Consider the following 286014-nt stretch of genomic DNA (forward strand, 5'->3'; position numbering starts at 1 on the left):
GAAATCTTTAATAATTTTTTAATAAACGAAACAAAACTGGAGAGTGTTGTGGTACAGCGGCACTTGACCATCAAACCTGAGCTAACGGTAAAAGAATAACTTGGGTGGGGGAGCTTTACCCCTGCAAACTCATCCACCCAGGTATTTTTTAATGCAAGCCAAAGTTGGCATCCTCTTCAAGGACAAAAGTCCTGGGGAAAAAAACCCACAGTTTTTCACACAGACGTAGCATTCAGCTAAAGCACCACCAGATTTGATTTGATTTCTTTTTGGCAGAGCAGCCAGGTTTGCTTTGGCTGGGAAGAAGAACATGAAGGGGGAGCACAATGTACAGTCCCATCTTCATTAACCCCTTAGGTTGCCAGTCCATGAAACTTGGTTTATTATTATTATTATTATTATTATTATTATTATTATTATTAGTTATTCAGATATACTACTAGTTTTGGCTACAGTATATTGTCAAACGAATAATCATCCTTATCTGAACACAAAAACTAAAGCCTATAATAAATTCTTAACACAAAACAAACCACAGGTGTGTAGTACCTTGGAAAATTATACTTAGGGCAGGCACATCATCCAAATTCAGTAATCATAATTGAAATCAAAAACAGAATCGTAAAACCCCACCATGCCAACATGTGACTTGTATTTGAGTAAATAGCACATGTATGACTTGGCTTCTTGAAAATGAAATCTGCAGACCATGTCAAGAAAGGAAAGCCAAATGGCTCAATATCTGCTTTGGTTCACCTTTCCTTAAATCCAGGGTGTCCAACATGTTGCCCTCCAGATGTTGAGAACTCTCGCTCCCATCATCCTTGACCATTGGCCAGCCCGGATGGGAGCTGGAGTCCAACAACGTCTGCAAGGCACCAGATTGGCTGTCCCTGCCTTAAAATGTCAGCCAAATTGCAAAGTCAGGTAAAGAACCTGGCTAAAGGTCTCAGTTTCTCAATGCGTAACAAATGTTTGAGATACTGCAGAAGGGCAATTCATTGGATTAAAAATTAAAAATAGGACAATAAAAGGGAAAATTAAAAATAAGGGATAAATCTACCTTTTGGAATTATTTGCGACAGGAGGTATTGTTACTAAAAGCAAATAGGGCAAGAATAAAATTATTCATTTATTCATATAATTAATACCCTGTCTCTCACCAAAAAGCAGCAAACATCTCTATGATAAAAATCCATTTAAAAAAATATGTAAAACATTTTAAAACTGTTTAAAACATTTTAAAACAAGTATAATAAATGACTCAGAATGTCAAAAAAATCCAAAAATTAAAGCCAGAGCACTATTGGGGGGGGGAGAGAATGGAGGCACTTCATTCCCATGTTTGACAATATATTATCAAGCTGGTATGTTAAAACATTCAGTGACATGGTTCACTAGTCTAGACAAATTGACTAGATTGAAGGAACAGCATCTATCCACACACCTTAAATATATCCTTTGGTATTAGACCACAGGAGTTCCGAGGGCATGGGGTATTTATAAATGTAAATTAAGCCCTGGTGTGTCACCTTGCGCAGCAATTTATTATCACAAAGAATGGGAAGAAAAGCAGTTATTGGGGGACAAAAGTCCGAGATCAGAAATTTATTGGGGAATGGTCTAATAAGGAGTTACCAGTAGATGGTTATTGAAACAATCCCCTTCTTTCAGTACCTACAAATTCAACATTTAGACAGCCCTATTGTTCCTTTCAGTGGCTTGGTCGAGCAACAACGTTAAAAGGTAGCCCAGGGAATAAAACTGAATGCTATAACCGTAAGGAAATGCCATCAACATACAGTCTTACCAACCCATTGTTAAGATTTTGTTGGTGTTAATGGTGATGTTGTTTAAAGTCATAGCATCCAATCTTATTTAAGTGCCCCGGCAAATATTATTGTAAATGAATGACTCGGTTTGTGTGTGTGTCAGGTTGGAAGTAAAGATTGTCCTCAGGGCCAGCCCCAGACGTAGATCCCAACCCAGAAGCTGCTCTTTCAGGGGAGAGTACAGCCCCATCCAAAGCCAGCAACTGACGAATTGCCCAGATTCAGACCCCCCCCCCCCATGCCCCCAATGCCTTGCCAGGATTCAGGGTCACTCCACCCCCATGTGCCAGCACGACTCTTTTTCAGGGTGAGGGGATTATAACTAAGCAGAATCATATAGTGAGATTCTTACATGCATAATTTGTGCGGAAAAGAGTACACGAGCTATTCCATTCGTTTCTTGTAAAATGGCTCTACAAATGGCAGCACTCTTGTCAAGTTCGGGAAAATGAACAATTTCTCCATTATTTTTCTCTGCTCCAAAAGGTTCCCTGTGACTATGCAACATGATGCAGCATCATGGAGATGTGCTGGGCGCCCCAGAGTCCTTGCAGCTAAAAATAGCAGAAGCCAGCCTGCCTTAGTTTCTATAGAGACAACCCGTTGTCACGCTCAGAGTTGGGTTAGCCCATCAGTCAGAGTATCTCATGCGGCCACCACAATGAAGGGCCGTTGCCCAGACCGTTTGCAGAGTGGGAGCCGGCTGCGGTTGGAGGCTTGCTGAGCCCTTTGTTAATGAAGGGCTTTGGACTAATTTCCTAATAAAATGAACACTGTTGCCATTGTTCATCACAACAGGAGAGCCTGTGCACTGTTAATTGTGTGCGTGTGGAAGGGGGAAGGGACACTGCCAGAGAAATCTGGGAAGAAGAAAAAGGTTGAAATTACCATACTGTTTTGCTGTGTGCTTCCAGTGGCAGATGGGCAGATGGGCCTTGGTGCAGGTGCTTCTGCTGCTGAGGAATAGCAGAGGCCGGCAGAAAGACAAATGGAGCTCATGCTGTGGGGGGAGGAGGAGGAGACGCTAAACCAGGGGTCAGCAACCCTTTTCAGCCATGGACCGGTACACTGTCCCTCAGACCATGTGGGGGGCCAGACTATATTTTGGAGGGGGGGAATGAATGAATTCCTATGCCCCACAAATAACCCAGAGGTGCATTTTAAATAAAAGGACACATTCTACTCATGTAAAAACATGCTGATTCCCGGACCGCCCGTGGGCCGGATTGAGAAGGCGATTGGGCTGGATCCAGCCCACGGGCCATGGTTGCCTACCCCTGGGCTAAACAGAGGGAAGGCTGAACAAGGAATTTGGAGGAAAATAAGCAAATGTGCAGCAGCCGCCACTGAGCACTTGGTAGCCACTGCAGTGAATCACTAATAGATTGATTTCTTAAAATTTATATACCGCTTGGTGTTAGAAAAAAACCTCAATACAGCTTACAAAAAAAGATAAAACAATAAAAAAATCCACTAAAAGTTTCCAACTGTAAAACATACAGGAATTTAAAACCACAATAGAATATATTAATATTAAAACTCATACAAACTTTCTAGACTTGTCTAACATGACATATTAAAGTAATATTCATTGCTGGACCATAAAGAAACCTGATCGCCGAAGAATTGAAGCTTTTGAATTATGGTGCTGGAGGAGATTCTTGAGAGTCCCATGGACTGCAAGAAGATCAAACCTATCCATTCTGAAGGAAATCAGGCCTGAGTGCTCACTGGAAGGACTGATCCTGAAGTGGAGGCTCCAATACTTTGGCCACCTCATGAGAAGAGAAGACTCCCTGGAAAAGACCCTGATGTTGGGAAAGATGGAGGGCACAAGAAGAAGGGGACGACAGAGGACAAGATGGTTGGACAGTGTTCTCGAAGTGACTAGCATGAGTTTGACTAAACTGCGGGAGGCAGTGGAAGACAGAAGTGCCTGGCATGCTCTGGTCCATGGGGTCACGAAGAGTCGGACACGACTAAACAACTAAACAACAGCAATAATTGCTATGGATGCATACACAGAGCACCAAACACTGGCCCAATCTAAACATGTCCTACCATTGTTTTTGAAAGTTTATGAGCTTTGGATGTTGGCAGGATTTTCAGAAGGAAGCACCAACTCAGTGAGTTGACCAAGGTGAATATCTTTCCATTTGGCCTGATGGTTTGAATGTTGTCTCCATTAACTCGTAGTAACTGTTCGCACAGATGTGGAGGTGTATGTCCTGTCCACAGAATTTTTAAAAGTGGCCTTTTAAGCACTGCCCACTTTCCATATGACTAAAGACCCTCCCTCCCACTTTTATTGCCTTTGCAGGGGCATGTGGCATGGAATGGCATACAGGGGTGAGATATGGCTTTCTGCTTCATACAGTGTGCCCCGTGAGTGGCATCGGTGTTTGTGAGAAGTCCCAGTACAGTGATGCTTCACAAACGAAAGACGGTTTGTTGTGGTCCCTCTTCAGGACCAAGCAAAATGTGTGGAAATAAAGAAGGGTAAGATCTATGGCCCCCACAGCTGCACAGGGGCCTGCTGTGGTCTTCCCTGATGCACACAGGGTCCGCTTCCCCTGCTCAAATCAGTTTGCAAATAATACAGAGAGAGAGAGAGAGGTTTGCTGGAGAAATGTCTTTAGAGAGCAGGCATACACCAGAGAGGATGTATGAACAGTGATGAATACTAAAGTAGAACGTGTGTACATCTGAATTGTGATCTACCACAATTGCATTTAATATCTCGCTTCCATTAGGGTGCTACTTGACTTTCAGTCACATGGTGAAGGAAAACACTATCCACCCCACCTCCCCAAACACACATTCGGCACTGTCCTGATTCAGGCTTCTTTGTCTTGCCACTGAGGTCATAGGGTCCTTCATTAGGCAAACAGTCTAATATTTTCAAACCAGAATTTGGTTCTTCTCTTAGTCTTTCTCCAGAATAAAAAGCAGCAGCAATGTTGGTGCTGGCATGAAACCAAGTTGACAGAGCCCAACCCGCTTGCTTTCTGTGTCCCTTGGTATAATTTTCAGGAGGAACTTTTAAAAATTCCTGTTTTCCCAGACATTTGATGACAGAAAAATACTGTTTCACACAATTTTCTAGAGGGTGTGTTCCTAAGTGTTGGGTAAACTGGGACAAATGAGGGATGCTGCTGGCCTACCACCCATCTGGCTGCCCTGCAGTCTTCTTGCCTGAGCTGACAGAGCTGGTCTCAGAGGCGGTGTTGAGGACACCCAAACTGCTGGTCCTGGGGGTCATGCTGAGGCGGTCGGCTCTGGGGTGATTCAGGCCCCGGGGCCGTCACAACATATCAAACGCATGGATGTGGCAGGCCACACTATGGACCTTGTTTTCTCAACTGGGCAGGAAGAGGGTGGTCTGAAAGTGGGGGGGTACCGACATCAGTCCTTTGTCATGGTCAGATCACTTCCCGTTGAGGTTGAGGTTCTTAGCACATTTCCCTTAGAATGGTCGGCCCTCAGAGGTTAATGGAGTAATTGCCAGCCAGTTGCCAATCTCTTTCTCAAGTGGGTGATCCTGGACCAGGTCCAGGTTGAGTGACTGGCAGGGTGTGCGGGGGGGGGGAGGCAGGAGGCCAGGAGGGTGACTAGCAATTTATGGGGTTTGACACTGTCCACCAGGGGAGCAGGGAGAGTCAGGGCAGTCCAAGATGGAGGAATGCATGCCAGGTGGCGGAAGAAGAGGCTGTGCTTGTTGTTCATTAAATTTGTATGTCACCCTTCAGATCTCAGGGCAGTTAGCAACCTAGAATTACAATTCAGCTCACAGATCGGTCTGTGGACTCCCCACTCCGTGCCCTCCTGTCTCCTAGAACCACCAGCAGGGCCTTCAGCTGAGGTTTGATGTTGGAAGGAGAAATAGAAATGAGGCTTAAATAGCCCACATTTTGTGCTCTGCATTGGCTTCTTGGCGGCTGTTGTGGCAGTTAGTGAGCAGCAGATTCTGCCTTGGCAGGAGGGTTGGGAGACAAACCGTGGCAGTAATGGCAGAAAGTGGCCTCAACAAACTCCACAAGTCCTAGACCTAGACATATGGCTCCATGTTGGCAAATAATAAAAGCCCTGTACTAATACATTTTGTAGCTTTCAAAACACAGAAGCCTGATTTGTCTTTACAGCGGGGCATGGCCTCATGCTATGTACGTCTGTGAGATAAATATTTGCTCACACCAAGTTGGTGTGCTGTTATTCTGTAACGCAGGCTCCTGCTGCCCCTGGGATCAATGCCCCTGATTATGATGGCGCCTTGTCCTTTGCAGCACCCTCCCTCCTGCTCAAAGGAACTCAAAGACAGGGGAGTTTGGGGCTTCCCTCTCTCAAAAAGTGCAAGTCCTAGTTTTACTGTGCAAGCACCTTTTCTGCTCTAAGGAAGGAGCTGGGCTAGCAACTGGCTGCTCAGAATGTGCTTGTTCTGCTCAAACACTGGTCTTGATCAGCTCCAGCAATTTCCACGAGATCTAGACAATAGTTACCTACGGGACAAGTTCCCATAAAAATCTTCAGTGGCAATTTTGCCTCATTTTGTTCCCCAGGGTGATGGGATTGCAGCCTGAGCAGGGACCACCTGGCTCTCTGCGGCCTGGTAAAATGTCCGCTTCCTTCCACCCAAAATCTCAAGCAGCTAATAGCTTCTTTTTCTTCACTGGCATAATATATGGTTTCCAAAAATCTTAGAAACTTAGCTGGATAATAAGCACTGTTTACTCACCAAGGACAGAATAAAATAAGGAAAGGCAAAAGAAGGACAAATTTGAAGGAAACATAACGAAGGCAATAGTGCAGGCTTGCTCTTCCTTTCAACTGCATTCTACCCTGCCAGTGGAAATGGTAGTCTAGGGTGCCCACTTGCATTCAAATTTCCTCTCCACCTGCGGTTTAAAAGCAGGAAGCTTGGCAAGGCAACATTCCTAGAGATGCTGTTCAGACAGTGCAAAGAAGACTGCAGGACGCTTGTCTTGATTGAGACAGTGACATTTTCCAGTACAACAAACGGGACATCACATGGAGATGAGGCACAGACTGTGCAGCTATTCCCAGCAGGCGCAGACACATCTATGCAGATGTAATGCATTGCATCTGATTCCTGTATTTTCAATAAATCAAATTGTTTTAATTACTATTGCTTCATAGCCTGGCCTGCTTTCTTAGTTTAAATACATCTCTGTTTTCTGTAGCCTGGTTCTGAAGCTACCGCTGCCTGAAAGCCTGCCATGACGGATCATTCAGAAGCAGCAGCCTGGCAAGCCAAGATGCAGCAGCGCTCACAGTCATTCTTGCCTGTCCTTGGAAGGACATTGGCAAGGAGAAGGACAGGCAGGGAGCAGCAGAGAGAAGGAATATGCCTCATACAGAACAACGTCTAGCCTAAAGTGCCCTTTTGGAGTCTCTCCTTCATTGCTGCACTGCAAGAAAATGCAGCGTGTGTGCACTGAGATTTATTTCAAATGAAGTTGAAAAGTAGTCATTTCTGTTACATAAAGACATAGTCCAGAGATTAATCTAACACTACAAAAGCTTTCACTTCCTTCTGTGAAAGGTAGAGGGAAGAATCCTGCTTCTCAGGGGCGCCAGATGTGTTGTTTTTAAAGAGGGGGCCAGCAAAGCCAATGTAAGCCATCTGGAGGCTTCTCAGGATGGCGAGGTGCAGGCGTAGCAGCCAAGAGGCTTTTATACCTATTTCTGTTCAGTCCTGGACCAAATGAGAAGAAGAAAATTGGAGTGGAGTCATGCTTGCTCCCCAGTGCACAGCCCCAGCCACCCTTCGCTTAAAGGTGGTGGTGGGGTCGGGAGTCGGCCTCCTTGGCAATTGAAAGGGATCTTTGGGTTGGTCATTTGAGAAAGGAAGGGAGAGTCGTTCCTCTAATCCAAATTAATCCCACCCCAGAACCCGTGCTCCCCCCCCCTCAAGGGCACGCAGTACCGGCACCTCTTTTGTTGCTGTTAAAAAGTGTGACACTTACTGTAACAACTTCATGGCGAGCACCGACACCTATTTTTCTAGAAAAAAAGCACTGCCAAGAACTATCATCATTATAAAATAATAAAGGATACACACACACACGAAAAAAACCCTTTCCTTGCAAAAAGGCAGCATCAAAAAGCTTACAGTGTGGATTTAAAACACAGTTTAAAAAACCTGGTTGAACAAAAAGGTTTTCACACTGAAAAGACCACCACATATTAAGGAAGGCAGGATGGAGGAAATTGGGATTAGAGAATGTGCACCGTTAGTATACATCTGCAATTTGCAGTTTCCCCTCAAACTCTTCCAGTCTTGGGTGAGGGTGAAATCCCATCCCACACATGTTCTGAGTCTTATCCGACTCAGAACTGACCACTCTTGCACTCTTGGAAAGTTGGAAGAGTGTGAATTTGGACAGGAGAGGGTTGATGGCAGGGGTGCCAACTTGAGTTAACGATTGTGGGGGCCTAGATAAGCCCCGCCCTGCATAATCGATCACATGACACAGGGCACACAAACTATTTGAACCCCTCACAGCCCCTAAGAGTTGGCTCCTATGGTTGATGGTGGCAGAAAGACTGATGAAATCAATTTAATAGCTGGTGGCCAAGTTGCTAGGTACATCTTTTGTTCAGCTGATCGCTCTCAATAACTGGATCTTTTTCACATATTATGAATGTCTAGCAAACACCTGGAAGGGGCAGGTGCCCCACTCCCAGCTAAAGGTGATATAATCAGGGACGACAGAGTTGTGTTTTTGTGAAACATGGAGAAAGGGGGATATGCCTTTATGGAGAACTGACATAGGACCATGGATCTGCCTGTTGTTTAACCTGTGCCTCAATCTCTGCCAAACCAGTATATTTGTAGAAAATCTCAAATATTATAAAATACTATTAATTGCCAGTGATTAATAGCCAAATGAAACAAAACTCAGATAACTGCTGCTGTAACCCTGGCACTGGGCTGTATGGGGTGTTAGAGGAGGGGTAGTACCTCTGGTAAGGGATACATTGTGCTCCTTCAGGGGTAGTTTCACCACCTTTGGTCCCCACCCTGCACTCAGCTCTCACCTGCGGCTCCTAGAAGCTGTCCATATGTGACAGGAAACAGCTTAGTAGAGCCAGTGTGGTGTAGTGGTTAAGAGCCGTGGACTTGTAATCTGGCGAACCGGGTTCGCGTCTCCGCTCCTCCACATGCAGCTGCTGGGTGACCTTGGGCTAGTCACACTTCTCTGAAGTCTCTCAGCCTCACTCACCTCACAGAGTGTTTGTTGTGGGGGAGGAAGGGAAAGGAGAATGAGACTCCTTCGGGTAGTGATAAAGCAGGATATCAAATCCAAACTCGTCTTGTTCTTCTTATTAGACTGGCTGGCTAAACTAGGTGAGGGGAGCCCATAGGTCTCACACCCTTGATAAGATTGGGACACCCCCAGCATGTGAAGAAGACAGGCTCCAGTGGATTGAGCGGACAAGACCAAGAGTGGGTCCAATGGTCAAGAAGGCAGTTTCTGCACATGCTATAGAACGAAGTGAGAGCAGATGGGGCTCATCCACTTGGGAAGGTAGCCCATCTAGGAAAAGGAAGGAAAACTCTGATCCTAACCCTCTGCTGCCATGTGGGATATCTTCAGGAGAAGAAAAGGCTAATGATAAACCCTACAAAAATCTGGAGTGGAGTCCCAAAGTCTGTTGGGTGGCGCCTTGTATCCCACAACTCCTGCAGCCAAGCTGGTGCCAAACATGTTATTCTGCTTTCCTTTGGACCACGTCAGGGAGGCTGGGGGTGTGGTGTGTGTGCGTGTGTGTTCTTGTCATCTGGGAAGCCCAGGACCTCTAGACACACGGCCCAAGCTTGTGCCCCAGGAGGTCACTTCAGTGCTACTGACACAGCAGCTTGACTTCATCCACGGAGGCACACTCCTTTCTTTCTTGAGACAGACAGAAGCCAACAACCACATCAACAATACCCCAGCACTTCTATTTGCTTGGAAAAGTGGGGTGAAGTATTGCATTACTCTGCATGTGTTTATCCACTATTTATATTTGTGATCATGTCATGAATCTGACACTTGTTGACGGAAGGCACATGACAAACCTGAAGCAGACATTTCTCGAGAGAGAGAGTAGGAAGTACAGTAAGTCACCCAGAAGATTCTCTCTTCAAACTAACACATCTTGCCTAACAGATATTTTTGCTGCTCATGGATCCACTTATGAAAAACTGGCAGACGTCAGGTCTGGTGTATAGTCACATCATGGGCACAGGGCTTTGCAGTCTCTTTACATTGCTTCCATGGGACAACGGAGTCATTTCATATTTCCATCCATCTCTGGTTTAGAAGGGAGACCACAGACAGATGACATAGGACATGACAGATTTGCTGGGATCTGTGGTCCCTCTGCTCCCTATCTCATTACCAGTCATAAGACTCTCAAGGATTCTGCCACTTGGGGTGTGCATTGCCAAAGAACCAGCTGGCACTTGCAGCACAATGTGGTTACTGAAGGGCAGTTGTGCATTGGCACACAACCAACCTTAAACACAGCATTTTATTTCAGATCAAGGAGCCCAGAAATATACCTTCAACTTCTGAAAAGTGTTCAAGTTAAAAATAAATAAATCACAGTATGTGGTTACAGTGTCATCCCTTGAAGGAGGACATAACCCCTAAAAGCCTTTATGGCGATTCCTACTGGTACCACCTTGCTTAAGGTAAAAATTATGCTTTAAAGGTGAACACGGAGTGCACTAATGCATGCTGCCAAAACTGCAGGTGTCCCTTCCCATCCCTAGTTACCTTCACATTTGGGAAAACAAGGAAATGAGTGTAGCAAGTCCATTCACTTTTGCTGGGTGCATGCAGCCAGTGCTGACTAAACCAGCTAGCTACAATAATATAGGCAGGAAATCAGTCCATTATACTGGCACCAGGGCCAGCCCAATACATTTTGGCACCTGAGGGAAACTACAAAATCCTGTCAGCATCTAACTCCTCTGCTCAGAGACCCTCACTGACTGCTGATTTGCTGCCAGGCCAGTCCAAGGGGTTACAATTAGAGCAGGAAGCCCTTGACAACTTGGGACCAGTTTCCCTGGGAGATTGCCTTACCGCCCATGTGCCCACCCGGAAGCGCCACAGGTGCCGTATAAGACCCCCTCTGCATCTGCGGAGGGTTCCTTAGCGTGACAGACAGCCAACCTGTGCTTTGGAACTTCATGTCTACTGGCACCAGGCAGGCACCTTCACTACACTATTTTATTTTGTGGATACATACTTTTAATTTTTATTATTACTTTTAAGGTCAGTTCCACCTTTTGTCCAAAAAGCTCAAGGAGACGTTGGTGGATCTCCTTCTCCCCTTTTCACAAGAACTCTGTAAGGATAGACTGGCCAAGGTCACACAGGGAGTTTCATGGTTGAGTTGCGAGAGCTACCCTGGTTTCCCAGGTTCTACTCTTATGTAGTAGCCATATATCATTTTCCACATTCTAGAAAAAAAGACGGAGAAGTAAATAAGATGGGGGGGGGGGAAATAATATTTCCCCAAAGGGCTGCAAATTTAGGTGGGCCCTTGTTAACTGTCCTGCGTGGCAACTTCTGTGCATGACTCAGAAGTCAGCCCCACTGAATTCCATGAGCCAAGCCAAGGGTTAATTTAGTGCGTCATCTGAACCCAGGCTTCTCCAGACTTATACTCTCCAGACTAACAATGAGCTGCAACCAAAAACAAACCTGAGGTCAATTTCACCCCCACAAATCAAAGTTTCTTCTTACTCCTCTTTAACAAAAACAACAACAACAACAATATCAATAATAACAATAACAACAATAACAATAAATATACCCTGCTGTCGATCTGGGTGGAAAAACTTAAGAAAACTTAAGATGTCTATAAATATTCATATGGCATTCACTGTGATTCATCAGAAAACATTTTATTGCTTCACTGAAGTGGAATGAGGCAGCTCAATTCTTAATATGCAGGCGGACGAGGCTCTTAAATTAAATCCTTAAACAGCAACAAAAGTTAAGGTACAGAGTGAATGGGCAAATGAAATACTCTGCAAGACGAGACAGATAATCTAAGGGGTAAAAAGGACAGTTCGACCAACAGTACTGGGGTCAGACACCTCAAACACATTTGCCAGGATCCAAAGGGATATTTCAAAGTCTATAAAGACAGTCCCAGACTATTTTTAAAATAACGTTTCTTCTCACTGAACATTGGGAAGCCAGGCTACTACTTCACAGCCCTCTTTGCTCTGCTTCACAAATTGGCTTGTTGTCAAGAAACATTTGCCGAAAGTGTCCCCCTGCCATGTAACTAGTTGTGCAGTGCTTCGGATCCTGGCCATTAGCTGAAAGTAAATTATATTGATTTAATGTGTTTAGAATAAGAGAGCCTCTTGGGCATATTTAAAACCACATTAAGTACATGAAGCAAATAAACAACATTGTTTATCAGTCAACAAAAATACTAACATTGACAATGAGTTAATAGGTATATTTATTTGGAATTATATATCATCATAGCTCTAAAAGGAGGACAGATTACACAAACATTTACAGTTGCATATTGAAAAGCAGGACCCATCAAGGAGAGATGGATATTCCTCCCATCATGATCCCAATCTTACCTGCCTTTGGAGACAAGAAATTATCAATTATCTACTATCTCCAGAGAATGGAGTCTTACAGAAGCAAAGCATAGTGAATGGCATTATTTTAAGTGCCTGAAAAAGCTGAAAGTACTAAGAAGTATGTGGAATAAAAGAGAAATCCAAAGCTGTCATTTTGTGGACTCATTCCTGTAAGCAGGATTCTCCTTCAAAAGCCGGACATGATACCCAGCAGAAAAGTACCACTTTCACTTTTAAAACTGAAATCAATTCAGTAGCTTCAGTAAGCTTCAATTAAACAAGTTTTAAGACTGAAAGAATGAGCTAACTTTGCAAATAACAATTTAAAAGTACTTTGTTTAGTACCCAGAGAATAAAGCTTTTCTAATACGGGAGGCCTCAGCCCTGAGGCCAGGTCTAATGTAAACTGAATATACCAGTAAAAATGCCATAGTACACACCTAAGAGAAGGTCATCAAAGATAGGAGCTTAGAGGCAGAACATGATATCTAAATTGAAGTTAATGTTGTGAATTACAAAAGCACTATTCAGACATGTGAAAGTGCATTGGGGAGGAGTGGGATCAGAGAGAAAGCCCTCCCCTCTACGTATATTTTTTCACACCTCGTTTGCCTACCTACAAACTGTAATGACAGGATTCAGCATTTGTAGGCCTTCAAGTATTAATTGAGATAAGGCAGCAATCTGTCCAGACCCAAGACCAACTTCTGACTCCTAACATGGGACCCATTTTAACTTTTTGTTTATACTTAATAATGCTAATAATGCACATTGTTAATCCTAAAATTGTAATTCACAGTGCAATAAAGTGTCACATTGCTATTAAATCAAAACTAGTGTCTGTCTCTCCTTTTGCTTTCTCTCACTCACTTTTTTTCATTGCCTGTTGGTGCCTTTTTCTCCCTGTCCTGTTACCTCATTCATCTTTCACAATTCTCTCTCTCATGAATTCCTCTACTCACAGCTTCTTCTACCTTCTCCCTTATTCCACCTTCCTGTCTTCTCCCCATCTACTTCCTTCCACCTGCTGCCGTTGACTTTCCTATAGGCATTCCATCGCACTTCCATAAAGCAAATAGAAACAGTTTAGTGTCCCTCTCCACTGTGCACTAAAATCTGCTCCCACCACAGCTGGTGCAAAATGCAATGGCCAGAGTGCGCACCAGAACAAGACACTTTGAGCGTGGCTGGGTGATCTTGTGGCCCTGGCAGAACCGTCAAGATTGCATCCCCCAGCCACGGACAAATTGGCTCTTCTTTCTGCCTCTCCTCCAGCCCACCCCCCGGCACCCATTCAATTCACGCTCTATTTAAAACCATTTCTTATGTGGCAATAATCAATATTTATATTTATGGACATATTTTGAGCTGATCCACCCCCCCCCATCACCTGCACCTCTGGCGGGAGCCCACCTCACCACCCCCTAGCTACGGCCCTGTATAACTCTAACCCTGGCACTGGCTGCCCATTAGTTTCTGGGCTCAATTGAAAGTGTTGGTGTTGACCTCTAAAGCCTTACTCAGCTCAGGAACTCAATACCTTAAGGGTTGCTTAACTGACCAGGACTCTGCACTTGTCATTGGGGTCCCTTCTCTATGCCCCCCACTCCCAGAGAGGTTCGGAGGGTGACAACAAGAGAACAGGCCTTTTCTGAACTGTGTGTCTTGGTGAAGCTGTGAAAAGCAAAGCAGACGCAGCACAACATGAGGCACCAGGAACTTGCTAACTATAAAGCAAGATGCCTACTATATGGTCCTGCAGAGAACTTTTCCCTTGGTCCAGTGCTGTTGCAGGTTGCATGAAATGGGGTGAGGATGTGATGTCCCCCACTTGCTTCGACTCCCACATTCATGTACCAAAGTTACGTGAAGAGAACTTTTAAAATAAGGTTGTCTACAACTGCTTGCCCCCCCCCCATTGGATCAGGGGTGGGGAACCCAGCTTCTTCTGCCTAATTTAATGCTGACAGGGGAAGCCTGGAGAGAAAGTTTAGGAAGGCAGGATGAAAACAAAATGGGGGTGGGGGAAGTCAAGACAGACAGAATGATGGAAAGCAGGGGAGCCCTCTCAAGTCCATCACATCGGACCTCTGGCAAGAGCAATCTGTTCCACTCTCCAGGCAGAGAAAAGAGATGGCCTGGCATTTATAGGAACATTTCATGGAGGGGGGGGGATAGCTTTAGGTTGTGGGTAAATAGCTAAATAAATAAATAAATGTAACTTATTGATTCGTGTCAAAAGGATGTTAAAGGATATGTTGACAGTTCAAAGGGGAGTCAGGAGAAAACTTGCTTCACCAGCAGATCAGTAAGCCATTAGGAAATAAATTTTGGTGCTCTGAAAGTATACAAAAGTTAACCGTGGAAAAGAATGTATTTGCTTGCTGCAAATAGTGAGATGATGCAACATGAGTTATGGGAGAGATTTGTCCAAATGTAACACTTTTAGGTCATTTTCAGTAGGAAAGATTTAAGAATGTGTTTTATCTCCCTGTCCCCCCTCCCCCATCCACTCTGGAATGGCTTAAAACAGTGATTCCCTTGGGTCCCTGTATTATGCATTTGTTGTTGAAAACTGGTGCCCCGTGCATATTGGACTCCTTGGCCAGATGAGGGGGGGTGGTGGCGTGGCCTCTTGGAGGAGCATGGCGCGCCCCTGCCCTGTCTGTGGCCTCTGCCTCCCGTTTGAGAAGAAGACCTTTGCAGATGTCCACACACTTCCACGTCGCGCTCCTGGGATCATGTGGGACTTAGAGACGAGCGAAAGCGGATCTGGCGAGCCCCTGTGGATCACTGCAGGATAATCCTTGATTACAGAGAGCAGGGCAGGGGGCTCTTCTGACCGCATTCCTCCTTTCAGGAGGGAAAAGCAGAACGCAAGAGGGGAGAGAGCGCGCGCCGGGAGGGGGAGGGAGACAGACAGCACAAGGGCGCGCACCACCACCACCCCCCGCGCCACGCATGCGCGCCTCATCCGCGCCTGCTGGGCGGTCCTTTCCCCATGGCTCCTCCCCTCCCTCCTCCCGCGCGACACAGGGCCGCCCGTCGCAGCGTCGTCCCGCGGGGCTGGCGCCGGGCGCGGCCACGAAAGAAGCGAGCGAGCGAGCGAGGAGCGAGAGCGCGCCCGCCCTCGGCTGACTGACTGGCTGACTGACTGGGCCGGCGCAGCGACGAGGGAGGCGGCCGGGCGGCCGGGCGGGCGGTCAGAGGCGGGAAGCTGCGCGGATCCGGCGACGGGGAAGCGTCTTGGTGGTCGCCTCCGCCGGGCGCCCTGCGAGGTAGGCCACCTCTCCTCTCCCCGCCCCGCGCCCTTCCGGGGCCTCGTCCCAGGCCGAGGGGGAGCCGCGCGGCGGAGGAGGCAGGTGCAGCGCCGGAGGGACCGGGCTCGGAGAGGAGCCTCAGCCTCAGCCTCCTCCTCCTCCTCCTCCTCCTCCTGCTGCTGCTGTCCAAGGTCCGCCGCGCGTCTCCAGGGCGCCCCGGCCTCCGGCGCCCGCAGGCGTGGAGGCGGCCAGGCGAAGGGAGGCTGGGGCGGCAAAGCCCCTCGTCCGCCCCGCTCGCCGGGCCTGCGCGGCGCTCGCTCTTCCTCCACGCGCCGAGGAAGCGGCTGCGTCCACGCGTGACGGCGACGCTTTCGGGCGGAGGAGAAAGAGAAGAAGAAGCAGCAGGGGAGGAAGGAGGTGTCGCTTTTAATCCCCAACCCCTCAAGCTACCCAGTGGTCCCTGCAAGCAGAAAGCCAGCACCTCAGGGAGAAGGCGGGCGCTGCTGGGCACGGCGCGAGGGGGGGGGCGGGGAGAGTCCGACGGGCCTCGTTGGCCTTTCCCACTCGGGACCGGGATCGGGGCCGCCTCGCCCAGGGCGCTGAGCGTCTCGAAAAGCGCTTCGACTCCGGAGCGTCTCCTTGGGACCCTTTGCTTCTGCGCACCTGCTCTCTCTCTTTCCTACCTGTTTATATGGGGGTCCTTTTCTCCTCGCTAGTGAACATGTAAGAGCCTGAATCGCAGCTGATTCTAGAAATCTATTACAGTACAGTACGTATTGGTGATTCAAGTTGGCCACTTGGTGACTATTGCTTTAGTCAGCAGCATGTTTGCAATATGGATTATAGAAGAGTAACAGTTGGTCAGATTAAAAGTCTTGGTTCAGCTGCGAAAAAAGATCAAAATGAGCTTAAAGTATTCAGTGTTAAAATTACTTTAACTTTGTTTAAAATAGGATTAAAATAGAAACATGGGTTTAGTTCACTTTCCTGAGGATAGATTCAAATAAACTCTGCAGTGCACTTACTACTGATGCCAATAAATATTTTGCTTTGAGGAAAGAGGGTTACAAATAGGGAGAATTCCCCTGCCTTTCCTAGAAAACGTGAGCGCCTGTAAATACAGTGAGACAGTTACAGATAGAGGATTCCGGCTTTGGCATTAGCAGAAACAAGGACTCTTGTGGTATACACAAAAAGCAACAAGAGAGGGACAACTACAGCTACAGCTCAGAAATTGGGAAATATGAATATGTGTATTTTGTAGCAATTCTCATAGGGCATTTCTTTTCTTGTATTCTTGAGGAATATCAGGACAACAGGAATGTATTTACCGTATGTGCTTCTGTTTATTATGAAAGAAGTAAATCCAAGAATTAAAGATTTTGGGGATATTGGTAGAGTGCAAAATTAATGTAAATGTCTTGTTTATTTATTTATAATATTTATATTCCACCCTTCCTTGTGCTATTCAGGTTGACTAAAAACAAATAATAAAATTTAATAAAAGCCAACAGCAAGCTGGGGACAATGACTATTTCTTTAGTTAGCAGCATGTATGGGAGGCTTATATATCAGCATTAGAGTTTTTCTGAGTCTATAATTGTTTTGAAATATTTCAGGGTAACAGAATACTTTCAGTTCTTTGAAGCTCAGAACGACACAAAGTGTCAAAATTTTAAATGCGAGATGAATGCTACTTGGGTGTGAGAAACTATTTTTGAATGCTCAGTGAGTCAAAATGTAACTGAAGATGGGATGTTGAAAATATTACTCTGGCAATCCATTTGTATTTAGAACCTCTTACTTTCCAATAACTTCCTTGATTTTCAGATCTAAGTTAAGCAACCTTTCTTTCTTTAATGATCTCTGTGTCACTTACTCTGTGTTGCTTTACATTCTCCATGTTTCTTCATCCACACAGTAGCCCTAGTCTAAAGTAGATCGCTTTAATTCCCATTTTACAGTTGTGAATCTAAGGGTGCAAAGTAATTACTTGGCTACGGTCAAGTAATTAATTGTTGTTTATGTTGTTTTATTTTTATTGTTTTTTTCAAATAACAGACACAATCATTTTACTTTTATATCACATACTCAATAATTTTCCTAATTTTCCAAATTTGTTTATGTTGTTTTAATTATACGTACATCACTTTAATATTTCAATTCATAGAAAAATGACTCATAAATAATCCATGGTTCAGTGCTGCATTTACTGAGTCAAGCCGGTTCTAAGGAGAAGTTGGTTATAGGAGCCAGTGTCGTGATCTGTTGCAGGCAAAGCCTGGCAAGAGATGAGGTGGGCAGAGGGAGTTTGAATCCTGGGACGCAGGAGACCCTTTGGGTGGGTGGTTCCTATGTTTGGGAAATTGGCAAGTTGCCTGTTCTGGATGGGAGCTGCACTCCTTCTGAAGGAGCAATCTCTTCAGAGCAATCTATGTAGTTTGGGTGTACTCTGGGATACATCTTTGTCACCAGAGGCCCAAGTGTCCTCTGTAGCTACGAGTGCCTTTTAGCAGTTTCATCTGGTTCACCAACTATGGCCATTCCTGGGCAGGGATAACCTGACCAGTATTCCATGCATGAGTAACTTTGGGGATGGACTACTACAATGCAGTCTATGTGGGGCTACCCTTGGGTCTGGTTAGGAAGGAACAGCTTATGCAGAATGCTGTGGCAAGAATACTGATGGGGGCTTCTGGTTGAGAACATATGACACCATTATTAAAACAGCTACACTGGCTGCATGTCTGTTGCTGAGCCAGGTTCACTATTATTTTATTGATTTTCAAAGCCCTAAGCAACTTCGATCCACAATACATCAAGGTTCACCTGAACCCTTCTATTCTAGCTCGAACACCGAGATTATCTGCAGAAGTATATTTGTGCTTTTCTCAAGTTTGTGAGTTAGTGAAAAACTAACCCTTTAGTGTAATAGGTCCACTCCTGTGGAACACCCTGCCAATAGAGATTCAGCGGGAACCTTTCTGCATTGCAGGTGGTTGGACTAGAGGACCCTTGGGGTTCCTTCCAACTCTACAGTTCTATGATTCTGTACCAACTTCTAAGCGCCTGCTAAAACCCTTCCTATTCCACCAGGCTTATGCAGGCAATTAAGAGTACACCTCCCGCAGTGGTCTGTTGATGTTTTTTCAGGGGTGAAGTCAAACAGTTGGAGAGCTGTGGCTATACAGTCTGATATGGGAGAGACATGTTTTGTTGCAGCTGGGACAGATGAAGGTGTCCAGTTGTGTTGATGCAGGTGTGCCATGGTGTTTCTTCTCTCTGCGCTCCTGCCAGTGGTCATTCCTCCTCTGGTCTGTGGTGTGGATACACAACCTGACTGATTGTCTCAGGTGCTTGTAGTCATCTGCAAATGTTTCCCACATGGCAGGGTTAATGCTGCCAGCCTTTATGTCATATTTTTTGACATCTTTGTAACACAGAGTTAGTCTGCCATTGGGCCTGGAGCTTGAAGCCAGGTCTCTGTAGAGCACGTCCTTGGGGAGCCTGCCATTTTCCATTCCGTGGACCAAACCAGCATAGATGTTGCTGAGACAGAAAGCAGCTAGCATCACGGAAAGTACATAGTAAACAGTTTGAACCCTCATCACCAAAAGTTACTTTACATTACAAAACCTAATGGATGTTCGCAGCTTGTGTTCATAACCATGGTTTGCAGGGTTAGCGTTGTAGGTCCAATTCAGTTTACGTAATCCTCTGCATGTTTGTTTAGAAATTACATTCTTTGGTGCTTTCTTGCAGAAAAATAGGCATAGGAGTGTAGCCTCATTTTCTCAGGTGCTTTTTTTGGGATGTTGGGGCCCTTCTATTGATGATGTACATGCTTGCTTTGATGTTCCAACAGAAAGTGAAGCCAAAGAGTCATTCCAAAGGAACCTAATGTTCCTTATCAAAGCAGAAAAGAAGTATAACACTGTCCTCATTAGAAACTGATTCATCAGTAGCCATTGGTTGATCTGCTATTTACAATACAGAGAAACTGGCATTCCCATCTAACAAAGTAGTCATAACTTTTAGAAATTAAATTGAAAAAATAAGGACATGCTCTATGGGGATCTGGCTTCAGGCAGCGGACCCATTGGCAGACCAACTCTGTGTTTAAAAGATGTCTGCAAACGCATTGTGCGCCTTCAGATGTAAAGTTGAACTGTATGTTGGGGAGCTATGGCTGTACAGACTGATACGAGAGAGACATGTTTGGTTGCAGCTGGGTCAGATGAAGGCACCTGGTTGTGCTGCTGCAGATGCACCATGGCATTTCTTCTTTCTGTGCTCCTGCCAGCAGTCATTCCTCCTCTGTCCTCTGGTGTGGATACACAACCTGACTGGTTGTCTCCAGGTGCTTGTGGTCATCTGCAAGGGCATCCCACATGGCAGGGTTAATGTTGCCACCCTTCATGTCATGTTTGCAGACATCTTTGTAACATAGAGCTGGTCTGCCACCGGGCCTGGTGCCTGAAGCCAGCTCCCCATAGAGCATGACCTTGGGGATCCTGCCATCTTTCATTCTGGGACATGACCAAGTCAGTGTAGACGTTGCTGACACAGGAGTGCAAACATGCTGGGAATGTGGGCCTGGGATAGCATATCTTTGTTTGGCACTCTGTCCTGCCATGTGATGCCCAAAATCTTCCTGACACAGCACATGTGGAAGGCATTGAGGTGTCATTACTAGTGAGTGTAGTTTGCCCAAGTCTTACTACCATAAAGCAGTGTGTTCAACATGCAAGCCTGGTAGCTCTTTATTTTTGCATTGGTCGTTAATGTCACCCTCTCCCAGACCCTTTTGGAGAAGCAAGCCATTGCTGTAGCTGCCTTGCCAGTATGCTTGTCCAGCTCAGGGTCGATGGAGAGGTTGCTGGTTATGGTGGAGCTCAGGTAGACACCTCATCTACCACCTCAAGCATGTCGTCACTAGTGCTGATGCATGGCATGCTGCCGACATCCTGACCCAGGACGTTGGCAACGCTGAACTCCATGCAGGCTTGTGCAGAATATTTTCTGAGACACCGTAGAGCTTCCTTGGAATGCACTTTTTTTTAACGCCAGTTCATCTGCAAACAACATCTCTTGGATAAGACACTTTTGTCTTGGTGTGGAGATATGCCAGTTTGGACAGACCCCTGTCACTCCTTGAATGGATGTACACACCGTCTTCAGTTGAGTTGAAGGCATGTGAGAGCACCAGGGAGAAGAATATGCTAAAGAGAGTTTGGGCAAGATCACAGCCCTGCTTCACACCATCCTTTATCGGGAAGGCATCTGAGCATGAGTCATCATACTGGACGGTGCCGCGCATCTCGTGGAAGGACACAATAATCTTGTGGAGCTTAGGTGGGCATTCTTTCTTATTGAGCAGTGTGAAGAGTCCTTTTCGGCTGATGAGGTCGGAGCCAGGCGACGTCAACCCTATGGAGCCTACGGAGTCAGGTGACGTTAACCCTACGACAACAACTACCGGTACAACATCAGAGTCAATCAGTCAGGATGGGTACTCAAAGCAGTGACCAGAGGAGGAATGACTGCTGGAAGGAGTACACCTGCATAGTACAATGAGAGGATTGGTCCCTCTATTCAAACACTTGTTATACAAAAAAATCACTTATCCAAACATGAGGAATTAGTACCCAATACTCACTGTACACACTGCACATTCAGATATCTAAACAGCTGGACCTGTGTATAGTACTGTAAACAAATAAGCAGCCTTAAAGAAGCATTGCTCTTTTGTGTTACTGGTCAGCAACAGCCATTTGGCCAGAAACCATGGCAGGGAGAGTGGGGAGATCAGACAAATAAGAAAGCATTCTTTCCCCCCTTGTTTCCTTTTGCAAGGTTTCAGAGGATTTTCCTTGTTTTTTCATCAGTTTGGGATAAAAGTTATGTGGAAATCATCAGACTCCTTGTGTGAACGCTTGCCTAACAAACCATTTCCTGAAAACGCATTGTGTTCGGATAGGAAGACCTGCTTGTACTTCATTCTATGGAAATGGTTGTCAGGGATAGGAACTATTACTTGAACTAATTACTTGAAAATTATTTTGGATATATTATCTAAATTTCATCTTCTGGATTGGGGGGGTATTTTATGTGTGTATTATGTTCTTAATGCTGCATACTAATAAAATACATGTATTTTGTGTGTTATACTTTTAAATGTATTCCAGGAATGCCATATTTTGCAGTATAGTTCATGGGGTTGAAAATAAATTTGCAAAAATTTAGGATTTATTTTCCATTCTAACAATTCACTCCTAACCATGTCTGTTCAGAACTTAAGTCCTACTAAATTCATTGGAGCATATTCTCAGCTAAGTGGGTTAGGACTTTAGACTAAGATAGGCATGGGAGACTGTGTTGTAGTCCTGTTTTGATGCACAGTGTCACTCTCTCCCCTCCCATTTCATTTGATATAAATTGAGCAAAAAATTGAGCCTTAGCTGTCACAAATTCATGGTGGTAAGAGGCTACTAGTGAGTATTTATTTATTTGTAATATTTCTTACTTGTCCTTCACCATAAGGTCCCAGGGCAGGTTACAGTAGAATATAGAATTATAAAAAAATTATAAAAACAGATAAAACCATTACGATTATGAAACAAATAATGCTGTTCAAAATGGAACAGAAAAGTAATTGAATGCACAATTGATTTTCACATGACCTCTTACTAGTACAAAAGACAGTATTGCTGTAAGGCAATATTACGTTGGGCAAATGCTGATGGCAACACCATTTTGCAGGGCAGGTGGATCTAAGTTACTGAATCCTGCCTTTTAAATCAAAGTTGATACTTGGCAAATAAATGATCAACCAAAGATCATTTATAGTAAGGTTTTTCATTTGCACTACTTTCAAGAGCAACAGAAAACTGGTTATTGAATAATTAAAATGTGCTGCGGTCATATCTGACTAGATATAGTATTTCTATCTGTTGCTACTGTATTTTCAGTCATTAGATTACAGGCATGGAGCTTGGTTTTGTGCATAATCTAAAGCAGGGCTGGTGAAACCTCGGGCCCATTGGCCTCTGCTCAGCCCTTCAGCAGCCCTCTTTTTGCCACTATTCAGCTGTGCCCACAGCCCTGTTCTGTGATTTGATGGCGGTTTGGTTGGCATCCCATGTAAATACCATGAAATCTATTCAAATCTGTACCTTGGATGCCTTTTTTTTGGATCTGTGATTATTCCTTTGGAGTCCATAGACACAACTGTAAGATCACTTGGTGAAATAAATGAATGCTAGGCAGTTCAAACACAAACAGCAGAATGGCAGTTTATGTAAAAGCCAGTGCTGTTGCCTGGGTTCTGGTCTGTCTTCTTTTCTTACAGCAGAAGGCAATGCAAGTTATTTTAGCTATGCTGATTCTGCACAGAATCATCCTGAATTTCTTATTTATTTATAGGTGGATAATTTGTATGTCTCCTTCCTTTTTTCTTTTCTAATTGCAGCACTAGGCTTCATACTGTATGCCTTCTGTTGTGATTTTCTGAGTCTTTAGATAATTATGTTGAAGAAAGCAGGGTATAGAAAGCATTAGGTTGGAAAGATTTCTCACTATTACCTGACAATCCTATAATTGTGGCAATCTGACAGTCAATGTATGCCAATATAACTTAATCAGGATTCTGTGCACTATCAGCACAAAAAACAGAGCAGAACAACCCTGCTCCCCACACCTGGTGTGCCCATGGAAACATTGTCAACTCCCACCAATCACAGATTGGCATGCCAGGGATATCCCCATGTCAGCCAGGTGTGAAAGGAACCAATATAATGCCTGCTGGTGCGGAAACAGCACCATTATATTGCTACTCTGCACCACAATCTGCTCCACAGAGTGTGCCCTGCATAGTAGCAACCACTTGTTGTTTTTATTTTGATTATATATTTTGTGTTTTGTGTTCTGGTTTTGTTCTGGGAGCTGCTCTGAGACCTCCAGAGTGTATATAAATTCAATTAACAACCACCACCACTCTATGGGTTATTATTGGAGGCAACAGGGATCCTGGCACACATGGAGTTTGAAATTTAAGGTGCATCACCTCTTCCGTTGCAGTACAGGAGTTGGGAGTGAGGTCTACGAGAGCATAGGATTTGTTGTAAATCTGCTCTTCCCCCTGGCATACCTACACTACCACTTTGTGGTAGGGATATACTTGATTATTATGACATAACATCAGGGCTGGGACTGGCAGATGTATCTCATAGTATGGCAGTGTAGGGCGACTTCAGTAAACCCTAAAGCTACCCAGCTGTTGTATCTAGGGCATATGAATGTGCTCTTAAAGATGTAAAATTCTGGAATAGTCGCCTTCAGGGAATTATGCATTTGTATGGATCATCAATGGTTTCTAGGCAAGGTTGGATGCACTTACAAAATATGTATGAGTTTAAAATTATGGTCTATTTGTGGGAAAAGCAGTCTAGCCTTGACATCTAAAGTTTTACTTGTGCCATCATTTGGTCTTGTGTTTGTAAAAACCTGAATACTTTCTCTTCAAACAACTTGAATGGTTTTTGCTTTGTATTCATAATACAAGAACCAGCTGATACAGTCCTTAGGCATGTACCTGGCAGGTTATTTTCATTGTTTGCTAAGTGTTTTTGGAATGAATAGTCTACATGCTTTTGTCATGCAAACAAACTGTACCACCATTCTGTCTCCTGCACTATGGTTTGTGCTCCTGACTAAGTGTTATGGTCAGTGTTGTGTCGTGGGTTCTGGTAGCAATAAGGCCAGTAACACTTCTTAGTGAACAGCTCTTTATTATAAGGATTGGACAAGACTGGGGAATAGGGGGTAGGGGAAACTCTATTTATAGACACATTGGGACAGAGGGAAAAGATACATTTTAGCGGGAACCAATAATATTCAAACTTTCCGGCGGGACCCAATCAAGCTGTGGATTGTGATTGTACTCTTCAAATTGACCAATAACATTACTTTACCCAGCTGACAGAATATCTTATTTAATACACAACAGTCAGAAAGAAGTGGCTCCAGATTTGACAATAAAGAATTTTGTGTCACATTTGGAAGATTGATCTGACGAACAGGGCTCTGCCACAAGACTTCTTTAGTCTTTAAGGTGCCACGGGATTCTATTTTTGTTGTTAGAACAAACGCTGGAGTTTCTGGTTTTGAGACGTTTGTGTTTGTAGCCCAATGTCTGTACCAGTGTGGGATACTGAGTTGCATCAAGTATAGGTGAGACTTAGCAATTCTGCTTGTCAGGCCTGTTTCTCTGCTCTGACAAACAAGAAACCACGCAGCTACATTCACACTATACATTTAAAGTGCTATGATACAACTTAACACGGCTTCCACCACAGATTTTGGGAACTTTGGGAACAAGTTTGTTGCAAAGTTGTTAAAGGTAAAGGTAAAGGACCCCTGACAGTTAAGTCCAGTCACGAATGACTCTGAGCTTGCGGCGTTCATCTTGCTTTACTGGCCGAGGGAGCTGACGTTTGTCTGCAGACAGTTTTTCCAGGTTATGTGGCCAGCATGACTAAGCCACTTCTGGCGAAACCAGAGCAGTGCATGGAAATGCTGTTTACCTTCCCGCCACAGTGGTACTTATTTATCTGCTTGCGCTGGTGTGCTTTGAACTGCTAGGTTGGCAGGAACTGGGACCGAACAATGGGAGCTCACCCCATTGCGGGGATTCAAACCGCCAACCTTCTGATTGGCAAGCCCAAGGTTCAGTGTCCCATGCTAACTTATTAGGAGGCCCCTATTTCCCTCACAGAGTTACACTTTCCAGAGTTCCCTGTGAAGAAGGCTTGATCCTTAAGCCACTCTGGGAATTATAGCTCTGGGAGGGGAATAGGGGCTTCCTAACAACTCTCATCACCCTTAACAAAACACAGCTTCCAGAATTCTTTGGAGGAGAAGTGTGTCATGGTGTGAATGTGGCCTGAATTCTTTTAAATGTTTGAGATAACCAAGTCTCTTACTTCCTCACCTTCCTTTCCTATTTATTTATTCCTATTTATTTTTATCATTTAAGGAAATACAATATCCGTTTATTCATAAGCTGTTAAAATATAATACATTGCTTATTATCTGTTGCCTGCAGAAGGTCATCTGCAGGCTGGAGATTCTAGAGGGATGTAAGCTACTTCCTGTTTGGTGATTGTAGCTTCTGCCTTTTCTTCCTTTCTCAGAGGAAAAAATTAAGCATGAAATGAAGTTTGAAAGTTCAGACCTAGTAAGATGTAAACATACTTACAGTGGGTGGGGGGGAGAACGTTTGAAAACTGCAGCAATACAGCAAGAAGTGATTGCTTCATTTACATAAGAGAAAAATGCAAAATTTTATTGGTGTGTATCATTCAAAATACACCATACCTTAGCTAACATTTATTCAGTTCTATAATGAACACAGAGGAGAGATGGAGTGACCCATTGCCCTGCTGGCAGCCTGTTGACTCTGCACAAAGTTCTGTGTTGCCTATGGATGCCAGGTGAGTATTTAAATCGGGTGGAGAAACTTTTCAGGTGCAGACCAGATCCTTATTTCCCCATCCCTGCCATGCCAAGTTTTACAGGTAGGCAGGGTTGCTGACTTGATAGATGCTGCAATTTGTAAATTTTGGTTTGTCCAAACAAGTTAAATCAGAAGCCAATACCGGCATAGTGTTTAGCTGAGTGAAAGTCATGGCGTGGAAGATGACAAATGCATATTGAGGACATATGCATTTATATTCCCTCCCCTCAGTATTACATTAAGACAAGTTTTGCCAATATGGGAGGACAGAAATAAAAAAAAGACATTTTAAGAAGGATATTGACATGCTGAAATGTGACCAAGATGGTAAAGGGTCGGAAACCAAGCATTATGAGGAAAGCTTGAAGGAGCTGGGCATGTTTAGCCTGGAAAAGAGGAGATTGAGAGGAGATATGATAGCAATCTTCCAACATCTCAAGGGCTGTCACATACATGGAAGATGGAGTAAGCTTGTTTTCTCCTCTGGAGGGTAGGACCCGAACCAATGGCTTCAAGTTATAAGAAAGGAGATTCCGACTAAACATTAGGAAGAACTTTCTAACAATAAGAGCTGTTTGACCGTGGAACAAATTTATTAGATATATAAACCACAGAGAAGTGGCAATGCACCAACATGGTATTTGAGTCCAGTGAGACATTATTTCTGCTGCATTACCTGGATCCTGTGGGGAAAAAATAGAAATTAGATGGGGCAATGGCTGTTGTTTTATAATTTTATCGGTCAAAATTTTGGGGGCATGGCCCAAATAGAAAGCATATTTCATGCAAAGGGTGAAGCCTGTAAAAATGAGTGAAGATGATCAGTTTATGTTTTAATCCATTTTAAGTGGTTAGGCTGTCTTCATTTACTTGGGAGTAAGCCTTTTTGAAATGAGTGGCACTTACTTTTCATTACATAGGTTTAGAACTGCACTGTTAAAATATATTTCAAACTCTCATTTGTGAATTTTCTTTCAATAAACTATCCAGTAATGCAGCCTTTCTCAACCTTGGGTCCCCAGATGTTTTTGGCCTACAATTCCCATCATCCCTGACCACTGGTCCTGCTACCTAGGGATGATGGGAGTTGTAGGCCAAAAACATCTGGGGACCCAAGGTTGAGAAAGGCTCCAGTAATGATTCAGTAATCTCAGTGGAAAAATAAAGCAACAAGATGAAACAAATATTATTTGTAACATAGCCTTTGAAAAATAGCTGTCTTCAACTCAGAATGGGTTTTTGCTCCTGAACATTATCTTTATGTATTGGGGCTGAGGAATCCTGAACTTTTCGCAGGTGTACTACCTATATGTTAGCAGCAAGCCTTCCAGATCCTATGTCAGCTTAGCTTGAGATAGGAGGGGGGAAATACTTTAAAACTCATGCACTTAACAAAATGGTGAACAATCAGACACCCATGCCTCATTTAATTATTAATAGTAACACAATAGTAGGATTTCTAATCCTTACTTCACCATAAAGTCTAAAGGTGGGATTACAGTAATATGAAAATATAATACAGTGGTACCTCAGGTTACAGATGCTTCAGGTTACAAACTCCGCTAACCCAGAAATAACGCTTCAGGTTAAGAACTTTGCTTCAGGATAAGAACAGAAATCGTGCTCTGGCAGCGCAGTGGCAGTGGGAGGTTCCATTAGCTAAAGTGGTGCTTCAGGTTAAGAACAGTTTCATGTTAAGAACGGACCTCCGGAATGAATTAAGTAAGTAACCAGAGGTACCACTGTATTAAAATGAGTTAAAACAATTTACAACCATAAGAATAGGGTCGGTCCATATATATATTCATTCAAAGGCCAGGGCAAAGAGGTGCATCTTCATCTCTGCCACAGTCTGACAATCAGGGACTGTCAGCAATGGTACCCATTTGCCATACAGACACAGAGGCATACAGTGATAATCAGGGTATTCATACAGAACAGCCTTCTGCATCACAATATACACACCCACTCAAGCAACCACCATCGCTCTCTCCATAGGGTAGGAGGGTGAGAAGCAGCAGTTTGGAGTTTGGCTTCTTCTGCCTGGGTGGGACATGATTTGCACTTGCATTTTGCATGATTGGCACAGGACTAGGTGGACGTAGTGTTATGATCCACCAGGGGAGAGTCTTAGGTTGCTCAAGTATCCCTTTTTTGCACACTTTGGCCTGCTTTTAGGGCCAGGAGCTCAGCTCAGTAAAGAGACATCGAATTTTAATAATAAGGAAATTTGATTTTGGTGGATTTCCAGAGTGCACATTCTGCATCAACTTGTTAGGAAGAGCTTTATCAGGTCAAAATGTGTGTGCAGTTGTTTTGGCAGGGGATGTGGCAAGAAAGGAAGCACGATTTGATCCTTTGCTTCAAGCCATAAAATGCTTTTCGCTGGCCCTGTATAGTAGGAACATCAGGGATCAGATAAAATTGCTTTGGGGATCAGATAAAGCTGATGAGCCACCAGTTGACTGCTTCTGTTTTTGACATATAAAAATGTTATTAAAATTGGTTTCCTATCATTTGCTGTCTTTTAGTTTGCGCGCGGCAGCTCAGGATAACAATATAATCTCTGAATCTTAAATGTGGGGGGAATCCCTTTGTGTGTGCAGCTGGAGGAGCACTTGAATTGCAGAGCGAAGGGTGGGGGAGAAGGATATCTAGATGCTGCCTTTTTGACTGCTCATTGTGTTTCCTCTTTTTATCTTAACTGCTGCAGCCTGTTTAAGTCAAAAGGGAGGCAGAAAAAGAGGCACATGGAAACTGCCACACTGCTGTTATGCCAGTCTTAGAACAGATCTGTTTTTGTTTTGCTAGCTGTGCTGAGAAGAAGCATGGAAAGCGTGCTTTGCTACTTTCTAATCTAGAACCATGGATTCAGGTCCACTGTGTGTGTTGGTGGCAGAAAGGTGTTTCCTCATTTTACCAGCCTTAAGGATGAGCAAAGTAATGTTATCTTTGCTATAGAGAGCAAAGATGGAATGGTGGGAGGAAGGAGAAGGGCAACCAGAGATGGAGGATTGGCCAGGGCCTCCCTCAGACTCTTTCACAGTTTTGTGTGAAAGCATTCAAGGTTTTGTGTCCTTTCAGCACTGTATTTGTATTTTTTAATTCCTCCTTAATATAAAATTGTGATGATTGACACATGGCTAATCACAAAAATACACTGCTCCAAGTATGCATTCTTTTGCACGCACAGAGCCGTCTCTTTTCTTGAAGTTTTTGAGCTCTGTACACCACTGGAACTATTATAGGGGTTGGGGAGGAAGCGGACCTGCTGGTCTTTCTGCTGACGAGCCAGACCCCTAGGAGCGTATTTGATCCTGCCAGCTTCCTTGTCATAGTTCTATTAAAAATGGAATTGGCCCAGCAAAATTCAGGACCATGGAAGTGGGGTGGGAATAAAGCCAGATAGCATGGGTTTTGAGTTAAGTTAATGTGGCATTTCACTTCTTTGTAATATGCTGCTGTTTAATAGTACTATGTAATGTGTTAGGTTGGCTGTGCTGTTTTAAATTATGCTCTGAGTGATTTATGTTTTTGTATAATTGATGGATTTGGGTTAAACAAGATTTGGATTTGGCTATTCCTTTTGTTTCTAGTAGTTAATTAAGATGACTATTAGAATTTTACGCACAAGTGTAAAGGGAGTCTTGTTGACCTGTAAGGCATTTACATTCCCTTTTTCTACCAATGTAGTACAGTACTCTATTCTTTGACAGGTCTGAATCACAAGGGTGATTTTTACTGCAACAGCAGCACCATCTTCTGGCTACAAATGATATATATTTGAACCCCCCTTTTGTTTCCCTTTACAGTCCAGTGGTACCTGGTTTGTTGAATGCCTTGTGACTCGAACGTTTTGGCTCCCGAGCACCACAAACCCGGAAGTGAGTGTTGCCGTTTGCAAATGTTATTTGAAACCCGAACGTCTGATGGGGGCTTCTGATTGAGTGCAGGAAGCTCCTGCAGCCAATCAGAAGCTGCTCCTTGGTTTTCGAACATTTTCAGAAGTTGAATGGACTTTGGGAACAGATTCCGTTCCAGATCCAAGGTATGACTGTACTTTTTATGATGCTTTAAAAAACCCCAAACCTTTATTTTAAGCAGTAGAACCAGGGACTTTGTAGAGGAGAGCAGAATGAACAAAGTAAGGAGTCAGGTGGCATCTTTAAAACTAACAAATTTATTATGGCATAAACTTTTGTGGACTGTCTATTTCATTAGGTGCATGAATTGGCATGTTAGGTACACACCTCACTGTAGAGACAAATGTAAGTTCCTTTGCCAGCTGCAGACAACTTTATGCATCTTACAGTGGATTCTAGTCCACAAAAGCTTCTGCTATAACAAAGGATCCTCCTTTTTGTTGCGACAATCTTAACATGGCTGCTCCTCTGGAAACCAGACTGTTTGTTGGGCAAGAGAATGTGTCTGTCTCTCTTCTCGGAAATAGGGGTGATAAAGTTAATGGAGAAGCAGGCAGTCCCACAGGGTTCCCAACCTGCACGAACAAGCTTGCTCTTGGTTTTGTTTTTTTGGGGGGGTGGGGTGGGGTGGTAATTTGTATTGGATAGTATTCTTCTGAGAGACAAAGACAAAAGACAGAGAGATGCGTAATTGGTTGCATATGTTTTGCTTTCTTTATCCTTCCATTTCCCTTTACAGGTAATACCGTATTGGCCCGAATAAAAGCCTCACTTTTCCTCCAAATTCTGAGAGCGAAAAGTTTTTATCTCTGAGTAGAAATATAGTTTTCCCTTACTTTAAACACGCCGCTTCTTTCTGTCTCCTCTCCCCTTCGTTCTCCGTTTCGCTTTCCCCCCACTCTCTCGGCGTCTCGTCAGTGAAAGGCTCTCTCCCATTAAAAGGTCCAGATAACACGCAGGGTTTCTACTAAGCAGTTCTTCCCTGCGATACACAAAACAATCCTTCGACCTAGCTTCCCGCCCGGAGTCTACAGCTTCAAGTTCGTTTCAAATTCAGTCAACTCACTCACGGGTCGGTAGCATTATTCTTTCCTTCTTCTTTGTCGAAGGGTCTTGGATGCTTACTAGGGTGAGTTCTGGGGCGTCTTGACGGTGTGTAACTCGTCTCCTTTTGCGTCTGGCTCCTCTCTGTACCTTCCACCATAAAAAGTGCCAGCACAGAGTTCTGCCGTTTAACGTCACTTCTTTTTAATTTTCAGCGAAAGACCCGTACTTTCCCTTTCTCGGGGGGGGGGGGGTTAAAGATGCCAACCCCCCCCTGCCGTTACCACCATCGATAGGTTAGCGCCGCTTAAGCCGAGCACCTTTTTCGACTCGCTCTCTAGTGCACCCCGACCGGAAGCCAAGTGTGACTTATATTCGTGACCTTCTCTTTCCCCCAACGGCTCTGGGGAGGCTTGGAGGCAATGGGCAGGCTGCGTGCCGTTGCCCCATGCTCCCAGGCTGCTTTCTGGGGGGGGGGGGAGTTGCAAAGCTTTGCCCAGGAGCGCGGGGCAATGGTGCGCAGCCTGCTTGCCGCTCCCAAGCCTCCCCGGAGCCGTTGGGGGGAGGGGAAGGCCGCCAGCAAAGCAGTGCGGCTCCCCCCCCCAGCAGCCCGGGTATTGTCTCCCCCCCTTCAATCTTAAAGGTGCGGCTTATTTGGGGGTGCGGCTTATATTCAGGCCAATACGGAATGTCATTCAAGCTGAGCTCATCCCACTTTCCCCTTTGTGCTTGTTTAAGCTGTAAAGGAGTAACTAGCCTTACTGTTTAAAAGTTTTATTGGGAATTAGTGAGGAAAACTAGCTCAGAACATGCAGCACACATCTCACATTTTCAGAGGCCAGCCTCTTCCCACCATCTAGTAAGGCCCAGACTGAAGAGAAGCAAGTAGGGTGCCCCCAACATGGGTCAAAGCCTTATGCTGGTGCAGTTTTTTAAAAAGTATTTTTTATTAAAAAATTTCTCGATTTACAAAGGTAGTGCAATGTCTCTCTCATATTTTTTCCATGTAACATTTTTACAAGTCATTTTCATTTGTTGAGACATTAGGAAGAAAAAGGAGAAAGAGGTGGGTGGGATGGGGAGATGGGTGGGGTGGGGTGGCGATGTTTCTATTTCACTTAATATATGTAGGGTTTGGTGGCAACGTTGTTTGTGTAGGTTCTCTGTTGTTCGCTTGTATTTCTTTGGCGGTGAGAGAGGTCGGGGTTGGCGTAGGGTGTGATTGTTCATTTGTGGTTGGCTGTGGTGCTCTTTGGTTTCCCGTGTGAGTGGGGTGGGTGGGTGTTTTTGATTAGGTTAGCCATATTGATTTGTATGCTGTTGGTAGATTTTTGTCATTGTCTTGTTGGGCTGTGTGTGTGATGAAGGGGAACCATACTGTCCCCGTGTCAGTTTCAGCTTACTGGTTAGTTTTTCTAGTAGGGCTGTTTCCCACATTAAAAAGGTAAAGGGACCCCTGACCATCAGGTCCAGTCGTGTCCGACTCTGGGGTTGCGGCGCTGGTCCATGCTTACTCCTGACAGGTCTTTCCAGTGTCTGGTTATGATGTTTCTGGCTGCTGAGAGTAGGTGGGTTATGAGCTCTTTGTGGTGTACGTGGGCATTGCTGTCTTGGAAGATGTTTAGTAAGACCAATTCTGGGGTGATTTCTAGCACTTGCTTGGTTATCTTACATATTTCTCGTATGGTTTTTGTCCAGAATATTTGGATTTTGGGGCACTCCCACCACATATGGAGGTATTTGCCTGTGGAGGTGCACCCTCTCCAGCATTTTGGTGAGGTTCCTGGGCGTATTAGTGCTAATTTTCTTGGCGTTAGATACCACCTGTAGGTTAGTTTCAGGGTGAGTTCTTTTCTTTTCATTGATATGGATTTAAAGGGGGGGGTTAGACCACATTCTGGTCCATTGGGTGGGGTCTGGTGCAGTTTTGTTGACTGTTCATGGTCTCTGGCAGCCCAAGGATACTGTGCACTTACAGATCATGCAGAACACCCCAGATATAAGGGGGGAAGTCTGTGCATATGTATAATTTCAACTTAATAATGTTTGCAATGCAGGGGGTCAGGCTAAATGACCATTCAGGTCCCTTCCAACGCTATGATTCTATGACTGCAGTGAATGTTTTCTGTTTTTAAAATAGGAGACTAATCCATATTGTTCTTGGTTTGTTGTTGTTTTCTGCTGCAATAGCCATGGATGCATACATGTGAGGCTAATCCAGTTATGTTTACCTGACACTGTTGACACCCCACCTTAAGAACTGCTGACTTGGAAATAAAAACCCCATACTTTCTCTCCTTCTACCCACCCAGTTTCTTTGTTCAACATTTGACTTGATAAAGAGTCCTGGAAAACAGGAATTTGCTCACAATTTTGTGGTATTTTGATGGGCCCTAATAAAAATATATTGAAGGTACTATGATAATCTTGGTAAGAAAGCTAGTGTACCAGGAAGCAGTGTGCTAGCTCAGCCTTTTCTCTGCTATGGTAGCTTTCTGTATGCAGGAAATTTGTGTATGGAAGCATATTCAATGATGTAAGCATGAAGTGGTACAACTCAGGTTTGTCGCGTCCGTGAGATCTGAGCTGTGGGTTCCACAAGAGGAGGGAAGATAATGCATCTATGTCTTCATTAAAGAGGATGCATGGCCTCCTTTTTAGCCCAATGCAGGGTAAGCTACAAAGTGTGGTGTTGGGACACAGTTTTTGTAATAAAAGCACTGCTCTTCCATTATCCAGCAACAACAGACTAAAGATCATACAGCTCCTCTCCCCTCGCCATGCCTGTCATGCTACCAAATACCTGCTTTTAAACAGTAAATACTTAAGTAATGCATTATCATGAAAATAATCTAGGGTTGCCATATTTCAGAAAGTGAAAATCCAGACAGAAAAGTTGTTGAGATTTTTTGTTGATTTTTTTGGCCAAAGTTGTTGGCAAAAACGACACTGCTGACATGGGCTGCCATATGTCCGGATTTTCCTGGATCTTTCGCCGATTTCCAACCAGACACTGTTTGCGGTTGCAGTACTGTATTCCGGTTATGTCCAGATGTATGGCAACCCTGTATTGTCACACAAACTTGACTGTGCCTCTTTCATTCATTCAACTTGTGTTGCATTCTCCTTTAGATTCTAAAAGTATTGTATTTCTTCCTAGGTTGAAGACCTGTGTGGGCATTTATACTCAGAGAAGGTAAGCAACCATTAGGGCAGGTAAGAACTTCTTTAAATGATGATAAGATTCTACAGTAGTTTCTCCTTTCCCAGCAGTCAGTTTGCACTCCTGGTAGATAGGTTTGGAAACCAGATTTGGCATCATTACTGACGGTTTCTAGGGTTAGTCTTGTGTTGTTTTATTATGTTATGTGTCCCTGTCTTTAGGCAGAATAACTTCTCATGTATAAATGGATTCTGGTCTCACCAAGCAACCATTTTGAGGAAGCACACCTACAAACAGGGATTGGGAATAAATTGGATTCAGTTTACATTTAAAGGCAAATTTACCAAATTCACACTTTCTGAAACAAAAAAGAAACCAAAACTCAGCCCAGCTTTGAAAATGGCACTTCTCTGAATTTTTCAGTGCAGCTCTCCAGCCAAGTAATGTGTACAAAATGTATATATTAGGGTAACTTGTGCATATATTAGTGAAAAATAATATACCATAACACATTGTATTAGGGAAAATTGCTTTGCCAAAACGTGTATTTTAAGAGAAATTCACAAGGAGAGGACTCTCAATGGCTCCTAGCCAGGATGGCTCTTCTCTGCCTCCACACTTGGAAGCAGCAATGCTTCTGAATACCAGTTGCTGGAATTGAGGAAGGGGAGAGGGCTCTTGTGCTCATGTTCTGCTCGCTGGTTTCCCACAGGTATCTCATTGGCCACTGTGAGAACAGGATGCTGCACTAGATGGGCCATTGGCTATTCTTATCTTCTTAAATCTACACTGAAATGCTGATTAATTTCCATCACACACACGCACACACACACACACACAAAAAGAAATTGCAGACAGTTGTGGAAATGTGGAGAACTGAAATTAAGATTGGAAAAACTAGAAAATAAGAGAAACAGAAACTGACACGTTCATCCATCCCTATTTCCAGAATCCTATGCTAGTCTCATGTAGTCATCAGGGTAGCCTGTCAACCAGAAGACCCTGACTTTCCTGGAAGTGTTGCATGCTGGATTTTCATGGAGAGAAAATGCCAAAAATGAGATTTATAAAATAGCAGAATGTGAGTTGCCGGTCATGCCATTGTTCATTAACCATTGTGTAATGTTGTAGCAAATATTATTATTATTTTACTATGCCAAATAGCTTTTGACTCTCCAAGGGGTATCTATACTAAAACATAAATGAGAAATCCTCCTTCTACTCTAAAGACACATTATGCTTTTTTATGTTGATAAAAATACGTTTTTTAGTCATTTCTATTTAAATAGGCATAGGATGGCATTCAGCTAAGTTTTACTCAGAATAGATGCATTGAAATGAATGAACATGACTAATTTAGGCCCATTAATTTCATTCTGTCTACTCTTAAGTAAAATATAGTTGAATACCACCCATAAATTTTTAAAGAGTACTGTGCATATTTTGTTTACTTAAATGGTTGACATATCTTTATAGAGCTCAGTGCTGTCGTTTATCATCTAGCACGGTGTTTTTAAAATCCATTTAAGGTTGCCTTGGCATACTGCAGCTCATGGTTGGCTATAAATAAGAATCATGAATCTGTTACGTTGGGATGTAAAATGTGGTGACCTCATAGGTGGAAAAGGCAACAGAAATCATAATCAGTAAGCAATTCAATCATTTTAACAATAATATAACTTTTAATGCAATTAGACACTGGAACTGCAATCACCTCAACTAATTATCTCAACTAATTAGCATAGGTAGTATAAGAAAATATATTTTGCTGGAGCAACTTTTATAAGTGTAAGGGGCAAGCTACAGAAGAGCTTTTGATTGTAAATATAAATAATGTTTTAGTTACGTTGCCCCCTAGACAGTCAGGGTTACTATTCTTAAGCAGAAACGATTCTGAGCACAGTTTGAAAGAGAGGCTGCAGAATTAGGTCAGTAGTAGTCAGTCAGGCTGAAAAAGTTTTATCTGCTGCCTTGGCAACAAGATTAAATCACTTTCTTTGCAACATGTATTCATACATATAAAGTAGACTTTATGCTGGGACATCATATAAGTGACTCTATCTATAGGATACTAAATGTAGTAAAAAATTTTGTCAGCAATCAAAAACCTCTGCAGCACTCATTTCTTTGGACATCCTTAGATAACTTTGAATGGACCTACATTCAAATCTGTGAGGCTTGACTCGCCTTAAAGCCTTTTGCAGCAGAGTTTAATAGTTTGCACAGCAATAGGGCAGGGAATAAGGTTGTTAAGCCTACAGGTATATGGAATCCTATCTGGGCACCTGGGATTCGCTACCCTGCCTCTCCCTTTTTCACTAATAATCAGACCAGTCTTTTACTTAAGCATAAAAAGGTTTACTTTTTTCAATGCAGTGTGAAATATAGACAGTACATCTTAAAGCAAAATACAGAAATTTGCATGAGGGTGCTTTATGTGTCTGCAGATCAGACACCCCTGTCCTTCCAGACTGGGAGTCTACTATTTGAAAAAGGCAAATTGACCTTTTTATTTCTCCCCCTGGAGAGAAGAAGGATCTCAACCAATCAGAGCCTTGCAGTCTGCTCTAGAATATAAAGGCCTTATAGTTCTTAACCCCTTGGTTAATGGCAGTCTATGCACAGTTATATTTGTCAGCATTTGTCGCTGACTTAATGGTTATAATGTTCCGCCAGAAGTCTCTTGAGTTCAAATCCCCACCCAGTCAGTCTCTACCTCAGAGCTTTTATTAGGATAAAAATAGGGAAATCTCATGTAAAAACCCCTACCCCCTTGTTTTTAAGAAAGTGTGGGATACATAATAAATTCTTCAAGCTGGTTAAAAACAGGTCAGAGCTAAATTGGAAAATTAGCTAATTTGGTCTAATTCTGAGACATCTTAATCATGCAAGCTGAAACATTCAAAATATATGGATAACTAAGATTCCACATTTTGTCTTCCAGAAGGAAACTCTCTACACCAGTCTAGCGGCTGAAGAACTTTTTCACAATGGACATAGATGATGAAGAGAATATGAGTAAGATGTTCATGTAATACAGTGCTAAACCCATTACTGTTTCTGCAGATTATCTCTGCAGCTTACCCTTTTCAAGTCAGTCGCCTTTTGTTTCTAATCCCGCCTGACATTCAGAGGAGTTCCCTACTTTTATTCTGTGGAAAGAGTTATGCTATAATAATTTGCACAGTCCTGGAAAAAGAATACTGAATTACCACTGAAATTAATGAGTTTTAAATGCCTCATGTGCTTAGGAGCTGTTGTCTTCAATGGGTGTGCAGGCCCAATGGTATGCATGTTTACTCAGAACTAAGCCCCACTAAGTTAAGCCCAAGGTGGTATACACAGTTTCCTGAGAGTAAGCCTAACTGTATTTGATGTGGTTGACTTCAGATGTGCATTTTGTTGTTGTTCAGTCGTTCAGTCGTGTCCGACTCTTCGTGACCCCATGGACCAGAGTACGCCAGGCACGCCTATCCTTCACTGCCTCTCGCAGTTTGGCCAAACTCATGTTAGTAGCTTCAAGAACACTGTCCAACCATCTCATCCTCTGTCGTCCCCTTCTCCTTGTGCCCTCCATCTTTCCCAACATCAGGGTCTTTTCTAGGGATTCTTCTCTTCTCATGAGGTGGCCAAAGTACTGGAGCCTCAACTTCAGGATCTGTCCTTCTAGTGAGTACTCAGGGCTGATTTCTTTGAGAATGGATAGGTTTGATCTTCTTGCAGTCCACGGGACTCTCAAGAGTCTCCTCCAGCACCATAATTCAAAAGCATCAATTCTACGGCGATCAGCCTTCTTTATGGTCCAGCTCTCACTTCCGTACATTACTACTGGGAAAACCATAGCTTTAACTATACGGACTTTTGTCGGCAAGGTGATGTCTTTGCTTTTTAAGATGCTGTCTAGGTTTGTCATTGCTTTTCTCCCAAGAAGCAGGCGTCTTCTGATTTCGTGACTGCTGTCACCATCTGCAGTGATCATGGAACCCAAGAAAGTGAAATCTCTCACTGCCTCCATTTCTTCCCCTTCTATTTGCCAGGAGGTGATGGGACCAGTGGCCATGATCTTAGTTTTTTTGATGTTGAGCTTCAGACCATATTTTGCGCTCTCTTCTTTCACCCTCATTAAAAGGTTCTTCAATTCTTCCTCACTTTCTGCCATCAAGGTAGTATCATCAGCATATCTGAGGTTGTTGATATTTTTTCCGGCAATCTTAATTCCGGTTGGGGATTCATCCAGTCCAGCCTTTCGCATGATGTATTCTGCATATAAGTTAAATAAGCAGGGAGACAATATACAGCCTTGTCGTACTCCTTTCCCAATTTTGAACCAATCAGTTGTTCCATATCCAGTTCTAACTGTAGCTTCTTGTCCCACATAGAGATTTCTCAGGAGGCAAATGAGGTGATCCGGCACTCCCATTTCTTTAAAAACTTGCCATAGTTTGCTGTGGTCGACACAGTCAAATGCTTTTGCATAATCAATGAAGCAGAAGTAGATGTTTTTCTGGAACTCTCTGGCTTTCTCCATAATCCAGCGCATGTTTGCAATTTGGTCTCTGGTTCCTCTGCCCCTTCGAAATCCAGCTTGCACTTCTGGGAGTTCTCGGTCCACATACTGCTTAAGCCTGCCTTGTAGAATTTTAAGCATAACCTTGCTAGCGTGTGAAATGAGTGCAATTGTGCGGTAGTTGGAGCATTCTTTGGCACTGCCCTTCTTTGGGATTGGGATGTAGACTGATCTTCTCCAATCCTCTGGCCACTGCTGAGTTTTCCAAACTTGCTGGCATATTGAGTGCAGCACCTTAACAGCATCCTCTTTTAAAATTTTAAATAGTTCAGCTGGAATATCATCACTTCCACTGGCCTTGTTGTTAGCAAGGCTTTCTAAGGCCCATTTGACTTCACTCTCCAGGATGTCTGGCTCAAGGTCAGCAACCACATTTCCTGGGGTGTATGAGACCTCCATATCTTTCTGGTATAATTCCTCTGTGTATTCTTGCCACCTCTTCTTGATGTCTTCTGCTTCTGTTAGGTCCTTTCCACTTTTGTCCTTAATTGTGGTAATCTTTGTACGAAATGTTCCTTTCATATCTCCAATTTTCTTGAATAAATCTCTGGTTTTTCCCATTCTGTTATTTTCCTCTATTTCTTTGCATTGCTCGTTTAGAAAGGCCCTCTTGTCTCTCCTTGCTATTCTTTGGAAATCTGCATTCAATTTCCTGTATCTTTCACGATCTCCTTCGCATTTTGCTTGTCTTCTCTCCCCCGCTATTTGTAAGGCCTCATTGGTCAGCCACTTTGCTTTCTTGCATTTCTTTTTCATTGGGATGGTTTTCGTTGCTGTCTCCTGTATAATGTTACGAGCCTCCATCCACAGTTCTTCAGGTACTCTATCCACCAAATCTAAATCCTTGAACCTGTTCTTCACTTCAACTGTGTATTCATAAGGAATTTGATTTAGATTGAATCTTACTGGCCCAGTGGTTTTTCCTACTTTCTTCAGTTTAAGCTGGAATTTTGCTATAAGAAGCTGATGATCTGAGCCACAGTCAGCTCCAGGTCTTGTTTTTGCTGAGTGTATAGAGCTTCTCCATCTTTGGCTGCAGAGAATATAATCAATCTGTGCATAGTCTTGCTTAAATTTCTGTGGTCACTGAGTCACACATTTTAATTTTATTGTTGACCTTCCTAACTTTCGTCCTCCGTTCCTTTAAGTCAGTTTTCACTTTAAAATGCAGTTTCTAGAATATCTAAGAATATTGGCTATAGGACTGATGTCATAGCAGATCTTCACTACCGTTAGAATACATGCTCCTGAGTAATGTGCTTTGATACCTGGTTCCTGCTTACCTACCATGGCAGAGAAGGTAGCAATTTTTCATGGATGCATATGTGAATTACCTGCCAAAAGTATTAGGGTTAATGATCCCTTCTTATCTGCCTTTACTACTAAGTGCTAAAGTATTTGTGCTCAGTGCCTGGGCATGTAATTAAAATGTGCACCAGTGAAGCAATGCCTTTGTGAAACCAGCCAGACTTCAGTAACACCATATTTTCAGTATCATTTGGGATCACGAAGTGGGGTATCCCTTTGGTTTTTTGGCTGGTTTTAGCCATTTTAAAGAACGTAGCACTTTTCAACAGCTGTGATTAATGTCATGATTGTGTCTCTTTATTCTGGGAACATTTTAGCTGGCATTTTGCTTCTTGTGGAAGTATGGCATAGATGCAGCCATAGGTCAGGCACCTCCCTTGCTTCTGATGTATCAGCTTTCCAGATTGGAGAAGGCTGATACAGATGAGCATATGTGAAAAAGAAGGAAAGCATGTTTAACTCATAGCTTGGTTTGCCCAGTTTTTGATAGACCAATATTCACATGTAGTGTATTATACTCCTTTTGATTTGTTGGCCATACGGGTTTCTGAACACACTCAAGTAGTGTGCCCCCATGTTGCTTTGATATTTGAGGTGTGTTACAGGGCTAAAGTGGATGGGAGACTGGGAGGGGAGTTCCCTACTTCTGAGTAGACTCCATATGTCAGTAGAACTCCCGCAAACCTTGGCTTAGGTGACAAGCAGGTAGTGGCAATTAACATGAATATGTGCCTGTTGCCAGGGAGCTGCCCTACATGGTGACACTGGAGCAGGGTGTCAGCATTTTATCATATATGCACTTCATTCGTCTGATGAAGTGGACTGCCCTCCACAAAAGGTCATGCCGTAATAAATTGGTTGATCCTTAAGGTGCCACAACTCATTGTTTTTTTCTGCAAGAGACTAACAGGACAACCTCTCCGGAAATTGTATACCTCTTTCTGCCACCAACAAATGTTGCATAATTGTTTATACCATAGCAATCCTGTCTCCAGCAAGCTATTTTTGACTTTCTGAAAAAGCCTATTGTCTATCTCTAGCCTGAGTCTTTCTCTTGGGGAGATAATTCCTCTTTTTGCATTTTATTTGTCTGTACAATACAAGAGAGAGCAAAAATATGCTTTATGAAGATCCAAAGAACTGCACAATTAATTCTACAAACCCAGGGAGTTTGTGGCCTGTCCACTGTACATGTGGTACACTGAAGTGAAGAGAACAATCCTGCGATTCTATGACTAAATGCTAGCTGTTCAAAATAAAAAAGTAAAAAATCTTGCTAGGCATTGCCGCTCAATAGTTCTTCGCATCTTGGTCATGACTGAAGACTGTGGATGTTGTGTGTGTTATGCATATTACTCTTGAGTTGATGAAATGAGAAGTACCAAAAGTATTTCCCACACTTTGTGTTCTAAAAATGACTATCTTCATTTATATGGCATTTTCATAGACTGGTCCTGATTTAATTAATTCAGTACCACATTTTGCACATCCCTTGTCTTCTATTTAAGGATCTAAAGGCCCTAACAATAACTCATAAAGAGAGAGGAAGTGTGTAGGATGGAATGTACCCCCCCAAACCCACATGAACTGTTTGAAAACATCATACAGTTATGCTGTCATTTTAGTGATTTTACACTAGAGCTCTGATTTTGCCCTGGTTGCAAATCAAATGGCCAAAAATTCACAGAAGCTCCTTTTTGGAAAGAAAGTGTGCGGCTAAGCATTTTTGAAAGCCTCAGCACTGAATAAGAAAGAAAAGAAGGAGCAGTGGACTTTAAAAAAACTGAAACCTATAATGTTTGAATTTACAGCTTTCAAATGGAAGTTTATGCTTAATTGGAAAATGATTTTCAAGAACAAATATTTCAACAGGCTGGGTATTTATGTTCCTTAGCTTCTTTCAAAGACCAGCCCTTTTTTGCGAATGTTCTGTCTTTATCATATCAGGACTGGTTAATGAAAAGCCTGCATCTTGAACAATCTATTTTATAAATTTCTCTAAGGAACTGAATTGCTTGTTAATCTGGTTCCGAACATGTATGCTAGAGGGGGGAGGTTACCGGTACTTGCAAATGTGTGTCTCTAGGATCATCACCTTACACATCAGTCTTAAATACACCCATCCAAGGTGGAATAAATCTGCATGCCTGATCTGCTGCTATTGTTATGTTGCAAATAATATCAAGCGTGTGCTTAATAGCATTTTGTACAGAATGTAACTGCTCTGAAAAGGTTATGTCTGTACACATATAATATTTTCTCATTGAGGTAAAATTTAAGATATAACAGAACATGTTTCAAAGGAAATAGTTCTTAAAAATATGAAAAACTATTGATTGCTTTCATTTTATTTGCCACTATTTTACATTTATTTCTTCTCTTTTTAATCTGTATGTTTCTATCCACTCTCTTTTAATTTTCTGTTATTTTGAGCACCGAAAGGAGTAACTTATCGAGCTTTTGCTGAAGGATGTTATAAATGAAAATTTAATAACTGTTCCATCAACTTTGTCAACTGGGTGAAGTGGTGTCTGTGTGCTTTTAATTGTAGGGTTTAACACAAATTTAAATATACTTTCCAGAGCAGCAAATTTTGAATCTCAATCATGCCTCCTCAATGGTGTGAATATATTATAGGCATATGAGATTGGGTGGGGTTCTTTGGCAAAGTAGAATTTATTTTATGTTTAATTGTATTGCTCATGTTTGGCATATTTAAAGAAGCTTGCCATTTGTAACAAAGTATGTAGAAAATTGAATTTCTGTATTACTACCAAGACATCAGTGTTTAAAAGTATTATGTCTATCTAATGTAATGTTCAGATACTTAAAATATTAAGTATTTTAATATAGTCAAATAAGTTTGTTGCTGTTCAGTCGTGTCTGACTCTTCGTGACCCCATGGACCAGAGCACGCCAGGCACGCCTACCTTTCACTGCCTCCCGCAGTTTGGCCAAACACATGCTAGTCGCTTCGAGAACACTGTCCAACCATCTCATCCTCTGTCATCCCCTTCTCCTTGTGCCCTCCATCTTTCCCAACATCAGGGTCTTTTCCAGGGAGTCTTCTCTTCTCAGTAAATAAGTTTACTGCCCCCAATAACCTTTTTTTTTTACATTCTGAATATACAGCTCTTGAAAAGTTTTGTGTTTAATACAGGCAACTCCTGACTGACACGCAATCGCTCATACATGCATGGAGCCCAACCTGGAAGTGTCCCTAGAACGTCACTAAAATGTTACTAAAGCCAGTGTGGTGTAGTGGTTAAGAGTGGTAGACTCATAATCTGGTGAACCGGGTTCACGTCTCTGCTCCTCCACATGCAGCTGCTGGAGGAAGGGAAAGGAGAATGTTAGCCGCTTTGAGACTCTTTCTTCTTCTTCTTCTTCTTCTTCTTCTTCTTCTTCTTCTTCTTCTTCTTCACGGGTGGAATGAGGACGGGGCAGGGGCAGAACGCTTTATGCGGGCGGGGATCTGGAACGTAGCCCCGCACAAAATGAAGATTGTCTGTATTTATGATAGGGTGCCTAGTTGGTTAGTAGCACAGTTGGAATTCTAGTCTTTTAGAATTTGAAGTTTACATATTCCATCTACCAGCTTCAAAGTAGTATCTTGTTTATATAGTAGCTTTATACGTGACTGTGGCTGAGCAGCAGTTTGTAATAGTAGGGGATTCCAATAGGAAATGGCATATAATTGCTGATGAACAAGGTATGAAAATTTGTTTTCTGGGGGGTAGAGTGGATTCCAATAATTGATTATTGCAGTGGGCTTGGGTCCAACTTCGATGGTGAAGGGAGGCCCCCCTCCACTGCCGAAGCAATCATGGGGTGGGAGAATTGAGCTCAAAGAAAAGTATCCTCTCCTACCAGCGACATGAAAGACGTGTCTTTGTGCATCCTTCTACAGCACCTTGGTGTCCATGGGGTTGGGGCGGAGGTGGGGGTTTTTAAAGACGCTATTTTACTGTTCCATCCCCCCCCCCCCAGGTTTGTACCTTCAGATGGATGCTGAAAGTTACAAACAGATAGATCTATCTTACTACTACCCTAATTGGAATACCTTCGAACATTACATGACAGTGAGATTATAACAGAGAATTCCACTGCATGTGTTGGGATTTGTGTTTAGAAATGTAAATGTCATAAAGTAAATACTATTTATTTGGAATATGTTTACCTGCTACATGATAGAGGGTTTATAAGAAAGATGCCCCCTGTATATTCAGCAATAGAATTTAAGGGCGTTTCAATAACCTGCCTCAAACATCCACCCAACACATGAGGTTGGCCCTGTTCCAGCATGCTGCTGTCTTCTGGTATGCCCTCTGGCAGCTGCATATTCAGAATCAATGTGAAGGGACTTCCACGCATGCAGGTGTCAAATGCCCATGAGCACTCAGTGTCAGGGACTTGGCTTTCTGGCATGTTCTTGCTCCCTCAATGTCTTTAGAGAACATGTTCACCCAGTTTGCCTTCCACATATTCACTGCATTCAGATGTAATGTTTCACCATGGAGCACTCTGCGCATGGGCTGGGAGGAGGACTTTGGGAGCCTTTACTTTCAGTTTCCCTTACTCAGCTAACCATCAACAGGGCTATGGTGCGCATAATGCTAAACCATGCTTTAGCCCTAGGTGCACGAATTGGAATGCATCTGAGCTTCCTTCTCCTCTTGCATGGCTGGCAGAAGGACTGTAGTGTTTATTTTCAAAATATCCTGGTTTAGGCTGTAGTTTAAAACAAGTTCTGATTAGTCCAGGCATAGGCGAACTCGGCCCTCCAGATGTTTTTGGCCTACAACTGCCATGATCCCTAGCTAACAGGACCAGTGGTCAGGGATGATGGAAATTGTAATCCCAAAACATCTGGAGGGCCGAGTTTGCTTATGCCTGGATTAGTTAAACAAGCCTGGTTCTTAACCTGTGATTTGAAGTTTCTTGTTTAGAAACTTCATTTTTTAGTGCAGGGGTCCCCCAAACTAAGGCCCGGGGGCCAGATGCGGCCCAATCGCCTTCTAAATGCGGCCTGCGGACAGTCCGGGAATCAGCGTGTTTTTACATGAGTAGAATGTGTCCTTTTATTTAAAATGCATCTCTGGGTTATTTGTGGGGCATAGGAATTTGTTTATTTTTTTTTTCAAAATATAGTCTGGCCCCCCACAAGGTCTGAGGGACAGTGGACCGGCCCCCTGCTGAAAAAGTTTGCTGACCCCTGCTTTAGTGTCACCTGTGAACCAGCCCTTTGATTAAACAGTGATCCTGCATTCAGCTTATTTCTGGAGTTGACTGCTTTGGAGCCCCCGTGTAACATGACTACCACATAAGGCACAAAGCAGGTTTTACTGTATAAGTCAATAACTTGAATGTTTGCAGGCAAGAAATAGTATACTCTCATTTTCTCAATAAGATGCATTGAGTTAGTCATTATTTCCAAAGGAAGAGGCATCTTCTTCAATATACAAAGGAGCAATATACAATATACAAAGGAGCAAAGGATTACCTGCGTAGGTAATCTTATGTGATTGCCCTGTGGATTCCGATGTTTGAGGTTAACTGGATATTAAATGAACGTAAATTGGGGTTACAACATGTTGCCAGTTACTGGCTCATTTCTTTTTGTTTTAGAATTAGGGAGGGCAATTTAACATATAAATACTAATAGGTGTTTTGGTGCAGAATTAAAACTTTTTGTCAGCATATTCCAGTATCAGATGTCTGAATACATACTCAATGTATGTTTCTGAGCTGCCTATTACATCTAATATATCTAATAAAGATATTAATATTTGAGCACACATCACTTAACCAGTTGCAAAGATAGATAAAGGAATCTGTAAATTTTACATTTACAAGGTCCTGCAACGAAGGCATTGTAAGTTACTCTTTCTGGGCACCACAGGTTCAGGCAGCATTGATGTTAAAGAGAATCACAACATGGACAACATTTCATCTAAAGATGGGAGTGTGCAAGGCACCGGAGAGGGGAACCAGCTCTCCAATGGTGGTGGCGCTAGCAGCAGGAAACGACCCTTGGAAGAGGGAAGCAATGGCCACGCCAAGTTCCGCACAAAGAAAAGGAAGAAAACACCAGGGCCGGTCTTGCCCAAAAACGCTCTCATGCAGCTGAATGAAATCAAGCCTGGCTTGCAATACAAACTTCTCTCCCAAACAGGACCTGTTCATGCCCCTATTTTTGTGATGGCAGTAGAGGTTAATGGGCAGCTGTTTGAAGGCTCCGGCCCTACAAAAAAGAAAGCGAAGCTCCATGCAGCTGAGAAGGCCCTGAGGTCTTTTGTTCAGTTTCCGAATGCTTCTGAAGCACATCTTGCCATGGGAAGAACTCTTTCCGTAAATACGGACTTCACCTCTGATCAGGCAGATTTCCCAGATACCCTCTTCAATGGCTTTGAAAACCCTGCCCAGTCTGATCTTTCCTTTTATCTGGAGTCCAACGGAGAAGGTTCCTTTAGCTCCAGTGCAGACTATAATTTGTCATCTTCTGCGGCCTGTAGCCTTGTACAGTCGTCTCTCCCTGCTCCATCACCATACCCCTCAACAAGTGGGAAGAATCCAGTCATGATATTGAATGAACTCCGACCAGGCTTAAAGTATGAATTTCTCTCAGAAAGTGGAGAAAGTCATGCTAAGAATTTTGTAATGGCTGTGTCAGTGGATGGCCAAACGTTTGAAGGATCTGGAAGAAACAAAAAACTTGCAAAAGCACGCGCCGCTCAGTCAGCTCTTGCATCCTTGTTTAACATGCAGTTGGATCAAACACCATCTCACCAACCTATTCCTAGTGAAGGACTTCAGTTACACCTGCCTCAGGTGAGAAAACATTTCCCTTTATGTGTTATAATGGGCTAATGAGTTAATTAAAAAATACTGAAGTTACAACCTTTTGTTTTAACAGTGCATAAATAGTTTTTGTTGTATTTGGGTTCCTTCAGTGTGTTATTTCTGGCAGGGGCACAAAATATCCAATTTGACTGCTGATTCTCTTATGTTTGATGCTGTGAATGGGCAGAATATTTTATACCTACTTCCTGAGAAATTAAGTTAACCTAATGTATGATTTGACTGAATGAGCAGGTGAAACAGAATGTAGTATACATGAACTGCACATCATTGCAATTTCGCGAACTGTAGCATTTCCCTGGCATTATAAGGTGACGTATTTCCAGTGCAGCAGGGCTGTTTTGCTGATGAGCCACCATTGCCTTGTATAATAGCAATGTGCTGCTCTGCAAAAAGGAGTTTCTGCTACACAGAACTGGATATACAGGGGCAAGGATTGGTGTGACTTACCTAGGCAACAACATTTTTAAGGGCTAACTACACTGGTATACCGCTGTAACTCTGACATCAGTAGTAGCCCCCCTTTGGCCCATCCATATACTGGGAACTCTGCCACCAGAGACAAGTCTGTTCAATAGATAGTGTTTGCCTCTACTGCAATGCATACCCCGAGGGCACCCCTTTAAAGTTCTCGTTCGAGGTGAAAGACTGTCATTTTCTTTTCAGGAATATGGTAAGAATTACACATAGGCACATTGCTCCCCCAACTGCTCAGGGTGGAGTTGAAAAAAGCCACACCCACCCACCCACTGGACCCTGTTAATGGTTCAACCCTTGAGCAGTGTCCAGCCACATTTTCCCCTGAGTGCAAGGACTTCTGCCTGTGCAGTGGAGCCTCCCACTCCTCTCCTCCTGCGCCCTCCCTACATCTTCTCTGAAGAACTGAGGGAAACCCCAGAACAGATTTAAGGAGTGTATGTGGGGAGAGGAGAGGGAGAGGAAGTTTCATTGCATGGCCAAAGGTCCTTGCGCTAACGTAAGTTTTTAGTTGGATACCACCCCTTATTTTATTCCATGGTCTCTGCAGGAGACAAATATGTCCCTATTCCTGACACTCCAATGTTTGGGGGGCAGGTTTTGATCCCATTCTAACAATGTCCAGATACTGTAGTATACTTTGCTCTATTTTTTATAGAATGCAGTGCTACATGCAATTTTATGAGAGAAATTAGTGCTCATACTTTCTGTGGTGCCACTCATCTTCCCATTGTATGGCTACCTTGCCTTTGTAGAGGGGAGACTAGGGATCCTGGAAGCAATGAAACTATGAGCATTGCCTCCACCATCTTGCTGGATCAAGAAACTTGTGGTAGGTAGCATTTTTAATTCCTCCAGTTCAGTGCAGTGTTGCTCATAGATCTGTCTTAGCTGAACACAATACACCTGTGCTGTCAAAGCAGGCCTCCAAAGGAAGCATGTTAAAACATCGCTGCCTGAGCACCATTAACCACACATCGCAACTGAAGGTCAGAAATAGACAACGTGAAGAGTGAGAAAATAAGCAACCAGGTTGACCAACCAGAACAACTAAGTACTGGAATTTGGCGGAGGTAGAAAGAACAATGGAAAACTTACAGGGGTTAGGGAACAAGATCCCGCAGGAGGGGTCAGTGGGAAGTGACCTTCTGATGCCCCCTTCTAGATCACATGGAGTCAGCTGCCATGGGAAAGAGCTGTCTGCAGGCACCACCTCCTCCGATTGTCGTCTCATTCTTCCTTCTGCATACATTAGCCACAGGTTTGGGAATATGGAGAGGCAATAGCTGTTAAGTATTTTTATGCAGACTTTGTGAAGCCTTTAAAGCTCGTGATTCAGTTTGAAAAGAATGAAAGTGAACATAGGTCATATTGATTTCCTGGTAAATACTGTATTTTTTTCTGTGTATTTTTGGGGGGCCCAAATTAAGAAATTTTAAAATTAAGAAAGTTGGGAATTTTGGGGGGGGAAATTGCAAAAAGAATTGTTGAGCATCTTTTGTAAGTTTCTTGAGCGCTCACCATGTACTCTTCCTAAACCAAGAAGAGCGGGCAAACGACCTCCTTGCCTCCATTCCCTGCTGCCACCGCAGCTCCACCAGCCCTTGCTTACTTACTGCATTAACCCATGTATAAGACGACCCCCAATTTATCACTAAAGATTTTCAGGAAAATGGTCATCTTATACATGGAAATGCACGGTAGTCTGTTAAGTGACCTTAATTCCATTTGTCGCACTATTTTTTGTGCCCATGCTATAGCCTTTGTATGGCTGCTGTGAATATAAATTAAGAGTGCTGTGTAAATGATAAATTGAGTGGTAGTAGAATCCAAACAGTCACAGAGAATTTACATGAAACTTTCCCACTCACTTTATGCTTATGTTTTGACCCCCCCCCCAAAATGTACTCAGCCTTTAAAACAAATTTATCTAATATACCCTAACAAACCTTTGATATCAGGGGTGGGGAACCCTGCAGGCCTCCTCCATCAGGCCTTAGGAAGACTCCTCCCAGGTCCTGCCCCCTCTCCAGACACGCCCCCATTTTCCTCAGGCCACACCCCTCATCACCCTTCCTGCACATGCTGCTTTGGCTGTGTTTGCCTGGTTGGAACTCTTGAGGACTTGCTTGCCTGAGTAGAGGATAGAGAGAGGGACATGTGAGTATGTGGAAAGTAGCCTGCTGGACAGAGGTGAAACTTTTACTCATCTCTCTGCCCACATTTGCTTCTTGTCCGGCCTACCACTGGCATTTGGCCCCTGGAAAGTGGCTCAGAAGGGAATGCGGCCCTCGAGCTAGAAAAGGTTCCCCACCCCTGTTTCACATTGTAAACTTCTATAACTAATACTAATTGTTTTTATCCTTTCAAGAATGTTAATTTAGAATATTCCAGATCAATCATAGATTGTTGGGAAGTCTGACAGTGGCCCAATTCTTAAAGTGAGTGCATTTTGTATCAGTTTTAATGAGGCTTAAAATCTCCTGCAAATTAAATTTGAATCCTATTATAGCAGGTATATTTATGCAGCTCTCGCATAATGCAAGGGATCCTTAAGGTTCAGGCAATGTAAGATTACATTATGAGACAGGAGAACTTAGATCTAAACCCTTCCCCAACCGATTCCTCAAGCAACGAGGACTCTTCTCAGTTGCATGTCACCCATAAATTAGTATAATTCTACATACAAGCCACAGTTTACTGGCACTATCTCCCCCAAAGCATACGTTTAATTTGTACTCAGTTTATAATTCACTTTCATCTCAAAATCTTTATTGCTGGTCCTAATGTATAGCCAAAGAGTTACCATTTTATCACTCTTTTTCTATATATTTATATTTAATATGTTCAGTTTATGCTTTATTGTAGTCTGCTTGGCTTTTCAGTTTTCTGTTATATTTTTAAAAACTTATATGATCCACCAAAGTATTTGCAATCCCTCCAAATTTGGCATTCTCTGCAGAACTGGTTGCGGTACTGTTCACTCCATTCAAGTCACTAATGAATATAATGAATGATAATGGACTCAAGACCATCCTCAATGGAACACCACTTGGTACAACTTTCTGGTTTGAATTCCATTAGTTCTTACCCTTTGAATATGCTTTACAAGCCAATTATGGATGCATCTTAGATAACTCAAATTTTCTACAGAAGATCTCACAATGAAGGCTAGAGCCTTGTTAAAAATTGAGTGTTGTGCATGCAGCCTCATTCCCTAAATTTAAAACGATCTGTTCCATGATCAGCACTAAGGGCTTCCATAGAAACACAGCATAGTTTGTAGAAATGCCTGAAAGGCATGGATATAAACTCTTCAACACTTTGAATCAGCAGTAGTTTGAAACAACAGCACCAATCAATTCTAGTAAATATTACAAAGATTCCCTGTGATCCTTGGATGAATGGCAGTATAGAACTTTAATAACTAACTAATTAAATAAAAATACCATACAGTTTTAAAGGCAGATCTGTTTTGATGAATTATCCAATATATTTGTGTGATTTTTGCAGGTTTTAGCTGATGCCGTTGCACGCTTGGTGGTAGATAAATTCAGCGATTTGACAGATAATTTTACATCGCCCCATGCACGTAGAAAAGTGCTATCTGGAGTAGTCATGACAACAGGTAAAAACAAACCCAAAACATGCCTCCCCCACTGAATTGGCCTTTTGTCCTCTGTTGGTTTACAAAATAAAATGGTAAAGGTGAATGGATATTTACCTTTTATATATAGTTTGGTTGCTTTAAAATATTGAGATCTCTTCATTCATAAAATAGGATTATGAAATTTAATCCAAACTGCTTGTCTCTAAACGCTACAGATTGTATCGAGAGGTGTTGCTCAGCCAGTGCTGAAGCTTCTAGATGGTGGGGAAACAGATTTAGAGGTGGGAGGAGGAAGCACTGAAAATGGCTTCTCTTCCCATTTCACTGTCAGAGGAGTGACTTTTTAGGTTCTCTCTCACTCTCTCGGCAAATATTAGGAGTGTGTACTTGTACAAAAAACATAGCTTTCATTTTTAATAAAAAGGCAAACCCCACTTCATTTCCCTCTTGTGAGGCAAACTCTGCAGCCTCTTCCTAATGTTGAGCTGGAGTCTCCTTTCTTGCAATTTGAATTCATTGGTTTGGATCCTACACTCTGAAGCAGCAGAAAACAAACTTGCTCCATCTTCCATGAGTCTGGCAGTATCATTTGTACCCACATGGATCAGAAGGAAGGGGAAATGGTCAGTGGACTTGATGAGACTTGGCAGCCTCTCTGTCATGGTTCTCACAGGGACCATGCAGCAAGACCTGGACACTACAGCCCTCTCCCGACTTTTAGTCAGAGGCACATCAGGTAGTGCAGGTGCTGTTTGGAAGCCATAAAAATGGATGGCCATCACAATATCTTGTTCCTTTTGTCTGTCCTGGATCTTCCACACTTCCTCTTGCCCTCCTGCTTTCCCCTGGGGAAAACCACAGTTTAGCACTCCGTCGGAGCAAAGGGCAATTGGATTTTCTGCAAATTGCCATTAGTTCTTATTTAAAACTAATGAATGGGTTTTGCCTGGGAAAGGAGTGGGGCAAGGGCGGGAAACACTCTGAAAGTGCGGATCAAGCAGAAAACTGCTCAGCCCTGTGCTTTCTTGGCACAGGACAAGCAGAAGTGTGGGTGAACCCTCAGCTGCGTTGAATGAACCCATATCCTTGTATTATGCAAGAGGGAGACAAATCTCCCTCCATTTTAGTAACCAATAACTGTAGGCCGGAGGCTGGAATTTCCAGTCGAGGGTCTGATCCTTTCTTTTATACAGGATGCCAGGTGTATATGGCTGGACAATGAGTGTTCAGAGAATGTCTCTGGAAAGCATTGATTCTAGATTGGTTCAAGAAACCCAATCTCACCGTGGTTTCTAATGTTCTACAAACAGTACCCAGCATACATTAGACAAGCACTCAAAATTTAGCTTTTAAAAAATTGATTCCTAGCATACTAAAGTTGAGAAGGGAGGACGTGGGTCATAATATACAATTGGAAATGTGGGAAAAACTTTGGAAAGAGCATATGAAATTTACAGCCTGCATAACTTTAAAAGAAAACATCATGAAAATGATGTACCGATGGTACTTAACGCCAGTAAGATTAGCAAAAATGTATAGGAAGTATGATAAAAAATGTTGGAAATGTGAAACGAAAGATGGAGAATTTTACCACATGTGGTGGACATGTGAAAAGGTTAAAAAGTTTTGGGAAGCAGTCTATAATGAATTAAAGAAAATACTTAAATATACATTCATTAAAAAACCGGAAGCCTTCCTAATTGGCTTAGTAGGGGAGGAGATTAAAAAGGAAGACCAAAAATTCTTTTTATATGCCACCACAGCGGCACGAATGTTACTGGCGCAAAATTGGAAAGTAAAAGAAGTACCTACAATAGATGATTGGAAAAGGAAATTATTAGAATATGCAGAATTGGCGAAATTAACTGGAAAAATAAGAGAGCAAAGAGATCAGAGGTTTCAAATGGAGTGGAGTAAATTTATAAATTATATGAAAGAATATAAAATCTGAAGGCATTTACAGGTATGAAAGAAATCTTGCAGCAGAGGAAAATATGATAAGAGATATAACTACAACAAGAAAACAAAACATGTATAAAAGAAGGTAAAGCGAGTGAAAGATGAAAAATTAGAAAACCAGAGTAAAGAAGGAAGGAAGTCCAAAAAACTCGGCGGAGTTTATGTAACATTGTGAACATTTGTATGATGACTTGTGAGTGTTTATTTTCCTTTTGATGAAAATAAAAAGAATTTGCAAAAAAAAAAAAAAAAGTTGAGAAGGGAGGAAATGTTTTTTTATGTTAGAATAGAATCTTCTGTCCCAGTAAAGTAAAACATTTGCTTTAATGGTTAGCTAAAATCTCTAGTGGATTGAAATAAAACCCCAATTTTAAGCTCAAACTTAATGTGGCAGTAGCAGTTTAAATCTGTTTAAATCTTGTACAAAGCAGGTAAATGAGTGGGGAGGAGGGTTTGGTGTTTGGATGAAGAGGCACATAGAAAATGGGAGCAATATTGCCGTTGTGGGTGGGTAGAGTCTCTCAACCTAGTCCTCTTGGAGTTTGGGGGGGGGGGCACAGACAAACCAAGACGAGGAACCTGCAAGACTAGATGATTGTTCCAGAAGAGCTTTATTAATGTGTTACCCCCAAATTCAGGATTCCCCCCAAACTGATGCCAACATTTTGTGTTAGTTTTGTGCCGTTTTGTGCTACAAACCCAGCATTTTGTGCCACCCCCAAACTGAGTAATTGACACTCAAACCACAAAATGTGGGGTTCTATAGTTTTTAATACTTTACTGAATTTTTATGTAGTTCCAGAATTTTAAAGGCAACCCAAGTTGCATGAACAGATATTAGTGTGCCTTCATTTCCACCCCAAGTATGCCTTCAGAATATATACAACTAGGTTGTAGATGAAGGTCATCTGGTGCAGTATTTATGCCTAAGTAGGATCTCCCAAAGCCACACCTTCAAGAAGACATTCAAGAAGACTACCATATTTCACCAAACAAGTCTTCTAAAGATATCTTTTAAAACTTATCTTCCCAGGTACTGATGTGAAAGATGCTCAGGTTATAAGTGTTTCTACAGGAACAAAGTGCATTAATGGAGAATATATGAGTGATCGTGGTCTTGCATTGAATGATTGCCATGCTGAAATTATAGCACGTAGATGCTTGCTTAAATTTCTCTATACACAACTTGAACTGCTCTTATGGTAAGTTTAAATAACAGTTCCCTTGCATCCCAGTTTTCAGCACAGAAGAAAGTTCCATTGATCACATTGTGCTTAGGATTACAGTCTTGGGATGTGATCCTATGAGGTTCTGTGATGATGCTGCAGCTTCAGAGAGTGATGCCAGGGTCCTAATATCAGCAGAGATGGATAGCTGGTTGCCTTATTCTGGAACATGGATATGATACTAGCATTAGTATAAATATTTCTTTACATCTTTGGCATAAGCTGTCCTGCATTGCTGCAATCCTGCCCTTTTATTTTTCAAAGAATTCATAATGTGTAAGATTTCATACTTATCGTATGCTGAACTGACAGTTGGAAGCATATGGTTTGTTTTACGTTGAAATGTACCATATTTTTCACTCCATAAGACGCACCTTTTCCCTCCTAAAAAGGAAAGGAAAATGCTGGTGCGTCTTACGGAGCAAAGGCTTGTTTTTGCAAATGGAGGCTGTGGGGTGGATCCAGAAGTTCCTCCTCCATGCTGCCCGCCGATCCCAAAAGCAGATTTTTGGGATCAGCGGCGGGGCGCGGGGTGGTGGAGAAAGCAGCGGGGGTGCTGCTGCTTTCTCCACCACCCCACGCCGATCCCAAAAACCTGCTCTTTGTTCCTCCCTGCTGCCCCCCCCCCGCTCCCCAAAACAGGCTTTTGCGAGCAGGAAGCGGCGGGGAAGAAGGAGCAGCATCTCCTCCACTGCCCGCCTCTGACCCCCGACCCCTGCTGAACGCGGCTGGGGGCAGAGACGCTGTGCGCGGTGCTAGCGGCTCATCCCCGCTTGCTTTAAAGGGAGCGGGGGACAAGGGGAGAACGCTGTCGTCCCCAGCTCCCTTTAAAGCAAGCGGGGATAAGCTGCTCTGAAGGGGTGCGCGGCGCTACCGGGCTTCCCCTATCTCCGCCCCACTTTCGCCGGCGTCTGCCTCCTCCACTCACCCTCCAGCACCCCCCTACCAGCCTTTTAGAAAGTAGGTGTGCCCCCTTTAAAAAATAGGTGTGTCTTATGGTCCGGTGCGTATTACGGGAAGAATAGTTGTAAATCCCTTTGAGTGGTTTATAAATTACATGAAACAAACAAACAAATAAAAATAAAACGTATGTGGGTGAAATCTATACGTTTATATTGATTTTTTAAATACCTGTTTCCTCTTGAGATCCTTGAGGTCCCCTCTGTGAGATCCTGGAAACTGCTTTTTAATTTGGGGGCCTTAAAGTATGTAGAGACAACACGGATGATCCCCTATATTTGGAGGGAAGCAAAAACAACAGTCGTACTCAAACAAGGGAGGGATGGCACCCCAGTTTAGATGTGTCAACAAACCTCCCTCCTGAATGCGGAAGGTAACATGTTTACATCCTTAATAGCTTCAAAGCTCAAAATAATAAGTAGCTTTTGTATCAGTTATGATCAAAATTTATTTCAGATAAACAGATTGCAGATAATATATTCTTATCTCTAAATATACTTCATTAGTGTAAACAAAAGAATATTTTGTCCACAGAATTGTCACTTGACACAGAGAGGACTTTTGTCTTGGAGACTGTCATAAAATTATTATTGTGTTAGGCAGTTTGGCCCTGACTTCCTCAAGGGTATCTAGGTCTTCTATGCCCAACCAAGGATGCAGTGATGAAAAGAATTAAGATAGGTAATATTGAACAGAAAAGTATTTGACAGTGAACAGTTTTATACCTGACTGTTGCAATATCTATGCCAACATTGCAGCAATTGATTTACTACATAGTGAGGCTTCAGATATTTCAAGTGACTCACAGGAAATTTGAGCTTTTGCTGATTAATCCCTCTGGACAAATTAGGGACTTCATTTAATTACGCTTCCACCATAAATGGATCAATAAGACATGGAAACAGATGTATATATTTGATATCTTATTCCATTGCCCTTGTAAAAAGCAAAACAAAGCAAAACAACAACAACAACAACAACAACAACCATACAAAGCTTATAACCTTGGATTAAATGAAATTTTCATGTTTGGAGCAAATTGGACTTACCTTGACTGATACAAAACAGTGCTCTTAAACTATATATCTTCCCACTTTTATGTAATACCTATATTTCTCTCTGCAGCAATTTTTAATGAATGGAAAAGGGAGAACTTAGATAAATTAAAATACTCCTTGAGGTTGTTAGACAAAGGAGCTTGGACTGCTCCATGTCTAAAACCCTACTTTGAAGCTTCGCTCCTGAGACACATTCTGCTCAGCAAAATGCTCAGCTAAGTACCAAAAAACATTCCTAGACTCAGCGTATTACACCATAACAGCTTAAATCAAGTTATGGTAAACTTTGGGTCTTGCTTGTTGTAATTAGAAAAACCAAAACACCTTTGGAATAACTTAGTTGGTCTCTAAGGTGCTACTGGAAGGAATTTTTATACATTTATTTATTTTGTTTTGGCTATGGCAGACCAACACAGCTACCTACCTGTAATTGTTGCACTTTGTTTCAGTAGTAAGGAAGATCAGCAAAAATCTATTTTTATCAAATCAGAACGAAGCGGGTTTAAATTGAGAGAAAATGTACAGTTTCATCTCTATATCAGCACCTCTCCTTGTGGCGATGCTCGGATTTTCTCACCACATGAAGCGGCACAAGAAGGTAGGACAAGTTTCACCTAGTAATGGGGATATTTGAGAGAAAACAATTTATTGAAAATAGCTTTCATAGTTTATGAAAGTCTAGATTGGCTTTTTACTAAAAAATAAATTGTTTAGTTTTCTTTATATTATGAACGCAACACTATCTAGGAGGGCTAACACCTCAGTTCCACTTCATACATTACAAAGATTGTGGAGGAATTAATTTGTTATGCATCTATGGATCATTTCATCATCTTGGCTTTATTGTTGCTTGAAAGCCATATTGGAAATTTCAGTTTGAAATGGGATATTATGTTAAAATAAATAAAAGGTTGTACCGTGTAGAACAGTGTGAAGTAAGCCTTACAAAAAAGTATTGGATGTGATTTTCTATAAATGAGGCACTTTTCCCCTAACTGCTGTTGTCCCAAATGAGTAATGGAAAACAGGGCTGGATTTTCTTAGAAAGCATAGTTTTTCCTTGCATGAACAGTGCCTGCTTCTGTCACTCAGATCAGGGAGACAGACATCCAAACCGGAAAGCAAGAGGACAGCTACGGACGAAAATTGAATCTGGGGAAGGAACGATCCCTGTCAGATCTACAACTACAATCCAGACGTGGGATGGAGTCCTACAGGGAGAAAGATTGCTTACTATGTCGTGCAGTGATAAGATAGCCAGGTAAACTGTTTCTCCTCTGTCCAACTCTCATATTGCTAGATGGGGGGTCCCCAGGTCAGTGACACCATGGGGGTCAGCATGCCGTCAGACACCTTACTTGGCACCTCTTAAAGCAAAAAAAGACCATAGTGAGGAGGAACCCCCCCCCCCAAGGCAGTCACAGGAGACTCAATGGCACAGAAAGTCTGAAAGGAAAGAACCTGACTGCTAGGTGGGAGGGGAAATTAAATGGAGTGGTTGGAAAGAAAGAGGGAAAAGAGACAACCCATAGAGACAATTTCCTGCTTCAGACTGAGAAGTTGTGTTAAAAGTGTCCCCAGGAAGAGAAGTAAGAATTACCAAATGAAATTGATTGATAGTTCCAAGTTTTCAATACAACTGGATTGGGCAGAAGTGTGACACCACCACCCCCTGGCCAAAAGCAAACAAACTCAAGATAGCAACAAAGGGCTGAGTTCATGCTTTTTCTTACTTAGCTATTTATCGTTTTTCTTTGTTAAATGTAGATGTTACTTAACACAAGATGCTTCTAGGTCACTTAAAATTAACGCACAACATACATTACTGCGAGATACAAATACTGAAACTGCATTAATTAACAAAATTCCAATTTAAACGGAAGGTTAAATGAACAGAAAATCCCCATTGAGAATGTTAAAAGCACCAACTGTGAAAGCAGCTACTCTTAAAACTGCAGCTAAAAACACTTTGAGGGAAAGTCTTCACGTGTCTCTGAAGTCTAGTAAAGCAGGCAAACTGCTGTTCCCCTTGTTGCCATTCTCCAAATTCAGCAGGAGGGGGCACTGAGGAGAGTCTGCGAAGTTGCCTTTAAAGTCCAGTCCACTCACCAGAAGAGGTATTTTTTCAGATATTGGGTCCCCAAGCCATGTTAAAAGCAGCCTCCTGAATTGGGCCGGTTAGTGCAGCACACGAGGATGGGCATAATGTGCTTTCATGACCCTGTCACCATTAGCAAGCTTTAGTGTGAATCACCTTTTTAAAACAAACAATTGTCGCTTTACACATACACCCAACTGGGAAAGGATCATTTTAGCAAACAACTAGGTATATTCTTGCAAGTGGCATGGCATGTGAGAGTGGGGGGGGGGCACCTTGTTTGTGGAAGCAAGAACACAAAGCACTTGGTTGTGTGGATGATGAATGTTATCAACCTCCACCACCCCCACAAGCATTAAAATGATGCAGAGGATTGTAGAGCAAAGCTTGCTGGATTTTCCTGATTTCTATCAGGGTAAGGGTGGGAGCCTAACCCCACTTATATGGGAGTAAGCACCATTGATGTGCATGGGATTTACATCTGAGTAGACATAGGGATGCAGGTGGCGCTATGGGTTAAACCACAGAACCTAGGGCTTGCCGATCAGAAGGTCGATGGTTCGAATCCCCGCAACGGGGTGAGCTCCCTTTGTTCGGTCCCTGCTCCTGCCAACCTAGCAGGTCGAAAGCACAAAGTGCAAGTAGATAAATAGGTAACGTTCCAGCAGGAAGGTAAACAGTGTTTCCATGCACTGCTCTGGTTTGCCAGAAGAGGCTTTTTCATGCTGGCCATATGACCCGGAAACTGTACGCCAGCTCCCTCGGCCAGTAAGAAGAAGAAGAAGAAGAGTTTGGATTTGATATCCCGCTTTTCACTACCCGAAGGAGTCTCAAAGTGGCTAACATTCTCCTTTCCCTTCCTCCCCCACAACAAACACTCTGTGAGGTGAGTGGGGCTGAGAGACTTCAAAGAAGTGTGACTAGCCCAAGGTCACCCAGCAGCTGCATGTGGAGGAGCGGAGATGCGAACCCGGGTCACCAGATTATGAGTCTACCGCTCTTAACCACTACACCACACTGGCGAGATGAGCGCCGCAACCCCAGAGTCGTCCGCGACTGGACCTAATGGTCAGGGTTCCCTTTACCTTTACCTTTAGACATAGTTAGGATTGTGCTGCTTTATATTATTTAGAGAAAAATTGTCTTGTTTTACACCTGGCAATCCCTGAGTCTGATAAACAAATCAATCAGAGAACCTTTGCCAGTGAATTATGCACCATACCTCATCCTATAGCTCCCTCATTTATTTTGTCTTTTATGCACATTGGGGAACAGAAGGACAGAAAGAACACAGAGGGCAGTGTGGAACATAGAGAGGAGTGAAAAAGGACTAAGAGGACAAGGAAAATAAACCTAGTGCAGCACTGAGATTTCCTTTTAAGCCTCTGAGTACTTGTATTCATGTGTTTAAGTTATATATGCCTAGAAGAAACTTCTCTAAAGGTTTTTTCCAATATAAAGAAGGTATTCTGTCTACGATGAAGTTAATATTGAGAGGCAGTGTAATCTAGCGCTTAACTCAAAACTAAAAAGCAGCCTGGCAAAGGCCCCCAACCAGCTTAGCCCTCCCAGGCCCAGGGCATTAGTACCTGCCCCCTCCCCCTCGGAGGGGCCTGGGTGCTGTATTCAGAAATTTTGCAGACTTGCTCCACTTTTGCCCAGGTTCAACCTCATCAGTGGGGGGAAGTGTGACTAGGCATGACAAAATGGTTAAATAGAAAATGGATTTGCAGTTGCTCACAAGAGCATAAAACTCAGATAAGATTTACTGCTTGGGCAATGCTGAGTTTGCAGTTATCTTTGACTTAAGGTGGGATTAAGGTGTGACTGAAAACACTTGGGTTTAGTATTGATAGGCTAAAATGTTGGGAGAAGAGATATATCCTCTCCATGTGGGTCTCCCTGTGGGAATGTCACCTGAAGGCAGAGGGAGATGGGGGGGGGAATGGATATGTTATTGGTTTGAGTTTGTTTGGGAGTTAAGGAGTTTCATTGAGAGAGAATAAAGAAAGAGAACTACTCAGTGGGTGTATGCCATGTTATATGAAAGCAAACGTCTTTTCTCAAAATGCAGTGGACAGATGTTGGAGGGACGGTGGCTTGCATTGTTTATTTGTTTTTGTTTACTGTTTGACTTAAATATAAATGTGAGGTGTCTAGCCATGACCTTAGAGCAGAGACTGAGCTGGAAGGTGATTAAAAGAGCAATGCAAATGTAGTATTCATTCAGGAAACTTAGCTGGTGGGTGTCAGAAAGGTGGAAATTGTCGGCACCCAGAGGGAGTTGGGAGGCCAGCTGGCTAGCCTCCAGCTGGATCATGCCCTTTCAGCCGACCTGCTGGATCTCTGGTGCAACATAAATCAGCGACCCAGACTTCAAAAGCCTGAGCACACTATATTAGCAGAGCGCGCTGCGCAACAGAAGTAGTGAGGAGAGGCTTGTGAAAGCATATTTACAAGCAGATTTATTGAGCATAAATCAGGACAGAGAAAAACATGTCATCTCTCCTTTGTTTCCTCAGAGAGAGTCACAAAAACAAAAGCAAAAGCTACACAACTGAAGTTCCCAGCAATCTGTGCTTGTGTGTAAACAGACATGTAACACACAACAGTTCCATGTCTGCAACTTAAGGTGGAATGGAATTTCCTAACAGAAAACACCCAGAACTGTATACAGTGGGAGTGGGGGTACAGTATAGGGCCCTGGGAACATTGAAATCTGGGGTGTGGGGGTGGCATGTGGTTTGCACATCACAATGTTTTGAAAGATTAACATGGGGGCTTTATTTTTGTCAAAGGATATATAAACGGGTAAGTGGTTGTGAAGGGCTCAATTAATAGTCCCAGGGCTGGGCCAATGCCATTCCTGCAAATGATGGTGCATCAATTGGAATGTAATACTGAGTGAGGATTTGAACCTAGTCTCTGATACTCAGATGAATAGAACAGCAGATATTCTAAACAGAAAACCCAAGGGGACATTGGGCCCTTACAGCACTTGTGCTAGAATCACCTGTTTCTTTCACCTGTGATGACCTTTCAGCATCTCCCAAATGGCTATTTTTCTTATCCATTGAGGTCTACTGGTTTTTAATTATTTTAAAGATCTGCTGCTAGTGTTTTAAAAAGTAGAAGCAAATCCTCCTCTGCCTCTTCTGGCAGAGAGGCAGCTGCTGTTTTCTAAGCCTTGGTATTGAACAGCCTGTAGGCTGTATGTGAGTTGCAGAATGATGGCCCTTTAGCACTGTTTGTTGTCACTCAGCTACCTTCGCTAGGCTTCAGAAGAGATTCTCTTGCCCTTAGACACAGTGAAGCACAGCCAGGGTAGGAAGCTCACCATGACACTTCTGGTGCCATCACCAATTTTGCAGGGTATCTGCCTCACTCTCCTATAGTCACTCATATTTTGTTTTGTTTTGTTCGCAGGCCTAATTCAAAATGGTGTCATTTGTTTCCCTTTAGATGGAACGTGCTTGGTATTCAAGGAGCATTACTTACCCTCTTTGTTGAGCCAATTTACTTCTCTAGCATTATCTTGGGGAGCTTGTACCATGGAGACCATCTATCCAGAGCAGTATACCAGCGAATAGCAGAGATAGAAGATTTACCCCCTCTCTATATACTCAACAGACCTTTACTCAGTGGTATGTATGTAATAAAAAACAAACAATAGCTCTTCCAGTTCTGGTATATTTTCAAAATATTGAAAATTGCATTCACCTGAACCCACAATGTATAAAAACAGGGTCAGGGGCATATACATAAGGTCCATCCCAATGTCTCCAACATGCAGGTTGGTCTTTAGGTCTTTGCACTAGTGCAAAGGTCTGAAGAGGGTTTTAACATGCTTTCATTTGAGCACACTTAGAAACTCTCCCAGATAAGACTGGGTTTCCGCCCGTGGGAGAGTTTCACAGACTATTCAACTGAATCTGCTTCAAAAAACCCTTCATACCTTTGGAGCAATTGGGCAAAGATCTGAAGATGAGGTCATTCCTAGGTCGGATAAGACAGGGTCCCACTTGTGGGAGGGTTTCTAAGCGTGTTCATTTGGACATGCATAAAAGTCCTCTACAGACCTTTGCACTAATCATGAAAAGGTATGAAGATGGGCCCATATACCTGGCACCTTGATGGCTGAGTTTGTCTGCACACCCCTGTTTTTACTCATTGCCTTTTGTTAACGAGAGATCTACTTCAAATATAAATAGGGCATTCAGGAAAGACTTGGAATCCGTGTAATGAGGGTTCTTGACTTAGGCCACAATTCAGGACAGTTAGATAGTTAAAAGCCATCGACTTGGACCCAGTGCTGTCCTTGCTTATGGCTGTGTACTTCTGTGCCTTATTAGGGAAACATGTAGCAGTATTATTCAGGGTTTGGATTTCTCCACCTCCTTCTCAACAGTGCCATATTGGATGCTTTACTGGATAGGGCAGGAGTGGGCCCAGGCAGTGGCAAGGTTGGCAGGAGGGCCAGGTTGATTCTGCCCATGTGCCCCACAGTCCCAGCCTTGCTGCCCCTCCCTTCTTGGTGTGTTGCTGCCCCACTGCACCTGCCACTCCTGCACGAGTCCTTTAAAAAGCGGCAATTCAACTACTGAGGCGGCAATTCAAAGAGGGACACTGCCATAGGACAGGAGCTTCTTAACCCTTGTGCTGCCTTCTTGATGAAAATCATTCCCGCCTCAGCTGCTTTTACCACTGCAGAGGAAAAGATGTGGCTACAGGCCAACCCCCATTTACATGGGGGTTACATTCCAAGGCACCACACATTTAAGTGAAATTGCAAGCTTTTCCAATGACGTTTCAAATATATGCAAGCACCCCGTTCCACCCTGCCCCTTTCTGTGACATTTTTTGGGTCACTTCTGGGTTTGACACCATGCGCATGTGTGTGGTTGAGCATATGTCGAATTGCGTAAATGGAGGGTTTCTTGTACTTCTTTCTTTTCCCCCTTGATGGTAAAAGCAGTTGTATTATGAAAAAGCTTCAGTATTTTTTAATGAAGATGGTAAAAGCAATATGAGTGGGGTAAAACTGGGCCTCTCACCTTTAAATTAAGTTTTAAAGTGTGCTTTAATTGTGTGTTAGTTTTTAAATCAATTTTCTATCATTTTTATTGTTTTATTCTGTATTTTAATGTTTTGTTTTTTGATTGCTTTGTGATCTTCTCAGATACTGCCTGTTAGAGGGCTGTTTTGTAAGAATAGTAAAAAAATACAAGCATACATCTCACCTGTAAAACAGCTGCACTGTAGGAAAGAAAAATGTCTCGCAAGCAATCATGGAGCTACATGGATTCCTGCATTGCAGGGGGTTGGAGTGGATGACCCTCAGGATCCCTTCCAACTCTACAATTCTATGATTCTGTACACATAAGATGCAGTTCAGCTATACATTTTTTGCTGTTATCAGAAAAATTATTCCAAATCCAACATTTTTTCTTTGTTGTTAATAACCCCAAATCCTATGATTTGTCAGCAGACTAGGGGCAATCTACTGTGCAGTAGCAAATACTGAAACAGGAAGGTCTAATAAAACACATTACTGTAGTAAATCAGAAACAATAAACAGCCTTGTGACACCCTAAGGACTAACAAATGTCACATGGCATAAACTTTCATGGACTGCATTCCACTTCGTCAAATGCATGAAGTGTTATCCTGAGTTACAGGTAACTTCGTTTGGGGAAGTGAGGTTTATAAGCAATGAGGTCAAAGGGACATGAAATATAGGCAGCGATAATTATGTAATTAAAAAAAAATTGCTGGACGACACAGACATCCTGGCATTGGTAAGCTAATTGGCACACAGAATGTGCTAAAAATCTTTGGCCTCGGTACACTCCCCAAGTGATTGCCTTGAAATTCTTGCAGTGAAATGTGAAACCACTGAATTATAATATATCAAGGGGTGTTGTGCCCTTTTTCTTGGCCCTACCAAGACTGTATCTCTGGCGCTGGCATGGCTGCAAATGTTTTTGTGGCAAAGCAGATGAAGATCTGACATGACACCAGAGCGAGATGGGGGGAGCTGATGTATCTGTTGTCCTCCCAAGAGCCACAGGATGCAGCTTTATCAATAGTAAAAACACATATTAATAATCTCCAAATCTGATTAATGCATCAAAAAGACTTCAGTTTTATATTACTTATTCATTCATTTAATGTACTTCAATGTACCTAAAACAGTGTCCTTACTGTAGTATCTAAGAAGGTAAAAGTAGCAAAAGGTCATGGAATGGGAAATTTTGTTGGACTTTAAATCCATAAACATACTGGATGAGAAATAGAATGAAATTTATCAAAATAGAACTATTCCAACATCTTTTCCTGCTTTCGATCACCTTTTTCTACTTTTTTCCTATTTGTCTTTCAGTATGTTCATTTCATGGATTTAAATGCAACCACAGCAGGTGCTATAACTCTCCGGCGGTTTGACTTTATCCATGAAGGCACATGCTTTCATTGTCTCCCAAGACAGATGCCACCAAGTGCTGAATAGAATCCAACACAGTTTCCCATTCTATTACTTTTGCTACATTCTCTCCCCCACCCCCCAGTATTGAGCTGCTAAGATTTTTGCTGCTATTGATAAATAAAAATTCTTTTTTTCCATTTCTGATCCAATTCAGTTTATAAATCCCAATAGAATTCTGGTAGGATCCAACAGGACTTCTGTCCCTGGTATTTCCTTAATCATTGCCACCATCTGCACCTATGAATAACTGGATATTTGCACTGAATTTGCATCATATCTGTCTTGTGATTTTTACATCTCCAGCTTTTCGTTTTGCCTTCTAAATAAGTATGTTTCATCCTCCATGAAGTCATGTACCATCCGGCTATTATTTCATTTGAATTTTCCAATTAATTTATGTTTAATGTCTTCCACACACTCTTCTCCCTTATATATTCCCATAATCTCGCTGTTTTCTTGTTTAGATCAGTAGACTGCATATCACAATGCATATTCTTCCTTTCATTTATGTTTATCAGTAAATTCTACATGTTAGAGGTCACTTTCCTTGCATTAACATTTATTCCCTTATTCTTTTTCTTCATTTATCTTGTGCCCAATTTATGGGTTGAAAATATTGATATATTGGAAATTTTATGGTATTCCTTTTTTCAATCAACTCTTGATTAGGAACAAGTACTACTTCTTTGACTTGCTTATCTTTAACTTACCATCCAGGAGGGATGTGTGCAAATTGTTGCTGTTAGATTCTCAAGTACTGTCAATTATCATTAAAATCTATCTAACATCACATTTGCATAACTATTATAATCTCCCCCCCCCCTTTTTTTTTACTGTAACTGAACTTCCATTTGGGTTCTCTTTTTGTGTGTTGATTTTCAAAAAGGTAAAGCAACTTTAGCAATATGCACATACTCACTAATGATATTCTTACAAACTAAAAGATATTTAAATTATTCTATATCACAAACTCCTTCTTAACCATCTTTATAAACAGACCAAAATTAACTGAGAGGATATAGATTCTCTAAAGTGGATGTTAGCCATGTGCCATAAAATCAAGTGGGTGTTAATGCCACTTTACTTTCAAACAAATTCTATATCTTTGTCCTCTTCTCAGCAAAACCAAATAAATTCTGTTTTGGATCTATTTATCTTATATCATGATACCTTCCTGTTTCCTGAATCACCCTCTTAAGTACTTGCAGTTTTTGACATCTCTAACTTTCCCTTTACTTGCTGGTTTATTTCTTATAGCTAAGACACAATTCCCAACAAAAACAACAAAAAATGTAGATGAAAAGTAGACATTCCTCACTGGTCCCTCTTTCTAACTAGATTTACTTCTGTATTGTTCCATGTATTAATAGTTTTGTACTTGCTTTATCATGCTGTTATTCAACATTGACTTTTTTCTTCTACTTCAAATTTACTTAAAACACCATTAAAAAAATTCTCTTTCCACTCTGTTGTAACTTTTCTGCATCAAACACTGTCAAAGTAGCTGGTTGTTGATTCTTAAGACTTTCGTAAACTAAACTTACTGATTTCCTTTTATTGGTTTTTAAATACCTTCCCTTCTGGCAACTCCTGCAGCCAAGCTTCTGTCAAAAGTATCACTTTCCTTTCCTTTGGGTCCCAGCCTGTTCTTCAGCTAAGATGTCATTTTCCTCAGCCCAGGTTTGAAGCTTATTCTACAAAAACCTTCCATAGATTTTTGACCCAGTATCCAAGAGACTAACTGGCCTATCATTTTTAGGATCAGATCTCTCACTCCCCCCAGAGGAACAATAATATTAGACCACCATCCACCAGGAATGTTCCCTGTCCACTTGATATGAGAGAATAACTTAGCCAAAATGGGTGCCAACCAAGAGGAGTTAAATTTAAATATTTCCTGGGGAAGCATACAGTATATTCCCCATTAGGTTTTGAAGTAAGCAACCAATCTCCTGAGATGTCACAGGCAAGGGAGGGCCATATAAAACAAACCCTCAAAATACAACTGTCCTATGATAGCAGGGATTTGCGCTTCCAGGTGAAGCTTGGAAACGCAGAGAACTGGATGGACCAAGTTCCAAAATCTTGCACTATCCTTTTGACTTCCAGCCACACCCAACTTCATCCACCTTTATCTTGAATCTTCACCCTTCGCTTATTTTCAGATTCTTGTGAAATTATTTCTTCTTTCTTACATTGTGCATTACAACCATCAATACAGGAGCTGCTTCATCTAAAAGTTTGATAGAACTCTGTAACCCCAGGCTTATTCTTTGTATGGTTGTCTGTTACCTCCGCTTCTTACATTCACACCCCTTTCTTCCATTCAGGGCAGCTAATCCCCACCCCATTTTTATTAGTGGCTTTTTAAAAAATGCAGATATAATAAAAGAACAAGAAAGAGGGAAAAGACCAAAAAACCACCAGCAGCACCCATTAACAATAAGAATAATCCATCAAAAATTATAATTCATCAAACCTAGTTGTAACACATACATTAATAAATGACATCCATGTGTCCAAATACTGTAGGTTTCCGAGTGATATTGTTGATTATAAGATATAAGATCTTCAGATCACTGAGTAATAGATGATCAGAATTAAGAGCCACTTCTGTTGTCTATCTGTTAGACTGCACTTCACAGGAATATACATCCATAAATATCGAGGATTTTTCCAAGACAAAGTTAATACAGACATTTCCTTCTTTTCTGAAAGAAACAATTCATATTGGCTTTTTATATAGAACAACAAATATAACATTCCTCACCCCCATAACAGGTATCAGGTTGTACATTAATATTACTCTGGTGAGTCCATACAAATTGAGCAAATGCCCAGCATATAATGTCCCGAGGACAGCAGAAAGGTGGTTTTATCCATCTCATGCATTCCCAGTGAAGAATATAGTTCAAGCCATGCTGTTCTGGATGACCATACTTGCGAAAGTGCTTTGGATAATTTTATCTTTAAGAGCAGTTTGGTGAAATCGCTCCTCCCTTCCACCCATAGGGTGGTATGCTAGGTCTCACTGTTGCTTCTCTTACTATTGCAGATACTTGAGCAACTCACGTCTTTTAGCAGTCTGACAGTTGAGTCACAATTTCTATAACAGTAATCAACTAAAATGGATGGAGAGAACTACCCAGCTGCCATTGGTTGTATTTCCTTCTTGTCATCAGACACTTTTGTATGTTGCTTCGGCTTCAGTTAGCATGGCAGCCCATTAGCCTGCATGACACTTCACATAAAAAGAGCCAACCCTCGAAAATTGGGGAATATATGGATTGGGAGTAGAAAGTCTCTTCTAGGCAAATAGGTTTCTTGAGGGAGAACCACAGGGTGGACTGAGCCAAGTTGCATGGAAGAGGACAAGGGCTTTGGGGATATAGGGATTGAAAATGTTTTGCAACTGTATTGTAACTTCTGAATAAATGTTTTTTGAATTAAATTATCCAAAAAGGAAAAGAAAAGAAAAAGAGTGAGGTTAGGAACATTTTCGAGGGTTGAGGATAACTGTTCCTGCTGCTCTGGTGGCTGCTTTCAGAACCAATTGACATACCTGTTAAAAATACTTAAAACATATTCTGAAACAGATCTTGGTGTCCCATCATCATATTTCCTGCTTTCTCTGGCTAGCTTCTGGGGTGCTCTTGTCCTTTGTGCTTCAAAGGGCTCCCTGAGAAGGATTTCAGTGGTGGAGCAACTGATGGGATAGGTGGGAATCTAAAGAACTTAGACCGTGTTTTGCATTCAAGGACATTTTGACAGTATATACTGAACCCTTTTTATAATACATTTTAAAAAGTTGAAACAGTTACCTTGAAAGCTGAAGTAAAACAGTGCCCCCCCCCGAAATGTGTCCGTCCCCCCCGCCCAATCCACTGCTTTGATTTGCAGAGCTTGGCTACTAGCATGTGACTCTCAGTTTTTGAAAAGGAAATAGCATGCTTTCATTTTTTTTCCAGAAAGAAATATGGGGTTTTGGGACAAAGAACATCACAACTTTCATTATTAATTTAGAAAAGTTACTTTTCCAGTTAAGGTACCAGTTAAGCAGATACTTCAGTATGAAGAGAAAATCTTGTATCAAAACCGAGTGTAAACTGCCCCCGCCCTGGCTCAAAGTCTCATGCTAGGGGTGGGCTGGCCTGGCACACCCAAACTTTGCAAACTGCTTCTTGATTTCTGTGGCCTCATCTGTGAGATAATGAGGATAAAATCCTGGATCCACTTATTTGAGAGGAAGTGCCTTTGAACTCTGGTTGACATGTATGGGGTTGTACTTCCCATGACTTGACTAAAGTTCTGCTTTAAGGGGTTTGCAACAACTTCTTGTCAGTGGATACAGACAGAATGAAGAACGTGAATATATATTGAAAACTAGGAGACCAGAAAATGCAAGAGGTTGTATGACATAAATTTTATAAATTTCAGACAACATTATTGTACCATTTGATTCTCTCAGCCTCTATAAATGCATTAAGGGGTTTGTGCCACATACTCTCTCAGGGCTTTTTGCGTTATTTTTTTAAACCAGGAAATCATTCGGCTTCTTGAATATAACGATGTAGTCCAGAGATTCTTAGAGCAATTTATAGCTACATTGCTTGTTGGTATATTTCTGTTGTCATAACGTAGCACTACTGATAAAAGTGGCCCCGCACATTTCCCCCCTTGTGGTGGGGCTGTTTCTTATGCTTTAATGCCTTTAAGCTCCTTTGGAATTCCCACACACACACACACCCCCATGCTCTTCTTCTGGAGCTCTGTGGGGTGAAGAGCAGGGCTGCCATTTCTTCCATAGAGATCTCTTTCCAGTTGCCCTTGAGGAGTGAAGTGCTGCTTTTTGCCCTTCCCTGAATGTGGGGGAAATGAAGTATGGCAGTTTGCTAATAAGATAAGATCAGTTAATCCATACTTCCTTCCCTTCTCTTCTTGGAGTTGTGATACCTGACTGGATATCCACATCTCAGAAAGAGGGGAAATAAAAGCGTCCGAATGATGCTGAGCTTGACATAGTTTTGCTTGTGGGGCTTTTAAAGGGTTGTTTTGCATAGGTACAATATGGGCAGTTTTATCTTAGAGACTGTTAGTTACCACTAAGTAATGTTATTTTTCCTTTATCCAGCTATTTAACTGCACTCAGAATTGAATTGTAAAAAGATTAACCAATATGTGATGCAAATGCTCCTCCTAATAAGGTTTATATGTTATGTTATTCTAACATACATTTCTCCATGTGTAACACACTGCCTTAATGATGTTAGAATATTTTGGCCACACATTCTCCAGTAATGGAAGCAGAATGTACATGGCTTTATATCCTACCTCAAAAGAGGAGTGTTCCAGTTTTTCAGCCATTGTTTTAAAGGAGTGTGACATAACATGATTGACATGTTACATTGCACTCATTTTCTTTGGAAAGAGAAGCTGTAATAGGTATGTAAATATTTCTTCTTGTTGAGAGCCTTTCTTCTTTCTTACAGGTATCAGTAATGCTGAAGCCCGCCAACCAGGAAAAGCACCTAATTTCAGTGTAAACTGGACCATAGGAGATGCTGGTCTTGAAGTGATTAATGCTACAACAGGCAAGGACGAAATGGGCCGTGCATCCCGTCTTTGTAAGCATGCTCTGTACAGTCGCTGGATGCGAGCTTATGCAAAGGTATATCTTGGGAAATGGGAAATTCAGCACTACATCTGTATCAACAGGGCATAAGCATTTGGGCTTTGAGTCTATCATTTACTGGGCAAGCTGTATCAGAGCTGAATGTATCAGAAGTTTGATTCACCCATAAATTTATTTGTATGCCACCTTTCCATAGTTCAGACAATGCTCAAGGTGGCTTAGAACATGGAAAAATGCATACCTATAATGAAAATAGTCATAAACAATAAATAAAATATTTTAAAATACACAACCAAACTGAACAATTTCCACATAAATCACAACAAGATTGTTGTTGTTGTTCAGTCATTCAGTCGTGTCCGACTCTTTGTGACCCCATGTACCAGAGCACGCCAGGCACCCCTATCCTCCACTGCCTCCCGCAGTTTGGCCAAACTCATGCCAGTCGCTTCGAGAACACTGTCCAAGCATCTCATCCTCTGTCGTCCCCTTCTCCTTGTGCCCTCAATCTTTCCCAACACCAGGGTCTTTTCCAGGGAGTCTTCTCTTCTCATGAGGTGGCCAAAGTACTGGAGCCTCAACTTCAGGATCTGCCCTTCCAGTGAGCACTCAGGGCTGATTTCTTTAAGGATGGATAAGTTTGATCTTTTTGCAGTCCATGGGACTCTCAAGAGTCTCCTCCAGCACCATAATTCAAAAGCATCAATTCTTCAGCGATCAGTCTTCTTTATGGTCCAGCTCTCACTTCCAGCTCAAGATTACAAGATCTCAAACCCCCCAAACATCATCCCAGCCCAAGAGTGTTTAGCAGCCTCAGCTTTTGTAGCTGGTCATTCAGGGCCCTACTGTCCCAGGCCAGGCAAGGAGAAGGTCTTCCAGAACTCAGTCAAGAAGGGATATTTGCTGCTGTTCCTCCAAGAATGGTGGAACTGTGCCTGAATGAGTCTTAGCCCCCAAGGTTTTAAGCTCTCTGCCTTGCTTACTGGGCACACAGGTCCATCCGAGATCTCACAAATAAGCGGCCAGTAAGGAAATCTCCCTCAGCCAGTAACGCGAGATGAGCGCCGCAACCCAGAGTCGAACATGACTGGACCTAATGGTCAGGGGTCCCTTTACCTTTACCTTTAAGGAAATCTAGAGCTTGAAAGCTCCCTTCACTCTATGCAACTCTATGCAAAAAAGCTTTAAAGCTCTCTGCCTTGCCTATTTTTCTCTGCACTGGTCTTGTATGGGCTCTGTGAGGCGCTCATGAGATTTTGAGAGATCTTGAGAGAGCCTCCCAAGGCTGAGAGCTTGAAACCTCTTTCCACACTGGGAAAACCCCGAGCAAAAAGAGCTTTTAAGCTCTCCACTTTCCATGCATTTAATTTGTATGATTTCAACTGTCTGGCCTTCCGCACGTAAAGTTGAAATTGCACATGTGAAACTTGTAAGTTGTGAGTTACTTGTACTTTAAAAACATGGAATGTTGAGTGATGTGGCATGTTTCTTGCTTTTCTTCACAGCCAGTTTTTAATTTATTTTCATGTTGAGATAAAACTATAGCACCTGTTTGATCAGAATACTGCTCTAGCCAGCAAGGCATGCCCTGCCCCACGTGTGACTTGAAGGGTGCTCCGAGTGGACAGGGCCGGCCTGGAGGCTCTGGGGGAGCACCTGATATTTGTGCATAAGGATCTCCAATAACCACAATTCCATTGCGGCTGGAAAAGACTTGGCCCTTCTAAAGAGCCCCTACCTACTAGGAGTGCAAAAGAGTTAGCCAGACTTTTTTCAGCTGCACAGTGTAGCAAGCCTATGACATAGTTATTCTGTGCCCCTTGCATGGAATGAGTTTAGGGCAGGGATCATCTTTCCATACCTGCCCTGGTGTTCCTGAAAAACCTCCTTGAATTGTTCTGCTCTCCACAGCCCTCTCTCAGAGCAAATCGCTCCATCAAAGCTGAATTAGAGCTGCCTGGAGCAGAATAGGTGGGATTAAAATCCAATTATTTTTTCTTTGTTATTAGGCATTACATTTTAAAAAACAACAACACAAGATTGGGGGGGGGGAGGAGAGATGGGAAGTTTGGTTCCTAGCTTTGGAATTTGATTCTAATTCATAAAGAGAAATGAAAACAAAACACATCCTAGGTATTATTTTGCCAACTGTTTTATAGTTGTGCGATTTAAAAAAAAAATCATATATTGAAATGATAAAATATTTGCTATATGTAACAGGATTCTCTTTCTTTCTAATCTCTCCAGCTTTCTTCCAGTCTTCGTTCAAATGTCAGTAAACCAAACATGTACCACGAAATGAAGCAAGCAGCTGCCGAATATCAAACTGCCAAAGAGTGTTTGTTCAAAGCATTTTCAAAGGCAGGACTTGGCGCCTGGGTGGAGAAGCCCATAGAACAAGACCAGTTTTCCCTTGTAGTCTGATCCATGGATGCCCTCTGCTTGGAAGAGGGGATAGGATGGAAACCCCGACGTCAGCATTTCATCTACTCAGCTGAAACAGCAGCTTTTAGATTTTTATTGTGGTTTTTTGTTGGGGAGAGGCTGACTCGAGACCATTTTTTTCTTTTGCTGAAGTATTAAAACCTTTGGAAAACTGATAATACAATAACTAGTCTAGAATTAATACAAAATTATTCCATTACCTCCTAAGGAACTATTGTTTGCAGGGGTGGGGGAACCCACAATGCAATTCAAAGTGATACATCTGGATAATTTAAAAATTATTTTACTGCATTGTTACCAGGTGCATGATTAATGTAAACCACAGAGGATTTTACACAACACTTTTGACTAAGTGGTTTGTTTTTGTGTTCTTTTAGAGCCCAAGAGACAGATTATTTATGTGCTTCTTATAGATTTTTATTTTTTAAATAATTGAGCTCACAAAACCAGACTGGAGTTTGGCTAGCTATTTCCCCCTGCTTCCTTGCTCTTTAAAAACCAGCTGCTGAAAACTTTGTCTCTTTGCTTTATGTATTTATTATTGTGTGATCCAGTTTTTAACATGCCACTTTTTATTCCATTTTTAAAGTATTTGTCTTCACTTCCCATTTACATACATTGTGAAGTTATTTTTTTACCATTGTAAACTGGAAACTAAATATTTGTAAGCTAACAAATTCTTTTTACTTTGATGTATGAAAACCAGCTTAGAAGTAGGTGGATTCTGTTTCACAGGAACTCAGTGGAGTACAACAGTAATATTACCAGTCATGTGGCAATTTCAAAACACTCGTTCATTTGTGAGGAAATACGCTGCCTTGCCAAAAACCAATTCACACACGAACACTACTAAGGGCAAAATAATTTTTTAACTGTGCGCCTGAGACACCTAACTTATTTTTGGCCAAACTGTTGTGTTCTTTTACACACACTAATATGAAGGCACCAACCCAAATTATTCTGAAATGATCTGTTTGATCTAGTATGTTGCGTGGATCTGATCTTTCAAGGACAGCAGTCCTTGGCTGAGAGTTAGGCCCTATGCTGAGCCAAAGCGCTGGACCCTCTGCTGAGGACCCCCTGGCTGCCCGGTGGGCGGCTGCTTCCCCTGCCGGTGCTTCAGAGCCAGTTGGCGCCAGGAAGGGTTGTCCCCAGAGGCAGGGTGCATATGTCCGGGGGCTGTAGCCAGCAAATCTGACTCTCCTGCCCATTGCCAAGGTATCAGAAGGTATTGTGTTTCTGATAATTTGTAGCAAGCAAAGTTGCACTTAATGAAATAGGTAGTGGGACTAATACCTCGACATTAATTGTAAACATGCAATATTGCTTACATATTATTCCAATAAAAATAAGAAGGAATTCATAACAATCATGGTAGAAATTTGGGCTTGATCTCAGTGTAGTTACATTCCAAGAAAGCATGTATTGTAGGTTTAGCAAATTCAATAATTATTTCCATTTGCTTAAAGCGAAGTAATGGTTACATGTTTTGCTAAACCAGTGCCAGAAATCAAAGTTGTAATACTGTATGTATATCACATTTATCTTGGCCTCTACATGATGTGATGTTCATATTGAAGGTATCACATCAGCTCAAAGTATTTTTTAAATATTTGTGTGACTGTATGTAGTAGGTAGACATGGTAGCTAGCTCCTCACCTCTGGGTATTGTCTGGGTACTGCTATCTACATAGTATTGTGGTGATAGTTACAAAAACTTTACAAAGTTACTTTGCATGTCCAGAAAGCCCTATGCTGTAATTGGTATTCCTCTTCCTTTAAAAAGAAATAGATATATAATATGTTCACTTAAAAAATATTATGAGAAAAAGGCATGATAGCAATAAGTTAATATAGAATTTAATAGAATAAATCAGAATTTTATTATGTGAAGGAAAATAATTTATAACATTTTAAACTGTTAATAGGCATTTTCTTGCAGTATAGGACATAATCAACACATCCACATGCTTAAAATGGTCACATGAATAGTCCCAATGAAGCATATTCCAGTTCAGAGGATCAAGGCCAATTTGTAGCCAACTGTGAAGAAAAATAAGAGTATGAATAGGCTTGCCAAGTGCTGAATTTAAAAGAATCTGGTACCTGGTCAGGGCCTGGGGACAGAGCTCTCTTACATGATGTGGAATTTCGAGTGGGTCTGCTGATGAGGCAGTTTTTAGGGTGGACCCAAGTCAAGAGGTCTGGGGGAAGAGCCGAGATTAAATTAAAAACCAAACCAGCACAGGTAAGGAGGAAAAAATAGCTTTGTCCTTAGCTTTTCTGACACCTGTTTCAAAAGCAAAAATAAATAAAATAGTCCACACGGTTGCTTTCTTCTGGCTGATAGGCAACGCTAATTATGAGCTGGCTGAGAGGTTTTTCACTATAGCGGTTTAATGAAATTGAAGTGTGAAGATTGCACAATGTATAGCAAATTTGCTGCATTTTGTAGCTTGAGAAAGAATGCGTTATATGTTTTTTCAATAGCAAAGTGGCTTGCTTGGAAAACAATACCAAATCACAGGGCAAGCAGAAGTGAGCCTGAGCTTCATGCACTCTGCCCTCCTCTCTATTCCAGCACAAGAAGGGGATTGCAAGCCTTCACACTTACCTAACTAGTCAATCGCTGCTTCCATCCTGTGAAAATTCTAGTTGGTTAAAACCATGGTTTATTGAAACAAGCCAGGATCAGTCGGCGGCTTTTGGTTCTGGCTTGTTAAAGTGTTTAAATTAACCAGAATTTACCCATTATGGGCATAACCATGAACGTTGGTTAGTTTAAAACAGAACGTGAATGCTTCGGAAATTCTCTGTCATATTTGGGGAAGAGAGAAGGGAAGAGGTGGTAGCCAATGGGTTGCTTTACTCATTTATGAGTGTGCCAGATTTGCTCCTTTTTCTCTTCACCAACCCATGTCTGTGCCTCAAAGCTCTCCACTGTCATGAGCATTAAGAACGTGATGTGGCTATTTGGAGCCGACAGCTGCATAATTGCTGATTTCACGACCATGCAATTAGTAGCTTTCCTAGAGAAAACTCTTCTTTGCCAGGGCGTCTGGTATCTCTCGCTGGGGCAACCTATTTGTTTGTGACTGAATAGGCCTGTTTTTATGGCTGCACTGTACAATGTTACCTACCTGTAAAGCAGGGGAAGGGATCCTGGGACCCTCCAGATAGTGTTAAGACTCCCAACACCCATCAGCCCATGCCATGATGGTGGGAGCTGAAGTCCAGCAACATAGCGATGTCTGTGGGTTCTTTGCCCCTGCTGTCAAGAAAAGAATTCAGTGGATGTGCGGTGAAAAGTTCCTTGTAGCTAGAATCTTACATAAACAATCATGAGTCCCATTTGTGTGTTTTTATGTTCATTTCTGTGATCAGCAGGGCAACAACTCTGTACCATCTCAATGAAAAGGATGCTTTCATATGCTGGGCAGGAGGGGACGAGTTTATCTTCCTTTTCTCCCTCAAACAGCCCCTTTCCTCATAGAACAAAAACTGGACTATTGAAATACCTAGCTAATGATGTTGCCACATAACTGCTATGGAGGTTTATTTTTGTTTTTTGTTACAATATGATAATGGTTCTCCGGGCTTTGAAAAATAAATCTTTGCCTTCCCTCAAAGGAAGCTCTTAACATTCTAAAGACTCTCTTCATGTCTTTTTAGTTTAAGCACAAACTCTTGATTGGGAGAAACCCCGGGATTCCTTTTGGGAGGTGGGAAAGGGATGTACGAAAGTTATCCAAATGTCTAAATGAAGTAAACTTACAAATAAAATGAGCACAATTATAATTGGAGCCCGCTGTTGCATTTTAAATATAAAGGACCTAAAATACCAAACAATTGGTTTTGAAAGTATTTGAAAGTATTTTAGGTTTTAATGTTTCTGCATGATTTGAGCCTTCAAAATAAGTAAGCTTTCAAACATACTGGTACTTTCATTCTGCTTTACAATGGAATGGATACCTTGATCTTCAAAGCAGGTGAAACCTGATGGTGACCAATACCGTTCCCATAACTAGGTAGAGGTAAAGGGACCCCTGACCATTAGGTCCAGTCACGGACGACTCTGGGGTTGTGGCGCTCATCTCGCGTTAATGGCCGAGGGAGCCGGCGTACAGCTTCCAGGTCATGTGGCCAGCATGACTCAGCCGCTTCTGGTGAACCAGAGCAGTGCATGGAAACGCCGTTTACCTTCCTGCCGGAGCAGTACCTATTTATCTACTTGCACTTTGACGCGCTTTCAAACTACTAAGTGGGCAGGAGCTGGGACCGAGCAACAGGAGCTCACCCCGTCACGGGGATTCGAACCACCGACCTTCTGATCAGCCACCCCTGATTTAACCCACAGCGCCACCTGCGTGTACCCATAACTAGAACTTTGCTAAAGCAATACATAATAAATCTGCATAAAATATCTTGGTTTTTTTTTTAGAAACTTACTACTATTATTATGGTCATTTTTCATACAGAATGGTTATTGACATAAGCACATACAAAATGCAGTAAGGATAATGAATGTAACAAATAAAAATAGAAAAATGAAATGAGATTAGAGGGGAGGGGAAAACCAGGAGGCAACTGAGTGCAATGCCACATACATATAAGAAAAAGGGGAGTCAAATTATTGATAAAGCTCCATATATTTTATCTGTTGAGCAGGGGATTTAGTGGGCTGTGTGGATGAGTTAACATAGGAGAAAAACTTTAACCAAGTCAAATAAAGGTGGTCTATTTTTGATTAACCATTTGTGTATCAGGTGTTCTGACAGTGCAATGCTCCACACTTTTGAGAGGAGGTGGCTAGTCGATTTCCAGTGCGAAGCCACTCATAGTTCTAGCTGCGGCAAGAAGCATAAACATGAGATTTACGCATTAGTATTGGGTCTGGAGGCATGATAAACCTAATTCCATTTGCAGACACAATATTATACAGAGTTGGCGGTGAATTACCCATACAACCTTCTTGATTTACCTATGGTAGATCAGTTACCAGACTAACCATACAACCATACAGTGTGAAGACTTCTTAGAAAATACCTGAAGGCAGCCCTGTTTAGGGAAGTTTTAAATCTGTGACATTTTAATGTATTTTAACATTTGTTGGAAGCTGCCCAGGGTGGCTGGGGAAGCCCAGCCAGATGAGCGGGGTACAAATAATAAATAATTCATTATTATTATTATTATTATTATTATTATTATTATTATTATTATTAAGTGGCAAGAGGCACACAACTCTCAAAATAAAAACAAATTTTATTTCTTGTAAACATAGAAAGGCAAACAGAAAACATCTCTTCTGCTTTGAAGATAATACAAACTGATGTTCTGTATCCAGAATAATATTTTAACATCAGAAAATATATGATCAATTTTTAAAAGGGAAACATTTTGGTATCTTGTCAGAAGAGTTGTCATTGATAATACTGAGTGAGTTGAATGCACCTGACTTCCACCATTCATATGTGCTTAGCACCAGAAATTAAAAACCAACATTCAAAATAAATTTATTTCTACAAAAATGATTGTTCAATTGCATTGATACGCCTAAATACTACAGCTGCATGGACCAGTATATTTTAATATACAATTTTCCAGTGAGTTGGCTGTTCACAGGTACTCTCTTCATCGCCACAAAATCTGTTGTAAGTTGTTTTGGGATCAAAACCCAGAATCTCTCTTTCCTCATGAATGCGGAAGGAAAATGTTGAGACTGAGGTACCTATAAAATATCTGTGAAGGAGTACAGAGAAAGTAAGAGAAGCTTCTACAGCACATTCATGATATGGAAATCAGATAGTTAGGATGCATTCTGACACCAGCTATCGATGTGTCCAAAGGGGGCTGTGAGAAGAGTACAAGCTTCGTGCAAAGAAACCTCCACTTGACGCCAATTGTCAAACTCTCCTCTCTGAAACAGCCATGTTAACAAATTCACAAAGTTAGGGAAAAGGTGGCTGCTTAACAGTTGCACTGTAAACCATTTAAGATGCTAGGCCTGCTGAGTCAAACACAGACATATGCAGTTAAACCCCGAGCACCTGCAGGTCAAAGAATCTCAGGCAGCAATGCTGAGAATGTTACACAAATACTGTTACCTGGAAAAGACAGTCCTGGCCTAAATGGACCGGTGGCTCCACCCAGCAGAAGGCCCTTCTGATAAAGCAAATTTTAAAGGTGGGAGCCAATCTGAATTTTTTCTATGATTTATTTTTGCCTATCATGGCATGAGTGAAGTTGGCCTAACTTGATATAAAACATAACTCTCAATCAGTGGACCGGGGGGGGGGGGGGCGGGGAGAGAGAGAGAGAGAGAGAGAGAGAGAGAGAGAGAGAGAGAGAGAACTAGGCTCGTCTCCCTAAATGTTCCCCCTGGTGCCTCCTTCCCAAAGCCCAGGAAGCTTCTGCCCAGCTTAGGGAGGGAGGCACAATGCTCGCTCCCCACAAATCACCCTCACAAGCTGGCCATAAGCCTCTCTTCATTAGGATAAGCACATATGTATGCATGAAGACTGCTCTAATAGAAATGTAAAACAAAAACAACACACAAACCATAGTCACCTGGCATGTGCACATATCCACTGATCAATAATTGCTATTCCTCCATCTTTGTAGAGTTCCAGCTCCTCCCAATTAGGTTCAAATCTCACCATCTCCGGAAGAAGTCTCTTCAACTCTTCCGTCTCTGAAAAGGTACACTACGTCAGAACACACTAGAAGTGCAACAACCATGTTCTTCCTGCTTATTTAAGTGTTGATGTTTTTAATAGGAAATAAAGAGAATGGGCACACACAGTTTTAAAAAAAAAGTGAGCCTAAGGGTGTCCTGAGCTGAAGATCTATTGCAGTAGATCATTGTGTTGTAAAAACATTTAATTCAGTGGCAAGCCATCTGCTCACAAAGCCCTTTCTAAAGGGTAAAGGGACCCCTGGCCATCAGGTCCAGTGGCGGACGACTCTGGGATTGTGGTGCTCATCTCACTTTACTGGCCGAGGGAGCCGGCGTTTGTCCACAGACAGCTTCCAGGTCATGTGGCCAACATGACTAAGCTGCTTCTTGTGAACCAGAGCAGTGCATGGAAACGCTGTTTACCTTCCCGTCGGAGCGGTACCTATTTATCTACTTGAACTTTGTGCTTTTGAACTGCTAGGTTGGCAGGAGCTGGGACAGAGCAATGGGAGCTCACCCCGTCGTGGGGATTTGAACCGCCGACCTTCTGATCAGCAAGCCCTAGGCTCTGTGGTTTAACCCACAGCACCACCCACATATTTCTAGTGGCCTACAAAAGCCTCCCACATATTGTCCACAGTACTGGAGAACAAATAAATATGCACTGCAGCGCCTGCGTCTAAGTGAGTAGATTCAGTTTAGAACAAAAGATTAAAGTATTGGGTTTTTTTGTTGTTTTTTTAAAGCTACATACCCTTTGCAATGGCGTCAGTGGCTACAAAGACTCTCTGAAGTTTATGCAACTTCAAGAGGCTTCGGATGGTGTCCACCGCTCCCTGGATGCTAGGCACGTCATTTCTGTGACCCCAGATGAAGTCTTTGCGCCTGAGGTGGGCTCCAAGATAGGGGCCCCCTATGGCCGTACCCAGCTTTACCTAGCACAGAAGAACCAGTACATGCTGAAACTGAAATAAAATGGCATTGATTCAGTGGGAAAACATCCTGCAGATAAGCACACGTTCTCTAGCATTGTTAAAGGAAGAAGTCCAAGATGCTAATTGGTCAATGCTTAGAAGAACTTTGCAAAGCTCCAAGTCCAGCCTAACAACCATCTATTTTCAGGGTAATAGGTTTTTTGGTGACACTTTCTGAAAGAAAAAGGTGACGCCATCGGCTCTTTTGATTCTGATTACTATATTTTTAACACCTGCAAGCCACTTGGGGGCTTTAGTCTGGAAAGCAGTAGAAAATGCTGCATGTAAGGTTTTCAGTGGCTGCTCATGAGTAACCAGGCTGACGCAGAAACTTCTAAAACTAAGTTTCTTTATTGTGCAGATATATACAGTGCAGCTAAGAAAAAGACGTCCAGCTCATCCTTCGGCAGAGTCTGGGAATGACCCCTTCCGGTTCTTTGCCCAGCACAAAAGGCGCGGGATGCAGAGCCCCCGCCTCCCCCCTCTGTGCCTTTCCCCCCTGCGCAAGTGGGGAGACGGGACAGGGACCTCCCCTCCAGGCTCTGCGTGGTGTGAGGGCTCTGCTTGCCTGCCAGAGCCTTCACTCCTACTTCCCATTTCCATCTCTCCCTCCCCACTAGAGGGATCACTGCCTTCCTCACTGGAGAAAGAAGAATTGCTCAGCAATTGAGGCGGGGGCTCACGATACGGATCAAGCCCTGGCAACTCACTGCCTGTTTGCGAGGGCAGCCTCCTGACACTGCGCTAGGTGACTGGTTGTCTTGTTCCTCTTGAGAAATTCCCAGCAGCTGACCCACTGTCTTCTCCTCCTTCCTCTGGATTTTTAACTGTTCACCAGACTGGAGAGTTCATTTTTTTTATTTATTTTTTAAATCTGCTCTGGAACAGGGAGTGGGCTCTTTCCACATGAAGGGAAGAAGAAGCTCCTTACAAAGGCAGAGTGAGTGGCTCAGTCTAGGCCCCGTTCACTGAGGAGAACCTGCATTCCCAGAAAAGCCAATGTTCCCTTTCTATAGCACATCTCATCACACTTTAAAACACACAGACTCCATTCCTTTATATCCCAACAGAAATGCAATTAAAACAGAAAATAGCTAAGTTTAAATATGCAGGCAAACTATTTTACCTTTATCTTTGTCCAGTCCTCAGAATACTGTGTCCTGTCCTTCTCGTCAGTAGAATTTAAGAATTTGGTCCTAAACCTGTCCCCCACCACACGAAGATGCTTAGCAAAAACCATACTTCGACGAGTCTGCCACAAAAAAATAAATAAAATAAAATGATAAAGGACTAAAGTTCTTCCAAGATCTAAAACAAAAATTCTTTAAAGGCACAGTCCCAATGTTATTTAGCACCACACCGATCAAATCAAATGTATCCAACAACACCAAGTTAACTACTGGAGAAGCAAAACTCAATGGATGGATTTTATACGCATATTACAGAAGCACCCTATAATCCAGTTTTTATGTAATACAGTTTGAAATGTAATTACTGAAAGGATGGGATATTCACTCTGCCAAAACCCTAAAATATTTAATCCTGAAGTATTTGAAATACTTCATTTTAGGTGAATATTTAGAAGCTGTGCTAAATTTGCTCTCTTAGCATCACAATGATTTGCCAAAATCAATTTAAATAAATCAGGATTAGTTGTTCTGGAAATGCACATAACCTCAAAACAATAACTGGCAAGACTACTTCATATAACAGGATATAAAAAACAAAATACCTAAGGATCTCCCTGACGGAAAAAACCCAGGTAAACTACAAGTATAAAGAACTAAGACAATGGATTAGCAATACCAAGTGTGAGAATAGTTTATTAGCTTGGATTATTAGAGGATGGTTTTGGTCAGGTAAGGATAATCTATGATTTGATATAGACTACTGTGGCCTATTTATTTCATTAGAAGCCATACTGCAGTTGGATAACAGGAAGGTAATGTACTGCAAGATAACTTTAAAAATGTTTAATGTGATTACAGGAGAGACCAGCGTAGGTCTTCCTTCGACAGAATTTTGGTGCATTACCATACCTTTAATTCAAATAATATTCTGGGATCATTTATAAAATAATTGCAGTAAATGTTTATGTTTAAGGATTTGGTAGTAAGTGGAAGTGCCTAGAAAATGCCTCTTTTCTTAATGGTACCTATGCCATACAAAATGCCTTGAGACGATGTTTGCCAAGGCGCAAAAAGTAAGTGGATCATATGGGAAAGACGGCTAGAAAATACTTACATTCCAATAATCTTTGCCACCATAGTGGTCATGAAGAAGATTTTCAGCTCTGTCTAGCATCACTGACCTACTAAAAATGACAAAACCAAGTGTACATTCCCTTGCAAAATAGCTTACATCAATTTATAGTTTAAGGAAGCAGAGAAGTCCATGGATGCACAAAAATGAACACTGCAAATTCTTTTTTTTGGGGGGGGGGTGCAGTGGGTGAAAATTGAGAAACCTTTCTTAACCCAGAAAATCTTAAACCCAGACAGCTCAACAATTAGCTTTCTGTGGAAGTAATTTTGATCATGTACTTTGGGGACACCTCGTTTCTGGCTTGTTATTAAATACAGGTGGGCACCATTGATGTGGGACAGATAATTTTCCAGTGCTTTGTTTTTCTATTTAATATTTTTCTGTTTCATAAGTTAATTAGTAAGAATGAATGGATGTCAATTGCAAATACAGTATTAGACGAGCTTAGCAGTTAACATTTCATTTCTTTACCAAATGAAAGTAAAATAAAAGGCTACATTACTTTCTCAATCTAGGATATTATATTTTTTCAAAAGCAAATTAACCTATACAAATTAGCCAAAATTTGCATATGGTAATTTGGATTTTCCTCAATGGAAAATTTCACAATCCATTTTTTCTTGGGGAGGGGAATCATTTACAAACTGAGGGCTTTTATGGATTCCTCCTTCTCTGCCTTACTGGTGCTGCAATAGGTTTCAACGTGAGACTACAAAAAACACAAACCTTCATACTTGTTAAGAGTGAAAGGGGTGGTGGGTTTAAAGCCCGCCTTTCTCTATGCAAAGCAAATGCGGAAACATTTGAGATAGAAAATAATAGATTGTGTCTGACCGAGCAGAGATGTTCAAAAGGAGAGGAGCTACGACAGAGGCAGAGCCCTGGACAGATAAACAAGCCACATTCATGCCGCGTGTTTCTTCGTAACCCCAGAACCATCCCCTATAAAACAAGATGAAAATCATTAACAGGTTGGCATATACAGTCTGACAGAAATTAAAACAATCTTGCTGATTTGAACACAGCCAAAGAAATATTTTTATTATTTTTATCCTCTCTTGCAAGTCTGAGCTCATTCCGAGTTTTAGCCTGCCTGACAGTCACCCTGCAACTGTTAGCTACTCGTGTCTACTCCTCCTTTGTGATTTCCCCTTTCTTCCACTTCTTATACACGCCCTTCTTAAATCTCAGCTCATCCATACGCTCCTTATGCAGCTGCACCCATTTCTTTAGATGTCTCACACTTTTCTTTCTTGTTGAAACTGTCTGCATTTGGGCCTTCAATATTTCTCCTTTTAGAAACTCCTATTCATCTTGGACTCCCTTCTCTTTGAGTATTTCTGATCATGGAATTTCACTCAGTAGTTCCTTAAACTTTTTGAAACTGGCCTTCTTAAAGTTCAGAGTGCATGTCTGAATGCACAGTACTCAGCTTTCCCTTGCATCTGTATCATGAAACCCAGGAGGACACAACCACATCCTCACAAGTTTCTGAGTACTTCCACTTCGTATTAAAAGCTCCAATTTGTCTTGATTCCCATACTCTGTGCATTTGTGATGAGATAACTCCACCTGTGGTTTTGTTACTGGCTTAAACAACTTTGTTACTGATCCTTAAACAACTCCCACCAAAGTATAAGAAAAAATCAGTTGATGTGGCCAGAGTATTGATATAGGTAGCAATATGTAACAATAGCAGCATTGGTATGTTTTTGGACTATTTAAATTTCTGTGCCGTTAACCATCTTGCGTTTTACTGTACACAGAGTGGAAGATGCCCATCTTTAAAAATAAATAAATATTTTTCTTTTAGGAAGAGCATGCTCATGCAACGATAAGAAAATATTTATTGAACAAGAGAAAAACTGTTTTAATGTTAAAAAATCTAATATAAGTTTTTTTTCCAGGGGGGGCATTTAGGGACATGGGGAGCAAATATCTGCATTCTAGGTGCCCAGCTGTAATTGTAATGCAACCACTATTATAGAACATTACCTGTAGTATTTATGTTTGTCTGTTGAATACATTAGTTGGTCAATACATGGCCTTTCATCTATTTTCTCCTCCCAAGTCCCATCTTTCCATCCTTCAGCATAACTTTGCAAAACATACACCTGATCAATAAAGGGTCCACCTGACTCTGAATAATGAACAAAAATCAGAACATGAGTATAACATCTATATGTATTGCATTTTATACAGCAGATACCAAGTGGAGCAACTAGCATTATATCTAGCTGCATATAGTTACTTCCAAAGTATTTATCTCCAAAAACCAGAATGTCAGTTAATAGAAAGGGGGTTTGAGTTGGAGCCCTGTGAATCTGGTCACTGTATCTTCAGAAAAAGACAAATAATCTGGAGAGGATTCAGAAGAGAGCTACAGGTTATCTCAAATGTTTCTAGAAAAAGCGCCTTTTGATTTTAATAAGTTGGCATGAACCTCAACACTGTGCCAATTCAAGAAATGCAGACACAATCCCCTGCAGGTGTCCATCCAGACTCTGTTTAAAAACCTCTAGCAAGAGAGAGAACATTACTTCCAAGGCAGTCCGTTTCACTGCCCACAACTCATCCCATCACAAAATTATTTCTGATGTTTAGCTTAAATCCCCTTCCTTGTGATTTAAACCATTGCTTCTAGTCCTACCTACAAATTTGCTCTATCATCTGTATGATGCAGCCCTTCAAATAAGACAGGAGTCTGCAAGGCGGCAGCAGGAACGAAACTGTGCATGGATGCAACCGGAGCAGAAACCACCATTATGCCAACTGCAAAAATGGGTGCCACATGAACAAAAATCTGTATCTTCTGTTTCTCCAAGCAACTATGGTCATGCCCAAATAAGATATTACTGTTTAATTTAATATTTGCTAAATGGCATACACATGCAATTGTGCAATAGCTAGCATGTACCTACTAATATATTTTAGCCTTCATAGTAGTAGATATCCCTCCACCCCCTGAGAGATAGTGGTGGGGAGACATATCCTCATTTGGAATTCTACTTTAGAATTGTTGTCAGTTTCAAACACCTCATTTAACTGAATGCAAGCAGAAAAGCCCACCACAAAACTACTTCAAGATTGCATAGAATACTTACTGATTATTTAATAGTAATATTTTACCTGCAAGAAACTCTTCGTACTCAATAACTGGTATGTTTTTACTGAGGCTAGGAACATCAAAGAATTCAAACCAAGGAATTCGGATCTGATGAATGTCAGGACTCTGCCAATGATAGAGACGCCCCCAGGGAGGCAGAACCAATACCCAAGCTTCATGTTTCAACAAAGTTTTTATAAGAGAAGCAACTCTTATATAGACATCTCTGCGGAGATTGAAACCTTCCGGTGGGTTTACATCATACAAAAGATACCTGGAGATAACAAAATAAAGTTACTTGAAAAAGCTAAAGAAAAGTCATAATTTGTAATCTTCAGTGACTTCCTAGTTCTGAATAAGTCAGCTGTGCTTTTGGAAGATACAGAGTTTGGGGTACAATCTTCTCCCCTGGTGAAAAACAGTGGGGACTAAATAGAACAGTCGAGTCATCACCACCTCCGGAGACCATCTGCTTGTGCCGGCCGGGATAGAAGGTGTGGGAAAGCAGGAAACCGTTTCAGTAATGAATGCCCATTGCAAATAAGTGTTATTTGGCTCACCACAAGGCTGTGTGTTGAGTCCCCTACTCCACACCCTCTATACGTATGACTGCACAGCCATCTATTCCAGCAACAAAATCATCGTTTGCTGATGACACTATGGTGGTGGGGCTCATCTCAGGAGGGAATGAATCCGCCTATTGGGATGAGGTGGAGCGGCTCTGGGTTTGGTGTAAAGAAGATAATCTGGCTCTAAATACTGCCAAGACCAAGGAACTGGTAGTGAACTACAGGGGGGAATATTCAACTCCTGAATATCGGGTGGAGAAGGTGGCTGAATTCAAGTTTTTGGGAGTGACTATCAAACAGGGTATAACTTGGGAGTGCAAATACCACTGCTCTGGTAAAGAAAGCCCAGCAGAGAACTTATTTTCTCAGACTTAAAAAAAAAACAATCTAAGTGAGAAACTGCTGGTGTCCTTTCACCGCAGCTGCATAGAGAGAGCATTCTTTCATATTGTATTTGTGCTTGGTTTTCCATGTGTGATGTAATGGAGAAGAAGGTGCTCCAGAAAGTCATAACCACAGCCCAAGATATTATCGGTCATTCCCTCCCATCTTTGGAGGAACTATACAGTTCCCGTTGCCTTAAAAAAGTTAACAATATTTTACAGGATCCATCTCATCCTGGATATAGTCTTTTTGCACCACTGCCTTCAGGCAAGAGATACAGAACAATCAAATCAAGAACAAATAGATTAAAAAACAGTTTCTATCCAAAAGCCATAACCATCTTAAATGCTGTAACTAGATAATATGACCTTGGAGAGTTTTGATGGGTAGGTATGTATATATATGTGCAGCTGAAACTGCCCCCCCCAAGTTGTTTGTAAGGGTTGGTATCCAATTTCATTGTACTTGTATAATGACAATAAAGAAATATTATATTATCTTATCTTATCTATCTTAGGCAACCGGGGCAATTTTAAAAGTGTTTAGCTTTGTTTTATTAAATACTAGTAAGATAAACATGATAAATTAGATCACACTCTGAATTTAAACTGAATTTCTGGTGCAAATTACTCTAATTCAGTCCCGTCCCCCGTCCCCCCCCAAAACCTCCATCACTGCCAGTAGTTGGACTGGCTTAGGGTGCAGCAGCCACTTGGCTGACTCGTGTCCAACCCCCACCCACTTTTTTCTTTTTTTTTTTTTTTTATAAGAATTTATTGACATTTTTACTTATAACAACATACAACCTTAACCACACCTACATTTATACACATACAAAACAAATACAATTACACATCTATTACAAAAATTGCCATGATTTTTCTTCTTAATTAGACATCTCAAAAAAAAAAATTTCTTTTTCCAATCTTGACAGTTGACTTCCCCTGCCTTTTCACCTTCGAGTTTATATCCATAATCTACTTTTTAACCTCTTCATTTAAAAAATTAAACTTAATTATATATATAAAGTAAAACATTCATCTTAATCTTCATCTTAATCTTAATCGTCTTAATCTATAAACTTAAACCACTTAAATTGACTTTATTTATACTACATCCTCATCAATCCTCACAAATCGTCCTCATCAAATCTATCTCTTCTATCCTTTGAACTGCTGCTAATAACATAAAAACTTGAAATATCTCTTTTCATGTTCAAACAAATAATAAAACAAACTATTGTTGACAGTGTTCACCCTCCAATTTCAAAATACCATAACAGATTGCTTTAGATTTTACTTAATACTTCACCCCACACCCCCTCTGTCCATTCTTCTTCTCCTGATGGCATCAGCACTGAACTTCCATGCAACTTCCCTCTCCCAACGTCCACAGATCCAGGCACAGTCCAAAGCTCTCCTTGCCACGAGCTCCGAGGTATCCAACTCTCCCTCTCTCAGCTTCTCCGGTTCTTTGTAGCATTCCTTTTCTTCTTGTAAATACCTTAATTCTCTATCCCTGGCCCCCGAGCTCACACCTCGGGGACTGGATATAGCAAATCTTGACATCGCCTTGGGACTGCCACCCCCAACAAGCGAATTTCTTCTCCGAAGTAGCTCATTCATTTCTTCCCATCTTTCCATCCATCCTCTCAGCTCTTTGACAAGATTTTCTTCCAAAGTGTCAAAAGTTTTGTTAGCCTCCTCTGTGGGCAGTTGGTTCCATTTCAGACCCCCACACAAGACTTTAACTTTTCTGTAAATTAGTTCCACCTTCAAGGCAGTGAGCCTTTGTTCATCTGTTAGTCCAGAGTTCAATACCAGTTCAAGGACGAAACCCAGCATACTGGCAGAGGAGGAGGAAGTGGGTATCATATTTCTTCTCCTGTCTCTTTGTTCGTCGCCATTTTCCTAAGCTGGAGCGCAAACACCGCAACTTTAAATAGAGATATTTTCCGCTAGTTAGCTTCCCAAGAAAAAAGTTTGCCAGTCTCATGTATCGATTTTAGATACTTTATAACCAGTTCTGTGGCAGCAATCCCTCAAATTGGTTAATTTCTTAGGCTCGAAGGGAGGGAGGCAGGCTGCCTTTCTCCTTCCCCCCGGATCGTTCCAAAAACACGATTTCTGCCAAGATTATTTACTCACGACCACCGGGTTCCTTTAGCTCCATTCTTCACAGGTAGAACTTAGACGCTCACCGCGGGCTTTGCCGCCGCATTTGCATCCCGGTTGGGGCATATCCCCGTAAGCCCGGCTCCGTTGTCCCTTCACCCCCACTCCCCCTTTACAGGGGGGCAGGGGAAGGGTTCGGAGCCTCCGCGGGCGCAGCCGGGGAGCCCAGGGTGCGGGACGCTCTTCCCGCACCCCAACCGGAGCCGCGCGCTGCGGTAGCGCGGCTCCTAACCCCCGGGATGGACAAGGCGCTTCAGACCCGAAGCAGCCTTCGACCACCCGGCGATGGCGTCGCCGCCGGAAGTCCACCCACTTTTTTCATAGGTTTATGGTGGCCAAGTTGGGTGGATGGAACAGGGACCGCCATGGTGGCAGAGTCTCTTCACTAAGCCAGGATGAACAATGCATCTGCCTCATCCAAGAGTTTGGATTGCTCCGTTCACCATCTGGGAAGGAAGACAACCATTCTAAGGGGGAACTTTCCGTCCCATCACTCTCTGCATCTACCCAGACTACCCAAGTTGGTGTCTATTTCACCTAGTGCATGACCTATACAGTACTATATAGCTCCTCTTCTCAATGGTAGAGCACACACTTTGCATGCAGAAATCACAACGCCTGGCATCTCCAGGAAGGGATGGAGATTCCTGCAAAGCTGCTGCCAATCAGTGCCAATAAAGCAGACCTAAGGTGGACCAGAGGTCTGATTTGCTTCAGGACAGCTTCCTATGTCCTGCTGTTCATATACAGTATTCTCATAAGTTTTATAAATAGCTTCTAGTAACTGTTGCTTCTAATACTAATTCGTTTCCGTTTCCAAAGGGAGGGCGGCGACTGATTTTTTTGTGCCGATCACGAGGAATTTTGCACTGGGCCCAAGTGAGCTGAGCCAGTTTGCAGAATCTCCTGACTCGTAAGACCCTTTAGCAACTGTATCATCGCATTGAGTTGGCCCTTCCTTCGTTAGCCCGACTTGCTCACAGCAAGGCTTTATACAACCCAATTTCTAAAAATCTGTTAGATCGAACTGAGGGTAGATTCCCACGGGAGTCGCTTTGAGGTACCATAAGAGACCCCGAGTTCACCCAGCGGGGCCGAGGCGGAGAGGCGCCGCCTGCGAGGGATCCCGAGAGGCCGCCCCGAGACATGGCGGGGCCACGGAGGGAGGGCTCACCCGGCGGGAAGGGGAGACGACCAGCAGCAGCGCCCTCCCGCCTCGCCCCCGTCCCTGCCCTGGCCTCCCTCGCCGGGCCTGGTCCCGAAGCCTTTCCGGCCCTCTCGCCTTTCCTCACCGTCTCCGGGGCGCGGCGGCGGCGGGCAAGGAGGCTGCGCTGTGTCCCGCGCGGAAGGCCTCGTGGGGCGGCTGGGCGGCGGCGAGCGCGATCAGGACGAGGAGCGGCGGCGGCGGGAGGCCGGGGAGTCGCGGGGCCGCCATGTGCGGAGGGGCGGAGAGGCGCGGGCCGGGCGGGGCCTTTCGCGGAGCCACGGAATCCCCCCGGGAGGGAGGAGGAGGAGGAGGAGGCGGCGGCCCCGGAGATCAGCCGCTCCCTCCTTCGCTCTCCCCCGCGGGCGATGCCGGCCAACGCGGACCGGCGTTTCTTGATGGGCCAGGCCGGCCCCTGTCGCTCCCTCCCAGAGACCCGCCTGCTGGAGGGCGGGCAGGCCGGTATGGGCTCCCCGAGGCTTCCCTCTGGCCGCTTAGCCTTCGGCGTCGCCGGCCTCTGCTTCTCCGCCTGGCCGACCTCGCAGGGTAGTTGTTGGGGGTGCCCACCGATCCCTCTCCCCCAGCGCCTCCCGGTTCTTCCTCCCAGCCAGCTCATCTCCTGCGCCGGACAAGAAGCCGACCGTGTCCGCCCACTTGGGGTGCCCCCCTCGCCCTCGCCCTTCCCTGGCTTCTGGGGGCCACAGTCCCGGGAGGAACGAGCGTCCTGGGCGGCCAGTTAGTCAGTGAGATTTCCTCTCAGGTTGCAACCTGGACAGGAGTTTTGCTTTTTTTATCTGCTAAGCTTCTGCTTAATAGGTACCCATTTAGGTTAGTTTGCAGCTGCTCGGTGCTGCCAGCCACCACTGTATATCCCGTAGTATTGCAAGTTTCATTACTGGGTTTCTTGTTGAACCCATATAACCACCAATTCTGTATTATATAGAACTTACTGCTTCAGGGAGTTGAGATATACAACAAATTGCTCTGTACTTATTTGAACATTATTTAATAATAATAATAAAGTTTGAAGCTGAAATTTGCTCCGATAGCCCAATTTCTACAAGTTCATGCCCTCATCCTTGAGGAAGTTGGAATATCTGGCTAGGCAGGACCTGATGGCAGGGCATAACCCAAAGAAAGTTGAGTGCACCTGAGATCTGAAAAATGCCAGGCAGATGCAAATGGATATAATGGGACGTGTTGTTGCATTAAACTATTTTGCAAACTGAGGAGGAGAAAGACAAGAGTTAAGATGCCCAGACCCCAACTAAGCTGTCGCAGAAATCTATTTTCCTGCCTGTTATGGCTCTTAGTAGTAGGACTGGTAGTATTAGGTCTTCCTCATTTTCTTCATAAAGTGTCTTATTTCCCATTCCAATGAAATCATTATTTTGCAAAACAAGCTTAAGTTACATTTCATCTTACTATACTGTATTTCTGTTTGGGGACTTGATAGCAAAATCCACTAATAAGGAAAAAACCTGAACTTTAATTTCTTTTATTTCTGAGCCAACATACAAATATGGCTACTAGAAGTGGTGTTTGGTCAGTGGTTGCAAATTTGTGTCTGACAATCTGTTTAGCTCCAGAAGAATTTGTGCTTCCTTTTCATACATCTGAAAAAGAGGTGAGGCAATGGTGACTGCATACATTTCCTTCCAATCCTGCAAACCATCAACCTTAATGTTAACAGCCAGATGCACTGATTTGTTGCACCACAGACTCCCTTCATGAATTCGTCACTTACACTGAACATAGGGTACATCAAATTTATGTTTTCTCACCCAATTAATATGTTAGGGCATCTGTAGAGGTAAATGATGAATCAAGTATTAATATTTTTATAGGATGGTGGGTTGGTTTGGATAATGCCTGTGGATCCCAACTAAGCTTGTGGTTTTGTATGTACAAAATGGGGGCCTCTGCAGGAAGGAACCTGCTGAACTGGTCAAAACAGTTGGTCAAGTTGATGGTCTTGTTAAACACCCTCATCTGTGTTACCATAGAGAAAACTGGGTGGTGCTGCTTTCCAAGAGGGGATAAGCTGTCCACACACCCTCACCTGGCTGGAGATGGCATCTTTTAAAGTAGAAGAAAAATAGTTGGGGCTTCTCTGTGTGAGTTTGGCTGAAGCTGGAAGCAAAGGAGACACAGAAGCTTGACTGCCACTGGGGGCGGAATTTAAAACTGGCTTTGGGGTCTTCACCTTGGAAACTTAGTGGGGAGGCAATAGCTGTTGGAATGCTAATGCTGTGAATCCTTCTATACTATCTTCAAAATTATTATTTTTCCCGGTGTGTATGTGTGTAAATAAAGCCATCCTAAAGACATTAGAATCTCCGCTGACCTTGTTCCAAACAAATAAACCCTGGGTCGGTGCTGGCACCTCTGGAGTCTCTTGCTGCTCAGAGATTAGGGTGCATGCAGCAAAATTGCTCATCACAAGGAAAGCACTCACCTGCTGCCACTCTGCTTCTGTGCTGTGTTTATAGCCAAGTAAGTGGCACATTCCATGAGCAATCGTTACCTGTGCAAGGGGGGAAATATTTCAGAGTTTCAATTTTGCCCTCCGTGTTCAAGGATCACATTTTATTGGAAACAAACAAAATAATGAACAGGTGACTTTGTTCACTATACTGTAATTCTCCTCCATGGTTTTAGGGCTAGGCTTTGCTACCAAGTTACTTGGAATTCATTTCATGGAATTCACTGGGGCTTGTCTCAAGAATAAGTAGGCTTGCTTTAGAAAGCAAAAGATATTTGTTCAGTCTTTTACTGAAATTCAGTTGTTTCTTCACTTGTCATGTGTTTTAATTGGAAACCAAGTAGAAGGCAAGGCTACAATATACACACTAAAGAAATGTGCTGCAGAGGAGAGAAATGAGACAACCAGCCAAGATGTTTACTTTTCAGAGATCACCCATCTTATCTATCTATCTATCTATCTATCTATCTATCTATCTATCATTACATTTATATCCCACCTTTGCTGCAAAGAGCTCAAGGTAGCGTACTTCCCCCTCCATTTTTATCCTCACAACAACCCTGTGATAATATTGTGGTACAGAATCAGAGAATGGTAGAGTTGGAAGAGACCCCGGGGGTCATGTAGTCCAACCCCCTGCAGTGCAGAAATCTCAAATAAAGCATCCATGACAGGTGGCCCCCCAACCTCTGCTTAAAAACTTCCAAGGAAGGAGAGTCCACCGCCTCCAGAGGGAGACCGTTCCACTGTTGAACAGCTGTTTCCATCAGAAATTCATTCCTGTAGTTGGAATCTCCTTTCTTGTAATTTGAAGCCATTGGTTCAAGTCCTACCCTCCAGAGTAGGAGAAAACAAGCTTGCTTTATCTTCCATGTCCTTTAGGTATTTGAAGATGGCTATCATATCTCCTCTAGGTCTCTTTCCCAGGCTAAATATACCCAGCTCCTTCAACAGTTCCACTCCTCTGCACACCTTCCAGCTTGTCAACATCCTTCTTAAATTGTGGTGCCCAGAATTGGACACAGTATTCCAGAAGTCCATTTGAGGGTGTGGGTAAGGAAGCAAGCTCTTAGCATTGGAAGCCACAGTTGCCCTTGGTGCCCTGACTGATGCATTCCTTTGGTTCTGCAGTCCTAGGGCAACTGTGGTTAGCAGCTGTAGTTGCGCAAAGAGTCTTAGGGAGCAATTGCTTTCAGCCTTTCTCAACCTTGGGTCCCCAGATGTTTTTGGATTACACTCCCATGATCCCTAGGTAGCAGGACCAGTGGTCAGGGATGATGGGAGTTGTAGGCCAAAAACATCTGGGGACCCAAGGTTGAGAAAGGCTGGCTTAAGTGAAACAAAATATGCCTGCAATGTTTTTTTTCTTTTGTGTGTGAAAATCTAATAGCATAAAAGTGGGGAAATAAAGAAGCTTCTTTTGTAAATTGAGAAGACCAAACAAGTTTTAGAGTAACTTGTTAGAACTCTAAAGATAAAAATCAACTTAAGTAGCAGGATAACTCAATTAGTAAACATATACTTACTGTAAGAATACTGTAGAAATCTTCCTTATTCTCCTCACACTCTTGATAGATATGTTCTACTCCAAGAAAAATGTCTCCCAAATTGTAGTCACCTCGAGCACAAGGCTGAGGCAGCTCCCCTGCTGTCAGATTCTGTGAAGGGAACAGGCCCAAACTATGATCCAAAAGTTACAGATACATATTTTCAAAGTTCCATAAATTTTTTGAACATTCACAATGGGTATCAATGCAGAGATTACATATGTTGAAACACAATATTGATTTCTAAGCTGCCTGTGACTAATGGAGCTCGTGTGATTGCCTCTGGGTCAGGAAACTGGAATGGTCTGTTTTTATCTGTATTCTCATTGTGTGGGCCTGGCAACCCACAAATTATCAGCTTTGCAGCACAATCCTACCCATGTTTACTCAACTGATTTTAGTGTGGCTTCTAATTAAATATACTTAGGACTGAAGCACTTGATGCAAATGTATTTTATATGTTCTTTCTTGTTGTTCTTACACTGTAAGCTATCCTGAGAGTTCCAAATGGATTCAGGGACAAGATACTAAATTTTGTACGTAAATAAATAAATGTACTTTGGAGCAGATCATGCTGAACACCATGTGATATGGTTGCATTGCTGCACTCTTAAACATACTTACTCCATGGGGTTTGCTGAAATAAAAAACATTTAGAATTGAACAGTGCTTTCTTAGCTGTAGAGCAGAATTAGTATCTTACACTGTAGGATTATTTGGATCAATTGTGGAAAAGTAAAGCTATAAGCATAACGAAGTACTATATGGAAGTACTTTCCAAAGGTGGTTAAAAAGAATGATGATGGATGGACCTGGTAATACAAATAATATATCACTTTATTCTTACAAATTAGCATTGCTTATACAAAGCAGGCTATACAGAAGCCACAGGCCTTCATCTTCCCCAAATTTAAATATTTCTATGCAGCGCCTGTGTTGTCCTCAAGTCTGAACAAGTGTGATTGGTCCACCAAAGGCCCCCAACTACCCACATGTACCGGTACTTGAAGCCTTAACACATTTTGTAATATGTCCTATTGTCTTGTTCCTGTTCAAGACAAGCCTCATAAGATTGTTGCTGAACTGGAGAATTGTAAGCGAAATGTTTACCTCATGAAAAGGAAAAGATAACACATCAGTGGGGCTATTCTTCCATCTGTAGTTTCTGTTGAGCAGCTGTATGTGCCTATTATTAACACAGATAACACCAAGATCAAACTGCTGCACACCCAAAATGCGACGGAGTTGTTCTATATTCTTGCGAAGTGGCACTCTCCTGATAGGGATGGCTCTCTGCAGGTTACGTATGAGCAGGCTCATATCTTTAAAAACTGAAGGCGATGCTCTGCAATGTAGTGCTTTTCCAATATCATTAGACAGCAGTGATAGTTCCAGCAGCTGAAATGGCAGAGATTAGAATCATTGCAGTAGGTTAAGTAACCATAGAATTGTAGAGTTGGAAGGGACTACGAAGGTCATGTAGTCCAACCCCCTGGATTGCAGGAATTGTTTGCCCAACGTGGGGCTCAAACCCACAACCCCGAGATGAAAAGTCTCATGCTCATGGGAGACAAAAGATGAAGAAGTAAAATCAGCAATGAAACACTGGGGAAAAGACGGCCATGATATACAATTTGAATCATGGGAAAAGTTACAGAAAGTGGATTTACGATTTACTGCTTGCTGTTCGTTAAAAGAAAATTATATGTAAATGATGTACCGATGGTACTTAATGCCGACAAGACTTGCAAAAATGTATTTAAAAATGTCTAGAATGAGGGTACATTTTATCATATGTGGTGGACCTGTAAGTCAAAAAAAGCCTTTTGGGAAATGATTTATAATGAGATAAAAAAATGTTTAAAATTACTTTTGCTAAAAAACCAGAGGCTTTCTTAATACTGGTAGGTATAATAGAAGAGATTCTGAAAGGAAAAAAGGCCCTTTTTATGTACGTGATGACAGCGGCAAGAATGTTATATGCCAAGGGTTGGGAGGAAGAAAGAACCCCATTGAAAGAAGAGTGGATATTGAAACTGGACTATGCAGAAATGGCGAAATTGACCAGGAAGCTCAGACATCAAGAAGGTAATTTTTTAAAGAAATGAATATATTTTATAGAATATATGAAGGAGCATTGCAAATATTTAAAAAGGTCAGGATTGGATTAGAACTTGTAATATAATTGATAAAGAGTATTGAAAAAGGAGATTTAATAGATTGGATAAAAAATATTTAGTCGCAGCAAAGAGAAGAGATAAATATTGGAAACTGGGGAAAGGATGGAGGGAAATCGGGGTTGGAAGAACCCCTTGAAAAATTGTGAAATTGTTATGGATGAATGCAATTAATATTCTATGCAAAAAAACTTTTAAAATAAAATACTAAAATAAAAATAAGTCTCTTTTCCTGCAGGATCCCATCTAAGATGACATGCAGACTGGCCCCCACCCCACCCCAATCCTATAACACTGTGTTCCAACGGTTGTGATTTCCCAGTGCCAGTCAATGTTTTGGGTATGTTTTGCTAAATGCGTGTTAGTGTGAGTTCCTAGAGTTGTCTTTCAGAATTTAACTCTGTTTCCATTGTCAATGGAAGTTAAACCTACCAGTTGGGTGTACAAGTGCATCTTGTTTCTAATGTGCAAGCATATAGATGCACATTCAGAGACACTAAAACACTACGCAGCATAGCTTACCACTTTATATGCTGCAAGCATATTTTGAACGGTGAAACTGCACATGCTCAGAGGAATATGCTTTTCATCATTGAAACATTGCACAGTCCTTGTCCTTTAAATTGGTAAGAGCAGAATATTGCAGAATAAATGGTTGCAACAAGGCACAGCCCTCCCAAGGCAAGTGGTGGCAGGGGACAACTGTCGGGTGCCAAAATAACGGTTGCCTGGGTGCCCGTTTTATCTCAAGAAAGTGACCCAAGCAAAGGACATGCAAAAGCCTGCTCCGGCTGCATCCCCGCGCCGCCTCAGCCAAGGCGCTTCCACCAGCGGCTGCCATATGAGGAAGATATTCTATAATATCTATAACACAGAGAGAACAACTATAACAACAGACAAAAATTAAAATACAGCCATTTTATATATTGGTATCGTTCTGTTGCGTGTGTGTGTTAAACGTGTTTTCATGTAAGTTGCCGTGGAAAGGCAGGGATGTAAGTAATTGCAATAAACGAATCCATAAATATAACAATAAATATACTTCTTCTTCATCGTCATCATCATCAAACCGTGTTCTCGAAGGCGCAATAAAGCGACACAGCTTACCGGTACCTTCCCCCGCCCCGAGCGCCGGCCCCTCGAGGGGAACCTCCGCCCCTCGCTCAGGATTCCCGGGCAGGAGGGAAGGCGGGCCCCGGCTTCTCCCTCCGGAAGCTCGAGGGGCTCCGATTTCCGGTATGGAGGCGCTTCCGCCATAGAGAAGGCGCAGGGAAAGAGCGCCGCCGACCCTTCCCGGCTCGGCCAAGGCCCGCGCTGCTTCCTCTATGGCCGGCCGTGTGCGGCTGACAGAGGGCACTGCCTGCAACACCTTCGGGGCGGAGGCTCGCTGGCTTGAATGCCAGGGCGAAGCGACCCCTCCAATTGCCCCCCTTGCAAGAAGCCCACCCCGCCTGCAACTGCCCCTAAAGCAGGACACCCGCCCCGCTTTGATGAGTTTACTGTATTATCAATTCCAAAAAACGTAGGAGTTGCTTGATTGTAGGGAGAGGAAACAAAGCAAAGGTTTACCAAAACAAACAATAAAAGCACTGAAACTTTTACCAGCTGTATTTCTAACGAGCTAAAAGGTAAAGGGACCCCTGACCTTTAGGTCCAGTCCTGTCCGACTCTGGGGTTGCAGAGCTCATCTCGTTTTATTGGCCAAGGGACCCAGCGTAGAGCTTCCGGGTCATGACAAAGCTGCTTCTGGCGAACCAGAGCAGCGCATGTAAACGCCGTTTACCTTCCTGCTGGAGCGGTACCTACTTATCTACTTGCACTTTGATGTTCTTTCAAACTGCTAGGTGGGCAGGAGCTGGGACTGAGCGATGGGAGCTCACCCCACCGACCTTCTGATCGGCAAGCCCTAGGCTCTATGGTTTAACCTACAGTGCCACCTACATCCCTTTTTCTAACGAGCTACCACAGGTTAAAAGCACAACAGAAAAGACCATATGAAAACTCCACATGTGCTAAACAATAAGGTCTTCAGCACGGGCCCAAAGGACACAGCAAAGGGGCTGCCAGCCAGGCAGGGCCATCTCTTAAGCATATCCGGTGCTGTGGTGCAAAGATCCCTCCGGCACCGCTGGCGCCCCTGTTTCCCAGAGTTGTCAACCTTTTCCCAAGCCTCTGCGGGGATTGCTCTCCTCCCGCGGAGGCTTGGGAAGGAAGCTGCACACCCACCAGCCATATGGTTGATAGGGCACAGCTGGCGGGTGTGCAGGGAAAGGGGAGGCTGCCGGCAAAGCCGCACAGCTCCCCCACTCGCTGGAGCACCCCCAAAGAAGAAAAAGAATTTGGATTTGATATCCCGCTCTATCACTACCCTAAGGAGTCTCAAAGTGGCTAACATTCTCCTTTCCCTTCCTCCCCCACACTTCAAAGAAGTGTGACTAGCCCAAGGTCACCCAGCAGCTGCAGGTGGAGGAATGGAGACGCGAACCCGGTTCCCCAGATTACGAGACTACCGCTCTTAACCACTACACCACACTGGCTCTCAGAGGTGTAGGACGGTCAGGTTGTACCCAGTGCATAATTTTTTTCACCCCCCACTGATATATTTTTAACAGAGGGTACCCCAAAGTTGTTGAGCTTTTATTAGGGAAGGTTGCAGAGTTTTTGAGCTTTTGGGGAGGCAGGGGACACCATAGTTGATCGGCTTTTTTGCCAATCTGCACACCAGGGGTGCTAGCACTGATTTCTCTGGCCTGTTTAATGCAATTAAGCCCTGAAACAATGCTAGCCATGCACCCTTGCTTGCTTGCAGATGCTTTGCAAGAAGGGGAGAGCCTAGCTTGTTCAAACACCCATGTCTACAGAGCAGTCTGTGCAATATTAATGTTGAAACACAAACTGCACAGCCGCCACCACTGGAGTAAACTAAGGGTTCTAAAATTAAGGGGGGAAATGCATTCTAATATTTGGAAGTGAGGGAATATTCCCCACTCCCACCCCCCACCCCCCCAAAAATTGACAAAAGGCTCAAGAAAGTGGAGTCTATGCTTAGGCTGAGTGCACACACTACATTTAAAGCACCTAGAAAAAGCAGCACCAAGGAAGCTGTAGTTTGTTAAGGGTGCTGGGAGTTATAGCTCTTTTGGGGTAAGCTACAGCTCCCAGAAGAATGCTCCAACTACCACGCTCATTTCACATTCTAGCAAGGTTATGCTTAAAATTCTGCAAGGTAGGTTTAAGCAGTATGTGGACCGAGAACTCCCCGAAGTGCAAGCTGGATTTTGAAGGGGCAGAGGAACCAGAGACCAAACTGCAAACATGCGCTGGAATATGGAGAAAGCTAGAGAGTTCCAGAAAAACATCTACTTCTGCTTCGTTGACTACGCAAAAGCATTTACTGTGTCGACCACAGCAAACTATGGCAAGTTCTTAAAGAACTGGGAGTGCCTGATCACTTCATCTGCCTCCTGAGAAATCTGTATGTGGGATCCATGATCACTGCAGATGGTGACAGCAGTCACAAAATTAAAAGACGCCTGCTTCTTGGGAGAAAAGCAATGACAAACCTAGACAGCATATTAAAAAGCAGAGACATCACCTTGTTGACAAAGGTCCATATAGTTAAAGCTATGGTTTTCCCAGTAGTGATGTATGGAAGCGAGAGCTGGACCATAAAGAAGGCTGATCGCCAAAGAATTTATGCTTTTGAATTGTGGTGCTGGAGGAGACTCTTGAGAGTCCCATGGATTGTAAGAAGATCAAACCTATCAATTTTGAAGGAAATCAGGCCTGAGTGCTCACTGGAAGGACAGATCCTGAAGCCGAGGCTCCAATACTTTGGCCACCTCATAAGAAGGGAAGACTCCCTGGAAAAGACCCTGATGTTGGGAAAGATGGAGGGCACAAGGAGAAGGGGACGACAGAGGACGAGATGGTTGGACAGTGTTCTCGAAGCTACTAACATGAGTTTGGCCAAACTGTGGGAGGCAGTGGAAGACAGGAGTGCCTGGCGTGCTCTGGTCCATGGGGTCACGAAGAGTCGGACACGACTGAACGACTGAACAACAACAAAGCCGTGTTGGTCTGCCATAGTAAAAAAAAAAAAAAATCCTTCCAGTAGCACTTTAGAGACCAAGTAAGTTTGTTCTTGGTATGAGTGGTATGAGCTGTCGTGTGCATGCACACTTCTCCAGATACCAATACTGTACAAGTTGGCTCTGGCTCCACTACCTCCAGACACAAAGCCTTTTTAAAAAACATAAAGAGATTGGATTCACAGAAAATAAATCTAAATTGCAAGAACTTTTAGTGGAGAATTCAATTAAACCATTAGCAAAAATATATAAATACCTATTAGTGTGGGAATTAAAAGATGAAGAGGTTGAAAGTGTGGTAGACCGATTTATAGAGCACAATGGGATAAGTTATGGATGGTCAATATGAGGTTTACAGCATGTACAGGAATTAAGGAAAATATGATGAAATTAGTGTGTAGATGGCATCTGACGCCAGAGAAATGGGCTAGAATTTATAAAAATAATAAATAAATGTTGGAAATGCCATGATAGAATAGGCAGCTATTTTCATTGCTGGTGGAAATGTGTAAAAATTTATGGATTTTGGAATGAAATACGTGAAAAATTGGAAAAGATGCTGAGAATTACGTTTGAAAAGAAACCCAAAGCCTTTCTATTAAGTATGATTCCTGAAAATATACCTGAAGATAGGAGAAATGTTTTTTTTTTATATGCATGTGCAGCAGCCAGACTACTTATAGCCCAAAATTGGAGAGGGGAAAATATACCAATAATTCATGATTGGCAGATTAAATTAGTGGAGTTTATGAATCTAGCTAGGATGACAGCGGTCATTAGAAATATCCCCAAACTAAAATGCGAAGTTGAGTGGAAATATGTTGAAGATTATTTGAATAAAGAAGGTATAAAAAACAGATTTGGTGATTTGCTTAGACTGAGATACATACAGGGACAATTATAAGGTATTAGAGAATTAGTTATCTATTTAATTTAAATTTTGTATCAGATATAGCGGATTAAGAGCTATTATTAAGGGAAGCGATATACAAACAATTGGAAGTCAATTTTAAACTGTTATTTCTATTCTTTTTTCCCTTTCCATTCTTTGTAATTATTATTTTTCTGTTTTATTTGGACTATATTTGCAATGTGTGTTTAATTTTTTGTATGTCAAAGAAATCTAAATAAAGCTTATTTTAAAATAAATAAATAAATGAAATGAAATGTCAGGCCGGGTTGGAGGAGAGCAGGCGGCTCAGGCGAACGGAAGGGCCCATTAACTCGGGGGAGCCCGGGCGGCCCCCTCAAATATTTTACGCGGCACCGAAGGGACCTCTGCCCGGAGGAGATGCTCCCACGCCGGAGTTGCAGCGTGTCTCGCAGGACACTGGTTCCCAGTCCCAGGGCTCCTTCAGGGGCCTTCGAGCGAGGGCGGCGGCCGCACCCTCCCCGCGCCCCGTCGGAGGTGGAGAGGGGCATCGCGGGCGCTGTGGAACTCCCTGCCTGGGGAGATGACCCGCCCGCAGGCGCCTTCGCTTTGCTCTTTTCGACAAACTCTGAATCCAGGGGAATGTCACCCAGTTTCACTATTGTAACCTTGGTATATTCCAAAAGGAGGGTCGTGATTCTTTTCGTCGACGTTGCTGTTTTCTCTTTTTGTAAACCGCCCCGGCGCCTCATTTGTTACGAAATAAACAGGCAAGCAAATAATATGCTCGGCCTGCAAAACCCCAAATAATATGCTCGGCCTTCCACGGCCCCTCAGACACTGCAGAGGTATTGCGCCTTTTATTTTACTTTATGAAATTCGTACACCGCTAAATTGTATCAATGATGATAATAATAACACCGCCTCAAAAGCGCTCCCTACTGCGCATGCGCTTCGGGCGGGGGGCGGGGCCGGCCTCAGCTTTGCGAGCCCGTCCAAACGACGAGGCGGGGCCCGGTTGCCGGGAGCGAAACGTCACTTCCGTCTCCTGCCCGGAAGAGGCGGAAGCTGCTGCTGGAGGGGGCTCGTAGTTCTGGGAGCGTCGCCGAAGCCTCTCTCGTGACAGACTACGCTCGTGGATGTCGGGGGGGGGGGGCGGCAGAGGCGCTTCCGGGGCCCCGAGGCGGCTCTACGCAGCAGCGGCGGGTGAGGAGAAGTCGCTCTGCCCCCGGCGCCCTTCCTGCCCGCTTCCCGCGACATTTCAAGGCCGGGGCGGGGCGGGGGCTGTTATGGCGGGCGGCCTAATTGGGATGTGCTCGTTTGCAGCCCGCCTTTTCCCTTGACAGGGACCCAAGGCGGCTTACGGATGAGAATAAGGGCAGCTAAAAACATGGTGGTGGTGGTGGGGGAACAAAAACAACACGATCATTTGGGGGGGGGGGGAGATAGAGTTGGAACTTCATAAAAAACATGCCCATAAGTTCCTAAGTGCATTGTACAGGCCAAAGGCCATGACAGACCTGTAGCAATAGCATTCATAAGATAAAGCAGAGGATATGAGCCAGCATCCATGATGAAAGAGAAGGAAGATAACAGACACAAACAAGATTAAATCTAGCTTGATTTCAGATTAAACCCCCAAATCACCAAAATAATGTACAAGCTATTTTACCTAATGCCTTTTTCCTGATTCGTTTTGCAGCCAATGCATTGAGGACTGCTGTCTGTGTTACAAAGGTATTTACTGTCACATATGCAAATAAAGGGTCACAAAGCAATTTCTTTCATCTCTCTGTAAGGGGTAGGCTAACCGATAAGGAGTGATTCCTGAGGTTGACAACAAATGCAAAGTCTACCTGCCTCCTGGACCTTTTTGTAGCAGTCATCCAAGACTGCAGTGGGCTAAAAACATGGATAATTACAACAAAAACAGCATGGTATCAGCCCTTCCATTGAGAAATATTTGACTCAATATTTCTATTCTGCTTTTCCAGCAACAACTGGAGGCCAAAGCAGCTCACAGTAATCACAATATTATTGGAGGTGTTGGGAGAAACCATTGTAAACACTATTAATATAAAACACAGCAATGTGCAAATAAAGCAAATAACAAGTTTCCTGGTGTGCACTGTAATCCAAAATGTTTGGAGGGCACCAGATTGGGGAAGGCTGGCTTGTACCCTTGTCGCTTCAGACAGCAGTGCCGCATATGACTAAATGCTTCCCCTGTGCATAGAAAACTATGTCAAGAGAGAAAAAGTCCATTGTAGCTGTCTCTTAATCACGTTTGCTTTCTGTGTGCATGAAGTGTGTGGACAACCATTCAGTCACTTGAACTTCCACTTGTGATCCAAAATGATCATAGCCCAGACACACATTTACCACCTCGGTTAAAGTAGACCTTGAAAAGAAAGAATAGAAGCCTAACCTGTCTTTTTCCCTGTCAATGACTTGTGTTGTCCTTGTATCTCATTTTTCATGCTACATAATGTCAAAGGGGACAAAAAGAAAGATGGGAAGATTAAACCTTAGTAAAAGTCACCATACTTTTGTACGGTAATGCATTTTGTTGTAATTTACTTAATTATTGGTAAGGATTCTCCATTCTTTTTGCTTTCCCTGTTAGTAATAAAACAGGACCTTCAGTAAACGCCCTCCCATCACAGGTCAAGGAGATAAACAACTACCTGACATTCAGAAAAAACCTGAAGGCAGCCCTTTTCAGGGAAATTTTTAATGTGTGATATTTTTGTATCTGATTTTTGTTGGAAGCCGCCCAGAGTGGCTGGGGAAATCCAGCCAGATGGGCGGGGTACAAATAATAAATATTATTATTATTATTATTAAATCTACATATTATTTAGGCTATGGTGTTTAAATATATGTAATTTGTTATTTATATTTGATGTCATGCTCAAACTGGTCTTGATGAGAGAACTGGTACTGACATTTTCAATGGGATCTCTTGATCAAGAGCTTATGAAGAAAAGCTGTTTTAATGAAAAGGCTTTTAATAGAACAGGTTCTCATATTGTGATATTGTGATTAAATGTATTTATGATAGGTCCTTAATAATATGATTCAGCACTAGATGTAGCTAATGTACAGTATTACTAGTGCATATATGAAATTCCAGAAACAATTTCTTAATTAAAAGAATTGTACTGATATTACAATATGTCCTACTTACTTTGTTTTGCAGATTATGAGACCAATGCGTTAGGAGTTGAAAGCTACCAGATTCTAGGTGGGAGAATCTATTGCATTGATGGCTGGTTGTGAAGATGAATCCCAATACACCATTTAGTGGACAACCACCCAGAGTTTTCCAGACTCCACCTGGCACTTCAGCAGGAATATTTCCAGTTCAGCCACCATTCCAGTTCAGTCAGCTTTCTGTCTTTGGGCAGAACAGTGGTGGACTGTTAAAGAATCCAGGGTTTGCACCCCACTCTGACTTCACCGTAACTTCAGGACTGCAACCTTCAGGGCAAGGTTTAGGATTTGGGCAACCCCCAGGATCTACCCAGCCTTTTCCCCTTGGACAAACTACTTCCTTTGTGACTTCTGTGCCAACTAGCTCTTCCATTGCTGGCAAGCAAGGATTCAATTTTAAACCACCTACGAATCTTGGGGGTTCTCAGAATACTTCTAGCTTTGGAGCTACATCTGGAGAAACTTCTGGCAGTAGTTTTGGGAGGCCAGATAGCTTCAAAACCCCAGAGAATGCTTTGTTTCAGCCTATCTTTGGCACTGGTTCAGAACAAGAGAAACTGCCAAATCAGGTAACGGCAGGTCCATTCACATTTTCCTTTCCTGGTGGTAGTGGATCTGGAAGAGTAGCCCCCTTTGGTATTTCTCAAGAGAGCAGCAATTCAAGTGTAAATACAAGCTTCAGCTTTTCAAAACCAGCAAGCAGTAATACTTTAGTGCCTTCATTCAGTAGTGCTTTACCAAGCAAGATCACAGAGGATGATAAAAAAAGGCCAGTAAGTCTCTTTGGAAACCCTGGTAGTTTTACCTCTTTTTCTAACTCATCTGTTGGGTCTTTGGGAGATACTTTTCAAATTAATAAAATAAGCAAACCAGAACATGAAGAATTGCTACCTTCAGGTGAGTCACTTCCTATCCTTGGGAAGGGAAAAAAGAGGAAAGAAGAGCAGGAGCATTCTCCAAGAAGACGTGATTATGATGCTGTGGATGAGCCAGAGCTGCTGGCAAGGAGTGAACATTCTTCCGTTAAGCGGGCAGTCAGGCTGAATCGGCCCCGTGTAGGTGGCCTCTTTAACAGAACATTGCAAGATATGCTGAAAAGCAATAAGAATGAGTCCAAAATCGAAAGAGTTTCTCTAGAATCTGGAGAAATTGAGCAGACCAGTATGGCAGGGGGAACTCCGTCTGGTTTTGCAATGGTTAGGTCATCAGCAACAATGAAAAAGGAAGAAAATAAGGCCGCACTGAAGGAAGGTAAGCGTCAACCCCACCCCCAGCAAGAATTAGTATAATGAGAACATGGCAGTCACTTATGACTGAACATGGCAGTCACTTTGGTATATTTAGATGTTGCATTTTACATCCAAAATACGTGCCGCATGCTTTTGCCCTGCTGGGATGTGTCTTCGGACTATGTTGATGCCTCTTGCTTCCCCCCATGGAAGACAGAGAGACCGTGTGCATACATATGTGCTCCCTCCCTTTCACATGGTTGGACAGTAGCCTGGTTTACAATGATCTGTCTTTTTCTCTTCCTCTGGCTCTGCTCATCACTGGCAAGTGGGCAGTCCCTGGAAGGTTGCCCATTTTTCTCTGTTTTGTTTGTTGTTTTACATTCATTATTCTGTGGTGTCTACTTAATAATAAATGCTTTTTAAAAATCTACATTAATGTTTGATATAATGAAAGGCTGTTTCTCCCCTTAAGAGTCTACCATCTCCAGCCCTTTGCGTCGAAATCGGAACAGTGGGAGCACAGAGAGCCTTGGAGGCTTGTCATCAAGTGACCTTACAGCCATCCAGTACAAAAATATTCCAGACCATCTAAATAAAAGAAATGTTCTTGAGAATCACTTAAAGAAATATATTCAATTCCAACGGATCCGTACCAATGTAAACAAGAAGCTGGCTATTGTACACTGTTTTGATCATGTAAGTTCTTAAATATTAACAGAAAATTGGAAGTGTAAGCTTTTGCATGCATTGTCTTTGTACAGATATGTGCTAGTGTGGTAACAAATATAATAAATAATAATAATTTAGAATTATTCCCACTACAGCCTCTCGTTCTGGAAATTCCTGGGTTGACAAATAGACCTTTATAAGAAAGTCCTGGGGAGCAGTAACAGTACTTTTCAACAAATTAAGGCAGAAAAGCCTTGACAATACTAGTATTTCAGAATGAATTTAGTTATTTCTGCAGACACAGCACCTTAGAGACAAGAAATTGCACACCTTGCATAGAAAGCAGAGGGTTTATATTGGCTGCGTTCCTGAGTTTTGGCACTTGACTATCCATCTGTTAAGGGTAGCAAGTAGGTTCACAATGGGACACTGGTTTCAGGGATGCGTTGGGATCACTTATCAGATGCAGTGGGAACTGGTTCAAAAAGGTAACACTGCACACCTAATGAGGGGAAGCATGCTTTCCTAATGCCTTCCTAAATAATATTTGGTAAAGTGGCAATGTGAACCTTGGTTTATACAAGGTGGACACATTTTGTGTCATTGATGTGGCATTTGGACAGATGGATCTTATAGAATTGTCGAGTTGGAATAGCCCGGACACATAATATTGTTCTAAAAGGCCCATTGCAATGCACAGCTTTTTAGCATCCTTCTTCAAAATGTTCTCCTCTGAAGGTTCCTGTTGTGAATGTTCCTCCTGTTCATTGTGAGGACATCTGTTCCACATAGTTGTGGTTGGGTTTATTGCTTCCAACAGGAGGTGGTTTCTTGCATATTTGGAGTTCACCTTTACAGATTTTTGGCTATGTTTTATTCCTTGTGCACTATTCTAATAGCTTTTCTGCTTAATTCGCCCCTCCACTGGGTGCAGTGCTTTCTCTTAAGTGGGCATGTCAGCTATAGTTTATCTCACACTGAGAGTGGGTCCTACCAGAGAAGAAGGTGGGAAGCTCTGTATAAGCCCTGCCTCCAAAGCCTATATGGAGGAATGGTCTTCATAAAGTTGTTTTCCTGTTTCCAAAGAGAAGGGACACTCCCGGTACGTGCAGTGTTTTGTTGATGAAGTTATCAGGTATTTATCTGTGGTAACATGCTGTATAACATATGATTGATGTGTTGATCCAATTCTACAGAGGTATCATTGAAACTGTTCTCTGTAATTCTATAACAGCTTGGTACGGTACAGCCTCCAAGAGAGACAAGAAAAGGCTCCAACGAGCTGTAAGAATTGCAGAAAGGGTAATTGGTGTTAGCTTGCCTTCAATAGAGACAATTTATGCTACCCGAGTTAGGAAGAGAGCAGAGAGAATTGTAGCAGATCCTTTACATCCCGGTCATCATCTGCTTGATTTACTTCCATCTGGACGTCGCTACAGGACTTCATATACAAAATCAGCCAGGCACAAGAATAGTTTTTTCCCTTGTGCCATTAAATTGTTAAATTCATAGTTGTATAGCTTAAGGGGAGGTAAAATATGGGTGGGGTTTCTTTGCTTCTTTGTATTGTGAGAGGAACAGTGTCTGTATGTTTACATTGCAATGTAGCCGAAACAAATTCCAAGTATGTTGGAAAATGTACTTGGCCAATAATAAATTATTCCTATTCCTATTCCTATACCATTCTAACCCCAACTGGCTCTTCTACTGAATACTGTTTTTTAGGCATCTGCAGTTTTGGCTAAGAAGAAAGCAAAGGAGTTACATAAAGAAATAGTGGCTTTTTGGCACAAGAAGAAAGCAAGTAAGTTACCTGATTGTATATTTGTAAAATGCCTGCTAGAGGGTTGGGTTTATGTTTCAGAGGAAGGGTCCTCTGCAATCGTGCATTGTACAGCTAGCTCTGAAGCGCAGCAGAAGCCCCCATGGAGAGGAGCTGCTCAGGGGTGGCACCCTCCATTTGGGCTGCTCTCTGCCTCTTGCTTTGAGGGCCTTTTTGTTTCCCCAGACTTCCTGCCCTTTTCACTTTGGCTGGTGGGTTTTGCTTGGATCCTGCTTTCTCATGGTTTTTTTCCTGAGCTTCAATGTATTAGACGAAAATCCAAGCCTTCCCTCTGGCCGCAGCAGTACTTCATGGAGCCACAGAGGAGCCAGGCCACATCCATGGCTAGGGTGCAGAGTGTGTCGTGGGGATGGGGGTGGCCACAGCAAGATCACTCCTGCAGCTTGGTTGAAATTAACTTTCCACTGATTTATTCCATGGAAACTCATTTTTAGAACTGTATAGTTTCATAAAATGGGACAAAGGGAGAATCCAGAAAAAAGTGAAAATTTGGTAGAAGCATGGTATAAAGAAGTGTCCCATATTTGGCTTAGATGTGACTGGGTAGATGCCAGTAAATTGATCAGTAAAATGCTTCAGAAGCAAGGTGATACAATGCACTTCAGTGCCATTAAAATCAATAGGGCTGTGTTAGCGGCTTTTGATACCATCGACCATAACACCCTTCTGGACCGTCTAGAGGAGTTGGGAACTGGGGGCATTGTTATACAGTGGTCTTGCTCCTTCCTCCTGGGCTGTGTCCAGATAGTGGTGTTGGGGATGAGTGTTCAGACCCCTGAGCTCTTGTGGGGTGCCTCAGGGTTCCGTCCTCTTCCCCATGCTTTTCAACATTTACATGAAGCTGCTGGGAGAGATCATCAGGGTGTCCATCAGTATGTGGATGATACTCAGCTCTACCTCTCTTTCAAATCAGAACCAGTGAAGGCAGAGGTGGTTGGAGGATGGATGGCGGCTAACAGATTGAGGTTGAATCCTGACAAGATGGAAGTACTGTTTTTGAGAGACAGTGGGCAGGCAGGTTTGGGGGACTCCCTGGTTCTGAATGGGGTAACTGTGCCCCTGAAGCCTGGGAGTCATTTTGGACTCACAGCTGTCCATGGAGGCTCAGGTTAATTCTGTGTCCAGGGTGGCTGTCTACCAGCTCCATCTGGTACGCAGGCTGAGACACTATCTGCCAGAGTGGTGCATGCTCTAGTTATCTCCCGCTTGGACTACTGCAGTGCGCTCTACGAGGGGCTACCTTTGAAGGTAATCCAGAAACTACAACTAAACCAGAATGCGGCAGCTAGATTGGTGACTGGGAGCAGCCACCGAGACCACATAACACCAATCTTGAAAGACCCACGTTGGCTCCCAGTACATTTCTGAGCACAATTCAAAGTGTTGATGCTGACCTTTAAAGCCCTAAACAGCCTCGGCCCATTATACCTGAAGGAGCTTCTCCACCCCCATCGTTCTGTCCGGACACTGAGGTCCAGCACCGAGCGCCTTCTGGCGCTTCCCTCACTGTGAGAAGCGAAGTTACAGAGAACCAGGCAGAGAGCCTTCTCGGTAGTGGCACCCGCCCTGTGGAATGCCTCCCACCAGATTTCAAAGGAAAAAACAACTACCAGACTTTTAGAAGAAATCTGAAGGCAGCCCTGTTTAGGGAAGCTTTTAATATCCGAAGGACTATTTTAATATTTTGTTGGAAGCTGCCCAGAGTGGCTGGGAAAACCCAGCCAAATGGGCGGGGTATAAATAATATACTACTACTACTACTACTACTACTACTACTATTTCTAGTAACAGTTGGTTCATTGGTTGCATACGAATAAAAGGTCCCATGTTTGATCATATGGTTTAATCTCTAGTCTTCTATGTCATTCAATTTGCAAAGGTCCTAATAAGAAAGACTATTCCTCTAAGGAGCAGAAGGCAGACGAAAGTGAAGGGAGGCAAGCCAGTGAACAACTGAGTCATCAACATTCTCCACATAGCAAGTCCTTAATCCGTTCCACTGGTAGCGGAAACTTGTCAAACAAAAGGTATGTGTCCATCCGTAGAGTCTTGGTATAAAAATTAATGTACTGTAATGTATCTGTCATAAATGCTGTTATTGTTAGATCAGAAATAGGGAACCTGTGGCCCTTCAGAGGTTGTTGGACTACAACTCCCATCAGCCCCAGCCAAAATGACCAGTGTTCTGGGATGATGGGAGTTGGGAGTCCACCAGCATCAGCAGGGCCTCAGATTCTTCATATCTGATTTAGAGAGAGAGGCTTCAAACGGGACAATCTTGTTCTGTTATGTAGCAGGAGTTTGAATATAAGGGCAATTCATGTAGAGTAGATTTTAGAATAGCGTCATTGAAGTCATTGTACTTTATGTGGTCCACTGCAGGCAGAAGGATCAGCAAAGGACATAACGAAACAGAGGATGTAACAGTCAACATGGGTTCCAGGTTGACCCATGAGGCTGTTCCCCACAAACCACGTCCACCTGCCACACACCTGACCTGATATATGATGTCAGGTGTAGGGCAGGTACAGACCTGGTCACAAAGGAACAAGTGGGAACTGAAAGTGAACTTCCCGCTGTTCCTTTGCAAGTGGAGTCCCCTGTCAGCACTGAGCTTGCCTGTTCCATTTGGAAAAGGTTTGCATTCAAATCACCTCATTTTAGGAGTTGTTGGAAACAGAGCAAGCCTCTTGGAAGACATGGTCCAGGCACCAGTCAACTGACTGGTGCTGGGAGCACACCTTCAAAGGAGGTTGCTGTAACTGTTGCTTACAGCAAATCCCCTTTGAACTTCGGCAGCTGTCAAGTGCCTGGTGTCATCATAATGTCAAGTGACAGGTGGGTGGTGTTGCCCCCCCCCATCAAAGTTGGCCTTTGAAAGGATTAGGATCTGAAGATCTGGTCTGCCAGCCAGATCCAGTTCCCTGCCCCATACCCTTGTGTTCCGTGCAATTTACATGTTCAACATGTCAGGCTGTTATGGGGAACTGGAAAGTCCTGCGCATCCTGAGTCCTGCCTAGCTCCTTCCTTTCCACTCAGTTGAGGAATGTGAACTTGTTTTAAAATGTCCTCTTGGTTATAGTTCTCCAGCTAAGAAGCAAGGACTTAAAAAGTCTCTGCAGTTTGAAGCATATGCCTTTGACTCGGGGTCTGAAGGCCATGGTCCAGAGATTTTTGAAGCCTCAGCATCCTCTCTTAGCAGCCTTGTTGGTGTAGTGGCTGAGACCTCTGAGGACAAATATCGTGTTCTAGACCAGAGAGATAAAATCATGCGGCAAGGTAAGAGTATGAATTTGGATTGAAAAAATGTCTGGGATACATACTTGAGTGCCCAGGTGATTCACATCCACAATGTGAGTGGGTGTGAATGCATCACACAGCTGTGTAAATACCACCATGAAAGAGTGATGGGGGAGTACGGAAAAAACATTGAATTGATTCCCCCTGCACATAATCTAAATCTCCTGGGATCATATTTATGATTTAGTTGACAAATCAGTTAGTTGACTAATATAATTTAACTGACTAATTAGTTAACAAAACTAAAGAAGTACTCCATGTTAGTTTTACATGCTGTATAAATATCATCCCCCCCCCCCCAAAGACCGAAGGTATGGAACTGAAATATTTCCTTTGGGGTGGGGAGCAAAAAAATGAAGGCACTGAAAACTGTTAACAATCCTAACCATGCATACTCAGAAACATGCCCTATTGAATATAATGGGACTTACTCCCATGTAAATGGGGTTAGGATTGCAGCCTTAATTAATTAATTAATTAAGCCCAAAGATATTTAGCAATTTCCTATGAACCCTTTCCCCATGTTCTCTCCATACATTCCTTCAGCGTGTGGAAGGGGTGTGTGTGTCGCCTTTCCCATTCTCCGCATGTTCAACAAGGCGAGAAGGCTCTCTGTGCTTACAACTAAATGTTCATAAGGAGTTTATCCCAATCAGGGGAGTCGGCCTCCTTGGTCTGTTGGGTGACCAGGAAATCTTATGCCTGGAAGACATGCCTGGAACAGTTATGCTTGGCAGGTGGGGGTTTAGTCAATAGCCACAAATCTGCTCCACCTCAGGCGAATGGAATACTGGAAGAAGGCTACCGTCTCAGCTCAAGCATTCATGACAGATGACCATCTACCCTCTGCTTAAGAGCCTCCAAGGAAGGAGAGTCCACCACCTCCCGAGGGAGTCTGTTCCATGTTGAACAGCTCTTACTGTCAGAAAGTTTTTCCTGACGTTTAGTCTGACTCTCCTTTCTTGTAACTTGAAGCCGTTGGTTCGAGTCCTACCCACCAGAGCAGGAGAAAACAAGCTTGCTCCATACAGTGTTGAAGCTGTGCAGATTACCTGTATTCTGCCTAAGTATATTATTAATTCATTTGGTAAAAGAATGTGTTTTTTGAAATGGAAAATTTTTCCATGGGAAAACATTTGGTGGCAGAAAGGTTTCCATCCCGCAACACTATCATAGAGAAGGATCTCCCAGAGTGTCACTTGCACTTAAAAGAGGGAAACATAGCTAGACCCTGGTCACTGTAAACGCTGGTTCTTTCTTAGAAATTCTATGAAAAGGATTCCCCCCCCCCATTTAGATGATTATTTGTACCAAGTGAACATTTTTTCATGATAAATGCAGAAAATCCCCCCAGAGCAGACCATTGAAACTTTGATTTTTTCCTTTTTAAGCTCGAGTAAAACAAATAGATCTTGGCAAAGCTAAAACATTCGTTGGCACATGCCCAGACATGTGTCCAGAAAAAGAGCGTTACATGAGAGAGACGAGGAACCAGCTTAGTATCTTTGAAGTGCTCCCAGGAACTGACAAGGTAGTATTGAACTAACACTTTTTGTATTAAGGTACTGCTTCTAAGGCCCATACCAAGAACAACTTGGCCATTTATTTATTATAGTCCCATACTTAGGGAAACAAAACTTTGTAAATTACCCCCCCCCCCAATCAGCCTAACTTGGATTGAGGCCTAGAGGAGCATGGAAGCTAAGGACTGTTGGTTGGAGGTGAAAAATGAGGGAGGCGAAATTGGCCCGATCAGTCCCATAGCAGCTTGTATCCTGTGCTTTCTGCATGTATTCCCAGATGGATATAAGTAAAGTGGTGCAAACCAGCCATAGTTAAGTTTAACAAACCTTTGGTTTCATGTTATCTGAAAATATTGACAGAAGTCCTTTAACTTCCTTATTGAAGATTGAGAGTGGTTGGTTCAAAAGATTTAAACAATGGCAAAAATATTTTTCAGCTCTCATCTTGCCTGGTACATGGAACATGCGTGAAGAGGTGTTGCTGTTGTTGTTGTTGTCATCCTGAAGAATTTATTTTGTTTTCTCTCTCTGAGGTTGACCATGCAGCAGCAATAAAGGAGTACAGCAGGTCTTCAGCAGACCAGGAGGAACCTTTACCACATGAACTGAGGCCTTCAGAGGTGTTGAGTATGACCATGGACTACTTGGTGACTCAAATTATGGACAAAGGAGAAGGAAACTACCGGGAGTGGTACGATTTTGTATGGGATAGAACTCGTGGAATAAGGAAGGTAACCACCCTTAGATTTGGCAGGATGCAAGCTAGACTCATCCAAATTATTGATTGTACATCTGTGAATGAAAAAGGAATCCTGAAGATGCCAAGGGGGTGCTGTTTCATACAGTGGTGCCCCGCTAGACGAAAAACTCGCTAGACGAAAGCATTCGTCTAGTGGAAGGCTGCCCCGCTAGACGAAAAAGTCTATGGGGCTGCCTCGCAAGACGAAAAATTTTCGTCTTTTTTTTGTTTTGTTTTGCGGAGCACGGCTGTCATTGCCGCTCCGCAAGACGGAAAACCCGCTAGACGAAAATTTTCGCAGGACGAATTATTTTCGTCTAGCAGGGCACCACTGTATTTCACTTTGGGTGGAGGGTGAAAGACTTGGGTGGCTAGGAGGGTACAGGGTTTAAAGGGCTGCTCTTTCATGGAATTCAATTGCAGGCAGAGTATCTTCAGATCATTCATTGTGCTTCTTTTTTTTAATCTCATGACGGTAGCAGTGTGGTAAGGACATCCCAGGCAAGCAGCTTTGTTTATTTAAAGAATATATTTGTATCTTTGGCATGTTTCCAACAATTAGTTACTCAATTTGTAGCACTAGTAAGTTCATTGGAGATTTAGATGCTTCTGTGGCCATGTCACAAATGGTATGGTAAGGAATGAAATAAATATAACCAGCACAAACACCTGTAGGAGCAAAGTGAAGCCACCAAAGTATGTAAATTCTTAGAGGACTTCCAATACCAGCCTCTTGCATTTCTGCCATTTCCTTCTTGGACTTAGCGAGGCTGAAATACAAAGTCCCCTCCTGTCAATCTAGAGAAGCTTGTCTTGTGCCTCCGGTAATGACATTTCAGCACCAGGCCTCTTAACAACTCTATCCTTTAGCATTGTTGATGCATTTTTGCCTCTGCAAAATAATGGTAATTTGTCCCATTTTAGCCTGAATTTTCTTGGATTGTTGGGGTTTTGCTTTGAGCCTGTCTGTATTAGATTTTGTGGCTGAATTTTGTTGTGCTACTGGTGGATTGGGTTTATTGATTCAATAAAACTCAGTAAAATCATGTGCATTTTTATTTTGTCTTTGTGTTGCCTAGAGAGAATTCTTAGTAGGTGACTCATAAACTGAATACAAACAAATAAAAACCCCAAATATAGTATCTTTTATATGCTTAACTCCGCTATCTTCCTGCATGCTGTGTATTCCCATTATAGAGTTTCCCCTCCACCTTTCCAGCATACGTCTCCCAGTGGGACTCATTTTGCCTATCTTGCAGAGAATATTGAGGTCTCATTTTTTGTGTTTTATTCATTACATCATTTACCTTGTTGATCACATCCATGTTGCTTCCACTTGTTTACTTTATGCTTCTCTGCTTCCCCCCCCCCCCCGGTCAAGTATGACCTGACGCTTCTAAACTTCTGTCACCAGATTAAAATAAGATGAGCTCTCTAGGGCAGCCTTTCTCAACCTTGGGTCCCCAGATGTTCTTGAACCACAACTCCCACCTTCTCTGACCACAGGCCATGCTGGCTAGGAATGATGGAAGTTATAGTTTAATAGCTTCTAGGGACCCAAGGTTGAGAAAGGCTGCTCTAGGGTATGCCACCTAGCCTCATAAACACTGAAGAGTTTGGTCTAGGATCGTAGCAGTTGTGCCAGGATGTCTATTGACAAAGCATTGTCTTGGCTTTGAGACTTGTGCAGAAATCTTTAAAAGGTGCAATGTGAAGCATATAAGAATTGAACGTCTGAGTTCTTGTGCTCTTACATTTTGCCAGGATATAACCCAACAACATCTCTGCTGTCCTGTAACTGTTTCCTTGATGGAGAAATGTACCCGTTTTCATATCCACTGTTCCCACCATTTATGCGAAGAGCCGATGTCTTCTTTTGATGCCAAAATCAACAATGAGAACATGACTAAATGCCTCCAGAGCCTGAAGGAAATGTATCAGGACCTTGCAATCAAGGGTATTTACTGCAAGAGTGAAGCAGAATTCAGGGGATATAATGTCCTCCTGAATCTCAACAAGGGGGATATTCTCAGGTAAGTCTTAAAATAGTTAAAGGATTGATTTCACCTCTTCCCTTGCCATTATTTGTAGAATTGGTATATAAATGCAAAAGAACTTGAAGTACTCACTGTTAAGATGTAAGACTATCATTCTGTGATATTGCCGTAGAATTGAAGTTGGAAAATAGCTAAGCCCACCCAATCTAATATTTGTCCAGAGCCAACTATCCACCAGTTCTTTTACTTTTTGTCCTGTGCAAGCATATTGTTTCTAGTCAAGTGTTAACAATGAATTATGGTCTGCCTCTGACAGGAATGGGGAACTTTTTCCCTCTAAAGGGCCACTGACCAACAATAAAAACCAATCAGAGCAGAGCCAAGGGTGGATTGAGACACTACCTGTACTCTCTTTCTGTAACCTCTTTCCAAAGCAGCCACCTCCTGTTCCATCTCTTGATTGTCTAGCTGTGTGTGCTGCATGTGCCATTGAAGTTTTCAGGAGCTGGACATTTGCTTGCATATTTACAAGTGGCTCCAAAGCTTTTCATTTGCCATGTATCCTGAGGCACAGCCGCCTGGGGAACTGTGCCAGAGTGCCTCATGCCCTTGGGAGTGTGTCCCCCCCCCCCGGAAGAACCTTTGCCTAGGCAAACACCCCATCCCTGAAAGCTGCAGTGGAAGTAATACTGCAGCACATGGGGCAAAAAAGAAAGAGAGCTTTATAAGTGGTTAGGTTCATGATGCATTTGAAGAAAAATCTCTGTCAGCATTATTTCTTCCAGTGCTTAAAAAGACAAGGACAACCTTCCCCCCTCCAGCTCACCTGTTTTTGTGCTTAGCTTCCCCTCCCTAAATAGCTGCTCTTGATCCTCATACCTTGAGCCTCTTGTTCAGTGTGCTCTAAACACAGTGGCATTGATATTCTTCCTTCTTGGAACAATCAAGGATTTTGCTTTCAGTTCATTTGAATAAAGCAGATATAGAAGTAAAGTCAGATCCATATTCACAACCCTGCAGCTAGACTTTGGCAAGGATATGCTCTACAAAGACATGCAAAAAGCAGAATAAAACAATGTATTTTGACTCCTGAGCTTCCTTAAAGACTGACAGATGTATTAAAGTACCGGTATATGCCTTCATTAATTTTAGCCCACTTCCTTGGATAGATGTACAGTAGAATAAAAAGGGAATGTTAAACCATGTGACCAATCCCTCTTGGCCACGAGGTTAACAATTATTCTCTTGATTCCTATGTGTGCTTCTGTCCCCACCAAGGATAACACTTCATGCATCTGATTAAATGGACACTGCATTGGTTTGGCTACCACAAAAAATATTCCCTCTAGTATTAGTTAAAATTAATAATATAAGTAAGCAGTTTTATTCAGATACATAGATGTTGAAATAAATGTTTGAATACTTCATCTGCAGCGGGGGAGGGGGGGTCCTTCAATTTAAATGCATGATACTGTGCCTAAGGACCTGTGTGTGTGTTTTCTGCATTTTTGTCTCAACAGAGGTAGTTTCCATCATTAGCAGTGAAGTAAGAACATCTTGTCCCTTTTTGTCTCAACAGAGAAGTGCAACAGTTTCGTCCAGATGTCCGAAACTCCACTGAAGTTAGATTTGCAGTTCAAGCCTTTGCTGCATTGAACAGCAATAATTTTGTAAGGTTTTTCAAACTTGTGCAAACAGCTTCTTACCTGAATGCATGCTTGTTACACTGCTATTTCAACCAGGTAAGAAATGGCATTTAACTAAGAAAATACTGAGGAAGGGAAAACCCATATGTTTCATTTCTTATCATCCTAAAATATGTTGTCACTGGGTGTCTGGTGGTTTTTTGTTTTTGTTTTAACATTGCAAATACCTAATATAATACGGTGTTAGGCTGGTGAGTCACAGAATACTGTATATCACTTTGGGGTACAATTCCAAGACCCAGTCTTCCCAAGGTGTGTGAGGGGGCCACTTCCATGATTTTGAACACTTGAGGTCACCTTGGCTGCCCCTTTGCTGTAAAACTGACAATCTTGCATTGTTGAGGCCTTTGGCCAGAAGATTCTGCAATAGGTGATAACAGTGACTTTGTCCTCTTACCCTGCTGGCCAAGAATGGAAATTTGATTTACTGTGAGGGTTTTTTTTCTGCCAGACCAGCAGGCAAACCCTCTTTAGGCCTGTTTTCATGGTGGAGTGTATTCTCTGTGTTTCCACAGTAATTTGCTCTGGTGTTGATAGGGACTCCATTGAAATATTTCCTGTCCTATTTCCTCTTGCATTTTTCTTTAAATGTAGCTTATTCCCATTGGAATGGCTTATGTTTCCCTTCTACTAGAAGGTGAATCTACCTTTTTTTCTTTTGGCTTGACTGCTGACCAGAAATAAATTACATTGTAAGCCTAATTTTCCATTTACATTTACAGGTAGGTAGCTGTGTTGGTCTGCCGTAGTCGAAACAAAGTAAAAAAATATTTTAAAAATCCTTCCAGTAGCACCTTAGAGACCAACTAAGTTTGTTATTGGTATGAGCTTTCGTGTATCTGAAGAAGTATGCATGCACACGAAAGCTCATACCAATAACAAACTTAGTTGGTCTCTAAGGTGCTACTGGAAGGATTTTTTTTATTTTTTACTTTGTTTCCATTTACATTTGTTGAAGTACAGTATTTATATTTACAAACCATTGTGCAGGATTCAACTAGTGAGTCACATCTTGCGCAGTGGGGTTCCCCCCACCTCTGCCCCCCAAATTGGTTTGAGAGGTCAAGAGAACCCTCGGAACCATACCTGAAGACAGGGAGAGGGAGATTGTTCCTCTTGGGAAGCCAAAATGCTTTGGTGGAATGATGGCTTTAGTGCAATGCTGAATTCCTTCTATGGTATTCCAAGGTTTAGTACTCCTGTGGGTTCAAAACTTGTTGAAAGAATCGTCTGCAATTTGGGAAAAGTTGGTCTGTTGGAGCCTCAAACAAAATTGGTTAAGGAAAAGAAAAGCACCTATAAATGTAACCTTCTCTTCCTTGTCATTGAGAAACATTTTATGTATCTTAATTAACTTTTAAATTATTAATGGGAGCTTTTAACATATTTTTCAGATTCGTAGAGATGCATTAAGGTCTCTCAATATTGCTTATACTGTCAGCACTCAGAGGTCCACCATCTTTCCTCTTGATAACGTGGTCCGCATGTTGCTGTTCAAGGACTTTGAAGAGGCAACTGATTTTATAAGTTATTATGGCTTGAGTGTTTCTGATGGGTAAGTGTTAGATATAGTACAGGGAGCCTCAGTTTATCCTAGAGCTTTTATGAAGACTGTGGTGCAAAGGCTTAATAGGGAAAGAGGGATTTTAGTGACTGAAGTCAGCATCTCCTTCAGAAGGGTCAATTCCCTGCATTTACCGCCTGTGTCCCACACACATCACAAAGTGGAAAGAATAAAATCTTTACATTAAAAGTGTGGTCCTAACTTGACTTAGAGCTTCACCCTTTTCCATTTGTTAAACACCTCTCTAATAATCTATAAGAGTAACTGCATTTACGGGTTGTATTAGGGGGTTCTTGGGCCTTTGACTCTAATCTTGACTGAAGTTGAACCAGAAAACAGTGGTACGTAATGTCTGGAATCTGGGCGTGGGGGTGGGGAGCTTTGCAATGTACAGGATGGCTTGGGAATCCAGTGGAGCTTCACAAGAGGGGAAGCTCCTGGACCGTGGGAAGAATTCTGCACTTGCCCATGTTATTGCAGCCCCTGCTGCTAGGCTCAGCAACAGAAGAGAGCTTGGGTTTTACCATTCTTCTCTTGCTTACACTGGCAGCAGTGGCAGTAGTGGGAGGGGGCATGCTGGTAAAGAGAAGCTGTCCCCTCCTTGAGCAAGGGGCACTCCTACTGCCCATCCTGCACCGCATCAGCTGATGCACATTTGGGAGCAAGCCTTGTTCCAGCACAAAGGAGCAATCAAGCCCACTTTAAGCTCCCAGTTGTTCCTTTGAAGCCCTACCCTTATCTGCTGCACAGCTGATGTCATGTATTATGCCACGTAGCCTCCCAAAGTTTGTTCTGCAGGGCAGAGGTTCCCCACCCCTGATCTAGCTGTGCATGCCAGGATATATTTGCAAATCTCCACGTAAAAATCTGTGGCCTCGGGATCATTTGGCATGTGTTTTGTATTTTATTTTACAGTTTTGTGGAGTTGAATCGTTCTGTTTTTCTGGAACCAGAAAGCTTGCCCAAGCCAAAGAAATCCCTGTTTGTTGGGCAGAAGTTAACTGCTTCCGTTGGAGAAATTGTCAGCGGGGGAGTTTTGCCACCTGTGATTCACCACGTACCTTTGTGTAGCTTTAATGCACAGAACAAATACACAGGGGGGAATGCTGTAGCGGACTCGGCCAGCAGTAGTCAGAAAGCCAGTCTTGAGGCAACAGGTAAGCCAGAACTCACACACCCAGGATAGGGCGTGAAACTGTGGCCTTAAGTTGAAGGAGAATTTTGTCATGGAAAAAAAGCATATATGCGTTTTTTAAATTTGGTTTATTTTTCAACTTTTCAACTTTTGCATTTGGCAGAACAGTTTAAAGTAGTATTGAGTGATTAATAATAGAATTTGAAAATAGGACCTGAGCGTTGAAATAGTTTATTTGTATCCCTGACTTCATTTGTTAAGTATTTCATGTCTGTAAAAATTCTATAGACACCAGAGCTTGAACACGAAGGTTTCTGCATGCAGAGCATGTCCCCATTGCGTTCTGGGTCCTTTCATTCAGAATTGGCCCTGTTTTCAAGAAAAAAGTGGTTATCAGTGTAATTAAGAATGCGGCCTGCCTTTCTAAGCAGCTTTTTCCTTTTAGCAGCTGGATATTTTAACTCTTGGTTTCACCTGCAGAAACAAGAGCAGAAGACAGGAGTGTAGACCTGGAAGTCCTTCCAGCTCAGCCTCCCTTGTTGCTTTTACCACCCCTACCAGCACCTTTGCCTTCTGCTGCAGGGTCCACGTTTCGGCCAATTTCACAGACTTCTCCTCCTCCTCCTCTTCCTCCTCCCAAGCTTCAGCCTGTTTACAGCGATATGGTGAGGAGCTTCAGAAAATACATTCTACTTCCGTTTTGCTGTCACACAATTATTAAAAATGAGAAACGATACTTTATATAGTATTCTGTTTTAATGTAAGTGTTTGTGGTGTAATTTCTAAAAGAGAAATGTGATGCAGGTACCACATAGGATGCTATAATTAACAATTTGATGTTTGGTATAACGGGATTACGACAAAGGGTTGTGCTGACCAACAATGAAATCTGTGGGAAGATCATCAAGGATAATTTATAGAAATTTAAAAGGATGATGTTCAGTAGTATAGAAGTGTGTATGGTCATTTGCATTGAGAGAACTTTTTTAAACTAGCAAGAAATAAATATGTATGGGGAAGGCCTTAAGGGGCTGACCCCCCTAGTATAATGCAGCTACAATAGAGGCAAATGCAATTCTCGAATGTCTTAGGCAAGACCTCTCCTGTCAGAATGGGGAATACTAATAAACTCACAATGCAGATTTGGAAATTTTGTGTGGGAAAAGTCATTCAGATCCAGCTGCAACAAATTTAAGCTTGAAGAAGCCTAGCTTGGATCATTGCAGGGATTAAGAACGTCCTCTGTGGGTGGAGGTTGAAAGTGCAATTACCAGTTTGGGACTGAAGGCTGTGCAGCAGAATTTGGGGTAAATTACTTCATTAATGGACTTTGTCTAATAGACCCAACTGCTGTAATCTGAATGTACCATATTTTTCTGTCTATAAGATGCCCTCATGTATAAGACACCTCCTATTTTTGGGGACTCCAAATTAAGAAAATGGGGAGGGTGTACATAAAGAAATGCATAAGTAACAACTTTTTTTAAAAAAAGATTTTAGTTGCACAGAAGGTCAAATTTAAGGCAGTAATTGAACTAAGTGACTCTGACACTCCTAGTTCTGATCATGAGCCTAAAGTGTGATTAATATAACCTTTCCCTGTAGAGTGCATATTATCTGTTGTTCTGTTCACATTTCTGAATTTTAATAATGACCTATCATGCAGTAATACCATTTGGTTTTGCTTTTCAGAATGGAATGTTTTGAGTGTCGGATGCTAATTGCCAGTGCTTTCTTGTTCCCAGGACATTGCCGAAGTGGTTGAAGACCTTGTGCATGATGTGCTAGAAGGAGAATGCAGAGAAATTGGTTCCACAGGAGCAGCCTATGTACAGACAGCAATATGGTAAATGCACTAATGCTGCACTCAGTATTATCTCAAGCCATTCCAAGGAAGCCATTGCTATATCTAATCCATCTCAGCATACAATAACATAAGAAAGAGTCCTGCTAGATCAGTCCAGAGGCCCAACTAGTCCACTGGTCTTCAACTTGTGGGCTGCAGCCTGGTCCAGAGTTGGGCACAACAGGAGTGCAACCACCATGCAGATATATGGTAAAAGATTCATAAATGGGATCCCAAATGCATGTTTGGGTTAAAAGTGGGTCCTGGGTCTGAAAAGGTTGAAGAGACCTCTTTTGGTCCAACATCCTATTTTCACAGTGGCCAACAGCTTGCAGAAATAGTTTCGATACTGTTTAGTCAGTGAAAGCCAACTGTCAAACTGGGCAGCTTTATGCATTTCACAAAAACTGATGATTGACAGCGGTGGCGTGTTCTCCCCCCTCTCTCTCTTTTAAATGCTTACATTATTCGCCAAAGCAGGTGGGCATACTTGCTGTTGCAAACAACTGTGAACCTGGAGGTTGTCCAAAACCCAACTTGGAACACCCAGAAATATATGAACTGCCACGTGGGGGAAATCACCGGTAACCATATTGCATTAATCTCTACTTTCTTGGAAATGGGGCAGGAGAGCAGGCAGGGAAAGGTTCATCTATCCCTGACTCAGGGCAGAGCCTGTGAGTTTGATATACCACCTGAAAAGGAAGCTCCTCTCATATTAAGCACTTCAACCATATGAAGACACAACTCGTGGCATGCAACAGTAAACTTAATTCTGGAAGAGCACTAATGAACAAACCATCTAAATAGTGTGGGAGGGGTACGTCTTGGAGAAGGGCCCTAGAGCACCTGAACTGCATGCAGAAGGTCCTGTCTTCAGTGTCCAGCATCTGCAGGTGGTTCTGGGAACGTCCCCTGTCTGGAGCTCTGTCTGAAACTCTGTTGTTGAACAACTGTCAGCTTCAGCTCTCATGGCCAACAGCCAGGGGCTATGGGGGTTGTAGTTCATCAACATCTGGAGGGCCAAAAGATGCCCATCTCTGGTTTAGACAATACTTGTCAGGATCTTCCCCAGTACTGCTCATGAGTAACAGCAGAACCTCTTTTGAAAACTGAAGCTATTTATTAAGCATTGCTATTTACAAGCGGAGCTAGTCAAAAACATGACTGTTCAATCACTATCAGAATCCGGAAGTACATTCATTCAGCTCCCCACCCAACACCAGATTTTCGGCACCTTGAAACGATGTCTCCTGGGTCCTCTAGCCCCCCTGCGCTGTGCTTGTGTCGGAAGCTGTGGGCTTCTGTCCGATCTTGTCTGGCTGGTGGTGCTGGGTCTTTCAGCAGGGTCACGGAGCCCTTGCTCCGCTCCCTCGCTTGGAGAGAATTCCTGTGATAAGCTGGATGAGGAGGAGGAGGAGTCCGTTTGCAAAAGGGGCTCGGGTTCCCTATAGCTTCGTGAGCTGTCTTCCCTTGAAGAGCAGCTCTCCCTGCCCTGCTCCTGAGCAGGGCTTCCTCTCTCCCTCTCCTCGTGAGTAGCTGGGCTACTCCTGACAATACTGATAAAGAAAGTTTCTGTGTTCCTACTTTCCACTTTGGGTTATGGTACAGGAGAGGAGCAGGAAAGGAGTATTCAAAGGCAGTGTCGTCCCAGGAAGAGTCAGAAGAATGGCAGATTTAAATAACTGGGTGCAGGATCCCCATGACTAATATCGTTTTGTAGTTTTTGCGTAACAAAATGTGAAGTGGTAGAACAGGTGGCTGTGCCGAATGTGTCTTCTGGTGGAGCATGGTGCTTCAAGCTGTGGAAACAGCAGATGTGGCCAGTCAGTCATCTTGTGGAGATGAGAATGAGCCCTTGAGGATACGTTTGTGCTGCCGGAGCTTCTGTGCTCTTCTAACCTACAAATATAAACATGAAGAACCTGATGTTGGGGCTCTTTGTTGTGGTGAACTGGATTCAGGCAGTTTGCTAGGACACTCTTCCAACTCCTGGGAAAGACCAAATTATTTTTTGCCCTGAAGGATGGATTGGTACACAACACAATTCTTTCTTCTTGAAAAGAAATAAAGATCTCATTATCTCCCACCACTATGACAGATATAAACATGACCCAAAACATTAACAATTTGCATCCCATTAGTATTCTTGGTCCTTTCCACTTCTGTCCTTTATTACTGTATTCTTTGTACGAAATGTTCCTTTCATATCTCCAATTTTCTTGAACAGATCTCTGGTTTTTACCATTCTGTTGTTTTCCTCTATTTCTTTGCATTGCTCGTTTAAGAAGGCCCTCTTGTATCTCCTTGCTATTTTTTGGAAATCTGCATTCAATTTCCTGTATCTTTCACTTTCTCCCTCGCATTTTGCTTGCTTTCTCTCCCCCCCCCCCCCCCGCTATTTGTAAGGCCTCATTGGACAGCCACTTTGCTTTCTTGGATTTCCTTTTCATTGGGATGGTTTTCGTTGCTGCCTCCTGTATAATGTTACGAGCCTCCATCCATAGTTCTTCAGGCACTTTGTCCACCAAATCTAAATCCTTAAACTTGTTCCTCACTTCCACTGTGTATTCATAAGGGATTTGATTTAGATTGTATCTTACTGGCCTGTTGGTTTCCCCTACTTTCTTCAGTTTAAGCTTGAATTTTGCTATAAGAAGCTGATGATCTGTGCTGCAGTCAGCTCCAAGTCTTGTTTTTGCTGACTGTATAGAGCTTCTACATCTTTGGCTGCAGAGAATATAATCAGTTTGATTTCGATGCTGCCCATCTGGTGATGTCCATGTGTAGAGTCGTCTCTTGTGTTGTTGGAAAAGAGTGTTTGTGATGACCAGCTTGTTCTCTTGACAGAACTCTATTAGCCTTTGCCCTGCTTCGTTTTGAACTCCAAGTCCAAACTTGCCAGTTGTTCCTTTTATCTCTTGAGTCCCTACTTTAGCATTCCAATACCCTATAATGAGAAGAACATCCTTCTTTGGTGTCATTTCTAGAAGGTGTTGTAAGTTTTCATAGAATTGGTCAATTTCAGTTTCTTCTTTGGTGCATAAACTTGGATTACTGTGATGTTAAAAGGTCTGCCTTGGATTCGTATCGAGATCATTCTGTCATTTTTGAGATTTCATCCCAGTACAGCTTTTACCACTGTTTTGTTGACTATGAGGACCACTCCATTTCTTTTATGGAATTCTTGCCCACAGTAATAAAGGACAAAAGTGGAAAGGACCTAACAGAAGCAGAAGACATCAAGAAGAGGTGGCAAGAATACACAGAGTAATTATACCAGAAAGATATGGAGGTCTCATACACCCCAGGTAGTGTGGTTGCTGACCTTGAGCCAGACATCCTGGAGAGTGAAGTCAAGTGGGCCTTAGAAAGCACTGCTAATAACAAGGGCAGTGAAAGTGATGATATTCTAGCTGAACTATTTAAAATTTTAAAAGATGATGCTGTTAAGGTGCTACACTCAATATGCCAGCAAGTTTGGAAAACTCAGCAGTGGCCAGAGGATTGGAGAAGATCAGTCTACATGCCAATCCCAAAGAAGGGCAGTGCCAAAGAATACTCCAACTATCGCACAATTGCACTCATTTCACATGCTAGCAAGGTTATGCTTAAAATTCTACAAGGCAGGCTTAAGCAGTACGTGGACCAAGAACTCCCAGAAGTGCAAGCTGGATTTCGAAGGGGCAGGGAAACCAGAGACCAAATTGTAAACATGCACTGGATTATGGAGAAAGCTAGAGAGTTCCAGAAAAAACATCTACTTCTGCTTCATTGACTACACAAAAGCATTTGACTGTGTCAACCACGGCAAACTATGGCAAGTTATTGAAGAAATGGGAGTGCCTGATCACCTCATCTGTGTCCTGAGAAATCTCTCTGTGGGACAAGAAGCTACAGTTAGAACTGGATATGGAATAACTGATTGGTTCAAAATTGGGAAAGGAGTACGACAAGGCTGTATATTGTCTCCCTGCTCATTTAACTTATATGCAGAATTCATCATGTGAAAGGTTGAACTAGATGAATCCCAAGCCAGAATTAAGATTGCTGGAAGAAATACCAGCAACCTCAGATATGCCGATGACACAACCTTGATGGCAAAAAGTGAGGAGGAATTAAAGAACCTTTTAATGAAGGTGAAAGAGGAGAGCACAAAATATGGTCTGAAGATCAACATCAAAAAATAAAAGCTCATGGCCACTGGACCCATCACCTCCTGGCAAATAGAAGGGGAAGAAATGGAGGCAGTGAGAGATTTTACTGTCTTGGGTTCCATGATCACTGCAGATGGTGACAGCAGCCACGAAATTAGAAGACGCCTGCATCTGGGGAGAAAAGCAATGTCAAACCTAGACAGCATCTTAAAAAGCAGAGACATCACCTTGCCGACAAACGTCTGTATAGTTAAAGCTATGGTTTTCCCAGTAGTGATGTATGGAAGTGAGAGCTAATCGCCGAAGAATTGATGCTTTTGAATTCTGGTGCTGGAGGAGACTCTTGAGAGTCCCGTGGACTGAAAGAAGATCAAACCTATCCATTCTGAAGGAAATCAGCCCTGAGTGCTCACTGGAAGGACTGATCCTGAAGCTGAGGCTCCAATACTTTGGCCACCTCATGAGAAGAGAAGACTCCCTGGAAAAGACCCTGATGTTGGGAAAGATGGAGGGCACAAGGAGAAGGGGACAACAGAGGACGAGATGGTTGGACAGTGTTCTCGAAGCTACCAACATGAGTTTGACCAAACTGCAGGAGGCAGCGGAAGACAGGAATGCCTAGCATGCTCTGGTCCATGGGGTCACGAAGAGTTGGACACGACTAAACGACTAAACAACAACAACAACAGTATTCTTGGTCATGTCTGGAGCACCCAAACTCAGATATGGCCTTTTATTGGGGTGAAAATAGGTCATAATGGGGGTCTCTTTAGATATCAACGTATGCCAGCTTTACTATTCCTGCATCCCAAATGCATGTTTACAGAAATAAAGAATAGGAAAAAAAATCACATTTTCCCACAACATTACGTGTGAATAACAAACGGGCTTTTGCAGGGAGATTGGAAAAGTTCTGCTGCTGCAAATGTAGGCCTAGTGCTTTCTACTAACTCTTCACTATTGTTTCCTTTATTTTATGCAGGATCTCCAGTGTTACTACAGATGAAATCATGACAGACGTGATGCTGGGAATCTTAAGGCAAATTGCGTCAGATGTAATCAGTGCAGAAAAACTGAGATTGGAAGAGGAAAGACGCCGTGCTGAAGAAGAGAGGCAAACATTATTTATACTTGCAGTAGAAACTTGGAGACAAGGAGATGTAGATTGGAATACATTGTGGTACTTGTGTGGATAAGCCAGCCATAACACAGCGGGAGCGGAGTCCTGGAGAGGCAAGGGTCAGCAACACCCATGTGCTCAGCCTGGGTGGGAATGGGCTGTACATGTGTACCAACATGTGTAGAACTCTACACAATGCTCCCCTTCCTCTCCTCCATTGTATGAAGGTGCTCTGCGATGCACATCCCTTTCACATTGGCCAAATGCATGGACTGTGAGGAGGTATGACCCGCACGCCAAACATGCTGGCAGCAGGAGATGCATAGCTTACACTGCCCCACCATCTCCACACACATTGTTTGAATGTGCATCTGTCAGGTTAGGTGGGCTTGGTTGGGGAGGGGTTGTAGCTCAGTGGTCGAGCATCTGCTTTGCATGCAGAAAGGTCCCCAGTTCAATCTCTGGCATCTTCAGCCCCAGGCAGGACTGGGAAGGATTCCTGTCTGGAATCTTGCCTAGTCTGCAAAATTGAGCTACCTAGACTGATGGTCTGAGCTGGTACTTGGCAGCTCTGTTCCTCTGTTGTCAGCTCTCAGAGGTATCTGTTTCCTTCCATATCATTAAGTTTCTCTCTTCTAGATATTTGTACTTCGGTTGATTATTCCCTAAACATTGTATTTGCATTCATCTTGAAAATGAATTAATCAAGATGACAATAAATTGGCAGGACCCAGGCTTTACTGCTGTTTAATGCAATGTGCTAAGAATTTCAGTAATGAATGTAATCCGAAAATGGTTAATGTTTCCTGTATCCCTCTAATATTTTCATGCATTACACATAATACACTAGTTTTGACACTGCAGTTTTTAAAATATGGAGATACTTGGTTGCTTAAGATTTTACTTGTCTGTCACCTGCCTATAATGTGCATGTGTTTTTCTCCTCTCCTTAGGCAGAAGCAGGAAATGGAGCAGTTAATAGAAATGTTGAGCGACTCGCTGCGTATGGCATTGACAGAAGAAGTGCTGAAGGAAATGTTGCAAGAGATTTCAGCAAAGGAGTTGAAGTAAGCGGTAAAACGGGGATTTGCCTGTGAAATGGATGTCAGGACCAGCCCTATGCAGAATATGGGCATGGTCAACACAAAGGAGCTTTGAGGCCTAGATGTTAAAAAGCTCAAAATTTCAAATGTAGACTTCCTAACTCTCTGTGCCCTGTGTTTTCACAGTCATCTAGAGGAGGGTAACAGCCCCTTCTCACTTTCTGTGATAAAGTCTACTCTGCTTTGGATCACACAATGTTTTATCTTGAAGTAAAACTCCATAAAGAAGTAGTAGTAGTAGTAGTAGTAGTAGTAGTAATAATAATAATAATAATAATAATAATAATAATAATAATAATAATTTTTTATTTATACCCCGCCCTCCCAAAAACCCAAATTAGTTTTGTTTTTTCTTCCAACCACAGTAATAACTGGTACAGTAATCTAGTTGAAGAGAAAGAGGAGAGTTGACTAGACACAGAATATCTAGGTGGTGATGTAGAAAAATTGATCAGTTCATGTCATACTGTATTACAAATTGGCACATTTTTTTCAGTTTCTTTGTTGAAAAAGTATTGATGCATCTCTGTGTGCAGAAGACAAAGAGTTCCTATTTAATCTGTTCCTGCCATTCTTATCACTATAACAATTGGGAAATTTTTAATGTTTGATGTTTTACTATGTTTTATATACAGGTATACTGTAAGCTGCCCATAAATATAATAACAATAATTTCAATTTAGTCTTTGAAAATTTTAAAGTGGCTTCATTCATTAACAGAAATCCTGTATTTTTCATTTTAATTTTGCTTTGTTACTGTGCTCTAATGTTTAATTTTGACCTAGATGCGCCCTGGAGAAAGACCAAAGGGCACGCATTGCCCGCTGCTCCAAGGAAGTCTGTGCTGAAATAATGGGTGTATTTTTGGAAGATGAGATTTTCCAGAGTGCTAAGGAGACCCTACAAGAACTCCAGTGTTTCTGCAAATACTTACAAAGGTGGGTTAAATGAAGCTTTAATGCAGCCAATTGACATAAAACGGAGCCTTGACTAGCATGTCAAGTTTATCACAATTACAGTCATACCTCTGGTTACGATAACTGGTTTGCGTTTGGCATGGGTTACCAACGCGGCGAACCCGGAAGTACCGGAACGGGTTACTTCTGGGTTTGGCGCATCGCACATGCGCAGAAGCACCGAATCGCGCCGCATGCGCGCGCAGATTCGGCACTTCATGTTGCGTTCTGCTCATGTTGCTAGCTGCTCTGGAATGGATCCCGTTCGCAACCAGAGATACCACTGTATATTCTACTCTTTCACAAAATAGCTAAGAGCAGCACATGTTAAGTCTCGTTTTTATCTTTATCTTGTTACAGGTTTAATCTACTGTAGGAAGAAGGTTAGGTTGAGAAATGATTAAGAGCTATAAGTAAAATGATTTCTGAATGATGAATGGCTATCCTAACAGTGCTTTTCTTGCAAGCTTCTCTAGGAAATTTTCATGGCGCAAGAAGGAAAGTTGCATTCCTCCTGGCCTCCGTTGATTTAAACTGCTTTGATGTCTGCTTGGCAGGCTTATCAGGGACATTTTTTAAAAAATGGGCTTTGTAGATTATAAATCAAATTTCAAAGAGAAACCGATGTTGAGTTGAACTGCTCATGGCGGGGCTCAGGGTCAGGGCTTTTATGCGATGACTCCTGATTGCAAAATAATTGAGTGGCTTTTCATTTATTTATTTTTTAAAAATATACACTGCTTGATTGGTTTTCTTTAAAACCCTCAAAGTGGTTTATTTTAAAGACCTTTATTTTGCCTGAAATGTGCAAGCCTACAGGAAAATTACATGAGCATGTTAAGAATGAATTGTAACGTCGTTTTTTGTTGACAAACCAAACCCTATGGTCATATTTGACTCAGCCAGCTTTCTGGTTGCAGTTTTGTCTGTGAATGAGAGCAGTTGTCATCCATGAATTCTAAATGAGTAGGACCCTTCTTTTGTAGCAATTGTTAATTGTTTATAGTTTATTATTGTAAAAGATACTGGATTCCACAGTGGAATAGATACTGTTGGATGGCTTTCGGCATTGTCTGCTTTTTATTATACAGTGGTGCCCCGCTAGACGAATGCCTCGCTAGACGGAAAACTCGCTAGACGAAGGCATTCGTCTAGCGGGAGGCTGCTCCACAAGACAAAAAAGTCTGTGGGGCTGCCTCGCAAGACGAAAATTTTTCGTCTTTTTTTTTTTCGTCTAGCGAAAACCGCGGTTACATTGCCGCTTCGCTAGACGAAAAACCCGCTAGACGAAAATACTCGCAGAACGAATTATTTTCGTCTAGAGGGGCACCACTGTACTGTTGTATGATTTGGTGATGGCCCAATAACTTTGGCTAAGCAATAACTTTGATTTGAATAATTTTAATGAAATGCATTGATTCTTTATCTTGCAGATGGAGGGAAGCTGTTGCAGCCCGGAAGAAATTGAAGCGTCAGATGAGATCTTTCCCAGCAGCTCCCTGTTGTGTAGATCCAAAACATAAATTGAAGGCTCTGTCTCCCAGCGCAGAATGTCCTATTGCCAGAGAGCATCTTGCTAAAACGATTATAAACTTGGGACATGCAGGGAACCTTGGCATCTCCTGTCTTAGGTAAGCATCCTGGCCTGGTTCGCACAATAGACTAAGACAAGCCTTGGCTTAAGAGCAGGAATGCAGACCTCTGGAGAGGAGTCTCTCCAGTGCTTTTTGCTGCTGCGCTGTGCTGAGCTAAGCCTTCGCTCGGCTTGATGTGCCCCTCAAATGGGGGATCCTGGCTTAACCACAAGCTCGGTTTGGCTCAGTGCAGTGGTCCCCAAACTTTTCCAATAGAGAGTGCTTGAAAGTTGCTGAGGGCCTTGATGTGCCACTTACTGTAATGGTTTTTCTGCCTGTCATAGCTATTGCAATGGGTTGTGCTAGGTACTATATAATTTTTTTCAGACATGCCACAGATGACCTGAATGAACGGACCACAGTTTTGAAACTGCTAGCTTAGTGCATTGTACAGACCGGGCCACTTTTTAATTGACCACTCCATAGGTTATAGAAATTAGTGGATATACAGTTTCTGCTAGTCATGTCCCCATGTGAAAAGAAAGAAAATGTGCTCCTTGTCATCATCCTCTGACCCCCCCCCCCCCGTGCTTGTATTCTTTGTGTCTATTGCAAGGCCAGTCGTGGTTTGCTGTGGTCCACATACACAGTTTACGTGGTTAAAGAAAAATGCATTTTGTTTTTTCAATGTTGAAATCCAATGTGTCACATCATGTTTATTATGTCATATTTTGGTCATGTTTATTATTTTTTCAGTATTGTGCAGAGGAGCCCCAAGAGAGTAAATACAATAAGCCTACAACTTATGCACATTTTACTTGTTTGCTCATTCAAACATTGAAAATGTTTAAAAAATTAAAAGGGGCAGAAAGGAGGTTCTATGGGGAAAATACTTTGGCAGTCCCACCCACCATTGAACCCCATATGTTTTGACTATACATGGTTTTGGCTTTGGGTGCAGTCCCTGGAACATAGTCCCTGTGTAAGCTGTGGACTTACTGTAATTCATTGGAAAATGGAATCATGCAGACATATTTGCTGACTACTGGCATTTAGATCCTGTACTCTGCAACCTATTTCTCAATATAATGTTGAGGGTATCAGTCCCTGAATTCTTTTACTCTTCAGTAATTCCCCCTTAGACTTCTTTCTTCACTCTGCATTACAATTGTAGGTAAGGCACCTCTTAAAATTAATGTGCAACAGGCATCTGAATTGCAGCCATGCAGCTAGCTAGCTAGTTCCTGAGGTAACTTTGAAATCTCAGACAGACATAAATTCTTGTTAGTAACATTGGAATTCATGTTTCTGTACATGCTGGTCATATAAGAGGTTGTCATATACTTGCAAGATGGAAGAGGGAATGTGGACCAAATAAACACTTTGCTTATTTCTAGGCTCAGATGTTTACAGAACAAGGCAATTCATCAAATGAAAGTGCAACATTTTTACCACCAGTTATTAAGGTATGTTAAAATTATTGAAACTAAATAAAGCACACACACATATGGCAAACTCCGGGATTGCCACCTGCAGTAACCCTAGAACAATTGTGAAGTGATAGATTCCAAAATGGATTTTGACTTGAATCAGTGCCTTTAAAAAAAATAATACGTGTTCATCACCATCTATCAAAAACTGAGTTAAAGACTGATTTTTTTAAATAAAGGAGAACTAAGGGGGGTAATGCCTGACTTCCTAGGTTAAACCTTATCATGTTGTAAGTTATGTACTGTTTCTGGTCTGTGGACTTCCCGCGAGGCTCAGTGACTTGCAAGTCCCCACAGGCAGGGCCAGGGCTCTATGAAGGCAGCAGGACTGGAGTGGAGAATTGCTGCCACTGGGTGCCCTGCTGACTTGCCTGTCTGCTTGCCCTGCTGTTCCTGCCACTGCTGGCCACTTAGCCACCCACAGGGTCCCTTGCCACCCCCTTTGTCTTCTGCCTGCCTTGTTCAAAGGGAGCCTTTTCTCAGAGCACCGGGTTCTGCACCAGGTGTCCAGGAAAGTACCTTCACCACCAAGGCTAACAGCTAAAAATGCTATTTAAGCTTACTCCAAAGCAGCTAAACATTTTCAAATTTTAAACTTTTCACTTTAATCAGCATTTGTAGCCACTGTGGCAGCAGAAGCGATCTGTCAAGACATTGCTCCCAGACTACATCACTCTGAGGAAGGAAGGAGCCCCTTGGACTTTCCTCAGAGTGTGGCAAGATGGGGGCAGGGAACTGCCAGCAGTGCTAGCACTGATGCAGTAGCAAAAGAGCAACAGAGGAAAAGAAATCTGGAAATGGGCTGTGGGGAGAGGAGGAGGAGGAAGAGGAAGAGTATCTTGAGCTAGCCCTGATCCCAGATGCTAGGGTGATACTGCTTGTATCTTGTTTTGTGTGCTTTGGCTATCTGAGATCTGCTGTGCATCCCGTTCTGACGGTTTCCTGATTTAAGAACTCTACTAGCCAACCAGCACAGACCCTTACTTTCCATCTTGGAGAGAAGCACAACCAGCCCTTTCTCCTGAAGATTCTGTACACTTGTAACAATCTGTTCTTATGTAGTCTTAGCCTTCTGTGTATGAAGAGAGACAAATAGAAATTTGCCTTTTGTCTGAAGCAGAGGTAACTGTGCAATGAAAGAGTATTTGAGTTGCATGCAGAGACGGTTTGGATTGTGCTCCTAGATTGAATCAAGGCTCTGTTAGATTAACAAATCAATACAGCATTTATAATCTACAAAATAATATGTAAAGCAGTATTTAATCTATAAAACAATATTAACAACGCAGGCCAAATAGCAACTGCAAAAAATAAACTAAGCATACACACACTCTCCAGGCCCCCATCACTCATAATCTTTTGCTCTGTTCAGTTCATTAAAATACGCATAAAATGCACACAATGCCTGTAGCTAAGGCAGCTGAGCCAGATGTTGCGCCTGCTGGACTTCTTGGGTAGTGGGCCATGGGGGAGGCGTTTGGGCTCTTGGGCCTACCTCCAGTGGTTAGGTGGACTCTGGGTAACTCGCCCAGGTGCCGTGGAGGAGGAGCTCGCCCACCTTGCTCTCGATAATCTGGAGGCCCATTCCCACTTGGTGTTGAGGCTGGCCAGGAGGTCCAGCTGTGCCTCCACACCCAGGACACTCTTGCTGTGCCACGACCCGTCCACCACCAGCTGCTCCCTGTCTGATCACAGAGATCATGGGGGAGTCTCTGTTAGTGGTCCCCCATGATTCAGAGGCACAGCTGTAACTCATAGGAGCCATGTATTCAGCCTTGTGTGCCCAATCCTGTGGAACTCCCTACCAACTGAGATTAGACAGGGCCCCCCCTTCTGAACTTTAGGCCCTTGGCACACCTATTTCAGTTGGCATTGCATGTAGCTTTCTGTTTCTCTGACGAATTTTAATTGTTCTTTGTGTTTTTAAACATTTTCTGTGCACTGCCTAGAAATTCTGCATAATAATGTGGTATATAAAATAAATAATAAGAAATAATTTTGTGTGTGTGTTCCTAAGGGATGCAGTGTGGACTCCACTGGATCTGCCATCGCTGGTAGCTGAAAACATTCCAGTAAAAGAAAAACAGGTCTTTTGGAAAGCACTTCTCGTGTTGCCAGGCTATGAGGAATGTCCAGTTGGGGATCACAGGAGGTATTTTTTGCATTCAAACTATGCCAAGAAAGCCAGCAGCTGGTGGTGTTGCCTGTGTGGCCCTCAGGTCTGACTTGTTATCAGCAGTACTGCAACCTAGTAGATGCTAGCCATTCAGAAGACACAAAATAATTTGGTTTGCTGCTTGCTTATGGTGGTATTCATAACTAGAGACTTGTATGAAAATGTTTGGTTTTGTTGTTTTTTACTCCCTTGCCCAGCCCCATGTTGTTGACTGAAACAGTCTTCTAGTCCCTGAAGCTCCTTTTCATTGAAAGAGACATTAAAAGTTACTCCAGCATTGCTGAGGCCCAGGGAATCTTGGTGTCAGTGCCTATTGAACTTTGAATCTGGGCTAACTTCAGCCTGTTTTTCCTGTGTGGAAGAAGGCAAGCTAGCCATTGCGTTCTCCATGACTGTGCTATGCCTCCTGTGTCCCTTGTGCCATTGTTCTTCCCTTTGCATAGAAGATGGGGAAAGTTGGGGCTTTGGGTACTTGGAGTCCTGCCCTTAGAAGCTCCATTGCCTTGGCTCCTCCCATAATAGTAGTGGCTTTTCAAAACAGGATTAATGGTAGTAAGCAGTTAAGCACAAAAAAATAGGTGTAGCAGCCCAGGTGTGGAGAACCTGTAGCACTCCAGGTGTTGCTGAAGCACTATTTCTTTCAGCCCCAGCAAGCATGGTCAATGCTCAGGGATGATGGGAGTTGTAGTTCAGCAACATGTTCCGCACGTCTGGTGTAACCAAACCAGTGCAAGCCACTCATGGTGATTTGTTGGAATCACTCACTGGCTGGTAAGTATGAATGAGATGCTGTGGGCCTAATGCCAGATAGGTTTCATGTCACTTCTGAATATGCCAGATATGTTTGTTTCAGTGGAGCCAGTTCACAGATTCAGTGATGTACGTGCACCGTAAACTTGCCCTTTCTTGCCCTTTTGTTCCTATGCATATTTGTAGGATCAGGGTGTCAGGAAATCTCTTTATTAACAGGTTTATTCATTTATTGTTAATCTTCAAGCCAAGAATTTAGGAATATAGGTATTTGGTATTTCAGTTAAGCTTCTAATGCTAACAATCTGTGCACACTTACCTGGGAGAATTGCCCATTGAACAGAATGGGACTTGCTTCTGAGTAAACATGTATAAGATTGAGTCATATCCTTGTCAACCTGTGTGACACTCCTTAAGATTTCTGAAAGCAATCTTAAATGTTACAGTTCAGGAAAGGCATTGGCAACTAGGAAAATTACCATATTGTGACTGTGCAAATTATCATATATACTAAAAGTGATCTCATTTCTCCTGAGTGTTGGTCCTTATGTAGCCAAAGCAGCAGCACTCACCCACAAGAGGGAGGAATAAGGAAGTTCAGGGAACCCTCAAGATTTGCCAAATTACAAAATATATTTAGAACCCCATGGCCTGGTGGCCCAATCTGAATATGTTCGGGGGCCATGGAATGCCGACTCTCTTGCTGGGGTGGAGTGTTTGTACATAGATCAGGTGGATGAGAGATGTAATGGAATATGCTGAAGGAGGTCATGGTTGGCTATCCGAAAGAGGGAACAGGGTCGCTCTCCATTGCAACATTTTTGTGGCAGTCCTGCTTGTTTGCTTGTATAAAATGTTGATTATAGATAGTAAGTAAATTAAAATATGATTCTTGTAGATACTATATTAACATGCAGATAGTTTGTGAATATTTAAATGGATGTCAGGGAACTGTCCCTGGCTCAGCGCAGGGTGGTGGAAGGGCTCTCAGGATGTTACAGAGAGCCCCGGCCCCACCTGACCAGCAGCACCTCCTCCTCCAGTGGAGGAAGCAGCGATGTCTCCAGTGGGGAGGGGCAGGCAGCTCCGGGTCTTGAGAGCAGAAGCTCTGGGGATGTTGGAGAGACCTTGCACCCCCCTCGCTCAGCGGGTGAGGAGGGAGACACGCCATTTCCGGCGCCCCAAGTGCGCAGAGGGGTGAAACGCAAGGAGGGGAGGCAGAGATTTGGGATACCAAAACTCGTATTTTGGGGTCACAGCCGGAAGGGGCCACTCCCGGATTCTGCGAGTGACTGATACAGACATGAACTTGTATCTCTGCACTGTAAATAGCATGCACAATAAACCTGTTAAAAGATGGTTTGGAGTCTTTCCTGGTTACTCGCGAGCAACCACCCCACGGACCTTACAATGAAGATGTCTGTTTCTTTCAACAAAGTAGCACATTCTGATAACAAGACTATTATTTACAGGATCTAAAATATTTGTCACTTTTTAAAGTGGTGGCAGAGTTTACAATTAATTTGTGATGCTATACTGAAAGTATATCTGGTCTTCTGTTCACAGAATTATAGCAGACTGGTTGAAAGCTAAGCTTACGATTGGTAAAAATTTGAAGGAAGGTATGTCTGTGGTGAAAGGTGGAATCCAGACACTTGCATTGCATACTTCTCTTCATATGAAAAACGACTGGGCTGCTTGTGTCAGTGTGTGTGTCAAGGTCAGTTCAAACATTGCTTGCTACATGTCAGTGTCATGAGAGGTACTGCAAAAGCTCTGCCTTTTGAAAGTTCAGAATTCAGTGGCCTGGTAAAGACAGACTCACTGTATCAAACGCACCCCTGTGCTTAAAGTTCTTTATTGGCTTTCATTTTGTCTGCTGGTGCTTCTTTATAAAGCCCTGCATGTTCTAGATAGGGAACCTTTTTCAGGCCCCCAGGACCCTGATGGAAGCCTCATTCCAGTAGGGAGGGATGCCAAACCCCAACACAATTGCATATATTTAACACACCCACCCACAAAGCTATTTACCATGGAGGCAGAGGTATATATTTAATTATTATTAAATATATGGAATTATATTTCATCTGTTTTCTTCACAGTCATTTTTCTCAATGCATTTTTTTGTTATTTTGATTTTTTTTTAAAGTCTTCGGTACCCTTTATCTGTGATTTGTAGTTTGTTCCAATTGTGGTTTGCTTGGAGCAAAACAGACCGCAATCCCACACTCAGACATAATGCTAAGTCAGGAAATGGTTGGTTTGTTTTTTCTTCACCCGTGTGGGAAAGGCAAAACTATTATACATCTGCATGTTAACAGTAAGCCATTAATTTGTTTAACTTTTACTGCCCAATGTTATACAGATTGGACTGTTTGGTCAGTATATTTATTCATGGAGAGTAGGTCAATTAGTGGCTGTTGGCCAGGACAGCGGACTGGCGTCTTCACGTCCAGGGGAGTCTGCCACCGAATGCCCGTTGCTTTGGAGCAAGCAGCAGGGAAGGGCTTGTGCCTTCTGTCGTGCTTGTGGCCTTCTTCATATGCCTCCTGCTGCCTGCTGCTAAAACAGGATGCTGTGCTAGATGGACCTGTTGGTCTGATCCTGCAGGGATGCTTTTAGGTTTTGACATTTCCCCCTATTGGTTTGCCTTCGCTGCGTAGGTAATGGAGGGGACGCTCAGTCCCTCGGAGCTGAATGACCCAGAGACCCAGAAGGAGCTGCTTGGCACGAGGGGGATGGTTCTCCTTCTGTCTCCTCGAGTGACCAGTGAGGATGTTGTAGAGGAAGAGGTTTACTGGCTTTCAGCCTTGCTGCAGCTAAAACGGATCCTTCAGGTGAAACCTTTCCAACCAATCGTCCCTCTGGTGGTTCTTGTCCCAAGTCAGGAGGATGAAGACATAGAAAAAGATGTAGAAGGAGGTATGAGAAGTTTCTGCACTTGGGGATAATTGCTCTTTACGTCAATGTTTTCATTTGGAAAACTGCTGTGTGGTTGTCTCTTCTTAATTCTGTGCCTTTTCAGGGTGATAATTGAGTAGTATCACTAAAGTGGAATGTGGTTTCTTTTAAAGGACTGATGCTGCCAGATTTGATTTCGGCTAACCTTATTTCAGGCTACAACATAGTTGTCATTCCAGATTCTGTGCATGGATTGCAAGGTACCAGCAAGGTAAGAACCATCTCCACAGAGAGGTTGTAAATTATACTCCTACCAAGGTTTAATGATTTATCGCCACAGGGAGAGTATTATTCTCAGTTGCATTTTAAAGCTGTAGGTTGGCAACTCAAAAACTGTAAGGTTCGTGTGAAGGTGCTTCACGAGTAACAGAGCAGGAGCCCAAACAGTATTTTGCAGTTTTATTGTGCAAACTATTTACAGTGCAGAGCTACAAAAAGCATGTCTGTCTGAGTCGCTGGCAGAATCCGGGAGTGGCCTCTTCCGGCTTCTCCCCCAGCACAATAACTTCGGCACCCCAAGTCTCCTCCTGCCCTCCTTGCGTTTCACCCGTCTGCGCAACTGGGGCGACGGAAATGGCATACCTCCCTCCTGACCAGCCGGGCGAGGTGAGCGCAGGGTCTCAGCAACATCCCCAAGCCCTCTCCCTGCCAGGCTCCCTGCTTGCAGCTCCTGGCTAGGAGAGGCGCTGGGGCTCTCGGTGGCACCTCTAAGTGCCTATCCCCGCCTGGTCGGTTCCTTCCCTCTCCTCCCCACTGGAAGTGTGGTGGCTTTCCCCGCTGGAAGAGGTTCTGCTGCTGAATTGGCGTCAGGGCTCTCTGTATGCTACTGGACCCTCCGTTCCCCTCAGCGGGCCAGGTGGCAGTTCCCTGACAAAAAACAAAGCAGAAACCAGTGTGCTGATTAGAATGTCAAGACTACAGCCTGGGAGACCAGGGTTCAAATCCCCTCAGCCATGAAGCTCACTGGATGACCTTGGGTCACTTGCTCTCAGTCTGACCCAGCTCACAGGGCTGTTTACATGCCACGCTCAATGCAGGGAGGCTTTTCATCAGGCTACCTGATAACCAGAGTCCTCACTGAAAGCCCCTGTAGGTGCCTTCCAGCTCCCAGTCCTATCTCAGGCTTTTTCCATCACTGCAGAGATTTTGGGCAGTCCTCACAGGAGCAATTGGTTGTGAAGGATGGCGTGCCATCTCTCAATACGATTGCATGAGCCTTTCCTATTATTCCATATTCAGTTGATCTTGTCTACTAGAACCTAGAATATGGAAAGGCGTCAAGTCAGCATAGGATTTTCACCTTGGTTTAGTAGATCATGGGAGTGGAAGCCTGTTTTTATTAAGTTTTTTTTCAGCTTCATATTGGGTTGTGTTGGGGGAAGGACTGGGTTTGAGAGCAGGACTGTAAGTGTTTATGTATCAACAGAACTGACTCCCTTAATGTTGTAACTAATTGATTATTGTCAACTAGTGAATTTGTTGTGTGCAATTCTGTCTACAGCTCTCTGAAGCTGTGCAGTGGCTGGTTGCTCAGTGCCCGAACTCAGACAAGGTTCACTGCCAGACACTCATGCAGTATGTTGAAGATGGTGTTGACCGTGAGTTCAGCAAACACTTCTACCAAGACAGAAAGGAGAGATCCCTTGCTGGCTTGCCCTCTCAGGATCCGAGTGCCATAATAGAGCTGTACAATAGTGTGATACAGTTCCTGGCTGACGTCGCCTCTTCAGAAGATCTCTGTGAACTCTCCTGGCCTGTACCTGAATTTGCAGAGCCCGGGGGCAGCAAAGTGCTTCCGCATCTCCAGTGGAACACACCCAGCCATCTGGGCTGGCTGAAGAAAGCCCTGCTCTCCTTCCAGATCCCTCACATGGATCTCCCTCCTTTGGGTGGTAAGAACTCCTAACCAGGACTGTTGCCTAGTAGCAGTTTAGAGGCTGCTGTGTAACACACAAATAACATGCTCAGAATTATAATTGTCTTGCTTATCACGGAAGAAAATGTATTAGAAAGAAAATGTTTCTCATCATGAGAGTCTTTAAGTTACTCCTTGCTTCCATCATGTTTTGTGTATTTTGTTGCACGTCTCTTTATTGTTCTGGAATTAAATTTGAAATTGGGAAGTAGCCATTTCCCAGATGTGTACACACGTGTGTTTGTGTGCATAAGGACACAGCTATCTTTCTGTTATGCCCACTGACCTGAAAGATTTCCTTATTCTTACTGTACCAGATCTTGATGCAAGAAGCTTTGGGACTCCCCCTATATTTTCTTGTTCTGCTTTGCAAAAATAGACCTAACATTTCAACAGATATTTCAGCAAATGTTGACAGGACTCATTGGTTGAATCCTGGTTGTTGTTATTTTTGTTGTTTCGGCTGTTGTTGTAATCATTATTAATTGTGCTGTGCCCTGATACTTTGGGGGGGGGGCAGAATGTTTCTGAATAGTTACTGGGAACCACAGGAGGGGAGGGGCTCCTGCGCTCAGGTCCTGCTTGTTTCCCACAGTTGGCCACCGGGAGGACAGGATGCTAGACTAGGTGGGCTGTTGGCCTGATTTGGCAGGCTTCTCTTGCATGCTTATTTTGGCTCAGCTAATACCAGAGCAAAATTGAGTTGTAACATAGGCCATTGTTCTTTTCTGTTACTGTTAGGCATAAACTTTAATATATCTTCTCTTCCCTCCACCCACCAGCTCCCTGGCACCCTGTTTGTGCCATGATTTTTCAGTATTTGTCCCAGACTACCAGTTCTCTTCAGACCCAGGAGATACTTCAGTCCCAGGTAGAGAATTTGCTGAGCAGAACTTACTTCAAGTGGAAGAGTAGGAAATATGCCAGCACAGAAGACAATGGCCCGTCTGTGGAAGAGATCCCTTGGGATAGCATCTTGGCACTGTGCATTAACCATAAATTGAGAGACTGGAAACCTCCACAAAAGCCAATAACACCAGGTAGTAAATGTCTTTGGACAATTTCTTATCTACATTTTTAATTTTTTTCCTATGTTCTGTATTAAGTTGTGTTTAGCATACATTAACTTTGCCTCTATCCCCAAGAGTCTTGCCTATATCCCTTGCTAACAAACTTATTATGGCATAAGCTTTCATGGGTTACACTTCCTTGGATGCGCAAAGTGTTATCATAACTCCTGGTCTATATGCACATGGAGTGGGGTGTGTGTGTGTAGAAAGGTCAGGGGTGAATGAAATCTGGAAAAGTTACTTAGCTGTGATAATTCACAGAACAGTTCTTGATGACTCGGCCATTCTGGCATTGGTAAACCAATCAACACATATAATGTTCAAAAAATCCATTGCCTCCATTCAGTCCACAAGTTACACCTTTGTATTTAAAGCCAGTGATTTCATGTTGTAGTCTCACCGCAAAGTTCCTTTGCTTCAGGTTGGCTACTTTAAGATCATTCACAGTGTCCTGGAAGGTTGAAATGTCTCTCCACTGGCACTTGAATATTGCCATTTCTAAGGTCAGGCCCTGTACATTTAAAGCAGTATTGTACCATTCTAAACAGTCATGGTTTTCCCCTGGGAAACTGTAGTATATTGAAGGTGCTGAGTATTGTTAGTAGGCCCACTGGCGTAGGAAGGGCGGGGCGTAGGGGGCGGGGCACCCCAGGCATTAGGACCCCAATAGGGTTCCATCTCGGTGTGCCCCACCCCCAGAATGCGTGCCATGCCCCGCCCCCGCCTGCTTCCTGCCCCCGGTGCCGGAGCATGAAGCTCCGCCACTGAGTAGGCCTCTATTCCCCTCACAGAGCTACAATTCCTAGAGTTCCCTGGGAAGATGGATTGGTAGTTAAACTATTCTGCGAATTGTAGCTTTATGAGGGGAATAAAGGTAAAAGTAAAGGGACCCCTGACTAGGGATGTGAAGGCCCGGTTTCTTTCCATTTTTTTCCTGAAGCCGTTTTTGTTTTTTTCTGAAAAATTGAAAAAATTGAAAAAAGAAAAAATAGATTATGGAATGTTTTATTTTAACATGATGAATAAAATATTTTAAGATAAGGGGTTCAAATATTTTATAAATCATTTCTAAAAAATACGTATGGTATCAGATTATTCTAATTTCTGTGAGGACAAGCAAGTCCTAGGTTACAAACTGAACTATCCAATGCAAGAACAAGATACATTTCTTCCTTTAGGAGGTGCTGTTGTCACCAGAAAAGAAAAAGGTTTCCGTTTTGTTTTTGCATGTGTGTGGTATGCATTGGTTCTGTTCCTCTTCACTAGGCCTCAAAGCACTGGAAGGAAATATAGAGCAACAAAAAGGGCCTGAAAGTATATACCGTATTTTTCGCTCCATAAGACACACTTTTTTCCTCCTAAAAAGTAAGGGGAAATGTCTGTGCATCTTATGGAGCGAATGCATGGTCCCTGGAGCCGAATTGCCTAGGGACCAAAAGCAGATCGTGCTCTTTTTTTTACAAAGAGAGAAGGGGGTGTTGAAAGGAAGCCGCTGAACAGCTGTTCAGCAAGTGACGGGGAGAGAGATAAGGCTCCCTTTCCAGCCCCGCCCCCTTGCCCAGGCCTCCATTGTTGAATGCACAGGGAGGCTGTTTGTTTCCCCAGCGACATGTGACTGGCTGATTAGATTATCGGTCTGGAAACTGTAGAAATGGCTGTAGGACTAGAAGCTGCAGAACTGTGAGTTGAACCCCATAAAAACGGGGGGTTTCCACTTTGAAAAAGAAGCTGCACCACTTTCAGCTGATCTTCAAAAAAACTGGTCTTTTCCTTTTGCAAGAAAAGCTGCACCACTTTGAGCTGATCCTCAAAAAAACCAGGGCTTTCCCCCTTTCCTTGATCAGTTCAAAGTGGTGCAGTGTACTTATACTGAACACATGGGCAGAAGGAAAAGGTTGCAGTTTTGTTCAAACAAACATTTAGTGTTTGCATTCTAGAAAGACTGAGGCAGAGTTCCTGATTTCACGATAACTTTTGTTGAATCTGGAAAATCTTATGTTACTTTTGATTTTATGTGGGGTTCTATGTGTCTTGCATCTAACAGAAGCAGTGGGCAAAGATGGACAGACATATGTATATTTTTCTGAGGAGCAATTGAGAAAATTCACTCGTCCTGTTTTATGGGAAGAAGCCAGATTAAAAACTCAAAAAGAAGTCCAGCAAAGTGAAGGATGGTGAGATTGTTTAACTTTTCTTTGACTTTTAGCAGCCCTGCCCTTTTTCCTTTTTGACATTTTCGCCTCTCACAGCCCACCTCTGTTATTCCACCTCCTTAACTAACTGATTGGCACCAAGAGTGCTGGACTGAAGCCCAATTTTGGAAATCAGTACTTGTGGCGATTATTTGAAGTTACTACTTTTTGTTACCGCTATCTTCCCCTCTCCCTTCCCCTCTTTGTCTTTCAAACAATAATTAAAAGGTTGGGGGAGAGAGACACCCTTGGTGTGAGATGACACCTTCATTTGAAAGCTTCAACCTTTACCATTTTAAACATGTCTATTCCCCTTTTAAACACACTGAAACTTTTATTTGAAAATGGATCCTAAAAGATTATGCAGCTGAGATCGAAAAGCCCCCCCCCCCCGTCATATTTGCAATCACATTTTGAGCCAAGAGGCATGGTGGTAACTTCAGAGCTGTCAGATTGCAAGAGAAGCTAAGTAGGCAAAATTAACAAAGAATCACAGAATTGTAGAGTTGGAACGGACCCTGAGCGTCATCTAGTCCAACCCCCCACAATGCAGGAATCTCGGCTAAAGCACCCATGACAGGTGGCTATCAAACCTCTGCTTAAAAACCTCCAAGGAAGGAGAGTCCACCACCTTCTAAGGGAGGCTACATTTTTAAGCAGAGGTTGGATGGCCATCTCATGGATGCTTTCCTGCAGGGGGCTGGACTCTGTCACCCTCCGGGCAACTTCCAACTCTGCCATTCTATGCCTCTAAGAATGATCTGACAGCAAACTTGAAAGCAGCACTGAAGCCATCAGAGGATGGGATACACAAATAGGAAAAGTGTAATAATAATAATAATAATAATAATAATAATAATAATAATAATAATTCATTATTTATACCCCGCCCATCTGGCTGGGTTACCCCAGCCACTCTGGGCGGCTTCCAACAGAATATTAAAATGCAATAATATATTAAACATTAAAAGCTTCCCTAAAGAGGGCTGCCTTCAGATGTCTTCTAAAAGTCTGGTAGTTGTTTTTCTCTTTGACATCTGGCGGGAGGGCGTTCCACAGGGCGGGTGCCACTACCGAGAAGGCCCTCTGCCTGGTTCCCTGTAACTTGGCTTCTCATAATGAGGGAACATCCAGAAGGCCCTCGGCACTGGACCTCAGTGTCCGGGCAGAATGATGGGGGTGGAGACGCTTCTTCAGGTATACAGGACCGAGGCCGTTTAGGGCTTTAAAGGTCAGCACCAACACTTTGAATTGTGCTCGGAAACGTATTGGGAGCCAATGTAGATCTTTCAAGACCGGTGTTATGTGGTCTTGGCGGCCGCTCCCAGTCACCAGTCTAGCCGACACATTCTGGATTAGTTGTAGTTTCCAGGTCACCTTCAAAGGTAGCCCCACATAGAGCGCATTGCAGTAATCCAAGCGAGAGATAACTAGAGCTTGCACCACTCTGGCAAGACAGTCCGCAGGCAGGTAGGGTCTCAGCCTGCGTACCAGATGGAGCTGTTAAACAGCTGTTCTGGACACAGAATTAACCTGCGCCTCCATGGACAGCTGTGAGTCCAAAATGACTCCCAGGCTGCGCACCTGCTCCTTCAGGGGCACAGTTACCCCATTCAGGACCAGGGAGTCCTCCACACCTGCCCACTTCCTGTCCCCAAAAACAGTACTTCTGTCTTGTCAGGCATCAACCTCAATCTGTTAGCCACCATCCATCCTCCAACTACCTCCAGATACTCACACAGGACCTTCACCGCCTTCACTGGTTCTGATTTGAAAGAGAGGTAGAGCTGGGTATCATGGGTATACTGGTGAACATCCAGCCCAAATCCCCTGATGATCTCTCCCAGCAGCTGCATGTAGATGTTGAAAAGAATGGGAGAGAGGACAGAACCCTGAGGCACCCCACAAGTGAGAGCCCAGGGGTCTGAACACTCATCCCCCAACACCACTTTCTGAACACGGCCCAGGAGGAAGGAGCGGAACCACTGTATAACAGTGCCCCCAGCTCCCAACCCCTCTAGACGGTCCAGAAGGATGTTATGGTTGATGGTGTCAAAAGCCACTGAGAGATCCAGCAGAACTAGGAAACAGCTCTCACCTTTGTCCCTAGCCTGCTGGAGATCATCGACCAGTGCGACTAAGGCAGTTTCAGTCCCATGATTAGGCCTGAATCCCGACTGGAAGGGATCCAAATGTTCTGCTTCTTCCAGGAGTGCCTGGAGTTGTTCAGCAACCACTCACTCAATCACCTTGCCCAAGAATGGAAGATTGGAGCCTGGGCAATAGTTGGCCATATTGGCCGCATCTAAAGATGGTTTTTTAAGAAGCGGTTTAATAACTGCCTCTTTTAGCGAGTCTGGGAAGGCTCCCTTGCAGAGAGAAGCATTCACCACTCCGCGAAGCCCATCTCCCAGCCCTTCCCGGCTAGCTTTTATAAGCCAGGATGGGCAAGGATCAAGGAGACAGGTGGTTGGTTTCACTCATTCAAGCAGGCTGTCCACATCCTCGGAGGTAACAGATTGGAACTGATCCCACGCAACTTGACTACACAGGACTCTAGTACTCTCCTGCCCCGGCCCTGCTCCCACGGTCGAGTCTACCTCTTCCCGAATCTGAGCGACTTTATCTGCATATGGTGCAAACTGCCCATGCAGACAAGAACCTCAGCATTGAACAGACAGGAAAATGCAAGAGTCTTTAGAAGCACATTGTGGATTTGCAGCTCTGGCTAGAATCTGAAAAAAGACATTGTAGAACTAGGAAGGTATGGGGAAGCTGCAGCCCAGGGGCTAAACTTGGCCTGCCAGGATCCTAAGTTGACCTGCAAGGCTGTTTCCCCCAAACCCACAGCCACTCAAGTTCCATTTCATGTAGAGACAAGACATCGGGTGTGGGGAAGGCAGGGATGGGGCTTCAAAGGAACAATCGGGATCTAATAGTGAGCAAGGTCTGCTTCTGCCATTCATCAGCTGATGGGAGGTGGGAAGGTATTCTGCTCCTGCAGCATTTTGCCAGCATCTGCTACCATGAAGGAGAATTTCTCTGTGCAGTAGATGCCTGCAAAATGAGGGCTTCTTTCTCGCTCCCCTGCTCCCCCATCAGCTGATAGGAAGGAGAAAAAATGAATGCTTTGCCGGCCCTATGCTCAGTGCTTCCCAAAATGTAGAGTAGGGCTGAAAACTCCCTTTGCGCTGCAGTTCCCAAGCAACTAATAGGCAACTGTCATTCAAGTGCTTGGGAACCCCATGTGAGGGATTTTGGCAGGACAGCTCACCTGTCAATCATGCTGGCATAAGGATGTTATGTGGTTGACAGATGAGTTGTCCCACCCACATGTCAGAGTTGGTCCACAAGGATGGGGCAGATAAAGATCTCTCCTCCAGAGCCAAAGAGGTTTCTCACCCCACCTAAGCAAATGAAGAATTGGACCATCTTCGCTGCAATGAAAGCTGAAGTATTTAGAGCTTTTTAGTTTTAAAGACAACTAAGTGGGGAAGAGGATAGTGTTTTATATAACGATGTACAATGTGGAAAAAACAGGTATTTATCTGCTGTCACTATACTAGATCTCGGTCATCTAGGGAAACTGGTTGACAGTAGATTCTCAGAAAGTACTTCCTTACAGAAGTAAAAGATAAAGGTGAAAGGTAAAAGACCCCAGAACAGTTAAGTCCAGTCAAAGGCGACTATGGGATGTGGCATTCATTTCGCTTCAGGCCAAGGGAGCCAGTGTTTGTCTGCAGACAGCTTTCTGGGTCATGTGCTTAGGAGGACTAAACCGCTTCTGCCGCAACGGGACACCGTGACAGAAGCCAGAGCGCACTGAAACACCGTTTACCTTCCCGCTGCAGCCGTACCTATTTATCTACTTGTACTGGTGTGCTTTCAAACTGCTAGGTTGGCAGAAGCTGGGATAGAGCAAAGGGAGCTCACCCCCGTAGTGTGGATTCAAAGTGCTGACCTTCCAGTCAGCAAGCCCAAGAGGCTCAGTGGTTTAGACCACAGTGCCACCTGTGTCCCACTTTACACAAGATGTGCTATTGGATATGATTCATCTATTCATCTAAGATACAGCTAAATGGAACTTGTTAACACTGTTTTGATCACTTGTGCAAATAGCATGCTGGGCTAGATGGAAACTTTGGTCTAGTTCCAATAGAGGTGCTGTTATACTTACTGATATTTCATAATTCTGGTAAAAGCAAATAATTCCCTTTGCTTGATATTTTTCATTGCCTAGGTCCAAAATAAAAACTCAGTCTTTTGCTAAGCTATATTCTCACTCATTGTCTCCAATGGAATATTGTGCCAGCCAGCAAACTGTGAACAACAAAGAACTAAGTATTTCCAGTGGAGGAGATCTAACACAGGCTGTTTCAGAAGCGGACCATCTCCCTGAGTACCTGTCTGCCAAGTTGCAACAGGAGAAAACGGAGAGCAGGAGGTAAAAGTTTTTCTCCTTTTTGTAAGTTGTGGGACCCCACAAGTTAATATGATGGTGCTGAGTAATAGTTCACAATTCGTAATCTCTGTAAGTGGCCCAAAGCTTTGAGAAAACCACTGTCACGCAGTCTCTTCCCCCATTCCCAACACACAGAGCCGCTCTGGGAGGATACCATGGTCTGTGGCTTGAGGTTTTTTAAGCCAGCTAGATGTATGTGGTACGTAGCACAGCTTGTGAATACAGGCAATATCATAATTGGGTGTTTTTCATTCTTGGAAGTGTTTCATTTTGGTGCTGGGACATAAGTTTAAGTATCCTGTCCTGCAGTGCTTTATTTTTTCAAGAAAAATAGGTGCTGGAACTCACCATGAAGTTGTTAAGTGAGTCATCAGGCGACTCGGGGCAGCCCTGAACAGATACTGGTTTGTCAACAACTGTGTTCACCTGCAGAGATGCTAAAAACTATGGCAAGCTGTCTCCATAGTTGGTTTGTTCCGATGCAGGTCAACCAAATGCTCCCTGCCTCCCTTGTTCTCTTAGACTCAGGAGGGTGCCTAGGGCAGCTCGGAAGGGCTCTCGTGCAAATGTGCAAGTGTGCAACTATAGAAGCCTAGCTGGAAAGCTTAAAGCCCACTGCCACTACACAGGAGATAGATTGAAGAAAAGGAAATAGAAATGTACCTTTACACTTATGAGAGAACAAAGAAGAAAATGTTTGTTTATTTGATCTTTACTACCAACTCTTTGCTACTAAAAGTAATGACTGTACCACAATACGTTATACCAGTGTTTTAAAACTGGAAACATTTAAAACCAGCAAATAAATAGTCAGAGTCTGGGTAGACAAGGAGGAATGGTGGGAAGCTACAGCCGGGGAACCCCTAAGGAAGCATCCGAGTTGCTCCAAGGATCTGAACCAGGAGAAGTTGGTGGGATACAGAAGACAAGCCACAGGAAAAAAGGGGGGGCAGAAGGGTTGGAGGTGAGCAAGCAAGAGGTTTAAGTAGAGTGAGGCAGCTGAGGAGGAAGAAGAGGCCTCAGCTGGGACAGATTCCCAGCCCCCCTGCCAGTTCCACTGTTTCCCCTCTCCTCCATCCCCAAGAAGGAGGAGGGTGTTACATGTAGCAGAATAAAAGGCACAGAGAGCCCCTCCTTGAAGGAACTTGCGACTGTTGGGAAGGCGGCCGGCTGGGGAGGAGCCTTAGAAGGAAGGGGGAGGCGCAGATCCTCAGTTCTGGCAGCTGCTTCATTGGGCTAGTTCTGCCCGTGGAGTTCCTGCTGGGTTTTGTCTCTGAACAAAGAATCAACCTTACTGCTCATCTCTATGAGTTTCTGTGCTGAACCACAGTGGAACCAGCCCAGACATAAAAAACACAGAACAATAGGCAATGAATATGTATAGCAGGCGGTCAAACTCGCCCAAAGTCCTGAGTAGAAGCTGCTGCCAAAACCTAATAAGGGTGAGTGCCAGCCATCTAGAGGGGTGAGGAAATTCCACAATTAGAATGCCGATAATACCTTCTCCCATCTTGTGGCGGCATGTAGAATCCCTGAGCGTTCCCCATCAGTCTTCGCATGTATCTAAATTCTGAGCTGTTAGTGGCTTTCTGCGTCTGTTCAAACACCTTGAACTTGGCTCAGTAGCATATAAGCAGCCAGTGCAGCTCCTTCAGTAGATAGAGTATGACCATTTACCCATTCTTTTTGTCCTTTGCCTTTGTTGGCCTAGGTTTGAGGAGCAGCTGCAGCAGTTGTTAGTAAAAGACTCTGAGGCATTCCAGGATTCTCCCTCTCTTCCTCTGTACCTTCCTGAAACTCTGGTGGCTGTGCCTCAGATTATCCATCCCCATGCCAAAACACCAGTGCTGAGAAGCCCAGAGGTAAACTCTAGAAAAATAGAATGGAATAAATTGTATAGGGTTGCTATATTTACACGAAGTATCTGTAACTGATTGAATTTATAATTTTGTGGTTGGGGGGTGGTTGGAGAGGAGGGGCTGGTATATATGGGTGTCAAATATGCCAGATACTGGGCTTTGTGGTGATGGCGCTATCAGCTTCTATGGTGATTTAATTTTCTCTGACTTATTACACTTAAGCTATAAAACTTGATTACTATAATCAGTTTTCCTGGAAAGCCCACATGTTTTTGGGTTGGATCCAACTTAGTTGAACTTCAGTCACTTTGGAATCAATGGAACTTTTTTCATGACCAGTTTATCCCATTGATTCTGGTGAAATTTAGGTTCCACTAACTTGGGTTGCATCCAGTGAAGTTGCCCCATGCAGGGACTTCCCCTTGCGCAGGAGAGCTTTTCCCCAGGTGCCACAGATAAAATTAGCTCCGGTGGGGGGCTCAGGAAAAGAGAAGGAAGGGTCGTTCCATTTTACAAGGGGAAGTCTTTGCATGAATTCATTGAATTCAGCCAAGTGTGTCTTACTACGTCACACTCTCCCCACTGATGATCAGGGTGGGGAATCTGTGGCCTTCCAGTTGTTGCTGGAGTGGAGCTGCCATCCCATTGGTTATGCTGGCTGGGGCTGCTGGGAGTCCAGCAACGGTGAAGAGCCACAAGCTTCCCATCCCCACTGTAGAGAGTATAAGCCACAGGTGCCACAAGGTTGTGCCACTTCTGGAGAAGGGCAAGAGGGCAACCAGCCTCGACTTGGAGATGGGGTCAAACCTACAATTCTGCCTGCCTCTTGGACACTATTTCCCAGCCCAGGAGAACTAGAGGCAGAACCAGTCCTTGGAGGGGGCCCTTGAATGACGCCCTTGAATGACCCTGATGCCTCCCTTGAACTTGAATTGCAACATCCCCTCCCCCAAAAAGTAGGCACTACTGTACTGAAGGAACATCTAAGCAGGGTTTAAATTTATAATTGTTTTCTATAGCCTTTTAGTGTCCCCAGCAATTTGCTGTGTCCTACAGCAACATGTGTTTATTCTGGACTGTTAGATTAAGGGCTTCTGGTCAGGGGGGAGGTTGGATATGCTGATAAACTGTTGTCTTCATCAAAAAATATTTTATACTGTATTGACAATTTTCTCTTTTGCTCTTCAGGCTGCAAGTTGGACAGAATTGAGAGACACAGATACCTCTGTGTCACAAAGATTTGCCTATTTGAAACAACTAATTAGGGCCAACAAAGAAGAAGAAATGACTTGTGAGCTCCACCTGTCAACATTGCTGGACATGATAGATGCTTGATCAGAGTTGACCCAAACGTGTGAGGCCAGAAAGCTCATAATGGATGATGAATACACATGATTGGCCTACAATTTCTGCGGAGAAAACAATGGAGGCTTTTGTGGATGAATAGTTGTTTCCCTTTTGTGGATGAATAGTTCTTTCCCTATCATACAGTACTTGTATATGTTTGCACGATAATGTTAAATTTCCCTGAAGATGACTTGTTCCTTAGGTTTTGCATTTTAATTTTGCTCTTTTCCTGTGCCCACTTCCTTGGAGTAAGCCTCCTTAAACTTGGTGTAAGCTTCATTGTACTCCTCCATTCTGTTGATGAAGCCAGTTACTGGAGCCCACATAGACAAGAGTTGATTCTATGCATGGTGGGGAGAGAAAGAGGAGATCGCCTCTGATTCCATAATCAAATCTCAAATATTTGTGTGGTCTGATGTGTTACTTGTTGCATATGCATAAGGCCCCATTCACATGCTCCCACATGAATGGTTGCTGGTATTGGAGACAGGGCAAATGTGTGATTGGATGGGAAGATCAGGTCACTGTTGCTCATGCTCCCCAGCAGGTGTAGGGGTGACAGTATTGACGCGTCACGTCACTTCATCGACTTGGCTGCTGCTCTGAGAAAGTATGACAACCCTTTATCTGTGTTATTTGCTCTGCATGGACAAAATGTACCTGGTGATGCATGCCATTGCTGTGCATTCCTATGTAGAATTGACATAGATGAAGGAATTTCCATGGGTGGAGTTGCCTTAGTTAGATTACTGCCTTGTCATAAAGGAGGCTCAGATTGGAGGCTTACACAAGAAGATGTTTTAAGGAGTTGTGTTTTGGTGGATGCGTTCAGAGGTGTGTTATCTGTGTGCTATTACAGATTTCTTGTCTTCAGCAGAAGCAGATTAGTAGGAGCCAGACATCTCTCTTGATAAAATCTGAAAGAAGTACTCGGTGTCCCAAAGGACAGATACCTGTGTGTAGAGATCAATTTCAGCAGAAGCTCTCACCCAGATGAAAAAGAACAGAACGTCTTACGTTGCAGATTTACATGATTATCATAAATACGATGAAACCAATGTGTATAGAGATCAATTTCAGCAGAAGCTCTCACCCAGATGAAAAAGAACAGAACGTCTTACGTTGCAGATTTACATGATTATCATAAATACGATGAAACCAATGTGTGCTCTAAAACAGAATGACCTCAGATGACTTGCTTCCACATGGCATTTAGGCAACAGAGTGCTGTGATAAGAATTCTCACCCGGGATGGTTTCAAGTCCACCCGTTTGCAGTGCCAACATGGTGCTGAAGCTCTCTCATGCATTTTTGTGATAATTACACTGCCATTTTCCTTAAGCAAGGGAAACAAGTAAATTGTAAGGTAGAAAGCAGGTGTAAAAAATACTGTAGAACCCTGGAAAATTTTGCAGCACCTTGAGAGCACTAGACTACTTTTGTTAAATTACCATGGACAATCTGGTTTGTGTATGTGTTTTAGAAATGGTCTGTCCTGCGTTTTGCTAGATTTTCATATTAGAAAATAATTTCTTGTCTTAAGTCTGTATCTGTATCAAAAGGAAAGCAACAACCTGGTGAAAAGATTCTGATATGCAGAGCTTGTAAAGTTGGCAAGAGCTTCCTTTCCCAAGAATCAGTAACTTCATATTCTGCATATTTATTTTAAATTTTGTGTTACTTTCTGTTTTAAGTTGTACTATTTTACAGTGTCCTTTCTAGATATGTGTGATTTTCATATGTACATTTATACTGTGTTAGGCTAACCTCCAAGGCCCTGATGCTTTCTTTCCAATATTTCAGATATTATATTTAGATTTAGGGTCTACTGTAGCTATTGTCTAATAAATAAAAACCATTCTGACACTTTTGAAGTGATGCTTAAAATTATTGCTTAGTGTCATCTATGTACATGGTGCTTTTCCAGGATGCCTGTTTTGCAGGTCCCTACCACAAGAAGCTTGCAATTAAAAAATACGTAGACAGAAGGAAAATCACAAAGGAAGTGGAGGAGATTGAGGCATAGGTAAACAGAAATATGTGATTCTTTCAAATACAGGGACTTAGGCTCAGTGAAACATGGTACTGAGAAATAAAAAATTCCTTCCAGTAGCACCATAGGGACCCAACTGAGTTTCTTCTTGGTATGCGCTTTCGTGTGCATGCACACTTCTTCAGATGCACTGAAATAGAAGTCACCAGACCCTTATATATAGTGAGAGAGTGGGGAGGGGTATTACTCAGAAGGGTGGTGGGAATGGGTGATTGGCTGATGGGTGTGGAAAACCTGTTGATGACTGTTAACGACTGCAATTAGTCCTAAAGGAAAAAGCAAGGGGTGAGATGGCTAAATATAGCTTTGTCATATATAATGAGACAAGAATCCAATGTCTTTGTTCAGACCAGATCTCTCCGTGGTTTTGAGTTTGGTAATGAGTTGCAATTCAGCAACTTCTCTTTCCTGAATGAGCACATAACACAGCATCAAGAAATCTGGAAATTGAGAGCAAATGAAGAAAGGAAAGTTGACAAATATATACAAACATCGTGCTGCTTTATTGAACGCACTGTTTAAAAAGAACTCGCCGCCTCAATCACATGGCAGGCTATGCTGGGGAAATGCTGGTAAGTCAGTGCAAGAGATCCCCCCCCGCCCCGCCCCGCCCCGAACAGAAGCAGCTCGAGGTGCAGCAATGCAATGCAAACGGTGCTTCTCTGCCTGCCTCCGCCCACCCGCGCGAGCCGGGCTCCGCCATTCCCCACCCTCGGCCTGCCGTCGAGGCCTGCTGATTGGCTGGGCCCGGCATGGGCTCATGTCAGTCCAGATCGGATGTTGGCGCCGCGCGCTTCGGGACTTGTAGTTCCCTCCGCCGAAGCTCCGCTGCCGCCGCTGTTCGCCTGGACTTCCCTTCCCGGCATGCCGCGGGGCGAGGCTCCCCTGCTCCAGCTCCCCGGCGAAAGTTGCGGCGCCGGAGTTTGGGGCTCGGGAGGCATAACGGCAAGATGGATGGGGCGTGAGTATGGCGCGCACGCCGCGGAGGAGCCGGGGCTGCCCCGGGAGGGCTTCAAGGCTGCCGCAAAACAAGGGCGGCGGCGGCGGGGGGGGGGTTTGTGCCGCTTGTGCTTTATCTTTCGGGACGCGCTTTGTGGCTTTTTCGCCCCATCGTCGTTTCTGGCGCTCCTGCCGCGGGCTGGGCTGAGGGGGCTGCCAGAGGAGCACCGATCATCAGGGCAAAAAGGAGCAGGGTTGAGACCCGGCTTCCGATAGGAGAACCTTTAACTCCCTGCAAGCTCAGGAAAGTCCTTACAGTGCCGCCTCAGATTTGCCAGAGCTCAGTCCTGATGCTGAGCAACCCTTGACTGTAGTTCGAAGATGGAAGTCCTTTGGGGACACTTTTTTTTTCCTGAACCAAAAACACACCCTAGGCTAGTGCTCCGTTATTTTTTAATCTGAACTATACTAAGGTTCGGATCTCCTCTGGAATTGACCTGTTCCCTGCTGTGTCTCCCCTGCTAGATGTTTGCGGAGAAGAAGAGGCGGTCCCTACAAGACAGAGCCGGCCACGGACTTGACCCGCTGGCGCTTGAGCAACGAAGAAGGGCGGCAGCGGTGGCGATTCCAGGCGGACGGCGAGGGTGAGGGTGGTCGGGGGCAAACGGCGCTGGAAGCTCACTCGCTAGGGCTCAGCACGGTAGGTAGGCGGCTGAGGCGACCCCTCGCCTGCTACCAGCTTCTGAGGAGAACGTGCCAGTTGCATTAGTACCGCTTGGTTCTTTGGGGATAGTTCTGTTGGAAGTGAACTTCAGACTTCACTTTGTCTGAATGCACATTGACTTGTCTGCTGAAGAAATCCTGTAATTGCAGAAGATTTGAAGGCTTATTCTTTGGCGATCCCTCACAGCCGAGTAAGAGTGTCTTCCATGAACACGGTCTTAACAGTGAGTCCGTAAGTGACTGTGGAGGCCAATTCTGGATCCACACGTCCTTCCACAGTGGGGACATAGGTTTCCAGGAGGGAGTTGATGACGGTGAGGGTTTGCTAAACGTGCCTTCCCCTTGGCATGTTTCTCCCTTTTGTCCTGAGTTTGAGTGTTTGAAGGCATATCCTAGGGTACAGGCAATGTTCATTTGGGGCTTCCCTCGTGCCCCATGTGCCCAGAAAATGGGTCCTAAAGCTTCAGAGGTGCTTCCTGGCATCAGCGTGTTGGAAGAGAAAAAGCAGGAGTGGCAGAAGAGGGTGCCTTTCAGGAGAGGTTACGAGTTTCTCATTGAGGAATTCCTGATGAGATTCCAGGGAATCCCAACTCAACTGAGGCTGCAGTTTATTTTCCTAAATGTTACAAAGTGGTCCTAGAAGTCTGTTTTTCCAGTGCCAACTTGGATGTGAGAGCTGCCCATATCTCTGCTCTGGAGAAAGTAAGCAGAACTGGCTTGTTGCTTTTAGTCTTCATGTATTGGGAAGGTTCTTTCTTAGCTTGTTTATTCTTGCTGGAAAAAATACTTCACAAAAAAGCTGAATTGATCTGGCGGCAGCCCCTATGCTGCATTTATGACCCCTTTCTCCCTTGCCCACACCTGGCTGTTCCTTCAGCCTCTCTTGTGATACCCTCCCCAAAACTGGTTGGTCCTAATAAAATTGAGTTGCCTTTTTTTGCTCCAGAGGCAGATATTCAGCCCTCAGAGTCCCAGTGTTTGGAGGGGTATGCCACCCTAAGAGCGCCTGGGCATGTACTTAGATGAGGCCCCGTGGTCCTTCCTGATAGATGCCAGAGTCTTTGATTCCCTTTCTGTTTGCCTGTTTTGCCAGCCCAGTCTCCTGCTTTTCCTTGCCTTGTTGTTCTTCCCATGCCCTTTCCCTTCTCCTAGGAAGAAGAGAGGAGCTGAGTGCCCCACAACTTGTGGAATTGGTCTCCTGCCCTACAAGGTGCTCGCTGGAGACATTCATTCATTCATTCTATTCCCCTGTCTGTTATGAACCTAAGCTTCTGCTATAGAATTCACCCGTGTCTCTTTCCTTTTTCTTCTTCACTGTAATTGGCAGAGCAAATTTTTCCCGGACTTGCCAAAGGCCTGCACAGCACAGGAAGCAGCAGTGAATGGGATGAAGTTTTACTCAGGTCTGCAAGCAGAAGATGGCCACTGGGCTGGGGACTACGGAGGGCCTCTCTTTCTGATGCCAGGTATAGTTACCATGACAACTCAGCAAACATTTTCTCCAACCAGACAAGCAGTGTTCCAGCAAGGGGTGATGTGTAACAAATCCGAAAGTGAACGCTTTGGGTGCGACCAAATCCCCAACATCCCCGAGAGGGAGAGGGAGTGGCTGGGCCTTGCTTCTCCTCCTTGAAGGTACCAGTGGAGCTGACACAGTTGAGAGAAGTGTCAGCTGGAGAAGTACTGCATATGTGCAGGAGAAGGAATTCTAGCGTCATAGAGTTGGAAGGGACGTAAGGTCACCTAGTTGCAATCTGTCAGCAACCAACTTCGATAAGAAAGTTAATTTTTAAGTAAAGGGAGTTTAAAATAACATGTGCCTCATCTTATGGAATCCTGTCGCTCGCTGGAACATTTAAGGAGGCAAAGAACCTTGCTTGTTTCATGACAGAGCTGTGTAAATTCATGATCAAGATTTTGTGATGTTTCCTTTTTTATTCCCCCCCCCCCACCTGATGGGATCAGGAAGGAGAGTAACATAGGGAGCTGCCTTATACGGAGCCAGACCATTAGTCCATCAATCTTAGTATTGTTTACACTGACTGGCAGCGACTCCAGGATGCCAGGGAGGTGCTTTCCTCAGACCTGCCTGGAGATGCCAGGGATTGAATGAGGGAGCTCCTGAGTGCAAGCTAGGTCCTTCCCCGCTGTGTGCACCCATCATGCAGGTGTGTCTGCCTGGGTCATCCTCAGTGGGTGTGAGGCTGGTGGCTGCCCCAGACGGCTTCCTGCCTATGTGAAGACATTGCTCTCAGCACCTTTGATTGCAGCATAAGTGATCCTATCTATCTCTCCTAAACATTTATGTTCTTTTTTGCTGACTAAGAGAATCAGCATATTTAGTGCTTCAGAGGACTGATTGTGTAACTCACTGATCTCCTTAAAACAGGGCTCTTAATCACATGCTACATTGCCAAGATCCCACTGCCAGAAGAGAGCAAGAAGGAAATGGTGAGGTACTTGCGTTCAGTTCAGCTCCCAGATGGAGGATGGGGCCTGTGAGTAAACCTTAAAAGTTGTTGCCTTAGAAACTGCCCACCTACCAAGCTTGGTGCATGAGGGGGTCCGGGTAGGAAGGATCTGACCCAGCCGCTGGATCCAGTTCCCCAGCCCTTGTTGAACAATATGTTATGTTGCAGGTTGTAGAGACTAAAAAGTGAGTTTGCCTTCTCCACTGCTCAGTGCTAGAAACTGAAAACTGGTGGACTGGAAAGGAAAATGGAGAATAATTATTATTTTTTTGCCCAGAAAGTGACTCCCCCACAGCCAAAGGAGGAGTTTGGATTTGATATCCCACTTTATCACTACCCAAAGGAGTCTCAAAGCGGCTAACATTCTCCTTTCCCTTCCTCCCCCACAACAAACACTCTGTGAGGTGAGTGGGGCTGAGAGACTTCAGAGAAGTGTGACTAGCCCAAGGTCTCCCAGCAGCTGCATGTGGAGGAGCAGAGACGCGAACCCGGTTCACCAGATTACGAGTCTACCGCTCCTAACCACTACACCACACTGGCTCTCATTGATGGTTAAAGTAAATGTTGGGTGATAAAGTTGACTGTCCCCAGTGAGAGTGATGATAGATACAACACGCTAAAAGCATTAGCACATAGATAATGGAGTAACAAAAATGCTCATAACAAAAGGGCTCTGAAAAAAAGACAGAAGTTGTGGGAGAGTTACAGATTAGCTGGTGTGTCATGTGCAGAGCCCATGTGCAGCAGTAGTGGAAAAAACCCTTTGTGCATTTGGCCCTTAGATTAGCCAGTTTGTATGAAGAGCATGGAAACAGTGGAAGAGGCAAGGCTCATTCTTGTAATATTAAACTATGGATTATGTATTACATCCAAATGGGTCTAGTGTGTAAACAAAACCCTGTTCAACAGTCCAGACCTGCTGGGAATTGAAACACCACATGGAATTTCTATAGTCTACATTTAAAATAGATAACATAATGTTCCCATTTGTTTTTATGGCTGTTCTCTGCATGGAAATGGATCCAGCCCTCTCTGTAGCTCCATTTGCCTTAGTAATCTTGATCTACCTGCCTGAAGTCAGTCAGGACAAATGTGAGTTACTGCCTGGGTGCATGGCACATAATCCTAACAGTTCTGATGTTTTTGTCCGGTAGGCATGTTGAGGACGTATCCAAGGTATTTTGTACTGCTCTCAACTACACAGCCATGCGAATCCTTGGGGTCAGTCCTGATGACCCAGATCTCTTGCGGGCTCGGAACAACCTCCACAGTAAAGGTGACTAACCAGGAGACCACCTCACATGAAGGTGGCTTTGTTTTTCAGTCAAGTGTTATCCTGTGGAAAGGGAACTCTCCTTATTCCTAGAGTGAGCGTCTAGTTCTTCTAACATCCTTTTCAGGAGAGTTGGAATCTCTTTTGAATTTAATATACAATACACAATTTAATATTGGCTGCCTTGAGTGCCTCTGCTCAAAGCACCAGGCATGAGGATGCCGTGATAGAGCTCCATGCTGTTGTGCACAGGAGGCCAGAGTTCCCTGTTTGGGTCTTCTCTCACCAAGCAGCATGATTGGCGGGACACTAAGGAGGACTCTCACCCAGTACTCTTTGGAGAAGGCTGAGAGGAGGAGGGATGTAGAAATAATCAGGGGTCATCCTTTGGCTCCAGTGGGAGTGTTTTGTTTATATTATCCCTTTTGCAGACAAAAAAGTCAAACAGTGAGCATTTGTTTCTTATAGAAGAGTCCATTTTACTGCAGTGATCTCTGGTTTTATAGATATCTGTATGAGTTCTTGTATATTTGGCTCTTCAGGTGGTGCTACAGGAATCGCTTCCTGGGGTAAATTTTGGTTGGCTGTTTTGAACGTCTACAGCTGGGAAGGACTGAATACACTTTTCCCTGAAATGTGGTACGTGCAGTTTTGGAGTATCACAGTGCAAGCCTAACCATGTCTTCTCTGAAGAAAGTGCTGTTGAATTCAATGAGACCTGTGGGTATATGGCAGTATACAAATCTAATAATAAATAATAACGTGGCTTACTCCCTGGTAAGTGGGAATAGGATGGCAGCTTTATCTAACATAATTTATATCTATGCCTTCTCATAGAAACAACTGGAAGTTATGATCAGTTTGGCAATAGGTTGGCATGTTTGCTAAGTCCCTAGTTCAACTTCTGGCACATCAGTTCAAAGAGCCAAAAAACACCTAAGTTTCAGGAGGCCACAGAGACTGGCTACAGGAAATCTATATGTCAATTAACTTTTTAGCTCATATTGGTGAAAATTTGGCCTTCATAAACCTTTTTGGGTAGGAAACCTTAGCTTTACGCAGACTACGGTACAAAGCTAAGGCTCACAGCCATTGCTCCGCCCACTTTTGTCTCTGGCCACGCCTACTTTTATGCCTGCTAATGCCCATTATGGACATTCAATCCCTGAAAGGTTGCCCATGAGTGAACACAGACCTCAGCCAAAAACCAGCTTCCCAAGCCCCAGTTTAGCATGTTTTCTGAACCTAAATTCTGGTTAGTGTTAACTATGGTTTGTTTAAACAAACCAGCTTGATGAACTGTGGCTTGCAGTTAGACTGTTTCAATAATTACAATTTATTAGAGTTTGTCAGGTTCAGGCAGCAGAGCAAGCTGTGTTTGATGGAAATAGGAGTGTAAGTTTGTTGCGCCTCCTTGGGGCTCAGCCAACCAGGACGGCGTGTGAGCTCCTTCTGGTCCCATTCAGGTGGGCCATGGGCTCAGGGCTCATGGAAAAGGAAGGCTCGGTTGTTCGTGTACGCTCAGCAAGTTTAGTCCTGAGTCTGCTCCGGAGTCCCTGCTGCTATCCAGGTAGCTTGCCATGGGATGGATGCTCTGTGGTAATCTCCTTAGGGCCCCAGATACATGGCTACAGGGGCTGCCATTTCTAGAGTTCTGCCCATCCTTTACCATAGGCTTCTCTTTTGATTTCTGATAGGCTGTTTCCTCGCTGGGTGCCAGCCCATCCTTCCACTCTTTGGTGTCACTGCCGTCAAGTTTACCTGCCCATGGCCTACTGCTACGCTACGCGACTCACTGCAGAAGAAGATGAGCTGGTTCTGAGCCTCCGGGAGGTAGTACCAAAGGGCCTTTTTTCCTTCCTCCATCTGTCTGTTTCTCTCTCTCTTATAGAACCATAAAATTATAGAGTTGGAAGGGACCCAAGGGCCATCTAGTCCAACCCCCTGCAATCCAGGAATCTCAGCTAAAGCATCCATGACAGATGGCCTTCCAACTTTTGCTTAAAAACCTCCAAGGAAGGAGAATCCACCATCTCCTGAGGGAAACTGTTCACTGTCAGACAGCTCTTACACTCAGAAAGTTTTTCCTGCTGTTTAGTCAGAATCTCTTTTCTTGTAACTTGAAGCCATTGGTTTGAGTCCTACCCTCCAGAGCTGGAGAAAAGAAGCTTGCTCCACCTTCCATGTGACAGCCCTTCAGATATTTGAAGATGGCTGTCATATCTCCTCTCAGTCTCCTCTTTTCTAGGCTAAACATATCTGGCTCCTTCAACCATTCCTCATAAGGCTCGGTTTCCAGCCCCTTGATTGCCCTCTGCACTCGCTCCAGCTTGTCAACATCCTCCTTAAATTGTGGTGCCCAGAATTGGACACAGGACTCCAGGTGTGATCTGACCAAGGCAGAATAGAATTGTACTATTACTTCCTTGATCTGGACACTGTGAAATGCTTTAGAAAAGTGTTTTTGCTGTGATTCCTCTGGAGGCACCACAAATGTTCTTCTGGAACCCCAGTGAAAGCGTGGCTTACAAATTATATTGACTTCTTTAAGACTTTATATCTCTTTAAGGTTGTACAGAAGTCAAGGTACTTGGTCCAAAAGTGTGTGATGGATTGGGAGGCGGAACATACAGCAAATACATAATTTAAGGATTTGCTTAGATGGCATAAACATAATGAAATTCTGTGGTCAAAGAAGACGCTCCGCCTGGTCTTATAGCAGGTCTGAGGCTGAGAAGGAGCCTAGGCAGCCTGTTTCCAGCTTTCTCTTCTCTTGCCAATTCTGCTTGGTGTTGTGTGACCCTTCTGTGCACCCAGGAGCTCTACACCCAGGACTATTCCCTCATTGACTGGCCGGCGCAGAGGAACAATGTCGCTGCGGGTGATGTGTACATGCCACACAGCCAGCTGCTCTCCATCGTCTATGGTGAGCAGAGTGTGACCTCTGGGCTTGGAAGGTAGTCCTGCTTGTTTGCAGACATGCTTGCCGTTGCCAGGCCTCTTGTGCTGTTCTCTAGCTGAGATTGTGCTGCTGGTCAGAAGAAGGAAAAGCAGATGGTTCACGGAGAGGCATCGCTGTATTGCCCCAGGTGGACAATTGGGCGGTAGTGCATACGCCGTTAGAGGAAAGTGTGATGTGCGGATCAGGGCTGTCTGTGTATACTTGGAAGTAAATCCCACCACGTTAGTGGGTCTTCCTTCACTGGGGGAATGTAAGGTTGCCTGCTTGCTCCCCTTGATGCTTTTTGCTTTTGCTTTTGCTTTCTGGCACGTAGTGGATAAATGCAATGGAAAACAAACTCTGTAGAGGAAGGTTCTGCCCCTGCGAAGAGGCCACACCCGTATGCATGCACTGTGTGTAGTTGGGCTAAATGCCTCTCTGGCCAACAGCACATTTCCTGGCATCTGATGCATTTCCTGCAGATAGAAAAGCTGTGAGTCCCCCGCACAGGCCTGGCACGGGGTGGGCTTGGCCTAGTCAGGGCCATGCTTGTGTGAGTCTTCTGCACATGCAGCGCCTCTGCCTCTCTTGGTCAAGGGAGCCCTCAAAGCTATTTTTCAGCCTTTCTTTTCCTTTTTATCTTACTGCCGTGGTTGACTTCTTGCTGGCCGTGGCTGGCTTCATTGCTCAGTGCTGCAGGGATAATGAGAACTTGGATTAGCAGCCTACTCGACATAATTCTCGTTTTGTACAACTCCACTTATTAGTGTATCACCTGCTGATTTCATGAGCCGTTGCTTTGTTGTGATTCAGAGATTTCATCCAACAGTAGACAGAAGTGGTTTGCGTTGTTTACCTGACAGGCGCACTCACTTTGCAGGGTTGTTGCAAGTGCTCCACACATGTTGAACAGAATCCCACCAGGGCATCAGCATTAGTGACAGGGCTTGTCTGTTCAGAGCATCTAGCATTTATCTTTCAGCCCCCTAGTCTCTGTGTTCTTATCCCTGAACCCTTGCTTGGCTATCAGCTGAATCCTGACTCCAGAGTCACAGTAATGCCACAGCAGCTGATTCTGGGTGATTCCACTACTTCAGCACAGTTTATGCTGGTACAGGGGCACGAAGGAAAAGAGTGAACGTGCTTCTCATGCACACAGGGGTTGTTTGCAAATGTGGCTTTGCCATTTTCCAGTGACAGGATTGATAATTCACAAATGAAGTTTGATTAGCTCTGAACTGCCATGGAAACCTAAGTTTGGGATTTGCTAAGTGTATGTGGCTCAATTCCTGCCCATATTACTCTTCAGTGCTCATATTCAGCAGATAAATGTGAAACCTCTTTGTTTCTCTCTGCTTCCATTCCAGCAATTCTCAACACCTACGAGAGATTCCACAGCACAGCTCTGAGACGACGAGCAATTGAGCAGCTGTACGACCACATTAAAGCTGATGACCGATTCACCAAATCCATCAGCATTGGCCCTGTAGGTCACTTTTGAGTGGCACTTACAGTTGAATAGCTCTGGAATGGAACTTGATTTGCAGATTCCAAAATGTTTGTTCAGTGCATCTGTTCTTGGTAGCATAGTATCTAATGAGCACAGGCAGATGGTTGCAAAATTTGTCACCCCATTGATCCATTGATCACCAGGGTTGATTTGGCTGCCCCGACTGGCTGGTCAGGCACCCCCAACCTCCCCCCACCCCGGCATGTGCATCCCTACCGATGATACGCACTCGGTGGAGCACAACCATCCCGGATGGAAGATGTGTGCCTCCTGCTCTTCAGTAGAAAACATATGGTCATTGATGAGCACAGGCTCAAAGCTATACACAGATGGAAGGTTCCTTCCATAGAGCTGAGTGGAAATCTCAGCGGCAGGGCACATGATCTGCAAGCAGAAGGTCCTGTATTCCACCTTTGGCATCTCCCAGTTGAAAAGGAGCCACAAATACCAGCAGAGCTCAGAAATAGCCCCGGTCTCCACTGACCCCCTTCAGCCATTCTGCAGTGGGGAGAAGCGTTTTGGCTCCACCCCCACCTCTGTTCCAGGCAGGGGAGGGGGGTTGGGGCAGAGCTCAGCATACTTGTCCCAGCTGCAGTTAATGCTGGAGCTAGCTACTGTCTGAGTCTTCTTTTTGACTGCATCCTTATGAGGATTGATGTAGGAGCTGAGTTTATAAAGAGACACAAATATTAGGGGCTGTTTGCTCTATCTTTCTTAGGAGAAATGACTTTGCCTTTCTCTGCCCATTTAGATATCTAAAACAATTAACATGCTTGTTCGCTGGTATGTGGAGGGAGACAAGTCTCCTGCATTCCAAGAACACGTTTCCAGAATCCCCGACTACCTCTGGTAAGGCTTTGTTGAAACTCAGACTTGTACATCCTTACAGCTGCTTGTGCACAATGCTTTTAAGGACTCCTGAGTACTCACTGCTCACCAGGAGACTTGGGAAGTAGCTGCTGAACTCCCCTGATGAGAGCAGGTTTGCCTCGTGTTGGTGTTGCTCTTCACCATTCGGACGGCATATTAAGCTCCCAAGCAGAGGACCATCCTCTTCCCAGGAGACCAGTAGTATTTGAACAATAAGCTTGAGAGTCGGCGACTTGCCCAAGGCCTCCCTGTTGGCTTAAGTGCTGAGCAGGGATTTGAACCTGAGTTCTCTTCAGCCCCTGTCAAGTGGGGACTCCCTTAGGGCAAAGTTTATGAGGAGCTCATTAGTGCTGGCGTGAAGATAATTCAGCTTGCACACCCTTTGCCCATTTCTTCACCCAGGGTACAGGGAAACATAGTTGAGGTGCAGGGCTCTGTTTAGCCAGTCTACAACACTGAGTGCTTTCTATCTCCTTGCAGGCTGGGACTGGATGGCTTGAAGATGCAGGTAATAATCCCTGGCCTGGGTGAAAGGGATTTATTTTTTCTCTGTCTCGCCCTGTTCAAACTGGAAAAGCTGCTTTCAGAGCGGCTTCAGGATAAGAGAAGCAGCGGGGTTAGCGGACATTTTCCTGCAGCCCACAGCCACACCCTGGTTTCAGAATTGTGTGTGTATTATAAAGTTGGAGCAGCAAAGCAGTTTGGGAGAGGTCTAGAACCCAGGTGGCAGAAAGCTTGCAGGGAATCCAACTTAACGCAAGTTGAGAGCCACTTGGTGCCAGTGGTTGAGGAGTGAAAACAGAGCTCTTCCTCCACAGCTGCATCCTCAGAAGGTCGTCCCACGAAGCATTTTGAGACCTCCTCCATTCTGGCCCAAATGATTTAGTATGAGAGTGTTTACTAAATACTTAGTAAAAGCCCCCAAATCCACTTGGTTCAGATACCACAGTTGCAATAGTTTAGCCTGTGGGTGGATCCAGAGCACCATTTAGTTTCGGGTTTGGGGAGTGATTTTCGGCTGTTGCGGCCAAAGGAGAAAAACACAGTTTTTGGAGGGGTGCAGCTGGCCACTTGCCCTTCTAGGCTGGAGGCATCTAGCAAGAGGGCATTGCTGAATGACTCAGCCCAGTAGGTGATTTATGTCCCCCCCCCCCCCGCAAGAGGAGTTTTTGAGCAGTGCAATGACTATTGTCCGGTTGCTTTTAGTTTATTGTTATTTTTAAAAAAATCTGTCCTGCTCTTCTGGTGCTCATGTGCCACTCAGGACGGCTTACAACAAATCAAAATCACAATACAATTCAATATTGTTAAAATTGAAATGAAAATAAAAACACACATCAGACGAACTACATAACATTAAAATCCATTTTGAAGGAACGGTGGCCAAGAACCCAAGTGAAAAAACCCCTAGACAACTTCACTTTGCATGGCACTTCCCGGGTGGCACTTGCCCATGAAACATTAGCTCTTTGGGCATTTTGTCACAGGTGGATTTTAAAAATGAATAGGTTAAGAGAAAACATTTATCCAAGTTATAGATAAATTCTTGAGTTTGTAAAACGGTTACATTGGTCACATCTTCTAATATACAATAAAAAGAAAGCATATAAACTACTTTGTATACTTCTTAATTGTTTTTGCAGGGATGATCAAGCCAGTTAACAAATAGTTTAATGTTAACAAGAGTTCAAATACAGTGGTACCTCTGGTTACAAACGGCATCCGTTCCGGAGCCCCATTCGTAACCCGTGAAGTGCGTAACCTGAAGCGCCGCGTTCACGACGTGATTCGGCGCTTCTGCACATGCACGTGATGTCATTTGACGCGTCTGTGCATGCACGAACCTCCAAACCCTGAAGTAACGCGTTCTGTTATTTCTGGGTTCGGTGCGTTCGGAACCCGTGTTGTTCGCATCCCAAAGCATTTATAACAAGAGGTACGACTGTAATGTTAACTAAAACACAAAATATTATGTAAAGTCACTACGGAGTTCCCCTCTCCCAGCTATTTTGCTGGCTAGCACTTGGTACACGAGTGGGGAAGGTTGTAATAAGGACTCCCTCGGTGGCAGTAGGCTTTTCTTTTTTACCCCATTGCCAATTGTAGGGGGAATTGCTTTGGGGGAACAGCTGAGCCCCTTCTGCTGCCGCAAGAGAGACAAGTCGGGTGGGAGGGGAGTGTTTCTTACGGCACCTTTCTTCTCTTTCAGGGCACTAATGGGTCACAGCTTTGGGACACAGCATTTGCTATCCAAGCTTTCCTGGAGGTAATTATTTTTCTTTGTTTTGACCTAGGACTTAATAGGGGTAAACATGGCTGTTCCTCTGTAATTTTAGGGAGAATTAGCCTGTAGGTCCAACGCACATGAATCGAATGACTGAAGAAAGAGTCTGGGATATAGAGCATATCTAGTTCACACAACACAGAAAAGTAATACAAATGGTGACATGTCACTAGTAGAGATGCAATCAGGCCTACAGCCAGTAAATTTCTGTTAAGAATGTCTGTTGGTTGCTGTTGCAAGTGAATGCAAAGCAGCAAAGTTTTAAATAGCCTAGAATGTTGAATTAATGTTACTCAAAGCGTATTCCTCAGCACGTAAGGGCCAAATAGCATGAATGCAGTTTTGTTTTGTACGTAGGAACCACATGGAAGTCTGAGCAGCTTTAGGACTTTGGGGGTGAGCTGGGGAGTTCAACTTTTTCCCTGCCCCAGTTTTGAAATAGTGATTTATTGGAAGCTTCAATTTACACTTCAAGGAAAGCGTATTCCTTGTGCCCATGGGAGTTTCCTTCAAATGCAGATCACAGTTCTGAGAGGCCGTTTTTGCCAAGCCTGTGGTAGGGAAAGAGTTAAATTCCTTCCCGGTCCCATCCCTGCAGTCCCAAAAGTCACTGCTTACCTTAATCCCACCTTAACTACACTCACCAATTATCATCACACAATTATTGCTTGGCCCTGAGTTCTAGTGAGATTTGTGGGCCTGGCCCCCAGGTTAGTATAGGATAGGATTGTAGCCTTAATTCATCAAATTTTAATGAAATTAATTTTAACAAAAATTATTAAGCTTGATTACTGCTCCTGGATTCAGTTTTAAAAATCACATTATGTCAAGACAAAATAAAAAAAAATTCTTTCCAGTAGCACCTTAGAGACCAACTGAGTTTGTTCTTGGTATGAGCTTTCGTGTGCATGCACTATATAAGGGTCTGGTGACTTCTGTTTCAGTGTATCTGAAGAAGTGTGCATGCACACGAAAGCTCATACCAAGAACAAACTCAGTTGGTCTCTAAGGTGCTACTGGAAAGAATTTTTTTTATTTTGTTTCGACTATGGCAGACCAACACGGCTACCTACCTGTAACTGGAATTATGTCAAGAAACGTCTTTTTCTTTTTTTTAAGGCAGGTGCCCAGAAAAGGCCTGAATTTAACTCCTGCCTTCTACGTGCGCATGAGTTTTTAAGAATCAGCCAGGTAAGAACCAGGCATATACATATCCATGATCCAGTTCTGCTGTAATACAGCCCACATTTTAAAAATACGTAGGTTTTGATTTTGCAGTGCACCTCATAGTTCTGTGCAAGAACTGGGTGTGCAACTACACCCACCTCTGCATTGCTCCCAGGAATGTGTCCCTTTGTTGTAAGCCAAAAAGAGCTTATCTTCTGAGTTTATGCCAATAAAAAACTCGAAACTTGAGGAGTTAGGAGTCCAACGTTTATGCAAGAATGTGAATTTCAGCCTCTCCAAACTCACGTCTTGGGGGAAGTGTTCCACCAGGTGAACCAGATTTAACTGCTACATCTGGAAGACTGTATTCCTTTTCTCTATGCAGAGAATTTCTTGATTTCTTCTCTGTAGTTCTCAAGGCACTGCAACATCAAGAAAGATTCCTTGCTCTTGAGGTCAAGATTCCTTGCTCTTGAGGTCAAAATTTGCTGGCATTGAATTGCTGAAGTGTGTGTGTGTGTTTTTCATAGTTGCAAGTATCTATACCCATACAAAAATGTTTTTATGTCTATAACCCCTTCAGGTCCAAACTCGAAATTACAAAGACAGCTGTGGCTTGTGCTTGTACTGCAAACTTTTTATATCACTTTCTAACCTGCGTCTAGCATTTTTAATAGCGTAGTTCTTAAAACAGTGTTCCTTTTATGTCGATTGCACTTGCCTTCTTTGTCTGAGTGTAGCTTGTATCTCCTCCAGATTCCAGATAATCCACCTGATTATGAGAAGTACTACCGTCAGATGAGCAAGGTATAATCACAAAAAGCTCCCTTTCTGAAAGCAGCGATGCCAGATGCTAAATTAACCTGGGAAGATAACAGTCCAAAAATCTTTCTCTGATTTTTTTTCCAGGAGAAAGGTTTTTCTCAGTTAGCTTGTTCCACTGTTAAGTCGCTCATGAAGTTAGGATTGTTTTCCTCACTCTTTAACCTAAATCTTCTTTCTTGTCCTTAAAAACTGACCTGCAGTTTATGGAGAGGCATAGCCCCAACCCAGGGAATGATTCTGCATTCATTGTAGGTTTTGTTTATGGTGTTTAACTGAACTATTTGAAATCAAAGGCTTTTCTTTTTAAAAAAACCAATAGTAAAGTAATTGGATTTTCTAAAAGAGTAAGTTTTTCTGTACTCATATGCTGGAAGACTAGAAAGGTCAGCTGAGCAGCAGAGTTACTTGCAATATATGTGGTCCTGCAAGAATCCTCTGCTCTGCATTGCCTAATGCTCTCAATTGTCTAATGCTCTCCAGGGTGGATTTCCTTTCAGCACGCGGGACTGTGGCTGGATTGTAGCTGACTGCACTGCGGAGGGGCTGAAGTCAGTGATCCTTCTGCAGGACAATTGCTCTTTTATAAAGGAACTAATCCCACCGAGCCGTCTCTTTGATGCTGTGAATGTGGTGAGTGGCTGGGAAGGAGAAGCAGCCCCTGGCTCAGAGTCCAATCTGCCTCCCAAACGATGTTGCCTTTGGCTGGTTGGTGGTCATAAGCTGGAGGTGGGGATTTCTGGGTGAAGCGTGGAGCTTGTGGGAGTATTTCTGACAGGCCCCGCTGGGCCACTGCTTAAGGCTGTGGGGCCACTCCAGTGAGCTCCATCTTTGCCATGCCCTTGTCCAGACTCTCTCTCTCTCTCTTCCTCTGTGTCTGACTTCAGTTGCTGAACATGCAAAATGTGGACGGTGGCTTTTCCACATATGAAACAAAGCGTGGCGGCTGGCTGCTGGAGCTCCTGAACCCTTCCGAGGTGTTTGGTAAGAGAAGGAACTTGCTTTGCGTCCATGCTAGCATAGTTAGTAAGGGGTTGTGGGTGTGTGTCAGTGGAAGTCCACTTGGGCAAGCGTGGGGAGTGGGGCATCCTTGTCTCAGTAGAAGAACTGAAGCCATTCCACACCCACCCTGCCTCCCACTGGCAATGTTATTTGGCTCCTGCTGGCCCCACTTAATCTTCAATCAAACTCTGATATTAACAACAATTGTACCCGAAAGGAAAAGGCAAATTATTTTAAGTTTCAAGAAATAGAGGCATGCCACACAGGAATCTCACATCTCTCTCTAGAATCTATCTTACTGATTTTCAAAATATAGCCTTTATTGATATTTCTGCTGCATTTCAGTCTATTAATCAAAATAGACTCTGGGAGAAATTTGAAATTGCCAACCTTGACTGCATACTTCTGCTTTTAATCCAAGAACTATACAGCAACACAGGAATGAAGGTCAGAGTAGGTTTAAATGGTGATATGACTAAGGCTTTTAAGCTGGATGTATGCAGATGATTTATTGCAGCTCTCTCTTTCCCAATTGGACCTCAAAGATCTCTTGGTCCTAGGTACAGATGGTGCTTTGATCAGCAGCCTATAGATGAAACTCGCTCATTTAGATTCCTGGGTGTACTCCTTCATGAAACCTTCTTTCGGAAGTGAAAGTCAAAGCTCAGGAAACCATATTGGCACTGATGAAGTTCTGTTACAACGAAGGAGGGCAGCCCTAAAGATATTTGATAGTAAAGTGCTTCCCCAAATGCTCCATATGGCATTGGATTCTGATCTGAACTTCATTAAAATTTTGGAAACTGCAGAATATTTTTTCAAGAAGCTACAGTCTCTACCACCAGGAATCTCTGCAGCTCTTCCTCATACAGAATCCGGATGGTCAACAACTAACATAAGAGCAGACAGCACTCGAATATATTTAAGAAATTGCTACTATGCCTATTGAGTGTATTCCTGCCCTGTGCTATATGGAAGGGTGATAATCAAGATGTTTTAGACTATTATTATTTTCCACAACTGAGCTCTGCGTTGGCCTTGAATAAGAGCCAACTTAGGGATTGGCTTTTCCAGATGGACTCCAGAAGGGACCAGCTACTAATTAGAAATGTCATTAATGAGGTGCATCTCCCAGTGATGCCCACTGCAGTCTTGGGTGGCTGCTGCAACAAGATCCCAAATGCAGACGGACTTTGTGTTTGTGGTCAGTCTCAGGCAGAAGACATCACTCTGTTGGCTTCCCTTTATATAGAGGCCCAAGAGATGACTTTTTGAAACCTTTGCTCACACAAACAAGTAGGCATACCCTGGCAGAAACGGCTTGGTTTCTTCTGAGTGCCAGTAATAGCTTTGTAGCACACAGGGCAGCCCTTTATGCAATGGCTGCAAGACGAGTCAGGAGAAGGAGTTAAAATCACTAAGTGATTCAGAAGCTGAATTTGAAATCAAGCTGGAATTGCTGCTCTCTTGCATCATGTGATGAATCCATGATCTGTATTGTTTTATTGGTTCTGGCGCTGTGGGTTAGTCATGGCCTTTGGCTGTGTCAGCAAACTTGTCTTGTATTTTTTGTGTGGTTTGCAGGGGATATCATGGTGGACTACACTTACGTAGAATGCACCTCGGCCGTCATGCAGGGGCTGAAGCATTTCCAGGAGCGCTTTCCTGAACACCGGGCGCAGGAGATCAGGTAAGAGGAGGGAAGGGAAGGAGCGGAGCAATTTAAAAACAGGATGTGAAACCTTTGTTTCAGAGTTGACATGGGAAAATAAATTCCCTCCTGTGGAGAAGTGTCTATTGGGCACCTGACCCTTCTGAGGGGTGGGAGTGAAGAGCATTGCTATTCCTTCCAGTCTGGGCTAGAGAGAGTGGTGCTGGGAATAGTGGATATTCACAGGGTTGAAAGGGTTTCCCACTCTTTCCTTTTTGCTTAGAGAGACGCTGCAAAGGGGCCTCCGTTTCTGTCAGAAACTTCAGAGAGCTGATGGTTCCTGGGAAGGGTGAGTGTCCTCATAAAGCTAAGGGCTGCTTCAATAATTTGTTGGGCTTTCCAGCTGCTTGGCAGGGTATTTAAAATGAATAGCAAGATGCCTGCTTTGGGGCAATTTTAAGAAGCAGAGGTAAAAAAACACACCCCACTTTTCAGCACCAGTTTGAGACCTTTGGGTGGTTCTAGTAGGAGAAGCCAATAGCACCTTTTTATTAGCAGTTTAATTTGTCTGAGAGACCAGTGTGGCATCTGACCCTACAAGTCTCAGACAAATTAAACTGCTAATTTAATATTTAATATTCCATACTCACCTAGGAGTAAGTGCCACTGAACTTAGCTCTCTTTAGACAAATACAAAATTGTGCGGTTGGTGCAATAAGCGAAGGGAAGCTGCAGAGTTTTTAGAATAAACATTTAAAGTAGAAGAATTGTATAAAAGCTATGAAGACATTTTTTTAAAAGAGATTAGGTTGCCAGATGGAATGATCTCCCCTCCCCATCCCCTGTGTCCCACCCTAGCCAATTTTGGGAGGTGTGTGAGGGGTTGTGGGGGGGGGGAGAGCTTTTTTATGTGCGGGTGGAAGCCCTTGCACAGGAGCTGGAGGCGTTTATCAGATGAATCATGACCAGTAGCTTCTGCAGCATTTGTTTTTATTCAATATCAGAAGTAATGGCTGAAATACTAGCACAAATTAGTTACATCAAAGGAACCAGCTTTAATTTTCTCCAATATATCTCAGGTTTTAAAAATGATTATAACATTTGTGTTGCTATGGCAGCAGGCAGGCTGAATGTATATGTTCCAGACATATACATTGAATCATGCTGGTTTAATAGATATTTGAAAGATAAGGAAAATAATTTATACAGGTGAAACTCGAAAAATTAGAATATCGTGGAAAGGCTCATTTCTTTCAGTAATTCAACTTAAAAGGTGAAACTAATATATGAGATAGACTCATGACATGCAAAGCGAGATATGTCAAGCCTTTATTTATAATTGTGATGATTATGGTGTACAGCTGATGAGAACCCCAAATTAACAATTTCAACTTTGGGGTTTTCATCAGCTGTATGCCATAATCATCACAATTATAACAAACAAAGGCTTGACATATCTCGCTTTGCACATCATGAGTCTATCTCATATATTAAACTCCAGTAGCTAATGAAAACAATTGCTTACATAAATGGACTTTTCCACAATATTCTAATTTTTCAAGTTTCACCTGTACTGTTGGTTTTGCTTCTGCAAGTAAACTTCAGGCGCATTCCCTTGATTTGGGATTGTTTGGCGCAGCAAGGAGGAAGGAACTGGTTCTCCTCCCTGCTCGGTTCTGTTTGCTGACTGACTTCTCCCTCCTAGGTGCTGGGGGGTGTGCATCACCTACGGCACGTGGTTTGCTCTGGAAGCCTTTGCTTGTATGCAACACACCTACCAGGATGGGTGAGTGAAGACCTGCGCCAGATTTTATGATGGAAGCTCCTCTGATCAGAATAACTTGCTGGCAGTGAAAAAGGGATGTATTTCATTCAGCATGAAGAATCGTGCTGTTTTGTTGCTCTCTATGGGATGGGCAGAAGGAGGGCGTCGTATCCCTGCACCAAGCCTAGAGACAAACTGCTGTGGGATTCAGCTGGGAGCCAGCCTCACCTGAAGAGTTGAGTCAGCAAGGTGGCAGCTCTCTCAGGCTCACCTGCGCAGGGGACGGACTGGAGAGACCGGCACTACCGGCCCAGACAGACCCATTGTTCTCACCCACAGCTTACCGAGGTTTCAGCTGAGGACAGGCTTCCTGCTCAGCATTGGTTTGCAGTGGTGACATCCACTCTCTCTCCATATGTTTCTTCCCCTGTATATATTATCCTGGCCCCATCAAAATGCAGAAACACCATCCCATCAGGCATCAGATGGGCCTGCTGCAGATGCTTCTCCCTTGACATTTCCAGATTCATCTTGTAGCTCTCAGCCAGCTGATGGGTGCTGCGCCTGTATGTTTGCACATGCACTCTGGGGAGCATTGAGCCTGTGCTTTTCCTTGATATCCTGTCTCCTTTTCATTTTTCTCTGTCTGGCGTGATAAAATTCCTTGCCTTGTCCTTGCTAGCCACCATATGTTCCTCCGCTACTCTGAGTTCCCGTTCTCCTGCCCTTTCTCTTCCAGAGTGGCCTGTGGGGAGGTGAGCCGCGCTTGTGAGTTCTTGGTCTCCAAGCAGATGGAGGACGGTGGATGGGGAGAAGACTTTGAATCTTGTGAGCAGCGCAGATACATCCAGAGCACCACATCCCAAATACACAACACCTGCTGGGCTCTTCTGGGGCTCATGGCTGTTAGGTAAAAGTTTGTGCTTGGAAGTGACATTGACCCTTGGCCTTTGCACGGGGAGGAGGGCAGATAAAAGCAGCCACCAGTCTTGAATTGCATCTTTGGGGGGACCCTTACTCAGCTGTCCCCCATTGGGTAGTAGAGGCTACCACCAAGCATTCCCAAACAGCAGCTTCCTGGGTCTGTGCTGCAGCCTGCGCACAAGAAGTCCCTTGGGAAAATGCAGGCCTCCCTTTCTCCTGGAATGCCCTTGTGCTGAAGTTCAGCATTTGGCAGCTGCAATGAAAAGATCACAGCTGCCTTGTCTGGGGATTATTTCTGCCTGAGCATAGCCTGCTGTCACTGCGCATCTCCTTGCTAGCCATGCACCCTGGCATCATGCTCCTCTGCCTTGCAGGGGACAGAAATGCTCCCTTGCTGCATCCAGCCCTTGAGCTGCTCCCTTTGTTTGTGGGAACAGTTAACAAGTTAACAGTTAACAAGTCTCTGACTGAGGCCATGCTAACCTGGTGGCATTTGATCGTCCTGCCTACGATATTACATCACTTGCAAGAATCTTTCCGATATTTGTGAATTACCCGAGCCTTAGCTTTTCCTCTCTAAACCTTACTTGAGCAGTGAACTTGGGTCAGAACAACTCTTCTTCCTTTGCAGGTATCCAAACGTCAGAGTCCTGGAAAGAGGGATCAAAGTTTTGATTGACAAACAGCTGCCTAATGGAGACTGGCCTCAGGTGAAGTGTGCCTCGAGTGCATTCCATATAACGCAAGGGCGCAAGCAACTTGCACGTCTTTGCAAATCACAGCATTGCCATTTGCATACATTCTCTCTCTCACAAATACACCTACAAACACACCTTTCTTCTTAGCTCCTCAGAATCCCTCTTCCACCCTGGTTGCAGATTTTCCTTCAAGCACCAGAGTCTCTTTTTTGTTCCTTGTTCCAGTATGACTCCCACCACCCACATTTTAGCTCCTGTTTGTACCAATCCCAATCAAACAGCCTTTCTTTGGCTGTGAGGGATTCTCTCTTGACTATTCAGCAGCTCATGAAGAAAAGCAGCCCTGACTATTGCTACTTCTTGGAAGGGCTGGTTCTCAAAGTGCCCTTTGAGCCGTCTGAAGTTTTTAGTGTTTAAGCATGGATCAGGAACAGTGGAAGTAGGAAAGCTGGTGCAAGCCAGATTATCAAGATCACTGTGCATCGTCTGGTTTATCCTGGAATGCCTGCATATTGGAATCGGAGCCTTTGGTCCAGCTCATGCTCAGGGCAGTGAAGGTGTCATTTATTTATTTTTAAAATGTAAACATTTCAAAAAGTATCAGCTGCCATTTCACCATAGATAGTCAAAGCAGGTCACGTCTGTCATATGGTACCTCCATATATGAGGAAGTTTGTGCAGCTCAAGGCCACTTTGTAGGTGCTGATGCCCTTACAGGTCGCTCATCTTTCCGTGCTTCTTGCTGTGTTGGAAAGATGAGAAGATGGATAAGATGGATTTTCTGTGTTTCTGTTTAATATTTATGCTTCATTCTTTTATTGGTGGGTTATTGAAATTGAGACTGCAGTTTTAATATTGAATTTTTAAATTTGTATTTTAATCTGTTATTTTAAATTGATTGTGTTTATGTTTTTTGCTGTGATTTTAATTGGTGTTAGCCGCCCTGAGCCCGGTTTTTTTTGGCTGGGAAGGGCGGGGTATAAATAATTTTTTTATTATTTTTATTTATTTTTGCCTTGCAGGAGAACATTTCCGGAGTATTCAACAAGACCTGTGCGATCAGCTATACCTCCTACCGAAATGTCTTCCCCATCTGGACCCTGGGGCGCTTTTCTCGCCTGCATCCTGCCCACCCGCTGGCTGGCAAGCTCTTGACGGAGGCATTAAGAAATGGAGAGACAGGCCTGGCTGGCAGGATGGCAAACGGACACGGGGGAGCACCACTCCCCTCTTCCTGAGTTTGGCGTGGACTGCCAATCTCTCTGGTTATTTTTCTAAACTCTCTGGAACCTGGTGAGGAGGGAGAATTGAAGGGGAAACACAGAAGGCTTCTCTGGGTGGTTTGCCGCCCTCTTGCTCCTCGTACTTCTACATGCCAGGCAGGAAGGAGTTGGCCCAGGAGAAGTGATGAGTGGCAGACTCTCGGTGTGTGCTGTGGTTGACTCCCATTTGCTGCTCAGAACGGACACGTTAGACGCAAAAACCCATGATTCTGTACCCTGCACTGGGCATTAACATTTATTTAACATTCTGTACACGCATACCAAACATTATGGTGGTTGCGTGTATCCCTGCTGTTTCACTGTTATACTTGCGGTATTTGCAGTGGAAGTGTAACTTTTAGAATAAGCGAGGTAAATTAACACATAACTTCATCAGTACTGATGCCTTAGTTTTCTCTTACCTTAAAGATGAGCTTAAATTGTTCTTTAGCGTATGGGTGGGGAACCCTAGTGCCTCATCCCCCCTCATGGCCAACCTGCTGGGGTGCAGAGGGGGCACAGCAATTGAATAGTGTGCGCTAGTTGCGTGGACTCCATGTGCATATATATCCCAGGGAACAGACATTTCTGGGACTTAGGTCCACCCAACTGCCACCTACAGCCAGCCCACCTCCAAGGTAGTGGGGAGGCTACAGCTGACCATTGCCCAGCGTTTTGGAGCTTAACATAGCCTGGAGTGCAAGTCCCTTCTTGACATTTGATCTACTTACCCGAAGCTGAATATAATTCTCTTACCAGAGAAGATTCAATACAGGTTTTGTGGAGATGGACACAGTGACAGACACGCAAGCCTTGGCCTGTGCACACCTGGCCCTGATCTTGCCGTGTTGCAGGGGAAAGGTTTTCACAAGGCCTTAACTGGAAGGCAAGTAAAACCCTCTACTGAAATTTGGTACTTTTCTTCTGAAAGTCAGGCACACCTCATGCGCGGGGTGGGGGGCATTTTGCAAACAGGGAACCACCACTGAGAAGACCCTGTCATGGTATACACCAAGCAGCCAGAAGTGGCATCTCCAACAGGACCCGAGTTGCTCCTTTAGGCACTGGGATCCCAAGCCATGTAGGGCTTTGCATGCTGGTACTCACACCTTGATTTGGACTTGGTAGCTCACTGACAGGCAGCGCAGAGATTTCTGGACTCGTGACCCTTGGTTCCACCAGGCTGTCCCATTTACCAATCTAGCAGCTGCATTCTGTGTGAGCTGCAGCCTCCAGACTGTTCAAGGGTAGCCCCATGTGGAGTGCATTGTAGTAATCTATATGGGAGGTCAATAGAACATGGGCAACTGAGGCCAGGATATCCTGGTCCTGGAATGACTGTGACTGGAAAACCAGCCTTCCTGGCTTGGCACTCAAATGACAATTTGGAATCTAGGAATCTCTTTCTTCCAGGAGAAGTGCAACCCCTCCCAGAATAGGTCATGCATCGTATTCCTGAATATGGGAACCACCACCCACAGTGCTTTTTTCCTTATCAGGATTTGGCCTCAGTTCTCCAGGGACCCTTGTGTGAGCCCACAGCCCCAAAGCCAGAGAGCCAAGCAACCATCTCCTAGATCTACCTCCTGGTGGTGACCCTGTAGGTATGAACAGACTGGCAATGGTCCCTCCAACTCCTATTCCAGAAGTTCCCAGAGCTGCTGAGAAATCAAGAAGATGCCACAGGGTTACAATCCCCCCACTTCCATCCCAGTAAAGGACATCAGGGCAACTAAAGTGTCAGGATGCTGTTGGTGCTTCCCACGAGTAACGACCCGCAACTCCAGATCTGTATATTTACAGTACTTTATTATACAAATATGTACAAGATAGAGAAACAGTCCGTGCAACCATTCAGTCACTTTCAGATCCTGGAAGTGGTGATCTATGTGAATGCCCCCAACACAGCAATCTGGAACCTGATAATCTTCCTCCAAGAACACTGCAGCTGCTGCCCCCCCGCATCACCTTGCCCAAAAAGTAAATGATAAGAGGCGGGACTAAACTTCTGGATCCAGGGACAGTCTCTTCAAGAGAGGTTTATCGCCACCTCTTTGAAGGCAGAGAACTTAACTCACTCTCACAATAAGGCACCAGCTGCTCCTGGACCCATCCAGTCAGTCAGTCAGTCAGTCAGTCTTACTAGTGTTTGTCAGCCTTGATGGGCAGGGAGCAAGAGCATATGTATGCAATTGGCCTCAGCACCACAAGGGTCCTGTCTGTCACCAGGCTGCAACAACGGAAACTGGCCCATGGAATCTTAACAGTGCTCCTGGGACTCCTAATGAGCCTGGACTGTGATGTTGGGTTTGGCATGGATCCAATGAATTTTGCCCTCAAAGTGCTTTTGCAGCAGGCTAATGATGGAGAGGCACTGGTCAGCACCAGCCCATTTGCCAGCTCTGCTGCTGGAGACAGTCAGAAATTATTTAGAGGATGGGTCTGCCTTCTGAATGTGCTTAAACTTCTATTGAAAAAGAGCTAGCCTGTTCAGAACAATTGGGCTTACTGGGGAAATGGGGAAGACTAAACTGGGAGTGAATTGTGCATTAGACCTCTGGCATCTCTCTGCTCAGGAATTCCCAGAGTCTAGATTGCAATATAGAGGTTTGTGACATTGGAGGCTCCCCATCATTGAAACGTGGCCTTCTCCATGTCCCAGAAGTTACTGCAGTGGGGCTGCTGCATGTAGGAACCAGGCCCATGTGCTGAATAAGATGCACAAGAAGTTTGTCATCTGGCAGAGGGTTCATGTGAAAACCATTTCCTACCCAGGCAGCTTGTATCTGTAGCTACATTTACCATTAACTGAAAAACTGGCAGGAGCATTCAAAGGCACGATGGTAAGAAGAAACTGAGTTGTGAGATGGATGCATGACAGAGCGATGGTGTGCCTGCATGGCTCAAGTGTGTGCCCCTTGCCTTTTGTGACCAGAAGTGAGCCATGCAGCCATCAGGGCTAGGAGCAGCTGCTCCTTCAACCCCTCTGACCAGCAGACCTTGCGCAGCTCTTGGCTCATCTCAACTGGCGGTGGAAGCAGCAGGGAGGCAGAAAGCACCTGAAGATGCAACGGGGGAAGAGAGAAAAGGAAAGCATTCAAAAAGCAGCCTCATATTAGTGCTGGAATTTAATAAAGTTGTAGAGCACCCAACACACATAAGTGAAAATCTTCAGAGGTTTCCCAGTACCATTTTACTGATAAGTTTACTTTAAAAAAATAATACTGCTTAATATAGCAACAACAACAACAACAACAACAACAACAACAACAACATAATAATAATAATAATAATAATAATAATAATAATAATAATAATAATAATACCTTAAGTGGCTTACATAAAAACAATAACAATTCACCAATAGCATTTGAAAAAACAAAACTACACAAATAAAAATTAGGAGCCAGAATCCAGGAAAACGAGTAAGCCTGCATGCTTTAAGGAAACATTTAAAGCTAATTGCCACCTCCGTATCACAAATTACCTCAGGGAGGTCCCTCCAGGGGGTAGCATGCTGAAGAGGCCCCCCTATGTGTTGTTGCCAAGGAACAATGGCCGTGTTCTAAGTAAGCCCATCTTCTGACCTGGTGCTCATAAGCAACTGGAGGTGGATGCTTAGGATGGCTATTCCATCCAGTAGGTAATTTTGGTCACATCTATACCATACATTTAAAATGAATGGCTTCCCCCAAAGAATCCTGGGAACTGTAGTTTTTAAGGATGTTGGGAGTTGTTAGCTCTGCGCAGGGCAAACTACAGTTCCCAGGATTCTTTGTGAGAAGCCATGTGCTTCAAATGTGGTATGGCTGTGATCTAATTTGACAGCCCACAGGCCTAGCCAAAATAAATGATTTCAGTGGAGCAACAGGGCGTACTGTTAAGAAGTGGCGACATCATAATGCCGTAGAAACATTCTAAACCTGTTGAGCTTCCTGTGAGCCTTTCAAAGCACTGGGACAAGTGACCTGTCCAGCCAAGGCTGTTCCTTACCAATTAATCCTTCCTCACCAAGGAGGAAGAAGAGGATGACCGAGGAGAGAGAGTGGATGAAAAGGATTCAAGACGAAAATGCGCACCTGAAAAATCAGATTAGGCTGCTCAGGGAAAACTATGAACTCCGTGCTATGTTGGGTCAGCAGTGTGACAACGGCAGCCAAGTCCAGTTCTTAACGTCTCCAATTTCTCCTGCATATACTGATGCTGGTTTGTTGGTAAAAGGAGGTAAGGAGCAAGCCCTACAAATTTACTTACAAAACATTTTAGAAATAAGCAAGTGATAAGCATATTCCTGCCTATGTGTGCATTTGAATTTATATGTGCAGCTCAGCCCATCTGCGTAAAATGCTCATTAGAGGACGAGGCGTTTGTAATAGAAACCTGCATTGGCCGCTGGACGACCACGTGATCCCAAGGAGAGATGACTCTCCTCAGCACCTTCCTGATTCAGCTTTTGAGCAGAACTGGGTGAAACTGTAGGCTTAGCAAGTCCATTAATTTCATTTGTATGAAATTTCATTTCATTTTACTTTTAATTTGTATACCGCCTTTCTATGTTACTATACACAAGCTGAAGAAACAACAAAATGGACAGCAAAGAGCAAACCCATCATAGCAATCTCATTCAATACAAAAAGTCATAATAAAAACCTAAGTTTAAAATAAACAATTTATATCAAATAAAGCAATATTAAATAATCCATTAGAAATAAAGCATATACATCCATCAGCGCCATTTGTAGCTTTAGTTACATAGGCAAAAGTAGACTGGTCTCTGTCTTGGGGAGAAGACAAGGTCCTTTCCTGAAATCATGAAAGTGGAGCAAATTCTAGTCTTTGCAACAGTTCCTGGCCACATGATGGCCACTGTCTGGCTGGCTCTATTTGTTTAGGTACTTAAATATTCAATCGCACCTCTATCCGTTTTTAAGGTGGCTAACAGCAAAGAGTTTTGCACATAAAATGCAATGATAACAATAAAACTAGGTAATTTTTTGGAAAATTAAGAGTTTCCAGGTTTGTGTCTTAACATGCAATTCACTCAGTATAAAATTGGGTTTTGTTTTTTAAAAACACAAGCTGGAGCAAAACTCTTTGCTGTTAGTCACCTTAAAAATGGATAGAAATTTGAGATTTGAGGAAGGACTTAAACACATGAAGTTGGAGTGGGGGGAAGAGTGGACTGGTTGCAAGTCAGAAGAATCTACACGTACCTCAAGTGGTGCAGGACAGGATGTTATGTCTGCTATGCCTCTCGGGTCTCCCTCCCCTCTCTCTCGCACACACACACCTGTCCTGGCATTCATCATTCTCCCCTGCTGCTGTTGCTGCTGCTATAGCAAAAAGGTGCAACTTAGTTCAAGAGATGGGGAAGAAAGAGGCCCCAGAAAAGACAGAATCAGTGCTGAGAATTGCTTCTGCTGAGTCAGTACTGTTTAAAGGTAAGGGTAGGTGTGGTGTCTGTGTATTTGAGGGGGTAGAGAGAGGATAGTCCAAGACATTTTGCTGCATATGGCGCTGTAGCAAATCCCCCTCTCCAGCCACCCCCTCCTCACCATCAAGGTGCGTCACAGCCAAGGTTGCTCAAGTTGTTTTGATGCCTGAGGCAGAAAAATCCCTCAATTGCCTCTTCTGGGGAAGTAAAAATTCAGCAATAATAAAGGCTGCTTTAATGAAATTCAGATAAGATCCTCCTTGGTGCAGAGGAGCCAATCTATCTCCCTGTCTTTACAATAAGCCTGCATATTGGGCTGTTGCCATATATTTGGCAGCAATTGTGACATTCCTCTTCCATATTCTCTCAAGAGGAGTGGTTTGCCTGTTCTATAAATAACATCTCATCCTCAGACACATAGGACAAATATTTGGGTACCTTCCAAGCTGCATTTTTGAATTGCATAACATGTCTCTCTAAGGGTGTACAGCACCTCTGGAACTTTAATCTCAAGTTAATTTTCTTCTATGGAACAGAGACTCTGACACGGATGTCAGTCAACTACAAATACACAAACTCCATTCCTTGCTGTAGTTAACAAAACTGTATGTGTTGTTGTTGTTGTAGCTCAGTATATTGGAAGAGAAGATTTTGGTTACTGCTCACACGTCATCTCCAAGGAGCCCACTGTTCTGCCCAACCCCAGTGCCCAGTCACCGCTGAAGCAGCTCCAAAATGAGCCTCCCCCTTTTCAGCCTAGAAGTGGAGAAAAGAAACCTGGACATTTATCAAGCATGTCGTGCTCCACCATTGGAGGAAAACAGCTGGAGGAACCCACAGAACTGATGGGACTCAAGAAAGCTTGGCTGATGGACGGCCCTTACCCTGGAGGCGATAAGGCTCAGGCACCCTTGGCACTAAGCATGGGTGAGAAATGGTCACTGGGTGTCCACTCTGGAGAAGGGAAGAGGGTGTGGCTGTTTATTTTTTGGATAATTTAAACAGGTTCCAATTTCAGCCCATGAGATCAGACATAGCATTTATTAGTAGCAGTTTTTGCATGTGATAAAGTCCTATCTCTGGGCCTATTTAAATGATAGCCAGCTTCACGTGAGATGCTTTCCTCCCCGCTGCCACCACACACTGGTGTTAGCCCTGTGCCTCCCTGCATCGCTAGCTGCAGAAGTGGACATTTCTGAATGTCACAGCTATTGGCATGGTTTGTAAAAAGGTAAAGGACCCCTGACAGTTAAGTCTAGTTGCAAACGACTCTGGGGTTGCGGCGCTCATCTCTCTTTACTGGCTGAGGGGGCCAGCGTTTGTCCGCAGACAGTTTTTCTGGGTCATGTGGCCAGCATGACTAAGCCGCTTCTGGCAAAACCAGAGCAGCGCACGGAAACGCCATTTATCTTCCCGCTGGAGCGGTACCTATTTCTCTACTTGCACTTTGACATGCTTTCAAACTGCTAGATTGGCAGGAGCTTGGACTGAGCAATGGGAGCTCACCCCGTCATGGCGATTCAAACCGCCAGCCTTCCAATCAGCAAGCCCTAGGCTCTGTGGTTTAGACTACAGCGCCACCCGCTCCCTCATGGTTTGTAGTGGTGTACAAAACTACATAAATTGTGTTGCCTTCCTGATTAGGTTGTTAACAGAAATCCATTGTCAGTTTGTCTGAAGAAGGGAGGGGAAGGGGCCACATGGGCTTGTGGCACATGACGCAGCTCATAGTGCTGTCAGTCAGTGAAAGCAAGGGAGGCAAAGCGGGAGGGAAGCCACATTGTACTGGGGTTGGAAGGGGCCATCAAAGTGTGTTGGACAGGGAAGACAGGGCTGGTGCTAGGGTTTTTTGCGCCCTAGGCGAGATGACCTTCTGCCCCCCCCCCAGCCAATCATATTTCAAACACAGATGTTATTGTTCAGTATAATTTAGGAACATGAGAGTTGCCATCGTTTTCTTGCTGTTATTGTTAAAACAACAGGGAGTAAGAAATCCTCCCAGATCTACTGCAAATCAGGCAGAGATCTGCCCATAGATCCTGATCTACCTTTCTGCACACCCTTGCCTTAAGGGACAGCAGACCAGAGAGGAAAAGTTATCTGACACACTTCATAAATGGATGCCAGAAATGGCAGGGTTGGAGAGAAATGTCCAAATTTCCCCAAATTTCAGTGTCAGCTCTTCAATCTCATCAGACCAGAGTCACACCCCACCCCACCACACACACACAAAGACTGGAGGAGATGGAGCATTTACTTTACAACAAACACCTCCAATGTATCAAAATGTCAGTGATCTACCCCCCCCCCCAAGTCATTTAAGTTTATGAAATAAATAAATTGATCTTCATTTAACAGATACAGTAGTTATTTTTGGATATCATATCACCATGAAAGATCCAAATAGTCACTAGATGGACAAGTAACTACAGTATTTGCACACATCTGAGAAGCCAGCTTCTCTCCCTCTCCCCCCCCCTTCTGAATAGCTTCCTTCATTGCTCCGTGATTCTCCCCCCCCCTCTCTCTCTCTCTCTCTCTCTCACACACACACACACACACGGCATTCTCACTCTCTTCCTCAACCTCAGTCTTTCTCCACCTGGAGCTTTTCGTTATTACTCCGTGGCAACCCCCCCCCTCCATTCCAGTCCTCCCTCCCTCCCTCAGCACAGCGCAGAGCGGGCGTCGGGGAAGCAGGCTGGAGGAGCTCTGGTTTGCATCCCAAGCTGCAGAGAAAGGCTTTTCTTTCTCAGTCTGCGATCAGTGAAAATCAGTCAGCTTTAGAAAATAAAGGCAGGGGAGGAACAGTGCTGGGTCCTCGTCACACGGGAAAGGCGACTGGCCGTCTGCCCCCCCCCCCGTCTCCCGCGATAGCCAGCCAGCCAGCCAGCCCTCCTCTGTGGATGCGTGGAAAGCACCCCGCCCGGTTCTCCTTGCCTCCGCCTGCTGCTAGCGTTCGCCCCACTTCATCTCGCCATCTCTCTCTCTCTCTCACCCCGCAGCTTCCCAGGAGAAAACTCCTCCTCATCAATAGAGAGCCAGCCCGCGCCCGGCAGCTTCGCGCTCATTCACCCAGCCATGCTGAGAGGAACCTTTCTGGCGCCATTTCCCACGCATGCGCCTTCTCGCAAGGTCCCGGCACCATATTGGGAGTGACCTTTGGCGCCCCTTACCCCCCCGCCCGTGACTCCTAAGCCCTGCTGCTTGGGGGCCCGTGGCCAGCGCCCCTAATGGGCGGGCGCAGGGTGCCACGAAGATGGCCCGGACCTGGAAGCTGCGCGCCCGCCAGCCATATGGTTGGCGGGCGCAGCTGGCGGTGTGCAGGGAAAGGGGAGGCTGCCGGCAAAGCCACGCAGCTCCCCCCACTCGCTGGGGCGCCCCCTAGAGGCCGGCACCCTGGTGCATTGCGCCACTAAGCCCAATGAGAGAGAGAGAGAGACGGGTCTGATCCTTGCACTGCACAGCACGGCCAGCCTCACTTCAGCGACTAGTTTGCCTTAATGGACGCACCAGCCCTGAGGGAAGAGTATGGGAAACTCTCGTGCACCAGGATTTTGTCTTGATGTTTCTTTGAGTTTTGAATCAGCCTTTTGCTAAATGTGCTTTGTTGTAGCAGCTCACTACAAGGCTGCAAGACTCCTCAGTTCAAAAGACGCGGCGAGTCATTCACCATCATGGACAGAAGAATTAGCTTCCCCAAACCCTACACGCTTGACGAGCAAGGAGGAAGCTCAGAGCACGTTTTCAGATGACCTCAAAATACGCAAAGGAAGTTCTTCCTTGGGGATTTCTGAAAGGCAGTCCTATCACCTTTTGGGCAGTGCCCAGGACTCAAGCACAGACAAAGCACAGCTTGAATCTCAAGAGATGCCCAGGAAGAAGAGAGTCTGGTTTTCCGATGCACCAGACACAGACAAGTTGAGGAAGTCCCATACGTTCTACTTGAATGGTAATACTGAGACATGGCATGGGGCTGGTGTAAAAGACTGGTGTACCCCCCCCCCCAGTGTACCCCTTTCCCCTTCCTACTTCCTTATGCTCTCCTTTCTGAGGTACTGAACTGCTGCTCTGTGCGCTCCTGGTGACTGAAATTTGGTGGGTGGGTACCAGGTTCAGGGCCTTCTCAGTAGTCCAGAGGTGAGGAACTTGTGGCCCTCCAGATGTTGTTGGATTACAACTCCCTGAGCATGGGCTCTGCTAGCTGGGGTCAACTGTCATTGAAGTCCAACCCCATGTGGAGCACCCCAGGCTCTCAATCTCAATAGAGTGATCACTCAGGGCCTTTCCAGATAGCCTGTTCGTTAAGCATACACCCTGATTGTTTGCAGAAGTATTAGGCAACATTGCCTGTTTAATTAGCGTTAATTCTGATTTGCTTGTGGGTAGGATAGATGACATGTCAAAGTACTACCGTACACTTTTAACTAGTTGCTTTTCCTTTGTTGCAAAAAAGTACAATTTTGTTTGCCGGGGTGGGGTGTGCAGGCCTCCCAATCAACTATAATTGTGCAACTTGAATTTGCCAGTATATGATTGATTCCCAAACAAAAATAGTGCGAGGCTGAAATGACCCCCAAAATCATAAGCTCCCAATGCTGCTTTTTACAAAAGCAAAGCAAAGCAAAATGAAAAGGCAGCTTTCTGTTCTCCTGGAGGAATCACTATGCACATAGAAGCACCCCCACCCCACCCCACCCCACCCCGCGACTGGCCAGGGAGGGTGGTCAACCTGCCTGGAAACCTCCACAGGGCGGGGACACCCCTGCCTGCTCCCACAAGCCCCTTCACACATTCAGTGCCCGACAGGCACCAGTGCGTCAGTAGGACTTTTGTAAACATAAAATATTGCTTTTAAATAAAAAATGATACCACACTATGAAATAACCCTTCTAAAAAGCTGTCCCAAGAGTAGTGTAATTTTAAAAGATTTTATAGAGGTGTTGCAACATGAGTTGAATTTTCAAGATGTTCATTTTCACACCTCCATCTTGGTTTTCTGGGGTTTCAGTCAGCCTTGTATGTCTACTTAGAGCTGCTTTGGGATTCCTCATTTTATTATACATAGACTTTTGTACTGTATGTAATTGATAGACTTCTGCAAACCTTGTGGTTCTCCTGACCCTCTTGTGTGTTTTGGCTACAAAATAATCCTCACCCAGGGCTCATCCAGACATCTACACTGCACTTTCTAGAAACAGGTCTGTACTTTCCAGGTCTGAGCTGGAGTTTTTTTAAACCTGCTGCTCTCCCTGGGAAAGCTTGCTGTTTGCTGCTGAATCAGAGCAAAGGACAATGGTGTTTCTCATAGAATTATTTGTTTGTTTGTTTGTTTGTTTGTTTGTTTGTTTGTTTATGCATACCCCACCCATGTGGTTGGGTTTCCCCAGCCACTCTGGGCAGCTTCCAACCAAATATTAAAATACAGTAGTCCTTCAGATATTAAAAGCTTTCCTAAACAGGGCTGCCTTCAGATGTCTCCTAAAAGTCTGGTAGTTGTTTTTTCCTTTAACATCTGGTGGGAGGGCGTTCCACAGGGCAGGCACCACTACCGAGAAGGCCCTCTGTCTGGTTCCCTGTAACCTCACTTCTCACAATGAGGGAACTGGCAGAAGACCCTCGGCGCTGGACCTCAGTGTCCGGGCAGAACGATGGAGGTGGAAACGCTCCTTCAGGTATACTGGGCTGTTTAGGGCTTTAACGGTCAGCATCAACACTTTGAATTGTGCCCGGAAATGTACTGGGGGTCAATGTTGGTCTTTCAAGACCGGTGTTATGTGGTCTTGGTGACCACTCCCAGTCACCGGTCTAGCTGCCGCATTCTGGATTAGTTGCAGTTTCTGAGTCACCTTCAAAGGTAGCCCCACAGAGAGCACATTGCAGTACTCCAAGCGGGAGATAACCAGAGCATGCACCACTCTGGTGAGACAGTCTGTGGGAAGGGAGGGTCTCATCCTGCGTACCAGATGGAGCTGGTAGAAAGCTGCGCTGGACATAGAATTGACCTGCACCTCCATGGACAGCTGCGAGTTCAAAATGACTCCCAGGCCGTGCACCTGCTCCTTCAGGGGCACTAGCCCCATTCAGGACCAGGGAGTCCTTTACACCTGCCCGCCTCCTGTCCCCCAAGAACAGTGCTTCTGTCTTGTCAGGATTCTACCTCAATCTGTTTGCCGCCTTTGTTCTGATTCAGCAGCAAACAGCGGGTTTCCCCAGGGAAAGTGGCAGGTCCAAAAACAAAACAAAACAAAAAACTGCTGAGACCTTGATGTGGGAAGCATGGACCCTTTTCTAGAAAGCCTGGTGCAAAAGGAAGTCTGGATGAGCCCTCAGATAGCAAGTTCACCAACAGAATATAGATGGATGAAAGTGTGATTGGCATCTCAACCACCAAGGAGATGTATACATTTCAGACATGCCTGTTTTCAATATAAGCTCTGGCCTCTGATAGATAAGGCCAAGTATATCTACGAAGTAGCCTCTTTCTTTCACTTCCTTGCAGATATAGAGATTACTCAGAACAGCAAGAGGAACGGGCGCATCGTGGGAGAGATTGCCTTCCAGTTAGACAGGCGCATTCTTGCGCATGTGTTTCCTGGTATCACAAGGCTCTACGGGTTCACAGTGTCCAATATTCCTGAGAAAATCAAACAGGTGAGTCCCAGTACTTTGAGGTAAATTTGTCTTTTTGTCAAAACATTAGTCACTTAGGTCTCAGAGATTTAGTGCAAAGCCTGCTTGGCCATAAAACAACTTCCTAAAGACGTCTATCTATTGGTATCACTCATTTACACAGAACTTTCCATACCCAGTTGTTAACAATGCCATAGTATCACATCCTGTTGAAGAAGCAACCATACCCTGTATTATCAGGGTACCTTAGTACCTCCAGTTAACTCTAATGCAGCTGAAAATGACAGAGCAGATTTGTTCATAAGTCTGGAAAAGATTTACATTTCTGCTAAATTCAGCTAAGTTCCTCCTTAGTTTCTGCTAAGTACAGATAAGAGCCATATTTAAATTGTTTTAACTGGAATGCATATGAGAATGAGAGGGAACTTATTGGTGTGGGATGTGAAACACGGGAGCAGTCAAGTACAACATCCCTAGAGTGGACATAGAAAGGGATGTCTGGTCCAGTCAGTCGGAACTTCCTGCTTCTCCTGTGCTGGGACAGACTTCCTCTACATGTGACTGGAGGTAACAAAAAGCAAAAGGGCCAGACGCCATCTCTCTCTTTTGACTTCAGTCTTCAAGGAAGCAACATCTTCTTAGCCCAAGATGCTCTCTTGGCTTCCAGCCAAGAGAGGAGAAGGAACTATCTCCCATATGGAATAGTCTCCAAGTATATTACTTTTGCTAAGCTAAGTCTGCCTTCTGGGATCCAATTGTGAACAGATGTCTGTAAGTAAACTTTTTATATTTTTATAGAAGACTGTGTTGTGTCTTATCTTTAAGGGGGAATGAGGGGAAAATACCAGGACAGTATTATTATAGAGATTTTAGCGAACCTGAGCAACGCATCCGCTGTGTGTGTTTAAAAGGGGAATGTAAACTCTGCTGATATTGTTGAACTTGTTAACACAAGTTGGAATAGGATATAATAAACAATATATCCTCTCCTGCATCCCTGAACATTCCCACAATTGGCCCATAAGGTGCCTCCAAATTTATTAATATCGCTAGATATCCCACCATCCTTTTGGGCAGGGCTGGCCCAAAACATTTTGGCACCTGAGGCAAACCACAAAATGGTGTCCCAAAGTGAAGATCTGCCTTGTTAGGAACAAGGTGGACAGGAGACCACCAGCCCCCTATTAGCCAAGAGGCTGCCCAGGCAATGACCTCCAAGGAATGTGCCACAATGGTTGCTTGTCTACACTTGTCCCACTGCTTTCCCCCAAGGAAAACCTGCTCTTTACCACTGAATCGGGGCAAATGTCAGTTGGGTTTCCTGTACATTGATGCTCGCAAAGAGCTGGCTTTCCTGGGGAGGGGCAAACAGAAAGGGTGGATGAGCCTTTGGTATCGGAGGCTTTGCTCTGGCACAGTGATAGGGGGATTCCAGATGGGGGCTTAATCCTGCAAATGGGTCACTGATGTATTGCAAATGGGCCGTAGACTTTTTTTTTTAACTTTATCTGGGAACAGCAAATCCTAATTAAAGGGGGGGATACAGGCGAGTATTTTGACATCAATGGCATTGTGTGAATCCTGCAAAAAAAAAAAAAAAAACTTGCACACAGCAAAGCAACCATTCCATAATAAACACCAGTCTGGAAGCAGCCATAATATCATTAAACCATGACTTGTTTAGTTTTTGCATAGCAAACGTCTGCCCAACAATATCATTTCCTTATATTGTTTATCTTTGATTTGCTCTCTTGTCTCCTAAAAGCTGGCAGTAATTAAGTCTATGTTCCCCTGCATCTCTCTGTATCTTTTTAAAAGCTATTTGAAGAGTCTCAGAGGGAATTCTGGTCTGTTTCTACTTAACCATAAATATACTGAAATCATTCATAGGCAATTGATATTCCCACAGTGACTTTTTACTTACTTGGTGTGTTCATTTTGTTTTTGCAGCAGTTATTGCTTGGGATGTTCTGCTGTGGTTGCTAGAAGTCATCAGATTTCAGTAGAATTATTGCTCCTAACTCAAACTGTGATGCATTAGCTGAAATTTGGATAGCACAATGTTGTCCAAGGTGTAAACAACACCAGTGCAATATTTTAAATAAATTGTTTTTCTTTGAGCTGCTGCTTTGGTGGACACTTTCAGTTTAAATTTCCTCAGCTAATTTACTATTCCCAGAAAAATTCTGAATATTTTGTGTGGGTTGGGAAATCATTCAATGGGCAGAGCTCATTGTCAGATTCTGGAGACAATTTCTCACCGAGAGAACTCTGTTTCCCGAAATACACAGTTGCTGTTAATATGTCCACAAATCCATGCCCACTTTGGTCTTTTTTGGTGGGACCCAAGATAATGATATAATCCAATGATGTGTTTGCACTGGTAAAATGCTTGTGTATCATGGCCACAATCCAACATCTAATTAAGCACTTGTAGGTTCCTTGATTTTAGCAGCTGAACTTTTGAAGCACAGACCTTCTTGCTTCCTGTTTTGTTAATAAATTCCATTTCTGCATCCATTACTTTACCCTGTTCCCCCTTCCTCCCCCCTTCAAATATTCAGACCTTGCCCAAATTGCACTGAGCTTCATAGTTAGCAGAAACTTGTTACAAATGTCTAAAATGTCTTCCCTCACAAAACAATGCAATAAAGCTTCTGATTTAACTTTGCCCTTTTTCTCCTCTGCTCCTATTGATGCTAAATTAAAATTAGGATCTTTAGCCCTTCCATAAAGTGCTAGCAATAGCTTTTTAAAACGTATATGTATGTGTATATGTGTGTGTATATCTAATGAAAATACCTAGGTCTCCATGAAATCCCTAGATGGCTCTGTGGACGAGAAGAAGTACCGAGCCATGACCCAGCGCTACCTGGACCTGACTGCTCGCCTGGAGAAGATGGGCTACCACGTGGACGTCCACCCGGTGTTCAGTGAATTCCTCATCAACACGTACGGCATCCTGAAGCAAAGGCCAGACCTCAGCTCCAACCCCTTGCACAACAGCCCCGCGGACCTCAGGAAGATGGTGATTGACATTGTCCCATCCAAGTTCCTTGGAGATACCTTGCTGCTCTTGAACTGTTTGTGTGAACTTTCTAAGGAAGACAACAAGGCTCTGTTTGCCTGGTAGTAGCGCACCTGCTGCAGCTCTTGCCCTCAAATCTCTAAGGAAAGAACACACAAACAAGCATAGCATATATGTAATAAAAGGATATCTGCTGAAAGTGTGCATGGAGTCTTGTGGGTGCTTTTTGTATCAGGCTCCTGCTGACTGAGTTGCTGCTCGTGGAAAGGTTTGTTCATTTGCTTTCGGTTAACTGTTACTCTCTTGTTTTTTTATCGACACTGTACTTTATATCTGACTTCTTGTTCATATCTTCTATGAGAGCCACATTTGGGCTAGATGGCGCGTAATAAAGTTTAGTAAAAAATAAACTATATAAGAAAATAAATGTAGTTGTTAGCACTCAGTTCACAAATGCCAAATTTAAGTGCTGCACTGTTTGTTAAATAAGCAAAGACATGCCTGCCAGCTCTATTTTTTCCTCACATTCTGTTTGAGATGCAGCCCCTGTGACAGCCTGAATGAGCTTCTGAAAGGCATCTGTTCTCTGGAGCTCACACGCTAAGATTTTGCTTATGACTATTTATCTCCTAGGGACACAGGTGGCACTGTCGTCTAAACCACTAAGCCTAGGGCTTGCTGATCAGAAGGTTGGCGGTTCGAATCCCCATGACGGGGTGAGCTCCCGTTGCTCGGTCCCAGCTCCTGCCCACCTAGCAGTTCAAAAGCATGTCAAAGTGCAAGTAAATAAATAGGTACTGCTCCGGCGGGAAGGTAAATAGCATTTCCGTGATGAGCCAGTGTGGTGTAGTGGTTAAGAGCGGCAGACTCGTAATCTGGGGAACCGGGTTCGCGTCTCCACTCCTCCACATGCAGCTGCTGGGTGACCTTGGGCTAGTCACACTTCTCTGAAGTCTCTCAGCCCCACTCACCTCACAGAGTGTTTGTTGTGGGGGAGGAAGGGAAAGGAGAATGTTAGCCACTTTGAGACTCCTTCGGGTAGTGAAAAGCGGGATATCAAATCCAAACTCTTCTTCTTCTTCTTCCGTGCGCTGCTCTGATTCGCCAGAAGCGGCTTAGTCATGCTGGCCACATGAAGCGGAAGTTGTCTGTGGATAAACGCCGGCTCCCTCAGCCTATAGAGCGAGATGAGCGCACGACCCCAGAGTCGTCCGCAACTGGATCTAATGGTCAGAGGTCCCTTTACCTTTATCTATTTGTCTCCTATATCTGACTAAAGAGCCTTCCCTTGTCTGAATTCTAGCTCCATGTGGTCATTGCAAGGGGATCAGGAGCAAAAACTGTACATGTTGTTCTAAAGGGCACCTCCCCCATTTTCAGTTACATGCTGTCTGGGTATGTGGACATTTGCCATGATCCTAATGAATGATTATAGTAAAAAATGGTGAAGATCTGTCATAGTTCTTGTTAAGCCGGAAAATCACAAAGAAGCATTAAGGTTGCTGCTTGAACAAAGTCTGGCCTAAAATTTGGAGGTGATCCATAGGTCCCTGGAGCAAATTGCATGGATTTGCCTCCAGGTACAGAGTTGCCAGTCCTGCTCTGGCCTGCTTTGGTCTGCTGACGCATCTGCCATGGATGCTTTAGCTGAGATTCCTGCATTGCAGGGACTAGATTACACTTGAGGTCCCTTCCAACTCGACAGTTCTATGATTCTATGATAATTGCAGTTTCAGCTGTTTATCGTTACAATGAAGAGTTCTTTGGCTTTGTATGCTCCTTGCAATTCTGCTTGTTCCTTTAAACCACTTCCTGCCAAAACATTCTGTGGTGATGGATGGCATTCCCAAGGTAAGCAAAGTCTACTTTCCTACAGAAATTCTAGAACTCACTGTGAGAAAGGGCATATTCTCTAACAGTCTTCCAATTGCTTCTGGATGGAACAGCAAAACCACAAGCAATTATAACGAAAAATATTTCGGATGCTATAAATAAACTTAAGTCAGACGACTTAATCTCAGCGAATGTCATTTCTTATGAACAGAAATATCCCAGAATATCCCACAACTACACATCAGCTTTTCTATCTCTGCTTGCTTCATGGGCAACAAAAACTTTCTTTTGATCCATAGATCATAGGATGTTTAGCAACAGTAGTTGTTTCAATAGCTGTGTAGTTGTGTAGACCTATTTGTCTCCAAACTAGATTTATAGATTCTACATGTGATATTAAGTGTGTGATCATATTTGCACATGTGGTTTGTTAAAAACCGAGAATGCCATTTTACAACACCTGCACCTGAACCCCAGTCTGCATCAGGATGGTTGGGGTGTTAAACTTTTTATTCCCCTCCCCCACTTTAATTCAGATTCACTATTTTGGGGGGGGGGGGCACAAAAAACCTCCAGTGTTAAAATAAACTTGTTGCCCAATTGTGATTATCTAGATAACCTCCCTCTGGAAGACCCCGTAGCCTGTAAAAGAAAAACAACAACATCATACAAGTATTGTGGCCCCTTGTAGGAAAGGAGACTCATTCAGGTATGAGGTTTCGGGGGATTGGGCCCACCTTGTTAGATGCATGAAAGCAAAATTAGCAGCAATTTTCATGCAGTTTTTATAAATGGGGGGTGAATTCTTGTGAGAATAGTTTGACTGTTTTCGAGGTACCATTTTACTTTAAGGGACAATGTGCTGCTGTGGGACGATGACCAATGATGAAGACAGGCTTCAAAAGCAGAGAGGACAGTCCAAAGTGCCATGGAGTGCTGTTTGGGGAATAGTTAATGAGAAATCCCGGAGGTAGAGGAAGGCCATTGGCTTTAAGCCAGAGAGTTCCTGATCCCATAGTTCCATTTTGTCACCCAGAGCAGAAGAGGGGGAAATCATCCAGGACTCCCCACAACCCTGTGAAAGAAAACACAAACAGAGCAATGTCAAAATTAGTGGAGTGTGTCCCCAATTTTTCTGAAGGCAACAACAAAGAGGTAAGTTCAGAATTAGTTTTTTGTATAAAGACACTTCCTTGTGTGGCAATATGGTGGCAATATAATACTGGTGAAACCACAAAACCTATTTTTCCCCTACCGGGTAATTTAGTTTTGCAAGTCTGAGCTACTGGCTGAGTGTAAGTATGTTCGAATCACCTGTACATGAGAAATTAATTTTGAAAACATTTTTACAGGTGTACTGAAATCATCCCCCCATGCATAGCAGCTTAAATATACAGAACAAAGCTTCAATTTTCTATTAATAAACCCTAAGTTCAATATAACCAACAGCAGAAATCAAATTAAAAGGGAGAGGAGGGGGAAATGCTTCTAAGTGTAATGTTGTAAAAATTGAAAATACAATGTTTGGGGTAAACTATAATGATTTGACATGCAAATGCAATGCTTTTGGAGGGAGCTTTCTTTTCAGGGTTCACCTGAATTTTTTAAAAATGAAGTGAATGCATATTACTTTTGCATGTTACTTTACTAGATTATAAGCCCATCTGCTCTTGGCTGGGTGTTTGATGGAGAAGCTTCTTGGCAGCTTTGTTTCACTGAAACTCTTGTGCTTTATTCAGAAAAAAACATGATCACACAGAGAGGGAAGAAAAAAGGAAATGTCTCCCCTCTCTCTGTGTCCTTCCAACCTCCTGCATAACATCACCACCATTAACCTGTTGTTTTCTCTTGCTGCCCAATGTAGATAGCAAACAAAACCTGTCCTGCCTCTATTATGTAGGGTAGAAAGGGCTGGATTGGATACAATCAGACGCCATATTGAATGCCAGACGGTGGACTGAACCTTTCAAAACTGCACTGACTTCAAAACTGCATGGACTTTTTTGGGTTTCTTATAATTCCCATGAAATACCAAGTACAAGGCAGCTGGTCAGTTATAAAATAGTACAAAAATAGTACAAAGGTGATATAAAATTAACTAACACGCCCAATAAACCCACTAAATAGACCTTCCTATCAGGCAGATCCACATGAGCTTACAGGGATTTTTTGTTTCAGCAGCACCATCCCTTGGCAGAGCCTGCCTCCCAGTAAGGTAGCCCACTAGCAATAGGTGCCCAGTCTGATTTCTTTTTCTCGGCCTGCTGCCACAGATGTGTCTGTCACTTAGGATAAGGGATATGGGATCCCCACTGCCTCATGGTGGTCTACTTGGGAGCAAGGAAACAGCTGGATTCTAAGTGTCTTCAGCTCCTCCCCTTGCTCTCCCAAGCACAACACAGCCGGTATGCATGAGCCAAATGAAAATAATGCACTTAATGCCACACAAAGCAAAACTAGCATAACCAAACAGGAAAGAGATCTTTAGATTGCAATGGATATCTCATTTGATGTGAACAATACATCAATTTAATATGCAGCAGGAAAAGGCACAATCCATGATAGGGATCACTAGGAATGGGTTTCCTCTTTAAATTTTTAAAATGTGACATGAACTTTTATTCACTTAAAAGAGTTGTCACTTTAAAAACAAAATCCATTCTGAAAGACCTGCAAAGCTGCTTTACGTTGCTTGTGATCCCACAACCAGCAGCCAGTCCAAAGAGCACAAAGGGCAGGGCTATTTCCCCCTGAGCTCGTTGGCAGGTGTGTGTGTGTGTGTGTGCTTCAGCCATTATGTATTTTGTGGTTCTTATATTGTAATTTTATGTTGTGAACCACGCTGAAGTCTACGGATAAAGGGAGTATACAAATGTTCCAAATAATAACAACCCTGACTTGACCACTTGCACAATATGCACACGCATGGACTGCACTCTTTGATCAGTGGAGTTGCTTGCCCCCTGAATAGTCTGAAGCCATGAGCATGAGGTGCGGTGCAGATGTCTGTGCGCTCTAACAGGCTCTGCTCTGCACAGGTGATAGATGAGATTGCCAAGGCCATCTCTCAGACCGAGGGCTGCATGCTCCTGGATGTGGATGCAGGCCCTTCCACCAATCGGACTGTTTACACCTTCGTAGGAAGTCCTGAAGATATAATTGAAGGTGCACTGAATGCGGCCAGAACAGCTTTTCAACATATCGACATGGCAAAACATAAAGGTAATCAGAGTGAGATAAGTGTTAATCATAGAGAGTAAGACACTAGCCAAACAAGTTTTTATTGATGGTGCCTCGTTCAACTACTTTGCAGCCTTTCTCATACTCTGAGCAGTTTGTTTTGTCCTAGATCCGGAAGAAACGAGAAATAATCTGTGAGAGGAAATGTGTACCTATAAAGGAATGGGATTTGCGATCCCACAGCACTAGGCATTTCTACATGCAAACTCTCTGGATTCTGATAGTTAAGGTGGGGCCTATGGAGCCAGGTTGAAAGATCAGCCAGGAAAACCAGATGGCTTTTCTCCTTTCAGCATAACCTACCTTGTGAACTTGCTGTAAGGATACAATTGTCAGAATCAAGAGTCAATAGTAGGTCAGCATAAAAACACCAGTGTCAGGGAAGTTAACTCTGTGCAATGAAACCAGAACAGCTCGAACCCAGTTACAGGTGGGTAGCCGTGTTGGTCTGCCATAGTCAAAACAAAATCAAAAATTCTTTCCAGTAGCACCTTAGAGACCAACTGAGTTTGTTCTTGGTATGAGCTTTCGTGTGCATGCACACTTCTTCAGATACACTGAAACAGAAGTCACCAGATCCTTAAATATAGTGAGGGAGTGGGGAGGGGTATGCTCAGAAGGGTGGTGGGAATGGGTGATCAGCTGATAGGTGTGGAAAACCTGTTGGGCTCGAACCCAGTGAGCCCAATAACTCTCCCCAGTAGATCTTGCTCCAATGAGGACCAAGGACTGAAGGTCCCTGTCTTCCCACAGCTTCCTAAGACTCCACCTCTACCAGGTCCTTCCCAAACAGCCTGAGACTTCTCTGCCTTGTCTGTCTTCGTTCTGCCCTCTTCATACTGGGAGACCAGGGGGGAGGGGAACTAGTTGTTCTTCTCCAGACTCCTCTTCTGCCTCTGAATCTAGACTTATCTCTGCTGCAGCCTCTCTCTGCTCACTAAACCCCGCCGCCTCTTCAGCTTCCAGCACCTCTTCCTCCCAGTCTGCTCCCTCTTCTCCGGCATCATCATCCCACTCCCTGGCTCTGAGCCTTCTGCCCCTGGGGGTTCCCTTGGGGGTTCCCCGACTGGTGCCTCCCACCAATCCTCTGCACCCAGCCAATTACTCTCATGTGTGTTAGCCTGAGCTCCTTGAGAAACGGCAGTAAACAAATGCAATCAATAAATAAGTATTCACCTCTGAGCCTCATGAGAATCATTTCCAATTTATTCCAAGTTACACAACCTTATAACAGTCTTACTTCCCCAACTGTGGATTCAAGAGGAGAGGTCATGTGTCCCTGAAATCCATAAATAGGAATCTTTAGGAGGAAAATAACACAAGTCCACAATAGGCCTCAATACTAATAACTCATCATTAGGTTGCTTTTGATACACAAGTTGCTTTACAATTTACCATACACCTCTTGAATCATAGAATTGTAGAATTGGAAGGGACCTCAATGGTCATTTAGTCCAACCCCCTGCAATGCAAAAATCTCAGCTAAAGCATCCACAACAGATGACTATCCAACCTCCCTTGCCTCAGTATCATGAAACCAAAGAGGACACGATCACTTATTCCCAAGTTTCTGAGTACTTCCACTTCATCGATCAGCTCCTCCCTGTTGGTGAGGACCAGGTCCAAGATAGATGATCCCCTTGTTGCTTCTTCTACCTTCTGGGAAATGAAATTGTCAGTGAGGCAGTGGAGAAATTTGTTGGACCTTACATTGTTGGCAGATAGGTAGCTGTGTTGGTCTGCCATAGTCAAAACAAAATAAAAAATAAAAAATTCTTCCAGTAGCACCTTAGAGACCAACTAAGTTTGTTCTTGGTATGAGCTTTTGTGTATCTGAAGAAGTGTGCATGCATAAAGAAGTGTGCATCCATAAAGAAGGCTGATCGCCGAAGAATTGATGCTTTTGAATTATGGTGCTGGAGGAGACCCTTGAGAGTCCCATGGACTGCAAGAAGATCAAACCTATCCATTCTCAAAGAAATCAGCCCTGAGTGCTCACTAGAAGGACAGATCCTGAAGTTGAGGCTCCAGTACTTTGGCCACCTCATGAGAAGAAAGACCCTGATGTTGGGAAAGATGGAGGGCACAAGGAGAAGGGGACGACAGAGGATGAGATGGTTGGACAGTGTTCTCGAAGCTACTAACATGAGTTTGGCCAAACTGCGAGAGGCAGTGAAGGATAGGCGTGCCTGGCGTGCTCTGGTCTATGGGGTCACGAAGAGTCGGACACGACTGAACAACAAGGTGCTACTGGAAGGAATTTTTTTATTTTTTATTTTGTTTTGATTGTTGGCAGAGTTTGAGTTTCAACAGATATTTGGGTAGTTTTAGTCTCCCATGACTACTATAGCTCTCCTTTTTGAATGTTTGGTAATCTGCTCTAGGAAAGGATCATCCAAGTCTTCAGTCTGGCTTGGAGGTCTATAGCAGACATTCACAGTAAGAAACAAAATAGAAAATTCTTTCCAGTAGCACCTTAGAGACCAACTGAGTTTGTTCTTGGTATGAGCAGCTGATAGGTGTGGAAAACCTTAACTCTTAAGAATCCATTGGATTCTTATCTCATTATACATAACAAAGCTATCTTTAGCCATCTCACCCCTTGCCTTTCCCTGCAAGACTAATCAGCTGATCACCCATTCCCACCACCCTTCTGAGTAATACCTCTCCCCACTCCCTCACTATATTTAAGGATCTGGTGACTTCTGTTTCACTGTATCTGAAGAAGTGTGCATGCACACGAAAGCTCATACCAAGAAGAAACTTAGTTGGGTCTCTATGGTGCTACTGGAAGGAATTTTTTATTTCTCAGTACCATGTTTCACTGAGCCTAAGTCCCTGTATTTGAAAGAATCACATATTTCTGTTTACCTATGCCTCAATCTCCTCCACTTCCTTTGTGATTTTCCTTCTGTCTACGTATTTTTTAATTGCAAGCTTCTTGTGGTAGGGACCTGCAAAACAGGCATCCTGGAAAAGCACCATGTACATAGATGACACTAAGCAATAATTTTAAGCATCACTTCAAAAGTGTCAGAATGGTTTTTATTTATTAGACAATAGCTACAGTAGACCATAAATCTAAATATAATATCTGAAATATTGGAAAGAAAGCATCAGGGCCTTGGAGGTTAGCCTAACACAGTATAAATGTACGTATGAAAATCACACATATCTAGAAAGGACACTGTAAAATAGTACAACTTAAAACAGAAAGTAACACAAAATTTAAAATAAATATGCAGAATATGAAGTTACTGATTCTTGGGAAAGGAAGCTCTTGCCAACTTTACAAGCTCTGCATATCAGAATCTTTTTACCAGGTTGTTGCTTTCCTTTTGATACAGATACAGACTTAAGACAAGAAATTATTTTCTAATATGAAAATCTAGCAAAACGCAGGACAGACCATTTCTAAAACACATACACAAACCAGATTGTCCATGGTAATTTAACAAAAGTAGTCTAGTGCTCTCAAGGTGCTGCAAAATTTTCCAGGGTTCTACAGTATTTTTTACACCTGCTTTCTACCTTACAATTTACTTGTTTCCCTTGCTTAAGGAAAATGGCAGTGTAATTATCACAAAAATGCATGAGAGAGCTTCAGCACCATGTTGGCACTGCAAACGGGTGGACTTGAAACCATCCCGGGTGAGAATTCTTATCACAGCACTCTGTTGCCTAAATGCCATGTGGAAGCAAGTCATCTGAGGTCATTCTGTTTTAGAGCACACATTGGTTTCATCGTATTTATGATAATCATGTAAATCTGCAACGTAAGACGTTCTGTTCTTTTTCATCTGGGTGAGAGCTTCTGCTGAAATTGATCTCTATACACATTGGTTTCATCGTATTTATGATAATCATGTAAATCTGCAACGTAAGACGTTCTGTTCTTTTTCATCTGGGTGAGAGCTTCTGCTGAAATTGATCTCTACACACAGGTATCTGTCCTTTGGGACACCGAGTACTTCTTTCAGATTTTATCAAGAGAGATGTCTGGCTCCTACTAATCTGCTTCTGCTGAAGACAAGAAATCTGTAATAGCACACAGATAACACACCTCTGAACGCATCCACCAAAACACAACTCCTTAAAACATCTTCTTGTGTAAGCCTCCAATCTGAGCCTCCTTTATGACAAGGCAGTAATCTAACTAAGGCAACTCCACCCATGGAAATTCCTCCATCTATGTCAATTCTACATAGGAATGCACAGCAATGCCATGCATCACCAGGTACATTTTGTCCATGCAGAGCAAATAACACAGATAAAGGGTTGTCCTACTTTCTCAGAGCAGCAGCCAAGTCGATGAAGTGACGTGACGAGTCAATACTGTCACCCCTACACCTGGTGGGGAGCATGAGCAACAGTGACCTGATCTTCCCATCCAATCACACATTTGCCCTGTCTCCAATACCAGCAACCATTCATGTGGGAGCATGTGAATGGGGCCTTATGCATATGCAACAAGAAACACATCAGACCACACAAATATTTGAGATTTGATTATGGAATCAGAGGCGATCTCCTCTTTCTCTCCCCACCATGCATGTCTATGTGGGCTCCAGTAACTGGCTTCATCAACAGAATGGAGGAGTACAATGAAGCTTACACCAAGTTTAAGGAGGATTACTCCAAGGAAGTGGGCACAGGAAAAGAGCAAAATTAAAATGCAAAACCTAAGGAACAAGTCATCTTCAGGGAAATTTAACATTATCATGCAAACATATACAAGTACTGTATGATAGGGAAAGAACTATTCATCCACAAAAGCCTCCATTGTTTTCTCCACAGAAATTGTAGGCTAAACATGTGTATTCATCATCCATTATCAGCTCTCTGGCCTCACATGTTTGGGTCAACTCTGATCAAGCATCTATCATGTCCAGCAATGTTGGCAGGTGGAGCTCACAAGTCAGTTGGTCTCTAAGGTGCTACTGGAAAGAATTTTCTATTTTGTTTTGACTATGGCAGACCAACACGGCTACCCACCTGTAACTCACAGTAAGGTCACTGTTGTTTCTCTCTCCTACAGTTTTTACCCATATTCTGCTTTCGATGCTCCAGGTCATGGATTTCTTCACAAGTGTACATATCCTTTACATATAATGTTCCTCTTCCTCCCTTCCTGTTTGATCTATTCCTTTTGAGCAAGTTATACCCCTCAATTCCTACATTCCAGTCATGAGTCTCATCCATCAGGTTTCAGTAACGCCTATTAGTTCATATTTGCCACCCTGTATTAAGAATTCCAATTCATCTTGCTTGTTTCCCTTACTCCGTGATGAAACTATGAGTCATTCCCTCCATCTGCTTCCTTCTAGTAGCTTCCTGTCCTTTAGCAGGTTTCTGTAGCACCACCTGTTTCCTGTGCACCAGTGAAGCCATTATCCCCAGTACCAGATGTTCTTCTGTCTTCTGTAATGTTGTTTCCCTCAGGATTTAGTTTAAAGCTCTCCTGATCAGGTTCTTGCCAACCACTGTGAGACGTCCTTCCTCAAGGAAGTGGAGGCTATGGTCCAAGGAGCAAACCGTTTTCAGATGACACCACCTGCTGAAGGGTCTTGGGCACTGCCTGTTTTTTCCTATTGAAGGTTGGGGCTTGTATATGTGAAAATGGCAAGCATGGGAACAATGTAGTCACTCCTGTGTACTTACTAAAATTTTGTCCTCTTTAGTAACAAGATGATGTTACTAAAATACTGTACCAAACACTAGTATATAGTACAAATACAGTGGTACCTCGGGTTACAGGCGCTTCAGGTTACAGACTCCGCTAACCCAGAAATAATGCTTCAGGTTAAGAACTTTGCTTCAGGATAAGAACAGAAATCATGCTCTGGCGGCGCAGTGGCAGTGGGAGGTTCCATTAGCTAAAGTGGGGCTTCATGTTAAGAACAGTTTCAGGTTAAGAACGGACCTCAGGAATGAATTAAGTTCTTAACCCAAGGTACCACTGTATCTGTGATGTATTTCTAATGGATTGTTTTGAGGCATAGGCCTGAATTTGTGGTGAGTAACTTTTTATCCTAATATATATTTCACTTAATCAGTTACTCTTTCCATGAGGTTCAGTGGCTCTTTGAGTTCAAATGCAGCTTCTTGTAAAGTCCAGTTTTCTCTGTATTTTATATTCTCTTTCCCAAAATTGCTGTTTTCCTTCCTTCTGATTTCATGCCTTCCTCTCTTAGGTGAACATCCTCGGATGGGAGCCCTGGATGTTTGCCCCTTCATCCCAGTGAGGAATGTTACTATGGAAGAATGTGTCCACTGTGCTAATCTGTTTGGGAAGCGTTTGGCAGGTGAACTGCATGTGCCTGGTGAGTTGGGTTTGCAAGACAGCACCTGGTCACTCCATGCTGCCAAGTGAAATTCCTTCAAAAATCTCTGTTGGCCACTGTAATGTATGCCTTATCAACTAAATATCTGGCATGTGGCACCTTTAAGGTAAACAGCTATGTCCCATGTGGTCAGCTTCTGGAGAGCTGATTAAGAAGGGTGGTCTGGCTGAAGCAGGTAGTTTCAACTCTGGAGGCCCCCAGTCCTTGTCAAGAATAACGTTTGATTTGCCATTAACCCAGCTTGTGGTGTGTTCCTATATGAACATCAGAAGACAAAATAGCCACCTCTCTCCTCATTTAGTTCTCCCTTCTTCTTGTGGGCAGGTTTACATTGCACCCTACATTGCTTGATGTTTTGGCACATACGATGTGCACACACATTCCAGATGAAGTGTGCTGGGGGGGGGGGGGTGTTGGGTGGTGTCCACTGGACCCAGTCTCCATGGGGACGTCTGCCCAGAGAACCTATGCACACAGGCTCTATATGTGCCATTGGTAGGGAATGTGTGTTATGAACCTATGCATGCTGGTCAATATGTGTGTTGGTTCCCTGTGCTATCACCTTTTCTGGGTAGTCTAACATCACGGCACAATGAAAACATCAGATTCTATCTGTCTGGCATTAACCCGGAAGTAACTGCAAGGGTGGCTGAGGTTTTATCAATACTATCTCTTAGAGTGGTGAACAGCACTATTTAGCGGGAAGAAACTCCAATGAAAATCCTTGTCATTACATATTTTTACATGGCTGCTTATTTGTATATATCTAATTTTTTTATATATGACTGTTTTATGGTGGCCTATATTTGTAATGCCTAATAAAGGTTTGACCAAGTAAGGTTCCCTGTGCAGTTAGGCACTCTGTTCCCTGGAGGCCAGGGGCAGGGAAGGGGCAGGAGGTGTGATCCAAGCCACCCCCGCCACCACACAATGACCTTCTGCATTTGCTGAGTAGTGTGAGGTGCTCTGGGAAGCAGTGAGTCCCATTCACCGTTGTGCAGCTGGAAGCTTCTTGAAATAACTCCGTTGCAAGCCAGCTCCTGGCCTGTGGCCATCTGGTTGTGAGTAGCTTGTGTGGATGCAGCGTTTTTTGAATGACACCACAAGCCAGCATTCTCAGTAGGCATGTCTGGCTTTTTTGTGTACCCCCAACGGCAATCACACCAAGACCCAGCTAACCCCTGGGTACACAATTCACAAGTTTCCCAGCACTCTCTGACTGGTCCCAGCACCATGGGGCAGCAAGCTGGTTGCACCACAGAGTTCAAGAGGTGGGGCTGTCCATGGAAGGGAACCCCCTCCAGTCTCCTTTCCCCAGGGCCTCCCCAAACCTGGGACCAGGCCTCCTGCTCCCTCCTCCCCATCTGACTCTTGAGTCCTGCAAAACCAGCTTCCTTAGGTTGCAGCCTGGCAACCCCCTGCCTGGATCCATGCGCTTTCTCAGTGAAGCTGCCTCTCTTTTGCAGTGTATCTCTATGGCAAAGCAGCTCTGAAGGAGAGCAGGATATCCTTGCCAGCCATCCGAGCAGGAGAGTATGAAGCCCTCCCGGAGAAAGTAAGACTTTGTGTTGCTTGCAACAACACTTAGATCAACGGTCAGTGCCCTAGTCTGGGTAGCAATGGAGGCATTTTAAGAAGGGATGCTCAGATTTTATTGGATGGAGCTGGTTTATGGTTACAGCACAGCTGTCATAATGGAGCTACCGCAGCTGCAGCTTCAAGCTCCTGCTTACTGTTGTACCAGTTGCTAAAGTGTGAGCAAGTCTCTCCTAGTATTTGTGTGTGTGCACAGGGTGGAGATGCCCTCTCATTCCTGCTTATGAATCATTCCATGTGGATTCTGCAACCCAGCTTCATTGTTAGCTGTATTTATCCATGGCATTTGCATCAGATTTGACTTACAGATTCCTTTTAACAGAAATGAGAAGAACATTCAAAATACACATGGCCACTTGGGCAAATTTCTTCGAACACATTAGCTCAGAATATAAGTTCCTATTTTAAAGAGCTACTGAAAATATCAAATTGTGTTGATTTAATCTCAAGGAAAAAGTTGCGTGAATAAATTGCATTGCAGGAATCCCCAGGTGAAAGTGTTCCAAATGATTTTTCTGACTAGACGGAGGACCGTGCCGCTTTCCCTTTCACAGTCCTCACCATGGAGCCTGTGATGCTCTCCTGTGCATGCTTAGTTCACTGACAAACCAAGAGTAGATAGTAAATATGATAATCATTTGTATATAATCATCATCACACATCACAGTTCTCAAGGTTACAAATATCTCTGGAGTGTGACACTGCCCAGCAAGCCCACTATCTGGCTCTGGGTCTCTTTAACAGTGAAATTGTTATTATTACTGGAATATTACAACCCCCTCTTTTTCTTTGTTTTGTTTTTTTAGCTAAAAAACCCAGAATGGGCTCCTGATTTTGGCTCTGCAACCTTTGTTCCAAGATGGGGAGCCACAGTAACAGGCGCACGGACATTCCTCATAGCCTACAACATCAATTTGCTGTGTACAAAGGAGCTGGCACACCGGATAGCACTGAACATTCGGGAGCAAGGCCGCGGAAGGGACCAGGTATTCCTGTGTCCAGGGAAGAATTGGCTTGCAGATTCCCCCCTCCCACTGGAATCCTCCCAGAATTCAGAAAAGGGCAAGGAAAGGAGAGATCTTTCCAATTTCCTCCAATAATCACCAACCCTGTCTCACTCTTCATTTTTATCACATTACATGCACAGAGTTGTGCCTCTCTGCAGGCCACAGATGATGGCAGGGGAAACATGGCAGAGTTCACTCATTGCTCACTGATGCTGGCAGCTTGCGCCAGGGCTGCCAGGAACTAAGGTCTGACTAGAAGTCTGAGGGTTTTGAATCTTCTTTTCAGGGTCTCCTGGGAAAAGGCAAAAGTCCTAGGCCGGGAAGATGGAACCAAAGGAGTGAACTATATTCTCCTAAGACTGATTAGACTTTTGCTGTGGTCTTTTGGCCCCTACAATTTACAGCTTTTCCTCTGCTTCCTTAAGGGTAGCTGATGAAACAGACTCCAGTCCATCAGCCCTCATGCTATAATAATCTGTTAGTCTTTAAAGTGCCACAGGATTCCTTGTTGTCATTTGGATATGTGATGAAGTGTCTCTAAACAGAAATACTTTGGGAACGGAGTAGGAACTTTAAAATCTGGTAGGAATGTTAGCTTTTGGCTGCTGGGTTAAGAAGACAGGAAGTGGTTGGCTCCTGTTTGCCAGCTTCCCACCTTATTCTGTAGATGATTGAAATTCTTGCTCCTGTTTGTTCTTTGTAGCCTGGGCGACTGAAGCAGGTGCAAGGCATGGGCTGGTACTTGGACGAGGAAAATATTGCTCAGGTTTCTGCAAATTTGCTGGACTTTGAGACCACACCCCTTCACACCATCTATGAGGAGGTCTGCAAGGATGCCCAGGTGAGCTGGACAAGGAGGTTGGGCCAGAGCATCCCAGGGATGACCTGAGCCAAGACCTTTGTGGTGAAATGTGTCGAGAGCAAGGAGTTGCAGCCCAAAGCTGTTGCAGCTGTGCCTTTGGCTCACTTTCATGGAGCTGCTCTCTGGTTACAGGAGAAATGATTGCAGCACAGCACACAAAGAGAGTGAGAGCTACCAGTCTGTGTAGGCATTGGCAGCTGGGCTAAGAGCAGAGGATCTAGGGGCTCACTTCCTGCCCTCTGCTGCAAATGCACCAGAATGGCACCAGAAGAAAGGGACGCCTCCCCTTTTCACCTAGGTAGCATGGGGGTTACCCTCCCTTCCCTGTGCCCCAAACCTCCCTGTGCCTGTCCTCAAAGAGCCCTCACGCAGCAGTGACCACCTTTGAGTCTGCAAGGGTTAGGGCTGGGGTTTCTGCTCGGCACTAAAGATACCAGACAAACGATCCCACTACCAGCCATGCAAACCTTTCAAAACACGCTCGGCTTCTTGTGAACTGGAAAAGTGTCAGCTTGCAGGCTGAGATTGCATTGGTTATACCTTCTCTGAGTGTTATTTGAGAACATTTCTTTATTGAGAGTCTTGGGTTATTTGGATTATTTTCTAGACCATGCAGTAGTGTGAACTTGTGGTGGTAGAAACTTAAGCATCATTTGAAAGGGACTAGGGTTCATGTTGCATCTCTGCCAGAGACTTGTTGCCCTGAGCGTGTGCCTGAATCCCTGGGGTCGTGCTGGACTGCTATCAAATTCCTGTTCTTGTTTCTAGGATCTCAATCTGCCAGTGGTGGGATCTCAGCTGGTGGGTCTGGTCCCCAAAAAGGCCATGCTGGATGCAGCAGAATATTATATTAACAAAGAAAATCTATTCATCCTTGAGGAGGATCATAAAATCAGACTGGTAACCTGGTTCTTCAAAACAGAAAAGAGTCAAATACTTGAGTATCCTATGAAATGTATTAATAGGATTCTCCTTTCCCACACATACTTTCACTCTGTTTTCCAACTGGCTTTCTGTGTTTTTGCCTTACTATATAGCGAGAATGGTTGACATGTGGGAGGGATGTCAGAGAATTCTGATGGCAACAGGAGCAGAAATTCCCTGGTTTTGCTTATTCACCCCGAGTGAAGAATAGAAATCCATTCAGAAAATATGTAGTAGCTGTTGCTGTTGTTGACGGTTTGCAAATTATACGCAATTGATTACTACTTCTCCATTTGCATTAAATTTCATTTGCGTTGAAATAAATGTTGTAGAAAAAAAAATGATTTTTCTGACTAGACGGAGGACCGTGCCGCTTTCCCTTTCACAGTCCTCACCACGGAGCCTGTGATGCTCTCCTGTGCATGCTTAGTTCACTGACAAACCAAGAGTAGATAGTAAATATGATAATCATTTGTATATAATCATCATCACACATCACAGTTCTCAAGGTTACAAATATCTCTGGAGTGTGACACTGCCCAGCAAGCCCACTATCTGGCTCTGGGTCTCTTTAACAGTGAAATTGTTATTATTACTGGAATATTACAACCCCCTCTTTTTCTTTGTTTTGTTTTTTTAGCTAAAAAACCCAGAATGGGCTCCTGATTTTGGCTCTGCAACCTTTGTTCCAAGATGGGGAGCCACAGTAACAGGCGCATTAAATTTCATTTGCGTTGAAATAAATGTTGTAGAATAATGTAATAGTAACATAATAAATTATGTGAAATTCTGCCATAGTGGATAATGAGACGCATTACAAACTGCAGTAGAACGGAAGCAGCACTGCATGTGATAAACATGAGTTGGCACCAGTCTTCTCCACCCCTCAACTGTGACCAGGGCCACTAACACCCCCGCTCGCTGCCACCCCTGCTGCTCTTTTTCTGTGCCCTTGCTTTGGTATGGGGGCAGGGGAAGCAAGATATTCCACAAGGACTTCTCCTTGAGAAAAAGCCATTGCAGAGCCTCACTGCCCAGGGGAGGGGGGGGGGAGACTCTGCAGGTAGATTGAGGCTCTGGCCAGCAAGCCAGAGGTGGCAGGAGCCAAGTGGGCTGGCGAGGTTCTGCAGCTGCCTCCTTCCTTTCTTCCCCTTAATGGCCCATCACCCAGGCTATCATCTCACCAGGAAGCTAGCCTGGTTCTTCCAAGAATTCAGCCTGCCCCTGGCAAAAAAAATCTCATAACTATATGTATGGCATATTTTAATGTAGTTGTTATTTTTATATTGAACTGTGGTGTGAACCTAGAAGCCTTTGAGTTGAAGGGCGGACTCAAACAAACAAACAAATAGTTTTTGAAGCTAAAGAAAGAATGGGTGATTCTGAACAAATCTGAGAATTATTCCATCTGTTTTGCAGGAGGCACATCTTGAATTTTGATAGACACCCAGACTCTTGGGATTGGAAGAGATAGACATCTAAATAAATAAAAAAGGGGGTGGGGCAAGGATATGCCTGAGAAGTGGAGCAGCTTGAAAGTTCTGTTCAGATTCATGGTGCGGAATGTTGTTATACTTTTTAAAAGGAGGTACAAGCACTTGTGCAAAATAAATAGATCACACACACTCTCAAAATGGAGAGATAGTTTGTGGGATGTGGGGTGAACTGCACTGTTTTATCAAGTAATTTTCTTTAAGATCTGCCCCCCCCCAATTTTGTATTCCCCAGATTATTTCAGTTTATGTTTAGTGCAGTGAATCTCTATTCATTTTCCATTCTCAGGTAATCAACCGACTGGGGCTGGACTCTTTGTCTCCTTTCAATCCCAAGGAGCGCATCATTGAGTACGGATGTTTTCATTGTCCTCCTTCCATTTTTTTGTTTGTTTGCTGGGCACCATACATTTGGCAAGCTTGGCTGGGTTGGGTGCAGGCCCACACCACAGGGTGCTTCTGGAAGTCCACTATTGCAAACAGGACCATGGGAAGGGCTGGGAAGCTGTGGGCAAGTGAGTCTGTGGTTGGTGTGACCCATGTGCTAACTTGAAAGGAAGGAAGCAATGGGCCACTGGCTTCCCTACATTTCCTCATTTGTGTCAGGTCAAAGTCTGGCACCTGTGTGTTGCTCACTGGCAGTTTGAGGGTCATATGTATGCCCAGCCCTAATCTGGGGGAGGTTTTGAGTCAGATTTGACAGTTGTTTGCCCCACCTGCTTGAGATGTAATTAAACGGTTTCATGTGCCATCACATTTTCACGGGAGTGAGTTTTGCTTAGAGAATGCAAGACCAATTCCTAGAAAGAGACAAAACAATCCTCCTTGGTCTTGGTAAACCCGGGACACTGCTAGCGAAAAGCATCTGGTTATTGGGCTGTGTTCTGCTAATATTGAAAGTGCTACTTTGAATCTTTGCAAAAAAGTTACAATCCTACGCATGGCAGAGAGATGCCTTCTCCTTCCTTGACTTTAGTTCATTCTGTCCTCTTGACGTACGTGAATGTGCTTTTCTGATGTCCTTCTTGTCTTCCGAAGGGATATGGTGCAGGATGGCAAAGAGAGCGGCTGCCTGAGGTCCTTGCCTCTTCACACTTTTGTGCAGAAAGTTGGTGCCAGGTCAGCTGCTCCTGGAGGAGGATCAGTATCAGCAGCGATGTGTTCTTTGGTACATGAGCCACTTGTTTTTATTATGTTATATAGATTGCATGTGTACCTTACACATAAATCAGACAGGGCTGGCCTCCAAGTCCAGACGGGAGACCTGAATTCAGTCAAAAGTACAGTGTGATCTGCATTGAGAGTACTGATATCACCTAAATCAGGGCGTCATCGGACAGTGCCATTTCTGCTTGCCCTATCCCCATTAAAGCAGTGGTTCTCTTAGCCTCTGGCTTGGGAGGAGAGGAAAAATTGTGGTACTTATTAATATTGCACACATGGAAACAGTAAGATGAATAAAAACTAACTCTTATTGAAATAAAAATTGTGCAGTCCAAAAAATATGGTTCCAAAGCTTAACTTACAGAATTTGTTCCAAAACAGACACTCCAAACAATAATGTTCCCCAGAGTGGCTGGGGAAACCCAGCCAGATGGGCGGGGTATAAATAATAAATTATGTTTATGATGTTACATCCAAATACAGGTGGTTGCATAGAATCATGTGCTTGTCTAAGCACAGGTACAGCCTTTTTGAAATATGAAATTACTTCAAATAGAGCAAAACACAAAGCTCTGACTCTCCCACAGTTTTCGTTACAGCCTGAGAGAGAGAGACCATTAGCACATGTCCTTTCTTCTCTGGTGCTTGAGAACAAAGATCCAAGTCACACAAAATGGAGATTTTCAGCTGAATACTTATCATGTGATCTAAAGTTAAACACCTCGTCACTGAGTAGCAGAGATACATTCTAAGTTAATTATCAACCTGTTAGGCTCTCTGCAACGCCTTTGTTTAAGTACAGTGGAAGTTTACATTATATGCATTTAGCAGTACACATATTTTCCATTTCAATGTACAATTAAACAATTATACTTTACAAAAATCCCATGAAGCTGAAGTTGGTTACTGTTTCCAGTTCCTTATTTACACAAAAGCACAGCTTGGTCAGAAAACTTTAGTGACGAATCAAAGCTTATTGTGGGAAGCACCTCTCCCCTGCCAGTTTCTCGTTTTCCCTGCGTCAAGCACATTATCCGAGAGGTGAAGAGGAGATGTGGAAGAAGGGAGTACTTGTTGTATTTGATTGTTTCCATATCGGGAACCTTTAATACTGCTAAAGCATTGCTTTTAGGACTTCCGGCGGCGACGCCATCGCCGGGTGGTCGAAGGCTGCTTCGGGTCCGAAGCGCCTTGTCCATCCCGGGGGTTAGGAGCCGCGCTACCGCAGCGCGCGGCTCCGGTTGGGGTGCGGGAAGAGCGTCCCGCACCCTGGGCTCCCCGGCTGCGCCCGCGGAGGCTCTGAACCCTTCCCTTGCCCCCCCTGTAAAGGGGGAGTGGGGGTGAAGGGCAAACGGAGCCGGGCTTCGGGGACATGCCCCAACCGGGATGCAAATGCGGCGACAGAGCCCGCGGTGAGCGTCCAAGTTCTACCTGTGAAGAATGGAGCTAAAAGAACCCGGTGGTCGTGAGTAAAGAATTTGATTAGAAATCGTGCGTTTGGAACGATCCGGGGGGAAGGAGAATGGCAGCCTGCCCTCCCTCCCTTCGAGCTCAAGAATCTAACCAGTTTGACCGATTGCTGCTACAGAACTGGTTACAATGTATTTAAAATTGACACAGGAGACTGGCAAACTTTTCTTTTGGGAAGCTAACTAGAGGAAAATATCTCCTTTTAAAGTTGCGGTATTTGCGCTCCAGTTCAGGAAAATGGCGACGAACAAAGAGGGGAGTAGAAATATGATACCCACTTCCTCCTCCTCTGCCAGTATGCTGGGTTTCGTCCTTGAACTGGCACTGAACTCTGGACTAACGGACGAACAGAGACTCACTGCCTTGAAGGTGGAACTGCTTTATAGAAAAGTCAAAGTCTTGTGTGGGGGTCTGAAATGGAACCAATTGCCCACAGAGGAGGCTTACAAAACTTTTGATACTTTGGAAGAAAGCCTTGCCAAAGAGTTGAGAGGATGGATGCAAAGATGGAGTGAAATGAATGAGCTACTTCGGAGAAGAAATTCGCTTTTTGGGGGTGGCAGCCCCAAGGCGACGTTAAGATTTCGTATATCCAGTCCCCGAGGTGTGAGCTCGGGGGCCAGGGACAGAGAATTAAGGTATTTACAAGAAGAAAAGGAATGTTACAAAGAACCGAAGAAGCTGAGAGATGATGAGATGGACACCTCTGAACTCGCGGCAAGGAGAGGTTTGGACTGTGCCTGGATCTGTGGACGCTTGGAGAGGGAAGAGATATGGAAGTTCAGTGCTGATGCCATTAGGAGAAGAATAATGGACAGAGGGGGTGTGGGGTGAAGCATTAAGTAAAACTTTATGCAGCCTGATATGGTAAATTGAAATTGGAGGGTGAATACTGTCAACAACTTTTTGTTATATTTCTTATTTGAACATGAAAGGAGATATTTCAAGTTTTTATGTTACTAGCAGCAACCTTAAGGATAGAAGAGATAGATTAGATGTGAATGATTTGAGAAGATTTATGAGGTGGACTATAAGCAAAGTGAATTTAAGTGGATTAAGTTTATGGATTTAGAAGATTAAATGGTGAGGTATTATTATGATGATGCATTTTTAGCAACTGTTGAAGATATAATTGAATGTAATTATACAATTGTAGTTAATGTTTTTTTTTGTAGGAGAAATGGTTATTAAATAGACTAAGGATACAAACTCGAAGGTGAAAAGGCAGGGGAAGTCAAAAGTCAAGATATGGAATTAGAAATTTTTTTTTTTTTTTCCTAGAAAGATGCAATAAGAAAGCTTGACATTGTTTGTATTTGTTTTATTTGTTCTGCATTTGTTTATTGTAGGTGTGGGTGTGGGTATATGTTTGTTATAGAAAAATGCCAATAAATTCTTATAAAAAAAAAAAAAAAAAAGCATTGCTTTTCAGTAATCAGCTAGATGCAGAGTTTAAAATGGCATTTTTTTATTCTCCCCATACCACACTTGGATGCTGATATCCAAGATCCAGTGGGCTGGAGTGGTTACAGTGCTGGACTAGGATCTGGGAGACCAGGCTTCAAATCCCCTACCCAATCATGGAGCTCAGTGGGGGGGGGGGGATGCTGGGCAGCCAGCCACTGCCTCTCAGCTTAACTACACATGATCTTAGCCAAAAGGGTGAGAAGCCATCTCAGAGGGTTGTTGTGAGGATGAAATGGGGAAGGGGAGAGCCATAGAAATGCAATAATAAACAAAGAATCAATGTATGTTTACTGAGAAGTAAGTTGCATTAGGCAAAGGTCCCACTTCTCCTGGCTTATGCAAACCCGTTCATTGTACTGATTATGGGTGTAAATCTGTTCTTAACTGTTTCATTTGTTTTAAACAAATGTTGCGTATGCTGCTTTGAGCATCTGCATCTACTTCCAGGGGGCAGCGCTGGGCTGCATGGCGGGGCTGATGACCTATGGGAAGCGTCAGTTTGAGGATCTGGACCCAGTCATGAGGCGGCTGATTCCTCCATTCCATCAGGCCATGCAGGAGCTGCTAGTCCTGGTGGACACAGACTCTCTGGCTTTCAGCAGCTACATGGTGAGTGAGACTCACAAGTTCTTGACGGCGGAATTCCTCCGGCATTCTTTACCCCCTTGCTATCTTCCGCAACACACCTCTCTCTCTCTCTCTCTGTGCATTGAACAGGAAAGCTTATACTGTAGTTTGAGGACCTGGAACAATTTTTATTTATTATTGGTGATGTGATTTCATTCCAATCACCTGGAATGGTGATTGGAAGAGGGGGCAGGTTTTTTTGTTTGTTGGTTGTTGTTTTAAAGTGCCTGCATTTCTAGGAGAAAGGAGTGCCCAGGAATGACAAATGTAGAAAGGTAAATCCTGGGACAGGGAGGGATGGAAATGTGCTGCCGCAAAGAGCAGCCTCGTCTGTCTGGATGCACCTTGGGCCTTGTTCTGTACACAAGGAGGTTCTACAAAGGGCAAAGTGGAAGATACTGGGAAGCAGTTCTCATAGCCTGAATAACAACTGGACACAGTTAACTAAATAGCCTATATTTTTCTCCCTTCACCTTAGGATGCTATGAAGCTCCCTAAGAACACACCTGAGGAAAAAGAAAGGTATGTATCAATATCTCACTTTCCATCTGTTTAACAATCATGGCTACTAAATAATCTTTTGTATGTACCTGGTTGCTGAATTTCCCTTAGCTCCTATCATACATCTACAGATACAGTGGTACCTCAGGCTACAGACGCTTCAGGTTACATACACTTCAGGTTACAGACTCCGCTAACCCAGGTTAAGAACTTTGCTTCAGGATGAGAACAGAAATTGTGCTCTGTCGGAGCAGCAGCAGCGGGAGGCCCCATTAGCTAAAGTGGTGCTTCAGGTTAAGAACAGTTTCAGGTTAAGAACGGACCTCCGGAACCCGAGGTACCACTGTACCTGGAATAAGCAATGGCTTTGACACCTGTTCAGAGTGATATAGCCACTGTTAGTCATGCTCAGAAATCAATGGGCGTGTGATATATAGACATGTTGGTCTAAATGCTATGAAGAGATTCCTGCAAGGCCTTGCAGTTATTGAAAGAGAGGGTGGAATGTGGATGCAGCTAAATGGAGTCATGGCAGCTCATTTTGATTAAATATTACTTGAATGAGATCAGGCAATTTTCACTGTGCACACAGCCTGCACCCCTCTCTCCCCAGAGGATTTGGGGGAACCTCTGGAACAGTTTGTGAGGTGACATGCAATGGTGGCTGCAGGACAAAGGAGAAAGCCGCCCAGATGGTGGGGTACAAATGACAAAATCATTATTGTTATTGAAATGTTAACCTCCTCTCTCCCCTCCTTTCTGCTCATGGGTCAAAGAGCCCTCCATGCTAACCTTGTGGGGCCTTAATTTAGGGTGGCATTAGCTTAGGGGGCCCAGAGTCCATTGCCTTCTCAGCAACTGTCACCAAAAGGCTTGTCCAAATGTGTCTGTTAATTTTTATGGGGATGGAAGACTCTTTGCTCCCCCAGCATGGGGTTCCCCTCTGCAATGTGTCTTTTAGGTATCATTTCCTTGTTTGTGTTTCCCAGTTGAATTTACTAGAAATATATTTGGTATATACCTACTTTTGTCTATTTATTCTCTTGCAGTCGGACAGCAGCTATGCAGCTGGGCCTGAAAAGTGCAGTTGGTGTTCCCTTTTCACTGGCAGAAAAAGTCCATTCTTTGTGGCCCCTTTTAGAAGAAATGGCTCAGCAAGGAAATATCGCCTGCAAATCAGATATACAGGTATAATAAGTATCTGGTGGGTGAGAAGCATTCCTTCAAAAGGGCTGTGTACCTGTTTTATGTTTCTAATAGATCTTTTAGATATATGTGTGTAGTTTTCACTCTATTAATGCTTAGTTGTTTTTTAAACCCCCCCCCCCCATTTTTAAACTGTTCTTATTTTATCTGTAAGTCACCTTGAGTCCCTGTGAGGAGAAAAAGTGGGATAGGAATGAATGAATGAATGAATAAAACAATCAAATAATGTTTCTGCTCTTTTTTAAAAAAATTTTTTTTAGTCATTTTAATTATATTTAGTCTAAAAATAATATTTAGTCAGGTTTTTATTATATTTGTTAAAACCAGCCTTGGATTCTGTCAATGAAGGGTAGTTTAAGTTTTTAAATAAATAAATATGATACACTGATTACAAATTTTCTAAAGAAATAATTGTAGATTATATAAGAATTGCAAAGCATTTTGTATGCTAAAAGGTGCCTTAGACATGGTATATTTTACCACTGCTGTTTTGAAATTAGTGGCACAGGCTTAGGAAGGGGGTGGCAGAGGGAGTGGTCGCCCCGGGTGCCACTAGGTTTATTATTATTTTTTAACAAGATGGCCCCTGCCTCCCCCCAGCTGTATAGTGGCCGAAGGCACACTAAGTCCATATGCGCGCTGCTCGCTCCATCCATACGGGCATCAGTACGGGCTGCCTCTCGCATGGCGACCATATGGGCTGCTGTTCATGCGCACTCTGTATGGGATGCTGCACATGCACACTCCGTACGAGCTGCCCTGCCCCAGGTGCTGGAGAGGGTTCCTCCGCCACTGATTAGTGGTTTAAAACAGCAGTTTTGAATGGTTCAGTCCACAATCTTGATTCAAAATGGCATCCGATTTTGTCCAAACATAGATGACAATCTGCTGCTTGATTTCAGGAACCATCATGCAAAATTTGGTTACAATATCTTAAGAGGCGTCCAAACGTAAAGAGAACAAACAACTTTCAAATATATATATTATATTGTCAGTTATATTGTGTGTGTAGATTTTTTGTAGACCTAAAAAGGAGTCCTTGGGCTGAAATGTGCTACAAGGAGATAGCATCTTCAGGCTACAGATGAAAGTAGTAATGTCTCAGCAAAACATAAAATAGATAAATTACCATTTGTATCTTGTGAACCACCCTGAGATCTTATGATGAAGGGTTGTATCTAAATGTTAATCCATAAATACGTACAAACATACAAAGCTCAATGGACTTGGGTAGTGTAGAGCATAATAGAAGCCTAACCTTTTAAGCGCTTCTGCATGAGCTCCAGAATGCTCTTGCTAGTTGCTGGTTTGGGTGTTTTTCAGTGGTTCATAGGGACATGAATCTTTTACTGATGGTGTTTGAAGTCACAGGCCTCCTCTGTGTGCTTTGTCTACAGGTGGCAGCTAAAGCTTTAGAAGCTGGTGTGTTTGGTGCCTATTTCAATGTTGTCACCAACCTGAAAGATATAACAGATGAAGGCTTTAAGCAAGAGGTAAGAAATGCTCAGACTTTCTGCTCCAGGGACAATGTTAACCTCTAGTTAAGTGCTGTGTCTCTGGCATTGTTCATACAGGCAAATCAAATATATTGATTTCAGTTCTCCCAATTTCTATTTTTTCCCAGTCTTGAATTTGCTTTTCTATATTTCCATAATAGCTTACAATTTATTTCTCCCCCCCCCCAAAAAAAAATCCTCATGGAAATTCTTTAGCATTTTAGGACAATTTTATCTGAATATACACACTTTTCAAAAGCAATTTCCCCTAACATAATGTGTTTGTGTATGTGATTTTTGCTAATACACACATACTTTACCCTAATATATGCATTTTGTGCATGCTACTTGACTGGAAAGCTGCATTGCAAAATTCAGAGAGTTGCAAATGTCAGAGGATAACTGGCATTGGTCAGATGTGCTCCCTCCCCTGTAATCTGCTGCAAACAGGCGCTAAGGCAGACATGGCCAAACTTGGCCCTCTAGCTGTTTTGGGACTACAACTCCCACCATCCCTAGCTGGTCCAGTGGTCAGGGGTGATGGGAATTGTAGTCCCAAAACAGCTGGAGGGCCAAGTTTGGCCATGCCTGCGCTAAGGGAATTGTCACAAAAGGTCCATCTGACCCTCCCTGTTCTTCAAGCACTGAACATGGGTGGAAGTGGGGAGGCAACCTACTAGCTACACATGGCCTTAAATGCGTTTCTTGTGTGTTGTGTAGGGCTGTTAAATGTAATACTAAGCTGGGACGGGGTGGGAGGCATTTTGAATTGGGACCACAGCTTGTGGGGAGAGGAGGTTTAACTCTTCCCTACTTTCCCCCAATCCTGATGAAAATCCTGAGGTCTCTTCCAACTCTATGACTCTGTGGTCAGGGCCTGCCTGCCAATGAAGCAACTGTCTCAGGCAGTAGGATCCACAGGGGCAGAAGATCAGGCCCCAAGGACCTGCTGCCTCCTCTGCAGCACGCAAGGTGCCACCACACATGGGCACACCGGCACTACAGTGGCCAGAGTCCCATGTCCCTTCCTGGCAGCAAGTCTCTGCCAGGGTTTTTCCTTGAGAAGAAGTCCTTGTGGAGTGTCCCCCCCCCCTTGTGGCAGGTGGCCCTTATGGAGTCCCCTCTCCCCACCCAGTGGCACAGCAGTGGCACTTCAGAGGCCGGATCTGTGGGGTGGCAGAGGGGGATGTTTGGCCCAAGGGTCTTGGGCTGGCCCTGTCTGTGCCCTGACTGAGGTCAGGGACCAGAGTCCCTCAAGTCACATGGCCCACCCCTTGTTTGTACAGGCTTGGGTAATCCAAAACTGAGCATGGGGATTGTAGTCCTTACATGGGAAGGTTGGGTTATGGCTAGAAGACTCTGCCCCCCCCCCTGCACACATACTTCTCCCCAGGGCTGCTTCATGCATTTGTGCTTCACACAATTTTAACTCTCCTGTTCTGTGTAGGTGCATGGGAAACTTTCCCACTTTTTAGAGGAAGCCAAGAAAAGTACTGCAGTTGTGCTACATCAGCTGGAGAAGCGGACAATGTGAATATCAGGAACTGCTTATCTATGGATGTATAAGAACCAATTGTAGTTTTGCCAGGTTGTATGTAGATAGACACGCAGATATTTTGCCGAGTCAAATACCAGAGCAACAGTGCTTGTGATTTCTGTTCTACAGCTGCAAATGCAGAGTCCCATGTGCCCCAATGCTAGTCTTGCACATTGCTTCCTTGGTGGCTTGTTGTTCTTGGTCACCCCTTGAACCAAAGTAGCCCCACCCACAACACTAGGATAACAGGAGGATGCATTATTCTGTGACTCACAAAATATTTTTGATAACTTTCTGTTGAAAGTTTGAGATCTAGAAGAGGGAAGGTTGCTATAGCTCAGTTCCTTTCAACAGTGTTCATAATGAAGTTCAGCTTGCTGTTGTGAGGACCAGCACCAAAGTCCTGGCTTCCGGTTTCCGGTTGCTTTAATGGCACAGCTGCCACGAAAGTGGAGACTGTTAGCGAAGATAAGCAAGGATGATTTGAGGGTAATTGTCCCCACCCCTGGGCCCGGGGGGAGCAAGATTCACTCACAGATCGTCTCGGTACCTGGCTTTCACTCCGACATGGATGTGAGAGGTAGGGATATGCTGAGTGCAAAAGCACTTCGCCTCTCGGTAACCCTCCAATGCCGCCATTAAGAGCAGTGGTTATTCTGTACGTTAAGAGCACAGACGCATGCTGGTAATGATGGAAACAGCTACAAGGTCGTACAGATTTAAATTGCAAAGAAGACTTCATTTGAGCAACATGATGGTATGTGTTGTGGGTGGACCCAATCGCTTCATTACAAATCCTTTGTTACATAACACCCCCCCCCAGAATGCAAAAAAAAAAAAATGTTCTTTAAAGCAAGTAAAGAAGAAAGGAGATGGGAGTTATATATATTATAATGATAAACGGGACTGTGTGAGGAAAATATTAATGTTTGGAATAATTATAAAAAGGGCTTGGAGCCTCTGCAGAGATAATTTTTTTACTTGTCCCCTGATTGAGGGGAGGAGGAACTGTGAAAACTTGCAGGGGCTCTGGCGGGACACCAGATCATTCTTCTATGAATAATTATAATTAATTGTTTCGAATGGACGTGGAGGGGAGAACTTGGAAGCCTGCCAGGGCTTTGGTGGGACATTGGGTGACCCTCTGCTTGAAATCAAAAGTGAAATTTTACAGCTGCATCAGAAGAGTTGAGAACAAAGAGAGAGACATCTCCAGAGAAACTTCGAGTCAACAGAGCCATAAGGCACGAAGGAGATCAGGAATAACTAATATGGACATAACATTTGATAAAGAACAATTGATGGAAATGAAAACCTCACACAGGAAGAAGAAAGAACTTCACTTGCGAATATACAAATTACTATATGTGTTAATGTGAACTGAAGTTAATTATTGTAGCTGTGGTATAAGGGAGTTGATTGTATTTGGTTTGAGCAACAGTCTGGAGGCAGAATTAAAGGTACGGTAATAACACCCTGAAATACAGCACGTGGAAAGCCACACAAAATTACAATTTGGCTATGTAATTGATTTGTATTTGAATTGGTATTGCTATTTGGTATTAATATAATATGGCGCATATTGGATTTTTGTAATTGAAAATTAATAAAATTATTTAACAAAGTCTCCAGCCCTGGGGTGTAATTTGAATGGCAGACACATCTAAGATGCCTTTCTGTTAGGTGGGAATAAATACTTTTAAATTGCTCTGTGTTCTAGTAAATGCTTGTTATGTAAAATATGTCTAATGTATGAATCAGAGCCCAATTTCTTTGCATTTAGCTGGCTCTAACTCAGAAGTCGGTAGTATCTCTGTGTTGTACTGATCAGTCTAATGATTGGCTTTGCCTGGATTTACTCACAATGATTTCCTTTCACAATAAAGCTATAAAGAACTGTGTTATATGCCATGCCTAACGAGAGTCATTAATAGATCCAGCTAACACACTGATTTCTCAGCTCTGAAAGGTTGCAAGCAGGACTTTCTTTCAGCTGGAACCTCTCAGGTGGGCGCCACTGCCATTCTGACAGAACGAGGGAGGCGTCCAGGGTGAGTTCCGGCATCCCTTTCCCCAGAAAAATAGCACTAGTTGCAAGCAAAGATGTTTCCTCTTCCTGTATGTGCAGCAAGGCAGCTGCTCTTCTGCTGAGTGGCAGCCAGGAGGTGTTTATCACGCCCAATACCTGCTTTTATTTATTACCCCTCTAATTACAGCAATTAATCTACATTGCATTTATCAAGTATCTGTGCTCAAACTATTGTACTTTGCTCTTGTTGAAGAGTACACCAAGTGGCATGTGAAGGGACCCTGCTCAGTCCAACATTCAATAACCTCCACGTCATCTGTTGTCGAAATTTCCAGCCCATTCCCTGCTGGGGTGCATTACAGTGTCAGAAGGCTTGCTCTCTCCCCATGTGAGAGAGGGCTCGGCAGTTATGCCCTATGGCCTGACTTGCGTCACTGTGTAAGCAGGGTGGAAACAAAGATAAGCTCCTTTATTGAGACAATTTGACTCCAGCTCTTGCTTCCACTCCAGACTCTGGATAATTCTGTATATGGAGCTTGTCAACTAGAATAAAAATTCTTCCCAGTAGCACCTTAGAGACCAACTAAGTTTGTTCTTGGTATGAGCTTTCGTGTGCATGCACACTTCTTCAGGTACTTCTTTCGTGTGCATGCACACTTCTTCAAGTGTGCATGCACACGAAAGCTCATACCAAGAACAAACTTAGTTGGTCTCTAAGGTGCTACTGGAAAGAATTTTTTATTTTATTTTGTTTTGACTATGGCAGACCAACACAGCTACCCACCTGTAACTGCAACTAGAATAAGTTGCTCCTCCTGTTTTTCACATATGATTCCCGTATCATGTGCTTACAGGGAACCTTTAATTCACTTTCTGCATAAGTAATAAGAATATATTGGCAGTCATCTGCAATATATCTCTTACTGGGCTGAGTTCAAGGTGCTGCTTTTGGTGTCTAAAGCCCTATACAGGTTGGGTCCGGACCACCTGAAAGATCCTCTCACCCCTTATATGCCCACCTGATCACTGTGCTCTGCAGGGGAGAGCCCCCTGTAGAGACCATGTTATGAGGCTTTTAGTGTTGTGACAACTGCCCTTGGGATTGGACCTGTTTCTTTCTGCAGAGCCCTTAAATTTAGCTCTTTCCCAGTCTGCATCTGCACTGGAATCATGACTTCTTGTTTGATGCTCTTTGGAAAGGTGGGATATAAATTTAATAAATAAACAGACCTTTGTGCAGCCAGATCAGACAAAAACAGAAGCAAATGGCATTTTAGTGCTATGCTCTCATCCAGTGTAACCGCTTGCAATGCAGGAATCTCAGTTAGATCATCCATAACAGATGGGCATCCAACCTCTGCATAAAAGTTTCCAAAAGTATAGTCCACCACCAGGCCCGTCTTAGAGGGATCAGCCGCCCTGGCGCAGCGATCCCTCGGCGCCCCCAGCCTGCCGCCTCTCCGCCTGCCTCCCTGCCTCCCTCCCGCGCTGGCCGCCCCTCGGGAGGGGGGGTGGGCGAGCGGGGGGTGAGGGGCGTGGCGTTGGAGCAGGCGCTTGCGCGCCAGCGGGCGGAGGATGAGGGGCGGGCGGACGGGCGCTCGCGCACCGGCGGGCGGGCGGGCTGCAAGCCGGCCGCCCTCGCCTCCCAGAGCCCCAGCTGGAGTGCTGGAAGGTCGCGCAAAGCCCCGCGCCGCTCCAGCGCTCCAGCTGGGGCTCCGGGAGGCGAGGGCGGGCGGCTTACAGCCCGCCCGCCGGCGCGCGAGTGCCCGCCTGCCCGTGGGGGCGGGGGCGGGTTGGGGAGGGGGAGCCCGGTATGCCGGCGGGCTCGCGGGGGCGCCCCTGGGGTGCCCAGCGCCCTGGCGCGCTGCGCCACCGGCCTCTATGGATGAGACGGCTCTGTCCACCACCTTCCGAGGAAGTCTAACCACTGTCAAAAACCTCTTACTGTCAGAAAGTTCTTCCTAGTGTCCTTTCTTGTAACTTGAAGCCATTGGTTCAAGTCCTACTCTCTAGAGCAGCAGAAAACAAGCTTGATCCATCTTCCATGTGACAGCCCTTGAGATATTTGAAGATTGCTATCCTATCTGGGTTGGACTGGATGGGCCTTGTGGTCTCTTCCAACTGTATGATTCTATCTTCTCTCTGTCTATTCTTTACCAGGCTATACATACCCAGATCCTTCAAGTGCTCCTCATAAGGCTTCATTTCCAGACCCTTGATTCTCTTGGTTGCCTTCTGCACACATTCCAGCTTCTTAAGAGCCTTCTTAAATTGTGGCACCCAGAACTGGACACAGTATTCTAGGTGTGGTCTGACCAAGGCAGAACAGAGTGGTACTATTATTTCCCTTGAGTGGTCATTGCACTTCTGTTGATGAAGTCTAGAATAGTATTTGCTTTCTTGTTTAAGTGCTGCCCACCACCCCAATCTCTGAGTGGTGAGAGATTCCAGGGGTTCCAGGTGCTTACCAAGGATCTGTGTCTCGTTTGGGAATGAGGCACAGCGGAAACTGCATTGTCTTGAGCATATATGGTTTATTTACACATATATACAACCTGAGCCTGTGATGGAGGGGTCCACAGCATAAACACCCCAAGAGGGTCTTGTTTCTCCCATGGCCACAGCCTTGGAGTGAAACAGAAATCAAACTTTGCTGTTTGGTTTCTGGCCCACATCACTGCAACCCAACTCTAAACTCTGGCTTTGTCCTTCTAACTAACCATAAACTGGTGGGGGGGGCACCCCTTGGTGTCTCATGCAGAGCCCCTTTCCTTTGTCTCCCTTAATGGCCCATCACCCAGGTGATCACCTCAACACAGGAAGTGAGCCTGTCTTAAATGTTAACACTTGCTTGATCCAGGGGTTGGAAGGATCTCACATACAGCCTACTTACTTCTCCACAAATTCCTAGCATTACCTGCTCAAGAACAAGACACCTGTCCCTAGATCTACAAAGAAACAGCAAGAAGCAGTTTCCCTGCAGAAGAAAAGTTAGCAAAGGAATTGGGGGTAAAAACTGCTTTACCTTGTGCAGAAATGACTTCAAAGCAATCCATCACAATGGCACACATGGCTTACAATGCTTTATTCAATGAAAAATCAACAACAAAAGCACTATGATTTACAACTGTAAGAAAACTATTGCATATTACATGCATAGCTGGGCTTTGTAATGCTAACTGGTTTGACACAAACCAGCATGAAGCATAACAACATCTTTGTTTCTGTAGAAAGGGCCAGTCAGCAAGTCCCTCTGTTTTGAGACAACAGTGTGTGTCTCTCTCTCTCCTTCACCTTCCATGACTACTTTCTGTCACTCCGTGCTGCATTAAGCAGTTGTTTCCCTTCAAATAGAATGGGGAATGGGCTTGGGATTTTGCCACAAGGCAGGGGGAAAATACACAGTTTGGAGATCTGGCACAGGGACAGCAGAATCAGACTCAGTGCCGGATTTACATGTAAGCTAAACAAGCTATAGCTTAGGGCCCCACTCTCTTGCCCCCCCCCCCCCAATTTAAAGGATGTACATTTCCAAAATATAAGATAAAAAATAAAATAAAATAAAACCTACATACAGCAACAGTGTTTTGTGTTGTGTAAGCTCCTATTTGTTATGTGCAAATGGCTTGAGATACCTATTAGGTCCATAAATTACCATATAGCATATATTCAACACAAAAAACAGCGACAATTGTTGTTGACAAAGGACAGCTGGCATATAAAGGGCCCCATTACCTTCAGTAGCTTAGGGCCTCATCCAACCTCAATCTGGCCCTGATCACACTGCACATTACATGTCTAGGCATAGCATAGATGGGCTTGAAGGTGATCTGGCCATCTTGGAGGGAGAGCGGCCTCAGGAAGTAAAGCCAGTTGCTGCTGCAAAAACCAAACCATTTTTCAATGTACCGAACCTAATGGCAGTGTCAATGAATGCAATGAATTCTCCCGTTTTTCCAGGGACGGGTGGCAACCCAACTCCCAACATCTCTGGAGCACTTCATGGGCCAAACAAAGGCAGATAACCCTCCCAGTGGCTCTTGCTCCCTAAACTCACGGGCCCCTTGCTGCTGGGGTCTCTTTAAGGGCTTCACACATAAGGATTGGCCCCCATTCTGCAAGGCCATCTTGGGGCACCCAGGGGCAAAATCACTGGAGTTTTTTTTTTTTTTAAAAAAATCTCACCCAGTCCTGCAGGCCTCGGCTGCTCCTCCTGCACATTCACACGAACCTCCAATTCCTGCTGCTCATGCATGCAAAATGTATTTCCCTCTTATCATTGGGGCAGAATAAATATAGCTCACTGAATCAAGGTATTCCCTTTTCATGCCACACCTCAGGCAGGTTTGCATTGTCATTGTGTACCGAGTCTCCAACACAACCTTAGTGCTGGGGGGTGGAGTTTGCATTTAAAAGAATGTATGCAAACTGGAAATAATGGAAGGGAAAGTTGAAAAGTTAATAAAACGACCTTTTACTAAGCTTGCTCTCCGACGGTGACGCTGCTTCACCCTGCTCTCTGATTGGTAGGAAAGTCTTTAATTGCTGAAGGTGTGGTTATATAAGTGAAGGAAGCTTACTGTATGATCCCCTAAGAAGGAATCCAGCAGGAGCACAGGCGTCACTTGGGTACTGTATGCACTTTCAGTACTGAGCTGGGGGAGAAGACGGTGGAAGACGCCCCTCTTCTCCCAGGCATTGGGGGGGAATATTATTGCACTTATGTGTTGTAGTCTGGGGGGAGGTATTCTTGTTAAAACTTTGTGCTTTGAGTTCGTATGCCAGTCACCTAGAAATGCTTTGTAATAGGTCAAAAATAAATCAAATAAATTTTCAGTTGCATGCCTTCTATTTAGGAGAACCAGATATATAAAGCTATATAAACCTTTATTTTTTATTCAGCTTAGGTTTGTTGGTGTACACATATAATTCAAAATCCAGCATAGCCCTAAAGACCTAGTTAAACTAGCACCAACTTTTATGTTTGGCTCTCCTGACTGGGGAAGATATAGCAACTACTTTGCTTGTCATACTTTGCTTTTATTTTAACAAAAGGTGGAAAGGTGGTCCCCACTCACTGGATAGTTTTCATACGGTGCTGTTGCTCTTGGATAGGACTTGTCAATGGATGATTCAAAGTTACAAGGTTTTTCAGAGTTTTGCCCCCATAAAAAGCATTGCCAATCTCAGCTCTTGTCTAGAGCTGATTCTTAGGGCTGTTTCATGTGACATTTTCTGTTTCTTTCTCACTGCCTTCCCAGCCGCCCTCGTCCATTTTCTGAGTCGCTCCTCATAGTTGTGATCCGTGTAGGTTGTGACTCAGAAAGTCGAGGGAGTTACTGAAGGAAGCCCTGAAATACTTGCTGAGAAAATGCAGTGACTTCCCTGGGTCCCCTTTCCATCTTTATCGCCAGTTTTGTTGCTTGCTAAGCCTTCACAGCCAAGCAAAAAACAGAAACAGGTGCCCTGTCACATTTTATTGTCAAATTAACAAGGGCGGTGGTTCGCCACAGATGTAAAAGCAGGAATTGCTGGGTAATGGCAGTTTTGTGAGAGGTGGGCTGGGGAACAAGGGCTCTCCTGCAGTAAACCTTGTCAGTAACTGCAGTTCCTTCCCACTGAATATGTGAATGTTGCCAACTAAATTAACTGTGATAGGAGGTATAGGGATCTGATTACTGCACGCTGAAGTTCATCCAACAGATCACTGTGGTTGCAAGATCCACTTGAAAATTGCTTAGGGACTTCAGTAGACAGCTTGGTGATTTTTCTGCCTGTTGTAGCAATCATAATGAGCTAGATGCTGTACAATTTTTAATTGTATTTGTATTGTTTCTTTTGTTTCTTAGATATTGTATTTTATTGAATTATTATCCTAATACAATTAAATATAAAAGGAATAAAAGAAACAATAAAATATAATTAAAAATCAATGTACTTCATGTGCTGTTTGCAAGCACAAACACACCGTTGGCCACCTGAATGAAGCTTGTGCAAGGACCATTTTGGGACCCCCCCCCCCCCCGGTGATAGATGTGGCACAGTTTGCCTGGGAGATGTCAAAGCACACTTGCCATTTCCCTTTGTGTCAACTTGTTGTTAGGGATGCTTGCTTGCTGACTTTGCTTCCTTAAGCTGATCTTTTGACAGAAATGATAGGGTAGCCCAAGATTTAACAAAAGAATGACTCTCCATCCCTTGGAAGGTGGCAGAAGTGCACGCACTCCAATTCTCCCAGCTGCGAGAGGTCCCTTCGTGGGCTTCCCTGCTTGCTTAGGTTTTGTTCTCTTTGGATTGAGAGTCTGACTGGTGTGTGTAATATTTGATCTGAAGTGGAGCAAAGGTGAAGGCATAGCGTAAGCGTCTTAACAAATTGCCGAAATCTTCCGTAACAGTTCTTGAGAGAAACAGGGCCCCTCAGACACCATGAGCTTTTCAGAACCTGAAACTTCAGGCATCCCGCCTGCCTGTCTCAAAACTCTGGTCTGTCTTGTTGGCTTCTTACTCATAGTCCTAGGTTGTCTCCCCTGCCCAAAAGTGGTGTGTGTGTGTGTGTGTGTGTGTGTAGGGTTGCCATATTTCAAAAAGTAAAAACCAGGCCACCCCGAATGTTGTTGAGCTTTTCTTTAGGAAGACCCCAAAATTGTTGCACTTTTAAAAAAGGAAACCCCAAAGCGTTGCCCCCCTTTGAAATCTGGGTCATGTCTGGGGAAATCTGGAGGTCTTGCAGCCCTAGTGGGGATGGGAGATGAATATGGGTGAGTCATCTCTGGCTGTCACCTTTGCCTTCTTGGGCCATTTTAGCTCCCATGGCAACATATCACCAGCCTATTTACCTCTCCAGATAATATAAGGGACCAGCCCTGGCCATCTAGTTTGACCACTTTAGCAGCCCTGGCCTTGTTCAGACCACAGAGTTGGGAGGAAAGTTACAAGTCATACAGTCCAGCCACCTCACTCCCTTTCATAAGAAAAACCTAAAGCCAACAGTTTAAAGGGCACAGAGAAACAGTTCTGAGCTATACTGGCAGTTTTGGAGATAATTTTCTAGCTGGAGTTAGCTGAATCTGGGGTGCAGCCTTGGGGATTTCTTACATCTGATCTCTGGGAATCTGGTGCAGAGTTAGTAGCTGTGCTGCCTGTTGTTGGGGGGTGTTGATAGGTTCCCACTCTTCTCTGCTTGTGTAGCATATACAACACCTTTTAAAAAAAGAGCTGGAAGTCCAGAAGCCTCTTGTTCAAATATCACTTCTGCTATGAACTGACAGAGGGGCTTCAGGTAACCCACTCTCAGCTTCATCCCCACATCTACAACAAGGGAATGCATGTTCTAACTTACCTTACCAAAGCACCATAAGGATGACCAGTTAATGCATGTGAACCACTTTGAAAATCTGAAAGCAATGGGTAAACAGCATTTCCGTGGACTACTGTGGTTTGCCAGAAGCGGCTTAGTCATGCTGGCCACATGACCCAGAAGCTGTACCGCAGCTCCCTTGGCCAGTAAAGTGAGATGAGCACTGCAACCCCCGAGTCGTCCACGACTGAACCTAATGGTCAGGGGTTCCTTTACCTTTAAGTGCTCTTATTAAATAAAATCAACAGTATAAAAACTGTGTAAGTTTCCAGTGCTCTATCACTTCCAATGAAAATGAGCCTGCGACATCCTATAAAAATCCTCTGGGTATAAATGTCATTGAACTGACTGGGCTCATGTCTGAATGGACTTCCCATATGACTGCAACCATTGATGGCCTCAGCAACTCTCATCACTGTGGAAAATAGAGAACCCTTAATGATCTGAAGCCTGTTGCACTCCACTCATTATAAATATGCAGCCTAAAACGATGCGAAGTTAGTGATATGTAAGTCGTAAAATCATAGAATTGTAGAGCCTTTAATAAAAGTAATGCAAGTACCATTTGAATAAATGATAAATGGACACTACAAGGGCAAGCAGCTTGGGTTCACTGAATACATTCTCCTTTTGGAGCTACTGAAGGCATAGCTCTGCCAGAACAGGGTTGGAAGCCTTGGGTGAGAGAGAGAGAGAGAGAGAAGAGAAGCCAGGTGGGGACAGGACTCTTCAAACAACTAAACAGTCTGACTTCATTGCAGGTCGAGACCTTCTCTTCTGACATGTGGAACCCCAATTCAGGTAAACTTTGCCTTGTCAACATATCTGGTGGAGGCAGTTATTGGGCTCTGGCTTCAGTGGCAAGTTGATTCACCATGTTGTAGCATATTTAAATGACCTAGACCAGTGCAGACAAACAGCCCACACGTGAGATTGTGCCCCCCCCAACACACACTTACCTTGCAGGTCTGCTGTGAGGAGAAATGGCACACCAGGCATGAAAAATGATCAGAAAAACACCCAGGGAGGCAGTGAAGACATGCCTATCCCAGAGTGGGTCGTGGTTTCCTGAGAGAAGACCCCCCCAATTTCTGGCTCCAATACACCAGCTTGATCAAACCTGTTAGACGAAGGTCCCCAATCCTACGATTTTGTTTTACTCTCTGGCAGGAATGCCTGGTGGGATGCCGCCGCAGCAGCCTTACCCTCCTGCTCCTGGATCATACCCTGGGCCATACTCTGGACCAGGCATGCAGCCCTGCCCACCCCCAGGGTACCCTGGCCAGCTGCCTCCCCACTCTGGATTCCCTGGGCCCTGTGCGCCCCCTCCTCATGGACCACCCCACCACGGACACCATCCTCCACCTGGAATGCTCCCTGGAGGACCTGGAGGCTGCCCTCCCCCACCGCCTGGTTGCCATCCTCCCGGAAGCCACCATGGGCATCACAAAAAGCCAAAGCACCACAAGCATGGGCATGGGCACCATGGGCACCACGGCAAAAAGGTAAGGAGGAGTGACTTGAAGGTGTCTCCCTGAGCCAAGCTGCAGAAGAAAGGCAGCTTCAGTAGCCATGGGCCTACGGGGCTGCAGTGCAAGGGCGACCAGGGAGTCAGCGAAGGCGTGGGGAACGTGTTTATCTTTCCATTAATTACTCAAAATCTTCATCATAACAAGCAGGCAGAATTAACACTAAAGAGGTGAACCTAGAGTGGGTTGAAAATGCAGAAGGTGAAGAAAATACAAAATAAATCAATAAATATGAGCTGAAATAGCAGCAGTGATGGCATGCTGGCATCTGTTTCTCTTTCAGCACCATGGCAGTTCCAGCAGCAGCTCCGATTCAGACTGAGGAAGATGTCCGTTCCCAGATGAATGCCTGCAATCGAGACCTGTTCTGACATTCCTCCATTGTTTTTCACATGGTCCAGTAATCATGTAATACTTGGTTCAGTTTGTAGCAATTCCAAAAGAAATGTTTAAAAAGCCATGTGATATCAAGTTTCCTTTCCATTTTCCATATCCATTCCTACCTGTTTCCATCGTGCCCCCGAAATAAAGGCATGATTTAGATACCCACCTTGACAAAGACTGAAATCCTTGCATTTTGCAGGAGTAAAACTCCTAGTCACATATGGAACATGCTTCACATGAATATTTACATCAAATGCATGTTTGTCCACTGACTCTTCTAGCAGTTTGCTGAATCTTGGGACTGGCTTGTAAAGTGTATTCTATGATGGCTAAAATGAAAGTGTGTTCTAATGCAATGATAAACAACAATATTTTTAAGCTAGTGTGAAAATGAGTTTATTTACCAAGAGTGCAATTTTGGCTCAAGTAAGGATGTTATTGCAGAAACAGCAATCCCAAGAATACACTGAAGTTGCAATTTCATTGCACACCCATCAACATGTTTTGCATTATGTCTGACTTTATGATTCACACTGTATCTCAAAGGAGGAAGTGCTTTGTGATTAATGTGGGAGAAAGGGTGGTAACAGCAGTTAGAAGTAGAAGGAGAGACGTACTTTCCACAGGAAGGTTTGGGTACATAAGAAAGGCACTTCTGTGCAGCATAGCAAAAACTCAGAAAGACTAAGTCTCATCCATGGGTAGGCAAACTAAGGCCCAGGGGCCAGATCAGGCCCAATTGCCTTCTAAATCCGGCCCACGGACAGTCCAGGAATCAGCGTGTTTTTACATGAGTAGAATGTGTCTTTTTATTTAAAATGCATCTCTGGGTTATTTGTGAGGCATAGGAATTTGTTCATCCCCCCCCCAAATATAGTCCGGCCCCCCACAAGGTCTGAGGGACAGTGGACCGGCCCCCTGCTGAAAAGGTTTGCTGACTCCTGGTCTAATCCCATCTCATGCCAGCAGTGCTACTCATTGTGATTGAGGAAAGGGAAACGGGAGCCTGAGGCAAGGCAAGGCAGGTGGCTTTGGGCTTATCCTTAAGGAGGGCATTTGCAAATACTGCGGCGTGAAAACTCATGCTGCAGCAGGGGGAGCCAGAGACAAACCAACGTGATCCCCATAAAAGGTTGCAATGGCTGTCACCTGCACTGAAACAGGGCGGTGTCAGCACAGGATGAGGGCCCTCCATGGCTCCTCACTCTTTCCCTGGCTCTTGGTGTTATACCGGTAGTTAAGCTTGCAAAGTACATTTAAGCGCCAGAAAATTCTTTTGCTGCAGCCATTAAGCAATTGCATGAAAAGCAAGGAAGAAAGACCAGGCTAATGGAGTGGCCCAAAGCCCAGGACTCAGTGCTGATAATTTCCTGCAGCTGTTTTCACCTGTGAGAAAGGGTGGGATGCGACACAGCTGCATAGGAAACACTGGCAGGGTTTCCTTGGAAAGAGAATAAGGAGATTTTAGCACCAGGATCAGGACAAAATTCAAATTATCTCCACCTGCCAGTAAAGGAACCAGCTTCTAGAAACAGATGATTGGCACGTGAGGTGCTGATGTGGGTGGTGGGGTGGGGATGGAAGGACAGTTTACTGGAGACCCTCATTGGAGATGATTATTCTTTGTGCTGAATGTGAACACTTTGTTGTTCTTCTGTTTAGCACCTACAGGATTACAGCACAAAAAATTCTGTTTAAACAAAGTTGTAAGATATGACATTGTGTAGTTTTGGATCCTTCCTTCACCTTGATTTTAATTAGCACCATAAAATTGAGTTTCATCATGAAATTTAAAATGAGCCTACAGGTTTTGGCTATAAAAATAAATCCACCGCAGATTTGTGCGTGCTGCCCTTGGGCAACTTGCATTTGCTAAAAACCATATAACCATTTTAGGACATTAATAACTTTGGTGTGTGATGGGAGACTGCACTTCCCTGCAACTAACAGATCCACCTAATGAATCTATCAAAGAAGCCAGGCTGGGAGAGGCTGGCATAGTCCTTCTCCCGGAAAATGGCTGCCTGGTCCCCCAGACCAATCTTCAGCAGAACATCCATGTCCACATCGCTCCCTAAGGCCACCACGGTGGGCATCACATTCTGCTTCTTCATGGAGTCAACAGCCTCAACCAGGTTTTTGCTGCCTGTAATGCCATCTGTGATGAAGACAAATGACAGCTCGGCGTTGCGCCTGGCTGCTCTCTGCCTGTCTCTCGGGTTGATGACAATGTTGTTGACGGCATGGATGATGCCAGACCCAATGTTGGAAGAAGAGTCCAAGTATTTGATCTGATCTAAGGCATCCGAGATGATAGTGAGATTGTGTGTCAATTCAAAAGCCACCCTATGTTCATTCTCACTTCCGTACTGCACAAGGGCAATGCGCGCATTCATATTGTCACTGTTACTTCTGGCTAGGGTTAGACGTCGGGCCACATCTTCTACAAAACGGTGGGCCCTCTGGAAGTTCAGTTCACCAATTCTTTCAGAGCCATCCAGGAGGAAGACAATGTCCACAGGGCGCTGTGTGCACTGGGCAACAGCAAGCTCTGTAGGGGGAAAAGAAAACAGACCGTCATCCCTCTGGGGCTACTCATGAGGGCATGGCTTTAATAGACTCATAGAACTGAAGAGTTGGAAGTCACCCAAGCCCTGCATTGTAGAATGTAAGATCTGAAAACCTATTGACCTATCAGGTTGAGGGAATGTTTCCTCTGCTATAGCCCAAGAAACAGATGAGTGCCTGGGGTTGAAACCCCTATTCAGCCATAAAGCCCATTGGGGGTTGTTAAGCAAATGACTCAACCTACCCTACCTCAAAGGGCTGTTGTGGGGATAAAAGGGTGTGGGAGGGAGAACCATGTATGCTGCCTTGAGCTACTTGGAGAAAAGTTGGGATAGAGACGGGATGCAAAATTTAAAAATACCCAGCATACTTCAAAGGAATATTGACAGTGGCAGATCAGACAGCTAGTCCCGTGAATCAGTAAATAATCTAAATCAAATAAACCTCTTTTACTGGACCCACATCTCTCTATTAACAAGCGAGTTCTTTCCTCACCAAAGAGTGAACAATACAAAACCTTTCAATGTTTCGCATTCACAAAACTGATTCATTTCCTCCCCTTGAATCTGGTACAAATATTTTCTACCTGAATGTTTGTAGAAAGTAAGGTCATCATCTGAGATTGTTAAACACCGGACATGGTATTTTGAGCAAAGAAGAGTAATTTATACAAGATCCAAACTTGAAGGAAAACCTGACATGCATTCAGCAAGCCAACTCAAAGTGAAACACGAAATGCTTAAAGCAGCTCACAAGAACCCCAGACAATAATGACCGAAGAGCCAACAATAAAGAAATCTGTTATAATATTTGTTGCTTCCAAATTATGCAATGAAGGAAAAGAGGGCTGCATACACAGCGGAACCCCTGTCCATTTCTGCCCCAGGTATGTGTGGCATTGCTTAGTACTTCAGACATCTTAGTTAGTGAAAGGAAGAAAACATACGTGTCAAAGAGGCTGCATCTACAAACAGCAAACATTTCTATAACTTCATGTCAGATATTTGTCGACTACAGTTCTTCAGAACAAAAAGTTGTACCACGACCAGCACAGCGTTCTGAGGAGGTTCTTCTCTTACATCTAAAAAATGATAACCCGCCCCCAGCTCCCGCAATTGAGGGGTATTTCACGCAGCAATTGGAAAAGAGTAATGGTAAACTGTTTTTGGCGCGAAACAGAGGAATGGTCTCAGTGTTGGCCATCTGCTTCACAACCTCTGTGCCTGGGGAAGATCCTGCCCCACAGCAAGGCAAGACCTGGGCACAGAAATTTGTGGTTTTCTACACATATTTCCACCCCCCCCCCACCTCAGTGACTTATTCTAAATTTAACCAAGCCAACCTGGGGCAACAGCACTTTGAGCTTGTCCACACTTCCAGCTGCCCCATTCTTTCTAGCCTGGCCCTGAAAGGCTCTTCTTTCATCCGTGGGAAAACCTGCTGAATCGGAACAAACATCGATGGGGGTTTCTGTGGACTGGGATTTGTCAGAGCAACCCACAATTCAGCGGTTTTCGCAGGGAGAGTGGCAGGAGAAAAGAAGAGCCTCTCGGGCCCCTGCCTGGAAAGCGTGGGGTGAACAGAAGGAAAGCTGGACCAAATGGAAGAGCCCTGGCAGTTTGTAAACTAACCTGATTATACACACCCCTATTTTTAGGACACCTGTAGATGTTATTGCTAGCTCCTTTTTAGTTGTATAGCTTGCGCTGTTAAAAAAAACAAAACGGACCTAGCAGTTCTTGCCCCATGAAAGGAGGCCGCAAATGCGTAAAAACTCTTCAAATTAAGAGCAAAAAGCTCCAGTCTTGTGCCTGCTATGAACTGAGAGCTTACTTACCTGTATTATTTATGTCCGATAAAGGTTCACATTCTCAGAACTTCTGACTACCTCCCTGCCAGTGAGGGATATTGGAACAACAACTTTGCATATGCCTAAGTGCAGAACGCCAGGAGGACCCTGGAAAGGGCCCCCCTCCCTCCCTCCCAATGGCCCCTTTGCTCCCAGAACCTTCATGACTGTCCCGCCACGGCCACAACCCTCACCTGTTGACCATGCTCCTCAGGGGATGCCACCTGGGCTGCAGGACCAGCCCTGTTACCTGAAAGAACACTCAGTCAGCTGCCCCTGAGGACCAGCCCAGATGCTTTCATTTATTTAGTAAATTTCAATAACACCCTTCATCCAAGGATCACAGGGTAGATGACAGTAAACCTAGCAACACATTATATAAAAAACCCTCTGCCTTCAGAGCTAACTTTTGAACCCGGAGCACCTCGTCTCTCACCAGAACCTTGCCTGGTGATGCTTCTACTTCTTTTAATGATTGGCTTTGCCCACCCCCCACCCCCGGATTACGTACATTTCCCGTCCCTTTTGATGTCTGGCTGCCAGCCCCAGATCACTGCTAGCCCCTTCTGGCTGGTGAGGCCGTGAGTTAGCATTCCCTGGTCTTGGTTGCTGGACCCCCCCCCCTCCCCACGGGCTCACAACACTGGAATGCATCGTTTGTAATAACGGAAAGGTTGCAATCCTAAGATCTTTGGGGCTCCACATGTGCTCCTTTCAACCAGGATACGCTTCAAGCAATTGCCCCAGTCACCCCACCACTCACCCAACAACCAAGAATGGTTTAGTGTGGTTTAAAAAAGGTGTGTGTGCCCCCCATTGTCTATTCCTGAATTTATTATTTTGAACTGATATCCATGGTGCATGCAGCCCAACACTGTTTTCATGGAATCGCTTGCTTTTCTACCTTCAAGACCATGCATATGGTGGGAATCTCAACAGCTTATACATCCAGACGCTGATAAGTCCCAGGGCCCTGGCCTCCCCAGGAGCCCAATGTGTCCTCTCGCATGGGGCAGGGTGGGGGCTGGGAGGGACAGCAGCCGGCTTCCTGCACTGCCAAGGGGTACTTGTGTGCACTGCTGTGCAGGAGGGAGGCGGAGCCTGCCACGAGGGAGCCAATCAGCACCTGCAACTGTGCTCCCCTGGGAGGGGGCCAGGAGCAGACCAGAGGGAAGACTCTGCTTGGATCGCTCTGCTCCTGGTTAGCAAACACATCTTCATTGTTGGACTAGTCCATATTTTCATTTGACCCTGCTGCATTTCTGAAAGCAGGAGGGGAAACACCAGCATAAATCAGACACATTTATCTCTTCACATCAACACTTTAATTGGATTACTGTTTTCTCTCATGTTACTTTATAGAACACAAGGTGTGGGGCTCACTGTCTGCCCTGTCTTTGACATGCCCACAGCTTTTCATATAATTTATATGATCTACAACAGATCTGCTCAAAGCATAGCCGATTGCATCCTGCAAGCCAGCTCAGGATGGAGCCACAGAAGCAGTTGCAACCATTTTTAAAAGAAAATGCAGTCGGGGGCCATGTGGGTCTTAGGGGCGGCTCCACATGTGTGCAAAAGTGAAGGCAATATCAGATGATCAAATTTCATGTATTAGGACAATATCTGGATTGGCCTGTGATCACATGTCAGACTACAGTCACAAGACGTACGCAGTTCATATGGGTCAACCTTGCATCAACTGCAAAATTAAAATTAAAATTAAGGGTGTATGTAAAATGTGTGTGAATTCTGTCTTTATGATAAACCTCTTGTTTGCCCCATGAAGTTGGAATAGTGGAAGGGGGACTTGCACAAAGGCTGAACTGCATTCAGAATTCAGTTCTGCTTGGCTAGGTGTATGCTATCAATAATTACTTGGGATTCAGCCAGTCATTACTGAAGTTTGCAGTGGGAGGAATCAGGTGAAATTAGATTGCTTAAAAGAGTCCAGCAAGCAAGCCCTTTAAAAACAGGCCAATATATTTGTAGTTTCCCCAAATGTGTATTATAAATGCATTTTTTTCTTCATGCAGAGGCTGTTTTTGCTACAGTGTTGGAAATACAGCAATAGCTTAAACACATTACTTCTGTGTTGAATGCCTTTTCTAACTCTCTTATTGACTGTGGCATTTTGGGCTCAATTGTGGGCCCTCGTGTATCATAGACATCCGCTCACGCAAAGGGTGGCAGGACAGTCATCTCAGAGTCTCAAGATGTAGAATCTTCATACCCTCAAACCTAAATTTTCATTTTGCATTACTTTTTACAGTAATAGAATATCCTTCTTAATTTCCATCAGTAATTTTGATGACAGTAGCTCACTAAGGAGGGCAAAAGATGTGCAAAATGGAGAAACACATATATACAAAAACAAACAAATAGATCAGCAATGAAACAAAGCACACAGAGACCAAGTTCTACCAAGGACAATCCTCAGGCAGAACCAGTGGATACTGAGCTGGGCAACTGATCTGGCAGACTAAATTATTTCCAGGTGGGAGCACCCAAGGCTTTAGGGTGAAGACGGAGACAAGGGCTGCAGTTTGAATACACATTCCAAGCTGTGAAAACAAATGCTCTGGAATGCAGTGAATGTGTGTTCAAAACACTTCGGCCACACTTAAGAATATCTGGCTGCACCCTGAGAATTCAAGAGAGAAAATATATGGGATCGATGTTTCCTTCCATTACCTAGAAAAGCCATTTCAGTAAAAAGACAGACAACAATTTATAGACAGACAACAGGGAGAGGAACACATATAACTTTACAAGACAGGATCAAAATTCCAGCTCATAAGTTTCTGCCATACTGATAGGCTGGCAATGCTATGTTTTGAGGACAGAAACAGACAACTTCCGACCACTTAGAAATGATCCATGTTTGTATTGGTGTGAAGAAGCAGTCGTCTGTAAGTGTGTTGGTAAACTGAGGATTCCTGCCCTCCAAAAATCACTTCAGAATTAAGGGAAGTGGGAAATAGGAAAGGTAGGGATGCAAGTGTGTAGTTCGTATTTCACAGCTTTTAGCATGCTCAGAGGCTGCCACCATGTGGCTGGCAAGAGGGCTGTTCTTAGGCTCCCTGCCCAACAAGTCCATGTTGGATTGTTTCAAGAATATGTGAGTTTATCAGCACAGTGTGATTTTTCAAGTGAGAAAGTCAGGAAAGTCTATTTTGGGGCCATTCTGCCTTGTTTGCTTTGTTCTCTACATGGTAACTCCATTTCTCCTCTGGCATGGGTCAAATGAGCTGGTCTGGCAGCGAAGCTGCGTATAAGCCTTAAGAGCAGCTGAGACTGACTTTTTCAGAAGTTCCTATTTCTAGAAGCTTCTCTTGTTGCAATGGCCTAGCACTAATGAGAGCTCCAGCAAAATTTCTACAGATAAAATGACATTTCTGACTAGCTTTGTGTTTCATAGGCAGAATGAAGTCCTATTCTTTTGACAGAGGCAGAGCACAGTCTCAGCAAAGGCCTATTACAGTATCTGGATCCCCAACAATCTCGCTGTGCACCATTTTAAAGGTGTCAATGAACAGGTCCATCCACTCCTGCCGCTCATGTCCAGTGGAAAACTTGGCTTTTTCGGCGGTATAGGCCAAGGTGGCCACGAGCTGGGTGTACATGCTGGGGTCCTGGATCTCCCTCGTGGAGTTCAGGAACTGGGCGATCATAGGTTTGCTGCTGGGGAAAGGTATCTTGTCTCCCTTTTCCATAGGGCGGAAAATAACTGGGTTTTCGATCCCAGGGTTCCTCCCATCTGCAAGTGAGTGTCAAAAGAATATTTTCAGGGCTTTCTGGTATGGCATGGACCTCTGGTTTCTATTCACTTTGATTCTGTATACCACACAGGTGTTGAGTTCTTAAAAGGGTGCTCACCTGGGTGGAGTTAGGGTGGAGCCTGGTGCCTTACGGATCTAGCCTGGCATAACCTGGGGGTTACTGGCTTTCCAGACCTCAGTTACCCGACCAAAATGGTTCTCCTAGTTTTGAACTGAGGTGGTAACAACTACAGTTCTATGTTCTGAATTTTAGGTTCAGAAAGAATTTCTCTTCTACTGCATCATAGGAATGTCAATAGTCTATCAAGTGAAAGACCAGCATCAATGCCAGATGCACAAGAAGCAACAGAAAAGGATCCATTGACACAGTTACAACAGGAAAATAAGAAGGATGAAAATGCAATTCGCTTTAATTAATTAAAGTCAACGTTAAAGCTAATCAAGAGTGAACCCACATTTGACAAGTGAGGAGGGTGTCATTCCTTAGCCCTCTCCTTCCTGAACCATAATCACTCCAAAATCCATATCAGAGACTGGCAAACTAAAATATTAGAAAATAGTGTGGAAGCCATTCCAGTCTGCATCCGACGAGAGTCTTAAGATGGGATGTGGCAGGAGGTATAAAACTCTTGTAGGTTCTATGCAGGTTTCAGGTTGTCACAAGGCATTTCAGGAAAAAGAAACATACAATGGCTGATTCATCTTCCCTGATCATACAAAAACCAGCTTTCACATAACCTAAAACCTGCACAAGACCCATCACAGTCTCCTTTGGACGCCTGCTGCCTCCTCCCATGTTCCATCTTAAGACCATTACCAGGTATAGACTGGATGGTTTCAACACTAGCCAAGACCTCACTCTCATTTGTTTGCCATCGGAACCAATTATTTGGAAGAATATGGTTGGCCTAACAAAGGCATTCCCCTGCTATGGATTTTGGAATGATTAAGTAAGTCATTATTATTATATAGGATACTTACTCAAGAGGGATGCTGGTGGCGCTGTGGGTTAAACCACTGAGCCTAGGGCTTGCCGATCAGAAGGTCGGCGGTTCAAATCCCCATGACGGGAATTCCCATGACGGGGTGAACTCTCGTAGCTCGGTCCCTGCTCCTGCCCACCTAGCAGTTTGGAAGCACCTCAAAGTGCAAGTAGACAAATAGGTACCGCTCCGGCAGGAAGGTAAATGGCATTTCCGTGCGCTGCTCTGGTTCGCCAGAAGCGGCTTAGTCATGCTGGCCACATGACCCAGAAGCTGTACGCCTGCTCCCTCGGCCAGTAACGCGAGATGAGCGCCCCCAGAGTCGGACACAACTGGACCTAATGGTCAGGGGTCCCTTTACCTTTACCTTACTCAACACACTCTCAAATCATACTTTTTATTGTGTATTTCTATGGATAATGGGTGGCATACAAATTTAATAAATAGAAAAAATGGAATACTGTAATGAAAAAACCTCTTCTACATGCTTCAACCTCACGTGAAGAATGGAGTGGCTTGTTTTGTTTCGCCACTTTCCCTGGGAAAAGCCACATTTTACCACTGAATCCGAGCAAGTGGCAATCTGCAGATAACCTGACTGCTGTTGCTCCAATTCAGTGGTAAAAAACAGGTTTTCCTGGGGAAAGTGCAGGGACAGAAAAGACCTTCTTGGACACAGAGCTTTAAAGCCAGACCTATGCCCAGAAACATGGCCCTTGATAGGCAGAGACTCCTCAACAATTTGTCTGTGAAGTTTGGTTCCAATGAATTCACGCAGCTGAGAAACTCAAAGCAAACCTGCTCTGAAGCTGATGGCCTGATCGGAAGAGGCTGCACAGTCACATCACTGCAGGGAATACTAGCTGTTCTATGTTCTAGGAGTTTAACTTCCTTCCACACTCATTCCTTCCTTCCTTCCCACTCCATTTATAGAGCTACTAAGAACAAAAAAATACAACATGCACTACTTTGCTGACGGGAGAAGGTCCTTCCATCAAACCACACACAGCAAGCGAAACTATACCATTAAAAAACTCTATTTTTATCAATGTACAGGCGGCAACCATTTTAGGCCTGCCCCATTGACGCACAATTGCCAGCGTCTGCAGAAAAAGGCAGAACGGGGGAGGGGGTTAAGGGGTGTGCTTATGCATTCTCCACTGAAACGCGAGGGGACCAGAACAGAAAGCCCACACTAAGGAAAACTGCAACCAAATCTAAACTTAAATAATAGTAGGACTTATCAGAACAGCACTAGAAATACTATGTATTGATCAACTCCCTTTATCTCCAGTTACAGGTAGGTAGCTGTGTTGGTCTGCCATAGTCAAAAAACAAAATAAAAAATAAAAAATTCCTTCCAGTAGCACCTTAGAGAGCAACTAAGTTTGTTCTTGGTATGAGCTTTCGTGTGGATGAAGAAGTGTGCATGCACACAAAAGCTCATACCAAGAACAAACTTAGTTGGTCTCTAAGGTGCTACTGGAAGGAATTTTTTTAATTTTTAATTCCCCCCCCCCTTGTTTGCCTTGATCTGGTTCCTCTATTCTCTGTCAGTTACAGAAAGGGCCTTCATTTGTGGGCTAGGATCAGCTTCTAACAAGCCTTGACTGCACAGTGCTGAACATATCCCTCTGATCCAGATTTAAAGGACTTCAGAAGTTTGCTTCTGAAGAGTATTTGGTTTTGTCCACCACACTATGAGGTTTTATCCAGAGCTCATTGCTGACTAAAACTGGTCTTCCTCACAACTCTGCAAATGTGGAGCATTTCACTTTCTTCCTGTCATAAACCTGTCTCCTTGTTGTCTGGCTGGAGGACTGGAGCAGAAAACACCACAAATGGAGTAGGTCATAAAGTGTTTCTATCCTCTGACAAACTGTTTCAGAGAAGGCTCCGGAATGGCTGCAATATTGGCACACATTCTCAGGGCGTAAATGGCTATTCCCAGGATGTAAACTAACTGTAATGCAAAAATACATTTACTTGCAGATATAGATGATTACGTATAATGGAATAATGTTGAAAAGGAGATGTTTTGACATTCTGCTCAACATAAGCTCTCCCTCCCCCACCTTTTGTTTCCTGGACTAGAACTTTCCATTATTTCTCCAAATCAGGTGACACAGTGAACAGGGAGGGGGCAGGGGCACAATGACAAATGCTTTTACCTGTTTGGCAGGGAAGTTCGGGGCAGACGATCTGAGGATCTGAAATAAGAATGAAGATGTTCGATTGAAACCATGCAGAACACAACTTGTCTAATAATGGTTAGGCACACAGAAGTCAGAGGTTTCTGCCCCCCCCCCCAGCCCCACCTGCCCCTCTCCATCCAGGCAAGCAAGAGCTCAAGGACACAAAGGCGCTTGAGGAGGAAACAGAGCAGGGCCAGAGAGAGACAGTCCCAAGGGCTGCATCCAGCAGGTTCCCAGCCTCTGCTTCACCAAGAGCACAGGGTTCAACACCTCCTATGGGGCAGTTGATCAACCACTGGAGGTAAAAAGAGGGCCTTACACTTGGAAGTAAATCCTATAGGTCTAGGATTTCAGTCTCAACCAAGAGGCTACAGGGCAGGTTGAGACTACAGTGGCCTCCAGATGAATACCTGGGGACTGGTAAACATGCCAATGGACTCTCCATGTTTGACTCCAGAAGTCCGGCTTTGAAATTTATTCAGAGGTTTCTAGTTGGCTCAAAATACGGTGACTGCACCAGATCAGCAGGACTGGCTTGCAGCAGAGCAGCACTACTATTTTCAGGATGAGTTTTAGCTGGCACTGGGAAGTGATGTGGAATTAGTCTGGGATATACAGTATTAATAATACTGGGATTGTGTGGATTTTTCCCAGTACAGTTGTACTTTATTTATTTATTTATTTGTTTATTTATTTATTTACTTTTCAGTTTTAGTCCTTTTTGAAACATGTTGTGGCCAGTCTGACACCCCTTGGGAAAGGATGGGCCCTAGATCCCGCCAGAATGATGTGATGCAGCCTGCTATTGGCTTTGATGTAGCCCGTTGAGACCCACTTTGAACACATGGCGCCAAGAGAGAGAAAGAGAAAGAGAGAAACTGCTTTAAATTGGAGAGGCTGTGACCATAAACCTCAAAGCAAAAGCTGAGGGAGTTAGGATCACATCCCCACTACTTCATTCCATCCTCAGCGGGGGCAGGACTGACAGACCTGGACAAAGTTCATGCTCCATGCTGTCGATGAACTCATCAGCCACCAGCTCCGAAAACAACTTCATCCTCTGAACTCTGTTGTTGTCATCGCAGGCAATCGAGCTCAGGGTCTCGTCTTCCTCCTTCTTGTTGAACATGTCACCAATCCCAATGGCATGGACAGTGACCCCCTTGCTGCAGAGAGCCGGTAAGTTAGACTCACTATCCCGGGGATCGTGGCGCCCGTCTGTAATCACCACAGCAAACACCCGGGCTTTGTCTCTCCGGCTCTCCTTGATGAGGGTGTTGTAGGCGAACTGGAGCGCAGAGGGGGTCCACGTGCCCCCTGCAATCCACTCCAGCTTCTTCACTGCCTCTTTGAAACTGGAGAGGGAGTCAATGCGGTCATCATTCAGCTGGATGGCTTCAAATGTCCCTTCGTGGCTGTATTGCACCACCCCAACACGGGCGCCTGCCAGGGAAAGAAACCATCAGTTCCACCTCCCTCATTTCCCCTTAAGGCATTGCCCTGCAGCCAGTCAGCCTTCTGAAAACCAAAGGCTCTGTATATTGGGCCAGCGCTTTAAAAAACTTTTCATTTAGGGCAACAGTTAGGAAAAAGCTGCCCAGATGTGGTACAGACTTATGTAAGGAATACAGGTGCCTGTTCTCTTCTGCCATGTCATCTCACTTATAGAGAGTGTGGCACTCATAGCAGTGCCCATCTCAGTTCTAATCAAAGGCATTTCCTCGCACACACAAGCTTTCCTGTGACAAATGCCACACTTGCAGGACGCAAAGTCAAAGCCGGATGTCCACAAGTCCTTTCGCTAGGGTCCTCCAAGGAGGAGGTGGCCCGGTAAGGACGGCTGCCCATGCTATTGTCTGCACTGCAACTTGGAATAGGTAAGAAACAAGAAGAGCCTCTCCTGTGTGTCTGATCTTCTCCACAAAAGAGTTAAGTCCCAGTTCTGCCATTAGGCCTTCTGACACACCTAGAACCATGGTTTTCTCTCATTTGTGCTGCTGTTTGGAGAAGGAAAGAAACAGCAGAGAGATTCCTGCCAAGATTCTCTTCTCCGCTCTTTGCACATGCCTCTTTCCCCAGGCTTCTGCACTTGCCACATGGCCCAGTGAGGGAAGGAAGGGAGCCAGGAGTTGGTGGCAAGCAGAGTTAGATGGCATACACAACACATGCTCAACATGATCAAGGCAAATGGAACACTTCTAGAAACCAAGAGATATTTTAGTTCCCAATATTGGGTTAGGCATCTCATCTCATCATCACATCTAATGCTCAGCAATAAAATCAGATTCTCAGCCATACCACTAACCTGTCTCAGATTTTGGATCCTTGGCAATGGAACCAAGTCTGCTCACCACATTGATGACAAAGTTCTTCTCCAGGGTGAAATTGGTATAGCCAATACTTTCTGAGCTGTCTATAACAAAGACTAAGTCCAAGGGGCCACACCGCTTCTCACAGTCTATGGAAAGCAGAGACAGAGCAGTCAGAAGCTTTGCACCCAAACACCATAAAACCAGCCTACAACAGCACCAACCTGGAGGACCCTGGAACAGATCCCATGCTGTGTTATACAGTCACGTATCTGAGGGACAACAAGCAGGCTATTAACAGCCCTTCCTTGTGTTTCCCAGTGACTGCAGGGCTCTTTCCTGGAGACAGGCAGGACACTGTACGGCTATTTCCAGCTCTCGCCTCCAGGATCAGCAGTGAATACAGAGGAACAGTACCAAAGGGGTTGCTCCCAGCCTGGTTTCTGTATCTGGGCAGCACTGGAAGCCAGCAGTCTTGGCCTGGGAAAATGCAGTGGTGCCATTGCAGCTGAAAGGTCTACATATGAAGCACCTGTTCTTCAAGCCGCCTTGTGAGCGCAACCCCATGTAACCCAAATTTATACTTTGATTAACACTGTGATTTTAGAAGTTTAAATGAGGAATGGGCACTTTTGCATATTCACAAGATGGTGAGTCCAAAGGATGCATGTTCTACCATACTACCACATCTAAGATTCTATAATAAAGTTGGCACCACAAAGCGCCAAGTACTTTTAAATCATGGAGTGTACGAGGCATGAGGCTTGAGGCATCCCACCCCAAACCCAAAGCATGGTGCAACATTAACTCTCTCTCTCTGAACAAATTCCCCTATTTCTCAACTTCTGGAAACAGTATTTCCTTTTCTTATATGTGATTAAACATTTCTTGGGAGTACCAAAGGCACAGTAAGAGGTCTCTGCCGATCCCATGAAGCCTGACCAAGTCTCTGACCAAGCAAGGCTCCCACAGAAGGACAGGGGGAAATCACTGCATGCCTATGATCTTTGGGAATAAAATGCATCCTCCTGGGAGAGGCATCCTACTCTAAAGCAATATTATGCAAACTAATTATTCTTATAAGTCCACAAGTAGACGACTCTGAACCAACCACAACAGCCACAGGTCTCTCTGATGTATGCCATCACATCACAGTCCTATCAAGGAAAAGAAAGAAAGAAAGTAAGAAAAGAGGGGCTCTGAATGCAAGGTCCTACATTGTTTGATGGCATGGAAAGATCTGGTAGGAAATCAGTCGGTGCAGTTTGAGTGGTGATTCTGCTAGTTTTCATTCCATCTTGTCATTGTGAAAACTTGACTGAACAATACACAAGCTTTTATCCCTCTACTGTGCACAAGAGGACATCACTGCAGATTTCATCAGGAATATCTTCCACATAGTGGGAAGCAACCGTTTGAATGTCCTTGCTATATCCCACGGCAAACTAGAACTGACACTAGATAGGTATCCAGTTCCACAGGTGGAAGAATAAATATAGGTTTTTCTCTCTCCACTTACAGTCAGGCCAGGATCTCCAGCAGGGCCAGGGCCACCCTATAAAAAAAATGGAGAAGAAGACTTCAGGGGTGTTTCATCTCTCTCTCTCTCTCTCTCTCTCTCTCTCTCTCTCTCTCTCTCTCTCTCTCTCTCTCTCCCTCCCTCCCTCCTATGCACATTCAGCTATGCTCCATCCATGCTACTGGGATTGACTTGGCCACAGGAGCAGGGAAAGGATAATTTACAGGGCACACCATTTCCCGCAGCTGGAGACCAAGTTCCTCCTTCCCTCACAGAGGCCTCAAAACTAATTGCCTGGTGAGGAAGACAAGCAGCAGCCACAGGGGTGAAATAATGTCATCATCATCATCACTACTGTTTTAAATAGGCTACCTACAGACCATTTTTACCGTTTTAATAATTTGTGGATCTTTGTACTGCTTTTACACAAGTCACGCTGGGAGCATCAGCAGCTCAAGAGCAAGTGGGGGGGGGTGAGCCCTAAGTGGAAATGTGGATGAGCCTTAAGTTGCTATCACTTCCTCCTGTGGCAGGGAGTTCCATAGCTTACGGTAACTTTGCTGTCTGAAGAAGGGCTTCCTTTTGCCTGTGCTTCACCCTCCAACAATCAGCTTCACTGGCTGTCCATGACTTCTAGTGTTAGGAGAGACAGATTGCCCCCAGCCCCGTTCCCTTTCTCTATGGCTAGCTGAATTTTATAAACTTCTAACATGCCTCCTCTTCCTTGCATTTTCTCTCAAACGAAAGAGGCCCAAATACTGCCACCTTTCTTCCTAGGGGAGTTGCTCCACCGCCTGGATCACTTTGCTTTCCCCTTTCTGAAACTTTTCCAACTCCACAATATCCCTTCTGAGGTGAGGTGACCACTGAATTCAGATTCAGAATGCTCATCAAGGATAATACATGTTTGTTTTTAAATCAAAATTCTGAATTCAAGACATATCGTTTTTTTCTTCCTTATAATAGAAAGCTGTATTCAGCAGGCTCAGGTTGTTAATTTCATTTTTTGTGTCTGGTGGCTGCTCATGTTGTGCAACTGTGCACATACAACTGCCCAGGGTCCTCTGATCCAGCTCCAGAATATCAAAGGAAGGAGCTGGCAAGATCTAGGGCGCAAGGCAACACTCAGCTGCCGTACCTCAGGGCCTCCTTCACCCGGAGGTCCTCTGGGCCCAGGTTCGCCCGGTGGGCCAGGATCAGCCTAGAAAAAGAGAGAGGGAAAGAAATGCATGCTTATAAGTTTAGCAACAGGAGTGGGGAAAAGGTATTTCAATTAACATGAATTCAGTGTCCTAGAGACCAGGAGAACCTCTACTTGCTTACCCATCCTATCTACCCATTACAATGTCTCTCAAATATTTTTTTTACCAATAATTTCTACAGCACACAAATTGTTTAATTATTCTTAGTACTTTTATCCTCATTGACAGTTGTGAAAAATATATATTTCCTTCCTTCCTGCTATGAGAAGCAAAACTTCTTTCAAACCAGTTTCAACCCAGCTTGAGTACTGCCTGTCTCCAGCCTATCACATCAGATTTTTTTAATAGACACCAGCAACCTGAAAATGCTCTTAGAAGCAGGTGAAAATGACCAGATACACAGACTGAGAAACCTAAAACCCTTCTTCCTCTCCACAGAGGACAAACCCAGGGGCTAGCTAGATATGGCAGGAGCCTCCACATTTGTTTAGCTATGTGACTGAGAGAATTTATGCAGCGCTAGGAATCACCAGAATTTCTCGCAATACAGATGTAGAGATCAAGCCTGCACACATTCATCTATAGACATCAGTGTAAACAGATCTGGGAAACATATTACTATCCGCATTCCCAGACACATGAGCGTTCAGAAGAACATGTGAGGCCCAAACTGTGCAGATGCATGTGCCAGCCCTGCCTGCCTTTGTGCCCTGAGCAGAAAGGTCTGCAGGGGGGGGGGGGTTCATGCGGTGTGCAGCAGAACATGGCGAGAATTTTCCAGGCCACTAGTAATCAGGTTCTGGATCAAAGGGAGAATTTAAACTGCATTCAGCTCAGCATGATTAGAATCTCCAAAGAGATTTTTGTGTTCAACGCTGTGGGCAGGGGCTGCTTGTGTGCCCCTATGCAGTCTGAAGACCTGAAGGGGGCTATGTTCACTGGCATTTAAAGATGTCTACACAGGACCAGCTGTTTAGAAGTGTGGCTTCCTACATTCAGCTGGCCGAAGATTAGGTGGTTCTAGAGTATAATTTAAAATTTACCAGGGAGCTCAAAGTTTACGAAAGACAGGCATTATCCCATTGTCTCCTAGACTTATCACTCCAAACCCTGACAAGTGAAAGGGCAACACAAATAGAAATTTAGCTCCAATATCTTTTGGGGTACATAAAAAGTGTCCAGCAAATCCACATTGTGAATCAAACTAACTAACTAACTACACATTTGTTAGTAATGGGACTGTAGAAGAGCAGTCTACTTACAGGTTCACCTCTTTCTCCTTTGTTTCCTGGAGGGCCTTTTAGTCCAAAGTCACCTCTTGCACCCTGTTCCCAAAAAAAGTTAGAAGAATAAAGATTTTTCTTTTCTCCACTGCCCCCCCTTTCAACCCTCCATTTATCCTTTATTATTCCTTTAAGGGCACTTCTATTATTCCTTTAAAGCAGTTCTCTGTGATGATGCTTGAAGGCTTAGAGCTAAGCTGGAAGTACAGAGGAAAAGCACCTGAGCGCAGAATGCATTTTTTCCACAGACAAAATAACAATAAGCCTAGCTATACAGAGAAAATAATCCACGCCAACACTAGTTAAGCCTTGTATACAGTCGTACCTTGGTTGTTGAATGCCCTGGAACTCGTACGTTTTGACTCCCGAACGCCGCAAACCCGGAAGTGACTGTTCCGGTTTGCGAATGTTCTTTTGGATCCCGAATGTCTGACAGGGCTTCCACAGTTCCTGATTGGCTGCAGGAGCTTCCTGCCACTCATCAGAAGCCGCAATTTGGTTTTCTAAGGTTTTGGAAGTCAAATGGACTTCTGGAACGGATTCCGTTCTTCTTCCAAGGTACAACTGTACTTCATAATGGCAACAGGAGTCACAGCACTCAGCCACTTGAGAATGATTTAATTGGACAGAGCACAACGAGTATGTGGTTTTGTGGCTCACTTGTGCTTTGGTGTTCCACCGATATGAAAAACAAGCCACACAACAGCTTCTGTGTGGACACAGCCTGAGAAGTGGCCCTCCATATCCTCATAAGCATTTCAAAGAAATCCACACACTGAAAAAGATCAGGATCACTAGCTTTGTTGGCAGAATAAGGAGGCAAACATGTGATCATACCTCTGGTCCTGGAAGCCCCTTCTCACCTTTCTCACCCTGGAAACAGAGAAAACTTTCAGTTTCATGGGCTTACGCAGACATAGCAAGGATGGACAAATTCTAAAGTAAATGACAGTTGTGGCCAACTAGGCATCTAGAGTTGCTGAGCACAGGAATTTTCCAGTGGGTCCAACAGAAGGCAGGGGCTCTTAGAACATCTGATTAGCAGCCTCTTGAAGTGACTTCAGTTGATTCCAGACTGGGCAGAAATGGACAACTTGTTCCTCCACACGGTCTATCCTTCTCCTGAGAGAGTGGGGTGTGGAGCGCTCACACTAAGGGCAAGGTATATTTTCTTAACTTGTTTTATTTCACAAATTTATATACTGCTTACTCTACAGCAGGGTTTCCCAAACTTGGGTCTCCAGCTGTTTTTGGACTACAACTCCTATCATCCCCTAGCTAGCAGAACCAGTGGTCAGAGATGATGGGATTTGTAGTCCAAAAACGGCTGGAGACCCAAGTTTGGGAAACGCTGCTCTATAGAAAACCTCTAGGTGGTTTACATGTCATAATCTAGCATATGCATTAAAAAGCACCAATAAAAGGAAATCAGGACTGGTTTGCTCCCAGATTTCTTAGACGTGTCAAGGGGTTCAAAATGAAAAATGAAACTGTAGTGACCTCTTGCAAAGATGTCTCTTTCAATATTTTGCTGTGCTGTGTCATAATCTAATGGACTCAAAAATACCCTCTTCCTATTGTATGCTTTAAATAATGTGTAATATACCGTAACTAAAGCAGAATTAGGTTTTGATTCAGATGTCACCATTTTCCTTCCTTCCTTTTTTATTTTTAATAGATTCATATTTCTAAAGGACACTTAAAACAGCAAACTGATTCTGGAGTAGCTTTCACCACAATGATGATGTACATCAAACACATAAGGAAAATAATTTTTACTTTTAATTCAGTTATTTGCTCAAGCACCTTATTTTGCCCAATCCTAAAAGCTTAAAAACAACATCAAGCCCCATTCATATCTCTGGAATGATATTAAAAATGAAATCCTATTTTAATAACATTCAGTAAGTCTAGAAAATGACAGCATTAAACTCACGGCCCCCAATGGCTTGTTGCCAGAGCCGAGTGGCCTATTCCGAAGGAGGCTGGGGATGAAGAATTTCTATAGCAATTTGTGAAGCTTCCTTTCCAAGAGAGGCATTTCAATGTGTGAATACTTTACGTGAACAAAACATACCGCAGTTCCTCTTGGACCGGGATAGTTAAAGCCAGGTCTTCCTCTGTCACCCTAGAATTTTGATTTAGAAAGAGAGAATGATTCTTCAAAGAAAGCATAGCTCTATATTTGCAGAAATGGCCACATCCCCCTTCCTCTGGAGTACAGTATCTTATGTCTTGGGGTTAAAAGGTCTGACAAGCAGATGCACATTGAGATGCACACTGAGCCACTGCAGAACTCCCGTTCCTAATTTAGTGAGCAAGAATCCCCTGACAATAATGGCAATAAGTCCTTTAATATATTGAATTACAGATACAAAAAGTCTGGAGCTTGGACTGCTTAAGGAAAAAGAGACTTTCTGTGGCTAGAAAATTACCAGCATTAAAAGAGGCCAGAGATGAGGCCTGCGGGATCAGACCAACATTACAATATCAAATGTAAACACTGTTGCTCAAGGTTATACCCATGGCTTACCTTTGGACCTGGCACCCCAGAGTCGCCCCTGACACCAGCATCACCAGGATCCCCTCGTGAGCCCTGCAAAAGAGTGTTGCACAAAGCACATGGTGAGTTGGGTGTATGTGCTGCTGTTGATCTGTACGAGGGGCAGAGATGCTACTACAGTTGTGATTTTCAACACTACAATGATTCCGTATGACAGGAAGAGGCTTATGGGCAGGAAGGAGGGAAGTCTCGGAGGAAACTTGTTTTGCTCACACACAAATGGGGGACAGTGTTTCTGATATTAAATCCTGATTGACATGTAATTAATCTGGGACCTCAGAAAAGCTGAGACAAAATATTCCTAAAGCCTCTGCAGACTGGATTTTTTTGCAGGTATGTCATTGATGCCATAATAGTCCATTAGTGGAAGATTTATACTGGATTGTCTGCACTCCATTCCACTTTATCAGTTGTCCTGTGACGCTTCCCAGTGTTTCTGCTTTACTGTCACTTGGCAGGGACTCCTGCACTATGGAGCATAAGGGAAGCAGGACAAAAAATAATGTAGAACATTTGGGATAGAAGGAGTTACAGGATCTCAGCGGAAGGCTATGGGACATGCACTGATCGGAAATGATGCAGGCTGAAACAGAACTGAAAGTAAGATTGTGTATAACCTCCCCAATACCACCGTGAGCACAAATCGTCATGAATGCACAACGAAAAGGATGTCTGCTGGGGGGGCGGGCGGGGGGGGGCTTCTCTTGCCAGCTGCATGGAGAGCAAGCCAATGCCCCCGGGTGGAAGAGGCGTGTGAATGAAACTTACAGGCTTTCCTGGTTCTCCCACAGCACCCTGAGTACCTCGTGGGCCAGGCATTCCTCGATCTCCCTGTGAAACACAGAAACAAGAGGGAGAGTCAGGCCTTGCATGAAGTAAACATTTCAGACTGTTCAAGGGAAGAAATATCTAATTAGTTAACAGTTGGCAGCTGAGATGAGGCAACTCTTTCCCCCCCCCCACTGTTTTCTTGCTTCTGTCATCAGGAGTGGAGCAGAGGATGTCCCCCACCCCCACAAGATGTGCTGAACACTCAACATCATTTTGAGCCCCATTTTTCCAAATTCAAACTTGGCACTCCAGTCTCATCAATGTGAACATACACCAGTGGTGAAGTCCTTGATGAACAAGTATCTTCAAATCTGCTTTCAAATAAACTGCTAGGGGAGCCCCCTGCTGTCTCCTGTGCATGGAGGGAAAATGTTCTGCCATTTTGTCATTCTTTCATACCCTGCCTCCCTTGTTTCCAACTTCTCCTGGTAGCCCTCTCTGGCCCTCAGAACCAGGGTCTCCCTGTGAAAGAAGAAACAAGGCGTTAGAGAGCCAGTCCAAGTTCAGTCCAAGTTCAGCAAGTTCCTAGACCTCCTCTGGTGACAAGAAGTCTCACAGAAGCTGCAGCCATAGCTATCGCTACGACCACCAGCCGCTTGAGGTCACGGTGCTTTTAGGCAGAAACTGTTACAGAATGAGTGCTACTTGTTTGCATCATCCACACAACCAATGATTTCCTCAACATGCCAGCCTGGAGTTTTTCTTCATTTAATCTGGATTTACCCACAGAAAATCAGATAGCCTGATATGGACCTGCAAGCCAATACTCATTAGCATTTTTTCTTTGGATGGGTGGTTTGTCACCTGCGTGCTGTTTCAGTGGGTGGCCATGTGCTCCTCCTAGGAGGACGACCAGTGGAGTGTCTCTCTCTCCATCTTAAGAAAACAGATCTGAACTTCAGCAACCCAATTCAGAGAACTGCTCTCTCAAGACCTCGCAAGACAGTGCATGTGGGGGATTACGTCTTGGAGGCTAATCAGATAGCGGATACAGTAGGGTTTAGTCAGCTTTAGTCAGCCTTCTGCAAGAGCTTGGTTTTAAAAATTAAGCAACAACAACCTTGCATTGCAGGGGGTTGGACTAGATGACCCTTGGGGTCCCTTCCAACGCCACAATTCTATGTTTCCATGAAAAACAACAAATGTGCTTTTGTTGTTTCGTAGGCTTATTTTACAATCATTATGACGAGAATCAAAATTAATAAAGAATGTCTCTCTCTCCCTGCCCCACCCCCCCCAGTTAATTAGGGGTGGATTTCCTTCCATTACTTTGGAAACCTGATGAACTTACTCTCCCGCCAGGGGGTCCAGCACCTCCAGGTCCCCCCTTGGTTCCAGGATCACCACGACGGCCCTTAAAAAAAAAGAAACAATGAAAGCAAACAAAACAAAATGATCTTGATATTGAGCAAATGCTCTTCAAGCACACCCATTGTGCCTCATTTGAGCTGAAAGAACCAGGCGTGTCAGAAGGATGACTCCAACCTCTGCAGAAAGAGGGGCACACTTCTCCCATTGCCATGATGCCCCATTTCATGCAATGCTCTGGCCTGAGACGGAGCAGCATCCGTAGCATTCAGACACCACCTTGCACCCTTCATGATGTCATTAGGGGTGCAAAAAGGTTCCTGAACTGGGCCCAGAGAAATTGAACTATTTTTCAAGTCACCTGGCAAAATAGTTCACTTCTTCAAGCTTAATTGCAAATCAAGTCCGGGGGGCTCCTCTAAGCGTGATCAGGTGGGGAAAAGCTGCGTAACTTCTCCTCTGTTACTTTTCTAGCTTAAAACCATCCTTCCCAAGCTGCCTTTTCATCCACAGGGTATGCTATGGGGACTCAGTATCTTTATTCCTATACATAGGTGAAAAACAGGCTTAGAGAGGAGGACTTTGAACTGTAAAAGGACCAAGTAGGAGAGTAGCCTTTCTCGGCTTCCCCTCCCCCCTCCTTCTGCTTCCACACAGCTAGGTGCAAACTTGAAGGACATAATTCTCTGCAACGTGTGGATTGTCACTTACTGCAAGAAAGATAAAGCATGGGTGAAAGTAAAAGCAAGAAACAACGCTTTCAATATGGCTGGTTTGTGACTATAATCCCATTAAGTGGGTTGTGGGGTTTGTGGGAAGGGGAGACATAAATTCCTATACTAGCTTTGTGTCTGGTCCAGCCAAAGTTAAGCTCTTTCTAAATCACAATTATTTCAATGGGATAAAGTTCAGGTTAAAATTAACTCTCCAACTGAAACCAAAGCATCTTAAAAGTGCTTTATGTGGGCTGGATCATGTCCTCTGTTAAAAGCACAATCAAATTAAATGTCAGCACATATCCAACTTCTTATTGGATGACATTTGGTTGCTTGCATACTGGAATGCACAGATCTGGCATGAATCTCAATCGCTGATTGTGAACAAATCCAGTTTTAATATTGCTCTGGAAGAAGGAGTAGGAACCAATGTCACTGAAATCTGTATCTTGGTGATGCATTTAGGAGTGTAGTCAAGCAGTAGCAGCCTAGAACACTTGCTTGTATGGAAATCTTGCTATTGCAATAGATGATAGATATAGATAGATAGATAGACAGAAAGACAGACAGATGAAGTAAGTGGGGTTAGAATCTTACAGGTTCTCCTTTGGGTCCAAGAGTTCCTGGGCCACCTTTGGCTCCCTTTGTGCCAGGAGTGCCAGGAGATCCATTGGTGCCTTTTGGTCCCTTTGAAAAATAAAAGGAAACGGCATTAGAAGACCTTTGGGGAGAAGGGAAGGGCAAGGAAGGGTATTGTCAGAGCACAGCCTACGTATAATGGGGCACAGACAGTACAAAGGGTCACATCTTTGCATGGTCCAGAGGTCTCCCCTCATGTGCTTAATAGGTAATTTACTTATGCAGGATGGTAAGATCCATCTTAATTTCAGTTTTGGCACAGAAACTGCTCTGGTCACACTGTACAATGATGACCTCTGTCAGCAGCGGATGTGCTGGGCCGCTTCTTGCCTTGCTGTTACCACTCTGAAAGTGTGGGTGCACAGCTCCTGGATCCTTTGCTGTCACTTGAGTCTCAGGTGGCCTCAGTGGCCTGGAGTGCCTTCCATCAGCTTCAGCTGGTGGTCCAGCTACACCCCTATCTGGACAAGGATAGCTCAACTACTGCTGCCTATGCTCTGATAACCTCAAGGTTAGATTACTGCAATGCGTTATATGTAGGGCTGCCTATGAAGATGCTTTGGAAACTTCAACTGGTGCAGAATTTGGATGCCAGTCCGCTCTCTAGGACAAGACAGTTTGAGCATCTTACACTGATCTTGGCCAAACTGCATTGACTGCCAACTAGTTTCCAGGCCCAATTCAAAGTGCTGGTTTTGAGCTATAGTGCCTTCAATGGCTTGGGACCACAATACCTCAAGGACTGCCTCTCCCCATATCATCTGACCTGGACTCAGTGATCACCCTCTGAGGACCTTCCTCGTGTGCCACAAGAGGTCCGGAGGGTTGCAACATGAGGATGGGCCTTTTTCTGCCATGGCTCCCCGTCTGTGGAATGCTCTTCCCAGGGAGGTTCGTCTGACGCCTTCATTATACATTTTAGGTGCCAAGCAAAAACGTTCCTCTTCTTCCAGGCCTTGAGCTGATTAACATTTGATGCCCTTTTAAATGTGTTTATGTGTGTGTGTGGGGGGGGGGGAGTTGCCAAGTTCAGCTTATTCAACGCCTAGAATATTGTAGTTGCTATAAATGGAACAGAATCAGATCACTAATGCAATGCTGACAATTTTCTCATTTCTTGTTCTGATAACTATGATAACAACAGGGTAACTTCTGACTGTGGCCCAGAACTTCAAAGGGACCTAGCAGTTTTATAACATGCAGTGGTGGACTTACATTTTGGGGCCCCCTGTTATGGCGGTCTCTTCACAACCAGCAATGTGGTGTGGGTAACTCCTGTTACCTTTTTCAACAGGATCACCACTGGTGGGTTTTTCCACAACAGAACACGACACCTTTACAACATCTGTGCTACTGACTCTCAAACTTTGGGATTGTTGAAATACATACAACAAAAAAGCAATCAATTTAAGTCATGTGACTCAAATTGAGTCTACTAGCAATGTGGACTGAAGTTACTTCTGTTTTTTTTTTTATAAAGATTTTATTATTTTTCCATATGCATATATAAAGAAAACAAAACATACACCAATACACTAAAAATACAAAATACAATAAACAATAAACCAATCAAACAATAACACACTAAACATAAGAAAGACACATACAAACCTGTCTAAGCACTAATCTTTATCTCATTCTTATTTTATCTTCTAAGCATAGGTGGGACTTCCCCCACCCCCTCCACTGCATTGTTATTCCAATATACTTTAGGTAGCTATATATCTACTTTCATGACTATTAACCATCTTATTTGTCCTTAGATTCCTTTACTAAAAACATAGTTCTTAATCCATTCTCCAAATCTTCAGACATTCTTATTTATATCTTATATTATAAAATTCTTACCAAATCTTTAACTTAGATTTATCAAGCTAAAGCCTGTTCGAAAGCTAATTCTGCTCAGATATTCAGTTTTACACCATTAACTAAATAATCCTTAAATTTCTTCCAATCCTTCGACACCTTCTCCTCCCTCTGGTCTCGGATTCTCGCGGTCAGTTCAGCAAGCTCCATAAAGTCCATTAACTTCATCTGCCATTCTTCCACCGTTGGAATCTCTTCACCCTTCCAATTTCTTGCCAGTAAAATTCTAGCTGCTGTTGTGGCATACATAAAAAATACTCTATCTCGACTGGGTATCTGTTCGTTGGTCATGCTCAAAAGGAAAGCCTCTGGTTTCTTACTAAAGGTAGTTTTCATTACCTTTTTAAGTTCATTGTAAATCTTGTCCCAGAAGGCTTTGACCCTTGGGCATGTCCACCACATATGATAAAAGGTACCTTCCACTGATTTGCACTTCCAACACAAGTTGGTCGTTGACGGGTTCATCTTAGCAATCTTGACTGGTGTTAAGTACCATCTATATAACATTTTCATAATATTTTCTCTTAAATTATTACAAGCTGTAAATTTGATACCTTCCTTCCACAGTCTTTCCCAGTCCTCTAACATGATATTATGTCCCACATCCCTTGCCCAGTCTATCATTGTTGATTTAACCATTTCATCCTTCGTATGCCACTCTAGCAACAAATTATACATTTTGGAAAGATTTTTTGAGTTCGGTTCTATTAGCTCTGTTTCCAGTTTTGATTTTTCGACTTGAAAACCAATCTTCTTGTCTGCTTTGAAAATCTCATGAATTTGATGATATTGCAGCCAGTCGGCGACCTCGCTTTTTACCTGATCATAACCTTTCAATTTAAACGATTCACCTTCTTGCTGCAATATATCTGCATATCTTAACCATCTTGCAGACATATTAGGTCTCTTATAAGCTTTGGCCTCCACCGGTGAAATCCATCTAGGAGTCTTTCTCTCTAACAAGTCTTTATATCTCACCCAAACCTGGTACAAGGCTTTTCTAACAATATGATTTTTAAAAGTCTTGTGGACCTTAGCCTTGTCATACCAAAGATATGCGTGCCAGCCAAACATGTTATCAAAGCCTTCCAAATCTAAAACATCTGTATTTTCCAATTTAAACCAATCTTTCAACCAGCAAAAGGCCGCCGCTTCGAAATAAATCCTTAAGTCCGGCAGAGCAAAGCCTCCTCTCTCTTTAGAGTCCGTTAAAATCTTAAATTTAATTCTAGGCTTTTTTCCCTGCCATATAAATTTTGATAGGTAATTTTGCCATATTTTAAAACAGTCCAGCTTATCTAAAATTGGAATGGCTTGAAATAAAAACAGCATCCTTGGTAAGACATTCATCTTCACCGCAGCTATTCTGCCCATCAGTGAGAGTTTCAATCTTGTCCATATCTCTAAGTCCTTTTTTATCTCGGTCCACAGCTTCTCATAATTGTCCTTATACAGGTTCAGGTTTTTTGTAGTGAGATTGATCCCTAGATATTTTACTTTCTTAGCAAAATTGAGGCCAGTCGATTCTTGTAGCTCTTGTATTTGTTCTGTTTTCATATTTTTAGTCAACACTTTGGTCTTCTGTTTGTTAAGTTTGAAGCCGGCTACCTGCCCATACTTCTCAATTAATTCCAATGCTTTGGGGACACTACTTTCAGGGTCTTGTAGGGATAACATTAAGTCATCCGCAAAGGCACGTACCTTGTATTCCTTCTCTCCCACCCTTATTCCTTTGATCTGGTTCTCTTTTCGTAACATATTTAGAAGAACCTCCAGGACCGTAATGAATAATAAAGGGGAGATAGGGCACCCTTGTCTTGTTCCTTTTTCCACTCTAATCTCCTCCGATATCACACTGTTGATTATAATTTTTGCTTTTTGTTCTGTGTAAATGGCATTGATGCCGTTCAAAAATCGTTGTCCAACTGCCATTCTTTCCAGATTTTTCTTCATAAATGTCCAAGAAATATTGTCAAAGGCTTTTTCTGCATCTATAAACATCAGTGCTGCGTCTATATTTATGTTTTTTTCCAGTTTCTCTAAAATGTCCACGACAATTCTAGTATTGTTGTTTAGTTGTCTACCTGGTAAAAAACCTGCTTGATCTTTGTGTATATATTCCTTAAGCACTCTTTTTAATCTTGTAGCCATGACATTCGCAAAAATCTTATAGTCCACATTTAACAAAGAAATTGGACGGTAATTTTTCATATTAGTCTTATCTGTATCTGGTTTCGGAATCAGTGTGATATAGGCCTCTTTCCATGTCTCTGGTGCCCTATCTCCTTCTAGTATCTTGTTGCAAACTTCTTTTAAAGGCTGTGATAGCCAATCTTTCAAACATTTATAAAATTTTGCAGTCAGACCATCTGGTCCCGGGGCCTTTCCTATCTGCATATTATTAATTGCTTCTTCAATCTCTTGTGTCGAAATAGGGTGGTTGAGTATTCTTGATTTATCTTCTGGGACTTTCTGCAATCCATTTTTCTCCAGGAATTGGTCAATCTCTATTTCATCTATCTTCTCCTCCTTGTACAGTTGTTTGTAAAACCTTTGAAAATGCCATCTAATTTCCTCTGGATTCTCCACCATCTTTCCATTTACTACCAAGTTGTTGATGATATTTGCTTTTTGTCTTTTCTTTAATTGCCAAGCTAGTAGTTTTCCACATTTATTTGCTGACTCGAAGGATCTCTGTTTCATCATTTTGATCTTCCATTCAATATCTTGATTTATGATTTTAGCGTATTGGGATTGCAAGTATTTTATTTCTTTTTGTATTTTTTGGTTCTTAGGGTGTCCTCTTAATTCTTTCTCTTTCCCTTGGATTAATTTCAAAAGTCTTTCCATTTCTGCGTTTTGTTGTCTCTTCTTTTTTGCCTTTTCACTTATCAGGAACCCTCTCATTACCGCCTTGCTTGCATCCCAAACAGTCCTCTTTTCCACCTCCGAATTTAAATTAAATTGGAAATACTCCTTCATCTTTTTTTCTGCCCTTTCTACTAGCTTGGTATCTCTCATCAAGGTATCATCCATTCTCCATCTAAAAGAGTCCTTGGAAATTAGTTTTAGATTTGCTTGTACAGGATTATGGTCTGAATATGTTTTAGGGCCAATTTCTGCTTTACATAATTTCGGTGTCAATTCATTCGATATCCAAATGTAGTCTATTCTCGACCATGACTGCTGAGGTTCACTAAAGAAAGTTGCCTCTGTTTCCATAGGGTTTCTTAGCCTCCAAGCATCCACCAAATTTAAATTGTCAACCATTTCGAAAAAAGTCTTTGGCAGTTTCCCTTCATTTGTTAATTTAGTCCTCTGGGATCTATCCATTAATGTGGAAACTGCCCCATTAAAATCTCCAAGGCATATTATTTTGTAGTCCAAATATTCCAACAGCAAATCATGGATCTTTTTATAAAAAATTGACTTACTATCATTGGGTGCATAAAGTCCCAGAATCAGGAATTTTTCGCCTTGTGCTTTAATTTCAATTGCAATGTACCTCCCTTCTTCATCTTTAAATAGCTGTCTTGGGCTGTATTTCTCTTTTGCGTATATTACCACTCCTCTCTTCTTGACTTTATCCGATGATATAAATTCTTGGCCTAGTTTTTTGTTTTGTAAAATTCTTCTATGTCGTCGAACCACATGGGTCTCCTGTAGACATATTATGTCTAAATTCTTTTTTTCCAAACTGTGAAACACTCTGTGTCTCTTTGGTCTCTGGTTTAATCCCCGAACATTCCATGTCATCAATTTTAGAGCCATTTTGAGTCCTTAATCTGATCCTCCTGTAGCTAGGTCTTTCTTATCTTTTTCTAAATCTCTTGGGTCTCCTGTTCCTGGTGGTGGAAGCTCTCCTGGTATCCCTGGAGGTGGAAACACCCCAGGTAGTCGGTACATATACGCTGGGTCCAAAGCAGAACTGAAGTTACTTCTGAGGCCCCTCCAGGAGTTTAAGCTTCATTAGTTTCACAGTAGATCTGCCCCTGAGAGCATGTCTAAAATTTGAGGGGTACATACCCGATTTCCTTTCTCTCCAGCCAACCCAGGTGGTCCGCTGCGACCAGGACGTCCAGGATCACCCTGATACAGAAGGAGTAAGAAATGGTCACACCAGCTCTACATCCACGTAGATCAAAACTGAATCGTATGTATAAGCAGCCTGAAATTTTCCCCAAACCATTTTTGGAGGAATTCTGATGTAAAATAGATGGCAACTACTTTATATTCAGTGTTTGGTATTTGACAATTGACATTCAATAGCTGATATTTTACGCAGCCCCATTCTTATGGGTTCAAGAATTACGCATATACGTTAGAAACACAGCAAACAGCCACAATAAATACCTGGGCAGTTTTTAATAAAGCCTTCCAATCCGCCTGTAGCACTTCAAATGCTGTTATGCTGATCTGCCCACACCACCATCTACTTCTGAGTCATTTTCTTCTGAGGGCCAAACCACACCTTTATGCTGTGTGTGTGGTTTTTGTTTTGTTTTGACATTTTAGATTGGGGGTGGGGTGGGTAGGAGCTGAATCAGGAACACCATGGTGCTGTTTCCAGGGGCGAAGGAAGACTAACTGCTACCTGGTGCGGGGTGTCGAGGGGCAGGACAAACTGCCTGTTGCTGCCACACATGCGCCGCCGGGAGGTTTGCCGACTTCGCCACTCGAGCACCGTATGGACAAAAAACCCCTCTTTACCCACCACCAATGTCTAAATCTTTATCTCCCCACCCACAGCCCCAAGGCCACCTTCCCCCAAAACTAAAGAAACCCAGACACAAGCTTTTCCTTGTGAGGAAGGGGCTCCTAACCAACCCTTCCGCCCATCATTTCGATTGCCCCTTTCTGCCCCTTTGCCATGTCCTTTTGTGATGGGGTGGCCAAATATTCACAGCACAGCATGATTGCCCTGGCTGCATATTGGGTACACTTTTGGACCCTGCGGCACAAGGGGCTGCCTGTGTTCCAACACCTTCAGCTTATTCTCAGTGGGTATGTGTCACTGCTGCCTTGAGTGACTCTGAGGAAGGGTACAGACCTTGATCCCTTGGTCCCCAGGCAACCCTTGATCTCCAGCACCTCCGGGATAACCATCAGGGCCCTAGGAAGAAAGGCAAAGGTGAGCTGCTTCTCTTCTGAAAGCTCTGGCTTGTGGTGACATATGCACATGGAAAGCAATGGGCTCTGTGATGCCAGGTAAAAGGCCAGCCCACCTTTCGACAGAGAGGCAACCGCCTCTTCACTCCCTGACGGTACACCTGCGTGGGAACCTCCCTGTCAGCTCCAGGAATGCATTCAGGTGCAAATTAAAATAGGATCTACAGGTCTTCCTCCATTTCATAAAATTTATACACCACTTGATTGTAAAAAATAAAATGAAAACAAAAACCCATTGAAGCGGTTTACAAAAAGATAAAACAGATTCAAGAAAAATTCACAACCCTGTTTTTCAGTTAAAATACTAAAACAGATTAAAATTCACCTCAGCACTTCTAAGCATCTGGGTAGACTTGTCTAAACAAGAATGTTTTTAGCAAGGGCCAAAACCAAAGTGCAGGTGTTGCCACACTAAACGATCAATTTCTTACATCTGCAAAATGAGTATTATGTGGCGTGTGTAGTAGTGCCAATTCTGCCCATCAAAGTGGTCATATACAATCACAGAATCTTAAGAGTTGGAAGGGACCCCCGAGGAATCTCAGTTAAATCATCCATGCCACCCAACCTCTGCTTAGAAACCTGCAAGGAAGGAGAGTCTGCCAAGTGGGGCACATGTGGGGTAAGGCAATAAAAATGCCTTTTTTATTACCATTATTCATTTTATATTTGTTACTTGTGTGTTAGCTGCCATGTTACTTTATGCAGCATGCTCCAAGAAACACTGCGCCCCACAGCCCACTGCTGGAATGCACAAAGCCAAGATGAGAAAACATTCCTACCCTGTTGCCTGGGTCTCCCTTACAGCCAGGAGGTCCAATGCGCCCCAGTTTGCCCTGGAAAGATCACATGCAAAAACAAAGAAGTGAGAGACTGTGAACAGTAGAGAAAACTTTATAGATGTTTCATTCTCCCTGGGAAAGATGCAGCCTCTTGACATCCACTGGCTCGGGCAAGATCCAGCCCTGCGGGGTGGGGAGGGGGCTTTCAATTTCTCTCTTTCTCCCTTTGCCTGAAACAGGAGGGAATTAGCTGCCATGGGTGTGTCTGGCTTGTTTGGGGTGTTTTGAGGGAACTTAGGATCTATCACATGCCCCCCTCACAATCCCAGAATGCCACATTTTGGTCCACATGCCTGGGGGAAGGATGCCGGCAGCCCACCAGCACCCACCAGAGCTTCTGGCAGGTGAACCAAGGGGTCTCTGGGTGGGACAAGAGTCTTCCTGTTGGCAGGCTTTACTCTCCGTTGGCAGAGCAGCTCTTGCAAGCTGTGGGATGGCAGCCACAGAGGTTTCCTGTGTCTAATCCTTGAGTAGCCTTACCTTTTGCCCACTTGTGCCGTTCCGTCCAAACAAGCCAAAAGCCCCCTGAAAGAAAAGAAGCACAGCATGAGAAAGCTGCTCTCACCAGGAAAGCGGAGCTGGAATAATGGGTAACAATCCAGGATTTGCCTTTACCTTTCGTCCATCTCCTCCAAACTCTCCCTGCAAACAAAAGAGGGGGGGGGAAGCAAACAATGTTGAGTCAAGCCTATTAAAATCAGCCACACTGGCAGGACACAATGGAAAGTATATATGTATAGAATTCTTTGTTACTGAATTGATTATGATCCAAAAGCAAGCAAATAAGATTACACGCAAAGACCCCCCTAGATATTTAAGCAATCTGAACAAGCAGTTTCCCCTCACAGAATGCATTTAGCATACCATTTACACGAATATATTATACACTAATAATTATGCACACTTTCCCCCAGGATATGCTGTTTCGTAAGCATTGTTTTGTTGGAAAACGGCATCACAGAATTCAGATAAGTGTGAATTTTAAAGGATAGTGCTGGGGTTCGGTGCTGGAGCTCCCCGTGCGTGAGCTTAAGCTGCCCACGCACGAGGTACCAGTTGCGGGGGGAAAGCGGCCAGCGTTCCGCGTGCTTATGAGCACGGGCGCCGGCCAAGTCTCACAATCCGAAGGTAGCTGAGTAAGACGGAAAATGACTCCGAAGGTGCGTGAGTGAATGAATGCCTCAAAATAAAATAGACGCCTCAAAAACTAATGGATGCCTCGAATCTGAATTGGAACTACTTGTAACCTCCTGCACTAACGTTTAGCAATAAAAGAAACCAAACCAAGGATGTTGTTTAAGCATAAGATTTTTCTGGCAGAAATTAAAAATTCCTAAGACCTTTTCCCTTTTCCCCAAATTGACGACAGACACCGAATATATCTTTAGTGGCTTTGGCAAAACCCGCATAGGCTCGTCTTCTGGCCCTAAGCTAAGTTTCCCTGAGCTCTCAGTCCCTGCGCGCCAATTCTTCCGCGATACTAACTAAATAAAACTAAACCGAAATATCTTCCGCAAATCTAGCCCTAGGCTAAACCTAAAAGCCTAACTAAAACCCTCACCGAAATATCTTCCGCAAACTAAACCTAACTAAAAGAAACCCATCCAGCCTGTCCAGCCCGCTCCCAAAAACCCTTAAACTAAACTTGACTGAACTAAGCTTCAACTGAACGAACTAAGGAAAAACGTGCCTAAGCGGGGAGCCTCAGCCTTTTATTTAGGAACAGGTATGACATCACAACAAATAATTCAACCAATAAAACCACTGTTGCTACCCTCCATAAAGGCGGGAAGCAGGATTAACGTTCATTGATAACTTTGAAACATTACCGGGACTACAAATTAAGGGCGGAATAATCCTAATGGCAAAGTGCCTCTTCATTCTTACTTTCAGTTTCACTTTTAGGTGTAAGGATACGAAAAGTAATTCTTAATAACCATTAAAATAAACAAATAACCGCGGATCTTTAACGGATCCACGAAGTGTATTCCGACAGGATAGCTGTGTTCCAGTTCACATATAGTTTCAGAAAGTGCAAATCTGACAGATTCACATTTAAATTTCTCCACCACCCTTTGTGGAGATTTAATCTGTCTGCAATTTCCACCTTGGAACTGAGGCCACAGTGGGACCTCCTGGCTATGGGCTCCTGCTGGGGGGTCCCATCTCTGTGCTTTTCTTACCCCCCCCCTGTAAAACATCTCGCTGGGTGAAGAGTTTTGGAGCACTTGAAAGCTTGCCACTATCTTGTGACACTTTGGCTGGTCTGAATAAAATCACAATAGGCTTCCCATAATTTTCTGAATGTAGTATATAAAATACCTTACCTTTTCTCCTTTTAGACCATGAATACCCTATAGAAGGAACAAAAATGCACATTGTGTTAATGTTTGTTGATCCATGTGACATCAATTTAGAGTTCTGGCTTTGATATAGTATCATATATTTCATGTATATATGATCATATATTTCCTGAAAAAGTTCTAAGTGGTTTCTAGAAAAAAAAAGACATACGGTATTTGTTTGCATTGAAGCAGAGCTTATATTACCCATAAACACCATCAAAAGCCATGCAGTCATGCAGGCCCATGTCCCTTTTGCCTGACAGAATTTACAGAAAGAATTTATTTTAGGGACTCTCTGCAAAGTGTAAGAGCATTAAGGCATCATCAATTACTTGGAAAACTATGCATCCAAAACATTTTAGACAAGGGCTGGTAGTGGCTGGGCAGAATAGTGTTTCACATTAACACAGACACTAAATGCCCACGCTGACAGCCTCAATACTCATAATTTAAATAATAACCCACAACCTATTGGCCTTATTATATTATATTGGATTATATATAGCTATACACTAGCTATATATATAACCCAACAGACAAACAACCCCAACAGGTGCAGCCAAGCCAGGTGAGTTGCTTCTGATTCCGGCCCTCGTCTGCAGCAGTCAGCCTCAGGGCCCGGATCCTTCATCAATGCTGCAGGTGTGCAGTTATCACCACGTGGAATTTTCTACCAATAGTCAGTTGCCTTTCCCCTGTCCTCTGAGCGCCTCTGGGTCAAACATTGTGGCCCCAGACGAAGCATTAATCCGGCAACTGGTGAGCCACTATAATGAAAAAAAATAAATGGCAGAAGGATAAACAGAGGCAAATATTTTACCTTGGGACCTGGATATCCAATTGGACCTTCAATTCCTGGGTCACCCTATATTTAAAAAGACAAACAGCATGATTAGTTGTAATAATTTAAAGAGTATATTAAGACTGCCTTCCTATACACATTTATCCCAGAGTAAGTCCCACTGAGCTTTGGGAAGGACATGTACAGGATTGCCCTGTTAGAGATTTTCAAATCATTATGTCCTTCATTACTGCTAGAGGCAGACACTGAAGTTTTACTGCTTTTGTTTTATAATGGTGAAATGAAACTGTTAAGATACTGAGGTTGGAAATTGCTTTAAAGAGAGGTTTCAATATGCTCTTTTAGCAGTTTCAAGGATCACAGTCTGATTTGGTTAAATATGAACCCCTAAGCAGGTGTTCAAATTGGAATATTACCCCATATGATCCTGAACATTTGAATATTCAATGTCAAAACTCACCCCAGTGGCTAATGGAGTGGGAAGTGAGTTGTCCTATTTTTTCAGCTACTCACCTGTCGTCCTTTTGCCCCAGGAACACCTGGCACCCCCATGTTGCCCTTTGCACCCTAAAAGCAAATAAAAAATAAAACAAATTAGAGCAGTATGTCTCACATTTCCCCCACTGTAACAGAAGGGCAATTTCAGCAGTTTTCAGGGACAAAAATGTTTGTGCTAGGCAATCCCTCACAGAAATTTGGAAGGAAATAACAATGTCTCTTTAACCTTTTCCATCCCAAAGGGTACTACCTTATATCAGTTTTTTTTTGTTCTTCCCCAACTTACAGTGTGTGTGTGTGTGTGTGTGTGTGTGTGTGTGCGTGTGTGCAGAGGGGGAAGGGGGAGTCAAGATCAGGACTGCACTGAGAGGGGAGAGTATATTTAATTCTTTGATTCCCACAAAAATAAATAAAGCTGTATTCTGTTTAATTTGGTTGATTAATTGGATAAACTGAGAAAATGAATAAATATATTTGTAATTATAAATGAAGTGTATATTTCATACCTTTTGAGCTGATTAATTGGGCTGATCAGTAGGTATATTGGGGAAATGAATGAATGAATGAACATTTAATACTTTTGGAATTAATAACTTACACGGGGGAATAAATGAATTTTTGCAGCCTTCTTTGATTTTGGCACATTTGCAGATTCATTTAAAAGCATTGCGGGGTTCTTAAGCATTCCCCCCCCCCCGCATCATGTATTTTCTTAATTAACAGAGACTTAAATTATAATAATTAGCATGTAGGAATCTTCAGAAATATTTGAGGTTAAAAGGAGGTTCCTCACACTTGTAAAGGCACACAATTCTGTCAGTATATGCATATTTCCTACAGGCTGTTGGAGATTATGCATACTAGCTGGGAAATGTACAAAATTCCCTTTTCATGGAAGGATTATGTGCACATTCTCCATAAGGCCTAGTGAACGTGCACAATGGCTAGTTATTACAGACCCTCCAAAGGTCCCTATTTTCCAGGGACATCTTTGATTTAGAGAAGCCACCCCACTTTCTGATTTGATCCCGGCATGTCCCGTTTTTCCTTAGGATGTCCCTATTTTCATCAGAGAAATGTTGGAGAGTGTCAGGGCTGGTCGATTCCTCTTCACATTACCACACAAACGTCTCTTGGTCTTTTATAATTTTTATTAAGAATTCACAAACAGTATTTATAAATAGTTCTTAACTTCAACTATCACTCCACAGAGTCATTCAGTTCAGATACCTTCTGAGCTCTGCTTCTCCCCTGACCAGCCACTCTCCAAAGGCTTTTCCGGCTCTTTTTCTAACCTGGCTTGTCCCTCCCCTCCCCCGAGTTGGAGTCATCCCTTAACCCTGGCCTCTGGGAACATTCTCGCTCTCTTTCTAACTCTACTCTGACAGAGAGTATGTGATTATGCACATTGACCAGTCAAAGAACAATTGGTCTAATCATTTAACACTCTGTAGCCCAGTAGTAGTCAACTGCCCTTTGTCCAAAAGTGGAGTTTTGTCAGGGGCATTTTCTTTGTGGGAGGAGGCCCTGCCTACCTGCTTCAAAGGAAGCTTTTGCTAAGTGCTGGAAGACACTTTCTGCAAACCTGCCAGGAGTGGGGAGGGGAGGGGAGGCACTGTTTCTGCCAGGACCCCTTAGGACAGTGGTGGCGAACCTTTTAGAGACTGAGTGCCCAAACTGCAACCCAAAACCCACTGATTTATCGCAAAGTGCCAATCTGGGGGATAATGGGTTCGGGGTGGAGTTGTTGAGATTGTTTTGGGGAGGAGTACCCCAGCGTTGTTGAGCTTATATCTGCACTTTATTTATAATATTTTCAAAATAAATAGTTACCTTTCTTAAATTACTGATTGATGCAGGCTTCCGGCGGCGACGCCATAGCGGGTGGTCGTGGGCTGCTTCGGTTGCGAAGCGCCCAGTCCATCCCGGGGGTTGGAGCCCCGCTACCGCAAAGCGGGGCTCCGGTGGGGTGCGGGAAGAGCGTCCCGCACCCTGGGCTCCCCGGCTGTGCCCGTTGTGGCTCCGAACCCTTCCCTCGCTCCCCCTGTAAAGGGGGAGTGGGGGTGAAGGGACGACGGAGCCGGGCTATAGGGGACATGCCCCAACCGGGATGCAAATGCGGCGACAAATCCCGAGATGAGCGTCTAAGTTCTACCTGTCATTAATGATTTGAAAGAACCCGGGGGTCGTGAGTATTTGACTGACTTTTTTACCTTTGGAACGATCCGGGGGGAAGAGGAAAGGCAGCCTGCCTCCCTCCCTTCGGGAGAAGGAAAGAAAATAACCAGTTTAAGTGACTGCTGCTACAACAATGGATATAATGTGTCTGGAATTTGAAAACTGAGACTGCTGAGATTTCCCTTTGGGGATTAAGTGGGCAGAAAATATCTCCGTTTAAAGCTTTGGTCTTTACGCTCTGGCTTCAGAAAAATGGCGACGGGAAATTTGGACTGACTGACGTGGGAAATAATTGAAACAAAGGAAGGAAAAGACAGGAACTGAAATTTGACACTCACCCCCTCCCCCAACACGCTGGACTTTGTGTTTGAACTTGTTTTGAACTCTGGACTAACGGACGAAGAAATGCTTACTGTCTTGAGACTGGAACTGCTCAATCGGAAATTGAAAGTCTTGAGTGGGATAATAAATAAAAAAAATTCACTTTCCACAGAGGAGGCTTTTCAAAAGTTTTACACAATGGAAGGAAACCTTGGCAAAGAGTTAGAAGGGATACTTGAAGGATAGTTTGAAATGGCTGGGCGACTCCGGGAAAAAGAACCGTTCTTTGGGGGTGGCAGCCCCGGAACGGCAAGATTTGCAATATCCAGACCCCGAGGTGGGAGCTCGGGGGCAAGGGACGTGGAATTAAGATATCTATAAGAAGAAGAAGTATGGTACAAAGAAGCGAAGGAGCCCAGAAAAGAGGGGATGTGTATCCTGAAGCTTGATGCAAGGTTTGTTGTGAATGCTGCCTGGATCTGTGGACACTTGGGAAAAGAAGACAACTGGAAGATTGGTTCCGGCGAAAGACAGAGGAAGACAATGGACAGAGGGGGTGTGGGGTGAAGTATTAAATGTAAAATTTAAATGGCTTGTTATGGTATCTGAATTCGGAGGGTGAAGGTTGTTAATTGTAAGTCTATCTTGATTAAGTAAGGAGATATTGAGATTTTATGTTAATAGCAGCATGATAAAGGACAGAAGAATTAAGTTTAGATTTTATAAGAATATTTTGTTAAGATTTATGTTAGAACATGAAGATTAAGATAATGGTGTTATCTTTATTTGAAGTTAATTTCTTTGTTTTGTTTTTTAGAGAAAAGTTGTTATGGAAGTAAAATATAGTTTTAAAACCGAAGGTGAAAAGGCAGGGGAAGTCAAACGTCAAGATTCGAAAATAGAAATTTTTTTTCCTTAGGTATATAAACAAGAAGAAGAATCCTGGCAATATATGTATTTGTATTTGTTATGTATTTGTAGGTGTGGGTTTGGGTTTGTGTTGTGTTATGAAAATGTCAATAAATTCTTTATAAAAAATAAATAAATAAATTACTGATTGATGCAATGGCCTGTAGGCTATGCAAATAAAGTTTGTTGTTGTTGTTGTTGTTGTTGTTGTTGTTGTTGTAAATTACTGATTTACTAAAGTTCAAAAAAACACAAATTGCCTCCAGAAAATGAAGAATTATAAACGTTACTTAAGAGGCAATTCAAAGGCTTGAATAACTTTTGGAAACTTGGAGAGGTTTTAAAAAGTGGTCTTTGCTCTCTGACTTAGTGCTGAAAGGAAGAATCCACCCAAAGGGGAGGGGCACCCAGCATGGGGGCAGCCGCGATGGAACCCCACTGGGAAAAGTTGACAGCTTTGGTGTGGGGGTGCTCAACTCCCCCCAACACCGCTGTGGCCGGCGCACACTATAGGGCGTGTTTCCTGCCCACTGTGGTGTGTGTGGGGAGAGTGGCTGTCACCTTTGCAAACCACAAAAAACGGACCTGATGGGGCGATGGCGCGTGTGCCCACAGAGAGGGCTCTGCATGCCCACTTGGGCACGCATGCCATAGGTTCGCCACCACTGCCTTAGGATAACTCTGTACCCCAACAATGATTTGTGGCCCCTGGGTTAGGAATCACTACCATATTGAACTATGTCATTCAACTTACCTTTTGTCCCCGAAACCCCTTTGGGCCAGGGGGGCCTGCAATTTCTAGGCAGCTCATTTTGTAGCACTGAAATAAATCCAAACAAAAACATAGCTGAGAAGTTGATTAAATTTCTATACTGTGATAAAAATAAAGAGACCCCACCCCAAATCTAATGAATCCCAGCGGTCTACTGAATGACTCTGGGGACTCTGCCACATTTCCCAGAGGGAAGGCTAAGATCTGCTACCAGAACTTTGTGGTCTCTTGCTAGGTAGGCAAAATGTGTTTCATTCCCCTGGGATTTTGCAATATGAAGTGGGACCTGCGGAATTTGGCTTTGTGTCATTCTCTCTTTCTCATTCGCAGAGTAATTTGCTAAGACGTCTGTAGCAGCAGTTAAAGCAAACAATATGTGCCAGGTATTATTGTGCTCAAAGAGACCACAGCTAACCCACCCCCCCCCAGGCCCCTCACGTGGTAACAGGGAACATCTGAACCAGGAGCTTTTTGTATCCACAGAGGCTTCCCATGCAACTCAGAAGGCTGGGAGCCTCCATGGACACAAAAAACCACACCTCCCACTGCAGTTCAGGTGAGGGAGGGGCTGGGAGAATTCAGACCACCTTAAGGTAGTCTAGGCAGCCCGCTCTCCCCATCTTCCCCTTGTGCATAATAAATGCCTGAACAGGGCTATGGAATTAGGCAAATTTGCAGTCCACAATAACTCCCACTAAGTTAAATAGAATTTGATCCAGTCCTAAGTAAATATGCCTGGGTATTGCTGCCCTTCTATGGACCTCCAGTTGCTCTCTTGAGCACTCTATTTTTGTCAACAATTGAAATGCTGTTATTTGGAAAAGAACCTGTACTTACCTCTCCATAGGCTTCGTGTTTCTGTTGGGAGGAAAAAGATTTTTAAAAATCAACTGAGTTAAATCTAGGAAGAAGAAAACTGAGACAGCTCTTTCCTCTGCATATTCTCTCTGCATCCTCTGGGCAAACATGGATTTTGGCACCTCACCTGGGCATCATTCATGAGGCACCTCAGCCCCTCCCTTGTTAAAAGCAACTCTCCAGTTTTTATCATTGCAAATAAATGCTTGTGTGGATGTTCTCTGACAAAGGGCCAGAAATCAGGGAGGGACACCAGTCATTAGGGATGGCTCTCTCTCCTTGACCTCCTTGCTTCTGCCCTCTCTTGCTTGCCCCTAGAGGTTGTCTTCATGTCTTTTCCTCACTTTGCCCGTGGCCATTGGGTTTTGAAAGCAAATCCCAGACACTCTCAAAATGTGAATTCTGAAGGCAGAATAAGCTATACATAGTAGAAGGAAAGACTTGATGGTGGGGTCATAGCTCAGTGGCAGAGACCACAATTTGCCTGTAGAAGTCCCAGGTTCAATCCCAGGAAAAAGTAATCAGGGAGCAGGGCCAGAGACCTTGGGGAGCCACTGCCAACAGCCTCAGAATAAAACAGGATACATGCAAATCTGTTCAGTTTGCACAGCCTGTGCAGAATTTGATTTTTTGGAGATTGGCTCCACTTCTGGGTGGGGCTGGGTTGCGGACAGGACAGAGTCCCGCGTCACGCTAGGGGAGACCCCAGCCACGTCAGGTTGCCAGGCGGCCAATCAGGTTACTTGGGGGCATGCCCGGGGCCGATTTAAGCCGTGGTGTGACTCTGAGGCTTCCCTCCCACCCTTTTCCAGGTTGCGTCATTGGCCTTGCTATGGACTTCAGTTGGTCGCTGTTGAGGGGCCTGGTAGGACATTTTCCACTTGGCAAATTGGCACCAGCCACTGGCGGAGGAAGGAGGGGTGGGGGGAGTGCATGGCCCCCACACCACGATCCCGGTGGGGTGCCATCGTGTTTGCCCCCCCCCCGCACTGGGCACCACGCCCCCCACAGGCGGTGCACCACGCCTCCAGGACACGTGCCATGCCCCTGCGGACGGTGTGCAATGCCACCGGGACATGCGCCAGCCCCGCCCGCCTGCTCTCCGCCCCCAGTGCCAGAGCATGAAGCTCCACCACTGGCACCAGCCACGTGGTTTTCGCCTACCTCGTAGCAATCGTCACAACTTTGTAAGGTATGGTGGTTAGGCATTGGCATAGCGATGCATGGGGGAGGGGAGGTGTGGCCATCACCTGCCCCTCCATGAATAAGAGCATTCCATTAAAGGAATCCGGGGGTGTGGATCTCGTCCGAAGCATGGGGAGGGGCTAGGGCCATGCCATGACCCCACCAGGAACCCAAGGGTGCTTGAGTCGATCCGCATCAGCGGGGCTCCCCCTACTGGTGGTTTACCAGACTTCCCCAGAATAATATGAGCCAGGAAATAAAGGTGGGCTCCTCCTCACCCCCGCCTGACATTTCAGCAGCACCACTCTAACCCAGAGGCAGGAGCCACTGCAACCAAGGGGTACACCAGGCTGGCACACCCTGGTGGATGTACCCCCAAGTGAGGACGGCAGCCTAGAACTCTGGCCAAATGTGGGGCTGTGGAAATCCAGTGATAGCTTTTGCTCCAATTGTGGTTGGCATGGCTTCCAGCTAAAGGACTGAGCTGAATAATTTTATCACACTACAGGTTTTAAGAATGCTGCATGCTTGATATTATGCTTAAATTAATGATGGAGCAAGCCCATAAATCTAGGAAGCCTCAATGACCACTGACTCTTAGTGGGTTACTGAGTGCTTCCTTTTTACTTTGGAGGAGCTCGGGTCCTTTGGGTGGGAGGGCAGGATAGAAATTTAATAAAATCTATAAAGCTTCTGCTTTGATATCCAGCCTGGACAATGCAAACTGCCTGAAGCTAAACAGTATTTCAAGAAATTGCATTATTCCCTACCCCCACCCCCACTTGAGAGAGATCCATTCTTACCATAACTTGGATGATCCTATCAATGGTATTGGTATCTATCTCGGTGGTTGATTCTTGTCTGATAGGGTCCATCTTTGTGATGGCGTAATTGCTACGGTAAAGCTCCATCGGGGGGTTGGCAATCTCTCGCAGCCCTTGCTCAAAGATGTTGTGGCTGGGGGCCACTGCAAAGAGCCTGATCCCTGCGTCTCGGGCTCTTTCAGCTTGCAGCTTCATCCCTCCACAGGGACTCCCTGTCACATGGCCATCAGTGATCACAATGGCATAATTGACAGCCCCAGGGGATGGATTGGCCAGGATCTGTGCTGTCATGTTGGAGAGAGCACAATCTGTGAAGGTGCCCCGACCAATGTATTGAACTTTCTCCAACCGATCACGGTAGATCGTCTTGCTGTTGGTGAACTCGCTGTATATTTTCACCACATCTGAAAAATGAAGTCCTGCAAATTGCCAGTTGATGGACACTTGGCTCTGGTAGAGCTCATTCTCCAGCTTTGTGATGAATTCGGGGATGAAGCTCTTCATATGGGTCACTATACTCCCCAAAGGTGCAGTCTGCAGCGCAATACTCTCAGATGTGTCAATCACAAAATACACCCTGATGGGACAGTCAGTTTGCTCTGTATAGAAACAGCAAAGAAAAGTGTGCTGATGCAACCACATCGGTCATACCAAGGCTTCTCAGAGGTCCCTTTGGACTTGTGCCCTTAAAAACAACCACATCCTCAGGGCGTGGGAATTCAACTTGGGATCAGGGCTTTTTTTTCAGTCGGAACTTGCTGGAACACAGTCCCAGACCCTCTCAGGTGGGCGCCATTGCCATCACAAGAGAACGAGGGAGGTGTTCTTGGAAAGCTCCGGCACCTCTTTTTCGAGAAAAATAGCACTGCTTGGGATTATAGTCAGTCACAAACTGAATGTGAGTTAGCAGTGTGCTGTGGCTACAAAAGAGGGCCTGCATTGATTAATTAATAGTTTACAAGTCACAGGAAGTGGCTTCATTCTGCCTTGGGGAGACCTCAGCCAAAGTCTCTGTCCCATTCTGGTGCTGCTATTTAAGGGTACAGACAAATTAGAATTGATTGAGAGGATGGAAGAAGAGATGGCCAGGGGTGGAAAATGAGTCCTATGAGGAAGAGCTGAAGGAAGTGTGCCTATGTCTTTGCAGAGTTTAAACATTCCCCTTTAAACATACAACAGTTTGCTTGTTGCAGATTCATCTGAACCTCTCTGTATAAGATTCCTGGTAAAATCCCTTCTTGTCCCTCTTAAAAAGAATATACACGGCAATCTTATTAAAGTGAATATAAAAGTAGTTTACTCACATTCATTCAGTTCACAGTTAGATCCCTGAAGGCAGACTTAGGTTACAAAAGTATATATAGATGTGGAACTATCCCATAAGGGAGTTAGTCCCAAGTGACTGCAGACAGGCAGTCATTTCTGCTCACACATGGAGAAAAACAAAATGGAGAAGAGAGGAGCAAAAGAAGATTGTGTGCTCCTCTGCCCCAGATTAGGCCACACACACCCTCTTCCACATGGAGTGGAAGTTTGTCCCAGCTCAGGAGGAAACAGGAAGTTTTCTCCTGGCTGGTACAAAGCATCTCCTAGCATGTGCATTCTAAGATTGTTGTACTTGACTGCTATGTGTTCCACATCCCACAAGAACCTCCTTAATGGCAAGAGCAGTTGGACCATGGAGCCAGTTACCAAGAGGGATGGTGGGGGGGGGTCTCTGCAGAGGTCTTCAGGCGGAGGCTGAGACTGCTGTAGCTCTGGATTTCCTGCATCAAGCAGGAGGCTGGACCTGGATGGCCTACAAGACTCCCTCCAACTCTGGGGTTAGAACAGAAGCAAAGAGGCAGGACAAGCCGTCCCATCTCTGGCCAGAAAGCAAAGGGGTAGCCAGTGGCGTAGGAAGGGCAGGGTGTAGGGGATGCTGTGCCCTGGGTTCCAGAGGAGGGGGGTGACACTCCCCGGCCCCTCCTGCCACTCCCTGCCGCCCGGCACCCCATCTGTACTGCTCCATGGATGGCCGAGGTAGCCCCATGAGCTGCCGCTCGCCTTGCGGCTCCCCCAGTCACCACGGGAGCAGCCGGGCGGGATGCAATGCGCATGCATGGAAGTTCCAGGCATGCACAGTGCATCCGAGTCAGCGCCGCTGCTCCCATGGTGAGCGAGCGGCAGCTCGTGGGGCTGCCCCATCCGTAAAGCAGCACGGATGGGGCAGCCCACAAGCCGCCACCCGCCCAGTTACTGCGGGAGCAGCAGTGCCGGGCCGGATGGACTGCGCATGCGTGGAATTTCCACACATGCGCAGCCCGTCCTGACATGCGTTGTGACTCGCAACGCCCCGCCCCCAGGGGGTGCTTCGAGGCTTTCTCCGCCACTGGGGGTATCACAAAGGAAGGCAACCCCTGCTGCACCTGAAGCTCTGCTGCTTGAGCTGGGCCATTGCAGGCGAGGGGTGGGTTTGTCTTCATTTTCTGTTTTTTGTTTGCTGTACCAGCAACAGGGGTCTGCATTCAGCTATTCTCCCTGAGCCCAATATCTCTTGGCATGATAGTCTCAAATACCATTAACGTCCACAGCCCTTTTCTGACTGTATGTGGAGAAAGAACACAAGCAGGACGGGGGCAGGGAATGAGCTGCCACAACAGCAGTGCCCCCTCCCACTTTCAACAAAGGCCAGATGTATTTTAATTATATGATCTTCATTGGTTTTCAAATAACAGATAACATCAACAAAACAGAAAGTAACAATTATAATAATTTCATTTCACAGAGTAATAGAACTTTTTTATATATCCTAATTAAATCAATGCCCCCCCCAAGCTTTCCAAAAAGATTTCTGCATGCTCAGAGGCCAGAACTAAGTATCCATTTTATCAATATATTCAAAAGAATGGGAAACCATGTCTCTATAAAGTCATTATCATAATTGCCATATTTTCAATCCCCTGAGAAACCGGTTGCAGTGCATTCACCTCTCAAACAGAACCCCACCCATTCATTTCTTGTAGGGTTTGACTCAGATGTCCAGTGTTGAGCAACTGATCTTCCTGCCATCAGAAGGAGACTCCCTGGACTCAGCTATACAGCTGCAAATAAACATTTTAAATGTGTTGCAAAGTGCAATATACAAATGTGGCACTAGATGGCGACAGTGGGCTATGCAAAATCCAACGTGTTTTTCAAAACCTTTTTTAAAAAAGCTTTTTCACAGTGTTTTTTATATGTGTGTAGAGTCCACCACTATCTCTCAGTGGAGCTCCAAATCGAATAAGTGGGCAACAAAGTGGAAAATGAGGATCCCAGTAAGTAATAGTGGTGGTCAGTGAGGTGAGTTGGAAAGGAATAAGTTAGCCACTGTGAACCAAGCAAAGAAGAAAAGCCAGCAAGTAATTTTCCACAGGGATAGGAAAGAGGAGGCCAAAAGAAAAGACAAGGGAGAAGGCAGAGTTTTAAAGATTGTGCTTTTACCTGCACAGGACGAAGCTGCACTAACGTCATCATAATTTTGAGCGTGGAGAGGAGCCAGCGTTGTGCACAGCAGAACAGCTAAAAAGGCTTCTGAAAACATCTCGGCCACTTTATCATACACCTTGAGTCCTGTCAGGAAAGAGCCAACACAACAGTTTTAGATTATGAGCTGATTAAGGCATTAGACATGAACAGTGTAGCGTTTCAAATATTCTTTTTTCTATCTCCAAGGTAATTGTATTCAATGCCATGGAGTGGCAACCATAACATGAAGTTATTGAAATTTAGCCTGGCTGGAGTGGGTGAGCCCTTTTATTTAATTTAAGTCTGGCAGCGCAACTTTTGCCAGGAAGAAACTACGCAAGCGGCTTGTCCTGGGCGGTGCTTGTTCCATTAGCTCACTGCAGTCCTTCCTGGGAAAGGTCAGCAAGTCTGAAACATCCGGGTAAGTGGGTGAATATGGTTGGCAAAGAATGGCAGTGCCCAGTATTGGGGGGAGAAACCAAACAGGAGGAGGTGTTTGGGAGTTCAGCAGCCTCTGGGATAATCTGAAGTACCCTTTAGCACCCAAGTGCAATTGAACTGACAATCTGTAGCCTGCCCTGTAATTCGATATGTGCTGCTGTTATTGTTTTTTCCTTAATTATCTAATCACCCTACGGAAGTGTTCCTACAGAACGCTGGTCCTTGAGTGCCCGCCTTACTAGTTTAAAATAAACTACTCCAGATTCCGTTCTGTTTATTAAAAACTAGTACAATCGTACTTGGAAGTTGAATGGAATACATTCCGGAAGTCCATTCAACTTCCAAAATGTTTGGAAACCAAAGCACAGCTTTGGGAAGCCACAGAAGCCCTGTCGTATGTTCAGCTTCCAAAAATAGTTCGCAAACCGTAACACTCACTTCCGGGTTTGCAGCGTTTGGGAGCCAAACTGTTTGAGAACTAAGCTGTTCAAAAACTACGGTATGACTGTATACAGTATATTCCCTTTACAATGGACTTCAGTGACGTGAATATATTTTCCTGGCTATAAGAGAGAAATATTGGAGGAATTACGCTGCAAGCCCAGGGAGGAAATGACTATATATGTGCAGGATTGCACCACTAGTGAAAACTACCAGATATTCAGCCTCGATCCTAAGCATGTTTCTGCTCACAAGAAACGTAGATAAATCTTAAAGTATTCAGTGACCTGACCAAGATGCATTTTAACCTTCCAGGTTAATATCAGGTCTCTGATTGAGCCTGTCCCTTCCTTCCTGGGGCTGTATAGGTCTGGCCACCTTTGCTGACAGCCTTCGGGTTCCCTGGCATTGGAGAATTTGCAGGCCTGAATACTGAAGGCCCACAGTTCTTTGCTTTAGCTCCCTAAAATCACAGTAGCCTTATCACACCAGGTTCCCAGAAGTACACTGTTTCTGTGTTCTGTGTTTTATTTAAGTTACACCAACAGTGTGTCAGAGCAGATTTCAAAGAAATGTGGGTCTTAAAACACTCTCTCTCTCTCTCTCTCTCTCTCTCTCTCACACACACACACACACACAAACACACACACACACACACAACACACCTGGCAGGCAAACCTAACTAATGCTAATGTAGAATGCATACATTTCTCTGGTTGATGAAATGTGCATAAAGGCCAACCTTAAACAACTTAGCAAAATTATTATAAGTGACAGGAAGTGGGGGAAAGGGTTTGTTTAATGAAGTAGTTAGAAACATGAGAGAGTTTCCTCACACACCTGTTCCATACCCTCCAACGTTTCTCTGATGAAAATAGGAGCATCCCAGACCTGCTCTGTGGGAGACAGGTACCAGTGAGAGATGCTCAGACTGCAAGGCGGCCGGTTCAGATACAGAAAGATGCAAAAGGTGAGTTACGATGGGTGCCTAAAATGGAGATCCTTCACCTGACATTTCCAGTGAAGATGTCTTTTTCCTTATTACAGAACTGGGCTCTCGAATGTTTTCTCCAACATTGTACTTAAATGGGTATTTTACATGAAGATTCAAGTTCTCTTTTAGCTTCCCTCCAATTTTGCTTTCTGTGTGAATGCTGCCTGAGAAAACACTGCATTCTGATTTAACTGAAAGTTCTGGTGCATTTTTTCCCCTCTGGCTCCCAGTTTACTCGGTTGTGTGCTCCTAATACTGGGCAAAGCATCACCTGTTGGAGCACTGGAAGATTCCAGGCCGCAGATCCAGGTAAGGAACAGAAAACCAAAAGCAGCCAGTGCCGCCCTTTCCCCAGACCTGGCTCATCGTCTGTGCATGGAAGAGAAGAGTCGCCGTTTCTTTATGACTTCATAGCCTCATCTAAAAGTGAAATTCCCAGACACACAACTAACACAAACTCCTGCCCCTCCTCCCCACAACTTTGGGGTGCTGCTCATGTCTCTAAATTACACATCCTACTGAGGAACACAACAGTTCACAATTAGGCTGCAATCTGAGTAAGTCCTAGTTGTCCGAAAAAGGACTTACTGTTGAGTAGACTGTAACTTAGAGAGAGAGAGAGATGTCAAGAGACTCTTGCAGCAACAAAGGAGAAAAAGCCATTCTTTTCATTAGCAAAGAGTCTGAATTGCCTCCAATCTAGACATGCCATAGACAACAGAAGGAATGTTGTTGCTAGTTTCTGCTAAATCTGCTTAATATCTCTGGAGGACAAAATATGCCTGTTAGCGAATTACTGCGGTGCTCAAGTTCTGGAAAAACACACGCCCTGCAATCCGCTGGCCAAAGGCACCAGACCTAAAGTAAAACCAAGGAAGCCAGGAAAGCCAGTTTGTGAATTCCGCCTTATAGGTGCAAAACTATGGAAGCAGATAACATTGCCATGCCAATGTTGAAAGGAGAAAAGTGTCTGCTTTGAAGAGCAAGGGATGTTTTCTAGCCACGTAGAAATCAAAGTCAGACTAGCACAAGCATTTCACTATATCCTGCCTAGCCTATTGTTACTTGAGGTGATAGCACCTCATCCACAGGTGCGTTTTGGTCCTGCGCTTGCTGTGCAGAGTCCTGCCGGGGCTGCTTAGATTAGTACAATCCTGCAGGTAGCAAGACGGGCGAAGTCCCCCTGCATTTGCCTTATATTGCTGGCCTGGCCGTCTCCTCCTCTCTGGAGCTCGCTTTCCCTCGAGCCGAGGGCGAGCTTCGCCCGCTCTCCTCCGCGCCATCCCGGGACGGCTTCCCTCGAAGACTCCGAGAAAGAGCCGCGGGGGACGAAGCTGCCGTCCGCTTACCTGGGGAACAAACTCGCGACAGCTCCTTGGCCAGGCGGCCGCACGAAGAGATTCCGCGCGCTTCACGAGGGGCTCTGCATCTTCGGCGAAAGGGGCTCCTCCTTGCCTTCGCTGGATTTCGGAGTGAAGAGAGAGAGGGAGCCCTCCGGGCGGGGCGCGGGCGCCTCGGCTCCGTCCTGCCTCTTTCTCCTCCCTCCCTCCCGCCCGCCCGAGGCAGCGGCCACCCGGCGGCGCTGTGGCTCCACCATCCGCGCTCGGGGGCGCGGACCGTTCCCGCCCGGGTCTCCCTCCCTCCCGCCCGGGCGAGGGGCCAGGCGAGCTCCTTCTCTGGCTGCCTCTCGCGCAGGCGAAGCTTCCGCCGGCAGCCCCTTCTCGCGCCTCTCCAGGGCGCCCTTCGCCAACGTGGTGCCCGCCAGGGGCGTGGGATGTTGGGACCCCCCTGCCCGCTCTCCCGGCAGCATTTAGATAACTCACGGGCGCGTCAGACAAAAGGTTTCCAAACAGGTCACTTGTTTCAAGTACAATCTGTGCTACTATAAAGTACCAGCCCCCCCGCCCCCTTGCCAATGCCAGCTGGCAGCACGTGCCATCTCTGACGGAAGAAGGCGATTTGGGCTTTGGCGAACCTGCTGAGGAGGGTATCCAGGTCGCCAGTTATTCTAAATTTCTCAGGACGACACTTTTCATGGTGTCCGGAATTGATACTGATTGTATTTTTTTAATCATTTATATAGATTTTCTTCTAGTCCAGATTCTCTTTACAATGATGTTTGGTGACTCTAGAAAAGGGTAAGAGTGAAATAGGAATATTTTGATAGGTTTTGCCTTCTCCCTCCCTGCCACTTGCTTTTCAAATAAGGACGGTTGGCAGAACCATTTCTGAGATTTCCGTTTTTCTCACCCAAAGAGGAGGAGGCCGCTTTGCATAACTTTCTTCAAATATTCTCCATCATTTGTTTGTAGTGGCTGCTATTCCCCCACCCCACCCCCATGTCCTGACCTGGTTGCAAACACAATTTTTTGGTGATTGAATAAGTATTGTTTTCCAGTATTCTGGGACTGTGCTAATCTCAAACCGGCTGGATTCTTAAGAACCCCTGGCAGCACTCCTTGCTAGGCCAGGCCGCCACATTTACGGGAAGAGCTTGAAAGAAAGCACGTGGGAAATCAGTCCTCAGAACAGAAACTTCTATCATCCTGTGGCCAAGTGCAAATGCTTGTTTTTAGTGCATATCAATTGTTAGTTCAGAAACACGAGTTAGGAAAAATAGGAAGCTAATTTATACCGAATCAAACCATCAATCCACCTGGCTTGGGATTGTCTGCACTCCCCACAACGGGGTGATAGAAGATAATGTCCCTGAAAATGGAGGGGCAGGGGAAAATATTCTGTGAAGTTCCAGTGACTGGGTGGGTTTGGCTCAGGCGCAACAGCTCTCGAGAGCCAGTGTGGTGTAGTGGCTAAGAGCGGTGGACTTGTAATCTGGTGAACCGGGTTCACGTCTCTGCTCCTCCACCTGCAGCTGCTGGGTGACCTTGGGCTAGTCACACTTCTCTGAAGTCTCTCAGCCCCACTCACCTCACAGAGTGTTTGTTGTGGGGGAAGGAGGAAGGGAAAGGAGAATGTTTGCCGCTTTGAGACTCCTTTGGGTAGTGATAAAGCGGGATATCAAATCCAAACTCTTCTTCTTCTTCTTGGGTGCCAAGGCATCTTTGGCCCCCTCAATACTTGTTTGAAGGGCCCCCAGTGCACATCATGCTTGTGTGACACATCACAGCTTTGCCAGAAATGAAAAGGATATTGCTAACACCCGGCCAAACCTGTTAATTCAGAAACCCAAAATCTGGGGAGGGGTCTGGGATCCCAAGGGCTTCTTACTGAAGATGCAGGTTGCTCACTCAGCCTGTGCTATTTCTTGTGCTGTTCCTTGACAATGGCTCTTCCTGTGTAATTGATCCCAACGTTTCCCTTTTGTTTTTTAAAAAATAAAGTACCAGCAGGAGGCAATAAATATTATATCTGGACAGCTTTTGAGATATTGGTTGCATCCAGATTGTCTAGTCCAACTCAATAAACCTGTGAACCACCCTGAGACCTGCGGGTATAGGGCGGTATATAAATTTAATAAATGATATTTTCTTAAACTAGAAGCATGGGGCAGGCTTGTATTCCCTCTGCCCCCCCCCCCACCACCTGGAGTGCTTTCTTCCTGGTTTGCTGAGAGCCGGAGTAATCCATTATGTCTGAACTGTGGCAAAGATGAAGCCTCAAAGCCAACAGGCAAGGGAGGGACTGAAGGGACAGGCAGGGAACACAGGAGCCTGGTATTCATTCTTCCAGTATCTAAAACTTGGCTTATCATAGAATCATAGAGTTGGAAGGGACACAGGAATCTCAATTAGATCACACATGGCTGATGGTCAACCAACTTCTGTTTAAAATCCTCCAAGGAAGGAGAGTCCACAATCTCCCAAAGCAGACCGTTCCACAGTTGAACAGCTGTTACCATCAGAAAGTTATCCCTGAAGTTTAGTTGGAATCTCCTTTCTTGTAGCTTGAAGCCATGGGTTCAAGTCCTACCCTCCAGAGCAGGAGAAAACAAGCATGTTCTCTCTTCCCTGTGACAGCCGTTAAGATATTTGAAGATGGCTAGCATACCTCCTCTTAGTCTCCTCTTTTCCAGGCTAAACATACTCAACTCCTTCAACTGTTCCTCCAGGGGCAGAGCAAGGGGGGCGGGCTGCCCCGGGTACCGCCTGGGGGGGTTACACTTGTGGCAGGGCCCCGCCCCGCGATCTGCGCACAGCAAAGCTGGTGCCTGCTTTCCCTTTTTTTAATTTAAAAAGGGCTTTTTTCAGCACTTGGCTACCGCAGCGTGGAACGAAGGGGTGGGCCAGCAAGGAGGGGTGTCACGCAACGCCATGCCTCGCTGGCCCACCCCTGGCCTCCATGCCACGAGTCCAGCAACGAAAAAAGCCCTGAAAGGGGGAGGTGAAGGGAAGCAAAGCAGGCGCTTTCAAGCACCTGCTTTGCTTCCCTCCCCCCCTTTCAGCGCCTTTTTTTCGGTGCTGGCTGGCCTGCGGAGCCACGGCAGGGAGGCAAGGGGCGGGCCAGCGAGGAGGGGCGCCCCTCCCCGCTGGCTCGCCCCTCGCCTCCCTGCCACAGCTCCGCCCAGGGAGCGCAGCGCCGGAAAGAGCCCTGAAAGGGGGAAAAGGGGAAGCGCCTGCTTTGCTTCCCCCCCCCTTTCAGCGGCTTTTTTTGGCCCAGATGTACTACTCATGCCCAAAAATTCCGGGCATGCGCAGTGCATCTGACATGCGTCGTGACGTCATGATGCATGCGCCATGCCCTGCCCCCAGGGGGGTGTCTCCGCCCCGGGCAGCAAAGAGGCTTCCTCCGCCGCTGTGTTCCTCATAAGGCTTAGTTTCCAGTTCCCTGATGATCTTGGTTGCCCTCCTCTGCACGTTCCAGCTTGTCAACATCCTTCTTAAAATTGTGGTGCTCAGAATTGGACACAGTATTCCAGGTGTAGTCTGACCAAGGCAGAATAGAGTGGGACTGTGGTATTACTTGCCTTGATGTGGAAACTGTACTTCTGTTGATGCAGCCGAGAATAATATTAGCCTTTTTTGCTGCTGCATCACACTGTTGACTTGTGTTAATCTTGTTGTCTGCCAATATTTGTGCAGCTGGTTATCCCTGCCTAACATGTTTATAACTTTGGATGAGAAAACTAACTGATCATTCTGAACTATTGAGCAAACCTCCCTTGACTTCCAGGTGTATCACTCTGAGTCAGTCATTTGGTGACAATTTCTTAGCTTTTCGGGAGGGCAATTGGATTTAAAGTCTGTCGAGTCTCAAGAACAGGGTTGGGCCTGATCCTCCTTCCCCTTTGACATTTCCACCAATGCTCAGCAAGGTAACGTTAGCTGTGCGTCTGGCCTGTTCTTGTGCCTTTCCGCATGGCACCCGCCTTGCCTGGTTGGCTGTGCTCACCACGACTGGAATGCTCCGCTGTGTTTGCTTTATTTTCTAGTCACCAGAGAAACCAGAAGGGGAATCTTGAAATCAGTTTTCCAAGAAATCCAACTGGACGGATACCACATAATATGAAGGCAGGATGGATTTCCTCCTGTTCGCTTTGGCAACGGTGCCTTGAAATAGGAACATTTTTCTTAACTCCCTTTTCCTCCAGGCACCTCCCAACATCGTACCCACACCCACCCACCCAGCCACCCACGGGTAATATTTGTGGACTTTCCCCCTTTACACTAAGCTTTTGACTTTGCTCTGCATGACTCAAGATGCCACACGCTAGAGAAACCTTTTTTGGCAATGGCTTCAGAGAAAAGACAATATTTCTGCTGTTAGGTTTTTGTTGGTTGAATGAGTAATGCTACCTCTGTTCACAGTGGGGTGTGTGTGTGGGTATATGTGTGTGCGTGTGTGCGCGCACCAGAGACCAACTCTTTTGCAACAAGTAAGTGGGCAATGGGGGGTGGTGTTAATTATTGCATTAGCCAGAATGCAATAGTCTGGGAAAAGAGGGGGCTGCTGTCTACAAAAATAGGTAGCAGGGCACTGTTTTGAATACAGTACAGAGATGTGGGTTTCTGAGTGCTGTGGCTGGAAGGAAACCATATGGACTGGAAAGACAGTGAACTTTCCATTGTCCTTTCCATTGATCCCCGAGGAACAATGTGGTTGTTGTTTCTGAGGTTGTCAATGCAGCTGCAATGAGGAGTATAAAATTTAAAAATGCACATTTGAATCATTTTTGCCATCTTGTTTTACCATGTACTTAATACAGGGTGAATTCAGACACCAAGAGGTGACTTTCAGTAAATCACACCCTGCCATAGATATGTGAAACCTAGGTAAAGGTAAAGGTAAAGGGACCCGACCATGAGGTCCAGTCGTGGACGACTCTGGGGTTGCGGCACTCATCTCGCTTTATTGGCAGAGGGAGCCGGCGTACAGCTTCCGGGTCATATGGCCAGCATGACTAAGCCGCTTCTGGCGAACCAGAGCAGCGCAGAAACGCTGTTTACCTTCCCGCCAGAGCGGTACATATTTATCTACTTGCACTTTGACGTGCTTTTGAATTGCTAGGTGGGCAGGATCTGGGACTGAACAATGGGAGCTCACCCCATCACGGGTATTCAAACCACCAACCTTCTGATCAGCAAGTCCTAGGCTCTGTGGTTTAACCCACAGTGCCACCTGGGTTCCATTGAAAAGCAATGCTAAAATTTAAGCCTTTCAGCCAGTTGGTGGGTACTCAGTACGGATATTGAACTTCATTCTTCCATGAAGTGTCTGCTTAAAAAGCTATGAATGTGAATGAACCCCTGCATGTGGATCTGAATTGCCCGACACCGTTTATTTTGGCATTCATTGGAATTAAAGGAGCGATAGGAATGAGCAGCATGTTGCTAAGTATTTGTGCTGCTTTGACAGCCCATAGCAGAAACAGGACAGGATGATCACAATGTCTGACTGTCTGTCAGTTTGAAAGTAAACTGGGGTCATCCATAAGTAAGGGAGTGGTTTCTATATATGCATATAATCGGCAAAGGAGGTGCAGGTGGTGTTGTGGTCTAAACCATTGAGCTTTTTGGGCTTGCTGATTGGAAGGTCAGTGGTTCAAATCCGTGTGATAGTGGTGAATTCCCGCTGCTCTGTCCCAGCTTCTGCCCACCTAGCAGTTCAAAAGCATACCAATGCAAGTAGATAAATAGGTACCACTGCAGCGGGAAGGTAAGCAGCGTTTCCATGCACTCTGGTTTCCATAACAATGTCCCATTGCACCAGAAGCGGTTTAGTCATGCTGGCCACATGACCCAGAAAGCTGAATGCGGACAAACGCTGGCTCCCTCGGCCTGGAAGCGAGATGAGTGCTGCTCATCCAGGGGTCCTTTACCTTTATACTGGGAAAAGTGTGAATAAAAATGTATATGTGAAAATAATATACAAAATTGTGTTTTTAAGGGGAAATTGTAAAAACATATATTTAGCAAAATTGCATACAAAGATATGTACATGAAGAATAAGTAGCACTCAAAGGATGGTGAATTTTCATTGACACACCTGCTAAAATGCACAGGGGAACTCCATTTTAGCATGTGTGCCTTTGTCATCCTGGAGCAAACCTTGTTGAAGGTGTGCTTCAAAGAAGTTCATCCCCTGATGCCATGGTGAGTGCCACCTATCTGTCAAATTCAACCTGCAAAGGATAGGGCAGATTCAGACCTGGGGAGGGGGAGTGTTTCCCCCTCCTGCACAAAGGTCTGAAGAACAGCCGGTACACCTGGAGTCATTGGGTTTGCATGCACATCCCTGTCCCCCTCCCCCCCAGTCTCCTGTAACATCTCACCCATTCAAGCAAACACCTCAACACAGCTCTTGTGTTGCTGGCCCCACTGGACGGACTCCTTAACAACAAGGAAGATTCCATATAAACATTCCATTAACTTATTTCTCTAATTTGTGGCTCATGCTCTGGACCAGCCTTTCTCAACCTTGGGTTCCCAGATGTTTTTGGACTACAACTCCCATCATCCCTAGCTAGAAGGACCAGTAGTCAGGGGTGGTGGCAGTTACAGCCCAGCCACATCTGAGGACCAAAGGCTGAGAAAGGCTGCAGTCTAGTGGGGTCAAGGAGGCCTCACCCCAAAGGCTTGGGCTCTTCAGCTGGTTTTTGTTGCTGTATTCAGAAGATTACAAACAATTGTGTCCTATGCATCTCTTCTAATTGCCAATGTTTCTTTAATCTTGAAAGGAGGATTTTTTTTAAAAAAAATTATTATCATCCTGGTTACAAATTTCTACATTCCAGAGCTTTTTGTTGTTCAGCCGAAGAGATAATGATTTCAGCAGTGCTGCAATGATTTAGTAAACCAAAGGAGGAGTTGGCACATGGCTGCACGGACCTAAGGTAACACATTGTGGTTCAAATGCTCTCTAGAACTATGCAATTCCTTCAGAATATCAGGGAAATCTTAACAGCCATTTCCAATATTATATTGTACTCATATTTTGAAAATGTTCAGAGAATATTGATCCAAAAATGGTCTTCTTAATGTGAGGGTGTTCAAATGTTGCATGTGAAATGTGAGAGGTACAAATTGTCCTGCAAACTCAGACACATGCCTGAAGTCTGTGCATTTTGTTTCTCTACATGAAACTTCCTTTTAAAAAACGTAATTCAAAACATGGGTAATGGTATGTGAAAATTTGCCTCGGACTTTCCTTTTATTGCAAATAAGGTATGACTCCTAATTTCTTTTTTGTTGGCATCTGGTGAAAAGAAGCCTGTAATTATTTCAGAAACTCAACATTAGGAAGGATTAAACTGCTTTTCCCTGTCAATGGCATATGAGATCCATTAACAAACCACTATGTTAGTTGTATTTGAATCCTACCAACTAGTGTGGTGGTCTGACTCATCAGATGACAGAGACAGAATCAGGAGGTGGTTAATTTAAGCTAAGCGTCATAAATGCATTTTCAAAATTAAAGTCAAAGTCTATGGTTTCCTTGGTTTTTATTTTATCAGTCTTAGGGATGTTGCTGCCAGATGCCTTTAAAATAGTTTTGGCTGCCAGTGTGTGTTTGGGGTGCTTGCGGACAATGTGATCTGGGGCACTGAGTGTGTTTTGTTTACATGGCCATGCTGTGTTGTGGGATTCATGTGAGAGCATACTAAGAATTTGAGGAGACAACCCCCCCCCCCGTAGAGGCAGTTCAGAAGGTAGAGCACTTCCGTAACATTTGACCCAGCCCTCAGCAGGAGGCAAGCTGTGGCACTCTGCATCAAATCAGATGAAATTGCACACATTGCAGTAATCTAGCTCTGACGCTATGGAGGAATGGGTCACAGCTGGGCAACATATAGAGAACGGTTAACCAAAGTAGAACATCAGGTGAAACCGAAAGATTTTGAAGAGATAAGGGATTTATTAAGGGATTGGTTACAGTTTCAC

The 286014-nt window shown here is 44.1% G+C and overlaps 8 protein-coding genes across 17 annotated transcripts; 5 read left to right on the forward strand and 3 right to left on the reverse strand.

Annotated features, from left to right (window-relative positions):
• The first annotated feature begins 30068 nt into the window (after positions 1–30068).
• Positions 30069–73665, forward strand: ADARB1 (adenosine deaminase RNA specific B1). 5 transcript variants are annotated; one of them, XM_033171842.1, is made up of 11 exons: positions 30072–30122; positions 34366–34401; positions 37313–37386; positions 46146–47074; positions 51095–51209; positions 54184–54352; positions 56844–56992; positions 57487–57655; positions 61955–62136; positions 70466–70644; positions 72856–73665. In XM_033171842.1, exons 3-11 carry the CDS (start codon positions 37359–37361, stop codon positions 73030–73032), a joined length of 2097 nt encoding a protein of 698 aa, XP_033027733.1. In that variant the 5' UTR covers positions 30072–30122; positions 34366–34401; positions 37313–37358; the 3' UTR covers positions 73033–73665. The 5 variants fall into 5 exon arrangements, with proteins under 5 accessions (XP_033027770.1, XP_033027733.1, XP_033027752.1 ...); XM_033171861.1 differs by having other exon boundaries at positions 56847–56992; XM_033171879.1 differs by lacking the exons at positions 70466–70644; positions 72856–73665 and adding an exon at positions 68032–68438 and having other exon boundaries at positions 30069–30122.
• Positions 73666–78565: 4900 nt separating this feature from the next.
• Positions 78566–90667, reverse strand: POFUT2 (protein O-fucosyltransferase 2). Of its 2 annotated transcripts, none has more exons than XM_033171900.1 (9): positions 90494–90667; positions 86098–86348; positions 84964–85108; positions 83803–83910; positions 82948–83014; positions 81830–81955; positions 80484–80664; positions 79621–79744; positions 78566–78792 (listed from the first exon to the last, which is right to left on the reverse strand). In XM_033171900.1, exons 1-9 carry the CDS (start codon positions 90634–90636, stop codon positions 78639–78641), a joined length of 1299 nt encoding a protein of 432 aa, XP_033027791.1. In that variant the 5' UTR covers positions 90637–90667; the 3' UTR covers positions 78566–78638. The 2 variants fall into 2 exon arrangements, with proteins under 2 accessions (XP_033027791.1, XP_033027782.1); XM_033171891.1 differs by having other exon boundaries at positions 82948–83017.
• Positions 90668–91887: 1220 nt separating this feature from the next.
• Positions 91888–97886, reverse strand: YBEY (ybeY metalloendoribonuclease). 3 transcript variants are annotated; one of them, XM_033171930.1, is made up of 4 exons: positions 97722–97886; positions 94417–94548; positions 92864–92932; positions 91888–92021 (listed from the first exon to the last, which is right to left on the reverse strand). In XM_033171930.1, exons 1-4 carry the CDS (start codon positions 97869–97871, stop codon positions 91935–91937), a joined length of 438 nt encoding a protein of 145 aa, XP_033027821.1. In that variant the 5' UTR covers positions 97872–97886; the 3' UTR covers positions 91888–91934. The 3 variants fall into 3 exon arrangements, with proteins under 3 accessions (XP_033027821.1, XP_033027810.1, XP_033027802.1); XM_033171919.1 differs by lacking the exon at positions 92864–92932 and adding an exon at positions 95548–95835 and having other exon boundaries at positions 97722–97740; XM_033171911.1 differs by lacking the exon at positions 97722–97886 and adding an exon at positions 95548–95835.
• A 5156-nt stretch (positions 97887–103042) lies between these two features.
• On the forward strand, positions 103043–151758 carry MCM3AP (minichromosome maintenance complex component 3 associated protein). The gene is made up of 29 exons (XM_033171943.1): positions 103043–103313; positions 104779–106043; positions 106497–106720; positions 108419–108497; positions 110416–110563; positions 111620–111816; positions 113229–113368; positions 113894–114091; positions 115864–116132; positions 117676–117838; positions 119197–119357; positions 120282–120523; positions 120982–121166; positions 122247–122347; positions 127487–127618; positions 128578–128691; positions 129513–129665; positions 131117–131314; positions 132655–132723; positions 134765–134899; positions 137240–137393; positions 138337–138595; positions 138748–138845; positions 140136–140526; positions 141332–141589; positions 143664–143793; positions 148052–148255; positions 149985–150135; positions 151321–151758. The coding sequence occupies exons 2-29, from the start codon at positions 104861–104863 to the stop codon at positions 151465–151467; spliced, it is 5883 nt and encodes a 1960-aa protein (XP_033027834.1). The 5' UTR covers positions 103043–103313; positions 104779–104860; the 3' UTR covers positions 151468–151758.
• Positions 151759–154464: 2706 nt separating this feature from the next.
• LSS (lanosterol synthase) lies at positions 154465–176200 on the forward strand. The gene is made up of 22 exons (XM_033171956.1): positions 154465–154493; positions 154997–155171; positions 156522–156660; positions 157584–157692; positions 158820–158941; positions 159481–159577; positions 160636–160771; positions 161756–161864; positions 163247–163365; positions 164141–164238; positions 164740–164767; positions 166469–166525; positions 167663–167734; positions 168467–168517; positions 169016–169165; positions 169420–169516; positions 171119–171224; positions 171469–171534; positions 172891–172971; positions 173690–173860; positions 174506–174584; positions 175595–176200. The coding sequence occupies exons 1-22, from the start codon at positions 154483–154485 to the stop codon at positions 175808–175810; spliced, it is 2289 nt and encodes a 762-aa protein (XP_033027847.1). The 5' UTR covers positions 154465–154482; the 3' UTR covers positions 175811–176200.
• Positions 176201–179599: 3399 nt separating this feature from the next.
• Positions 179600–191131, forward strand: SPATC1L (spermatogenesis and centriole associated 1 like). The gene is made up of 5 exons (XM_033171968.1): positions 179600–180058; positions 181896–182195; positions 184888–185220; positions 187771–187922; positions 190708–191131. The coding sequence occupies exons 1-5, from the start codon at positions 179863–179865 to the stop codon at positions 191032–191034; spliced, it is 1308 nt and encodes a 435-aa protein (XP_033027859.1). The 5' UTR covers positions 179600–179862; the 3' UTR covers positions 191035–191131.
• A 2484-nt stretch (positions 191132–193615) lies between these two features.
• Positions 193616–218495, forward strand: FTCD (formimidoyltransferase cyclodeaminase). 2 transcript variants are annotated; one of them, XM_033171981.1, is made up of 14 exons: positions 193619–193917; positions 195801–195984; positions 202197–202325; positions 203813–203901; positions 204749–204928; positions 205653–205790; positions 206580–206711; positions 208518–208579; positions 209267–209396; positions 212777–212938; positions 213435–213478; positions 214507–214645; positions 216061–216156; positions 217607–218494. In XM_033171981.1, the coding sequence occupies exons 1-14, from the start codon at positions 193717–193719 to the stop codon at positions 217691–217693; spliced, it is 1773 nt and encodes a 590-aa protein (XP_033027872.1). In that variant the 5' UTR covers positions 193619–193716; the 3' UTR covers positions 217694–218494. The 2 variants fall into 2 exon arrangements, with proteins under 2 accessions (XP_033027879.1, XP_033027872.1); XM_033171988.1 differs by lacking the exon at positions 195801–195984 and having other exon boundaries at positions 193616–193917; positions 217607–218495.
• A 12224-nt stretch (positions 218496–230719) lies between these two features.
• COL6A2 (collagen type VI alpha 2 chain) lies at positions 230720–278147 on the reverse strand. Of its 2 annotated transcripts, XM_033172002.1 has the most exons (29): positions 278026–278102; positions 274777–274905; positions 271291–271910; positions 269282–269302; positions 268427–268492; positions 264280–264333; positions 263785–263829; positions 262947–262973; positions 261235–261261; positions 261100–261144; positions 260560–260613; positions 259659–259721; positions 258635–258697; positions 252701–252790; positions 251371–251433; positions 250479–250541; positions 250017–250079; positions 249219–249281; positions 248763–248813; positions 247523–247558; positions 246665–246727; positions 245339–245401; positions 244201–244236; positions 243793–243838; positions 242678–242830; positions 241363–241815; positions 240349–240387; positions 230863–231546; positions 230720–230828 (listed from the first exon to the last, which is right to left on the reverse strand). In XM_033172002.1, the coding sequence occupies exons 2-28, from the start codon at positions 274874–274876 to the stop codon at positions 230939–230941; spliced, it is 3075 nt and encodes a 1024-aa protein (XP_033027893.1). In that variant the 5' UTR covers positions 274877–274905; positions 278026–278102; the 3' UTR covers positions 230720–230828; positions 230863–230938. The 2 variants fall into 2 exon arrangements, with proteins under 2 accessions (XP_033027893.1, XP_033027903.1); XM_033172012.1 differs by having other exon boundaries at positions 230720–231546; positions 278026–278147.
• Between the last annotated feature and the right edge of the window lie 7867 nt (positions 278148–286014).

The sequence above is a fragment of the Lacerta agilis genome, chromosome 1 (genome assembly GCF_009819535.1).
Source record: "Lacerta agilis isolate rLacAgi1 chromosome 1, rLacAgi1.pri, whole genome shotgun sequence".
NCBI lineage: Eukaryota > Metazoa > Chordata > Lepidosauria > Squamata > Lacertidae > Lacerta > Lacerta agilis.

What these genes read in the sequence shown, in the direction of transcription:
- ADARB1 (XM_033171842.1), top strand. Translation starts at nt 37,359, where the DNA reads ATGGACATAGATGATGAAGAGAATATGA. An exon ending in TTCAGTTACACCTGCCTCAG is followed by an intron (nt 47,075 to 51,094) that starts GTGAGAAAACAT and finishes TGATTTTTGCAG; the next exon opens with GTTTTAGCTGATGCCGTTGC. An exon ending in CAACAGACCTTTACTCAGTG is followed by an intron (nt 62,137 to 70,465) that starts GTATGTATGTAA and finishes TCTTTCTTACAG; the next exon opens with GTATCAGTAATGCTGAAGCC.
- POFUT2 (XM_033171891.1), bottom strand. Translation starts at nt 90,636, where the DNA reads ATGGCGGCCCCGCGACTCCCCGGCCTCCCGCCGCCGCCGCTCCTCGTC. An exon ending in CTTTTGAACATCTCTGCTCG is followed by an intron (nt 83,018 to 83,802) that starts GTCAGACACAAT and finishes TGTCATTTTTAG; the next exon opens with TAGGTCAGTGATGCTAGACA. An exon ending in CACTGACGCCATTGCAAAGG is followed by an intron (nt 79,745 to 80,483) that starts GTATGTAGCTTT and finishes GTACCTTTTCAG; the next exon opens with AGACGGAAGAGTTGAAGAGA.
- YBEY (XM_033171911.1), bottom strand. Translation starts at nt 95,757, where the DNA reads ATGAGCCTGCTCATACGTAACCTGCAGAGAGCCATCCCTATCAGGAGA. An exon ending in TATCTTTTCCTTTTCATGAG is followed by an intron (nt 94,549 to 95,547) that starts GTAAACATTTCG and finishes TTCCCTTCACAG; the next exon opens with AATCTGACAGCAGGGGAGCT. An exon ending in CAGAAGCAGAGTGGCAGCAG is followed by an intron (nt 92,022 to 92,863) that starts GTGAGTGCTTTC and finishes CCTCTTTTTCAG; the next exon opens with ATGTATGAAAAGGAAGCACA.
- MCM3AP (XM_033171943.1), top strand. Translation starts at nt 104,861, where the DNA reads ATGAATCCCAATACACCATTTAGTGGACAACCACCCAGAGTTTTCCAG. An exon ending in GTGTCAGTGTGTGTGTCAAG is followed by an intron (nt 137,394 to 138,336) that starts GTCAGTTCAAAC and finishes TTCGCTGCGTAG; the next exon opens with GTAATGGAGGGGACGCTCAG. An exon ending in GGATCTCCCTCCTTTGGGTG is followed by an intron (nt 140,527 to 141,331) that starts GTAAGAACTCCT and finishes TCCACCCACCAG; the next exon opens with CTCCCTGGCACCCTGTTTGT.
- LSS (XM_033171956.1), top strand. An exon ending in GAACCCTTCCGAGGTGTTTG is followed by an intron (nt 169,517 to 171,118) that starts GTAAGAGAAGGA and finishes TGTGGTTTGCAG; the next exon opens with GGGATATCATGGTGGACTAC. An exon ending in GCTGATGGTTCCTGGGAAGG is followed by an intron (nt 171,535 to 172,890) that starts GTGAGTGTCCTC and finishes TCTCCCTCCTAG; the next exon opens with GTGCTGGGGGGTGTGCATCA.
- SPATC1L (XM_033171968.1), top strand. Translation starts at nt 179,863, where the DNA reads ATGACCGAGGAGAGAGAGTGGATGAAAAGGATTCAAGACGAAAATGCG. An exon ending in TGGTTTGTTGGTAAAAGGAG is followed by an intron (nt 180,059 to 181,895) that starts GTAAGGAGCAAG and finishes TTGTTGTTGTAG; the next exon opens with CTCAGTATATTGGAAGAGAA. An exon ending in CCATACGTTCTACTTGAATG is followed by an intron (nt 185,221 to 187,770) that starts GTAATACTGAGA and finishes ACTTCCTTGCAG; the next exon opens with ATATAGAGATTACTCAGAAC.
- FTCD (XM_033171981.1), top strand. Translation starts at nt 193,717, where the DNA reads ATGAGAAATCCCGGAGGTAGAGGAAGGCCATTGGCTTTAAGCCAGAGA. An exon ending in AGGTGAACTGCATGTGCCTG is followed by an intron (nt 202,326 to 203,812) that starts GTGAGTTGGGTT and finishes TCTCTTTTGCAG; the next exon opens with TGTATCTCTATGGCAAAGCA. An exon ending in CCTGCAAATCAGATATACAG is followed by an intron (nt 214,646 to 216,060) that starts GTATAATAAGTA and finishes CTTTGTCTACAG; the next exon opens with GTGGCAGCTAAAGCTTTAGA.
- COL6A2 (XM_033172012.1), bottom strand. Translation starts at nt 274,876, where the DNA reads ATGTTTTCAGAAGCCTTTTTAGCTGTTCTGCTGTGCACAACGCTGGCT. An exon ending in CTGGGGTGCCAGGTCCAAAG is followed by an intron (nt 248,814 to 249,218) that starts GTAAGCCATGGG and finishes TCAAAATTCTAG; the next exon opens with GGTGACAGAGGAAGACCTGG. An exon ending in GGAGCATGAACTTTGTCCAG is followed by an intron (nt 240,388 to 241,362) that starts GTCTGTCAGTCC and finishes TTCTTATTTCAG; the next exon opens with ATCCTCAGATCGTCTGCCCC.